Source organism: Barbatula barbatula, assembly GCF_947034865.1.
Source record: "Barbatula barbatula genome assembly, chromosome: 19".
Classification (NCBI taxonomy): domain Eukaryota; kingdom Metazoa; phylum Chordata; class Actinopteri; order Cypriniformes; family Nemacheilidae; genus Barbatula; species Barbatula barbatula.
In genome coordinates this window covers 16,690,742-16,979,099 of record NC_136782.1, presented here as the reverse complement: position 1 = coordinate 16,979,099, position 288,358 = coordinate 16,690,742, and the positions used below count along the sequence as shown (strand labels likewise).

General features: G+C 38.6%; 9 protein-coding genes across 12 annotated transcripts; 2 read left to right on the top strand and 7 right to left on the bottom strand.

Annotated features, from left to right (window-relative positions):
- Nucleotides 1-2,034: 2,034 nt before the first annotated feature.
- On the bottom strand, nt 2,035-80,540 carry dchs1a (dachsous cadherin-related 1a; the record flags this gene model as incomplete). The annotated part of the gene is made up of 20 exons (XM_079482310.1): nt 2,035-6,461; nt 6,614-6,752; nt 7,221-7,507; nt 7,747-7,877; nt 8,047-8,198; nt 8,444-8,655; nt 9,028-9,141; nt 9,240-10,106; nt 10,607-10,816; nt 10,970-11,095; nt 12,534-12,773; nt 15,525-16,374; nt 20,144-20,301; nt 20,474-20,570; nt 20,904-21,091; nt 22,521-23,561; nt 23,923-24,159; nt 24,498-24,729; nt 25,117-25,305; nt 78,744-80,540. The coding sequence occupies 20 exons, from the start codon at nt 80,538-80,540 to the stop codon at nt 3,853-3,855; spliced, it is 9,876 nt and encodes a 3,291-aa protein (XP_079338436.1). The 3' UTR covers nt 2,035-3,852.
- Nucleotides 80,541-117,482: 36,942 nt separating this feature from the next.
- brca2 (BRCA2 DNA repair associated) lies at nt 117,483-131,250 on the bottom strand. Its single transcript, XM_079481203.1, has 27 exons — nt 130,997-131,250; nt 130,753-130,840; nt 130,459-130,671; nt 129,461-129,512; nt 129,307-129,344; nt 129,177-129,205; nt 128,981-129,092; nt 128,844-128,899; nt 128,652-128,724; nt 127,835-128,539; nt 122,989-126,876; nt 122,800-122,904; nt 122,641-122,710; nt 122,164-122,561; nt 121,830-122,029; nt 121,542-121,729; nt 120,895-121,065; nt 120,448-120,808; nt 120,215-120,370; nt 119,995-120,142; nt 119,783-119,892; nt 119,473-119,674; nt 119,221-119,387; nt 118,940-119,078; nt 118,590-118,843; nt 118,398-118,505; nt 117,483-118,155 (listed from the first exon to the last, which is right to left on the bottom strand). The coding sequence occupies exons 2-27, from the start codon at nt 130,784-130,786 to the stop codon at nt 117,811-117,813; spliced, it is 8,322 nt and encodes a 2,773-aa protein (XP_079337329.1). The 5' UTR covers nt 130,787-130,840; nt 130,997-131,250; the 3' UTR covers nt 117,483-117,810.
- A 1,066-nt stretch (nt 131,251-132,316) lies between these two features.
- frya (furry homolog a) lies at nt 132,317-180,420 on the bottom strand. 4 transcript variants are annotated; one of them, XM_079481199.1, is made up of 62 exons: nt 180,017-180,420; nt 171,073-171,263; nt 169,778-169,831; nt 167,838-167,977; nt 167,509-167,599; nt 167,183-167,262; nt 167,008-167,088; nt 165,911-166,079; nt 165,685-165,777; nt 165,413-165,511; nt 165,228-165,329; nt 165,023-165,126; nt 162,749-162,857; nt 162,422-162,508; nt 162,171-162,342; nt 161,867-161,999; nt 161,523-161,630; nt 160,813-161,068; nt 160,066-160,248; nt 159,899-159,985; nt 159,334-159,593; nt 158,977-159,166; nt 158,720-158,844; nt 158,032-158,089; nt 157,274-157,365; nt 157,007-157,179; nt 156,086-156,246; nt 155,172-155,282; nt 154,250-154,404; nt 153,427-153,526; nt 153,173-153,344; nt 152,822-153,078; nt 152,593-152,739; nt 152,294-152,462; nt 152,076-152,166; nt 151,678-151,760; nt 151,223-151,373; nt 150,449-150,552; nt 149,354-149,539; nt 147,415-147,616; nt 145,534-145,655; nt 145,230-145,417; nt 145,057-145,148; nt 144,348-144,961; nt 144,035-144,132; nt 143,760-143,930; nt 143,512-143,652; nt 142,467-142,646; nt 141,384-141,554; nt 141,209-141,283; nt 140,957-141,127; nt 138,986-139,171; nt 138,688-138,831; nt 137,142-137,308; nt 136,811-137,051; nt 136,558-136,707; nt 136,312-136,410; nt 136,006-136,089; nt 134,617-134,634; nt 134,246-134,356; nt 133,677-133,876; nt 132,323-133,556 (listed from the first exon to the last, which is right to left on the bottom strand). In XM_079481199.1, the coding sequence occupies exons 1-62, from the start codon at nt 180,183-180,185 to the stop codon at nt 133,298-133,300; spliced, it is 9,177 nt and encodes a 3,058-aa protein (XP_079337325.1). In that variant the 5' UTR covers nt 180,186-180,420; the 3' UTR covers nt 132,323-133,297. The 4 variants fall into 4 exon arrangements, 3 of the variants coding, with proteins under 3 accessions (XP_079337326.1, XP_079337325.1, XP_079337327.1); XM_079481201.1 differs by lacking the exon at nt 134,617-134,634 and adding an exon at nt 176,755-176,885 and having other exon boundaries at nt 180,017-180,134; XM_079481200.1 differs by lacking the exon at nt 134,617-134,634 and having other exon boundaries at nt 132,317-133,556.
- Nucleotides 180,421-188,651: 8,231 nt separating this feature from the next.
- rxfp2b (relaxin family peptide receptor 2b) lies at nt 188,652-199,273 on the bottom strand (the record flags this gene model as incomplete). Its single annotated transcript, XM_079480668.1, has 17 exons — nt 188,652-188,914; nt 189,225-189,443; nt 190,429-190,839; nt 191,886-192,115; nt 192,423-192,494; nt 192,703-192,774; nt 193,532-193,603; nt 193,703-193,774; nt 194,100-194,171; nt 195,098-195,172; nt 195,328-195,399; nt 195,958-196,029; nt 196,639-196,710; nt 197,673-197,744; nt 198,562-198,667; nt 198,784-198,861; nt 199,111-199,273. The coding sequence occupies 17 exons, from the start codon at nt 199,271-199,273 to the stop codon at nt 188,652-188,654; spliced, it is 2,193 nt and encodes a 730-aa protein (XP_079336794.1).
- A 3,363-nt stretch (nt 199,274-202,636) lies between these two features.
- On the bottom strand, nt 202,637-254,515 carry b3glcta (beta 3-glucosyltransferase a). Its single transcript, XM_079481878.1, has 15 exons — nt 254,056-254,515; nt 245,714-245,760; nt 233,568-233,607; nt 220,349-220,458; nt 215,310-215,386; nt 213,857-213,968; nt 212,457-212,593; nt 211,920-211,983; nt 211,077-211,208; nt 209,790-209,859; nt 208,219-208,332; nt 205,731-205,830; nt 205,489-205,608; nt 205,010-205,154; nt 202,637-204,074 (listed from the first exon to the last, which is right to left on the bottom strand). The coding sequence occupies exons 1-15, from the start codon at nt 254,117-254,119 to the stop codon at nt 203,925-203,927; spliced, it is 1,482 nt and encodes a 493-aa protein (XP_079338004.1). The 5' UTR covers nt 254,120-254,515; the 3' UTR covers nt 202,637-203,924.
- Nucleotides 254,238-267,103, top strand: hsph1 (heat shock 105/110 protein 1). The gene is made up of 18 exons (XM_079481877.1): nt 254,238-255,219; nt 256,525-256,582; nt 256,683-256,823; nt 256,918-257,040; nt 257,309-257,408; nt 257,495-257,628; nt 257,719-257,963; nt 258,111-258,339; nt 259,412-259,518; nt 259,644-259,777; nt 259,908-260,107; nt 260,491-260,580; nt 260,741-260,878; nt 262,160-262,285; nt 262,498-262,605; nt 262,953-263,072; nt 265,287-265,448; nt 266,038-267,103. Exons 1-18 carry the CDS (start codon nt 255,011-255,013, stop codon nt 266,212-266,214), a joined length of 2,601 nt encoding a protein of 866 aa, XP_079338003.1. The 5' UTR covers nt 254,238-255,010; the 3' UTR covers nt 266,215-267,103.
- Nucleotides 267,104-267,373: 270 nt separating this feature from the next.
- wdr95 (WD40 repeat domain 95) lies at nt 267,374-275,840 on the bottom strand (the record flags this gene model as incomplete). Its single annotated transcript, XM_079480667.1, has 25 exons — nt 267,374-267,531; nt 267,700-267,788; nt 267,902-267,941; nt 268,013-268,151; nt 268,232-268,290; nt 268,368-268,469; nt 268,834-268,999; nt 269,090-269,149; nt 269,343-269,388; nt 269,471-269,525; nt 269,665-269,744; nt 269,831-269,937; nt 270,032-270,134; nt 270,232-270,383; nt 270,693-270,798; nt 270,986-271,199; nt 271,387-271,456; nt 271,598-271,715; nt 271,974-272,020; nt 272,119-272,164; nt 272,323-272,415; nt 272,506-272,591; nt 272,675-272,905; nt 273,114-273,179; nt 275,646-275,840. 25 exons carry the CDS (start codon nt 275,838-275,840, stop codon nt 267,374-267,376), a joined length of 2,628 nt encoding a protein of 875 aa, XP_079336793.1.
- A 2,517-nt stretch (nt 275,841-278,357) lies between these two features.
- tex26 (testis expressed 26) lies at nt 278,358-285,073 on the bottom strand (the record flags this gene model as incomplete). Its single annotated transcript, XM_079480666.1, has 5 exons — nt 278,358-278,437; nt 278,491-278,667; nt 278,775-278,916; nt 279,012-279,177; nt 284,931-285,073. The coding sequence occupies 5 exons, from the start codon at nt 285,071-285,073 to the stop codon at nt 278,358-278,360; spliced, it is 708 nt and encodes a 235-aa protein (XP_079336792.1).
- Nucleotides 283,956-287,496, top strand: hmgb1b (high mobility group box 1b). Its single transcript, XM_079481519.1, has 5 exons — nt 283,956-284,072; nt 285,494-285,649; nt 285,781-285,926; nt 286,008-286,182; nt 286,817-287,496. The coding sequence occupies exons 2-5, from the start codon at nt 285,503-285,505 to the stop codon at nt 286,928-286,930; spliced, it is 582 nt and encodes a 193-aa protein (XP_079337645.1). The 5' UTR covers nt 283,956-284,072; nt 285,494-285,502; the 3' UTR covers nt 286,931-287,496.
- The last annotated feature ends 862 nt before the right edge of the window (nt 287,497-288,358 follow it).

Here is a 288,358-nt window from a genome sequence, read left to right as displayed (position 1 = left end):
ATTTTTGCAGACAAAACCTCCTATTCGTAATATTTTAGTCAAACCCACAGTTTAAAAAATAGTTTTAGGGTGTCAACATATTTGCTGCCAAATTCAAGGTTCTTTGGGTCTCCATGGTGATACTTGCTTCACACAAGCCTGCATAAACACAGTGTATGACATATTCTGTAATCCAACCCGTCAATGGCACGGATCTAATGACACGTTCGAAAATATCCACAAATCATTACAGTTTACATCATCACTATGAAGGATGACTAACTCTTCCCCTTGTGTGGCAAAGTCTGTTACTGTCCAACTGTCTGGTAAGCACTCCAAATAAACCTAATCTGCCCGTTTCGAATAATTAATATAGAGCGATCGTGTGTTGTATATTTTTTCGCTCAATTAAGAGCATTTGGAAGCGACGGTTTATCTGGAACTTCCTCTTTGAGACTTTGAAGGTCAGGTGGGAAGACTTTTCCTCATCAATCCAGACCAAAGACCAGATGGAAATACATAAACATGATATAAACAAGGATTCAGTGGTGTTTGTATGCCTGCAGATTCACTTGAGAACTAAATATTAACTGTGCCAAATGTCGAGTATTTATTTTATTCAAGCGGGAATCACACACATTTTTATCTGAACCACAAACAGTAAATTAATATTTCACCCATTTCTGGCTGTACATCTGGAATCTATTTGGAGTTCAGCGAAACTACAGTAGATTCCCAGACTTAGCTACCGATCCATTCTTTATGAACATACTTGAAGGTCAAAACACCTCAGGCATTTTAACATGATCTCAATTGGATGTAAAGGGTCTCAGCCACAAGTCAGAGGAAACATTCTATCAATGTTAAGGGAAAACAGGATTGGCTAGAAAGAAATATCAAGCAACCATATCAACTAATTACACCTAACTACAAGTTTTTCTTCTGTCAACACATTCAGGCTAACAGTATATACTGTATACAAAACAGATCAAGATGTTTAAGACCTCTTAGGAAAGATGGAAACTGAAAAATTCATACTGAAAACTATTGGTTAACATCTGTGAAAATCACAGACCAATGGCGTCAAGGATCAAGTTGGCCTCACTGCGAGCGCCTTTCCCTCGCTGTGCTTCGCCGTTGCATTACCTTCTTCAGCCAATCTTGAAGCAGCGATTATCCAGATGGATTGTGAATGCTGTCACGGCGGCTTACGAATCCCTGAATTTGTCACGTCCATTACGGGTGAAAGCCCACTCTCAGAGGTAAGGCTTCCTCCTGGGCATGGTCTATGGGGATATCTATACTGGACATTTGCACCGAGGCCCGTTGGTGCTCGCTGTTCACCTTCATCAGCTTTTACAGTCTGGACGTGCCTGCCCTGTAAGTGTAGATCTATCTGCCTGATATGGGCTTGGACACTGAATGTTATGAGCCCCTGTATCTGCTCATATTATTCGGTTATACTGCCGTTTTTGTGCATATATGGTGAGCTCCAGTGAGCCCGAGCTCCCACAGCTGGGTTTTTGGGCCCTTACGAGTGCCCAATCTGCGGGTAGAACGCATTCTTCAAGACTGTTGTAGTACGGCGTGATGGGATATGATTCCAAAAGCGTTTTGCTAAATGCAATGCGAAGTGAACCATATCGATATGGAGCGATAAGGTTACTCACATAAACCGGTTCCCTGAGAGAATGGAAATGAGCATTGCATAGCATGCCGTGCTATAGTGCCACGCAGCTCAGAGTCTTTACATCGCACTTCAGTCGAATATGGTACTGAATGGCGTTCGTCCCGGACTCATATTGGTGAGCGATGCCACCAAAAATGGCGTGCCCAAATGCCCTTGGTCTGTGATTTTCATAGACGTTTACTGATAAGCTTCAGTATCTGATAAAACATGAGTTTTCCCATGGCGTTTCGCTTAAAGCAATGCTCGTTTTCATTATCTCAGGGAACCGGGGCTACGTGAGTAACCTTATAGTCTTTGGACCACATGTTATAAAAGTACAACAAATCTTATGGCCAATGTATGGACAACAGTTTCCTTTTCAAAATAATGTAAACAGATTTTATTCATGAACAGTGACAAACATGAGAAACTTTTTTAAACACTGTGAACGAGTGAACATTATGTTCCTTCGAGGCAGCATGAAATCATTTTTCACAGTTAATATGACTGAGGAGTTGTATTTGTACATAACAAAAATAATAACTGCCATATAAGAAACAAGAGGAGGGATAGACATACCCCTGGAAATCAGGCTCACCTCACAAAAACATGACACGCAATGATCTGTAATACTGAAATGTTCTAATTAAGAATAAGAGTTTTCTGTAATAGGCACTGTGGATTTTTTTATAACTTTTGTTATGAAAACCAGAATATACTACATGAAAAAGCAGAAAAACTAACAAAATTTACAATGGTCCAACATTTTCTGGTAATAATTTAGGAAAATTAGGTTTCACAATCATTTACAGTAAAATTCTACCTATTAATCTTGCCAGGAAGATTTCTCTTAAAATTCTAATGTTACCATTTTAAAATCTGAACGCAACTTTAATGGAAACTATGTATGTAAAATAACCAAAACCAACTGAAATCTAATTATGTACCAGTGCTTTTCAACAAACACAGGTTTGCTAACCTTTTTTAGCAATGTTGCTAATCCAACAATCCAACATTTTGTGGTACAGTCAGCAAAATCAATTATTCAACCACAGTTCATTTTTTAAGGAGATGCTACAATGAAAAATGTATGTATAGATATCAGTACCTTGAGCTGGGGAGTGTGAGTTTGTTTCTGCGCAAGTTATTGGATTTTATATTTAAACAATATGACAAGAAATCTGTTTAGCTTAAACGAAGAAATCCAAAATTATCAAATTATTATCTAGAGTTTATGAGAATGGCTTTGAGAATATTTCAGATTTAGTTTTTTTAAGAAGAAAAAATTGAGTAAAAGCTATTACTTCCAGTTACTTTACAATGTTTGTAAATATCAGCTCAAGGTGCAGTTAAGAGCTGCCATTCAAATTTTTTTAGAAATATTATATTATTTTCTTGAATTGTCTAATACTGTAAAGCTACAGTTGTTTAACATGAGTAACACAAAAAAAGCTTTCTAAATGTACAATTGAACATTCAAACAAATAACTTGGTACTGGCATTTAAAATTCTTGAAAAGGCAAAAACTGAATTTACAAATTAAAATTTTCCAACAGAATGTACATTTTGTATCATGAGCTTCATTTATTTCCCCATTAAGCTGAGGAAAGAGGGGAGCAGCATGTACTGTAGAAATAACTGACACCTTTAGCATCTATAGCATCTTCCAAAGTCTTTGTACTGTATTGACACGTTGCAGTTTTTTATATAAATACTGACACTTAAACATATTCCTAATTAAAGAGCTTAACACTGCACTTCTAACATATTAGAATGGCACCTGTTAATAAACTAAAACAAGCTCCCCAACATTTTACAATTACGACCACTTATATACAAATATAAATGTATGTCAATAAAAACACAGGTTATAGCAACCGTCTGACACATGTCACTTGAAACAAAAATCATCGGTACAAAAATATATAACACAAAAAGGTTTTCTTTTAAAAAACAATAACCGTCCTTTAAAATGTGCAAATGCTGGGCTGAAGAAACGTCAGTTCATCTTCATGATGGCTAGAACAGCATTATACAATAGCCATTGTTCAGAAGTCAGTAAGTTTTAACTAACGGTGAAAAGCACCACATTCTGAAACCTCTGGCCAGCCAGTGGGGCAACATTACTTACAACATGAGATTCAGGACTACGGCTGAGGCATTTTCAGTACCTGAGTCAGGTGGTGAGCTCACCTTTGACAGGGTTATATTCTCAATTCTGCCTCCTCATTATGATCTATCGAGTGCTCAGTTGTATTAATACCGGAGGTTGTGTGTCCCTGTGTGACCCCAAAAGTAGAGATGGCTGGGGAATGGGCTGAAAGTGGTGATAGAGAAGGAGAGAAACTTGGAGACATGGCTATTGAGGTAACCGAACCGTCATGGTCAATTGGAGACCGTCGCAATAAGGACAAATGGGGAAATGTTCGTCCGACAGCAGGTTTTGGCATAACAGTTTTGGCCCCTGGATGAGCTACAGAGGTGATAAGTGGAGGGGGGTCTATTCTAGACTTTGATTTAGGATGAAAAGGCCGCAGATGGTTGGTTGGTGCATTTTCATCTTTTAACCGTGCGATTTCTGTAAAAACATTAGCCAGAGGCTGAAACTGAGGGCACCAGTCAAGAAGATAGTCCCAGTTGTAACTTCCCCTCAGTTCTTCATCGCTAGCAACGATTGCTGTAAGAGAACCATCAACCGCAGGCTTGCCATCCTCAGGGAAAGCATAATCTTTTGGATGTGAGATGCTAAGACCTCGCCCAACCCCGAGATATCCGCCTCCCTCATCCCGGTAAGCTGGCAGCTGGCTTGCTAATAGCGTCCCACTTAAACTTCCCAACTTCTTCCCTTTAAACCACTGGTTGGTGTCCATGCTCGGCTCACCAGAAATATCCGAGAGCTGGTCAGCATCTTGCTGAATCCCCGAGTCCGGTCCACGGGCAGCTATGTGTTCCTGCATGGACGAGGAGATGCTGGAAACTCTTGGATACTCATTAATCATCCGGATCTCATCATCCTCTGCAGCTTCTGCTTCAGCGGAACCACGTCCACTGGAGTGGGATGGATCAAGCGACCCGCCTCGCGTGTAAGCACCCCCTCCGTTCCCAGATTGTTCAGTTGCATACCCGGGAAGGGTCTGATGGTAGAGTTTATCGCCGCCTGGAACTTTTGAGTCTTCAATACTCTCGAGAACAGTACCATGGGTGACTATTCTAGTGCACGACTCTTGTTCTTTGTACCTTTGGGATCTCAAAAGGAATATCACCACAACAATGATGATCAACACCACAATGGCCACAAGAGAAGCTGCAATGGCACTGGCAAGCACTACATTCATGTCTGTGGATAGGCCAAAGGACGTATGAGTGACATCGATTGTGATCTGGGCCAAAGCTTTCCGTGAGTTTTCTAGGGGACTGTGGGCAATAACATCCAATGTCATCTGACGTGTTTCTCTTTTGGTCCGGCTTACATGTCGTTGGTAGGCATCCATCTTTAGTGATATCACTCCAGTAGATATGTTGACGTCGAAGTAAGGTGAAGTGTTTGCGAGAGTGTAAAGAACAATGCCATCAACTCCGCCGTCCTCATCTTTAGCATGCACCTGTCCAACGCTTTGTCCTTTCTTGGCACCCTCGTGTACTCGGAAGGGGAAGTCCGAGTGGGTGAAAACAGGTTCAAACTCATCTTCACCAGTCACAAATACCTGAACTGTGACTGTGGCTGAGAAATTGCCGTTATCCATTGCCAGAGCAATAAAACTGGAAGTGTTGACCTTTTCAAAGTCCAAAGGGAAGCAGGTTCGCACCTCTCCGGAGGTTCGGTTGACTAGGAAAACATCTTTCCCACTGCACAAATTATCATTATTGAGGTCTTTATTTGTCAAAAAATACTTTAGCTCTCCATATACTCCTTTGTCATGATCGATGGCGTGCAGTGTGGTGACCAGAGCATTCTGGGGCTGGTTTTCACGAATGCTTGCTGTGAGTGTTTTAAGAGGGAAGTAAGGCCGATTGTTATTGATGTCCTTGACCTCCACAGTTACAGGAGCAAGTGCAAAGTGACCTACACCATTTGAGGCTTGAATGACGAGCAAATGAGAGGACTCTTGGTCACCATCCAGGGATCTTCTCAGACGAAGCGACCCGTTCCACCGATCTACAGAAAAGAGCTCAGACTCGTCTCCGGAGCTGATTGAATACTGAACTTCTCCATAAGGTGTTGAGTCTGGATCTAGAGCAGAAAGCTGTAGTATCTCTGTTCCTTTTTCCGCCCCTTCGTTGATGACCACGTTGTATTCCACCTTGTTGAAGGCAGGCGGGTTATCATTGGTGTCCGTTACAGTGATCAGCACAGGAACACTGGAGCTTCGCTGTGGGATGCCACGATCCGAGACCACTATAGTGAGATTGTAGCTATTAACAGTCTCAAAGTCAAGCTTATCAACCAAGATCAGCATTCCGACTGTCTGAAATCCATGGCCTTCGAGGAAGCGAACACTGCTCTCTATTTGAAAGGCATTGCCGATGTTTCCACTAGCGATGGCAAAATCAAAGCCACAGTTGTCCCTAAATAAATCCATATCCACCGCTTCCAATGTTAAAATGGTTGAACCAGGAACTTCATCTTCTGAAATAAAGGCTCTGTACTCGGTCTGGAGGAAGACAGGGTCATTGTCATTGATATCGGATATATGCACCTGAACTGTGGTTTGGGAGGTTAGTGGAGGTGTTCCACAATCTCTGGCTTCAACCACCACCAAAATGGAAGGGCGCTGTGGGTCAAGCTCAACCTTCTGCTTGATGAACAGAGTGCCTATGTAGAGAAATTACACTTTAGATGCAGCAAACACGACGTTCTTGATATGCTTTAAAACACATCTTCATCAGCAACAGTTTCTTACAAAGAATGATAAAACATTGATTTCGATGACGACGTATAAGAAAAGAAATACAAGGTCAACTTACCATTGTTTGGGTCGATGTGGAACATGTCCTTTGTTGACACAACCCTGTATGTTATCCTTCCGTTCTCTCCAGAGTCCTTATCCGTGGCAGTTACTGTGATAACTGAGCTTTCTTCTGGCGAGTGTTCTGCTAGTGTGACCTGCCAATGACAAAAAACGGAGTGTTTGAGCAATAGACTTATTTTTTTCATTTATGTTCAGTAATATTTCACATGTGATTAACATGTAATGTGATAGGTTAAAATGTGCACAGTTACATTTAAATAATAAAACACATTCATTTCAGTGTCACAACAGTATTAAAGGGATAGTCATCATTTACCCTCTTGTCATTTCAAACCTGTGTGACTTTCTTCCTCCAGCAGAACACAAAAGCAGATATTTTAAGGAATGTTGGTAACCAAACAACGACTGTACCCAATTACTTGCATTGGTTTTGTGTCCATACAATAGAATTGAATGGGTAACACTGTTATTTGGCTACCAACATTCTTTAAAATATCTTCTACTGTATAATACTGTATGCACAAGAGCTTATGAGGTTAATGTAATATTTAATTTGTTTCTTAAAAACCAAATGCATTACTTCAACTTCAAATGTTTGATACCTCATAAAGGTCCTGAGAGAAGACTGGAGCGTTATCATTAACATCCTCCACAAGCACGGTCAGATTTGCTTGACTCTGTTGCCTGGAGTCTGAGGAGGTGACGGTCAATGTGTACCATGTTCTCTCTTCAAAGTCCAGATGGGCGGTCAAGGACACTCCACCTCCATATCGGTGTATTCCAAACCTCCCCCGAGAGTCAGAATCCAGCAGAAGGGTATAGGAAAGAGCAGGCCCAGAATCCACATCATTCCCTGTGACCTGGGTGATCACAGTTCCAATCAAAGTATCTATAGGTAAAAACATGAGAATCCTGTGTTAAATATCGCTAATTCTTTCAAATTATTAGTTTATTATTATATGCCCTGTTCTAAATCGTCAGTGACAGGAAACAACCATTTAGGACTTTGGAGAGAAAAACGGCTAGTAATTGAATAAATCTTTTTGTGCCGTGTGCCTCATCAAAAAGTAGGACATTTAGCTTATTGATTACAGCAGTGATATTGGGTTCACACAGCAGACAACTTACTCTCAGGTACTCGGACTTCACGTGGAACAGGGATGGTGGGACTATTGTCATTCAAGTCCATAATCATCACAGTGAGAGTGGCTGATCCTGCTAACCGAGGAGTGCCTCTGTCCGTTGCCATAATAACTAAGCTAAAGAAAAAAAGTTGAGTCACTAAACAGCTTTGCATCTGGCACTTCAGTACAAAAGTACCAAAAAATTGTTTTCCTTTTCATGCAAATAAAGTTTATTATAAACTTCAATTCATTCACTAAACTCAGCTTGTGTGTTTAAGTTTTGCAAACAAATGTAAGCAAGTACTTTGTATGTGTCCAAATCTCTCTATCCATGATAGCAGCGGTGGATATGCTTCCTGTGACAGGGTCGATCTTGAAGAGGCTGCTCATGGATGATGACCTTATGGAGTAGGTCAATTGCCCGTTCTGACCTTGGTCCAGGTCATCAGCCAGCACCTGAGCAAATGACCAGCGAAATTGCCAATGAAAATATAGGTAGATTTGCAACAGCTGCTTAAACGTAACCTGAACCTCTGAGCAATGTTAGGCTTGGAGCGCAAAATTTTTAGGAACGAGTTGGTTGTGGCTATGTAGGAAAACCCTATATTCTCATCCTGAACGATAAATACATGAGCGGACTTGCAACAAAAATATGCAAAAGTCCTCTGATCTTGTGAAAACAAAAGAAGTGATTACTTCACCTGAATTATAGGGTGATCGTAGCCCTGGGCTTCATGAACATAAGCAAAGTAGTTGTGAAGTTGAAAGCGTGGCAGGTTGTCGTTGACATCCTGCAGGAGAAGGTTGACAGCCATGAAGGAGCTGGAAGACGCAGTTTCAGCCTTGACAACCAGGCGGAGTCGAGGGTTCTCCTCAAAATCCAGACCCTGGGAGCTCTCAACCCAAATCTCACCTGAGAAGACGAGTACAATTTATTATTGTTCTCTCCTAAGAAAGATTATCAAAACAAACTGTTTTCTATACCTAGCGAAAAAGGCATAGTTCAACCGCAAACAAAAAAGTATTTCATTGTTTAATCACAGTCATGTTATTCCAAACTTGTAGGACTTTCTTCTGGAGAACACAAAATAAGATATTTTGAAAAATTTCTTTGGCCCCCAATGACTTCCATTGTACAGCCACAAAACCACGGAGACATTTCTCAAAACATCTTCTTTTGTTTCACAGAAGAAAGCAAGCATTGCAAGTTTTAAAAATCATGAGGGTGAATAAATGAGCAGATTTCTTATTTTTAGGTAAACTATCTCTTTAAGCCTCATCATACCTGTATAAGGACTGATGCTGAAGGACTGTTGCTTGTTGCCGCTAAAAATGCTGTAGTTAATGCCACCGCTAGAACCATCAAGATAATGAGCCTTTATTTGAATGACAGTTGTACCTATAAAAGACACAAATTTGATCATCTATCCAATATCATCTGGAAATGAACTTTTTTTGAAAGCCATGTGATATTCATGGATTTGATTGACAGCTCACCTTTGGCTGTATTCTCCTGAAGGCTGACGTCCCTAGTGTGACGAGAGAAGCGAATGCCTTGATAACTCTGTTCTCTGATATACACAACTACAACTCCCAGAGACGATCGGGGTGGGTTTCCCTGATCCATAGCTTCCACAATGAGAGTCCTTTGACTTTGGGTTAGTCCGTGAAGCTTCTCTGTTGCTTGTATGTCTCCCGTCAAGGAGTTTATAGTGAAGCCTTTGACTGGGTTTGCAAACCGATAAAACACTGAACCATTTGCACCAAAGTCCTTATCCTCGGCTCTCATAGTGGCCAGAACTTTATGATTGGAGATACCACTGCTGGAGACATTGATGATCAATGGATCCGTGATGAAGAACGGGGCGTTGTCATTTACATCCAAGACATGGACGGTCACCTGAGCCGAGGTGTTATGGGGATTGGCGGCAGAGGAGTCCATGGCGTAGACTTTGAAGCTGTATGAGGAGACTTTTTCTCTGTCGAGAACTGCTGCTGTACTAATGCGACCTGTATGTTGGTCCACAGTGAACATACCTCTGGATTCCTGGCTCAGGAAGTACACCAGCTGGCTGTTTGAACCCTCATCTGGATCAGAGGCAGATACCTGCAGAACCAGAGAACCTTCTGGGGCATCTTCTGATATTTCAACAGAGTAGCTGTTGCTAGGGAACATTGGACTATTGTCATTTAAGTCCAACACATTGATATCCAATGTGACAGTGCTTGCGAGGGATGGTATTCCTTGATCTTGTCCCTCCACAGTGAGGATGTATCTGGATTTGGATTCTCGGTCCAAAGGCCTGGAAGTGGACAGCACACCTGATTTCTTGTCCAAGTGGAAATCACCAAGGTAGTCTCCATCTGTGACCAAGAAATAAATAAATTCATGAAAAACATTACGTTGTTTACACAATTTTACAATTTAAAATGTAAAATTTACACACTTTGGGAAGTTAAGAACGTAATACAGGTGAATACACATGAAATAAGAAAGAATATTTCAAAACTTGGGTCAACATTTACATTTATTCATTTGGCTGAACATCTCATCTCAACATCATTGTTGAGATCTTTGTTCTTGGCCACCATTGACTACCATAGTAGGATAAAATGCTTTATACATTACTTTGTTTTGTTGAACACAAAAGACGATGTTTTAAAGAAAGTAGAAAAGCAAATAGTTCTGGGTCACTTTTGGTAGTCAATGGTGGAACTGTTTGGTTATTAGCATTCTTCCATATAACTTTCTCTGTATTCATCAGAATAAATAAATTAATATAGATTTCTAACAACTCAAGGGTGAGTAAATAATTTTTGGATGAACTGTCCCTTTAATAATATAACAGGATTATGAATCTCACCAGTAATTTTATAGTGCAGTACCCCACTGTCTCCAGAGTCTTGATCTGTGGCTCTAATAGTGAAGAGAGTCACCGGTTCCTGGTTCTCCGGCACCTCCAGATTGTAGTAAACCCTCCCAAAGACAGGCCTGTTGTCATTCTCATCCAGCACTGTCACACGCACTGTGGTCTTGGCGAAATTGGGCGGAGAACCACCATCTCTGACATAAACTGTTTATGAGAAAGAGGTTATAAATCGACTGGCCAAACATGTGCCTGACCGAGACACAAGACTGGCGGCAACTGTTATTCTAGCCTTTAAAAACATATCCGACAGCTATCGGAAAACAAATTCTCAGCAGCTGTTTCTGTTTGTGGAAGTACCTGTCACGGCATAAACTCCTTGGGCCTCCCTATCCAAAGGTTTGGTAGTTGTTATGACTCCAGTCACGGGTTGCATGCTGAATTCATCCCCCACAATGCTATCGTACGTAACTACACCATTGGTCCCTGTGGAAGAACAAAACAAATAAGCCTGGATTGATCCGCACAGGAATGCTAGCGTGCCTTACAAATGACCACATCTGTAGAATTACAAAAAACGTAAGAGACTGTGTTCAGTTTGCGCAATTGACTTTTCTCACGGCATGGGTAAACAAGACGGCGCGCCCTGTTTTTATTTGTTTGTAGTTAATATTGCCATCTAAGCAATCAGCCCCTCCCCCTGGTGTTTAGACGGCGGATCGCGTGCAAAAGGCGAGCGATCTGGCAGAGTGTCACCTGTTTACCTCGATAATTGTTCATGGAGAGAAAGTTTAAGATCCTTCTGTTTTATTTGCCCCTGAGTAAGACCAGGAGAATGCGCACCCCCTCCACCACCCCCCGGGCTGGCACCAATTAAAACCACACGCTTTAATTTGTGATAGGTTTGGCTCTGCTGTGTTTTTTGGGTAACGTAAGCTGTAAACAAACGTTCGTGTCACTTTTAAAGGGCTGGAGGAGACCACCACAAACCTCATAAGGTGGAAATTAGCTTTTCTCTCAAGACTACATGTGCCTTTGAATACAGTATGTTATATCAAACAAGTACATCTGAACTTGTATGACATTTGGGGCTAAGATGAAGGGAAAGTAAAGGTTTGTCAAGTTATTCATTTTAGGTATATTTGGTGATGCAGGTGGTACAAAAATGGCAAAATTAGCTTTAAACAAAGTACAAAGCACAAACATGATAAAAGACTTTAACTATGACAATTTTATCATGACATAATTTAACTTCATAATAAACAAATTAGTTTCAACTGTCAGATCGATTCATCCTGAAATAAAGGTATATATACAAAATAATATACTGTGTGTGTGTTATTATATGTACATACAAATGCACACACACATGTGTATACATTTTATAACACATATTTACATAAATATATATACATTTATATTTAAATATAATTTACAACATTCATAAATATATATTACTGATATATAAGTGTGCATATCTATAAATATACACACCACACACATATATTATGAAAACACAAACATTTATTTGAAATCTAAACAGCAATAAAATAAAATTGTGGAACACGAAGGACAATATTTTGAGAAGTGTCTCATTGTCTCAAATGTCATGTTTTGTGCCAATACAATGCAAATCATTAGGGGCCGTATGCCGTTGGGGACCAACATTCTTCAAAATATATTTGTTTGTGTTCTTCAGAAAAGGGTAATAAATACAGGTATGGAATGTAAATAAGTAATGAGGATAAGTAAATTCAGTTTTGGGTGCTTTATAGGTGAAATTTTAAATAATCCCTTCTCTGTCAGTGCACACCCTAAATAAACAAATGGCGTGTAAAAATATATTTTATTTAAAGTGGCCCTTAGTAAATGTGTTAATGTATCAGGTGATGTTATACTGAATATGAAATGCTGTATATTTTACCTTGGTCCATATCAGAAGCTGAAACTACTAGCACTGTGGTTCCTGCAGGCAGATTCTCTGCAACAAAAGCTTCATATTCACTTTCCTCAAAGTATGGAGCTTCATCGTTCACATCGATCACCTGGATGGACAGTAGCTGCGTGGTGGAGAGCTGCTGTGAACCGTGATCCTCTGCCAAAATGGTCAGGTTATAAAGGTCTTGTTCTTCACGGTCAATCGGCCTAAGAACAGTCAAAGCCCCTATAGAGAAAATAAGCGATGAGTTACGATACATGAAAATTGTCAGCATGTCTTGTATTCCTTGTGAGCATTTGCTTGCTGTTTTGCATTTAAACAATTACACAATAAATGAAGCCATGATGTAAACTGTTGAGGACTGAAGCCAAAACAAAACCGCTTTCATTTAACCAAAGCCTCATTGACACGCTCGCATAACAAAGACTGACTTCCAACACGCTGTGATCGCGCATATGATTCACACAGCGAGTTGACGCCTTTCTGCCGTGTAAAAACAAACGGAAGTCATGCAGTGCGTGCAAGAAGAGTATTTTCCTCGCACAACACTCCGTACCTGAAGCCTGTCTGAGCCACTGTACAGAATTCAACTATCTGGACCGCAGTTTATGAGTTTTTCCACAGCAAACGTAACGAAAGGGAATAAACAAGCACTCTAGACACGCAACAGCCCTGCCTGCCGTGCCCCGCTCAAATTTGGGGATACCAGCGCCCTTGACGTTAGCCCACCACAAGCGATCGGCTCTCTCATTGATCCGATCTCTATTTCATGGTTTTTAAAAAACCAGACGCCGCGAATCAAAGCAAGGCTGTATGGGCATGATGGGAACCGAGACACTAGAGGGTGTTTTTGTTCTGTTTCAACTTATTCTCTCTCTTCTATCGCCATAACGCTGAGCTAACATGCCTCTGAGGGCCTAATCTGGTTAGAATTACCAGCTCAAATATTTTCAGACAACTTGACTCCGTCATGCTCTGATAACATACGGAGAAAGCAGGAGGAAGATGTTTCTTCTCTTTTCTAAACATAACAACAGAAGACGATTCCTACATTAGGGATTTATTTTACACTTTCAGAGTTAGTGAGCTTGTTTTGTACAGAGTAGTTTGCTTTTTGTGGAGCTTCATCGTAGTGATAAATGTTTCTCCACATTTATCACACAATTGGATGCAGGCTAGAGAGGTTGACTGATATTGGTTTATATGATAAATCGAAACAAACAGCTTTAACATTTTAGCTGTCATCAAGATGATGTTAAAAGGAAGGTTGGAATATATCCCAGCATCTTGGGTCACAGGGTACACCCTGTATAGATGACCAGTCCATTGTACAAACACACATTCACAGAGACACACTTAAGGCTGGTTTAGGTATACCTCGTGTGCGAGTTTTGAGACTGTGGGGGAAACAGGAGTAAATGAAGAACACCCACGTTAACACAGGGACAACGCACATAGGGCAAACTACACATAGACAGGCTCCCGGCTCGGCCGGGCACATCTCAGGAACCCTTTTACTGCGTGACAACAGTGGCAACTACTGAAATAATGTGTCGAACATAATTTAAGTCACCAAAGCAAAAGAAAAAATTTATTTTGTTTAATAAACATTAATTTATAACTTGATAAAGTTTTAGCTTACATTTAGCTTACATATAGACTGAGGGATACTAAGAAAAAATAAACAAGGGGGAGGGAAGTGAATGATGCCCCGTGTCACTAAAGCTCAGAACCAGGGACCGTTGCATAAACATAGCCATGATAATATGACAGCGTCTAAGAATTAGTCAGTGACTAACTAAACTCAGCGAAGAAAGACTGTTTCACAGAAGCTTATGGTTGACCGTCTAAATCACACAGCTTTGTGAAAAAAGTAAGACACGGAACAACCCTTTGTAGGCGCCCAACCCAGTTTATTTTACGTTGGATAAAAGCGTCTGCTAAATGACTAAATGTAAATGTAAAGCATTTCTGTGGTGGCCTGTTTTCACTTTTGTAACTCTCAAAGTACCCAAAAACTTTATTTTATGAATCACCAACGATCAGTTTCAGAAAAATCTGATAAAAACAATGTCACCTTCATCTAGGATGGCCTAAGGCTGAGAAATGTGAAAGGAAATATCACTTTAATGAATCATTCACTGAATCTTTCACAGTGGTTGCCGAATTTGAATCTGACTTTTTACTTCTATTCCCAACTTAAAATAAAGAAAGAACTGTTTTCATGTTGTGTTTATTTAACTCTATATGGACCGCATTATGAAATGTGGTTCATCAAAATTAAATCTTCATAAAAACGGTACGCCTAGTTAAACCTGCAAGTGTTTAAGATTAATTTTAAAAAATTATAAAAAAATTACAATCTATAGTTAATTGGAATTCATTTGCTTGCAATCCCACCTTTTCATACAGGCAAAATCCATTATTCACTAACCGCAGTAATTTACGGTAACGATGATCTATACGAAAAGATCAAAAAAGGTCAGAAGTGTTTGCTGAGGTTTTGAAACCCAAGCTAAACAACAGGTTTGATCGAGTTCCATGCTTTTATAAAGCCTATTGGCCCTTGGTGCCGAACGTAGGGCAGACACACACATCACAATCCACAACAAAAGCACACTGGAACAGAGAAACACAATCTGAGCTATCTGTCAGTGGCAGAACATGCAGTAAATAGCTACCAGCTGAGCGGTGTGTCCTGTCTCGCATTCCTGTTTTATGTCTTGAAAACGAATAGGCAAGTAAACACAGATGATGGAAAAGCGTTGGAAGTCTCAGGGCGGGCGAGACTAAATGTTGAGCTGGCAGCTTTCAGGATTAGGAGAACTAAAAGGCATTTGTGTGACTGAGAGACTTGGGAACACAGAAAAAGGGCAAACAGAAATTGAGAAACAAAACGTTGCTTTTTAAATGCAAAGCTGAATTTTGGTTAAATAAAATACAAATTGAGTAATACAGTATGTCATTCAGGTTTACCTGTATCGGGATTCAGGCTGAACTTTCCTCCCGTGTTACCACTCTGGATACAGTACGACACCCGTCCGTTCTCACCTTGGTCCACGTCTACAGCCATGACATAGACCACGACAAAGCCGACTGGTTGGTCCTCCATCACGCTCACCACAGACGCTGAGATAAAAACAGGCTTGTTGTCATTCACATCGGTGACAAAGATGCGAGCTGTGACCGTCCCTCGACGCCGCTGACTCGCATCGGGAGCTGAATCAGTCGCTTGAACCACTAAAAGAAATGATGTGGATCTCTCATGGTCCAACATCGTCCCCAAAGACAGCACCCCTGTTGCTGGATCCAAAAACAGAAGGTCTGGAATGTTCGGCAGCTGGTGCAGGATGGAGTAGCGGATTTCGCTGTTAGGTCCACTTCCGTCTTTATCTAAGGCGTGAAAGGTGTAGACAGAAGACCCAGGTTCCGTGTTTTCAGGGACGACTATGGTGATGGGGTCTTCGGTAAATTGTGGCGCGTGGTCGTTGCGGTCTTGAACGTCAATTATCAATGTAACAAAATGACTTTTAGGAAGAGGCATGGAGAAGTCATCCACCTCGACCTGAAATGTATACCGTGAAGCCTTTTCGAAGTCAAGCTCACATGCCAAGTAAACATCACCGGTCAGGCGGTCGACTACAAAGGTGCTGTCACGGTCCGTGCTCCCGACCACGGTATATGTGATCAGGCCTGCTTCAGGGAGGGTTTGAGAATCAGGCGATCTTACAGAACCCATGATAGATCCGGGTTTTGCACCCTCCACAGATTTCAAGGTCAGTGACTGAGAGTAAGTAGACGGCGATCCTTTACTGGAGCTAAGAACCTTTAAGAAAAGACACAAATGTGATTTAGATATTATATTAAGAAGCTAAAACAACAAATTTCTATAAAAGTTTCAACGAAACTTAACAGAGACTGCGAAGACTAATGGAATCTAACAAAACAGGAACATACTGCAGCCCACATTTCTGTTGTCTTTGCTCTCGGAATGAAATACAAATCGATTTCCGGCCTTTACAAGCTCAAACAACAAACCTACAAGTATTAATCAGTTTATATGATGGGACTGTGACTGCCAAAAAAATAACACCAAATTAAAGTAAACATAATTAGACATTGAAACTGTAAGAACATTTACATTTTGCAAAGATATTTTACATTTAAAAAAAAGAATTCGACTGAAAGCAACTTCAAAGCAGGAGAATCACACCTACTAATATGGAAACATGGATGGTCTTCACAGGTGAGACGTGTTTTGATAGATATGAAAGTCTGTGTGTAAGCGTGTGTGAGAGAGAGCTCAAGTGTAAGAGAGGGATTCAGATCAGTAGACAGAGATGCAGTTAAAAAAAGTTAAAATAGTTTACCCCAAAATAAAGCATTAAGCCCGAAGAAGCAGTGGGTTACAGTGCATCTTATAACAGCTAAGGGCTGTTATAAGGGATATAGCTGTTATAAAATGCAGTGTATTTGGTTTTATTAAACGGTTATTCCATATGCATAGCAAGGTGTCATAAAATAAAGTGATATTTAGGCAACTGATATTTATGTAATGAAATCAGCCGTTATAAATCAGGGTATTTTATTATGGCTTAGAACTCGGTGATGCTCCTAAAATCACATCCATCCATCATTATCCACTTATTTTTATAAAACAACTTAGTATGAATAAAGTCTTCTTAACTATTAAGCAAAAAGAAAAACATTTTAATCGAGAAAAAAATGAAACAAAGCACATCTGAGCAAGTGCACATTAGAGCACATTACTTAACAATCTACAATTTGATCTTGTGCGTTTTCTGGTGTCATCCAATCCGAGAATCATATGATGATTTTGTCATGGGACGATACGATCTAAATTGATAAGAATGTCACTTTGGATTAATTGCAGAAGTCCCTGCGAAATTACGCAAAAATACAAAAACAGTGATTAGGGTCATTATTTCGTTTTGGTTTATTTTATTGATTGGATTTCCCGTTTCAAGCCGAAATAAGAATAAAAACAGTTTTATTATTTTTGTGCATACAGAAAAATTAAATATCGACTTTTTTTCTTTTTCCATTTGTTATATTGTATGGAATAATCAAATGATCAGATGGTACACGGACCCTCTCGACTGTCCCATTGGAAATATATAAATAACTTAGAAATAACTTAGAAATATTCGAACTATACACTATTTATATAAATGTGGCCGTTTTGGGCTGTTTAAAGTAAACCGTTTATTTGCTGTGTAAGACAGCTAGCCGAGATGCTAACTAATTTAAGTTAATTATTAGAGTTAAATGACAAACATGTCTTTTTCCCAGGGACACCCAAGGCGAACAGACACAAATCCAACCCATCCTGATACTCATCCTTGTACTGCTTGGGACCCCTTTACTTAAGTAATACAAAATTGTGAAATACACTATAGAAATAATTTTGACTTTGCTTACATGGATCCTCACACCAGCTGGTAATAGCAGGAAACCCATATGGAGAGAACAGCATTGTTTTTTTCTTGCTTGCAAGGATTTTCTTTTTGGCAAATTTCAACTTTACAACGGGTAAAGGCTTTGCTATGAGAGACTTTTTTGATGAACTATTTTTATGAACATTTGTACAAAGGACCCAGAAATATTTCTGTATTTACATTTAAAGTTAAGGCAAATTATTTGGTAATGTGTTTTTTTTTGTTAAGATAAAAACTGGTAAATTATAACAATATCACCAACACAATATTAATTATAAATTTGATTTCATGAATTTAAAATTGTAATGTACAATATTGACTATTCTGTGAATATTTATTCGGTGTAAATTTTTGTTGTTTATCAATGAACTGTTTGCTTTGCATTTGGTTGTTAGTCTTTCTGTTGTGAATAGCAAATATAAACTGTGAAATGGTACCTTGAAGCACCCAAGATGGTCCCAGACCATTTTAATAAAAGGGATCCCCAAGAAGCCATGAGGGTTCCTCAGAGAACCAACCTTCGTGAAGCGGTGCCTTGAGTTTCCCTTGAGGGTTCTGCCGGCGTGGCAATGTTAAGAACCCCAAATGGTTCCTCAAAGAACCTTTAATTTTTACAGTGTACAGCACATTGTTCAATAGGTGATGGATATCCAAATATGTGTTAAGCTGAAGAAAGAAGTCATACACATCTGGGATGGCATGAGGGGGAGGAAAATATGAGAATTAAAATCTTTGGGTGAACTATTCCGTAAAACGCTATCATTGTATCACTGTACCTTATGCAATATCCTTTGCTTTAATCCTACAGAAAAGGGTTTGGAAATACAAATGTGCCGTATGCACAGGTGCTCATGAATAAACCATAAATATGCCATGGTTAAATCATCCTTACGCACGAGAATCATTAGTGTATTGGCAGTCACGGAATGATTTTTAGACAAAATCCTCTAATGAAACATAATAGGATAAAGTAGTAATTAATCCCACATTAAGTGGTAAATGACATGTCAAGGCGTGTGCCAAAAAACATCACTGCTGTTCGCACGGCACGTTTGAACACTGATTTCTGAAAGCAGAAGTCTGAGCTTTTCAAGGTAATAAGATGTCAATTAAGATCTGTATAATTTGTCTTGGCGCATACGTGCCGATCTTAAAAAGTTGGATGGCGTAAATGTGTTTTCCATCCATTTGTACGTTAAAATGTACTACTGTTGTGTCTGTTTCCACACCATTTGACTCATTTGAGAAATATTAATTTGATCACTGGGGTATTTCACAAGAACCTCCGGTTCTTCAAAGGGCTACTGAACTGTATTACAAGTCCTAGACTTTGACACGAAATAGCAGGGAGCACAGCTGGCACATAGAGCACCGCAGCAGGGAGACAGTCACTCCTACTAGAAATGTTTTACGCCTTAAAATCACACTTAAAATGTTGCAGACAACAACAGCTAGAGGAAGGAAACTCCAGTGAAAGGGAAAAAAAGGAAGGCTGAGACATTTAGAGCATCTGAAATTAGCCAGCTGAGAGTACTTTCCCGGCATAGCTTAGGGATGGTTACAAGAATTGGACTAGGAGAGAGGAGTTGGCCATGGAAATTTGCAATGCAAGAATGCGAGCCTGATTAGGCCAGCTAGCTGATTCCATATTTCCTTTGTATGATGCCTAACCTGAGACCAGATGTAAACCTGAACCGTTACCCCGGAGAATAATTAAAAAGTACAAATGTTCATATAATGGTATGAAATAAATCATGTTGCACGTTATGAAAAGGTGACGAGTGGATTCATGTGGTGTAAGGGGTTAGATTTTTACTTACGATGAAGCAAGCGCCGACGTGGCCACAACAATTTTCTATTGCAATTTTATAGGCGCAGATAATCAAAGCAGAACATGCATTGTTAGGAAACTTGTTGGGAAAGTTTTCAAAGTATTTTGCAGAAGAATAAAAGTCCAGAGGGAATTATGGTTTTATTGCTTAAATGTGCCTCAGTTGTGCAATTCATCTGTCATCCAATGCAGTAAATGTGTATCATTTAGATCTGTAGATGTGTTTTGTCACAGCTACCAATCCGAATGTCATCGCTCCACTTTGGCTTTTAAAGAACAACAGCAAAATCTGATTTGAGACTGACCTGTATTCTCAGTGCTGTGTTGGAGCTCTGTGGAGGTGAACCTCGGTCGGAAGCCAGTATAGTGAAGCTGTACTCGGGTCTATCAGAGTGGTTCAGTGGCGAGGCAGACCGCAGCTCGCCGGTGTGAGGGTTCAGAGAAAAACGTTCTGCTCTGGGACCTACAGCACAGTACAGAGTATTACTACAGTACAGAGTATTAAACATCATGCCCTTACCCGGTACTGTATATCTAATGATAAAAGATATCGCTTTTGAAAACAAAGAAAAACACTGATGTTGTTCGCTTTGATTTTATATCATTTTGTTCATTGATAAATTCACTGGTCTTACCAGACATAGAGTAGAAAATAGCCCCATTTTCCCCATCATCTGGGTCTTTGGCTTGAACGATACCCAGCAGAAATCCAGACGGCTGACCTTCCAACACCTGCATGGAGATTTTAGCTTAATACAGGCTTCAAATCGCTCACATTATTAACTTAGCTTTGAACTTTTTTTAGCAATTTGTTTAAACATCAATGCTGAAAATGCAATTTTCTCAGTTTCCTTCATTGCAGAGTTAAAATTATTAGAACAGAAATACTTCAATGCTAGCAAAAAAGCTCCACTTTTCCTGGTTCTCAAATTCACATTGACACAGATCTTAAAGCTTTGATCTTGACAGCTGCCTTTGGAAGTTGGATACTACAACCTGCAGGTCATCATATCCACTGTATGCGTTCTTTGGAAGAGATTTAGAGGTCGATATTAGCTCTGATACCTGTAGCAAGAGCTCTCTTCCTGTCTGAGCGTGGGTGAAAGAGGGGGCATTATCGTTCTCATCCAGGACTGTAAGGAAAGCGGTGCATGTAGAGCTGCGTGGGGGGGTTCCACCATCTTGAGCCACCACAATGAGCTGGTAGCTGGACTGAAGTTCACGATCAAGAGCGAGTCTTGTACTTATTTCCCCTGACAGATAAGAAAGACAGATGAAGGAATCGGAGAGAAACAGAGAAAACGTTTACTACGGAGAAAAAGAAGACCAGACTAAAACAAGTCCAGACTAAAACAAGAGGACCCTCCAAAAGTTAGAGTAAGGTTAGAAGTGTAATGGCAAGTACAGTATGCTGCTTAATACTAGAATGGTCAAAAGATAGATGTTGTGAAACCAAGTGCAAGCACTTTATCTAAACCTTGGATTTGTAGGATCAAATATTTTGGGCCTTGTTTGGTCCAGTTGCCCCAACACACGTTCTATATTCACTCAACTCAAGTTTATATACTTCATGCACGATCACCTCCATGTTTAGTCTCAGCCAGCTCAGTTATATCCGGCGCACAAAGCATCCATAGTGAACAATGACGTTTTTCGCACCTACGATTACGGTCAACGACATGAGTCAAATTATCCAAATCGACAAACAAAAAGAGGAAAGGCTTCGAGCTAAGTACTCGAGGCACATAACAATGCTCAGCAGAAGTGCCGATGATTAGCTGAAATGTGTCGAGTATAGTCAAGTGGTATAAACTTTACCAAAAAGAAATATATATATCATAATATATATATTTTTGGTAATTGAAATCAAATAAAACATGGACCAAAATGGTATTTGAAAAACTAAACTAATAAACAAAAAAGGCAGACACACTCTGTCAGTTTAAGACTCTCTAGACTAAAGACGCATCATTTTAATCATAATATATATATTCTGAAGGTTTAGGCTGCACTAGTTAGATCAACCGGAACCAGGAACACTTCCAATAACAACTGATGCATTTGTTGCATCAAAGAGTGCAGAACAGTACTCTTCTCTCAGGCAGTCTTGTCTCATTGAGACAGTTTGCCTGGCCGGGGGGGCTGCTAGAATTTTATAGTTTTATTTCATTAACACTGCATATAGGAATTTATTGTGTGTCTGATATTTGACCTGTGTTTTGACTTGCATAACCTTTTATGTTTTGCTTATAGTCAATGTTTTCTTGTACAGCTGCTTTGTAACAATGAAAAAGCACAAATTAAAATATAATTAAACTAAATTAAATTAACATGACAACTACAAATAAAAAATAAAGGCTAATTTATAATCCGAAAAAAAAACTACAAGAAAATTTTAAAGAAAACTATAATAACTGTACTAACTTTCTTAAATATATATAATCCTATTTGATGTTGTTCTTAAATGTAAACAAGGCTTTGTAGACTATACTTATTGTTTGCTCACAAGACAAAATGTTAAAAGCTATGTGATTTGTAACTAGCCTTGTAAATCTACCACATTGCAGCATGGAAAAGTATACCAGATACAAACTCTTTGTCTGTTACAAAGCCAAAAGTCACAATGCTTTATCTTCCATTTTATTCACAGCTGGACTGTCTCGCATAATATGTAAAGCTCACCTGTGTGGGAGTTGATCTGGAAGTGTCGATCCAGATGGAGCAGGCGGTAGCTCAATCGACCGTTGAGTCCTGCATCCCTATCGCTGGCAGGCACCCTACCAAAACCAGTCCCTGCCGGCAGATTCTCATGCACCGCCAGAAATGCCCTCTCCTGGGTAAAACGTGGTGAGTTGTCATTTTCATCCATTACTGACACACGCACGGTGGCGCTACCCGTCTTCTTCAGCTGCCCGAACCCTGATGATGCCAACACTGTGAGGAGGTACATTTCTTTGGCTTCTCTATCCAGAGAGCTTTTTACAAACAGCCAACCACTATCAGACACGATGCCAAACCCTGCAGCGTCGCCGTCTGGATGCAGGTGGTAAGCCAGTGGAGCAGAGGATGTAGACGACACACCAGCGGTGATGCTGTTGTCTCTGTTTACGGCTCGCACCTGAAGGAAACGGGTGTTGAGTGGCGTGCTCTCCTTCAGTTCTACTCTATATGTTAGGCTATCAAACACAGGTCCGTGGCTGTTCTCCGCCTGCACGTGGATGACCAGCGTGAAGGTCGAGCTAAGTTGAGGAGCTCCGCTGTCTTTGGAGATAACCTGCAGGTCATAGCGAGGCATGGTATCGTACGACAAACTCCCGATCAGACGGATTTGTCCGCTGTTGCGATCGATGTTGAAGGTTCTCTGGGCACCGTTGGTGAACAGGTCAAAACTCAGAAGACCATTCCGGCCCGAATCACGGTCTTCTGCTTGCACCTTGTAGACCACTGAACCCATCCCAGTGTCCTCGGGTAGGATCAATGACTCGGATGAAGAGGGTGAGAAGACGGGTGCGTTGTCGTTGATGTCCACCACTGTAATCCGTACCCGAGTTTGGCCAAAGGCTGGGGGGTTACCGCAATGCGCCTGAACCTCTAGATTTAAGCTAGAATGGGCTTCGTGATCCAGAGGCAAGCTTGTCCTTAAAGCTCCTGTCTCAGAATCTACTGTGAAATAACCGGTTGGGTCACCGGAGCTTATTGTGTAGGAGATATCCTTCAAGAGACCTGAGAACAAAGAGGTGAATGGCCAGAGACACTTCAGTTAATACAAAAAATACAAATCCAATTGCTTTTCCAAGACATGAGAAGACAGAACACTTAAATAACCCAAAGCAAATTCTTCAAATAAACTAGAATCTGACAAACAGAATCTGTGATTAATCTATAGTGTAAATGAGGTGTGTATAGAAGTTCTGTGCCTATTTGTACAAGTGGTGCGCCATGGAGAAAAAAGCAAGATGCCGCCTTTCAGCACACATCGGTGTGACTGACACACTGAAGACTAGTTTGTGTGTTTAAAAGGGTTGAATGGGGATGTGGTGGTTAAAGGAGGGGGACCAAGAAATGCTGAGATCGGTTCACCCACCGTTCTTAGTGCTGGCCCGGACAACGCCAACTTGTGTTCCACGCAGGGCGTCCTCAGAGACCACAAAGAAGTACTGAGCTTGCTCAAACACAGGAGGTGCGACCAGTCCCACCACGATGCTGATGTTGACCCTGGCATTGGCCGGAGCGGTAAGACCACCACCATCTTGAGCTGAGATCACCATGGTAATGACAGAGTTTGCCTTCCCATGCAGAGCACGCGACAGTGAGATCACGCCTTAGAAAACACACAGCCAAAATAAATATTTCTTAAGAGTGAATTAAAACAAACAACAGCTTTTGCTATTTAAATGAAAGACAAAAGTCAACCAAAAAAAAAACAGATGGACCAATTGATACACTTCATAAGACCATATCAATTCATCAGGAACAATAAGGGAATCTATTGACTTTAATTTTGTGAATCATTAGAGATCGCATCTTAATTTCAGCTAAAAACTTGAAATGTAAAAAAAAACGTCACCTACATCTTTTAATTAACAGCAAGTTTTCAAATATTTAAATAATGGGTAATTGATAATAATGGGACTTAAAAGGAGGGCAGAAAGATCTTACCAGTATCTTTATTGAGGGTGAAGAAAGGCGAGCTCCCACCAGCTGCCGTACGGTACATAACCCTGCCGTTCTCTCCAGCATCCGGGTCATGAGCCGTCACCCTCAGAACGGAGGTTCCTGGCACGCTCTGCGTGCTCAAGCTGACCGCATAACTCAAAGGGTAAAATGCTGGTCGATTGTCATTTATGTCTATCATGTCCACCCGCACATGGGCCTCTGAACGCAGTCCTCCCTGGAAAAAGAAACATGCCCAGTTAGTTAGCAAAAGCCTTCATAAAGGAGTTTCAGGAAAGAGGTAGCTCATACGCTAAATCTGCCGACCGGACAGAATGCAATACAGTTCTTGCCACCAAACATCTTGCTCACATGGCGTCCCATATGGAGCAAATGCCATGTCAGGAAACAGCTTATTAAATATTACAATCTGCTACTCTTTAAGGCCCAGCTGCCCCCGACTGCTTTAATTTGTCCGCTGTAATTTCCTTTCATTATCGCTTAACGCTTTTCCATGTTATTCTGGGTTTGTGGTGGTGCAGGATGATAAGTTGCTACTAAACCATTCGAATACAGACAGTTTATAACTTGCATTTTTATACAATTTAAATCACTGGGTATTTACCCCATCCGCAGCTGTGATGGTAAAGTCATAGCTGGCTGGACCTTGGTCACGATCCAAGCCGGTGGTAGTACAGATCTGTCCACTGTCCTTGCCAACGGTGAACTGAGATGGGGTTACGGTGCCTGGACCAGAGCCCAGTGAGTAGGAGATGGAACCAAAGGACCCACCATCCGCATCGGTGGCTGTGACCTGGAAGATGAAGGAACGTTTTACTTCAGACTGAAGTTCAGCCAAACATCCCACAAAGCTTTAGAAAAGAAGTATGCAACTTAGTCTTAGGGATAAAAATTCAAGTCGTATATAAAAAAACTACTGTGTGTTACGCTGTAACTGCAAACAAATGTTAAAGGATACAGCCAGCAGTTAGGTAGCAAAATTGTGTCCAATTTTGTGTTGAACTTACACTTTACAGTGAAAATTAAGTAGCGATGAAGCTACAGTACCAAAACTGCAAAGTAAAATAAAGATGATTTCCTTCAAACAAACATAAACTGAATAGGCACAACAATAACCATGACACATGGCTGAATGTGAACAAAATTACAATTTTATATATGCATAAACAACAGCAGAACTGTAATTTACTAGCCTCAAACATGGGCAGTCCCCTTGTTGTGCACTAAGCAGCCTATACTATGGATTGTTTTTGGATTGATGTTCCTGCATTCAAATATTTGTTTGCTGGAGCAACCGTGCAGGTTGATGCATTGCAATAAATGTCAAAGCAAATGCCTTTATATATGAAATGACTAAAATGAAGTATATTTTCTATATATTCCAACACAACTCAACTCAGCAACCAACGTGCAAATATACTGAACAAACTGCACCTCATTTATCTCAATTGGGTCAAGCTCTTTGCATACTCCAATCCTGCAGCACATATCACTGTATATGGTGTATTAAAAATATATCTAAACTACGTCATATGCTGTCACCATCGGATGCAGAGAAGCTTATACATGCCTTTATGACATCAAGACTAGATTACTGTAATGCACTATTAGGTGGTTGCCCTGCAGGCCTATTACAAAAACTCCAACTGTTCCAAAATGCGGCAGCTCGAGTTCTTACGCGTACAAAAAAGAATGAGCATATTAGCCCGGTTCTGTCAACCTTGCACTGGTTACCTGTAAAGCATCGCATGGTTTAGCTCCTCACTACTTGAGAGAACTTCTAACGTATTATAGTCCATCACGTGCACTACGCTCTCAGGTGTCAGGTCAGTTGGTAATACCTAGAATTTCAAAATCAAGTGCAGGCGGCAGATCCTTTTCCTATCTAGCGCCTAAACTTTGGAACAGTCTTCCCTGCACTGTCCGGGAGGCAGACACACTCTGTCAGTTTAAATCTAGACTAAAGACGCATCTTTTTAATCTTGCATACACTACACTATCATAATATATATATTTCAAAGATCTAGGCTGCACTAGTTAGATCAACCGGAACCAGGGACACTTCCAATAACAACTGATGCATTTGTTGCATCAAAGAGTGCAGAACAGTACTCTACTCTCAGCCAGTCTTGTCTCATTGTTCCAAGGTTACCAGAGCGGGCAGGACGCAGTCCAAGGTTACCGGAGCGGGCAGGGCGCAATCCATTCCCAGACCTGACAAATGCTGGACGAAGGATGTGGCGACTCTACAAAACTTCAGTCGCTATTAGATTATTAATGATAATTTTAAATCTAAATTTGTTTTTTATTTTGCCTTGTTGTGCAAGCACTGTCGAGCTTGTGCAGAGGCAGCAGTTTTTGCCAGAGGGGAACTGGAATCCCCTGGTTAGGCCTGGTCTGGAGGTTTTTTTTCTCCTCCAATGGAGTTTTGGGTTCCTCGCCACCGTTTGCATACTGCTTGCACTGTTTGCCTGGCCGGGGGGGCTGCTAGAATTTGATAGTCTTATTTAATTAACTCTGCATATAGGGATTTATTGTGTGTCTGATATTTGAACTGTGTTTTGACTTCCATAACCTTTTATGTTTTACTTATAGTCAATGTTTTCTTGTACAGCTGCTTTGTAACAATGAAAATTGTGAAAAGCGCTATATAAATAAAGCTGACTTGACTTGACTATGGATGGTAGTATGTAGGTAAATGGAGAGCACCCGGAGACCTCAGCTGCTCTTAGGCCAAGTGAAGGGAAGCTACTGGCAGCTAGTGAACATAAAGACTTTCACAGATGGATAACAGAGTCTTTACTCAAGAGACAAAGTTAGATAAATAAATAAATAGATGGAGAGAGAGAGAGAGAGAGAGAGAGAGAGAGAGGTGGAGAAAACCAAAGCAGGCTTCAACAGCAACCTCTGTCCCTGTTTGCCAAGAGCAAGAACTGCCAGCTACTGTATAAATACTTTTCACTGGCAAATAAACCAAAAGTTGTCCCTATGAAAAACACTAGATTTGCACTGTTTTTTGTCTTCTGCATCTACAGTATATAACATAAATTACATTAGCGATGACGAGCCAGTCACACCGTAAAACTCAAAACTTCAAAGAAAATCATGACTTTGTTTCTAACATTTTCATTTTGGTGACTTATTGCAAATAATATTTCACATGTGTTGACACTTCACGCCCTCATTTATGCGGAATTTTAAGGCTTAATATAATTTATATAAAAACTTCACCCTCCCCACAGTTGTCATGAAGGGCAAAATTAGCTATATAGCTATGTTTTTGTATAAGGCTGTAAACATGTTTGCTCTGCTATAAAGTTGGGCATTTTAACATGGTGCTCAATGAGATGCTTTTTGAGCTAGTCTCTAGCGACCAGTCAATTAATTGCAGATTAAGTCACTTCCGTGTTGGTTTCACGAGAGAGACCGGAAGATTGCCGCTCGCTCATGACAGATGTTTGCTTCATCAGACAGTCTCTATGTCTTTGAAGTGAATTCCATATGAACCAATGGTGCAGTTTCCTAATAAAGCCACTGGGTCTATTTACCCACTTCTCAAGAACTCCCGGTTCACAGCAAAAAGATGTTCCACCTTTTAGCCATCCAGTCCTCTAAGCAAAACCTGATATTTTACAACGAAGTTGTCATTTATAAACACAACACTACCTATCTTTATTCCCCTCAAACCAGCATGACAGAAGTTGGATGCCTGAGGCCTTAACGGTGAGATCCTGAGGTAACAAACTGTGAAGCCGTTTGACCAAGGATCTGCTTCATGGATAAAGCCTTTTTCCATGAAGGCCTGGCTTGAGCAGAAAGGCTGGGATATGTCTGAGCATTTGTGGGTCTCAATCTAGTCCAAATTTAGCATTCCAGAGCGACACTGTAAGATAAACATTTCCTCTTGGTCAAAGCTCTTTTCATAGCAGTTATTGAATGCAAGATGGTCACAAAAAGAAATCACGTATTTATTACTACACTCAACACGCCATCTTTGAAACATCTGTCAGGCTGAATATAAAATACATATTTATGATAAGACTGTGAAGAAATGACCCAAATGACATAAGGCACTTAAACGCTTCAAGGTCCAAGACTAAAACCAGAAGTGGGATTGAGTTTCTTTTTCCAGCTCTCCAACAAATAAGGATTTAAATGTATCGGCTCCTAAAAGTGGGGAGAAAACCAAGCTCATAACTTCTGAAGTGTGTCAGAAAACGTGGCGAGATGGCAGGAATCCTGTTGACTGATTGTCTTTTCAGCGTTTGGGGGTCCTGAAGGGGCACCTAAAGTGCATTCGTGTATGCACACAGAAGCAGAGGGATTTTGGGGATGTACTGTTTAAGTGCCTTGCTCTGCCAGTACAATAACAGTTCATATGAAGTTTAGAAGAACCTCAATCTTGACTGGACCATAAGTGGGTCACAGTGTGCTTGGACGGATTTTGCTCTGCTTTCTCAAAATCTCAAATAAATCTTCGGTGCTTTACCTCACCATAACTCACGGAAACATGCAGACTGAGACACGCCAACTGCACAAACCCGAGCCCACAGACCCAAAAAACAACCTGCTCTCAAAGTCCACCTCACTGTAATTCAACAGATCTCTATATCTTCCTTCCTTGCAGAACAGATTTTCAGTCTTTACTACGAGTGTGGGAATTCATTTCAAGGCGTGAAAATGAGACAAGAGCAAGAACGTTGGACATGTTGCGGGGAGAGAATCGTTCCCCTGTCTCCTGCTCTCAATGTGTGAAAGATGAGAGCCGCCCCGAGTAAACCAAGCGAGACATTGGCTAGGTGAACTGTTGCTGCAGAACAAGCCAAAAGAATCCAACGCAACCTTGAGGAGTCTTGTGGTTCACCCACCATTTCACTTGACTCCTTTTCTTTGAGGACAAAAAGAAACATTCAAGTAAGCGAATACAAGATTTATATGGAGAAAGAATAAGATTGTCCAGTTCTTGTTAGTTTTAACTAATGCATTGGATCAAGTTTCACTGTGTTGGGTTTTCTCAAGGCTGCACAGCTCATTTAGCGGTTAATGTACAACTGAGAGATTTGACTGATGCTTTCCCAAGCATCACCCCAACATACGACAATGAAGGTTTTGAGTCGCTAATTGACCACCTTGGAATGAGAACGGTAAACCTTTTGTCTGCAAAGCGTCTGTCAACAAACCACTGACTGGAGGTCACTTAAGGTTTCGAACTTGCGGACAAATTACAAGTCCTCAGTTTCAGTTTATGAAATATGACTATTATAATCATAATGGCAGTTGGTAAAAACATCAAACAGATCAGATAATGAGTCATGTGGTGTAGGAAAGGTCTCAGCAAATTTCTAAAAAGTAAAGCTCTAATTTACTTGTAGGAGATGAAGATCAGCTGAGTATACTTTTGCAGTTCACACAAAAATAAATATCTGTATAAATGTATTTGTTGTGATGAACAGAGAGAAAGATATTTAGAAGAATGCTTGTAACCAAACAGTTCTTGGCCACCCTTACCTACCATAATAGGAAAAATTACAATGGTTGTCAAAAGTGCCCCAGAACTGTGCTACATTCTCCAAAATATCTTCTTTTAATACATAATAAATAATAATTCTTCCTACTATGGTCAATGAGGTCCAAGAACTGGTTGATTACAAACATTCTTCCAAATATCTTTCTCTGTGTTCATCAGAACAAGAAATGTATACAGATTTGGAAATGATGACATCATTTTTGGGCGAACTGTTCCTTAATACATTTCTTTATGTAATGTGATGAAACATTAATTTAGCTAAACTATTTGAACAAACTATCATGCAGTGTACTCACTATAAGCAAGGTAAAACATTTCAACAGATACCATTAGGTAAATCAATCAACAACTTTTTGGTAAAAGTATAGTGGCAGATTGGACTACTGTTCTTCTCAGTAGAGAACCAAAGAATATCATCCATTATCCAAGAAATCTTATATTCAACAGTGAGTTGAACTTGGCAAAGGGTCACACGGTGACTCGGTTCTGAGTCATGAGAAGGTCTCTTATACAAACATGACATGTGAGGGGGCGACTAAACTTCAATTACAGAAATCCAACTGAAACAGCACAATCTCATGTAACATGACTTTAAAAGTATAATAACAGCGCTTCAATTGCAACAATAGTGATTTTCATTAATTGTTGCAACAGCCATTGAATTGGAATTGTGGTTTAGTGGGAAAACTATAAAAGGCTAAAGCATAACAACATAAGAGCTAACAATGGTTAAATGAATAGATTATCCAAAAATACAAACAACATCATAAAGGTACCATAAAAGCAGACCGTACTATGTGCAGACTGTTGTAGAACCAAAGTGTAGTGTTTACAGAAGACACTAAATAACCCCAATAAAACACTTCACAAAGTCTGAAAGTGACTTCACAACATTATTTAACTTGACTAAACATGAAAAGTCAATAAATAACATAGAATCACTAGTAAGGAAACATTTAATTTCGGCAAACACAGACGTATACAGTCACTCTGACTTACAAATACGAAACAAAACAAACACCTCACATTACGCTAACCATAATATGCTGTACTATCATTTACAAAACAGCAATGATGATTTAAACAATTACAATTTGAGCTGAGTTAGATTAATAATCTCAAACACAATTAAATGGCAAGAAGACTTCTTCCTCTGAAGTTCTCTCTTGAAACTCCCCAAAGCATTTAAATATTTGTTCAAAAAAATGAAAGAAACCGATTTATCGATTCGAGTTAAAGCTCAATGGTATCAAGTCCAAATGCAGCATTTGACTTATATATTTTGTAGCAAAATAAATATGTAGTTGTGCCCATAGATATAAATAACTAGATGCCATATTGGAATGGTGCGAGCCGGTCCATTAACACTCAAAATCAAGCTGACTCTGTTAAAAAACATATTTATTATTGTGTAAACTCAAACATTATATCTGCTACACTAACATGTGACGACAACGAGAGGTTATCCAATTTTTCGGGAATTTAAATCCCTGTGGATTGACGTCAGTGGACCATTCCAAGATGGTGAACATTGGATACGTCCCCTAGAGCTCTTAAATGAGGCATCTAGTTATATATATATCTATGGTTGTGCCTTGTTGACAAGCAGAAAATAGGTTATACCAAACAGAAAGAATAAACAGAGACAAAAAGGCCACAATTTCAAAATAAAAGACATGAGCAACACAGGACATGACAATAAATTATGTAGTTTACAATGATCTAAAGCAGTCAGAAAGTGATGCATGGGAATGAGATTTTACATTTATGGAAAATTTCTAGTGTTTTTCATTCCCAAATGAAAGTGATTTGCAACTGATTTTACTGATATATATAAAAATGCTATAGTACATAGTATAAGTCCTACACAAAACAAAACCCTCTCCGAAATCTAGATAAAAGTCATATTAACCACGACTAAAATGTATATCAACAGTCTTATAGGCCACAATATGGCTTTCATATTTTCAATCCGGTGCTATATCTCATTCCAATCCATAGAAGGACAGATAAGAGATCAATCAGAAAACAGCACATTCTTTTCTCATACAGACAGATTCAGACGTTGCCAAGCACACCCTAAACACGCTACACTCCCAATAATTTCAATACAGCATTTTATTGGAGCTATCATTCACATCATATGACATCAGACAGATGAAAACAGCACACTGATGGACGATTCACAAACCCACAGGAGGAAATATACAGGAAAGCAGACTGATTGAAAAATACAAACATGAAAGGAGGCTCGGGATGAAAATAAACTCAAAGAGGTGGAATGAAGTTGAAAGAGATCAATGTGACTGAGAGACAGTGTTGAAAGGACAATGAAACAGATGATTATATTTACAGACATATTTAAATGTACATATACAAAGACATGCTATGAGTTGTTACAGCTGTTTATCTCTCTCTCTCTTTCTTGGCATTACTTCACAGACATGTGGAGTTGAGGGAGATACCTCCTGCAATTTTCTGACCCTCTTGACCGACAGACGGAGTGAAACTACACATCTCTCAAGGTCATTACTGTTACACAGATAAAGGAATTTGACATGTAGGCAAACACACTGAGGATTGGAAATAAAAATCTAGCAATTGACATATTGAGTGCATGAAATACGAGTACATTTTTACAAATAGGGATGTTACTTATGACGTAAAAAGGCTTTATAATTTCATGAATATATTTTCACTTATTAACATACATAGAATTTTATGCAATACATAGTTCTGCTTTTTATCTATTACTTAGCTCAATATTGTTGTTTATCAACATGGTTTTCCCCTCTTGCATCCAGAAATGACACAATCACATTTTCCAATGCACAACCTCTCTGTCAAAGCAGCCAACAACTTAAACCCAGACAGAATCATTTCAGGTGCAACATAAATAAATGTATTGCCATGCATTGCTCACCACAGTATGTCCACTTGGACAAAACACCAAATAACACAACACAGACACGTGTTATGATACATACCAGATGCATTCCCTTCATACTACATTTTTTATGACACCCTTTCAAGTGGCTGGCAATAACTCCAGAGGTCATGGCAACCTGCATCTACTGCAACATCACGCAATAGATTAAGCTGTCAACAGGTTCAATATGACGGTATTAGCAAACATCACTTCTGCATATTTCCTTTGAGTAATGGATTAGTATGACATCATTAGAGGTCGTCCACATCTGTGAAGTATGTGGCATACTCCAGATGTCCATTAAAACGGATCTGCGGTATGGCTGTAAAACATCATATAGATGTCGAGATCACCGAGAGGCCTAATTAGATCTTTATGCAAGGGAGCTGTGGTTCATCCCAGAGCTTCACTGATACAACCGCCCGCCAGGCCGGGATCATGGTGAACTGTCTACAAATAATCTTGGGTGAATCCGCTAAACGGTTGCCTTGCCTTAGAGTGTGGCATGACAGCATTAAGTCTCATTCGATAGCCACAATCAAGATCAACCATGTGATAGATGTGCTTGTATAGAGAATGTGGAGCTGATGTCACGCAGTGTTGCATGCTGGGTGTCGCGGCCATATTTGTAGGTGGTAGCGGCTACATTCTGCTAGTGAGTTCAGTTCCGTTTGACTACGAAGAAATAAACATGATGGGTCTGTGTTATAAACTGCAACAGCAAGTCGCACAGTCATTTAGGACAGACACTAGACAACGGAATATGATTTATTTAGTTTTCCATGTTTTTATTTAATTTAATAATTTTTTCTTAATTTATTTCTTTTCTTATTCTATTCTATTTCTATTTATTTCACTTCCTGTGACTTTATTTTTCTATCAAGGCTCATGTTCAAGAAGGCCAGTTGGAGACTCCAAAAGGCCACTTGGTAACCAAGTAAAAAAGGGTTGAAACGAACTAGTTACATGTTTCGAGCTCTTATCATATGCAAACTCGATTGTGTTTCACAGGCTTTTGACTATAGTACAGTAATCCAGTGCAAATTATGTCAGTATTACATAGCGTACTGTAGGCATGAACATTGCATGCAAAAACCGGATAAGGTGTCGGTTTCTGAAATAACACAGACTGGAGCTTTTCATCGTTGGCCTTGTCGGTGACCGGGAGTGGAGGCAGCAGGTACTTTCAGCTGAGGTAAGGTGCAGATTTTTGGCAGGAGATCAGACGGGGGGCAATTCAGCACAAGAACGACTAATGACACCAGGAGGACCAGAGCAGAAGAACTATATGGTTTCCCTTTCTCTCTCATGTCTCCATAACTGTGAGCGTTTGTCTTTCATCTGGCTCCTGCAGCTGGAGGTGATTAAGGCCCCAAACCATGTACGGAGAGAAGTGATAGATTGGACATCTCAAAGAGGAGAAACAGAGACAGTGGGGTTAATGGCTGTAAAAGGAGTTACAGGCCCAAAACGAACATGGGGATATGCTTTTAAAGAAACCTATATATTTGAAAATAGATTGGTTGACCTTTTGTTTTACACTAGATTTTATTTTGAACTCCACAAATTGGTCATTGGCGTAATATGCATAACTGCACCTATACATTTTGAAAAGCGTTAGATCGAATTACTGGTACAAGCAGGTCATCCATAATAAAGATTGTCTAACAGCTGTCTCAGTCTACCCTAAGTGACCTCTGCAGGGTCTATTTAAGCTCAAAGTGAGCAGGAAGCCTACAGTATCTGTCAAAACTAGGAACCGTGCCACCTCTGACAGATCCCCCCATGAGAACGTGTAGACCAAGTACTTCTTGTGGACATTATAACTGGAACAATAAACATGCCAAAAGCACCTCTGGAAACGCATGCGGCTCGAACCCTCGCACTGACCCCATCACACCTCGCGTGTTTCTCTATAAAGAAGCTCTGCGCTGGACTCCCAAACACTGTCACTTACATGGACTCTCTGTTTGTTTTTAAAAAGCCAAGTGAAAGACACGTCTCTCTTTCGCTGTCACACGCATTTAGTGTCACGTTTTTTCAGAGGATTTTAAAAGTAAAGTATCTGTATTTAATAATATGAGTATTTTTACTTTGGAAAACTTTAATTCACTACATAAAGTGTTGTGTTTTTTACTTTTAATACTTGAGTCCATTAAAAATCTAGTAAGTAAAATGTTTGGACAAAATACTTCAGTAAAAGTAAGAGAAAAGTAGATTTTCTATGTACTTTATGTACTTATTAAAGGTAAAAATATTCATGAAATGTAACAGAGTGAAAAGTATATGATATATCTTTATAATGTAATAAAGTTAAATGACTAAATTACTACTTAAAATGCACTTGAGAGTCAAAATACTTCAATACTTGCCACTTCCGTTTTTTTTTCAGAAGACAAAATGATGTGGCTAAGATCTTTGAAAACGGCTAAATATAAATTAAATGCTGTATATACTTTTTATATACATTATATATTTATATAAGTCCACTATGAGGGGCAGTGGTGGAGTTAGTCTTGACATTTATGAGGGTATAATATTTCTGTGGGTTGTAAAATCGTTTAATACAATTTCTTACTAAACATGTGGTTTAAATGAATCTCCATGTTTATACCACAGCTTTTATGAGGCCACAGAAATCACAAACAGAGATATGAGACTACATCTCATGTGGCAAATAAACAATTTATTCTGATGTGTAAAACATTCATGCTTTTGTTTATCTTCATGTCTAAAACCTTTTTAGTTAAGACAACATTGACCCTTTAATGTGTTCCTTTAAGCTTGTTATAAGTCGGTAAGTACTTATAATAACTTATTATCACTGCACATAAGACATCAGTATCAAGACAAAAGCATACAATGAGTTAAAAAAACAAAATAAGGAAGAACAGAAGATAACAATGGCTTTTTTTTAAAGCAACACATAAACACAACACATAGTTTATATCTGAGGTAGCTCTTAAGAGACACGTGTTCTGTGGTAACCTCTTTTAAAAAGCCAGGCATGACATCACAGTGGTGACAGGCTTCTGGACGAATGAGATGTTGGCTTTGACTGGGAGTTTTAGCGAGCTACACTGTTGACCGCTCCCAGCGTGACTTGAAAGCTAAGAGAACAATACACCCGTTACGACTATCAAGTCTGTTTATCATCTCAGTCTCAATAATTAAATCTTTAGTTTTCTACTAATATTTTATATATTTCATGCATATTTAGACCATTCGGGTTATAAATCAAGTCCTTATGAACTGAGCTGGGTTGCTCGAGGGAAGCTAGAAATGTGAACCATGCATACTACGGAGTCAGTAACGGTACTGATGTGGCTAATGGCGGCAAGATCCCAGTTAATATATGCTGAAGCTATGTGCTTGTGTAGAATAACAGGCGCAAACACAACATGCTTGCGTAGCGTATTGCAACCGCAACCCTGCCGCCGCCTGGCATCCACATCGGATGGACTGTTTGCAGAGGCCAGCAGGGGTTTTCCGATGCATTGTGGCTGTCCTATGGCCTTTGGACAAAAAGACGGAAATCGTGGCATTTATATGGTTCAGATGAGGTCACTGCTCTTAGTTGGAAGGACCTGGATGCAAAGAATTACTGTGGTTGATTTTTTGTGGTTTCTGTGAAGTGATGGAGTATAAATGGACTTGACACAATATATACACACCAGTTGACTAATGGATATATGGCTTTCAGTAAAATGTCAATGCGCGTGTCAAATGAGTCAGTGGTAATTGTCCTCAAGGCAAAAGTTAAAAGAATAGTTCACCTTCCAAATGAAAAATAATTGACTCAACACTGTTGTCATTTAGATTCTGTGTGCTTTGCTTTCTTCTGCAACACACAAAAGAAGATATAATGAAAAATGCTGGTAACCAAATCTATCTAAATATCTAATTTTGTGTTCTGCAGAAGAAAGAAAGTCATCCAGGTTTAAAATGACAAGAGGGCGTGCAAATAACGAAAGGATTTTTATTTTGGGGTGAACTATTCCTTTAATAGCTTCATCGCAGTGCTCCTGTTATCTTCTGTTATCATTTACTCTCATATTTTTTCCAGGGACCACAAAAGGAACAATTTTCATGCTACTAAAACGAATGGTGACCAGACGCTGCCAAGAGGACAAAAAGCACCATAAAAGTTCTCTATAAAACCCTAAATTCTCAGTCTTCGTAAGCCGTGCAAGCTTTTCTCCGTGCGGCACATCTCAAATTTTATTTGGGCATATTTGCCGTAAAGTGAACAGTTACTAGACACACAAGATCCAATGCTAAAGCAAGCATGTGAATGAGAAGGTGTGGTTGTGATGTGAGAGCAATTGATGACGTAAATGTCAGTCTTTTCTTTCTTTTCAAAGGCTGCAGAAGACTTGGATAGCAAATATATAAAGAATGTGTAGCCGACTATTTTTTATCATGTTTGGATCCTAACACCTCAAGTCTCCATTCACTTCTACTGTACTATATTAAAAAGCCTCAAGATTCTGCTGAACTTTAAGTTCCACAGAAGCAAAAATGGAATGACATGATGTTGAGTACACAATGCCAGATTTTCCATTCCAGGTGAACTGTGTACAGCACAGCAGAGGGAGCCAGATCTGTGGTGTCCTGGTTTTCCACTTTCAACCGCCATTCTGGAGACGGAATCTTTAACCCTCATTCTGCTTCAGTCTACTTTACATATTCACAGGCTTGAGATATTGGAATTGTAACAGAAAATAGTTTTTTTTCCACAATTCCCCCTTTCCCTATCTGAGCAATTGCTGAGCAATTTGACCCTTTATTTAATTAATGTATATTTCCATTGTAAATTTTCGGCAATGAGACCAAATGAAGATTATTCTACAGTTGACTGTTTCTCAGATATGATTGTGAGTCACCATGCATGTGGATCTTCTACAGAAGAGATCTCAAAGTTCTCAAAGTTCTCAAAGCCAGCAATTGGTTTATTTCCTTTGTGTCCATCACTTTCATACACTTGATACTGCATCTGTTTTCGAGTTTGTTTTTTATACATTATAGAAATCATGATTGAGTTTCCCTCCTAGAGAGGCATGAATGCTGTTTTGTTGTCACAGCCATATGTCTTCGATTTGTTCAAAGTTGCTTCCAATTTGTAATTCAACATTTAAAGCATGTTTTTTTTAAATAAACTAAATCAACAATGGCTGCAAGAATTAAGCCCATTTCTCTGTAGCATGGGCCATATTTGTTTTTGAAAAAGTACTATTGTGTGCAGAAACTATCTTTCTATATATCTATCCAACCATCCATCCATCCATTCATCCATCCATCCATCCATCCATCCATCCATCCATCCATCCATCCATCCATCCATCCATCCATCCATCCATCCATCCATCCATCCATCCATCCATCCATCCATCCATCCATCCATCCATCCATCCATCCATCCATCCATCCATCCATCTGCTTAATAGTTCAGTTAAATAGGGTCTAGCCTAATCTAACCCTAACCCATCACCTGGACCAAACCCATTCAGCCTTCCGTCACCTTCACCGCACCCTTTCTCTCCTCAAGGACACCAGTATGGATCCTTTAAGCCCATTTTTGAACATTTTATGTTTAAACATCCCTCTGCATGACCTAAAAGAGCACTGCATAATTTACACAATTTTTAAATACAATGGGCACATCCAAGCACACTGTATACAGGTAGAATATAGTAAATGCCTTATTTCTCCCCGTGGTGTCAGGCATCTCATGGTTCAGATGCACATGACAATGGAAAGGTGTGTTACTGCTGAGCAGGGACCTCGAGAGCACTTGAACATTTCAGCAGGCTTTAATCACAGTCTCAGCTGGAGAGAAAAATAAAGGCACCCGCCTCGAGCTCATCACAAGCTGGCACATTCAGTAAATCTCGGCTGCATTGAAACTTCTGTTTACACTGTGTTTCTGTTTAAAAGCCCATTTGGTACGACTGTAAAATGAAGATCAGTGGAGCACTGGATGCTCAGCATTAGATCGAAACAATCGTGTAGCTAAGAGGGTTACAGATGTTTTGTACATCATGGAAACTAAACTTTTTAACAAAAGAGTTAGAACAAACGTTGTGAATAAAGAATACATATCGCCTTCTGTTTTAATGACTTAATGTACATGTTCACTTGACCTCAAAGGCTCATGTAACGTCTTACATTTCTTCGCCTTCATTGAGCAAAGCTTTCATTATCCCTCCTGAGGTTCTTTTATCCTTTCTGTTCATATTTTCCATCGTTTCATTTGAAAAATAATATATGTGTGATTATAGAGTATGATAACCTCAAAACAAGTTGAGAGCAAAACCAGCCCAAGTCAGGAAAGAAGGAAAGTATTGTGTGTGGCATGGCTTGATGCTGTCAATTTAAAATAATCGTTTGGGGTGAGGAGTTAATATCAGCTTACTGAAGCCTTCCTCGTAAACACACGTGGGCTTGTGCCACTAGGTAAACACGACTTCCTGCAATGGCCGCTGGGAACGGCCGGGGTCGAATGCAGAAAAAAACCCTGTGAAAGACGCCGCGACCTAGAGTGTGTTTAGATCCATTTCTCTGGTTCTGCTGGCTCTTGCCCTGGGATGTAAACACACAATTCATTTAGTAGCCTACATCGATCGCCAGAACGTATAATGACCTCGCTGAGTTCACCTTCCTGAAAAGTGAGCGAATTCGAGTGAAACAGAAATAACAGAATCTGTTTAGACCAAAAGGATTAAAGCTCAATGGACATCCTGCTATTAAGATCATACAACAGAGAGCAGCAATTTCATACAGCTTGGCAACTATCACATTTTGGCGTATTATAAGGTGTGACAAAAGTCGGCGAGCTGTACGTTATGATAGATGAGGTGACTAATGCACTTTTGTATGCACAAAGCGAGCGCAGCTGTAAACGTCTCGCTGGACATAAAATAATAATTAAGCCGTCTACATCAACAGACCCGTTTATGACCTTTTATGAAAGGCTGCAGTGTTTGGTCTGTGTAAATTTGTCTTATGAAATATTTAAAAGAGACCTACGGTAAACATTTTAGTACTGATGGGTGATTTGAAGGTAAGGCATAGGACTGTCATATTTCTTTCATTAAACTTGAGTCTTTCAACAAAGACTTGACCATAACAGCACTGTTAAAATGAGCCACGCACACGCAAGACACAACATTCAGAGGGGACCGATAAATCAAACTCCCTTGAAAAATAAACACAACACAACGGGAAGTAGACCATCAACAAATGGACATTTTCATAGTTTTTCTCTTGTTTGTGTCAACCATGTAATGGGTGTTAAACCTCTCTTTGGAATGAAGCTTCCCATGTGGGAATTGCTTGCGGATGACTAATGAAAGTTCACTCAAAAATGAAAATTCTGTCATCCTTTACTCAACCGTATGACTTCTGCAGAACACTAAAGAAGATTTTGAACAATTTTGGTAACTGAACAGTGCCGGCACCCATTCACTTTTATTGTATAGACACAATACTTTTGTGTTCTGCAGAAGTAGGAAAATCATACAGGTTTGAAAGGACAAGAAGGTGAGTGAATGATGACAGAATTGTAATTTTTGGGTGAACTTTAATCAGTTCACTTTATAGATGCTACCGTCTCTTCACTCTCTTGGGGAGCTCTTAAAGAGGGTCTAAACTATAGAGTTTTAGAGAAATAGATGCTTACTAGATTTCTTTCCAACATTACGTCACTTGTGAACAAAACAGATTGCTTACTGCTACAACAAAATCCAGAAACTGCACGAAACATTGTGTTTTGCTTCACAGAACCAGCCTAACTTCAGAACAAACAGGCCGACCGGTGACGTTCCAACTGCTTCAGGCAAATCCCAGTTTAGTAAGAAAACAAGAAGAAATAGCGTGTGTTTTCTCACGAACAACAGCTGGTGAGCAGATATAACTATTCCTAGCCACCACTATTCAGATTAAAAATATTAAAATACTTATAATAGTTTCGTAAAAAGCGTCGAACTATAACATTTTTGTTGGACCTTATCTGTTACCCCAGATAAATGCAAAAACAACGCAGGATATTCAAAGCTGGAAATGGTTCTGAGAATGGTTTCTCATGGGGGATTTCACTGCATGCTGACCCGTATTCATGAAAATCTTAGCGCAAAGAGTTGCTCCAAGTGAGAAAATTCTATGAAAATTCTTAGAAATGTGGCCGTTTCAACTTGGACGTATGATGTAGTATTTCTGTGCTCTATACACTCACCCAGTGTTCGTACAGGTTTTGAAAAGTTTTCAGCAGAGAAAATGGACGTAACACGGAAAGTGAGAAGAAATGTGTTTCAATGCATGACAATTTTCATATTTCAGAACAAGCTTTATTGCCAGGTGTGCTTACACACACGAGGAATTTGTCTTGGTTACAGAAGCTTCCAGTACACAAGTAAGGTTACAAGACAAGTAACAATCAACAAAGGCAACGAAAGTACAGAATAAAAATAAAAGTTAAGCACACAAAGGTGAAAGTGCAGTGTGACATATTAAAATATACAAGTTATGAGTTTATACATGTGAAATGTCTGAGGGAAAGTATTGCACACATTTATTGCACTGTAGGGTGTATGATATGTATATACAGATTCTATGAGATTCTACAGGTGTTTAAAATATACACATTTTAAGGTGCTATATACGAAAAATCTGGCACAAAAATATTGCACACATTTATTGCAAAAGGTGAACATTTAACTGTTCATGAGGTAGATGGCCTGAGGAAAGAAGCTCTTCCTGTGTCTGGATGTTTTAGTGCTCGGTGCTCTGTAGCGTCAACCAGATTGTAAGAGTTCAAACAGAGAGTGTGCTGGGTGTGAGGGGTCCAGGGTAATTTTGTGAGCCCTTTTACCCACTCTGGATGAGTACAGTTCTTTAAGTGTAGGAAGAGTAGTGCAAATGATTCGCTCTGCAGTCCGGACTATCCGCTGTAGTCTTCCGAGGTCAGTTTTGGAGGCTGAGCCGAACCAGACGGTGATGGAGGTGCAGATGATGGATTCTTTAAAGGTTTATCTGTTTTCTTTATTTTTATTGTTCAACTTTAGTTTTTCTTTGTTTTGGCTTTCTTGTACAGCTGCTTTGATGCAATGCAAATTGTAAAAGCGCTATATTAAATTGAATGACAGTGAGATAATAACACACAATGATTTTTTTATGTCCACATGATATGATGACAGGCAGTTAATGAAATAATATAATATAAAAAATCAATCACTTTTTTTAAGGATTTGCAGCTTTGGTCTATTCTTTATATAGTCTACAGCTGTGAGTGTAATAGGATGTGATTCACCAGCTTCATTATTTAAATGAGCTGTTAAAACTCAATTAAATGTGTATGAAACCAAGCCAATTTTTTTACTTTTGCATCTCTGTCGCCATCTCTGTTTGAAAAATTAAAATGCAGGTTACTTTATGTATTTACCTTCATATGGGTTGAAGTCAACCGATGTAAGATTTCCCACAAAAACGTACAGATCAATATATCAATCATTATTATAAGCTTAAATCAGGGGAAGTTGGCAGACTGTTTTCAACACCTGTTTTTATGTACTTGCCTAATAACAAAAGTTTGGTTTATTTGATCCAGATAAGTTATGAATTGCAGCAGTATATAGAAATTAATAAAAGAAAATATATAAAAATGTAATGTCTGAATTAAGTAATCTCTGAAAAGTCTTCTACTCTTAAAAATGTCTTACTTAGAATTTTTTTACACTAAATTAAAAGTTTAAGAATTCTCTTAAGAGCATTTTTGAGAAGTTTTATAGATATGGGCCCTGATAGGGTTTTATTTAAATTTGACATGTTTTGCCAGATGCACCCAAAGCAACTTACAAGTGCATTCAAGGTATATGTTTTATTTGTGTTTCTGAGGATTGAACCCTTGACCTTTGTGCTGATAATGCAATGCTCTAGCAACCGAGCTAGTATCTTACACTTTCAGCCTGTCCTACCTGATAATTCAGATCATGCTACGATCACGATGACTCCTACGTTAAAAGGTCAAATATAAAAGCCTACAAGAACCGCAAACAGGTAAAAGAAGATCCGAAGCTTTGACCAATGAGATTTGATGTCCAACTTCATTTTTATATCTGAATCCTGATTCCAATTCATAACTTGTGAATTTGGAGTATGCAAACAGCGTGCTAGCCAAATGCACCTAACCTGAGGGTCAACTTTAAATGCAAGAGAACAATAAAAACTTCGGAATTTAACTGTAAAATAACTGTTTTTCTAGCTCTGGGTCTACATTAAACTTTAAAATGTCTTTAAAATTGTTTATTTAGCTGCAAAAACTATTAAAAGAATAAATACTATGCTCCCAATATCCTGTTTTCTTTGTTCCGTGAGTGACGGTTTACTTTAGAATACACTGATAAATAAATAAAATAGAATTGTGTTATTATTCTGTGTGGGCTTTAATAAAAAGACTGTTTGTTTCACTTATTACGTTAACAATAATAATGACATCATTTCGCCCCATTCTGTAAGGTTGCTTCAGATGACACTGACAAATCGCATTTTCAGAGAAACATTATAACAATCCTCAGCGTCATATATAAACATATTTAATGACTTTTTAGACCATCTGTAGGTCTGTGCATACTGCACACTTATCTTAGAAGTATGACATGTGGATTAACTGACAAATGTTTCGGAAATCTACAGCTAAACATTTTATGCCGGATGGTCATAGCCGCCTGTGGTGGGATGAATCCCCCCCGCAACAAACCTTGAGCAAAATATGTGTTTGTTTAACAAGAAGTCCAAGCGCACTTCATTATTTATTATCGTGGTGTATAGAATGGGGTGATAACACATTTCCCATGGTAAACACACTGACAAAACAGGGCGTCTCCAAACTCCAGTCTAATTTATCACAGATTAGATACTAAAGCTTGTTATCTGATCGCAAACAGCCGAAGTGTGTGTTGGTCTTAGAGGGGGATTGTGATATCACACATTCTCTAGATATGAGAGAGATCTGTCCTTCGGCTCTTTTATTAAATGTTTGAGGGTTCATTTGTTCGACCAACCCTTAGAGGCTCTCCAGTCAAACCTGTTCTCCTAAGAAACAGACGGTAGTAATGTCTCAAAAATGTCTCAAACTGTGCTCATGTTTGCTTCATAGTCTTCAAATCTGGGATTTCAATATGAATTTATTCAGTATGTCTTTCTCATCAAATCCTTTCAAGTTCCAGTTTTTCCCCTACCATTACCTTAGGGGGGCGGCCGCCCCTCCAACGACACCCCCCACCCCCCTTGAAGGTCAAGTTAGTTTTATTTTCTATATAGCCGCATATCCCAAGAGAAGTAATTCAAGGTTACCTTTCCTATAGAACATGTCTATATCTTGTCCTGATCATACTGCCGGGGCTTATTTCTGCGATAACAACCGTCTGCCTGTACATTATCCCTAACATATAGACCAACGGTAGACCAATCACAGCAGACTAGACCATCGGACCAATCAGATCAGAGTGGGCTGCCAGAAATGAGGGAATAGACAGATGCATTTGAGAGTCACTCAAGAAATGAAGGTACAATAACAATAACTGTATAATAATTATTCGAAAATTGAAGTGTTTTTACACCGCGTGTGTATGTAATCTTGTTGTTAGATACTCCATAAACTAAAGTAGGACCTTAAAAAAATTACAAAACATTTACTCTTTAAATAGATCAGCGATGTAACGCAACACTGTCAAACGAACTCGCCGTTCAGTGATATAAAACTGCTTAAAAGCTACTCTGCCAATGTTAAATGCTCACAGTTGTTATTTCGGCAAAAGACAAGCTCTTTATACAAAGGCACAACTAGGGCAAACTGAGTTTAATTTGATCCTTTAATGGGCGTGACTAACATGTGAGGTCTGGGGTCAAAGGTCACCTTGACAGCCACCTGCCCCCGTGACCTCTCACCCCTTCACTATCCATTCTATCTTTTATGTGTGACCCAAGCATGTACCACATGTGAGTTCTGGGTGTCAATGTCTTATTGATCGTACCTGCGTTCATTTGGGATAACTGAGACTTGCAGATCAGTTTCAAGTGTGTCATAAAGAGCGATGTCGGAGAGAAAAGCAAAGATGAAGCTTGGATGCATTTTATGCAGAAATTGAAGAACAGGAAGAATTAACAAGATTTCTTAACTACGTTTTCCTGTATTATAGCACTTTGGGATAAATTCATGTATAATGATTTTTCCTAAGAAAGGTTTGAATAAATCCTAGCCAACTCCACAAGTTGGATCCCAACAATTTGTGGCTTAAGAGGGGAAAAAATGTGAAGACCTTAGCAAATACAGTATAAGGTTTTGCCACGAAACATAAAATGAACAAATCAAACTGGATTTTGTTTTTAAATCAAGCTTTTCATTTTTCAAAATCCAAATGATATTTTCGCATCCAAGCTGCCTCTGTAATTAGGTGAATGTAATATCTAAAAAAGCACATTATCTTCAAACGAACCTTAAACTTAAGCCATTATTAAAGGAGAAACCCATGGATGGAAAGTTTTCAGTGTGCACAGATATCATTTTTCAGTCTTAATATGAGACAGCAGCGTTTAAAGCCTAATCTTACTGCCGAATTCTGCATGGATTCTGAATCCATGAGGATTGTCGGAACCACACAACTCCAGCCCAAGCTGGGACGAGTTTCAAGCCGAGGCATAACTGTCGCCGTGACATTACATTTATCCTGTAGTGGCTTTTCTAGTCTACAGTATTTTAAATGCATTTCTTCCTCACTGAGCCTTGTGTTTCTCATTAATCCTGAGTTCCTGTCATAGCCCCACTCTCTCATTGTTATGAGTGATTTGTCACTGAAATGACTTTAGACAGGTGACACTTCTAAGCTTAGGCAGCTGGGACTTTTACTGTCTAGGCATATATAGTTATCTCCAGCAAAACATTACATCAACCAGTTCAGGCTTATGCAAGGGATGACCATAAAAATGACGACACAGAATTCACGTCTTATGTGAAATAAGATTTAAGAGACTGATGCCATTTATAACTCTATATACTGTAATTATACAGAGTCATTTGTCTAAATGGACATCACAGAAACCCCACGCAGACATGAAGAGAAATTAATTTGTCACACGCTTACGGACACCTGCACGTATAAACATGTTCTAAAACACGCTGACAGCCGGCACGCAGCTCTCAAGGGACTTGACTCTTGACTCATGGTCTTGTCCACTTCTGTTTAATTGAGTCGAGATGCTAGAAATGAGAACGTGTTAGTGAAGGGCAGACTGGTGACCACCACGCCAAAGAAAAATCTGGCGACTGCTTTTAAGAGGATTTACTGTACATAAGAGTATACTGTTGAATAAAATAAGGCTCTTTACATTAAAGTCATCTTGTAGATATGAATTGTTTAAACAATAAATTGTATTCATTTTGAAGGTATTCAATTTATTTTAATAAAGCAAAGCCTTGAGTCATTGGTCTGTGTTGGATTTATTAAACAGACAGTTTGCCCAAAAAATTCTTCCTACAGTATATGTCATTCCAAATCCGTATGGCTTTCTTTTACAACACAAAATAAGCTATTTTGAAGAACTTTGGTTTTCAAACAATACTGACTCCCATTGACTTTCATTGAATGAACACAAAGCCAATGAGACTTTTCTCAAAATATCTTATTTTGTGTCTCACAGTAGAAAGAACGGCATGAGGATACATAAACAATGACATCATTTTAATTTTGACTATACCTTTAGGATGTGTCCGATGTAAATTCATGGTGACACAGGTCAGACTTTTGAGAAGCATCAGTTTTGGGTGCCACACTTGCAAAAGCATGCTAATGTTAAAGCACACTTTTACTTTAAGGGGTCATACAGTTCAGCTACGCCACATTCCTTCAAGATCATCCCTTACTCTTCCTCTTTCCCTGCCTCCTAATTTCCATCCTTATGATCTCAAGGTATGCAATACTGTGAATTGCATTTTAAGACTCCAGGCACAAAGCATGAACGCAAATGCCAGCGAATGCGGTCTCAAGAAGGGAAGATTTACGTTGTCTGTAATACACGTCCATAAGGACATCCATGTGAGCCTACATATGGTTTTTGTAGCAGAGGCAGCACACGGCCTAGATCACTATAGCACCTGTGACATGAAAGCCCTCCGCATCCATGCATGTTTTGCTCCGGATTGCTTTGTAGGAACGGCATTTGAAGCCTGTTTTTAAAGCGGGCCTCTCGGTATAAAACTGTCAGTGTGCTTCCTTTGCCTGGATGCATTGGTACAGCAATATGAGATTTGCTGACCCAAAGCGTCGACACGGGGACAGTATGGATTTAAGTTAGAAATTGATGAAAAAGGCAATGCAATGATAGCGTAGAAATGGAGTTCACAGGCCTTTAATGGAAAAAATAATCACTGTTGGGTTTGGTTGATGTCGGGTTTGGCTGTTGTATATTATATATACAACTAATTTAATTAAGTTAAATTACGCTATAGTTAGAAAATTCTTATATCTCTGTGATCCTTTTAAGTTAGCACTGCATGTCTATCATTGCATGTGGCAAAGGGAAATCACCAGTCCTATGGGAAGATCAGAGTGTTGGGTTGAGATCTACTGAACCTTTCGAGACACTTATGGTTTTGCTATTTTTCCGGCTTACAGGGGAAATCTGCTGAAGAGGCAGGGAGAAGCCACCGCTTGCAGACATGAACCCACATTAAGACACAACTACATGACCCAACGTTGCTATTAGGTCGATTCAAACTTTAATAATTCAGCAATAATTACAAATCTACAGCATTGCATTTTCCAAAAACGGAGTAAGAGCCGTTTAGCTAAAATTACAGAACAAAGCATAACGTAGCTTTGGTTAAATGGTTCTTGCTTTCTGTTTTGGAAAAATACATTTAATTGCAATGTTGGCAGTGATACTTCTCATAGGTGGCTAACCAACAGCTATCCAAATATGGTAGATTACTGAGCCAGGGAGCCGTGGTTTGTCTTTAATAACAAGTGAGGATCTATCATTTTTTTTATTTTGTGCCATACTAGAATAGAACATCACTGTCGCTTCTTTATGCAGTATAATGTAACCTAGTGGGTCTCCTTGCAGTCTACAACTGCAGCATTTTAACTGCGATGAGGTCTAATAAACATAATACAAAGCAGAAAGACATATTGGGTAAATTAGATACCCACTGAATTATTTTTATTGATACTTTTCAGCTGAGGCCATATTAACAATCAACATAAATCTCATCAAAGCTGTCGACATCTTAGATTCATTTTGGGTTAACACGCAATACTGCTTTAGATTTTGTCCAAAGTAAAGTAACTTTTGGACCGGTCCTGACATATGGTGTGCTCCAATGATACCTTATAATCACTTTCATTTTTGGGGCGAGTATCCCTTTAAAAGTTGTTATACACAGTAAGCCAACATGGAGAACTGAATAAAAGTAGATTTATTAAACTTTATGAAAATGTTTTACCGCGGCATCTGTTAAAAAGAAGAAAGCACAACAAGTAAAATTAAGGTTCTTACTGAACAAGCAGCAGTATTGAGGTCAATAGGGGATTTGAACATGCATAAGACTCAGTAAAGGGGAAGTGTTAAGTGAGAAAGCTGAACCTACACAAAGAACGCATTTATTGTATTTCACGTGTGTGTTGTGTGTGTGAGAGAGAGAGTTCGAGAAAGAAAGTGAGGGAGTGAAGGATTAATGATGAATCATGGGATTTAGCGGACTTTACCTCGCCAGTAAAACCTAAGCTCATTTGATGGGTTAAGGATTCGGGTCTCACATGATAGCCAACGTTCTCTGGGAGAAAACTCCATCGGTAAACGTGTAAAGTGGGTCCGATCGATGACTGCCCAAGAGGATTACGCTTCATTTCTGGTACATGACGGAGGGCTGAAGGCGGCCCACCACCTCCAGAAAGAAACGAAGAGAAGCTAAAGACTTGAAATTCGTGAGTTGAAGCCTCTTTCTTATAATGCGTGTAGACAGAAAGGGAGGCCCACAGCTGTCATCTAGGTAGTCTGGTTTCATTAAAAATAGGTAGAGCCAACATACTGTAAAACCAAACTTCCAAACCTTCACTACTAATCTCCAAGTTACTTTAAAACTGGCCTACTTAAAACACATACCGAGCCATTTCGAAAAGTTACATCAAGTTACATCAGAATATAAAATAAATTGAGCTTTTTTACAATCCGGAGCTCCCATATGTTTTGTGTCCCGTGAATTTGCTCTGCGGATGAAGCCAAAGCTTTGTTTGTGAAAAAACACATACAAGTGTGAAAGAGCATTGTCTAAAGACATCTGTTGGTACTTTAAATGGTGACTGTTGTTGTACAACAGAAATTAAAACCAGAAAACCAAATAATCTCGAATCCAATTGTTACTTGTAAATTGACAAATGTAATCTGTATTATGGGGGCAGTTTTCATAAGATGTGATATCCAAACCCAACACAGATCGATGCATAGCGCTTGCTTTGCGGGTGGTGTAGAAGGAATGTTTCTGCATTTTTCTTTATCATCAATCACGAATAGAGCTGACACAGCACTTTGTGCATTCAAGAATACACCCACAAAGACGTGTGTCCAAGGAATGTGGCAAATTTGAATGAAAACCACTATGGTAAGGTAATCGCTTTAGTTCTGTATCGTTGGCGTTCTCCAGAAAGTCACACAAAGGCACTTGTTATGATTTATTGCTGCTTACGGAGACGATTTTTGACAGCCTATATCTCACATTTAACTGCACATTAAAGCAGGCAGGACGCAGGCAACTTTGCCGGTCCTCAGGCAAATCTTTTGTCTCTGTTTGCGGCGGCCAAAAAAACGGAATTCCTTGGACTGCACAACATCCACAAACTGTGGTTCCCATAGGAAACACTACAATTTATCCACTTTCCCTGTTTTAAACTTTTATGTGATATATAAAAAAAATTCAACAGCATCAGACACACAACACCATTTTCTTGCCATTTGAACAAGGCATTCGGAAAGCTCGACGTTGTTAAATATTACATAGTTGGCCGTAACAACTGATACGTTTATGTAAAACCAAGGCTAAATCTCCTATACTAAATGCATTGTATACATTTATGTCTTTTTGCAACAGTAAGCTTAAATAAATCAAATCATTTGCTTTGTATCGCTTCATAATCCTAATACATTTAGTCATTTATCAGACGCTTTTATCAAAAGCAACTTACAGAGACTTATTGTATAACATGTTTTCAAATGCAGCAAAGTGTCCAAGATCAAACAGCCACTTATAAAAAAGAAAGATGAAATCACATCTTGGCTGTAAACGCTGTTACGATCAACAGCGAAAATCTGGCCGTACTACATTGGTGTAGGTTATGCAGATATGTTATGACAAATGAGATATCGTTTACCTGGAAACTGTGCGTGATATACAGTAAATGGTGCAAAACATGTCACGCCAACCCATTTAACATGAACAAACCAAAATGAATTTAAACCGTTGAAATTGAACTATGAACGACTAAAGTTGTACAAATTAGATATTAAATAAAGTAAACAATGAAGAAAGCCTTTTTATATCTGCTCCTACATTGTGTCACCATCGGTTTGGCATGTACTGTAGGTACTGAAAGTGCATGAGGTAATCTTTACAAACAAAACAACTGTGTAACCGCGTATACTCTCTATACAGCTTCTACTCCCAAGTCAACATGACCTGCAACCTTTCCAATAGGAATGTGACTAATGTTCACTTAACTGTATGCAGTGATGTGCAAAATGAAGACGTACGCCACATTTCGTATAACAGCCTATGCAAACATATGCATTTCATAAAGACTTGGGACAACCATGAATATAGCGATCCAAGTTCATTGCGGGTTCAGGGAATCTTGCACTGTATATAATTCACGTTTAAAATAAGGTTAGCGTGGATACAAATATGGTCCTTGGTGGGTTCGAGGTCCTGTTTGTAGTCCCAATGACTTGAGAGGTGAACTGAGGATTGCTGCACTTTAAAAGGCAATATCAAAAAGATAAATACGTGTTGAAGCAACTATACAGCCAAGTTTCACCTGCAGTATGCATACACGCACCATTTACATTTATACATTTGGATTTGATTGTTGCTTTCATGTGAGATGACCTATTTAGGTATACATTTCATTCAGAATGTGTAATGCTATACCAACGGAGCTACAAGAACACAATCTTAGAGGCATCATGCTTTACAACCTTAAGCGTTAAAATTTGGTTATTATTGCGATTATATTTCTTACCGAATATCCTGTCTACGTGTTAATCAGAAAAAATCAGCAAAGCGCTATTACAAACAGCCGTCCAATGCGTGCCTTCGTGCATTTCATTTCTGCCTTTATGAGCTTTGGTTGAAGGCCCATCTGTGCGTAGCAACATTTGTAGCTTCACTTACAGTAATTACAAGCAACCATTGCGTGAACGGCTCAAATAAACAGTAGAAAAGTAACATCGCAGAAGGATGGTCAAACAAAAAGTGCGATCATGCATGAAACCACACAGTCATAAAATCTCGGTGGTGTTGCTGATTGTTAAGAAAATTACACCGCAGTTCTTCTATACTGTACAGGCACTTGTAATTACAGCCGAGTGACCAGTCTTTGAACTTTTGTTGTCTTGTTTGCCAAGTACAGAAAGAAGGGCTCCAGCTGTCCTTGGCTTTATGGTTTCTCCAGATGCTACGTAAGCAAAGGATAAAAAACCTCTGTGTTGATTCACCGGCGTTGAAGTCTTCTGTATTCACAGTAAGAGCATCTAAGGGCACGTAAACATCGACCTCATTTCCCCTCTCAAAGTAACAGATTTTCGTGCAACACGTATATTTCTTTTTTAAGAAACCGATGGAATTTTGGCACTCTCATACTTTGTTGCGCATCAGTCCGATATACATTTCCGCTGAGATCGCCAAAATATATGCCTAAAGCAACACCTTTTGAAGGCAACTTTTCAAACAAAAGTATACAAGTGACTGTTTAAGGAGAACAGAAACTCCTCTGTTTGTGTCCAAACAGTGGGAAATGGCCTTGAGAGCAGTCTGATATCCAGGACCGGGTTCACACCGAATTCCTCTTCTGAACTCTACAAACATCTGCATTTTCTTTCATATCTCCCTGTCGTTCACACACACACATCCATCAACACTATCCACAGTCAGCTAATTGTTCCAACTTTCTAAGAAGATCACTGTGTCATGTGAACCGTGAGCGTGTGAAACAGCATTCAAGCGTTCCCAAAAAATGATGATCAAAGAGAATTTACTGCAAAACCAAACTAAAATTAAACTTAACAAATAACTATAACTTTATCACACTGGATAACAATTTAATCGGTAAAAAAATGCTCAACGTGGTATTTAACTAACGGTGGAAAATATTAGATGTAGCCTAGTATTCATTCGAGGTGACGGACAGTTGTGCTAAATTGCATTTTACCGGCGTCAAGAGTAGAAAAATTTAGAAAACTATTTGAGAGACTATAGGAAAAAATGTACGAATTTCTTTTTAAATAAAGATAAAAGTAAAAAAGTGTTGGGGCAGAGACATACAGAGTGAGCGATTAGAATTGGTGACATCAGGAGGAGGTTGCTGTGATAGTTGTCAACAGTTGCCAGGGCGATGGGTCGTCATGCAGAGAAGATTGTGTCAAGGAACATTGGCAGGTCTGCTCGAGTCAATGAACCATGACAATGAACACACACAAAAGCATGTTTTTTGTTTTGGCGTTTCTGCAATTACTTTCATAAAGAACGCAAATTCCCAGAATTCCTCAAAGACAACAGATATCATCTTGATGGACATGCAATTGTAGACTTGACCCAATAAATCACACCACTGCAGTTTGTGAAAAAGTAAAGTTCTTCTAAACTTATAGTCGTATGTAGACTGAGAAACTGTAAGATATAACCAAAAGAAAGATCCAGGATAAAACGCACCAAAGCAAACTATCAAATTCACACTTTTGGAAGATGGCTGTCCTCTCATCTAATACGCAATACTCTCATTACATTGCAAGCTACTCCTGTTGTTGTCTTAGCAACACTTTACCTCACAGTATTGTATTTTGTTGCTCTTACTGCAGGGATTGTGGTGAGATGAGTGGGTTTAATTGTCAGGTAATCTATGGTTACCGCATTCCACCGGGATGAATGCAACACTCTGGAAACCAAGCGAGCCATTATTCTCCAGTAAGAAGAACTCTTTAGATCTTTATTCTCTCACTCTCTAGAAAGTGTGCGTTGTGTGGCTGCGGTTCTGAGTGGGTGAGAGGCTATTTGAAAGTGAGAAAAATAAAGAACAGAGAGAGAGAGAGAGAGTGAGAGAGAGAGAGAAAGAGAGAGAGTGGGGATCTTATAAAAACATCATCTATATTGCAAATACATCAACGTGTCTACAAGGCGAGTCAGTTCGTACGATTAATAAAACAACATCAGAGCCTCTATTGTGTAAGTGTGAATAACTGTGATCAGAAACCTTGGGGGTAGTTAAATAATCGTGACATTACTAAATCAATGACTCAAAGAGACCATACAGAACGAACAGCACCAGTCCAAATCGCAAGTCCCATTTGTTTTCAATCACATAAGTCAACGTTCCTTTCATTGCATTTACACTTAGCTTTTCGGTTGGCAGCGGCTGATTAATCTACCGCATTAAAACCAGAACAAACACCCAGCTTCCAAGCCTGCTTCCAGCGGGCTTTGACAGTTTTCTGGGCCAACAAATTAGGGATGGATGGCGTGTGTGCAGAAATCCTGTTAGGCTCTCTTGTTGATGGGTTGAGACTTTGTGACAGCAAAGACAATGGCTCTGCTCTCCGCACCGGGGTCATTTTCATCAATTAGCCCACGTAGGGCTCAAAGACTAATCGAATAGCCCGCCAAAAGCGTTCTCACGGTCGCAGGGGCCGTCTGAATTAGCCTGGTGGGCCGACGGCCCAGGAGGTGCGGGGACACAACAATCAGTCCTCAAAATGACAGAAATGGGATTTGGACAGAAAGGACTGTGAATGAAATATACAGTTGTCCTAAGAGGTATTTGGAGACTTTAGTCATGCAAAAAAACTGTATGAATTTAAAGGGATAGTCACCAAAAAAAAAGAAAATCGTGACCTTCAAGTCAAGTCAAAAAAAGATATTTTTGAAGAATGTTGGTAAACCGAACAACGGCGGTACTCATTGACTTGTATTGGTTTTGCGTCCATACAATAAAAGTAAATGGGTACCGTCGTTGTTCGGTTACCAACATTCTTCAAAATATCTTGTTCTGTGTACTGCAGAAGAAAGAAAGACATACAGGTTTGAAATGACAACAGGGTGAAAAAAAGTAATGACATCATTTTCATGTTTGGGTGAACTATCCCTTTAACAAAAGACCAAAAGAACAAGAACATGTGCAAACAAATGACCCAAGAGCTTTTCGCAGAACTAACATCACATTCCTAGTCAGTTTTTACAATTCCAATGTCAGATGTAGTTCATCACATTAACTATAGACATGTCCCACTAACATCAAAACAATCCAAATTTTGTCAAATATCTAATCACAAATGTAAATGTGTCTTTTACTACTTTACTATTTTCAAGTATTCCTGAAGATCTACATTGGTTCCAGGATCGGACATCCCTAAAAGACAGTCGCATTTGTGCCATGCATCATTTATATTTGTACAGAATTTGTAGAGGTCAGCCTCGGTCAGTCACACCGGATAAAACAACTTTGATCAAACATGGTTGAAAACCAACGTCTGCCAATATAAATGCGGCTTTAATGATTACAACTTTTGAAACAAGGACCCCAGTCATCATGAATGTTCAAATTGTCCTCTTTTGGCTGGCTTAAGACACTGTATTTACGAAGCTGTGGAAACAGATGATAACTTCTTGGAAAATGGCCCGCTTTTGTTGCACAGACGTGAGGTAAAGCATTAAGTGCTCTACGCTGCATTGATTAGACAAGGCTAGGACTAATCTAGCAAGAGCAATAAATATGGGATTCAAACCTTCTGTATAAAGCATTTGGCTAAATATCACAGAAAGCTTGAATATCAACTTTCAATTTGTTTCTAATAGCTGACTCACATCACTCTTCCAGATTGGCCCAGCTGATGGCTCATGGGAAGCTGATGATGGACATTTAGCTAAAACTAGCAAATCGCTGCTTAAGCTGGCATGGCAGCCGTGGTGGTGCTCCCGGCTTCGTGCGAAGGGGTCAATGGATCCGCCCATCTGGACCACACCGCGTAGGCAGCTGGGTCTGATCGTGCGATTTGCCAAGCTAACAACAATGCTAGCTGGCAGGCTCACCCACGCCGTTCATTCCAGGAACTGTATAATTTGTGTTACTCAACAAGTGTTGTGGCATTCAGGCCAGGTGCTTTATTTCCAAAGGCCTCACAATGAGATTTCGACTTGGGCAACTCGATGAATCAGATTCAGTGATTTAATAACAAAGCAACAGTATATCAGAATTTGATAGTCGACGTGTGAAGCTCAAAGGATTTTGTTTAAGTGCAAACAAGGTCAGTCAGCTGAGAAATGGCCTCAGTGTGTTCTCTTAGAAATTTGACTGATTATAGTTGAATTGATAGTCTGATGTTTTTCTTTTCAGGCCATCTATTTTATTTATTTGATTAATAAATTAATAATTAGGATTTAGTGGTTTCATTAATGTCGATAGCACATATGGTGAATGTATGAGCAACACACTGAATTGAAATATTTAAGAGTTGTGAAGTCAATGGGCACAACTGTGGTTGGGTAACCAACATTCAATCTTCTATTGTTTTCTGCTAAAGAATGTGATACAGGTTTGAAATTATAAAACGGTGAGAAAACGATGAAAGAATATAACATTTTGGTTAAACTATCCCTTTAAAATGAAACTAAAATTGAAACTATTTTGTAAACTTAGTTCAGCCTATGTCATGAAAAACCTTTTGTGTGGTTTTCAACCAGAGTGTCTGAGATGGACGGACGCGAACGCCATGCAGTGAGAGCAAACAGATTAAGATCAGCAAAATCCGAGCCTTGCGGAAAGCCTCTGGCGTATCACCGAAGTCGGCCACGATTTGCAGGAATGTGAGGAAGCAAGCAGACCAACCGAACCTGTCGGACAATCTTAGAAAAATATTGTTCCCCGGTCTAGTCGGGCCACAACAGGCAACTGGACTAACTCACACTGACATCCCTGTTCCACCCTTTCCCCCAACTGCACCAGAATCTGAACCTGTGAGATGATGGCTTTAGGGGGAGGAGGAGGTTATAGTTGTGGTTTGCAGAAGTACCTCTTCTCGATTTCAATCCATTGGGAGTCTACTCTCCTTCCATTTCATAAACAAGCTACGGGAGCGTGATTCAGGATGTGGGGGTTGGAGGGGTAAATGACACAGACGCAGATGAATGAAGCCCGAGCACCAGAGAGCAGCTCAGTTCTCAAGACCCAAAGACCCGAGCGTCTGAAAGCGAGCAACAGTCTCTCTTTGTTTAGCGAAATGCACAGAAGCCTGTACATTTTTTTCCATTTGATCCATTTGAGCTCTTGACTGACACGCTAGCACGCTCTTACACCCTACACATTAATTTGTCCCTGGCTTAGCAAAGGTGTGAGTGAAGGTTGTGTGCACATGTGTCTCTGGATTTGTGAAGACAACCAAATGTGATGCCGTGTGTGGTCATATCGCACACATTTGGCTGGGACATGTGTGCCTTTTGTTTGGGTGTGGCAACTGATGTGCGGTAAATAATGATGCGCACGTCCCACCCGGAGGAGCTCAGACGACTAGACTGCACGCAGGCCAAGATCTGTGTGATGAGATGCATATTAAAATCTGAGCTGAGGGTAGACACATGCTCGCTCGGGGAGTAAGAGCCAGGCCAGCTGGTCTCAGAAGACCCCCTTAGGAAGCTCAGACTGTGTTTTCGTGCAATCATTGAGAGTTATGCTAAACCTTTTCTTTATACAAACAAGATAAAAGGGGTCAGCTGTCTTAAGGCTGCAGAGTTTAGTTTGTTTTTGAGGGGTCAAAATAAATTCAACAAGATAAAGTGGTCATGCGTGTTCGGAACATGGTAGATGGTTTGGTACTAGTCCAAGGTGGTCGACCAGGCCAAACCATCTATACCAAACTGTTAAACCTCTGCTTCACCATATGGTAGACCAGCTGAATAACTGCTGGACCCGCTTGGCTAACAGCAAATAAAAATCATGAAAAATAATTTCAACAAAAAGACCATGTTTTCATATAAAAATACCATAATTCTCTTATAAAAGACCATCATTTGAACAAAAGAGAAATTGTTTTTAAAATAATCCAAATGTTAAGAGATCTGGAAATACAAGACTTATATATAAAATACAGAGAAATCTGAAATAAAAGATTTAGCTAAATACAGTCAAGCATACTGTGTGTTCCACCATTTTTAACGCTTGTATGGTGTTTATGTTTTTATTACTCAATGTTTGCTGGTCTTTATATATCTATATTTTTCATAATTTAATATCTTCTGTTTTATTTGTCACCTAAAATTAATACAGCCATAAAAAAATATGTAAAATACTTTAGAGATGGTGGTTTTCTCAAGACAACATACACTACTTTTTAAATGTTTAGGATCACATATTCATTTCTTATTAATGTTTTTTTTCTAGATTTTAGAATAATAAATTAAACTAATAACAAATCAAAGCTATTTAGTGTCTTTAAGTAACACCGTTTGACTTAAATTTGCAGAATTGTCATTTTATGACTTTCTTCAGCTCTCACCCTTGGATGCTTTTAAAAACAGCATTGAAGTAGTTACCATCAATGGCAGGGTCTTATTGGCTGCATGCCTTTTCCTCATTATTAAGTCCTAATCATTCATTTCAATGAAATCATTTTAGTTTCCTAATGACAAAGTTATGACAGTTTGTTTCCACAAGTATATTTTTGTCTAGTAATTTCAAATACATAAGCAAATGCCTTTAGATAAAATGATTTGATGAAGATGATGAAATGAAGAGCACAAAATAGATTTCAGTCAAGTGAACCTAAACTTTCGAACGGTAGTGTATATGGTTAATAATTGTCATTTACCTCTGTTACATAACATAAAAAAAATGATTTTTGTGTAACCATGTACTAAACAGAAAAATCGATGATATGGGTGGATATTGAATGAATATAAACAGCTGAGGCTGAAATATTTCTTATCCTGTCTGTTTTGTCACATGTATGAAAAGAGATGCTATTTGTTTTTTGTAAAAAAAAGTTCTGCATGTTTATTTTAAACAAGAAAGAATGTTTTTGAGGCTTAAAGAAACAAATTATACAATTATAAATTATACAAAAAATACCAACAAACCTTTTCCTACAGTATATTGGTATAAAACTCAATTATTTATTGTAAATATGATTTATATATTCAGTATATTGCCAGGCCTTAAGACAAGAGAGGAATGTGTGCGGAGGCAAAATATTATGAACCGAAGATACGCTTTTGCGGTACACTTCGGTGTGATCTTACACAATGTCTGTCACTTTGAGGTCAAGGCCTTTAGCGCAGGATATTAACCTCTGGAGCTGCCTGGCTTTACCCAGGAGATATTTAATAAGGGAGGGGAAATCTGTGCACCATCTCTAGTTTCATAGTCAGGCAGCTGGATCCCTGACATGAGTTGAAGTCGTGGCTCTGCATTCTCTACTTACTAAATCACAGAGGACCATCCCTGGCCTACCGATTCATAGTGGAGAGCTCACTGCGCCCGACTCATTTTGGGCGGCTTTGTGAAGAGATTCTTAATTTCCTCCCAAGTGAGCAACTACGAGTAGACATCCAGTACCCCACAATCCCCGGAGGCAGGCCTGCGCTAAACTTTCTCCATTCTCCTTACGCGTCTGATTTGTTCGTGAGAGTCTCAGACAGATATTAAGTTCAGAGACTGGCGTTTTATCTTCACACAAGACCTGCTAATATTACTTGGGATCCTGGTGCTTTTGGTCTTTCAGGTTAAGCGGATATGATTGGCTTATGCTTCAGAGATAGCTACAGGCCATATCAAACTTCTACAATCCTCCGTGGATTTACTTTTGACCCAGATAAATTTTAACAAAAAAGAAAGTTTTCTCCAGTTCTGCGCCATTGGATTTAGATGCTAATGCATTTTCTTTGAAGTCAATTACCGTGTTCTGTTTTAAAGCCAGCGTACTATTGTTTTGTGAGACTGACACTATCAGTGAAAGCATTGATATATAAAACAATTTCATCAAAGACATACCGTATATAGTGGTGTTACAGTATAAACATCGGAAAATTGAAGGCACATGTTAAAATGGATGTCATGACATTAAGTAAATATCACATATAAATGAAAGAAAGAAAGAAAGAAAGAGGTAAAATAATACCATTCAATGGTAAGAAGAAAATGGCTATATAAAAAACATTGTCTCATTTGTTAGACACTTCCTTTCATGTTTTGTCATAATCATACATTATATTATAGAATTAAATAAAATGTATTCATTATTTAAGTGTGGTTTCATATTCAAACATGTCCAAATTCATTCTCGGACCACCGTATCAGTCCCAAAACACCCAACACACATTGGTATTACACAGCAATATTAATTTACAATAATAATCAATTTCAATGAGCACTGCTTGGAGACACTACCAGCTAAAAAAACAAGACATTTCTGAACATGTTAATAAAGTGCAGCTCTGACCAGACTGTGTCAATAAATACGAAGCCCATCTTTGATCCTCTCCGTGCCATTCATCATACCTATTCACACTGTTTTCTCAGGAGCTCCTACAATCTAGGGCCAATTTACTCCTACTCTAACCAAACAAGAGCACGCTAACATGTCTGTCCAACATGAAAGACCAACGCAATCAACTCTGCGAACCGTCAGGGACTAAATTAGACTCATTACCCTCAGAATTCATTCTTCTCACAGCCAATAATGGCCAGACAGTTACTAGTGACCAGAGGTTGCATGTCACATTAAAGAGGGACTGTTTGTCTTAAAATAAACACGCTGAGTTTACAAATCCAGACCTGCATCTGCTTCATCCTCAAAGCAATTGCATGCAAATTGGAAAAGCTGAGTTGTTTTTTTCCTTTTTAAAAGATCATCTTTTTCTCGCCACATTTGCACTCAACGTTCTGCACACATCTCACTAGTTCACGGGCAGATGACAGTTGCTGATGAATTAGGCTGTGGTTGGATGAAGTAGGTTTAGAGAAAAATTGCTAGCAGATGAGAGGGTCTTAACTGCCGCCTGGAGATACAGTAAAGTCATCCCCCCACCCCGTCCATTCCTTAAAACGAAGAAATGTCATTTTGGAAAATCAACATGAATGGGCCAAGGTCAGAACTGAGGACTGGTAAAAAAAACGTATTTTTGGCGCTACCATGTCTGGTCTGCAAACTCAGTCAGGCTTTCAGAGAAACGCATTATTTGATAGACTTGACAGTACGCTAAACAGGAATAACAGGCAAAATATTCAAAAAAGGAATAGAAGAATTTGTAATAATAAAACGTTGGATACGTCTGTGAGAAAAGTGGCAGATGAATGATGACATTCTGAAACAAGACCAAATATCTGCCATATCTGAATATCTTAAATATCAATCTGTAAAGCTAAATCTTTGGAACACTACTTAAGTAGATTTTATTGTTAATCTTAATAAATACAGAGCAATATCATAGTTTGATAACAAAGGCGTGTGATCATAAAGATACTGTATATGCATGTCTGAAATGTTAGTGCCTATTTATTATTCCCTTATAATTCTTAAGAAAATATATTGGGGAAAATGTAATAATATATTGTGTTTTCCAAACACATACCGTAAAAAACCCAACAGTCTCCTGTTAAGCACGCAGGTATACAAAAAACAGTGTCAACATGACATACAGAGAAAAAATAAATTACTGTCCATAAAAACCTAAGAGGATCCAGATGTCCCTTGGAAATATGGGAGTGAAAAAACTGTATACAGCCTCCTTAATCCACTTAAAATCTCAAATTTCCAGCTGTTATGAATTTTTTTTCCTTCAAATGCATTTCATATGAAGACATATATATACTGCTCCATTGCATTTGCGTTCCAGTAGATGCTCTGAATTTCAGGCTATTGCAAACCTCACGTGTCCTAATGAAATAAATAAGCGACTTAAACCACTCAAATCAAAGCGAATGGCTCCTATTTGTACAAAGACGAGCTGGAAGCATAGGAATATATGACGTTTTTCTGAATGCATATCAACAGTATTTCCACTGATGTCTTTGCTTTAAGAATAAACTAATAGCAATGCAAAGTAAATAATGTTGTAAGTAATGAAATCATTGGTTTAAGGGTCACTGGATCCCCGCTGGGCAATGTCAGATGGAATAAGGTTCTTAGTACAGAAACTGATGCTAGAACGGAAATCCTTTTGTCTGGTTGAATGAGAGACCCCTTGACTCATAATAATCAATCATTTATGCATTCATTGCCTGTAGGGTCACTGTAAACAACTGCAAAGTCAGTTTAATCAAATGTTGGATCTTTTCTTTGCGACATCTGTATAACTGAACTAGTATATATTTTTGTGAAATGATTTAGACCAATGCAGAGCGTTTAAATCACCCAGAAATGTGAGCACACCTAATTTGAAAGCTGTAAAAAAGCCTCTGTAAATAATGTCTCCATTATATATTCAATTAATCATGCAGTCCTTAGGGACACTATAGGGTTAGCTCATATAAACAATTCTTTCTATTTGGTGTTATACAAGCATAATGCACTTCAGGCCTGCCTCGGTAGCTATAGACCCCCAAAGTGGAGAGGTACAACAGCTTCAACAACCAGATGGTTTTGCGGTCTGGCCCCTCCCGCTCGTGACGCCCGCATGAGCTGGGGAGTGTGGCGCCTGAGAGGTTTGCAGGCGGCCCTCATCTAGACACCATCTTCATCCAGAGCCTATTGTTTTCAGTCTCTATCAGCCACCATAACCCACTATTTTCCATACCTCACCCGCCCCACCCCCCAAAAAGTTTGGTATCTGGTTTGGATCCCAAAGCATTAACATTTCTTTTCTGTGTGTATTCATTTTGCGGTACTCTTGACAAACCCTCTGTCGCTGTCCCGGCTGTAGCTGAGTAAATACAAGACGTTCTGTCGCATTGCATGCACTGATGACTTCTCTATCTGCTCCTCTCAATAACTGCACCAACAATAGCGTGCATTCACTAAAGTGCGTGTTCAAAATGAGCCGCACATCCGAGGCATGTCTCTATACTTCCGGACGGGGCATTTTAAGCGGACTCTTTCAGGGTTGCCAGGCACGCCGAGAGCGCCATAGACGCTGAAAGGCTACGGTGGCCCTTTCTGAGACCCGCATTCAAACACATTAAATGTCACAATAGTGCGTCAGAAGGAGAGGATCACTGTATTTAACCAGCTAATCCAACATGAGGAGTCAATTCACGTACAATGCGGTTATGTGTATGACCTCAGCTGGGGGTCCTACGCTTTCAGACGGGATGTTTACCATCACAATGTGGCTGTCCCGCATCCATTTGCCTGCGAGACAAGCACAGCCTGGTGTTAGTAATTACTTTGTAAAGGTCTATATAAGAGATTTAGTATGATCTTGGGGTCAGTTTCTGTATAATAAACATTCGCAGTATTTGTTGAGGTAAATTTGAGCAATTCACTCATGAAAGCATGCGACATTACTGGTAAACAGAGCATTCTTATTTTAAGGTTATTTTAAGCTAAGAATTTTCTACATAGCCATGCAAGAACACAGTGCAATCCACAAAACTTCCTAACACAGCGCTAGGACATCAAGACAAACGCAAACAATTGAGTTGTAGTTGTTTGGCCCTCATCAACATATTGTCTCCATGGCAACCGCATCCAAACAGACTCACTAATTCTTTCTGAGAGATTTTGAGAGTGGGGCAAAAGAGACGGAGGTTGTGGGTTCAATTGAATCCATTTGAATGAATTAATATTGTTGTAGGAAACACTTCTTGATTCTTGAAAGTGGAACAACACGAGGGTGAGAAAATCATAACAAAACTTTCTTTGTGGGAATCTAGTAACTTCATAAAACAGAGCCAAACCAAATTGTAACCCTTTTCTTATTTTAAGCTTTAAAATGTAAAACAATCTTAACTCCATCTTTACCACTGGCTTTATTTTAATGTCATGAAATCCATGACGTCTGTTTAAGTTGAGATCATAATTCTTCCTATGTCATTTAATATATGCCATTACAAGTGCTAATACCTGCAACGCCAACCACAAAGATGCAGTCCTTTGATGCCAGAGAGTGGGCACTAATAGAACTGCACTTACATCAGTGAACATAATTCCTTCCATTAGAAGTGCTTTGACGTACAGTGTAATTGCTAATACCTCTCAGCACACACCACCACGCTATTCTCAGAGACCACACCAAGCCCTGGTGTCTCCAGCATTAAAGGATCTAAGCTACCAGTCGGTTATAATGAGCTTCACTTTCAGAGCCAGCGCTAGTCTGCGATATGGAAAAACGATGGGCGATTAGCGGGGGAAAGTGGCTGTCGCCGCAAGTCCTATCAAAGCGCCGATAATGAAAGGCGAGTATGAAGCGTTCATTAAAACTCTGCTAGTGTTACAGCTAAAGCCTTTGAGACTGATGAACTCATCAGGCACCATATGCACACAGTGGAAACAATAAGTGTGACATGCTTTAAAATGTGACAATGGTTTTTAAAGGGGCAGTAAGTAAAATGAAAATTCTTTCAGCATTTTCTCACCCTCATATTTTTCCGAACCTGTGTGATGTTCTTTCTTCTGTACGGACTGCTATGGTTAAATAGTTTTGCAGACCATGTTAAAACGTAAGTTCAAACCTGAAACCTGATGTTAACCGGATATGTTAAACAGAAAATTAATAGTCTGTCATCTTTTATTCCTTTTCTTGCCATTTCAAACCTGTATGACTTTCTTTCTTCCGCAGAACACAAAAGAAGATATTTTGAAGAATGTAAACGAACAACGGTGGTACCCAATAAATTCTATTGTATTGACACAAAACCAATGCAAGTCAATGGGTATCGAAATTGATTGATTAACAACATTCTTCAAAATATATTTGTTTGTGTTCTGCAGAAGAAAAAAGGTCATACAGGATGTGATTAAATGACGACAGTACTTTCATTGTTGGGTGAATTTTCCCATTTAAGTAATAAATACCCTCTAACTAATATAGTGTTCACAACCACCTGCTTGAAGGAACATCCGAGGCACGTTTTTAGATGACTCCGAATGAACTGGCTAATATATAATCCTTAGTGGGTGGATTTATCTTTAACTCTTCATCCACGTCCTCCTCAGTTCTCAAGAGTTTTGAGTTGGCAGATCCTGTTGATGTCCACTAGGGTTGTTTGGATAATCCTGCTGGGAGATCTCAGAGAAAAAAACGTGTGCTGTTCTGTAGGTCTTCCGAGGAGGATTAGTCAATAATCTGCATTTCCCCATCATGCGCTAGGCCATGCCAAGAAACATGAGAACCATTCTTCTACAGACCAACAATCTGACCATGAGGCAGTTCGTCATTTATCAGTTACCAAATGCCATAAACAGTTAAAAACATCTCTGACCGCAATCATCAAAACGTCTTCTGAACAAATTGAAACAGATGGTCTGTCTAAAGTTTTGGGTGGAACTATTTTGATTTCATCTTCGAGAAATCCACCTAAAACACGAAGGGAAATAAACAGCTTGCTGAAAGTCCACAAGCTGATCTCCGGGACTTCTGTCTGTGTTGGAGCAGAAAGAAAAAGCCTACTATGGTTCTTGAACCTGAATTCAAGTTCTTGACACACAAAAGGTAAGGAATAATCAAATCACTCACGCCTAGCTGGTTTCACTCCAGGCACATAATCTGAAAATTAATTAAAGAATGGATGTCGAGAGGACTTTTGTGCTTGCCAGCTGTTACTGCTTTGACAGACATACTAGTCAAGTGTTTCTATTGCCAGAACGACTCACTGTTTGCATGTTTTGGCACATGTTATGACACGGTTCACTTTTAGATCTGATGCAGGCCAAATCCTGAAGATATCCCAGCAAGCTTCTTATGAAAAGAATGCGCATAACTCCATGCAAGCTTTGTTGCAAAACAACGATCTGATCCATGTACCACCTGGTCATTAAACATTTTTCTTATGTAATGTTTTTATTTATTGATTGGTTTGCTTTGAGTGCAAGAATAGGAAACCATAATGTAGTTTCTTGTAAATTAGAGCAGACACATTTTTTACGTAGGTAAATAATTCATAATATGATATAAAGATGTATTATAATAATGTGCACGGCAATAGAAAAGTCAAATAATACCTGTTCATTTATTTTTGAAATATGAAATATTTAATAATATTTCAATGATATTAATATAATGTTATTATGAATTATGCCTGAGTTCATGCCTGAGTTTCCTATCTATATGCCAGGACAATGAAGGACAAGGAAAGTGTTTGAAATGATTATTTTTGTTATATTTTTATAATTTGTAACGTTTAATTTTTAATTAAAATATATATTTTTGTATTATTTGTAGCCTACTTTCCCATGAGCCTTAACCTGCAGCCAACTACACATACTGCATGTTAAACTGTATATCACAATCTGTGAAACCATAGTCTACTCTGCTCTACTAGATACAACATTACACAGCAGGTGTGGGATTTGTCTCTTTCGAAAGTACAAGTGTTTATAGCCCAGACATCCCCTCTCTCCTTTCACATCTAGAGGAAAACGAACAGTAAATCCAATCTAATCACACTGGCACCTCATCAGACCACCCAGATCCCTTATCAGGACCCCAGGGGGACAGATCCGCCAAGTCAGGGAAGTCGCCTCATGCGTACACAAACCAGAAACAAAGAGGTGAAAAAAACAGACCAGGAAGAGCGGGGGAGGACCGATCATGCCTGTGTGTCTTTTGAGTTTGCCTGTCAGTGACCCATGGCTTGGTGCTGCCACTGTCGGCCAGACATACATCACACGTGCTAGATAAACACACGGGCTCTCTGAGCGAAGCAGGGTTTCCTTTAGCTAAACCCTGAAATGACAGCAAACGTAAGAGACTCAACAAATGCATGTACTCTTAAAACAGCTCATTGGTTTTCTGTAGAATAAACCCAGTCACTTGTAGACATAATCTAAAAGTAGATAGACAGATCACAGTGCCGAGATAAACTGTGCAAGACAATAGAAAATGATCTACTTTATATTCTAATAATTATAAATAAGTTAAGTGATATGGTGAATTGTGTGATTGAAGCCCATAGCACTAAACCAAACAGCAAACCGTTTGTATGAGAAACTAAACACTATAAACACCAACACAAGCGCAAACATTTACTTTTATGCCAGGACAATGAAGGACATTCATTTTCATACTATGAATACTACATACTGTATGTACAAATGTATTAATAATACTTGTTAATTAATTGAATTTCAAATGAAATGTTTCAATATTATTCATGTAATATTTGTTATAAATATATCTTTCTATCTATCATTTTTCAGCTATATTATTTTAATGATTTCTTTATTTTTATTTCAATGATTTTATTAATAGAAGGTTACTTTTCCACCTACCTTTATGTCAGGACAATGCAGGACAAGGAAAGTGTATGACATAAAAAGTATTTTCTCTACATGAATAGTAATTTATGAAAAATGCAGTATAATAATTACGTTATTTTACTGAATTAATACTTGAATGTTTAAATATTATTAATGCAATACTTATTACAAATAAATACCTTTAAATATGTATTTTACATATTTTAATATTATGTATTAAATTAAACTTTTCATTAATTACAGCCTACTTTTCCATCTACCTATATGCCAGGACAATGAAGGCCAAGGAAAGAGAAATAAAAAGAATCTATCTTTACAAGAGTTGCATAAATTACACAACTCCACTTTAAACATGCAAAAAACAACACTGTACACAAAACTAGACAAAACACAGACACACATTCAAACAGAAAAATATTGCAAGGCTAATAGAGAATAACATACAAAGGTCTGTCTGCCAGACAAAAAGTCTGTCCAGATTACCATGGTAACCTTCATTTCACCCCCGTACCCACACATCTCCACCTTCCTTTCTATTCTCTCTCTGTTCTCTAAGCCTTCATCAATCAGTCTTCGTCTTTTTGGATCCGTCCCCACTATGTGCCCATCATCTTCCTTCCTGCTCTTTGTTCAGCATTCTCATATTTTCCGGACTTCTCCTTATCCACTTCTCTCTTTGTTCTCTTTGCCTTCATCGACACTACTGCCTGTGCCATGGGGCACATGTTTGTGTGCCTGTGCGGATGATGGACGACGAGTCGTTTGATCACTCGTAATAGCAGATTAATGGTGATATTTAAAGCCTTTACTCGTGTAATGCCCGGACCCGGGCGTAAACCTCAAGAAAACACTCACAATCTTCCCTTTTCACCCTTGTCAATAGATCGACACCAAATGTGCCTGACCGTACATCTAAATTGATGTGTGCATGCAAGTGCGCTGTTCCAAGACTTTTGAATGATCTGAATATTTGACTTGTGATCCAAGGCTCATTTTAGCCTCCTCAGCAATGGAAGCAGGTAAGCGTGGCCTTTCTGGAGGACTCTTGGATAAGGAATAAATGAGAAATAGATTCCACTCTAATGGAACCTCCAGGACAGTGAAGCTGAGAGGAAAAGCTAGTGAAGGTCGAAAATAATCATATTTGATCAAACATATATGATAGTTGGTGTGTTTGACCAGACAGACAGCAACACTTTTGCAGATTTATGCCATGCTTATTGAATCAACAGCGCAAAACGTTGTGGGTTTGATTCCCAAGGAGCTTTGGATAAAAGCATCTTCCACATGAATGAAAATATAAATGTAAGCTTTCAAAAACGTCTGAGCTACATCACATTGCTAGAATTCACTCTAATCCATTTTAAACAGCGATATGATGTAAAAGCAGAGAAGAGGACAGTCAATGCATCATAAATAAAGCCAATGTGAAACTGCATTTGCAAATAACGTTATATATTTACATTTTTATGTAGGAATTTCGCAATCGCGTTTATCCAAAGCAACTGACGAAAATGAAGAAAACAAAGACGCAATAATGCAAGAAGTGCTATACAAAATAACATTGGAACAATTCACGAGAACACACCTGTTGGAAGAAGAACAGAGAAAATATTAGAGGAACTTAAAAAAATAAAGGCTGAAAATTCAAGTGTTCACGGAAGAAGTGCATTCTTGGCTGTTTTAAGCGATGCAGCTGATCTGACATATTTAAGATAATAAAAATATTTTCAACAATACAAATACATTGTACAGGCAAGAATGGGATGTTTTAACCAGTAGAAATGATAAGATAATACACAATGAGAGTTAAAAGGGATAGTTCACCATAACATGAAAATTCTGTCATCATTTACAAACTTGTATGACTTTTTTGAAGATATTTTACAGAATGTAACCGATTCACTTGACACAAAAACCAATAGAAGTGGATGGGTAGCACAACTGTTCGGTTACCAACATTCTTCAAAATATCTTCTTTAGTGTTCTACAAAAGAAAGAAAGTCATACAGTTTTGATATGACAACAGAGCGAGTAAATGTTGACAGGGTTTTCATTTGTTTAATACCAAAATGGAGCCATTAAAGTATACTCACTTCACCAAAGCTACAATTTTAAAAAGGATGCATTGCCTACAGCTAAACCCTAGTTTAAAGCTGTATTTAGGAATAACATACAATCAAAAAGCAAGCTCACAAAAACAGGATTGTGTTTTAAAAAAGTATTGCAAATAGAGTCTGCAAAGTTAGACTTCATGTTGACTTTAAAGACGCGCTTCAGATGTGTCATGCAGTTTCTTGCCTTGAGTTACAAACACAGCAGATGCTTGCTGAACATGTCAGAGGAACTTCTCAAACTGAAACAGAGGGCTTTGATAAAGCAGTCAGGTTGCACTTGAGTCAGACTTCAAACAGAAAGCAGCATCTCTCTATTCATAAGTTATTTCATCAGCGTCGGTAAGTCTGAACTTCCACCCCGGAGTCAAGTCAAACGGTATTCTTGACAGTATATTTTTGGCATTAAATTATACAGAAAGATGATGATAAGATGCTCTACAAACATATGTACCCTGAGCAAGACAGATAACACATGCATACATCATTTAGTGAAAAAAGCCTTCTGCCCTGTCTGATATATCTGATAGGTGAAAGAGGAATTTTGTAGTTGAAACTGTACTGGGAAACTCCACATTTCACAGCGGATCAAAGTGCAGATGCTTTAGAAGATGACAGGGCATTAAAGATTTGAATCTTGTGATTCCGCTTGGGTTCACCATGACTCGAGGCAGAGCTAGAAACAGATGTACAAACCTTGTTACCCATGAGCAATGTTGAATAAATGACAGCCCCTCAGTGCTCGTAGATACCACCTCCAGCTCTTTCTAATAGAATTGATAGCTTTGAGGAAGATGAAGGTGCTGTCATTGAATTTCTGGGCGATATACCATGACATGTACCTGATAAGACATTTGAGGATGGCTGCGCATACAATACAGTTACTCAAACACCTAGTAAAATCTTCAGAGTGGAAGGTCACTGGTTTTCCATATGATCGGTGAAACGTCTCGAAGATCTTTCCTGGATTCCTGAGTTTAATGCTCTACGTATTTATGGGCTGTGAGGGAAGGCTTACGGATCAGCGCATTCGAGAAACTACTCTGGCTTACATTGACACGAGTTCGCTCCCGAGCCCGTGAACTATTTGAGGAGGTTGTTGGGTAAGCATAAACACAGCTGCATTCCTACAAGAAGTGGACCTGGTCCCACAGGTACATTTGAGTCAATCTAGGACAGCGATTACGATACCAATTCCCACCTTAATACTTCACGTATATACAAATCACTTACGGAGAGGCCCTCGAGAGATACTCCAACGCTGACTTATACTACAAATATATGTGATTTTCATGGAAGCCGATCTGATTTACTGTACGGCTATAGGTAAACACATTTGATTTACTGCACAATTATACTTGTTCTTCATGAAAGCCCATCTGCTATGCTGGAAATCTCTCGGAGCATCAAACGACAGCCATTTGGCTTCTGCAGCAGACTTTTTCGAAGCATATTTTGCAACATAATCAGAATGCAATACAAGTTTATAACACACATATATTTTCCGGCTTTAAAGGGATAGTGGACCCCAAAATGGAAACCTACTTGTCATTTTAAACCTATATGGTTTTCTTTCTTTTGCAGAACACAAAAGAAGATATTTTGAAGAATGTTGGTAACCAAACAACAGTGGTACCCGTTGACTTGCATTGGTTTTGTGTCCATACAGTTGAAGTCAATGGGTAGCGCTGTTGTCTGGTTACCAATCTTCTATTATGTTCTGCAGAAGAAAGAAAACGATACAGGTTTGCAGTGACAAGAGAGTGAGTAATGAGAACTATCCCTTTAACTTTCCAGTCCGCAATGTTTCTTGTGTGTTCTCTGACGCAGGACTGCTTGTGTAGTCTCACGTTTGTATATCTGCCTTACCAAACATCTTTCACAACAGCTGAGATTTACAACCTGTGTTTTGTCCAACCAAGCAACATACCTCCTAAAGTTTACGTGCTTATTTTCAGCGTAACTTTAACATTTATAAACTCCGATGTCAAACAAAATTACGCTCCCTCACTTTTACACTAAACTCTAAGTTATTCTGTTCTGAATGAAAAGCAAGAAAATCCACCCACACTCTGTGACTTCTGTTCCCAAGCACCGCCCGCTTGGTAGCATTATTGTACTGCCGTTATTGTAACTGGCAGAGTTTAATCTCTCCTGAGGTTCTTGGCAGACATCAGGGATGCATTCTTTAAAGCAGCAGAGCTCTGAATATGGAGGCAATTTGCTCGGCGGTTATGATGTTTAGGACGGAATACGTATAAAAAGACAAGAAGAATTACAAGAGGGCACTTCCGTGAAATTACAGTTCGCCTGAAAAGCGAGGTCACGTACTACAAAGCATCTTCTAAAATAATGATTTTCCTCTCTGGCTTCAAGTTGTATTTTGAGTATCTACTATACTATAATAAAAATGTGCACAACCTTTATCCAAAAACAATGTGGAACACTGAATCGGAAAAACATGCCTTTTTTCACAATTTTACCCCATTCCCCAATTTCTGACAGTAACCATTTAAAACTGATGACTTGTACAGAAGGATGAGTGTGTCTGGGGTACCATAAACATCACAGAGCACCTCTGGATTAGCTATATACCCCCTGCAAACTCATTCCTTTATACTCGACAGCTCAGAAACTACAGCTTAAGGGAAAAAAATACCTGTTAGGATAGACAAACAGAAGCAAATGGGGAAAAGATGTGATAGAAGATGTTGTCAGGTTTTGCCTATATTGGAGGAGGCCAAATGTCCCCAGATGGACCGTAAAATGCAAAAATCACCCACAATGCCAAAGAGCGCACATGGAAAACAGCTTAATACACATACTAAATAATGTCTTAGTGAACATCTAAAAATTCATAAGTCTAAATATGGTTAGGGGACACAAAAATATCAGTATTATAACGAGAGAACATTGTAACAAAACAAACATGTATATGCATGTGCGTGGTTTACTTAATTAAAGTCTGAATATAACAATTTCCCCAGAAAACCCTGAGAAAACTTTTCTTTCACAACAATACACAACCTTTCTTTTAAAACTGTATAAGTTAAGATAGCAAGGTAAACATGTGTGTTTCAAGAAATGGAGACACCACAAATCCAAATTTCTCTCTGGAGGTGATGCTTGTATTTTCTGAATCTTTAACTTGTACACCTGGTGGTGTGAATTTGCGCCGGGTCTAGCTGTTTGACTGATAGAGGGCTAGGCTGAGGGGGCGATTACAAACCTGTAAGAAAACTACTTGGAAAAATAAATAAAATATGTTTTTTTTTATAATAATATTTAAAATAATAATAATAATACCATTTCAAAATAGTTTGAGATAAATACAAACCCTGGCTTTTATTTTTCTAATGTACCATCAAAAAACTGAATGATGACTGTCAAACTATCCATATTTTAAACAAAGAGTACACCACAAACACCATAACAAACCCTAAAACCAGAGTCATAAACCATAATCTAATAGCAAAACCAGCAAATAAGTCCATAAGTCTGTATGCTTCCACTTTAAATTCTGTTGTCTTACCACACACACACACACACATCCTAAATGTGTCACTACTAAGTAATGCACCGCTAGCGCTTCCCTTAACACCCCTGTAAGTCAAACAATTTTCCCCCCACTAGAGTTGGACAGATGCATCAGATTTGAATTGATGGGCTCGGTGTGCTATAAAAACATCGACAGCTGCCTTAAGTGAAGGAACTCCAACCTGGACACCCACAAAACGTCCAGATGTGCGTCCATGTTTATATTCGCTTCAATACGCCCGCCCGGCCTCAAACGAAGTGCTCAAGGAAGTATTATATTTGCAAACACATTAAGTAGTACATTTCGTTTCCTGCAATTTGGCTGTTCTGTGTAAATACTGTGCTAAACCACCACAGGGCCGGTGTAGTGGGGGTACGGCAGTTAACAGCAGGAAAGAGAATCGTGGAAAGGAGCTAAAAACAGCGGAGGTTTGGCCCTAACCGATATGACTCCTGCGGGGTGGTGGATGCAAGTGTACCACAGGGACTGTCTGGATGGCTTGTGCTCTTCTTGAATTTGCTTTGTTGCTGACATTGATGGGAAGGTTTGTCTATAAACAATTACTGAGAAGCCAAGAAACATTTTTTCCAGAGAAAACGGAAATATTAAAGTTGCAATCCATACGCTGCCTCTGCATCGGCATCTCGGCAAGAAACATTAAAATGCAGGTTACTTCATGTGTGTTGAATTCAAACTGAAATTTCAAGATCATAAATCATCAGTCATTATATTTTAATGATATTTATGTAATTCAAAATTATTAATCATAAATCGTATTCAGGTAAATAGACTGATGTGAGGATTTTTTTGCACTTACTGATAAACATTACATTTACATTTATTCATTTGGCAGACACTTTTATCCAAAGCGACTTACAAGTAGGAAAGCATATAACATTTTGTCAACACATTAACATTAACAGCAACGTTAGTTTACAAGGCCATGTTACTAGGAGCATTAAAGCTGGAGTAAGCAAGGGAGAGAACGAACAACAAAAGTTTTTTTTGCTGACATAGATACAAGACAGACAGTTACATGTATATATAAACACAGTCCAGATAAACTAGTCAACAAAAAGAAGCATTAGTAATCGACTTTGACTACCAAAAGTGAACACATTGAGCTCCCCAGCTCTTTTCCAGAGAGAGTTTGTCTGCTCAACTGCCTCTGGGGTCCCCCAGGGCTCAATTTTGGGCCTATTCTGTTCTCCCTGTATATGCTTCCCTTAGGACATATCTTTAGGACATTGTTAGGCTGATGACACGCAAATTTATCTGCCTTTGAAACTGCAAGATATTGGTTCTTTAGCGCCACTACTGAGGAAATCAAGGCCTGGATAGCACTAAATTTCCTTAATTTGAATGAAAACAAAACGAAAGTGATCCTGTTTATACCCAGAGGTACCTGTGAGTCATTAGATTTAGACGCTGGTGAATTTAAAACCACTTGTGAAGCCCTATGTTTAAAATGTAGGTGGGATCATGGATTGTGATTTTAAACTGGACAAACAGATTGACTCAGTAGTTAAATCTATTTTTTTTTCAACTGAGACAACTTACCCCATTAAGAGATTTAAAAACATAACTGAAATCTTAAAATGAATCCTAAAATGGACCCGTAACCAGTGAAGAGAGGTGAGAACAGGGGTAATGTGTTCCCGCCTTCGTGTACCAGTCAGCATGCGTGCAGCCTCATTCTGGACCATCTGCAGTCTGGAAACAGAGGCTTTACTAATGCCTTTATATAGGCTATTACAGTAGTCCAGACTAGTCGAAATAAAAATATGTTTAGCACATACTATTTGTCTGAATTGATCAAGCCGTATGCTCCGCTAAGATAAATTAGGTCTGCTGACCATTTGCTTTTGGCTGCCCCTCTGGTAAAGTTGAAGAGTAGGGGTGACCGGGCTTTTGCAGTGGCGGCCCCGAAGCTCTGGAATAGTTTCCCCTCTACATAAGACAGGCCCAGACACTTGAATCTAGTCTAAGAACTTATTTTTACAGTCTGGAATTTGATTCTATGTGAGAGCTGCTTCCCTTTTATTGTTTTATTGTCTTTATTGCATTGTGATTGGTTGTATCATTGATAATTATATTCTTTTATGCATGTACAGGACTTTGAAACTGCTTGCTATTTTTAAAGAAGTGCCTTAATAAATAAACTTTGACTCTACTTAACTCTCACACAGTTGTGCTTCAAATTCTCTAGAAATCCATCAAAAACTGGTCGCTACAACCCTGTTACTACAACCCGGCAGAACTATGCAACGTTGGCTGGCATCAGACCAGACTGCAGGAATGATCGTCTTTTGTGTGCGCTAAAGCAGTGTGACCAAGTCATTGGAAAAGTGGAGAATGGCTTTTTAGGCTCGATGGGAAAAAAACTGAATCCGAGGAAAGTCCTGGACAAAAAAATCTGGACATCTGATCAAGAGAAAAATGCCATATGGTAGTGTGTGTGCAGCTAAATGAGGCATGCAGACATCCACTCCTCCTAAGACCAGGAACCAAGTCCGTGCAAGGTCCTGCTGAGAGCCGCTTGTTGATGTTTTGAATCCAAATTTTATAGTACTAAGAAAAGCCAGGGAGTAAAAATATAACGGTGAACTACACGTGATGTCAGATGACATTAAACAGACCATGTATTAAAATAAACTTACATTAAAAGAAAATCTTTTAGATCCTGTTTCATAAAAAACTGAAATTGATAACTGGGGCATAAATGAGGACTGATTTATGGTGCCAGACAGACAATGTCTGCAAAATGAATCAACGGTTCAGAACAGAACGGAGTTAGCAAAGCTTAGATGCAACGGAAAGCACTTATTTCCTATTAGTCTCTCCAAAAACAGACACAGTTGATTGTAATTGGGTGGATTAGGAAAATCATGACATCACACATTATTTCTTCAACAAGACAGCTTTAAAAGGGACAATATATTCATAACATAACTAAAAAAAGTAATAAGCAAATGCCTTACTGATGCAAATCAAGCCAAACATGCCAAGCTACTTATAATTCAAAAGGTTACCACAGGGTTTAAAAAAGTCATAATTTTTTTTAATTATGAAAAGGTTTTTAATAAATGATTTAAGATCACATGTAGAGGCACGAACCAGATTACACTTGTCTGAAGAGAGTGATGCATCTCGGGCCGCTATAAAATGATTAATATGCTTTAAAATCGTCCAGAGCATAAAAACAAAAGCTGGCAATGGAGCAGAGAGATAAAGTACTGCCCCAAAAACAGGCCTGTAAATGTTTTTTAAGGCATGGGGCAATCAAAAACTGTGGAGAAGAAATAGAACAATATCAGTGATGTGTTTTCAAGGACAGCACGACTTGAAGTTCACCTCGACCAGAAAGTTGCCAAGACACGGCCGAGACAGGAAAACTGATAGACGGACAAGTTGTGCTCAGAGATCTGAAAAGGGCAAATGCCAAAATACTTTGGTTTGGCTCACGATTCTTCTCAGGTTCCTAAAGACACTCCAGCATTGAAAGATCGCTCCAAGACGTTTTTTGGGGTGGTGGAACTGTGCTGACACCCCGACATGAACTGTGAAGTCCGATCAGAAAAGGAACTGTTGAGGTACACAACTCCCTTTGAAGAAGGACATCCCACTAAAAATATCCCCTTAATGGGACACACAGCTTGTCTTCTTTACCATATCACATTGATTTTCCAACTTTTTTTACATCCCATTCCAACCCGTGTTTCTGCGTCATCATCACTAAATGTGTTCAATTTAAAGGGATAGTTCTTTTTTTCATTTACTCACGTTTGTCATTTTACACATATATGACTTTCCTAATGGTGCAGAACGTAAAATATGATATTTGAAGAATTTTGGTAACCAAACAACTGCAGTATCCCTGGCCTGCATTGGTTTTGTGTCTGTACAATAGAAATTGATGGTTACCGCCGGTGTTTCGCTTGCCAGCATTAATTCGTCTTATTAATACTATTATATTCTTTTTTTAAAAGCTGAGAAAAAAATGTTGAAGGAAAAGTGACACCATGATAAGGAACATAAATTGCATTTTAAATCTATAAATTTTTAGTACCCATAGTTGGAAATCACTGCTCAATTAAATGAATTCAATAACTAAGTTAAATTACCACAGGTACAAAGACTTGTGGCTTTACTTCCTTCTTTCATCAGGAAAGAATGGGATACTACCTATGAGAAAACTGCTTTGCTGGAGCCAAACACAAGAGAAAAGCACAAACAAACCCAAAGTTGAGTGTTTCTGGAATTTTTTTAATAAAAGGCTTTCTAGAATGCACTGCTAACAAGACTATGTTAACACATAATTGTTCAGGGCCTCTAATAAATCTGAATGGGACAAAGACCTTTCCTGTGTCATTGTGCCGTGGAGACCTGCAGAGCAACCACACTCCATCTCTTTCACAGCTCGCTCAATTCAAATCATTAAGAAAAGGGAGACTTGACTAAATGTACCAATTATGCAGCTACCTCGCACAGAGTGAAAAACGTTCATCACCCCAGCGGTGGACATGTCCGAGACCACAGTTGGAGTGTGTTGTGAATAGCGCCAAAGAGAGTGAAGTGTCCTAGCACTGGAGACAAAACAACAGCTCAGACCATTCTTGAGCATCCACCAATAAGAAGTCTTTTATAAGTGGCCGAGCTCACCACTACTTCTTTGAAAACTCTCCAACTACTAAGAGTGTTCTCGTTATTACAAATAATTTATAATGAGCTAAGTTTTATACCTTATGATAATGTAAACTAAGTAATAGCTTATTAATTCATAGCATAGTGATACATTTCGTAACATGTCTGATTCTATTTGGCACCCTTGATCCCACCGCCAAATCTCTTTTACAAGTTATCTTTGTGGTTAAAACAATATAATCACTAGAGTTTCAACATTTCAATGCATGGAAATTTCACTGTCAGAAACATAAAACTCACTTAATTATCTCTCAGCCGGACGGCGACCACTGACGCACAAGCAAAGTGACAAAAGCTAAAATCCAGTAAACCAGCAGTGCCAGTACACATTAAAATAATCACGCTCTGCTGTGAAGGAACACACTGGAAAAAGTGAAATCAAGCCCAGTTCAGATGTTAAATGAATGATCACAATAGCCCCATTGTAACGGCATTTGGACAGAAGCTTTGATTCATAAACAGGGAGGTGATGGGAACTCTCTGCATTGAGATCTCTGATGAAGGGGAAAAAAGCAACTCATCAAGTGCTGTGCTGTGATGCTTGGATGTGGATTTGGCAGAGATTTCAGCAGTCTGTGCATCATCAGACTCCCAACTGCTCTTGAGTGGCATGCCAACTCCCATCCACCGAGTCTTTCTCATGCCACAGCCTGAGAGACAGTTGGTTTGGACTTTGTTCTTGGCTAGGCGGCGTTGTATGGATAGACTTGGTTACAAACTTCTTATATTGTTCTGGATTAGAGCATTTGAAACTCTCAGTGGCCTGCAAATTATTAGCACTCGTTGAATTTGGAAACTGACAGCAAGACATGGACCACATGATCAAAGATTTGATGTTCGCTTGATTTGCAGACCTGAGTGACTCTGATCCAGTTTCTTACTTCTGAGCTACAGTAATACCACTTCTTATTTTCCTCCCAGACCTCCCACTTGACCCTCAGCAGCTCCTATTCCAGTCTACAGCAAACTGGAGTCGGCCAGACCGAAAACCAGCCATGATCCTCCCTTTCTCTGGAGAAGCCCCGGGGCCAAGTTCCCTTCTACTGGGCCCTCTGTCAGCTCAGCGGAGTGTGTCTCAACCCACGCCAGCACAAATCCACCACAGAAAAGCATTAATTGTCTTTTACTTGATTTGTCACTGTGAAATTACACATTTTGATTTACTGGGAGACGTATTACTTGGTTTGAATATGCCTGTGGAGAAACTTATTAGAAGACTACTTTGAAGTCCCTATACATTCATTGATAAACACTGAAAATACAGCAATCAGTTTTTCCATTCTCTAAAACAGCAGGAAACAGGGATTGAGAATTATGGGCCAAATGAGACAAAAGGTCAAACTGTAACGGCTTTCTTGGTGAATCCTCACACATTTTCAGACGGAGTGCTTGCTGTGTTTGCTCGTAAGTAACCATAAACTGCTTTGCTCTACAACAGAAACCATTACAGGGTGAAGGTGAGGACAGCCAGTAAAGAGCAAATCTCCCACAGCCTGAGGAGAGCAGGTACCTCCCAACTAAAGCAGTCCAATCCAAACAAAGCTTACCTAAGAACGCTCCCAATATCGTATGGTACAATTCATCCCGGCAGCTTCCAAGTCAATTTACTAAAACGACTGTTTCAATTTATACGGTTTACACACTTTAAAAGAGTTAGTTATCTATCTGTAATTTACGCAAAGTTAATCCACTTTATGCTCAACACAATGCTTATTTTTCAGAAAAATACACATTTGAAAACTGAGAGAAAAATTCCTACCTCCATGAAGCAGGTCCCCACTGCTGTGTTCTCCATGATGGAGGCGTTGTAGAGTTTGCTTCCGAAAACCGGTTCGTTATCATTAATATCCTGTAGAATCACTTTGACCACGGCTGCAGAGGACAGTGGTGGTTGACCCCTGTCTGTGGCTACCACAGTTAAACTTGGCATAGGGTCCATCTCGTAATCTAGCTGGGTCAGTGTGGTGATGGTGCCAGTGACTGTGTCAACACTAAACCAGTCTGAATGACTTCTTTCATTGTGTAGGATACTATACTGAACATCTCCATTGGGACCCTTGTCTTTGTCCCGTGCTGTTACCTGTAGTACAAAACTTCCTGGAATGGCCCCCTCTGAAACGATCTGGGTATACTCATGCTGGTCAAACAAAGGTGGGTTATCGTTGACGTCTGTGACCTGAATGGTGAATGAGGACTCTGCTCGTAAGGGAGGGGTCCCGGAATCTGTCGCCATGACTCTGAGTTCATACTGGTCCTGTACTTCCCGATCCAGGATCTCCTCTACACAGATGAGATAGATGATGTTGTCTTTAGTGGTTAGAGCAAACTTTCCATCTCCACCTTCCAAAGACACGTTGACATTGGCGTATTCACCGTAATCAGGATCTGTGACTGAAATTCTGGCAACATACTGGCCAGGCTGTGCTCCTTCAGAGATACGTGGAGAACCATCTTCGCTGAGAAAAATGATAGTCATGGTTGGCTGGTTGTCGTTGTAGTCTCGAACCTGGATGGTCACAAATGCATTGGTGACCTCAGGCTGCGTGGCATTGTCCCATGCCTGTACCACAAGCTCATGAACTCTTCTCATCTCATAATCCAAAGGTTTGTTGAGCGTAATGACTCCAGTGCGAGAGTCAATGACAAAGTAATGCTCAGGGTCGCTCTGTCTCCTGTTGATGTCATAAAGCACCAATCCATTGTCACCCTCATCGCCATCTGAAGCAAACACTTGCAGAATATTATTTCCTGGTTGAAGGTTCTCGGAGATCACTGCATGATATCGACTCTGGTTGAACACAGGTGCGTTGTCATTGATATCTTGTACAGTCACGTCCAGGATCATCTGTCCAGTCCTCTTAGGTGACCCACCATCGAATGCTTCCAAGAGCAGAGTATACGACGACCTCATCTCTCTATCCAAAATTGCATTGACCACCAAATCCAAATAAAGCACTTTGTTGGATCCCCGTTTGGTTTCCAACAGAAAAGCCTGTCCCACATTTCCATCTGTGATGATATAACCTTGCGTAGTCAGCTGGTCCTCATCTGCATCCACAGCAGGCTCAAGAGGAAACTTAGTGCCTATGGTTGTCTGTTCTGGGATTTTAAAAGTGGCTGTTTTTTTGGGAAACACAGGTGCGTGATCGTTGATGTCATTGACTAAAATGGTGACTTCAATCGTTACACCAGTCATGGTGACAGCGATGAAGCTGTAACGGTCTCGTACCTCCCGATCCAAGACTTTGGCGGTTTTTATGATGCCTGTGCTCTCGTCAATGTCCAGATCTGTTCCGACACCTGTACCCTGATGATCTGAGATGAAGTAATGGGATGCAGTCATTCCTGGTGGCAGGCCAGCGCTGATGTCACCCACGACAGTACCTGCCGGCTGCTCCTCATCTAATTGCAGCTGTAATGTTCCTGGCACCATGGATGAGCGGACGGTCATGAATTCAAGCATAATATAGAGAATCACCAATATACTCCAGTTTAAAGTCCTATTGTTCTTCAAAGGATCCATCGTCCTTGCGTCTCGCAATGTAACTCTCTTCATCTAGAATGTTTCGTACGAGACCTAACAGGACAAAAGGAAAAAAGACAGTTATATTACAGAGTAACAGAGCTATCAAACATTGTGCACAAAATGTCAAGTAGGCAGTATAGAAAAAACGAATTACACAAGTAGATTCTGCTATGGCAAGAATGCATAAGTGACTTTCCATAAGTCGAAAGGTTTTTTATTTCAATAATGCAGCACCACACACTTCTTGCAAGCATTCTTGCATTTTCTTCTCACCTAATAAGTCAATACGTTATTACTGTAGCTTAACCAAGAAGCTTCTCTGTACGAAGAGAAATTGAAACCACAAGGCAACTGGACATACTTAGAAAAAAAGACTGAGTTGAAGTTAATTGGAGTAGGCCATGCATTTGTCTGCTACGTCTACGTCCATTCTTCAAAAAACCCATGAGTCCAGAGTGAATTGGTGTTATGGAGACTCAGGGACCTGACAGAATGTTGACATGCAGAGTATGAGGTTTGTCAGAGATACCCAGCTTAAAAAAGCCCTTGAAATCGTCAACGTCTCATTTCATGGTGGGGTGTAAACTCAAGGAATGTCCTCCTACAATAAAATATGTGTGCAGTGATTGGCAGAGGCCTAAAATAGAGACTGTGGCTAACATAACCATCCACTTTTTCAGAGAACCATTCGACAGCAGACCACACTGATGCAAAACTACACATGAAGCCAAACATACATTTCAACTGCATGTGAACTCAGTGGCATATTAATGCACAACGTAAAGAGAAAAAATGTTGGCCAGCCGATTTCAATATATTAAAACCACAAAGGTCTCCTCGGAGTGTTCCCTTAAACAGTTTCACTTTAAACTAGGAATTAGACATTTCTCATCCATAAAATTGTGGCTCACAGACCAATTGTGAAATCAAAAATTGTACAGACGCTAGCATTATTAGCTCCACTGTAGTGGCAAATACATGATAAACATTCAGTTAGACAGGAGCCTTTATATTTATACATGCTTGTCACAGGAACTCGATTCACCCAACCCAGCTATTCAAGTATGAAACATTGGCAAAGTAGAAAGGAGATGAATGATGGGGAGTTATGGGAGAGCTTATTATAACAAGAATAATGAATTGCAGGAAAAAATGAATTAATTATGTTCAAATGCAAAGGGGTGACAAGATGAGAGTAAAGAAAGAGTAAATTCCTTGAAACATAACAGTAAATATTGATTCCCTTTCGGACAGCATTAAGATGTACTGTATAGTCATCTGTATACTGCGCAGTTATCATTTTTAATTGTATCTTACATTTCAAATCCATTAACATCCATCATAGTGAGTTAAAAGAAACATTTTTGCGAGGAAAAAAAACCCGTAGACGTAATAAGAGGGATAAACAAAATGATTTGACATAATGCTGCGACTGATAAGTCAGAATGAACTAAACCAGAGAGCCGTGGTGCAAACATTCTGACGCTTTTACAGTTTTTAAATCTGACAATCTAAGCTGTCAACATTGCCAGAATAGCTCATATGATAGAAAATGAAGACATGAACAGTTTTACAATAAGCTGTTTCCATCTGCATTACCAAACACACACACGGTAAAATCAATTTCAGGCCAAGGGAAATAGCCATATGTCATTCTCAATCAATGCAAATAGGCATGACATCATTTACATAAAGCTCTTTACTATCACGGCCATATAATTTTACGTGGTCTCATAAAGTCAATAAATAAAAACAGAAACATAAGGAAATCGTTTTGCTGTCATCTGTCTCACTGTACAGTAGGGCTGTATCAAAAAGGCTCCCTCCAGTGGTTTACAGGGGACTTGACATCAGATATATGTAAAACTTGAATCTTATATATTTTTCTTGTCACAAGTACAGTAGGTGTGTGTGACTATATGTTGCCTTGTTTTTATATCCCGGTGGGGACCTTAACCTGAATGCACACCAACTCATAGGGACTCGTGTCACCGCAGGGACCAATTTGAGGTCCCCGTTGGGGAAAAAAGGTTATGCATCGTACAGAACAAAATTGTATTTAAATCAAAAAATGCTAAAAGTTTTCGACGATCGGTAGGTTTAGGGCTTAGGTTAGGGGTGGGGATAAAATATACAGCTTCTACAGTATAAAAATCATTATGCCTATGGACTGTCTCCACAGAGATAATAAACCAGACATGTGTGTGCGTGTATGTGTGGTCTTGTTTTTAGATCCCTGTGGGAGACTCGTGTCACCATGGGGACCTCAAAAAGCTTATAAATCGTACAGAATAATATTTTTTTAAATCTAAAAATGCAAAAAGTATTCTATGATTTTTAGGTTTAGGGGATAAAATAAACAGTTTGAACAGTATAAATATCATTACGCTTATGGACTGTCCCCACGCAGATAATAAACCAGACATGTAATGTGTGTGTGTGCGTGCAAACCAAAGTTGATGTTTAATTGTTATACCACTGCCCATGTGGTTAAGTGTGTGTAAATGAGTCAGATGATACTGGTGTCTCAGTGTCTATGTGTGAGTCAGATGTGAACAAGTCTTCAAAGTAGTCAAGTCTGTAGAAACAATGTCTGTGTTCCTGCAGCTCAAACAGTAGTAAACAGTGCTAGTTATGCCGAGGTCATGGGTTCATTTTCCAGAATCCACGAACTGATAAATTGTAGAATATCCTTGTAAATGGCTATTTTCGTCTCTAATACAATTGTAAAACTTATTAACTAAAGGGATGGTTCACCCAAAAATGATAATTCTGTCATCATTTACTCACCCTTTTGTCATTTCGGTCACATTTTAGAATAGGGACCAATTCTCACTATTTACTAACTATTAACTAAGACTTTTGCGTCAATAAACTCCTAAGTACTGCTTATAAGGTAGTTTTTAGGTTTAGGTATTGGGTGGGTTTAAGCGATGTAGAATAGGGCAATGCAAAATAAGGCATTAATATGTGATTTATGCATACTCATATACAACCAATATGCATGTCAATGAGCAAGTAGTAAATGGTGAATTTGTGTACCTTAATATAAAGTGTAACGGTCATTTCAAACCTGTATAAGTGTGTTTTTTTCTACAGAACATAAAAGAAGATATTTTGAAGAATGTTGTTGACCAAACCATGGCGATACCCATTGACTTGCATTGGTTTTGTGTCCATACAAGAGAAGTAAAAGGGTACCTTCCTTGTTTCGGTCACCAAAATTCTTCAAAATATCTGCAGAGAAAGAACGCCATACAGGTTTGAAATGACAAAAAGGAAAGTACATGACATTTTCATTTAAAATAATCTAAAAATAAAAAACTGCATAAACAAAAAGTCTGAAAACCTTATTAGCATTTTAACAACAACATTTTGTCCTAAACTGGGAAACTCTTAATATACAGTAAAGATGTTTTACTTCACATTTTAAAAAGCCAAAACTTTCCAAACGAAAAAGAACGTTCTGGTTAAAGTTAGTCTTTAGTATTTACAATTATGTGTGTGTAAAACAATAGAATCTGATGAGACAGTATGTCCCCAATTTAGCTACGTAAACGTGTGTAAGACTGAGTGAGGGAGCAGACCAGTAGGGCTCCACATAGTCTGCCCTGCACCCTCTTCTGGCTTTGCTGCATTGTAATTGGGGTCTGCTGGAAGTCTGCCCTGTGCATATGGGAATCCAAAGCTAATTTCAGTCTGTCAGCATCACAGGGACTGAAAACACACACACACACACGAGCAGAAACACTTTCATATGTTTAAGAAACTAAAGCACACACACACTTTACCTCCAACATAGATTAATGTACACTATCAAACTTTCCTTTTGAAAGCCTTTAAGTACATGATGACAAAAATAGAAGCTATATATCAAGCAACAGCATTCATCTTAGGCTTGATTTACACAAATGCAAGATACTCACGTAATGCTTTTTATCTTTAGTGTACTTAACGTAAAGGAACAGTTTAACCATAAGTACATTTTCTGTCATCATTTACTCACTCTCGAGTTGTTCCAAAATCTGTATAAATGTGTTTGTTGTGATGAACACTGAGAAAGCTATTTGGAAGAATGCTTTAACCAAATAGTTCTTGGTCACTATTGACCACCATAGTAGGGAAATTGCTTTATAAATGTCTTTGTTTTGTTGAACACAAAGGAAGATATTTTGAAGAATGTAGGAAAGCAAACAGTCATAGGGCACTTTTACAACCATTGTAATTTTTCCTACTATGGTAGTCAATGGTGGCCAAGAACTGTTTGGTTACAAGCATTCTTCCAAAAATCTTTCTCTGTGTTCATCACAACAAAGACATTTACACTGATTTTGACTCGAGGGTGAGTAAATGATGACAACATTTTTATTTTTGGTAGAACTGTGCCTTTTAATATTAAACTGCAATAGCCGCTCCTATGACATAGAAGCTTTCTTAGAGTATGTACTACGAGAAAAACGTTATGATTCCCTTTCCAGGCACCAAGGCTCAAACCTGGTCTTTGTTCTTCAGATGCCTTAAGAACATTACGCACATGTGCCACTTTAACTAAAGGCTGCAACATGTTTCCAAAAGTCTGGATGTGCACCACAGCAAACAAACCCAGAGCGCTGCTATTTTCTGTCCAAGATAAGTTTCTTATTCTTCCATTTAATGCCTTGTTAAACCGAATGGCATGACGAGAAACCCTCCTGGATTGCAAAAGGAAAGCTACAACCACACCATGCGGCGGGTGGCTGTTGCCAAGGCTTAAAGGACTTTCCATGTGAGATCTATATGCCTTTATTCAGGGATCATATATTTATACAGTATAGTGTACTGCGGCTTTAACAGGTTAAAAACCGATTTAAAGGTTAGGACATTAGCATTGTATCTTAATACTCTGTTGGCAGTGTAACTGTCTAATGTTTCTGACTTTTTATCGTTGGGCATCTTTCCAGCACTGGGTCATGTGTTTGACCCAGACCACATAATACGACAAAGGGCACATGGCCCAATTACAGAAAATGGTCCATTTAGGGAAAAAAGAAAACACTTCATGCAAGGCACAGTCTATCCCTTGACAAAGTCTGACACAGCTAAAACGAAAACAGGCATGGCCTATTTATTTCAAAGCAAGCACACAATAACATCAATCCAAGACTGTTATTTTCTAATAACGGTCACTGAGCTGTTCGCACCTGTTGGTTCCAACCCCCTTAAGGTATTTTTGTACACTTTCTGGGGCTAAACAATCCCAAAGAAGCAGCACTGTGAAACACTGAAACCACTTTGGCCAATACACTGAAGTTAAAACAACCACAGCTGGCTAGACCAGCGGACATCTATCACTCCAGAAAGTCTTCCCAAGCACTGAAAGACATCCATGTCAGAATGTTGGTAACCGAACAGCGCCGGCACCCATTCACCATTGTATGAACACAATACCTAGCTATGGCCTAGTGGTTAGAGCGTTGGGCTTGTGATCAGAAGGTTGCCGGTTGTAATCTCAGTGCCAGCAGGTCATGACTGAAGGGCCCTTGAGCAAGACACCTTACCCCTGATTTCTCTGCAGTAATGTGCCACTGTATAAAACTAAGTCACTTTGGATAAAAGCGTCTGCCAAATGAATAAATGTAAATCTCTCTTAATTCTTTTGACATCAAGCAACTTGTGTACTTATTTTTGATAAATTTGTGCCTGCTACAGATTTAAAAAATGAGGTTACATTTATAATATCATTATTGGAAGATATTAAAATGCTTTTGATAGATAATAAGTCTCTTATGCTTACCAATGCTGCATTTTGTATTAAAAACACAGTAAAACAGTAATAATGCGAGATATTATAATAAACTTAATTTAACTATAGTTAAAACCTAAATTACCTCAGTTATGCTTTCCTCGGTTTTTTTCAGAGCATTTTAAAATCTTGTCGTGTGTGACTGCGCCCGTACGATTGTCAAATTCATTCGTGACTTGTGCAAGGGCTCACAACCTACTGATTGTCCGAATTCGTACCGTGTACGCCCGCCTTAAGATATTATACTGGTTCTTTTTTTAGAGGATAGAGCAAACACAGAAAGGCAAAAACTGAGACCTAACAGCATTGACATTAAACCCTCTATCTAAACAGCGGGCAAATCAAATATTTCCATTTTAAAGAATGTTTATCGTTGGGCCAAATTACTCTCATTTTGACTATCACTTGCTCTCACGCAAACATTCTATCATACATCAAATTCTTGTTTTTACAGTGTAACTGAAGCAAATCCGAGAAAGAAACAAAGCTAGCCAATCATATCGTGATCGATTCCAAGACATCTGGGTATATGATCAAATCAATCATTTCGAGGTGCTTTGAGACAGATTTGGCTAGAAAAACCTCATTTTGAAGCAATAACAGAATATCTCAATCGGACAGTAATCAATGAATCAATCATTTATTCACGCTCAAGTTGTTCTGAATCTCTAAACATTTATTTTGTTTTGATGATCACAGAGAAAGATATTTGAAAGAATGCTTGTATCGGTAGTCAAAAGTGCCCCAGAACTGTTTGCTTTCCAACATTCTTCCAAATATCTTATTTTGTGTGCAACTGAACAAAGAAATGCATAAAGCAATTTTGGTTACAAGCATTCTTCCAAATATATTTCTCTGTGTTCATCCGAACCAAGCAATTTAGATACAATTAGAGGGTGAGTAAATGAAGACAGACTTTTCATTTTTGGGTGAACTGTCCCTTTAAGCTTCTTCTAAAACAGCAGTCTAGCACAGGACAAGAGGTGCTCTACAGGAGCTGGTGGGAAAGAAGCAAACCATCTGTGGTCAGATATGTACGTGCGCTCAAACTACATTAAACACACGTGTGGCATGGGAAAAACAAGGCCCTATCAGCTGTGGTTTGGCTACATTGAAGATGTTCTGGCTTCGGGGGACCATCTTTTTCCCACACCCTCCAACCTGCTGAGTGTGTTTGTGGAAATGTTTGTGGATGAAGGTCTGAGGAAAACAAAGAACCACAGGTGCTGCTGGGCGCTTTGAACATGAAACCAGCTGATACAGCTTCGGTTACGGTGAGAAATGAAAAACATGTGGTGGCAGCCAGCAGAGTTCAGGGGAGAGTTTATGAAATTCACCGCGTGGAGTTTTCACTGAACGCTGCCTGTACCGTCCCATTTGCAGATTGTTTCAAAGAGAGGGACCGTGTCGGGTATGCTTGTTGCTATATGGACGACTGTATATTTGAGTTGAGATCTATACCGGGCTAAGATATATAAGCTTTGGGTTAAGTATTTTGTCTCTGCCTGTCCCACAGGAGACTCGTGTTACTTTCATTACAAACGCTTCTTTGACAGTTGTCTCTTACATGTTTTTGTATAATCTATGGCCTTGTCTTTGGCTCTTTAGGTGACATCTTCAAAATACAGATTCAACAGGTTTTCTGCACTGATTTTATGTGCGAACCCGTGAGAGTTCACAGAGTTCACCATGTGGGTTCCTAAAACTACAGCCAAAAAATATTTTTGTGTATAATACAATGCGCACACACAGTCAGTACTGTATATGGCTGTATGTTTACTCACATACCTTCCTTCACAACCCAATGACAAATGCAGACGCAGGGGGCAACGGCCCTTTGGCATGCAATCTGTGCTTTGCACTGCCGTCCACCCCGTACACAATTCTGGAGAGCAGATGTTGCAACTTTTGTAGGGCTTTAGTGCTCCACCAGAGACCTGTAAGGATGAGTTTAACAACACCACAGCAGAGGTACGAGAACCGTCTGATCATCAAACAATCTTTCGTTGAGCCAAAGTGATGAGATCAACAGTGATGTAAAGTTTTAAGTGTGTAGCTGTTGTGCTGTAATTCTAAAATCCAGATCTTGGCACACCCAAGAATGTCAAAGGTCAGGGTTCGGCTCTGTCTTACGTTGTTTTTGTGTGCTCTTTTTCTCAGCAAACTATACATTACACTCAACGACCTAAATATAAAAACTAAAAAAAGCTTTAAACCTTTGCTCAGCTACATGAACTACACTTCACTAGTAATTTTGTCATTGATTTATTGGAATCAGCATGTTTTACAGTGGCTGTCAAATCGAGGATCAAATTCTTATTAAAAGGGATAGTAAACCCAAAAATAAAAATTCTGTCATACCCACCCTTTTGCCACTTCAAAGCTGAATGACTTACGTTCTTCTGCAGAACACAAGGTAGAGCAGGTACAGCAGTACCCATTGAGTGCGTTTACATGAACAAAATAAACGGATATCTAGCAAAAACTAGCTTATGAAAGAAACCAGTTTTCACGCGTTTACATGCATAGTAATAAACAGGCTACGCAGAAAACCGTGTTTGCATGGACGTTTGAGACTTGCCAGGTTTCTCGAGTGCAGTGACATCACAATCGATAGTCTGTTTCGTAATTGAAAATGCTGCGGGAAATCGGTCAGAAGCTGTATTTTTATATCTCTTTTTATGTCCACAGAACCTGCATATGCTACAATCGTTTTTCATTTTGTTGGTATGGATGTATGGATGCTCCGATCCGATATTTGTATCGGGTATCGGCGTCGATACGTAATAAAATTCTAGATCGGGTATCGGTGCAATTTGTCACCGATACCCGATCTGACATAAAATTTGTGCTAGACGATGTAAAAGTTCATGGAGACACCGGCGCTTAAACTCTCTTGTGGCTGTGATTTGCGCAATGTGTGACATCATACGCTAGCAACGTGCTCTTTTCGTAGTGCACGTGAACATAGCAGCGAACAGCATGGAGCGAGCGCTTTCATTGTTATGGAAGGGCAACCGCTGTCCGTCGTTGCGAATAATGGCTTCAGACTCCTTATAAACCACCTGGAGCCGCAGTACGACACGCCGAAGCGTAAATATTTATCTGATATTTATCTCTACCTGAACTGTACCGAAAAGTCTGCAAACACAAATCCGAAAAAATTAAAGATGTCAATGCGGTGAGTTTTACAACCGATATCTGGAGCTGCGACGTGTCCCCCGTGTCGCTTTTAAGTTTAACCGCACACTGGTTGGATGAGAATTTTGTGCCACAAAATGCCACGTTAAATGCAACAAACATGTGCAGTTTTACTAAGCTAGGGAAGCTAGTGTTTTATTCATCTGTTTCTGAGTTGGATGTTAAATTTTATTTTCTCTAAACTTTAGTTTAGTTAAGTGGACTTTGCTTTAGTGACTAAAGCATTAAAAAGATCTGATTCATGTTATTTTGAATATCTAAAGCAGTAAAGCTATTACTTTTTTTGCTTTATTGCGAATTGATTTTTAAATTATTTTTGCACTTTCTAAAAAATTATTAAGAGATTTTGTTTCCATTTATTTATACCCGTTTATCAAGCTAGTGAAGCTCTTGTTTTATTCAGCTGCTGAATCTGCACTTTAATTTTGAATGTCTTTTGTCCAAAGATAGTGAACACTTTTGTTTTATTTTTCATTTGTTTTGCACCGGTGCTGGTTCAATAAACTATTTACTAAATTTGTGAATCATTAGTTTGTTATTTAGTTTTACGGGGTCAGGAAATTTATGTTAAGTCGAGCCTGATGTCTTGCACAGCAATGCACACAGTTTATTAAGTAATTGTGCACTTTAAATTTTTTACCTTAGTATCGGATCGGTACTCGGTATCGGCCAATACTGAATCTCAGGTCTCGGAATCGGTATCGGAAGCAAAAAAGGTGGATCGGAGCATCCCTAGTCAAGAGCGGACTTTTATGTGAAATTTGACTGTTACTTCCATGTGGGACTTTTACCATTGAGCTGTCAGACATGCACACATAAACAAAACTGAGAGAAATGTTTGCATGCATCGTGAAATAGCAAACTACGTCTGCCGAGCGGGTTTTGCTCACACCGTTTATTAACTTTCCCCATAAAAGAAAATCGTTTTACGCGTTTACATGACCTTCCTTGATATCAGCTTATTAAGCATAATCGTAGAAAGACTGTTCATGTACAGGCACTCATTGACCTGCATTGGTTTGGTGTCCATACAATAGAAGTCAATGGGTACCGCCGTTGTTTGGTTACCAACATTCTTCAAAATATCTTCTTTTGTGTTCTGCAGAAGAAAAAAGTCACACAGGTTTGAAATGACAAGAGGGGAGAGTAAACGATGACTTCGTTTTTATTTTCAGGGGTGAACTATACCTTTACACTCCACTATAATATAAATGACCTGATACAGCCTGTGGTAGTTCGTTTCCAAGCTCATGACTTCATCTCAACTCAATGAAAAAGAAAGGGAGTCACAATTCATATGGATCTATCCCAAGAACTCCCAAATTCAAGAGTGCAACCATGTGGCGCTTGACAAATGCACCGCGGGACAGTGAGGGGTGGCGCTTTATAGTCTAATCGACTTAAAGAGAGACGGAAACAGTGGCTACAGTATGGCAGCATGGCAACCATCAGCGTACCAACAAACCAGGAAAAATGGAAATCAAGTGAGTTGATTATACAGCGTGATAGCTAAATAAAAGCAAATCCACAGTGGCTGGAAACAACTCTGTTATCTTGATGAATATTAATAATTATAAGCCTCACAGGGACATTTGGAATGTGCTATGGATGAAGCTCGGCCAGTCACAGACACAAAAGCACAGCACTTCTGCACGGCTTACAAAAGCATTTCACTCATGAACTAATTTAAAAGGAATGTCTTGCAGGGAGCGAATATCTATACGGCATCCGAGTTAAATAAATGACCACTGGACATCTGCCCCTGTTATTCTGAAATTGATTTCCTCGAGGTGCAACACGCTGCCAAAAATATCACAGCAAATACTACTGCAGAGCCCAGAAAGGTTAAGCTGGTGGACACGAATATATACATCAAAACTGTAATTTAATTGGAATTTTTGCATGTAATATATCTCATAATAGAGCATGACATCACATAATGGACTTGTTGGATTTGGGATTAGAATAAAACGTATTGCTCTGAACATAATCATTATTTATTCGGATCATTTTAAGGACACCGATGCGATTTAAAAAGTCCACCTCCAAAAGTTTTTGCAGAATACAACACAAGTGACAGTTGAGGGCAGGCACATACTGCGTTTTTTCCATTTCCTCCTTAAAGCATAAAAATTGTAACATTGTGCAACATAGACAATGTTTCTTTCCCCTCCGTGAAAAGAATTTGGGAACGCTTGTGGGCTGAGCGTGGGTTACACCAATACCAAACTAGATGAAAAACAGCAGGGCAGAATATACAAATAACTGATGTTCGGTGGTAAAACTGCTACAGTTGCAACAGTGAACCGCAGTATCTCTCCTAACCAACTTTTAGAGCTGTCTAACCTCATATTTCATCAAATATAGATATTGTTATGTGTGCATTGTGCAGGTCCAGTGCAGCAAATGATTCAACCTGCAAGCAGCATAAGATGCACACAAATAGCACTACATTTTCATTTCAACCAGACTGCAGACGCAGGTCTATGTAGGTTACAAATAATGACATAAAAATACAAAACAAAACAAAACCTCTAAAGTAACACAACATAAACGAGTTGAATTAAACTTAAGGTTCCACAGTAGGCTGTATCAAGCATTAGTAAAATCACAGTAGCGTAAACATAAACTTACAACTGCACAGCAATGAATACGGAAAACTACTAAACTAAACTTTTACTATAATCAAGTCATCATTTATTTTCGTAAGGGAAAGAAAAACTAATCTGTATTCGATCAAAATGGAAGTCCTAATCTGTGTCGGCTAAGATGTTAAATGTTCAGTATATGCAGTTACTTTTAACAAAATGACAAAAAAAAACGATAATTTGTGTTTGTCCCATTATAATAAACGGATCTGTCTGTTTACACAGTGCAGCTGCAAGCAAGCGCGTTTATTATAAGCATTAAAATCGCAACGTCTATGCGCAACTTACACTCATCGGTTCTCGCTCCAATGATAGAGATCCAGCTAGTGGCAAAAGAAGGCAGAATAAAAAGCCCAAAACGAAATCCCTTTTAGAGTATATCCATCTTCCTAAAAGTTATCTTTTGCGCGTCTTAATAACTTCCAGTAGCGTATTTCCAGTTACTGTGAATCTCAAATGCGCAGTACCAGATCCAAGAGAGCGCCTCTCTCCAGCAAAGCGCACACGGCACACAAGGATGATCTCAGTCTATCAGCATGGACAACAGCATCCAACTCTGAAGTCCACACTTCCAAAAACACGGTCTCAACCTCCAGGAGTGAAACTCGACACTTCGACAGACGGCCGTCCCGTCCCACTCCGGTATGAATATTCATACACCACGTGCAGAGGAGATGCAGTGACGATATCTCGCCTGGCGGCGGCGACAGCCTGCCTCAATATTATGACATGACTTGGTCTTGACTTTGGTGCCACCAATCTTCTCAAAAAGGAATTGAATTTAGTGTGATGTCTATCTAAACCAGCCATCTGACAGCTTTGAAGTTTGCTTGTCAAGAGTACCTTGCTGTGTTGAAGGTGAAAATAATTCAGCATGTCCACTGATTTAACTAATTCAAGCCACTATTGTCCTACAGCCGTGCAGAATAGAATGGACAAAATGCAATGTTTTTCATTAGAAATACCACAAGGAACCATCAGCTGTTTAGCATTAAAGCCATTGCCAAATGTATGTTTTGAACCTTATTCCAGTAGAGTTGAATGATGCCCTTTTGGTTCCCATCAGCCACATAACATTCCATCAGTGGAACCCAACACATTACCAATTGCGAGCCACAGAGATCATTACAGTTTCCCTTAAAACCAATACAGTTCCCATTATAACCATTAAATCCATAATCATTTCTGAAATGTTTTACATTTTTTTAGAGAGCACGCTGACAAAAACAAAATTAACACATTTATGTACAAAATATAAGAAAAAGCAGACGAGGCCAATAAATCCTGAGAAATATGTCATTATTAAAAGCTTCCGATGTGGTTTGGGTTATGTGTGAGTGAACAGAGGCCGAGACAACAGCTTCCACGTCAACTCGTGTAACCGAACGATTCCTCCCATCTGGCAGTTCTCTAAGAGGAGCATGTTAAACGCCCCGGAGAACATTCACTTTCATCTGCTTCAGAACCAGAGCCATGACCTTGAATTACTTTCTTGCCCCATCAATCCTGAGAGACAGCAAAAGAACAAATCAATGTCTGCTTGCGTATAAATCCTGTTGACATTAAGGCAAACTACTCCTAAGGATCTTGTATTGCGCACGGAACTCCACACAATTTTCCAAATATTTTTTATCAACACATCCATCAGCAAAATGAGTATTATGCTTCCAGAAAAACCTCAACATCCTTTGCAACAATATTTCCTTGACGGTTTTCCATATGTTCATCATTTATAGTGGCATTCATCTTCATCAAGACATTGTCAGATACCTTTATCGTGTTCTTTCTTAGATGGATATGGCAGATATACATCTCTTGCTCACACAAACCTTCAAAATAATGAAGACAAGTCTTGTACATTTTGAAATTAAAGTGACTGCTTCAATACTAAATATAACCCAACACTAAACACATCCATATGTTGTATATTTAACTGTGTGTCAACCTCCCTAAAACAATAATAGATACTGCTCTGTTTTCTATGGTACGGGCAGTTGTTTTGTTTCATTAATGAACATATACACACATAGTTTCACACTAATAAATATTTTATATTTCTTCATCAGCAAAAGCGCATGTAAATAAACCTCACAATGACCCGAGACTTCAGCTGCTGAGCAGAAGCATCGTCTGCAGAAGTCAACATGGTATCATGTGATAATGTTTTCGAGCCCGTGGGATCAAGAGGACATGCCAAAGTCCAGATACAAAAATACATTAGACAGGAGATGAAGTTTTCCTGAAAAATATACTATGGAGTTTATTATATGAATGGAGTTCAGGGAGAAGGTAGTTTTGGCTGCAGGTTTGGATGAAAAATGAAGAGGAATCTGTCTTATAGACCCCTGAGTGCTAAAGACTGAAAAATGTTGTATGGGAAAGAAAAATAAAGCTACGTGTTCATCCAGTAACACAATGAATGAGAGATGTCTTTGTTGCAGGGTGAAACATTGTCATGTACTGTCATATGGAAAGTTTGGTATCACTTTATTTTACGTGCTCTCAGGCTATGTATGACTGTAATTTCTAGATACTAAAACATCATATCTTCTTAATGTTGACAAGAAACTGTAATTGATACAAGGTAATATATATACCAGGAACATGCCTAGCCAGATGAGTCACTAAAATTTGACAAAAAACTCAAATTTGTCCACATTGCAGTTTATTTTTTGCTTCGAATTTCCTAAAAATCACTAATATTGTAAACTCAAAGTGGGGATGGTTCACAAAGTCAGCCAATCAGATTAGACCTTTCCAAATGTAGATCGATTTATATGTAATATGCATCAGAAAGTAAATGGAATGTGGGGGTACTATTTCACGATTTGGCTAATATTGGCTAATTCCTAAGATCTCATCTATAGATTTCTGTATGATTTGCTTTCGCGCCAGTGACCAAATAGGTTTAGGGGCGGGGTTTCAGTACTGCTTTTTTCTAGTAATCGTTCGGTTTTGTGCGATTCGTGACGTATGAATTCACATGAATTAGCCACCTTGTAAAAAAAGTTGCAAAATCCCATGAGATCAGGTTGTGCCATCTGAGGCTTGGACTAGAACAGAGCTAGCAAAGGCCTTCCAAACGACTCTGAATGTTTTTTAAGAGACATCACATAAATAAGAAATTGGACTAGATGTGTCTCAAGTAATAATTTCATTCCCACACATTGGTAAACACTCAATTAAATGTCTACATGCCAGACAAGTTAATGTTTTTGGGAAAACAGATAAACCAGAACATTTGTACTTGGGTGGAGTAAAACCCATCAGCCAAGAAAACTTATATTTTTATATACTCATATATTTACATCTACATTTAGTCATTTAGCAGACGCTTTTATCCAAAGCGACTTACAGATGAGGAAACATTGGAAGCGATTATAACAACATAGGCAACAAAATACATAAGTGCATCAAACTAGTCCATTAAAGCCTAGCACAGCATAAAAAGCTAAGAATAGTGAGGTTAGTAAGAATTTTTTGTTATTATAAAGAAGGAAAGGGAAGAGAATTAGGAAAATCAATCAGCGACGTGTTGACGGAAGAGAAGCGTTTTTAGGCATTTTTTAAAGATGGCAACCGAGTCTGCTGATCTTGTAGCAACTGGTAGATCATTCCACCAATGTGGAACAGATCCAGAGAAGGTACGGGAGAGTGACTTTTTTCCTTTTTGGAATGGTACCACTAGTTGTTGTTCCTTTGCAGACCGCAGTGATCTGGCAGGAACATAGATCTGCATTAGCGAGTGGAGATACGATGGTGCAGATCCGGTGTTGGTCTTGTAGGCCAGGAGCAAAGCTTTGAACTTAATGCGGGCGGCAACAGGGAGCCAGTGTAACCTGATGAAGCGCGGAGTTACATGCGCTCTCTTCGTTTTATTGAAGACCACTCTTGCCGCCGCATTCATTTCCTAATGTTGTAGAGGATGAATCTACAGGACCGGGTGGTGCTGGCAGCATGACTTAAGCCGATCATTGATTACCACTCCCAGGTTTCTGGCTGTGCTGGACGGTGTAATCGTTGATGAGCCTAGTTGAATGGCAAGGTTGTGGTGAATCTTTGGGTTGGCTGGGATCACAAGCAGTTCCGTTTTTGCAAGGTTTAGCTGCATGTGATATTCCTTCAGCCAAAGCGAGATGTCACTCAGGCATGCCGCGATGCGAGCAGCGACCATCGGATCGTCTGGTTGAAATGACAAGTAGAGTTGTGTGTCGTCGGCATAGCAGTGATAGGAGAAGCCATGCTTCTGAATGACCGAGCCGAGGGATGTCATGTAAATGGAGAAGAGTAGCGGTCCAAGCACTGAGCCCTGTGGCACCCCCGTGTTGAGCTGTTGGGACGCGGCGACCTCATCTCTCCAGGATACTCTGAATGACCTACCCGAGAGGTAGGACTCAAACCATTGCAACACCATTCCAGAGACACCCATAGCACTGAGAGAAGCCAGGAGGATGTGATGATTGACAGTGTCAAAGGCAGAAGACAGATCCAGTAGGATGAGCACAGATGACATGGATGATGCTTTTGCCAGTCTCAGGGCTTCGATGACTGAGAGCAGTGCAGTCTCTGTGGAATGACCGGTCTTGAACCCAGACTGATTGCTGTCTAGGAGGTTGTTTTGCATGAGAAAGGAGGATAGCTGGTTGAACACAACTCGCTCCAGGGCTTTGGCGATGAAGGGAAGAAGGGAGACAGGCCTGTAGTTTTCTAGCAGTGTAGGGTCCAGGGTGGGTTTCTTTAGAAGCGGTGTGATGCGGGCCTCTTTGAATGCTGTGGGAAATGTCCCAGTGGTGAGCGAAGAGTTGATGATGTGGGTCAGAGCAGGCACAACCGTTGGAGAGATGGCCTGGAGGAGATGGGTGGGGATGGGATCCAGTGGGCAGGTGGTAGGGTGGTTGGAGCCAATGACCTTGGAGACATCAGCTTCAGACAGAGGAGAAAAGGTGGGGAGCACACACGTGTCAGGGATGTGGGCGGGTTCGACAGGTGGTGGCATGGAGAACTGGCTGCTGATGGCAGTAGGTTTCTTTAAGAAGAACGATGCAAAATCAGCAGCTGTTAACTCCGATGAAGGTGCGGGAGCAGGCGGACAGAGGAGAGCAGAGAAGGTTTTGAAGAGCGTTCGAGAGTCCGGAGAGTTGCAGATCCTCGAGTGGTAGTAATCTGTTTTTGCAGAGGTGACACCACGTATTTAGTTGACTCACAATGTCTGAGCAACCACAGTTTTATTACCTGCCAGATTCAAAACTGTGATCTTGTTATAGTCATTTGTTTGTTAGGGGTGGAGTCAGTCTTTTTCTATTTAGAGCGTTTCTGATTCAGATGATGTTTTTTCTAGCTCATAACTTCACTTTAAGCAACAAAGTTTGCGAAGTTATTGACCTGTCTGAGGGAGGAAAGCATTTTCTACACTATTAGTTTGAGACATATGAGGGTGCATGCTGGGTTGTTTAACCTGATCTGTCAGGAATTCGTAACTATTATATGAGGTCGCCAATTCGTATGAAATCGTACAATGTATATTGTTAAAAAACGCATGATTATTAGAAAAAAGCAATAACGAAGCCCCTCCCCTAACACCACCCCTAAACCAAATGTCACTGGCGAGAAAGCAAACCGTATTAAAACTTAAAAATGATCACAATGGTAACTCTGATAAGGATGTCAGAGACATAACGGAGAACTCTCTGAATTCACACAACCTCATCCTGAAGTCTTTGTATAAGCCACAGAATTTTTTTTAAAACATTAGATATCCTTATCATGCCAGAAAAAAACATTTTTGCGGTTCTCCTCAAAATGTCCACCAAACAAAAGATTGAATTCTATAGTAAATGTGAGGAGTTTTATGTACTGTATGTGATAAGAATTGTTTGGTATAGTTTTAAATGTGTTTATACCTCTTACCGGTTGTCATCAGCATTTTTCCACTGCTCTCACTGCCAAGTGAGGAATCCAAACAGAATTTGTGATTGTTTGTCTCAAATGTTAACATCTCACACATTTATCAACCAAACATCAAGAAGTTGACAGACAACACAGTCGCATGTTAACAGAAGGGTATGACCGGCTTTAGCTTACAAACCGCTGGAATGGAAAAAGCAGGTAATGGCTGAGGGATCCGTTACAGTACTTTGTGGTTGACCACATCACATGATTATGCACTTTCAAATTACTGCACCACGTCTATTTCGGCGTTCTGAATCACACTCGTCCTCAGGCCTTCTCATGCAAGGGTCAGCAGTGGTGGTCCGGCCTTTTGATTTGCGATGATACGCTGACAGATTTATTGGGATGTGACATGAAAAGTCTGAAAATGAATTTTGCTAATTTATTTACTCAAATGTTTGACACGCGTAACTCATTTATACGTCTCATCGCCTCTGTGTTTTTGGCTTGTGATGGAGATACTAAAGTTCAAATGTCTGTTTTCGACCTCCAAAGCACCTGCTAGTCAGATCCCTTCGCAGAGCATCAAACTGTCACTTACCTCATTCATTTTGGCTCTCTTCACAGACTGTTTTTCTCCTCTCTTGGCCTTTTCCCCTGCAGTCTGCAGCACCGTCTGATGTGTGCTTGAGTCTGATGTGTTGCAAACATTTATGAGAACGCACCTGAACGTGCTCTCTCACCCCTGCTGTAGACACAGAGGCAGATTAAACATCTTTATAGGATTTAGACGGTATTTGTGAACATTCGCAAAATAACAACAATGGAAATTGTAACGCGTTTCTGTGTTTACAAAGACAGATTGTTTTTAGAGTTATGAGTAATCAATACCATTTTTCTTTTATACTGCTAGAGGCTCTTGTTTGACGGACCGCCGATCTGTTTACAAAATCCCTGTCATATCAGAGAGACTCATCCCTGGCACTCTCAACCCGTCTGCCTGCAGTGATTAACAATTCTAGCAAAATATTCCAGCATAATCTATTTAATGGACAAAGACAGAGATCCAGACCTACTCGGTCTTGGTTTATGTTCAATTCCTTTCTAACTATACAAGACCAAAGCTCTAAAGATTTGGCAAGCATCCACCACTGCCGTTGCTTTTAAACTGCATATAGATACATAAACAAAATATGTGTTGCCTATGTGTTGCCAATAACGACTAATGACTAATAATGATGATTTATGGCAAAAAAAAATTAAATCACAAAATATGGGGTGGAATGCATTTGTTAATGCATTAGGAGAAAACATCATATATTAGTAAAAAATGTTATTGTAATTTTGCATTGCAAACTAAAATGAGCAAAATGATTGTAAAAAGACAATTCATAATGCCTAATGCACTCTCAAAAAAAACAAAGCTGCTACAAAATGTTATTCACAGCGGTGCCATAGAACAAGGGTTTTCAAACTGGGGTCCGGGGACCCCCAGGGGGCCTCCAGAAAGTTTACGGGTGCCCAGAAAATTTCAGAGAAGATCAAAGACAAAGCAAAAAAATGTAAAGTGAGTAGTATCGCTTTCATTTATTAGTGTTCATAAGTATTAATCTCCTGTTTCTTGCTACATACTTTCCAGAATTGTTTCAATTTCTTTATTACTTTCTCACTAAATTTCCCTTTATCTCGCTTATGGGGTTTGTGAGGCAGCATTCTTTATAAGGCTGTCATTAAAAATGCTACAGAACGAAAACGTTTGAATTTCAAATATTTCTCTTTAGGTTTATAAATCCAACATTGGCCTAAGGTTCCTATGCTGCACCGTGAAGTACCACTATTTTTAAGAGTGTAACCAAAGGTAACAAATGAGGCTTAATATAAAATTTACTTATAGACAAGACCTATAGCAATGCCTGGTCAAGCATACCATTTTATTAAGAAAGAAACACTATCCAGACGCTGCGGCAAACAACAAGGCCAGTTTTTGGCTTTAACCTTATTTATGATGGGGAAATCTGAGCCCGCTTCCATTATTACTGCACATAAACTCCAGGAAGCACATAATCCAACATTAGCGTGGTGGCCTGGATGAAGAAAGCACACAAACACCTGCTCTTTTATCTTTACATTTGCCTAAAAAAAGATCTAAACACCATATTACATTCTTCCACCGAATGAACACAAACACTACATCTACCTCTTTAATGTAAACCAAGGCATTAAAACGTATAAGTGATGGTGTGTGTGTGTTTGTCTACCAGGGGTGACAAAGTGTATTTAAGCGTGGGACAGAACTTTAGACAGACCCCAAACTGCACACGGGTTCACAGCTGGCTCAAATCAAGGGGAACCATATTCCTAACCCTAATGCCATCTTCTTTAGACAAGAGCACTTTAACAGACCCCCTGTTTAGTGTTGCTGTACTTTGAAAAGAAGGCTGTAAAAGTGAACTGCCGGAGATGACTGGGGCAAATACGCATAATGAATGAAAAATGACAAATAATTATTAAAAGACAAAAATTGCCTATGATGAAAAAGGTGGCGTGCCTTTGGCGCCGTATTAAATGCTTACAGCCCTGAACGCTGTGATTTTAAGACAGGGCTCATGATTAAAGCACATGTTCCCATTCTGACTATTTGAACTGAGTGCCATCCAAGTGCTGCATGAAATATTTAGGTATAGAGTTGGTTTACAATAAGATTAAAGCCGGGAAAGCGGAGGGTTTAACATCAACGTTGCTTGTTTTCCATGCACGTGGGTTACGCCAGTCCAAATGTTCTGTCCTGAGGGAGGTTTTAAACTATAAATGAAAAGCCAGATTAGTTTGTCCACTTTAATCAAGGGCTAAATGTTTTGCTAACCTTGTGCAGGGTGTGTCCTTTTTTCCATATCGTCTACCACGCCAAAGGGTTGTAAATGAAGGACGTGAGTCACGTAAGGGTCTTAAAGAAATATTCCTACTGTCCTTGGACCCAATTTTGGCCCCTTGGTTTGCCTCCAAGCCAGCAAAATAACTAACATCATAATTTTATTTTCAGTTATCTCGAGCCGTTGAAAGAGGAGAGAATTATTGTTTCCTCAGCAAGGGTCTTTGTAGGGTTCAGTTACGTTTGGATGGAGATGGAGAGATTGTCGTTTCAAAAAGCCACAAGGGCTTTCATTTCACTTCAAAGCCCACGGCTTATCATGTGGATGAATCGAATGGCCCTTCCTTATTTTGTTAAGATATACAGTAGATTAACACAGAACATATAAACAAACACTGTTGGCTGCTGTTATCGATGTGTTATAAAAATACTTCAGACTTGCAGTATGTTTTCTTTTACACAAAAGAAACAAACGTGTCGTTTTTCAACAGCAACAGTATTAGGTGATTTGGCATCTCAGTTCAAAGATTCAGATCTTAAGATATCAATACAATCATTATTGCAATGTGAACCGGAACGGGGACCAACAAAGGCACATGTAGCCAAAAATAAATCTATTTTCTTACATTACATACTGTATTATGCATTTCCACCCTTTAATAATGAAAACAAAACTAAACCGTCCACTTGTTAATTTTAACAATGGAAAATGTTGATTCTCCAAAGCAGTAAGTGTTACCTTGAAAATGATACCTGTTCTTAAAATAAAATCTTAGGTCGTCTTAATCCACGACGACAATGTCAGATGGAGACATGCTTTTCCTATTTCCGTCAAGTAAACAGGCAAATTATAGTGGTTGAATTGCAAAGCCTTTAACTGAAATACATGCTCTCTCCTATTTGTCAGATTCCTATTATAAGTGAATTTTAAATGCATACAAAGAAGAATATATATGCGTTTTTTTGTCTTTGATAATGTTTCTTTATAAGTAAAAATGTATAAAACACATCTGCAGCAATAAACCAAACTCTATGCCAGCTCTATGCATGGGCAGGGGTGGGCTGAGCCCACCTATACGCTCAGGCTATTGAACATGTCAAAGAAATTAAACCAAATACCTTATAAACGCTGTTCATTTTGCTTACATGATGTAATATCATATATCTCACAAGTTATTTAGCCAAAAACGACTTTAAACAAAATTCTAGGTTCTTTGGGCTAGAAGTGGGTTACACATAACCGTACTACATCTGGTCTATAGTTAACCGAGACGTTGAAATGACGGCTATTGCTTGCTGGGAAACGTCTCTCTTGCCAACCCAATGAGAATAAAAAAATAACACCAAAAATGTCTGTATTTTCTATTGGCTGAAAGCAACGCCACTCCTCACTCACAGAGCGACTTTAGTTTGTAACAGAGACTATAATGTTACGATTACGATTGTTCTTCGCAAGCTTTCTTTATATGCTTCTATTTATGTCCAGTTTACATGACCGCTTTAATGCGTAAAACCTGAAAATAAAATCAAACGCACACAATTATGCCTACTATATAAAAGGCAATAATTAACAATATTTATTTTTGTTTTAATCTTGAAGTCTTTTGTAATTTTGTAATAATTTTTTAATAACATAAATCATTTAAATCCTGCATATTGCAGTCGTATATTGTATTCAAAAACGCAGAAAATCTTTTGTCACAACCTGTATTGTCCAGCTCATTTTCTGCAAATATATGCAAATAAAAACAAAATTTGTATATGAAATTTGGGAGAACTGTTATCAGAAGTTAAAAGAAATAAACAAAAATGATCGTTCTACCAACACAGATTCTTATCAGAAAAAATACAAATACTTTTGAAATGGATTCTTAATTTTTTCTGTGGCTATATACTGTATGTGTTTGGTGTATACGCCCATCCGGCAGGAACCGGGCATTGTTACAAGTGCAAATTTAGACTTTCTGCATTTTGCCAGCATATAGGTGGCATTACGCCCCTGCTTCAAAAATCCTAATCAAGTCTAAGAATCCAAATAGACACAAGATCCTCAATTTTGCATTGTTTAGAGTCCTTAAACCTATTTTGTGTCCCTAGTTAATTTGCATTTCAAACACACGTGTCTTTTTTATTCTAGATTCCGTTGCTGAAATCCAATCTGTTTATCGCTTAATGGATTGCAGAACTGGCATCCCGATGGATGCCTATTATATGTGTTGGCTCACATAACCCTCTTCCATCTCAGTTATTGTCTTCCCAGGTCTTCTTGGCCAGACAATTTTGCAATATCTGACAAGACAAAGGGGAGCGTTTTATAATCAGCAAGACAGCGATACATCTTGATTCTCTGTAACTGAATCTTCTTGAATAGCACATGAACAATGGCATCATTAGGATGAACTAACATGGCCAAGTTATTAGCATAATGCAAAGAGTTTGGAGTTTTATTTTACTCCTGAAATGTAAACAATAGTTCGGTTCACCTTGTGCCAATGTTGCCAAGAGAGTTGAAGTCTGCATTGGTGAGCCAAGAGTCTGTCCAGACTGATATAACAAATCTGATTCATTTTTCAACGTCTCCACGATTCTCCTTAAGCAACATGAGAAGTTTTTCTTACACAGCAAATCTGAGCAGAGACCGAGACGTTGTTGAGATCTCTTCCGAAGCTCTTGGGAGAGAATGTGTGAGAGCTTCTTTATAAAAAAAACAAATATGGGAAGCAATAACCAATTGAATTTCCATTCGTGCAACTTTCCGTTTGATCTCTGAAAATGAATCGAGTTATTAAAGAGATCGCATTTGTGACTTTGTTTTCCCTACAGGCGCCGAGAAATTAGAGCTATCAAAACACCCGGATAAACTGAGAATTACACCAATAAGTTGTCCTAATCAAATATCCACATTTATTAAAAGAGTCAGTGTCAGTTGTTGATAATAGATCTTTTTGGAGTGACTTGCTAAACTTTGATGTTCGTTGTAACAAAAGATAAAAAAAAAAAACAAAGCATCACATATTGCCTCCTTTTTCCTACACCACATCCTGACAGCCAACATAATCCCAGTTCAGGACATAAATCACTTGCCAACCCCCACAACGAGAATCATCACCAAATTCATAACAAACCATAAACCGGGAAGAAAAACACTTCACTCCTGCGAGGGGGAGGCCATTAAACGCATGACAGTTTACTCTGCCGCTTTGTAGAACTTCATGCGGGACGCAGATGCCACAGCTCCTCGGGGTGAGACAAACAGCAGAGGGACTAGAGAGCGGAAGGGAATGATTAACAAACGCATGCCCTGCTCAGCATCTGCTGATTGATTCTGACTAACTGCTTCAGTTCTCCACACGGGGTCACGGCAACCGTTTGTACCATTACAAACTTTAAAGCCAGACCAAACAGATAAAAACACATTTTGAAGCCGGAATAGAGCAACGTGTTAAAATAAAGCAGAATTGGTTTATGCCCACTAAAGAAATCTAATCATCCAACACTACACACTACTAATTTACAACACTGCACTACAATCTTACAGTTCACACGCACTATGCAGAGGAGATATGTCTATGCTAAGAGTTGTCACCAGCATCTCAACAATGGTGATATCTTTTAGCCTCACCCATGATAGCAATTTGTGGTAATATTGCACATTTTTCAAACAAACCTCACAGCAATTCTTTTAACAATGCTTCAGTATTGATTTTATCTACTAACCATACTGTAACAAATTAGTCACCCTTTAAAACAGTTATGAATTCCCATGAGATCCGGTTTATTTTTTTATCATTTTCCTGTTTCTATATCATTTCTGTGTCCATCATGAAAGCTGCAGTGGGATGGAATTATATTATACAATGTATTTTAAAATATTCCTGTTTTAAATCTCTTTACTATTCTATTAGTTTTTTTGTCTCTATTCTTATAATGCTAAAATGTATTTTCTGTAAAAACTGCTCAGCAACAATGCAACATTGAGAAAAGCAGCAACAACATAAACAAATGTTATGTGGCCCAAAGTTAAAGGGATAGTTCATCCAAAAATGACGCTTTTATCCAAAGCGACTTACAAGTAGTTTTTTACAGTGGCACATTACTGCAGGGTAATATTGAGTAAAGGATAACATTTTGGGGTGAAGTATCCGGTAGATCTCCGTATAGAATCAACAACTGATGAGTAGTTAAATTTAATGTCATACAATAAATTATTCTAAATTAAATATTAAACAAATTGTTATATTACTAGCCACTAGCCAGACTGATAACCAAACAAAGACCGAGATGGTATCTTTGGGCCAAGCGTGTGCATTAGATGAAACGATAAAACATTTGAATTGAACTCAGTTGTAAAAAAAGTGTTTTATATAAGCACATAAATGTGTGAGTTCACAGAAAGAATTGAAGGAAGGAAGGAAGGAAGGAAGGAAGGAAGGAAGGAAGGAAGGAAGGAAGGAAGGAAGGAAGGAAGGAAGGAAGGAAGGAAGGAAGGAAGGAAGGAAGGAAGGAAGGAAGGAAGGAAGGAAGGAAGGAAGGAAGGAAGGAAGGAAGGAAGGAAGGAAGGAAGGAAGGAAGGAAGGAAGGAAGGAATGAATGAATTTACTGGCAAATTGAATTTATCCATGAATCTGTTCTACGTCATAATAATGCACAGACAATACTTCTTATCATTTTGATGTATCTAGCCCTCTTTGGTTTGGAAACTGCGAAACATTCATCACGCTGAATTTACCAACAAATGAGGGACAATCATATTCCAATCAAATTCACATTTATTTTTCCATTATGATTGCCAACAGTTTTCTGATTGACAGAGCAAACTGTAACAAAAACCCTCCCTCTCCTAAAACTAGAAACCACAACGTGGCATTAGACGTATCCCACAACAACTCGTCGTGTGCTGTCCTCCCGGTGTTTTTGCAATTTACTGTAATATGACACATTTGTTCTTGCAGAATAGCGTGATTTGATTTCCTTGAGCAAACGTTACAGGACATTAACATGCTCAACGGCATCATTTTCCACTTGAGTTATAGTGTAACAGTCTATGACGGAAAACTGATTTTTAAACTGGTGGATTCATTTACAACAGAACCCACGGATAAATAAAACCCCAATATGAGAACGATTATTCTTAAAGTCCCAGTGAAATTAAAAATGGCAACTCTTATTTTTTCATGAAATATTGCAGCGTTTATAGGAAATAGCTTATAAATGTCGGTCATTTTCTTTTTTAAATTCATGTACACTCATCTTGAGTTAAAATCTGAAAAATGCACTTCCTTCCTGAAATGACTATACATCTCAAATGATGAAAATTAGACGGCTTGGGCAGAGGATCAGTTAACTCCTCCCCTTTAACTGTCAGTCTGCTGCCAGTTTCATTTCTAAATGCAACTGCCGTTCTTATACGATCAATCAATTTGCCGTTAAAGATTCAAGCCACGCCCACTCATTTTTTCCTTAGAAATTCCTTTTCACTTGGAAAAAGATTTTAAAATATCTGCAAATTTAGCACAAATCATTTTTGACCAAAACTACATTCTTCTGCTGTCAACCTTCTCTGTCCCTTCCTCAAGTCAATTGAGGAATTAAAACATAAGAGAGTGAATACTTTTTGGCCCACTAGCATAAAGGGACAAAATGGCACGATTTACACATATCATGTTCCTTACCGGACAGATTTGAATATATCCTCGATGCACCCGACCTGGGACATTGAAACAATAGAAATGTTTTTTTTCAAAGTGTTTTATGTCGTGTTAAAGGTACAGTCAGTAATATCTAGCGACAAGGTTGCGAATTGCACCAACCAATCACTCCACCCCTCCCTTTTGAAACACTACAACGCCTGACAGAACATGGAGATTTACATGCAAGGGAACCTGTGGTGTATATAGATAGAAATAGCTCATTCTAAGGTAATAAAAACATAATACTTCATTCTGCACTTCATTGTGTAAGCTCTTTATACATATCTGAAAAGTGTGGCTATGTATATTCAATTGCATTTCTATCAATAGATTATCCCAAAAATTACACAATGAACCTTTAAAACAGAATTCTGAATTCTATTCTCTAAAATAACTTTTCTTGTCATATTTTTGTAATAGTTACACAAGCAAATACAAAAAACAGCACTGATATGTACTCAGGACAAGTGAAGTGTATACTAAAAGATTAAACTACGCATTTCAAGACTTTTCAAACTGTAAATCAGGTCGTGGCAAGCTGTCAGAATTTAATCAAAGAGGTTATAAAGACAGTTTTCCCAAAAATTATTTCATCCTTTAATCACCTTCATGGCATTGCAACCCTGTATGACGTTATTTTGTCCGCAGAACACAGTAGATATTTTGAAGAATGTTGGTAACCAAACAACACTGGATCCCATTGACCTGCTGTAATGAGATCCATAAAAGGGAAGGAAGGAGGCGCGAACCGGCGAACATTTACTAACGTTAATCAAAAATAAACAAACAATAAACACGGAAGTAAAAGACCGGCAGCCACCTACCGGTAGACTGCTGGCCATAAACTATAAACACAGACTTAACATATGTCCGGGCCCGGTCCTCTCGCGTCAACCGTTCTGCCGCTCATCTTTTTAAGCTCCGATCTGCTCCGTGAGATATGCGGGACCGGTGCGGACATTACAAAGAAACATCCAAGATCATAATTTGAACATTTGTATCTCCAGATCCAGTTCCCTACAACCCATTCTGTATCAGAATCATTACACCAGCGGTACAGCATCTCCCTCATCCGTCCACCATTGCAAAAGAAATCCCATCTTTAACAGTCTATGGATCATATTGCTGTTATCAGGTTTTATTCCCCAGCAGAGTCAAAGCCACATATCCCAATAAATCACAGCGAAAGCTTTTATGTTTTTTATTGAAACATTAACTTTAGGGGGTTGAAATGAGAAAACAATCCAGCCAAACAATGTAACTGATGGGAATTATATCTAGAACAGCATTAACAAGAACACGTAATGTCTTTTTCCCCAGTGTATCAAATGTTGGACATTTACGTTCCATAAAGTCTACGGAAATTAATGGGTCTTACGGGGATCACCTCAACTCTGTCTTTAAAGATGGCGAACTGGAACGGATGAACTGTTCCATTGTTTCAACAGTGAGTTCATCGCATGCTGCAGGGATGTATTGGAGCTCAACTGTGTCCTGTCACAAATATGTATTTTGTTTATGTTAGATGCTTGGGGAATGATTCATTCAGCTGTTTGTTAAAGGGACAGATCACCCAAAAATTAAAATTCAACAGAACTAAACATTTTCAAAGAAATGTTACTACTATAGTCAATGGCTTGTTGTTTGGTTACAACCATGCTTCCAAATAACGTTCTCTGTGTTTATCAGATCCAAGAAATTAATAGAGATTTGGAGCAACTTGAGGGTGAGTAAAAAATACACTTTTTTTGTTCCCTTTAAGTGGTGTTTTTTTAAGGTTAAAGGGATAGTTCTCCAAAAAAGGAAATTCTGTCATGAATTACTCAACCTAAAGTTGTTCCTAACCTGTATACATTTCTTTGCTCTGTAAAATACAAAGAAAGATATTTAGAAAACTCTTAGTAACTGAGATTTCTGGGCATCATTGACCACCATTTTTTACTGCTATGATGGTCAAAGATGCCTCAGAAATCTCAGTTGCTGACATCTTCCAAATATCTTTCTTTGTGTTCAACCAAACAAAGAAATGTTTACAGGTTAGGAACAACTTGAGGGTAATTAATTCATGACAGAATTTTCAACTATGCCTTAAAGTAGCACAACAATAGTCATGGGAAAAAAGAATATGGCTCTTGTGGCACTATTAAAAACTATTAACTTACATTATAAGTAGACTAGAAAAAATGATATCAATGAAATGTCAATAACACTCAAGTGAAATCACAGATGTGACTGCTAATGCAATCGATGTGTAATGTTCTCATAAGGAAAGAACTCTCATACACCTACACAACCAAACAAACCTGCAAAACGTTGTTGCACGTTTGATTCGAACCCAAGGTGGGGCTGAATAAATCTAATAGATATGAAGCTCATGGGAGGCATTTGGTCATTCATATCATGCAACACCATTAGTCACGCACAGATGTTTTCACGAGGAGGCAACATTACAGCTGAGGGCAAGTCGTTCTGTATAAACACTATAATCAGTAGCAGTCAATTAGGTCTGCTGACCAGGCCGACCCTAAAAATACATATCCTGTGTCATCCTCCAGAGGCCTACAGTACCTTCCCTACTGTAAATACAGGATGATTTGAAAGCTGATGCCGACTCAGACACTAAATCAGAAAACCTTTGGACCATTGATGGAGAACGTCCAGTCCTTCAGAGTTTTGGACACCACCGCTAAGCAAACGGAGATGGGAGCCATGACTCACCGCTTTGGAAAAGCAGCACCTCCGTTGGGCCAAGCCGTAAACAAATGAAGGGTTTCGGTTATGACGGAGATCAAAAGATAAACGTCACATATCGAGGGTCAGCAAAGCACGTTTGGATATGTGCCACAATGAAAAGTTTATCCACACTGTATTTCATTCATTTTCATCAGAAACGCTACATCAATCGAAAGCCACTTGAAAGAAGGAAACGTGGTTAGTTCCAGCCTCAGCTTTGAAATTATTAGACAGTTTGTGATGGGAATCTAAGATCAAATACAAATTAGATTTTAGTAAAGTAAAAGTTTAATGATTTAATGGTTGGGACAAATCACAGTCATCCTCAATGGTTTAAACCCTATTGAAACTAATTGATACAACATGCACTTAAGGATAATTCTATAATACCCCCAAAATATCCCCTAGAGTTAAAATATACATTTGAGATCTTTGGCAACATCTCCGCAAGTTAATTTATCCATGTCACCAAAACAACATAAATCACAACAGCTGACACAAACATCCTCTACAAGTTAACTTAATCTTCGATCCGTCATCGCAGGTTCTGCAGACCCAAAGCCATACAGACCTATCAAGACAATGGATTCCAGACTGAAGTCATACCTGAAGCTCACATGCAACCTTGTTCCTAATGATTACTCACAGAAGGCAATGAGGACAAAGGAAATGCGCATGGCAGCCATTGACGAAGATGATGAAGCTGGTGAAAACATTACTGCTATTCTCCAAAGGTTCTCTGAATGACGTTCATGTCAAAGAGGAACCCAAAGAGAAGTGATGCAAATAAAGAATAGTCCTGGACAAAAGTGATATTTAACTTCAAAAGAATGATGTCTTTGCTCTTGATTTAAAGCATATATATTATAAAATATGTATTAATAATCTTATATGTGTGTTGTGTTTAGTTGTGATTCGACTGTACATTTAAGTAACAGACTGTTACTAAAATTCACAAAAGTTGAACTGCTGTTTACAAAATCAAATTATTAATAACCAATAATAATTGTATATATCTGATTCCTCGTAAATTACTGTGGTTTACAAAAGCTAAAACCATTCAAATATTTCTAATAAAATAATAAAATTAAAATAATATAACAAAAATAAAATAAACTTATGGAGCAATATAAAAATAAAAAATTAGTAAACGCAAAAGTCACATAACAAAATTGCTAAAAATGTACCAAAATTTATATGAAACCTAAAATTATAAAATAAAACCTAATTAATTACATTATATATGAATAAAACTTAAAATAAATAAAACATTTCTGATTCCATGATATGCTGCAATTTGCTGTTTTTCCAAATATTTTTTTCCCAATAAATATCTTTACAAACTCAATTTGGTGTTCATTTGTTTGTTGTTGTTATGTGTATTGCTTAAAAATCTGTACCGTACAGTATTTACTTCCAATGTGTAACATGTTACGTTTTGGTTTGTTGGGTCACGGAGAGGGCTTTGGAATTGACTTCTGATGTTCTACCTCATGACCCAGACGCTGAGATATTATTCCAACAGCACCATGTCAGAACAGGGCTAGTGGGACTGTGGAGAGAAAGAAAAACAAGGTGTAATATCCAGCGAAGTGTTTTTCCAATCCCTACAGGGATCTTACAGAAACGGAAGAGCAGGATCAGCTTGGACCGGATCTGGTGCTAACATCACTCAAGCACAAACTCTTCAATGACTCATAACGTATCTCATCGTGTCTTCACTCATCAAGAACTTGCCAGGTATCCAAGCCACAAAAGTTGCTTTCTAATGAACTAATCCCATTTAATATTCCCCTTGATAATTATTTACACATGTAGGAAAGTCAAGCTTGGTTAATTCAGTTAGAAGGGAAGTTGATTGAATTTTAATGAATTACGACTTAATATATTCGTCCCCCACACACTATAGATGAGAATAATTATAAATTCAAATCAGTCTGGCACTGTCTACATCTGCTTCATGTACACTAGCATGTGAAAATAAAAAAGTTTAAAAAGCAGTTTTCTTACCTGTACAGCAGACAGGTTGCATAAAGTCAGATCCATGATCAGATGAACGTTTGAAGCAGTAAGTTAGTCCGGTCACAGCTGACAGCCTCTTTTTATGTCTTCGGAGATAGACAGCAACCTGTGCAATGATTAAAACATCCTTGGAGATTTTTGGAAGGATTTTCTTTGCACCTGCCCTTCATTATATTCTCACTCGGTCCTGTGAGGTTCCCCATCCGCATTAGTTTCATTAAAAAGAGGGTTAATCTTGCATGGGAAATATCGGATAAAGTAAAATTGAGAGTGTGAGGCAAAGCATTTCGTAAATCAAGTGACATTTGAAATAGAGGATTTCTGCTCGGGTATTAACAGAAAAGACGGCAACGAGTTGGATTACCAAGAGGAAAGACAAACAAGATAAACAAACAAGATTAGATGTCTGCAATCAAATATACAGTATTCATTTTATAGCAAAAAGAAGGTAAAATGCATCTGCTGAGTTTATTAGTTCTGTACATACAGCATATTTGTCTATGTTAAATAAACTGATCATAGAAATGTATATACCACTTCAGAAAAAAATGTAAACGCCGCCGATCTAGAACTTCCCGTTTCAGTTTTTCAACACTGCAAAAACGTTTGAACAGAACACAACCAACACAACATTTAAATCAAGTTCGAAGTGTTAAACTAATATCTTGAAGATTTAATTCGCCTATATTGTTGCTGTCCTTCACAAGGACGTCCTTGAATGGACAAATTTGCTGTTTTTCAGGAAAGGGAAAGATTTTTACTTTTGAAATGACTGCATTATGTGTTGTCAAAGTTGACAAGCACTTTTGAACACTTTTTATTGGTTAGATATTAGCGAAACCCAGTGACAAACATGATGAAGAGTACAATTTAATAATGATTTTTGGATAAAAATCAAAAAACATGGAGATGCATGGTTTCAGAAGGACAGCAGCCATATGTAAGATAATAAAAAATGGAACCGGAAGTGCCTTTACATCTTGTGAAGTGGTCTGTACAGTTGTCACCTATACAGTAAACGTTGCCAACACTCAAAAATCCTGGATTGTTTTCAATCTCTTGATGGGTCAAATATGAAAATTGGGATTCTTTTATTTTGATCTGACCATACGTTCAACCCATTTTTTGTGTATTTTGCAGACATTACATTGCATATAAGGGTCCAAATGCTTATTGAGGCATCGACTGTATATAGTAGGCTAATAGTAACATATAATGCATTTGCCTGAAATCTACAGCGTCCAAAAAAAAGTATTTTTTAAAACACAAGCATAGAGCCAAAAGGCTGATGCAGAATTGCAGATTCTCAAGCAGTAAACAATATCAACTTCATTCAGTCACAAACTCGGTGGCTGTTTGTAGACAGTCCCATGGCTTCACATGCAACCAGAGTGAAGCAAAACAATCTCAATTTAAAAGGGCTTCAGACTCGAGCGTCATCTGGCTCGCGGTGGTCCGCGCGAAAGCAACATCTGTAGCTTACGTGAGATGGATCTCTTCACATCTGGACCGCATCCTGATGGTTTTTGGGGCGTGGGCACGACCCGACATGTGTACCCGGCTCACGCCAGATGTTTGTAATTATAATGTGTCGGTTTGTTTGTTAGGAGGAAAGCGATCTTTGATCCCTTTGGTGGATTTGGCTGCTGTAGGCCTATTATCATCATGACTAGTCCTAAAACGCACGAAGTGTCAGTGATATTGTACAGAAGTTCCTTCATTGAAACACTCTCTTTGCTTTTGTCTTTCACAGCTATGATTAACATGATAAATCTACAATGATACAGCCAAGTGGTCTTCTGAACACCGTGACATTAACATTTCTTATCATAAATTGCTCAGTTAAATTGATTAATGGAATTAGTTCTGAATTGGTGATGTACCACCAATCCAGAATTCTTGTAAAGAATTATAAAAAGTACCAATTTGTTACCAGAGCGGGCAGGACACAGTCCAAGGTTACCGGAGCGGGCAGGGCACAATCCATTCCCAGACCTGACAAATGCTGGACGAAGGACGTGACGACTCTACAAAACTTCAGTCGCTATTAGATTATTAACGATAATTTTAAATCTAACTTTTTTTATTTTGCCTTGTTGTGCATGCACTGTGGAGCTTGTGCAGAGGCTGCAGTTTTTGACAGAGGGGAACTGGAATCCCCTGGTTAGGCCTTTGCCTGGCCGGGGGGGCTGCTAGAATTTGATAGTCTTATTTAATTAACTCTGCATATAGGAATTTATTGTGTGTCTGATATTTGACCTGTGTTTTGACTTCCATAACCTTTTATGTTTTACTTACAGTCAATGTTTTCTTGTACAGCTGCTTTGTAACAATGGAAATTGTAAAAAGCGCTATATAAATAAAGCTGACTTGACTTGACTTGACTATACAACCCAAAAGACTTGTCTCAACATACTTCATTTTTAACACAATTCCTTCAACTTACTATGGTACGATGGTCAAAACTGAGCAGTCTCTTGGAGCATGGCATCTTGTTTTAGAGAGGAGGTATTTTCAGAAGTTGGAGTACACTGAAAATAACTGCAGCATTTACAGGCCTGAAAGAGGCTGTTGGGACCACACAGCTTCCTCCAGTGTGGAGCTTAAGAAAACACCTCGGGTCCTCTGGGAGGCCTGAGCACTCTGGAGACCGGTTCTAATGAGGCACAACGTCTGGGAGACAGTCATAAATGATGTTGAGCAGAATTACTCTCAACACAAGAATTTACTGTGGAAGACATGAGATCAGCAATAAAGGTGAGCGGGCATCAGAAACAGTGACTGGGCGCCGGCACGCAGCACTGAACAAAACCCAACATCTGTCACACAGAAACTCCAAACTATGGAACTGATTTGAAAATGTTATGGGACAAAAATCTATTTGTTTTCATGTAGGAAATCACAACCCAAACACTGCAGATTAATTTTTCCGCTCTACAAAGCACATTTTTCCTCAGAAAAGACAAATAGAAAATTACAAACTGCTTAAGATCATCATGGGCGGAATAACTGGCTTGAGTCCTGACCTGTTGGTCTAGTCTTAGAGTTTCAATAGCAGGATGAAATTTCACCTCTCTTCTACCCTGCTGATGTGCCAAGATGTTGGACATCATAAGCTCTCATGCGGTTTCTAAGCAGCCGAGACATGCATCACCCCGAACCTTCCCACCAATTTATTTTGGATTCCGTTTAGAACAGATTAAATCCTGATCTGGATGACTTCATTAGCTCAACATAGACTAAATCCTCATATAATTAAAACAAAAAAATGTTTGGAAAAAATGATAAGATCCGAGCAACTGTCCCCGGGATGAAGCACGGATGAGACGAGAACTCTGAAGGTAAATGAGACGAGGCATTCTTAATATTTAATGTTGCGACTACATCCACGGGTGGCGTCCCAAACGATTTTAAGAGAACAATGGATGCCAGTGTGATATGCGAGTCATCACATAGGATGAAGTGATCTTAAGGAGGTGCCAAGCTATGTTTTATTAAAAATGCATTTAAAGGGACAGTTCAGAACAAAAAGTTTTTCATCATTATCATCCTCACAAACACAAATTAATATATATTCTTTCAGAAATGTCATGATTTTTTTAAAATACGGTCAAAAACTTTTAGAGGAAAACAAGGAATACATGTAAATCTAAAGGAAGTCGTTTTTTATTTTACGGTTTATTTCTGATTTTTTTATAGTTAGTTTATGAAAATATGATCAAAAACATAAAATTACACAAAATAAGCACCCTAGTTGTGAGAAAATGTCTTATTTTAAATGTGATTTTTTTACAGTGTATGGATACAAAAACAAATTTGTGCTCATAGAAGAAAGTCATACCTGTCTTAAATGATGCCAGAATTTGTATCTCTTTAAGGACGATCTGCTATAAAGGGCCCTGATGAAAAAAAAATGTCAGGCGCACAGAGAATAAAGCACAGCAGTTAACCGCTCCATTTCATTTCCATCAAAGTTTTGTTTAGCGTTTTATGACTTCCAGCACCTTCACTTCACGAGACTATATTTACATCACTGACTGCATGGCCCATCAATACCCAGCTTGTAAGTGAATCAAATAGAATTCTCATTCGGGATGCAAAATAAACCAGGATGAGTTAAACTAAACCAGCCACAAAATTCCAAACTCCAAATTGTATACCTTCCTCATCCTGGATACTGTGTGTTCATGAGATCCAAGTACAAAAATAAAAAGAGGAAGTGACAAAAGATTTACAACGGGGTGAAGACTCGGGTCACGCTGCAGGATCCGATGGTTCAGACCTCAGGTGGTGGGTTTACAAGGTCAACAGGCTGTGAAGCTCATTTCCACTGGATATCTGCTGAAAGAGGGTGGAAGAGGTGCAATGAGGGGTTACGGAGGAAGAGATGGAAATTAAATAAAAAGGGGAGAAGTGAAGGGATGATTTGGGAGCGAAAGTTCAAACGGCCATGAACGGTGAGGAACAGGAAGATCGCTGTGTGCTTGACCAAACCACAAGGCTTAATTAAAGCAACATGAAAACCTGGAATAGTTTGCCCCAAAAGGACTGATTTTACTCACCCTGATGGTACACTTTGAACATGTATAGATGAAAAACTACACGTGTAATGGCGGCACACAATCTTTACGTCAGATCTCATTGCGCCTCTGAACCAAGATGTGCATAAACGGCCTATACAAATTCCTTGAGTGCTGCTTGTCCTAGCTGTAATCCTGAAACCAGTTTCATAAAAAGAAAGACTAAAAAAGGAATCGACTGCTTTCTAACGCAACATACTCTTACCATAAGATTAACAGCAATTCACCTTCACTCCATTAAGTAATGCATTTTAGTGCAAATCTCTGTATTCTTGGGGTGAAATACTCAGGTAACTGTTTTATAACATTGTTTTACAGCTGCTGTTAAAAGTCCCTGAATGAGTAGTTGTTAGATAAGAGTCTAGTCTAAATCACACGATCTGGCCCTCCACTGCAACGGCTAAGTGGGACGCTTAATTCATTCAGTGTGCCGGGGTTACAGAGAGGATATGGGAATATCAAGTGTCCCGTCCCCATCGCAGTACTCCTTCAGGTTACTTCATTCAGATTCTTCTGAGGTCTCATTCATTCATGAGATGGTGCTGCCAGAAACTGGTTAGGAGGGTGGATTAGGGAAGCTCAGGGTGGATGAAGGGGGTCTTAGATTTTCTGTAGTAATGGAGATAATTAAACCCCCGTACTATCTTCACTTGTACAAAAGCATCGATAGTCAAAGATAATGGGGGGTGATAGTGTAACGGTTAAAGGTTTTAGCTGAAAGATTGTAGCTTAGATGTTGGGAGGTGATGTTGGGTGGCGGGCTCGAGTATTCTTCAGACTTCGTTCTGCCACAAGTATTCAGATCTGGGCTCGTGAAAACAATTTTGGCCATGATAATTCTATTCTCTGTTAACCGCTGACAGATATCATCTTCTATGTCTCTTTGCTACACACCAAGAACATCGCCTATCTTTAACATTGTGGGCCAAAGTGCTTAAAATAGAGCTGGATGTGAGCTGAGTTAGCACATTCCCAATAATGAGATGATGGATGTTAAACTAAAAACTGCGCAGGCAAGCCACTGATGGCAGCTTATGGGAGCTCTGGACCTCAAATCTCGCATGTCTGTGGTGTTTTGATGCATTCCTTAAAGACGGGATACATAATTGGTTTGTTTTTACATTTCGAAAATCCTTCAAATTAATTTGGGGATCGAGCCGGTGCCTGTATCAAATTCGACATTAAATGGCGGGATTTCTAATAGTTTGATCCAAAATGATTAAATATGACAATGTGCTGTTTGAAAGAAAATGTTTTGTGTCTTTGCGGTCTGATATTTAAACTTGAGTTTTTTCTTCGAAGATAAAGAACATTTTTGTTTTTCTTAATCGCTACGTTCTGCGCTGCCAATTTTCGGTGGTTATTCGGGAACGGATACATGTTTCTATTTTCAGTTTTTCAGACTGAATAAGAAAGCTCCAGATAAGAGTTCACATCATGCTACAGAGTTGAACAGTGTATAGACGCAAATCAAGGGCAGGTGTTGGGGCGCCACCTGCTGTTTACTTACAGAGCTTGTAAAGCTGTACACAACAACCATAAATAACATCTAAAGTCTACAATAAGACGAAAAAATTCCAGCTTTTAATAAAAATTACAATATTTATTATACATTTGACATATAATTATTTCCTGAACAGTCCTAACTTTACAGAAACTACACTTGTGCAAATACACCAAGAAATTGAACTTGAAATTTAAAACTGTTATGGCATTTGTAAAATGATGCACTTCCTTTGTATTTGGCACCAGGCCAAAGTCGGAAAGCAGTCGTGAGGTGCTTTCACAGCAACGACAGTATGAACACTATTTTTCAGAACCAATCTGCATTTATGGTTCTCAATGCCTCGAACACATAGTGTTTCGAGATGGTCACAACTTTCCCATCAACCTTCCTTTAACCCATCCAGTAATGCCTGGGTGTCGATCATCACCAGCTCCTCATCCGGAACCAACTCCTCATCTCCCGGCGGAGAACGCGTGGCCGAGGGTGAGTCACGCTCCTTCTCCAGAGGCTTCGGGGTCACAGATCTCCGTGGGGGATTGAAGGTCTTGTTAATGCAGGGAGAAGCATTCGTTTTTAGAGGAGTGAGGGGTGGAGGGGACGGGATGCGGGACAGGTACACCAAACCTCGCTTTCTCTTTACGCTCTTGGGGTCTTTGGCCTCACAGTCACTCGTAGATACAGGAGTGAATGGCGAGAAAACTCTGCCTTTCTGCTGAGGGGTCACCTGGGAATGTCAATACAGGGCATAATATATTAATATCACATTCAGTGAATATACATCAGTATATACAACGTAATGAATGTACATCTTAATGTTAATCAATAAACTTCTAGATTACATTACATTTTGCCCGAGCATTTTTGTATTTATGTGCTTTGCAAAGAAGTTGCTCACTTTTGCTTAACTTTTTTACCTCTCTAATAAATTCTATCTAACACCACATTAAAAACAAAACTCTTACTAACCCGATTAGACACACCAGGAATTCTAGGAGACTGAAAAGACCCAGAGACCCCTGAAGTAAATATATTAGACATCTTCTCCTCCGCAATGCTAAAAAACTCCTCACATGTCTATAAAAAACAAGTTACATTTTGATTTTATAAAGACAGAAAAAATTAAACAAGAGAAATATCAAAAGCCACTGCTTCTTTAACCTGGACGAAACTCTTCAGATGGACCATAGCTTCCTGAAGATGGGACTCTTTTGGGTTTATGGAGAAGAGAGCTAGTTCTCCAGCGTAAAGGCAGGGAACAGGTCCAGACAGCGTTCTCAGTTGAAGGTTACTTAAAGCAACCAACGCACGAGGCTTGACCAGCTCCTCTATGGCCAACTGCACCAAACCAACAGAGGTTCTCACAGAGACCAAGTCAAACTTGTCATCCATGAGGTGCAGGACTGGAGAATTACCTGAGAAGACATTTAAACAGTTGTAAAGGAGATGTTAAGCGACTCAAGTACACGTGACAGCAGATGCTTTATGAAAAAAGACACCAAGGAACAAACCTTGTTTGTCCACGATGGAGACTATATATCCCACAATGTCCACTTCACCACAGGGAGAGATCAACTGAGGGTTCTGAAGTTCCCTGAAGCTTACGCACAATCTCGCGTGGAAATGCATACGTAACCATTCTGGAGTCACCTGGATCAATGACATCATTAATGTTTAATGTATATATGGACACAATACGGCAAAATAACTGTATTCGATTTTGGTTTCATGTTAGATCTAAACTCTACAGGACAAGGAGACCCAAAAGGTAAGTGAATAAACTCCTGTTTACCTCAACATCCTGAAACAGTGTTTTCTTAGTGGCAGTGAGCTGAATATTAGCAACACCCGAGCGTTTCTTGCTCTCTGATGTGGCGAGGTGATACACCCTGTATCTGCGGCCCTCTTTTAGCAGGCTATACAAATCTGCTGAAGGGCGCCAGATATTCAGTGTGTAAACTAGAAAATGTAAATGCACACAAGCACGACAGATTAAATGGAGTCCTTCAGCATCTAAAACAAAGATGTTTTCCGGTTGACTCACCGCAGTTGCTCTGCATATCATTGGCATCTACAACGCTGAGCTTCCAAACAGAAGTGACATCTCGATCACGGCAGCCGCCTTCTGCCTCCTGCGCCTCTTTCATGGCCTTCTGTACACGCTCCTGAAGGTCTGCCTGCCTTATCTCCCCCAGACAGCATCTGAACTTACTCACTGCGTCCATCTGCTTCTCGCTTAGATGAGTCTACTCAAACAGTGCATTTGCGGTTATACAGAAGTTTATGTTCGATTTGTTTTGTTGCCTTCCGCTTTGTAATTTTTAGTTATGTTAATGGGGTGTAGGAAGCTTTACCTCAACAGCTGGGTCACAGTCCATTGCTTCATACAGCTCTTCCCCATCCTGCAGAGCTTCAATCTCATGTCGACTAAATGTCCTCTTTCTGCCTTGGCTTTTCGTCTTACCTTATAAAGTACAATAGAACAAAAAATGCTCATATCAAAGCTTTTGATCCAGTTTAATGTAAATATGGTAAATAAATGTCAAACAAATTGGTGAAGTCCTACCCTCCATCTCTTTTTCGATCTGGGCTTGTATTTTGGAAATCAGGAGCTCCATGGTTTTGTGCTTTAAGTTGCTGTGTATTCTGGCCTCTCGATCTTCAGCGCGGTCATTTCGAAATATGAAGACACCGTTGGGCTTCTTCTCCATCCACTGTTTGATGAGAATATCAAGTGTTTGGTTGATTTAAAAACATGCATATAGAGCTGATAAGATGAAGCAGACCTGAGTAGGGTAAGTTCTCAATAACATAATGTCCACACAGCTCACAACACCACCAGCAGCAAAAAGTGACGAGAGTGGCAGCCTAAAAGGTCGGGGGTCACGATAGTACCCCAATTTAGTGTCCCACCGAACCCGTCTTGTGCTGTTGGCTGAAATCTACATTCAAATTTCACAATCAAACCGAGGCTTGCAGCAATATTATGATCTTCTCAAAAATATCTACTCAATCTCACCTTTAGCATCAGAGATTCAGGAGCTTCCAGAGGAGGACAGGCTTCTTGGGAACCCACCAACTCTGCCCCATTGATCACAACCTTATCACCGATTCTGAGATGACCGTTATTTAGCATGGTAGAGAGTGGAATGTCCAAAAGGCCTTTGATGGCGTACCAGCCGTCCGTGAGCCAGATCAGGGTCGACACCTTTTTTGCGTCAACTGATCTGTCATCAGTTTTCACTGGCTTCTCTACATTTGGATTTGAAAGTTTAACAACACCACATAAACAGAGCACTAATGTCTTAGCAGGAGTGTCATCTCGCTCCATGATCCTCCTGAGAGAAGGTCTTAGACTGCGGTCCACCTCCACATCATATCTAAGCGCAAGTGAAATATACCAAATAGTTATGGTTGTTACAAAATCTTTATTATGAGCCTTACACAGTTGTTATAAGTTCAATACCTGAATTTTAACTGCAGAAGTACTTGCTCTGGAGTCAAACACAGCCTTCCCATCAAATCTGGAAAGGCTCTTTCCATGGACGCCCTCTTCCATACAATCCAACGGTAGTGGTTGAACACCCAAGCGTTGCTGATCAGTTTTGGATCAACGCCAGGGGTGTCATATAGTGCTCTGACAAAAAATAGTGCAGTGTTTGAAATTTTACAGGATCTGTCGGTAAGGTTGCGAATTGCAACCAATAGCTCACCCCACCCCTCCCTTTCAAAGCACTATGGTGGCTGACATATAATTAAGATGTCGCCAGATTTTTGTTTCTTTGTTTAAGGAGATAACACATTTAAGAAACGCGCTCTGTAAAGCAGTTTGTCCATTTAGGGCTACTGTAGAAACAACACTGTGAATAACATGTAAGGGCACCTGTGGTGTATGTAGATTGAAATACCTCATTGTAAAGGTAATGAAAACATTAACACTTTGTTATGGAAGGTCTTTAAACAACTCTAAAAACATAGTCATGTATATTATATTGCATTTCCATCAATAGATCCTCCAAACAAGTACACACTGCACCTTTAAACTTGTGCCATTATCAGAACATAAAATTTGTATTGACAGTATTAGATGTCCATAAGCATTGACTTGCTTACCTGCAAATCTCCTCTTTGCCTACAGTGCCCTTACTATCTGGAACCAACCATCCTCCATCAGCCAGCTGTACAGTTCCAGACTCCATAAGGAGCTCACGCTTGAAGAAATCTTTACAGTCAAATCGAAATGCTTCTGCATTTTCACTGGTTATCTGGGAGACTTTGTGATGCACTCCATGCTGGTTCAGCTAAGTAAGCGAAGGAAGAAATAAGTATTAAGTACATTTACAAAGCTCTGAATTAACTAAACCAAAAACTTGGAAATACAAATAAGTTTTATAAATCTACCTCCTCTGGACTGTATCGAACTGGATATTTGTGACCCACAGCATCTCTTAGACTAATTCTGGAGACACCTGAGGTTTTAGCAAGGTAAATGCGGCCAGGTAACGGACGAATAGTTTGCCTTTTTGTTTTCTGAAGCCTCATGTCTTGCATATCCCTGGCTAGCTGGAAGATCTCCTGACATGCATCTGTATCGAACACCCCTGGAAAAAAGGCGTATTTGTAGATTTTTTCATAAAAATTGCATCTCTTATCCGTATGAACAATTTGATATTAAACGCAAAAATATAATACAGTAATAACTACGCTTACTAAATGGGTAACAGGAAATGGGTACCTCTCTCTTCAGAGTCAAGATTCTTCAAAGGTAAGTTTGCCACTGAAACACTTTCTTCTGTCCCAGAAGCCTCACGTTGGTCATTCTCACCACAATACTGTTCAATGCTGTGGGTACTTGGTGTAGAGGTTGTCACTGTATTTTCCTGTATTGTACAGGAGTCTACCTGAGGTTTAGATTCGCATGGATTCTTGATCAAGCCATCACTATGACAAGTATCGTCTTTGATATCGTCTGGGATAAAAGCACCGGACACTTTAGAGGCATCCTGACCATCTGATGTCTCCTGCTTCTTATTTCTTTTAAAGGGGGGCACAAAAACTGCCGGTTTTCTTTTTTGGAAAGTTGCAGTAGAAGAGTGCTGTACACAGTCGTTTGACTTTTGGTTATCCAAATTCCTGCAAATATGGGTGAATAAGTAACAAATTAAGACTTCTTGTGAAAAGAGTTTAGTGTTAAACAAAGCACACAACTTACTGATTTGAACGTGTGACATTAGGCTGGAGGCGGACGCTGTATCTAAAGACACTTCTGGCTTTTATGGTTCCTACAAGAAGGATTTCAGAATTAGTTAGTTAGTTTTAATTTCAAAAAAGCAAATGAGCCAGTGTTATAAAATGTTTTAAGAGATCTTACCATTTGGAAAGCTTTTCACTGGGGTCGGGACAGAGAATTTGTCACAAGCAACAGTCTGGTCAAACTCAGAGAGTTGATGTCTTTTCAAAGGTGGTTGACATGAATCTGAAGGATGAACTATATTAGTTGATGTAATTGCTTCAAAACATAAAGATCAACACGATATTCTGACAAAACATTAAGCCGTACCATCTATACTGCTGGCATCTAGTTGACGTTTCTTTCTGTTTTGTTCCTGTGTATGTAGATCATGAACAGATGGACTTGCTGATGGCAACAACCCTGGCGGTTCATTAAGGTCATCATCTGCCAATAACGCTTTGGTGCAAGCCATAGCTTCCTGTTCAAAGTATTCCTGCTGGGTTTCTGTGCAACTGTTGAAGTCCAAAGAGTGCAAGTCCAGTTGTGCAGGTTCATTCAGAACTACTTTCTTTGGGGGTGAGATGGTTTTGGATTCTTCGTCTCTAGATCTATCCAGCATTATGGGAGGATCCTGGTGTGATTTAGTCTCTAGTGAATGGTTATCGGTGTAATTTACTTGTTGGACATCACAATCTCGGAGTAGTTTGGTGGCTTCCTCAAGTGCAACCTTTGATATAGGCACATCTTTACCACTGGCTGTGCTGAAACCGTAATTTTGGTCAAACTGGTTTTCATTCCCTATGTCCTCACTTGTCGCATGAGATCTCCCAGCTTTAGTTTGGACTTTCTCGTCACAATCATGAAAGAGACTCTTGGCCCTTTGAAGTGCAGAAGTGGATACAGTCACATTCTTCCCACCTGCTGTACAGAATCCTCTGTGTCCATCTGAAGAACTCGCAGTTTCAGACGGGACACTTATTTCACACAAGTTTTTATGACACCCACTCGCATTACTTTTAGACTTGTGGCTAAAAGATGAGTCCACTAAACCAGCTGCTTTAACCTCATGCAAGGCCTTTTCTGAGACAGTAGCAGTGCTGAAGCCTTTACAGTTTTGGTTCTGGAGATCCTCAGATATTAAACCTTCATCTTCACATTCTTTAAAGAGAGTCTTAGCCCTTTGTAGTGCAGTAGCAGAGATGGCCACCCTCTTCCCTCCGGCTGTGCAGAATCCTTTGTGGTCTCCTGAGGATTCAGATGAGACCTTCTCTAACATCAGACCATCTTGTCCATTTTGTAAATTGAAATTAATTTTAGTGTCAGACTCAAAAATGAGCTCCTTGTCTGATGCGGTAACTTCTTTGCCACTAGCAGTGCGTAGACAGCTTTGATTCTGAAGATCCTCAGATGCTAAACTTTTCTCTTTGCAATCTTTAAACAGATACTCATCCCTTTCCATAGCAGTGTTAGAAACGGTCATATTTTTTCCACATGTTGTAGAGAATCCATTGTGGTTTCCTGAAGAACTGGTCTCTGTTTGGTTATTCACAATTTGTTTCTCCCCTCTAGAGCCATTATTACATGAGATAACATCAACTGGATCATTCAGCACTTCCTTAGCTCTCTGAAGTGATTCAGCAAAGACAGATACCTCTTTACCGCTGTCAAGAGGTTCAGAATCATCCTTAAAGAAGTTAGTTTGAAGGTCTTTATTACATTCTTTGGCTGTCTGCAAGCATCTTTCTTCTTGAGGGGGTTGCTGGTCCAAAGAAGAATGTTTACTGTCTTGAACTCTATCACCATGACATGTTTTCACGAAGAAATCACTTCTTTCGTTTGCCTCATCACAGCGTTCATTAATAAGATCAGAGTCTTTGCAAACAGCTTTTGCCACCTCGAGCACCGCTTTGAAAAATGTACCACTTGTGGATGTAAATCCATTAGTTTGTTTGAGGATTTCAACATCTAGTTTATCATTATTTTCGTTTATTATTGCAGCTTCTAAGAAGTCAACATTTTCATCGCATTCTATGAATACGGTCTTGGACTTTTCAAGTGCCTCAGCTGAAACTGAAACTTCTTTCCCACTAGCTGTCTGAAAGCCAAAACCATGCACTGACAATGGCTGGCAAGTTTTGGGGGGACAAATGTTTGTGAAAATTCCTTTAGCATCATTGCCAGATTTCTGTTCTTGGATTAAGTTCTTACATTCGAAGGAAGGAATATCCGTAACGTTTGAAACTTGATTTATCTTTTCAGAGTCGGACTGATTTATATTTACAGAGGTTTCATGCCAAGAAACGGCTTTTGTTTTCTGAAGGGTGGTTGTTGACATTGAGTCAGCATGTCTTCCAGAAGTGTGGAAAATGAGTTCCTGAGGTTCTGACGCCTCAAAGCTGTCAACATCATTAAGAAGTTTTCTTGCCTTTACAAGGGCCGTTTGGGATACTTTCAACTGCTTTCCTCGAGCAGTACTAAATCCAAAATGGCTATTTGAGACAATATCTGCTTTTCCTTCTAAACAATTCTGCTCAGTTTCTGCATCTCCAACCACTTTCTCATTTACGTTGAGAGCTTGATTTGCATCTTGATTTAACTGAAACTGGGCAATATATTTCTTGTCCATACACTCTGAAGTACTGGTTGAAGACACCGTTGCATGTTCTTTAGATTGCTCTGGCTTTAGTACGTCTGTCTCTGCCTTGTTGTCTTTTCTATTATCATCATGCTCTTCAAAAAAGTGCTTGGCTTTGTTTAAACTCGTTCCTGAGATGCTTATTACTTTCCCTGTAGCAGTTTTAAAACCAAAACAGTTTGATTGACTTTCTTTACCGAAATAAATATTCATCCCATCAACTAAATTGTGTTCAGTCTTTGAAAAAGGCACCTCATTTCGGATTTCCTTTGATACGTTGCATAATTTGTCAACATATACGATTTGTACCGAAGCACATTCATGCTCCTTGTGTCTGTGAATAGAAGTGTTTATCGTAGAGGCATCAATCTTGATTTGATGATTTACATTCAAAACATCAGAATTAAAACTATCATCAAAGTCAATACCGTTAAGTATATTGGGGTCCCACTCTTTCTCGGCGGTGTGGCTGTCTGATGCAAACTTTTTGTGTTTGACCTGGTCGAATTCGTATTGACTATCTTCGTCCTCCAAAAGATTGCACAATTCTGTGACATCTGCTTTTTGTGATGCTGTCAAGGGGCAGTTCTCAGCATCGTGCCGGCTGGTGTCCAATCCTGGTTTGTGTGTGCTATTGTCTAACACGGTCTGTCTTTCAGCACCTCTTGTGAATTCCAGTTTTTTATGAATTTGTTTTAATGAATCTGAGTCTTTCTCCACATTCTTCTTCAAAAGAGTCCCAGTTTTCTGCGGGTCAACATCTGAATCTGTAATATTCCTCTTTGAACATGTGTTCAAAACGAATGACTGTGGTGAAGAGCAGCTTGAAATATTCTGTTTAAAGCTCTTAGAATTTATAAGTCCCGGACTGGACCGAGCATCACTAACACAAGTATTTAATGAAAGCACAGAGAAGTTGGACTGCACCACTGGTGATCTGGTTGCATTGGTGTTTTCTGAAACTGGTCCTGTTTTGTGGTTATGTTGAGTGACATCAAAGGTGTCAATCAAACTGTCACCTACAGCTTCATGTAATGACGCCTTGGCCATCATTATTGCCTCACGTGATATAGAGATGCTCCGGTTACTTGCAGTTTTAAAGCCCGAGAAAATAATCTTGGAGCCATCCAAATCTGAAGAAGTGGTAGGGCAGCCACTGTCACGACTAATCTCAAAAGTTGGAAGAACAACTGTTGACTCGTTGGCAGAGTCCACAGATACATCAGCTAAAGTGTAGTTATCGTCACGATTACCCGGAATGCCTTGCTGGTTGTTGAAATCTTCTTTCGTCTGCTCAAACTCTGCTTCAGGTTTTACTTGTCTCGCATTCTCTATATGGGTGGTGACAGCTGATGAAATCACATCACTTTGGTCACTCCGTACATGCCTGTCAACAAGTGCTCCTGAAGTCAGTTCCTGAGTGAAATCTTCAGCAAATGCCTTGGAAAGCTGGGTCATATCTAGTCCTTCATCCAGATAACTGGCAGTTGGTTGCTGTAGTGTTTGAGGATTAGCTGCATCTTCACTGACAAAACTGGATTCATTAAGGACACAAGACGCCTTTTTCTCAGAGGGATTTTCTGTTTCAATATATCATAAAAAAGGAAAAGATGTTAAAAATGTGTCATATATATATATATATATATATATATATATATATATATATATATAACTGATCAAACATTAAGAAAAAAAATTACATAAACAGAGAAGGTTGCGGCACCAAACATTAGTCCCAACAGTACATACATCTCAAACATCTTTCGCTGTGTATCCAAAACATAATTAATCAAAAAGGTAAAAGCGATCTGCACACATCCAGAGTAAAATATTGTTAATCATAGTTATTATAGATTTATTATTAAATATAAAATATTATTTTATATGAATTGTATCCACATTTAAGAAAATACTGTTAATATCATCATCAGTATGGAATAACACATTGGGGAAAATAAACTACAAAGTAACCAAAAACTTTGTGAATTAGTTAAATAACTATAAATAAAACACATACGCTGACAAATTATACACGGTTTCATCACACGCACGCCTGGCCTGAAGTTAACTTCTGGTTTTTGTTTGGTGATCTTTCTGGCTAGAGTCTAATAATATAAATATTTATATTTCATATGACTCTTGATTTATATTCATTTTATTGTTTAATCATTGTATTAAACAATTTGTTGAATGAGTCGTATAATGTTATTGCATTTAAGTTTGGCCAAGCAACGGTTCTATAATATTGGCCACCAGACATACTTTTAACTTGCTAGCTAATGTAATTTACTTGTTATTTCTTCTGCATGTGATCAGAAATAAACTCCAATGTTTGCATATGTGCAACCAAAGTTAAATTGGGGCTACAAAGCGTGCAAGGGCGGTTGTTTATGTTATTGCTTTGAAAACGTCTATTTTTGTCTGTTAAACAATTTCAAACATTAATGCCTTCGAGTCAAAAGTTTGTAAGATTAATTTCTAATATTTCAATCAAGATACCCTAAACTTACACAGATGCGTAAAAATAAAATAACTTACCGGTCACCGTTTTCTCCAGACAAACTGATGTTTTGTTGTTAATTCCGGTGTTTGATACATCAGAGCTTGCGACTTGATACACAAACCTCCTGGGTTTTCTGTTGAGCATGAAAACAGGTGATCTGTCCAGCAAAGACTTCTGCCATTGAGAAGATCCTTCTGCATCTGGACATGACTTGAGTCTTTCGACGCTGTTAAAGAAGGACTGGCTTCTACCTGCTACACAGCTGTAAGAAGTGCCAGCATTGGGTTCACCGGACACTACAGTATTGTGACTGTTTATCAAAGGCAAAGCCAATGAAGGACCTTCATTCAGACTGGAGTCTGATAAATCCAGTGGGGTCCATTGCATGACATCATTGTTTGTGAGAGGGCTATTAGATACCAGATTAGCGGTTTCATCTTCCTTTAAAGTCTCCTCTGGCTCTTTATCTGGCTCTAAAGTTGAATTCCCATCATTTGAGCAATTTGTTTTCTTTCTGTTCCTCTCTTGAGATTTGACCTTCCTCAGAGCAGAAGTGCTGTTACTGAAGAATATGGACAACGCATCCTCAGCACCATCCAGAACGCTGTGCACCGCAGTGCGCACGTTTCCATCCTCTATAGCGCGCGGCACCCTCTGCTTCCACAGATTGCTTGCACCAAGAGATGCTTCTGGGGAGCGAATAGCATTAACCAAAGCATCAGTCTGGATTGTCTCTATCACTATAGAGAGAAAGAATGTGAAATTACTACAATTATGCATCCTTTTAATATCATTTGTGAATTATTAACCATTAAAACAAATAAACGTTTAATACAATAGTGTCACACTCACCATCATGTTTAATGGCTCTATTACTAGAACTTTCAGTACCTTTCGAGAGAGATGGAAACAGTTTCCGCACAAACTAGTGTGTGAAAAAAGTTATGAAGTAATTTGATGGGTGGCAGCATATGATACATCGCACATCACATCTTAACAGAAATTAAACGTTTAATCAACACAAGAGTTTATATTTGCGCTTACAATTGCTTCCTTGTCTTTGAGGCTACTTGAAGATGAAGGACGGTCCTCTGTTTCAGCTATGAGATAAAAGAAAAGCATAATTATGCAAGTTCTCTGTTCCTCGAATCAAAACACATCACTATGTATTGCATACATACGTAATATTACAGTAGGAGTCAATGATGATGGTGTGTTAAAGGAACTGGTCCAGGATAGGTCAGGGTTGATTTGTGCCCCAAGACTCCGGGATATTTGATTTACTGAATGTACCTGAAAGACATCAAACTGGGCTCTATGATACCGCTTTACAGTGGCATATAATATTTGGTTTGTTACTCTTCAAAATCAACTTACCAAAGGCCTTTTGGGTGTGTCCAGAAGGCCTGTAATGAAATAACATACATGTTACAAGTTACACAAAATATTTACCTTAGATATTCATTCCAACAGCCGTTCACTTTTAAACAGGAAGAAAACTTCTTACCAAAGCACTCCCCGGGTTGTCCACAGGATCTGTCAAACCTTTAAATACAAGAAGCCCACATTAACCCTGTGTAACAATTTCATATTCCAGCTATATTAAATTGATAACTCTAAAGTTTCGATTTTTGATCTAGATAGTTATTAAACAAACTTACTTTTCTTTCCCTGAGCTAAACAGACAAGGACTTGAGTCAACACCATTAGTCACTGTAGGGATACAAAAACAGATGCGCGTGACATACTGCACTATTACGTACTATGACTATTACCGGCTTATAAGACAAAACGTTAAACGTTCCCTTAGATAATGTACACTGAAGTCACTTGCACTACTGTTTAGTCTAAATTATTAACAGCTCATATCCACCTCTACATTAATGTTCATAGTATATAGCCATCTGTATATATTGTTCATAGTATATACCTACTGTCAAATTTTCATAGAACATACCTACTGCAAAATATTTTTATAGTCCATGCCCACTGTATTATATTCTCTCATATTGTATTCTGTATTTATTCTAACTGTATATCCTGCACTTGCTAATTGCACTTCTGGTTAGACCTAAACTACATTTCGTTACACTGTACTTGTTTATGTGTAATGACAATAAAGTTGAATCTAATCTAATCTAACCTAATCTAATCTATCACTTTGAATAATTTTTCCTAATTCTCTTCCCTTTCCTTCTTTATAAAAACAAACAAAAACAAACACTTACTAACCTCACTATTCTTAGCTTTTTATACTGTGCTAGGTTTTAATGGACTAGTTTGATGCACTTATGTATTTTGTTATATGTTGTTATAATTGCTTCCAATGTTTCCTAATCTGTAAATCGCTTTGGATAAAAGCGTCTGCTAAATGACTAAATGTAAATAAAAAGCATCAGCTAACCGAATCAATGGGAATATAGTTACATTTACATTTATTCATTTGGCAGACCCTTTTATCCAAAGCGACTTACAAGTAGTTTTTTTTTTTTATACAGTGTCACATTACTGCAGAGCAATCAGGGGTAAGGTGTCTTGCTCAAGGGCCCTTCAGTCATGACCTGCTGGCACTGAGATTACAACCGGCAACCTTCTGATCCCAAACCCAACGCTCTAACCATTAGGGCATAGCTGATAGTTTTGAACACCGGTGTGATACCTTCATATGGAGAATCCTCATGCCGAATGGAATCAGGAGACTGAAAATGTTGCTTGAATATTTTGGGTGTAGAAAACAGCGTTGTGTCCAGAGCTGACATCTCTGGGGCTTTGATCTCCTCTTCCTCATCTTTTGAAATGTCAGGTCCATCCTCATCTCTACAAGCTTTGGCAGTCAACTCCTCAAACCAGAATGGATGCAGCGGTCCAAGTTCTTCAAACAGAAACAAGCAAATCGTTTACTGTCAGTGGAAATGATCATACAATCATAAAAATCATAAAAAAGAGTGCATACCTTTATCAATTCGATCAAAGGAATCTTCAAACATGCTGCCATGAGTGTGATCGTGTTAAATCTCAATCGAGCACATTCATTTATGATCCTACAGGTCAGTTAAACAAGAAAAGTAAGACATCTTTTAAATTCAGCGTTACAATGCTCAACATACAACGTAAACCACACTGACTGGATTTTGCGTGACGTGCTATCTGAACAAGCTACAAACAGGAAAACATAATAAAACAGACAGGAAGTTTACCGTAAATAATCGTACAGTCAAAGATGAAAGTCATTTTAAACTTCCGACAGGTCGATATTTATCGCAAAGTCTTCATTGTGTCTGTTTAAAGGTTTTAATTCGCATAAATGGTTCGCAACTGAGAGGAACTGTTTACTAGGCGCGTGCATAAGGGTTTTAACATCCCGCCAGTAAGCGTCGTGTCGTCAAAAGAAGAGCAGCGGTCTCGGCCAATCAGAACGCGTGCGTCTACACAGTGGGGCGGGCTTACGTGCGCCACAGAACCGAAACTGCGCCAAAATTAAAGGCAGCCCCAATGAAAAGAAGTAATCGTGTTTCCTCAAAAGTCTCTCACTAAGTCCTGCTGTTTCAAGTCTTATGAAACCCTAACCTAACCCTTGCCTAACCCTTACTATTTTAACTACCTATGATAACTTGCCAAAAACAGTCTGCGTGATGACGTCAGATTCGAAACACCAAGGATTTAGTGAGAGACGTTTCCAAAACGTACGCTTTAGGTTAATGTCTTTCTTTCGTTATGTTAATACTTTTAATATGTTTCATAATTTGTTATATGCATTTCTCGTATGACATTTGTTATATTTTATATTCAACTACAAATTTGTATTATTTTAAATATTCTACTGATAGTCATGCATGCGTTCAATTAATCATCATAATCTTTGTTCTGTTTATTCTTTCAGATTATTGATTTATTCGATCACTTAAGTGTTAACATATATTTAATTTTATTCTTATTATGTTGGATTTTTCACTGTATGATACTGTATTACTGTGCCCCAAAGTAAATAACTTTGTCTATTTGAAGAGTTTTGTTCCAAAGTGAGATAACTCATGTTTTTATTGTGTTTTATTGAGTTAGTTAGCTGTAGTTTTTTAGTTATTACAACAATACAACTGCAGTTTGAAGGATATTGGAATGCACAATAAAAACATGATTTGTATTTTGTTAAAATTGATATATCATTTTGGAAATAAACTCTTCCTTTTCCCCCTTAGGAAAATTAATCGACTGGTTTACTACAATATACTTTTTTTTTAAAGTAAAGCAATAGTAACCACAAATGAACCATTAGTCTCCAGGAACCTTGTACCTTGATATTTGTAAAAAAAGAACCTTATTTATCTTATGTAATATATATAAAAATCATTTTTGATATAGGTTTGAGATGTAATTTATTTTGTGCCAACACCACAGACAGGATACCCAGGGACCTCATAGAGCAAAAATCTGAATCCTAGAAATCTGTTATAATCATATGGTACTTTCATAATCTTGTGAACAAATAATAATGAAAACTTACTGTACAAAAGACAACACGCAGTCAAACAGATGTTTATTAATAGTATTTATTAATCTATTTATTGCATGCACACTTTCATACAGCAGACAGCAAAATAAAACCATAAAAATAATATCTTACAAGAATAAGCAATACTCCCACTATGTACAAATGTAACTTTCAGTTAAAAAAAGCTTCTTATTCCATAAATATTTCTATTTTCTCTTATGGTACATACCTTTGCATGCTTGGCCAATTCAAAATGACAGAAATAGACATATTATATCCTATAAAACTAGACCATTTAAAGCATGATAGGAATATAAATAAATCTTCTGCGAGCAACTAAACAGTAGAAAGACATCAGTCAAATTAAACAACCCCATAAATAAGTGCTGGAGTTCCTGTTTATGCATCCAGGTCTCTGACAGTAGCGTTGCATCATGTTGAAGACATTTATTTTGTACAGGTACGTGTAAAAACTGAGACAAGGATGTGGTCTGTATACTGTCTTATCATTTAAAAAGCCACATAAGCGAAGGCTTTCAAGCTTTATCTAAATCAAAACACATAAGAAAAGAACATAATATTTCTGTATCATTCATTGATCTGTTCAAGTAGCTGAGAGCACGAACATTTTTAAATATTCTCTCCAAGAATGATTATTTCACTTTGTGTGAGGCATTGCACATTTTCCCGTGACATTGATAATGGTAGACGGTTAGCAGGAGGAGTCATTCATAGAGCTTTGGTATGCCTGCAGCATTAGGGACCCCCAATTGGAAAAGAACCCCGTAGCTACACAGTAGTGCAAAAAAGCCATGGCGTCTTTGATTCAACTCTACCGTCCATCCCCTGTTGCAATTCTTTAAGCGGTATGAGTTATATCGTGTAGAAGATAGGCAGGACCTTTTATTGTGTGAGCTAGGGAAGAACAATAAATACAGCTGCGTCTTTAGACCGAAGAAGAGGGAGGTGGTAAAAAGGCCATTGCCTGGCTGATCTCCCAAGGTTCAACTCAAAGGCTGATGCCAGTCACGCTGGAGTCCGGAAGAAAGGCGGTGATGGCCAGATAGCCCTGCGCTCGTCTGATCATCTCTCGAATCTCGCAGTTGAGCTCGGTGAGTCGACCGCATATCTCAGACATGTCTTGCTTGGAACCAACCAGGGCGAAGGTGCCTGTTTGACCCAGAGTCTGGTGCCGGAAATAAATGTTGAGTAGAGTCTGGATCTCGTTTTCTGAGCTGCTGCCGAAGATGTCACTTGGCCACATTTTCCTGAAATATCAAGATACTCAGGTAAGTGCCAAGAAAAGACAATAAATGACAAAATACAGGGTGTAGTGTTTTCAAATTAATATTATTATAATGTATTTTACAACACTGTAAGAATTTTACCTGCATTCGCGTATGTGATGTATAGCTCTGGACAATTCATTGTTTCTCAGGCTCTCTAGAATAGCCTGTACAGCAGCTTCAGAGGAGTTGTAGGTGGACTCAGCATTGGAGTCTTTACACTCGGCTGCTGGCTCACCGGCCACAGATGCTGCTTGCAGGTTACTCTTCAGGTCATTCAGCTCACTGGACATGTTCTGGAGCTGTAAGGTTATTCAAATATGAATACACATGCAGTATGAGATAATCATGAATACCTACCTGAGAGTTTACTAAGAGAAACGGCAAATGGTCAGTATCATGATACAGTGACAGTGCAAGAGGGTAATATCATGGTACATGTGATATATATATATATATATATATATATTGTACATGGTATTAAATAATACCACAATATTCATATACTATGTTATCTGCATGGAATGTAAAAATATACCATGGTATTACCTGTGTACATATCAAGAAATGTAATACTTTTGTACATATTTTGTTAGGGAAAGGTATTATGGTACTTAATTTGTTTAATGTAAAATGTAAAATGAAATGAGGAGAGACTGGTATCCACGTACCTCAGGGACCGAGCTTATGGTGTGAACCTGACCAATCAGCTTACAGTACGACTGGAATAGCAGCAGTAGTTGAAAGTGGAGTTTGTAGAGTCTTTGACAAAGCTCCAGTTGCTGTGAATAAGACAAATAAATACATTTCTCACTGCGATATTTATCATTCTACAAAGCAGATACGGTATATCATACAGCAGTATGTATTTATACAAATCATCAGCAAATATACAGTACAAACATGATAATAAACTATTCTCATGAAAGAAATCCAAAGCCTGTGTTAAAAGAAACACTGAGACGCTTTGTAATATTACGCAATGCTCTGTTAATGTCTACACGAAACAAGAGATATGTTAAAAGTATTTGATCAAACTTACTGCAAGAGATTCCATTTGCTATAAAGCAGGTATTTCAAGACAGAGGTAAGAAAGTGAAAAGAAAAGTTTTGAGTTTAGTGTGACAACATGCAGCCCGGCGGCACATGCAATAAGCATGTCCGAAAGATGGCACCATCTTCAGAGGCATGCATGAGCAAGAAGTAAACAGAGAAGCAGATAAATATGCCAAACTCAAGAGGTCAGAAGTACCTCCTCCTATTTTTACATTTGCAAAGGGTCCTTGCTGGCCGACTGACTATATGTGGAGTCCATTTATTATCCTATTTCTCATTCTTTCTTTTATCTAATTGTTTTGCTTGTTAAGGAAATTGTTATTTGTAAGAGTGATCTTAGGGTAGTGTAGCGGTCTTAAAGAAGTTTCTTTGTTTCTTTAAAGTGATAGTTTACCCACATTCTGTCATCATTGACTCACCCTCTTGTCATTTTAAACCTGTATGACTTTCTTCCTTCTGCAGAACACAAAAGAAGACATTTTGAAGAATGTGGTTAACTGGCCCCCATTGACTTGCATTGGTTTTGTGTCCGCAAAATACAAGTGAATGGGGGCCAGTGCTGTTCGGTTACCAACTTTCTTCAAAATATCTTATTTTGTGTTCTGCAGAAGAAAAGAAGTCATACAGAATTTTCCTTTTACACAAGTTTTTTTATTATTAAGCAGGTAAGCCCACCACATCAAATATAAGAACAGGAGGTTGTGCAGTAATAGCTTCTGAAAAGCTCAAGATTAAGAGCAGATAGAAAAGAGAAGGATGTCACTCACAGAGCTATCGCATAACAATCGAAATGCAGGAAATATAAAAGACAGATTGAAATGGAATCTAAAAGTATTTTTGGTTAAATAAACTACTATTAAAACAATCAACAACAAAAAAATCTCAGGAAACAAAGACAATTAAAAGGGACATACTACATCAGCAGGCGATGCAGACACATCGATACATTAATACATTAATATGAGATACCATGCCAATTCCGTGATATACTGACACAATGAACTATTGATGATTTAAAGGGATAGTTCACTCAAAAATCATTTCTGTCATCATTTAGCCTCAGGTTGTTCCAAACCTGTATTACTTTATTTGTTCTAATGAACAAAGAATATGATGTTTTGAAGAGTCTGGAAAATTAAACAGTTGGGGCACCATTGACCACCATAGTAGTTTGATTACCTGACTATGTAAGTCAATAGTGCCCCAGAACTGTTTGCCAAATATCTTTCTTTGTGTTCAGCAGAACAATAAACTTTGTAAACAACTTGAGGGTGAGTAAATGATGACAGATGTTTCATTTGTGAGTGAACTCTAAGTGTTATTTGAAGCTCCATATATTAAGATTATAATGGATGTTGAAAGGCAGGTGTCGTACCTTGTCCTCTGTATTAGCAGGCTGGTATGTGATCACTCCGTCTCCAGCACATTTGGGGAAGGTTGCCCTGCAGTTGCGTAGCCACTAGAGGTCAAGAACATAACAATAAGATCTTGATGTCGCATCAAATTAACCTTCTATAAATGAATCAAAGAATGTCGGGTGGGGAAAGTTCAGTGCTGTTACACCCCCTTTACAATTTTTTGTTCACCATAACAAGGATCTAATGATTGTAATGATTTTAAATGAGGTATTAGATCAGTAAATAAGTGTTACATCATTGACCTAAAAATAAATTAGACATACCAATATGACTGCCTCCTTTTTATTATTGTAGGTCTCCAGGTATTCCTGCAGCTCTAATACACTAAACTTCATCTTCTCCAAGAGCCCATAGGACACAATCTGAAACATTCAATAAGACAGACATTTTGTAACTACTGCATCTAAATGAGCAATCCATCACATATAAACGGAGACATTCGACAGAATACTGAGGATGAAAAATGTATTGATGTAAGGCTGCGTGAATATCACAAAAACTAAACTCACAGTGTCTGCATCCATAAACAGTGTTGGACATTCAGAGCATGATGTCAGCATCTGGGAAGACCTCACAAACTTGGCACCTATTCCTCGAAGGCCATCGCCAAGGTAACCAGCAGCATCACAGGTCAAGGTGCAGAACCTGGTCTGTATACTCTAGCGGTCAGACACAAAACTGATATTAAAACTGTCAAAGACCTTTGTTTGTTATTTTTAAATTCTTGATTGTGATTAGTTGAGAAGTTATTTTGTAAGTTACCTGAAAGAGGGAGGAGAAGACTTGGAAGGTGTAGACAGCACAGGAACCATCCGAGTCCGCCACCAACTGGTTGAGGTGACTGCGCCAAGCCTCTTCGGCATCATCACACACCGTCGGCTGGAAAGCGGCCAAGATGGCAGAGAAAAAGGGAGATGGCGGAGGGGAGGAACGAGAATCCAGTGACAGCTCTTCACTCTCCTCGTCCGGCTGTGTCACAGGGCCGTGCTCCTCTCCAAACCCACTGCAGAAAGTTAGAGAAAGGTTTGACTTACCACATTTATGTGGGTTTAAACTTAGTTTGTTTTAAATCTATAAATGGATAAGTAAGTACCTGGGTACGCAGTTGATCCCACTGTCCCCCAAGCTGTTTTCTTCCATTTCGGGTGTGTCCACTGTTATGATGTCAGAAGAAGTCAAGTCGGAGGGAAGCTCGTAAATGCAAAGCGAGATGTCATTCTCATTGAGGCTTGACTCATCTTCTTCAGCAGATTCCTCTGGCTAGTTTCGAATGAGAAGTACAGAAAGTTTGGTTAGTATATGGTACTGTATTTACCACCACTTAAATATATTACATATTAGCTGTACTATGGAAACGGTGGCAATGCACCATTTAACAAGACGTAAGCAACAACTGGACCGGAAGCACTTTCATTTTTTAGTTTAACATTTTCGTTCAAGATTTTGATTTTTTGTTTTTTTTAGTTCTATTTTGTTAAAACGCCTGTGTGATGTTTAGATTAGATTAGATTCAACTTTATTGTCATTACACATATACAAGTACAGTGTAACGAAATGTAGTAAATGTAGTTTAAAAACTAAAACAGGAAGTGCTCCTGGACCGGTGTTGTTTACATCTAGCAAAGTGTTCTTTAGAATCTGTTAATGTTATTCTTAAACAATTAGATTATGTGGCTGATTGTCTCGGTATAAGACGAAGACATTAATTTCTTAAGCTAGTGTTTGGCTATTTTGTGTATCGGCTCGTAACTTTACCCTTAGTTTAACATACATTCTTCATTTTCGTGAACATAAGTATATCGTGTACAAATAAGCGATTTTGCGTACACATACTGCGTATACTCTATCGACTACAGATAGTTATATCGACATCCGTAATTTCAGTCAACCACTAAATGAAAATGTACGTACATGGATGTAATCGGTTGTAAATAGGTGTAAATGGGTTGCAAGACAATGCCTAATTTATACTCGATACTAAAATGTGACCAAATTACAATTATTACTGTTAAAATAGACTACAGTACAAAAATTCACAACAAACCCACTGACCTTTCCAGACTAAAACTCTCCATGCTGAGAATCTTGTCTTTTATGTGCTTTTTGCTTGTTTGGTTTACATTTTCACATTTTATTTCAGATTCAAAAATTTTGAGATGCTAAAATTGGGCGACCAAAATCTGGTCTCATACAGCCACAGGCAATGGGCACAATCTCTTTATTTGAATCTATAGCATTTAGCATGTGAGTGATGTTACAGCCCTACAACTCAAAGAGGAGCCCGTACACATTGCCGAGGTGGCTCATCCAAAGCCTCTCTTTGAGATTGTGGAAGGCCTCAAAGACGAAAGTGGAGACGGTTTGCATTTAGAAGCGGGTAGTTTTTAAAGAGCATGCCATTCCATGCAACTTGGCGAATGAATCGAATGTCTTTTTAAAAGCCTAAAATAGCGAAACACTATCAGCCGACTACTACCTATTTCATCAAAGCTAAAAGCAGAGGCAGCCAGATAAAGCAAGCGCAAAGGGGGATTCTTCTTTTTTCAGCCGTGATAATGGAAGAACTCCAGAACAGATGCATGGTATGAGTAGGAATTAGTCTGCCCCAAAAGGTCAGCCATTTTGAAACTCTTATTCACCCGATGGGTCGAACCCTCGGGTAGTGAGATCTCAAAGCTTGGCGTTGGGGTGGAAAGAGGCACTGGGTCAGCTTGAGCGTTGTCTAAGAAGACAGGCGGATAGTCCGTGGGGTTTAATTCCTCAGTGGGAGACAGGCAGACATTCTGAAATGAAACGGTGAGTGTTCAAAACATTATTCAACTTTATGATATCTGGAAAATGTATTTGTTGTGTGAGAATGTATAATTGGGTTGATTTAACCTACAGAAACCAATTTTAAACATCTATTTGATGTAAAATAAGCAAAATGAACCTTACTAGCTGTGATGCTGATAGGGGCTCCTCCTCAGAAGATTCATCAGAATCATCATGGATGACTGGAAACAGGCTGGGTGAACTTCCTGACAGCTGGCTGTCCTCCTCCAATGGTTGAGGCTCAGTCTGATCCAGACTGTCAATAGAACGTCTCCGTGCACCCCAGTTGAAGCTGTCCACCGTTTCACCCTATCAGAGAAGGTGCAGGAGTTTTCAGTATGCAAGTTTATTTTAAAACTGACTCAAAAGAAAGAGCATGCTCCTGAATCACTCAGTATGTGAGCTAGTTAAAACAAGAAATTTCAGTATACAGTATATAAAGGATTAGCACAATAATACTGTATATTAAAGGGGTCATATGACACGGCTTAAACTAATATTATCGTATTAGATGTAATGCAATGTGTACACACGGTTTAAGGTTCAAAAAAGATTTTTTTCCATATACCGTGCATGTTTGTATCTTCTCTTTGCAAGCCTCTCTGAAACACATGAAAAGCTCTGAAAAGCGAGGTGTGCTATGATTGGCCAGTTAACCATTGCGTAGTGATGGGTTGAATACTGCAAGTGTGTGAGGGAAATGTACCTCTCACCACATTTGGAACATCAGGATCCAAACCAATAGTACACCTTACTTGCGTATACATTTGGGACCGTCTTAGTCGAATCAAACCACAAACTGTTGTAGATTTGTGGGGGTGTGGTTACACGAGGCGTTTCAGGCTGGTCTGGGTGAGCATTCGCTTTAAGATGAATGCATCTTTTGTTCCGACACTTCAACTGTCTGATACATGCGTGGGCAACTTAAAACACACCAAAGACACAGAAAAACAGGTATTCGCGCCATATGACCCCTTTAACTAAAAAGTAACACAACTTCTAAAGAATAATTCTTTGGGTACAGTAAATGATCACTGTGCAGCCATGACGGGTCTTGAAATCCCAGTCAAAAATCCTCATTCACATTCCTGCACAGATCCAGTTCCATAGTTTAAATAATGCCTTCCTATCAGCCAGCTTATAAGGGACAGTTCACCCAAAAATAATTCACCACAATTACCCTCATGTCATTTCAACCTTACTACTTTTCTTTATTCCGCATAAAACTAAAGATCATATTTGAAATAATATTGGTAACCAATCAACATTAGCCCTCATTGACTTCCGTTACATAGACACTAATGAGATCTTCTTTTGTGTTCCCCAGAAGGAAAGTCATACAGGCTTGGAATGACTTGTGGGTGACAGAATTTTGCGTGAAAATCCCTTTAAAAACAAAACTTGGACCTTTTTCATCAACCCTACAATACCCTCATCTACAACATTCACAAGTATTTATTTGAACGGCTGAATCTGCCCTCTACAGAGCATTTATGGCATTGCATACTTAGTCAGCAAACCAATGTTAGCCTTCGGGATTATCACTAGAGAGGAACAGCCATGCTAATGTATAAAGTATAGTTCTTTATACATCTATACTGTATTTTTGATACTGCCGTTAAATGTACATTTACTATATTTAACTGCTCACGGTCTCAATCTGCAAGGTCTAAAAAGTGTAACTGTGTTCATTTTCAGTATAATTCTTAAGCAGAAATGTGAACATGCACAGAATACAGTTGCAACACATGCGGTGAACCGTGACAAAACACCACATCTTCATACTCTCCTGCACACAGCACAACACCTGGGCTTACCTGCATCTCCTTGACGGCACAGACATAGACAAGGAGAGGAGAATGTATTACAAAGATTTCAGTTACAGTCGCATAGTGCAAACAGTGCAAACAGGGCAACAGTTTTAGTGCTTTTCTAATGCAATAAGTTGGAGAAAAGCACAGCGCATTTGACATTAGTCATCAGCTTTCCCAAAGTTATACATAACTGCAGTCAAAACAAAGTTCAGTTAATTTGGTAGTCAAAGGTTTGCAACCAAAACTTTTTATTTTGCATACTTAGTAAAATTGTTCCTACCTCTCCATCTTCCAGTTCTACATCCAGGAAGTCAAAGTCTCTGAATACACGGAACTGCTGCTCCGATGTTGTGTCGTCCATGTTTTCCGTGTCTCGTGTGCCGTCCTCAGAGGACACCAGACTGGGCTGGTGATCAATCAGGTCCAGTTCTCCACAGGATGAGAAAATCACCTGCAGGAGTGGTGAAGAGCATTTTAGTGTGATGACTTCACTCCAGACATCATCCCACAGCTAACTTACAATGTAACTTACAGAAGGGTTTTTGGAGAGTCCAACGTCTTGACCACACAACGTTAATACATTCACCAGCTTTTCACGCGTCCTTTTCTAAATGAGGAGAAAAATTCTATATTGTCAATTGAGTTCCTAATGGTTGGCTTATAAAGAAGTCAAAATGTCAGAGTTTGTCTGTCAATATGTGGCTTACCTGTGAGGACTGTGGCCGTTTCCAGCTGACCGGCACCAGCACGTAGTTGTTTTGGTAAGAGCCAGAGGATGTAGAGGAGATACTGCACGTCACGGCGACCCCTCCTCCGTTTTTTACATCTTGCTTCGGGGAACCACGGAGCTCGTCGTAGCGCCGGCCAATCACTGGCGTCTGAAACACACAATGTAATGCACCGTTTAACCCCAGGGATTTTAAGCTCTAACCTTGTAACCCTTTAGGGTCTGTTTATTCTTGCGGCTCTCTTCGGTGTCAAGTCGAATTGCATCTGCTTCAATGTATCACAAACAATTCAGCCCCTGCTGGAAAAGTTGGAAGTTGTTCCTAAATGTGCCCGAGTTGCTTTGTTCTGGTAGTGGCGCTCTGGAAGAGGAAACTCTAATAAACGGAGCCAAGCAAAGCTTGTGGGAATCCGAGGACTTCCCTTGTTGAACTCACCTGCCCTCATGTTCTGTCAGATCTTGTCTGCTGGAATGAAAGCAAGCATGTTTTGAACATTGTTTTATGCTCTCTAAGAAAGTCAAAGATACGTCCCAGATCAAATACGTCCAACAAGGCAAAGAAGTCTGCTTTAAAGTTCTGGAAGGGCTGTCCCAGATGCAAAGCGCCACAGCCACACAGTGACATCATTTCCTGGCATTCATGCGTTACACAAATAGATCCCTGTTTGGTTCCCACACTTTGATGAGACTGGGTGTCTCTCACATGTTTTAAACAGAAAACCTGATTATCAAAATTTCAACAATCATTAGAGATTGCTTTGAAACACAGTATTTTTAAAACAAATTGTAAAGTAAAACTGCAAGAAAAAAATGAGAAACAGAGGAGGATAAAAAAACACATGACTCCACCTTGGAAAGTGCACACAAACCCACAAAGAATGCCAGAATTTGGTGGTTTGATTTTGGGACACTGTGTACCAACCCTCCCCACTCTTGCTCAGTCAGAAAGTTCAGACAATTTTTTATTTGAAATATTTAAAAGCCTGTGACTGAAATTATGTTGTAATTAAAAAAAAAATCTAGATAACCCAGTCTCAGTACAGTGTGAGGGGGCATTTATTACCTCGGAGATGTCGAAGTGGAAATCAAGGGTCTTCCCGGGCAGGGCTTTGGAGGGGGTGTCCCACACACGCCTGACATCCACGTTGGACACGTTGCTCTGCGGCGACGACGGCGAAACCAGACTAGCCGACCGGGAAACCACCAACTTTAATATGTTCAAGGCTTCCTTCCAATGTGCTGTCTAAAGTTGCGAACACAAAACAGACACAAGTTATTTCTCAAAGGATTCATTAAAAAAGTTCATTAGCAAAGCGCTACACACAGTCAATCAATTCTAGCAGGCAGCAGCCGTCTCTTCTTCTTCTAAGACAAACATACGAGTCCACTGAGAGAAGCGGTAGTTCAGAAGAGCGTCTCACTGCTATGAAGGCCTCAGTAATGTGGACAGCGGCCAATAGGACTGACTGTTTATAGACTGCTTCTGGGTGTGCCCCTTGATTTATATCCCTGGCGCAAGGTTGCATGCATTTTTCTCCAGAGGAAGGGTTGAGAGATGGAAAAGTCACGGTGTTACCAATAATGTGGGGAGAGATTTTTAAAGGGAGAAACGTAGTGAAATACTGTTATGTCATGAGGAAATTCATATTGGATGAGATCTGGATTGAATCAATGTGAACGAGGATACTAATTTAAGTGCCCAGAATACAAATTTGGTGAGATGCTATAGAGTGTTCAAATTGAATAAGCATTTCATAGTTTGCTCCAGAAAAAAGCAATTCCAGCGTTATATCCAGACATCAGAAAACGATCAGTCTAAGGGTTTTATATTTTAAAAGAGGTACTTTGTAGGATTTCAAATGAAGATGGCTCTCATAGACCACAAAATGGTTATTATATTTTAATTTTCATGTACCAATTTATGAGGAATAGGGACCGTTATGGATGTGACAATTCATATACCTGCCTATTGAAAACTATGCTTTAAAAATGTTAAAAGGTCCAATGGATCTATTGACAGAATGCAATATAATACAACTATGGAATCTGTTTGATAATGCACAGACATTACTGCAAATTAGTTTTTTTGCACATTACAGGAGTCACACCTGAACAAACTTTTCAATGGTTGTCAGAACCTCCACGTTGAAAGGTTTGGCTGGGATACCACACAAGTCCATGTGACTCAGCAGACTGTAGATAATCTGCAGAAGAGTCTGTTGCATGCTGGGCAGTCCTTTCTCAAGCAACTGTTGACAACACAAAAACACAAGTGTATATTTCTTCCCCGTGCAATTAACACATAATTCCCATTTAATTTGGATTTCTATAATAAGCAATCCATAATTCTGCCCACCTCGGCAATGCAGGTTACCATGTTGAGTGTGCTGTCACTAAAAGCCTCGTGCAGGTATCGGCAGACCACGTTCACCCAGGAGAAGCAATCTCGGGTGTACGAGTGTGTTTTGTACAGTGTCATCACATGGGCGAGGTTGGACAGCTTGGAGTTCTTTTCGTCGAGGCAAACCTGCCATACAAAATAAAAGATATGAGAATGATGTTTTCTGATTGTTATATGGTGCTATATATGTTATATAGTTATGATGGAAGTGAAGAATAACATAGACAGACCTGGGATATTCTCTCGGCTACATCCTTACAAAATTGGGTGGGCGAGTCGAAATGGAGCACCAGGTGAGGGATGAGGCAGAGCACATTCAATGGAAAACCTGAAGCACAACAGAAAATATTTACTTTTGACATCATTTAACAACTTGATATTCAGATACAGTAACGCTTTTTTGATATTGTCCTTCACACAACACGATACTTGTTTCACACAATAAATACACAGGGAGATTGTGCACATAGTGCAATAATTGAATAACACTTGGTGACGGAAAAACGATACGCTTATATGGTAAAAGAATACAAAATTCCCAACCTTTGACTTGTGAGGTGTCCACAACCGGTAGACGTGACACGGGTGTAAGCCGGCTAAAAATCTCCAAAGTGAGTTCTGTGGTGTTGGCAGAAGTAAAGCCTTTCAAAAGTAGCTGTTGTAGCCCAGAGAACTCTTTCCATTGAAGCTGGACCTGAATCTTCTCCAGCTTCTCTCTGTATTCCTGCTTATCCAAAGAAATGTGACCTAGCAGCTTCCCTAACAACCGAAGGGACATCTGGTACTCAAACTCAAAGTCTGACTCCATAAGCGACACCGTCGCCCAAAATATGGTAGCCAGAAGGTTGCGAGGGTGGTTGGCGTTGGTTGGGTCAGTAGAGACCACGTTGTCCCAGGAGGAGGTGGAGGACTGAGATCGGAGCTTGCAGGAGTTGCCCTGATGGTGGCGAGTGCAGGCGTGGATGCGGTCCAGGGTGGCACTCCGAGGAACCTCAGAGGACCGCTCAACCTCGCCAAAGCGTTTGGGGACAGAGTAACTACGCTGGTGACGGATTCGCTCAGAGGCAGTGCTGGATCCGGGGATCAGGTCCAGTTGACTGGTGCTCTTACGGTTTGGAGTGTGCTTGCCTGTGGATGGAGGATCTGGAGAAGCAGACCTGTAGGAACATAGAGTGAACCCAAACTGGGAATACTTAAGATGTTCTTTAGAGGTTCTTAAAAAATAATAAAAAAATGTATGGGAAGTACCTACCTTAGTATGAGAAAGAAGTCATTGTTCTTCAAGCATTCGGCCAGGTTATCCACCACAGACTCAAGAGTGAGGAGAAGCTCCATAACGTAACCCTGCGAAAATCGATTTCACTAGATTTAATACATTGTTCAGAAACTGACAAATAATTTCACCACATCAGCACCAAATCTTACCTGCACCTCCTCCCCGTGCTCCCCGACCACCTCCACCAATCGTGAAAGCAGGTCAGAGACGGCTAGCGCTGAGAGGGGTTGCCGGAGAGCTCTGAACCCCTGGAAGGAACGTCCAGCGTAATGTCTGGAGGAGCTGCATAAAGCCAACTGCAACGCCACTTCACTCCACTGCTGCTCGAGGTGAATGTCTATACATACACAAAACGCTTTATAAAGACATAATTTACAAATAACTCATTGATGTATTTATACTGAATTGGAGATGTGAGCAAGAGACTGTAAGTAAACGTTGGGCTAGTTATACCTGATTTAGCCTCTTTGAAGACAGACACTACATGTCTGAGGAAGTTAGTGAGATGCTCAGTACTCTTTGAGTGTGGATTCTTAGGAGTGATGTCTTCGTGGTTCCACAAAGGTCCAAAAGGCCTGGACAAACCACCCAAATGCATGTGATCATTGTATAATACATGCGGATTAAACCCACAACGTCACTAACAATTGAAGCAACTTCCACCAGCAATACCACACATTCATTCTTAAGGGATAGTTCACCCAAAAATAAAAATCCAATCATTGTTTATTCACCCTCATGTCATTCCAAACCTATATGAGTGTATTTTGCAAAACATAAAAGATCATTTGTGACCATAGAAAACAAAACCAGTCAAAAGGGTAATTTTTCAAATTGAGGTTTAATATAAGCTTTCCGTTGGTTTACGGTTTGTTAGGATTGGACAATACTTGGTTGAGATACAACTATTTGAAAATTGAGAATCTGAGGCTGCAAAAAAAATCAAAATAATGAGAAAAAAGCCTTTAAAGTTGTCCATCAGAGCCGCTGTAGCAGGCCGTTGCTAAGAAGAAACAGGTTTGTTTCAACACTCATGATTGGTTTACCGCTGACAATGTCTCGTTGGCTCTTGCAACAAATATACCCCTGACTTGATGACTGGTTTTGTGGTCCAGGATCAAATTTGGGGAATGTTTGTAACCAAACATTGTCCCCCATTGACTTCCACGAAATGTATTTTTTGTTCCATAGATTTTCATTTTTTGGATTCACTTTCCCTTTATCTGCATGTGACCAATTTTTAAACCTTGTTGCAGTGACTTAAATCCACCACTAGATGGCCACAAAGAGTCATGTCCCTGTAAGCCAGTCACAATATCGAACAAAAGTGCTCCTATATGTATATTCTGTGGTGAAATTGTAGAGCGCCACCATGGTATCGATCAGATCGGCTTAATTTTGGCCAGGCTTTCTAAATCAAAATAAATTGTTTGTGAAACATTCAAATCCATCAATATGAGGGAAACTTGATAGGTCTAAATTAAGAGACAGTCAAAATGAATACCATATTATATTGTTATAACCCATTATATTAATATCAAAGTTAAAATAAAGGAAAAAAAATTTGTTCTGCATACTAAAAGCTTGTTCACGCTGACTCCACTTTCCATGCACATTCAAATTCTATTCAAATCAAGTAAACAACACGTATCGCCTTCATTTGAACACTGATGCTAACGTTAAATAAACGAAAGCTTGTGCAAGTCACTGTTACTATAGCAATCAAAGTACATGTTTGCTGTAGAATTATCATATATGAAAATAACTTGACCCGAAACAATACAAAGATGCACTTTGATCAAGTGTAAATAACACTGCTTAGCATCACTTGTGCATAAATAGTTATTCGGTTTGGCGACGCTTTTATCCAAAATGACATACTGTACAAATGAGGGAGCAGATGTTCTTAAAGATTGCATTGAAAGGTTTGTCTGAAGTGTGAACATTAGGAACCAGCACCAGCACCAGACTACCCTCTTAAACACCACGGTGAGAAACCCTCTAGTTTAGACTGATGAAAACACAACATACGAGTCGGTAACATCTTGAGTGATGGCAGATGTAAGACGTGTCATTTCCTGAATCAGTTCCTGAACAGCTCTGAAAACGTTCACATGAAATAACCTTGTGTTTCAGTTACAGTATAGCTTACTCGAAGTCAAAACTCACAAATCAACCCTGGGAAAAAAGCACAGCCCCACATACGGACTATTTGGCACGGATTATAACGATTCAGTTGTTAAATACTATTTGTCTTTTAATGCTTTTAAATGTAATAAACAGTAACAATAAGTCATGTCATATAATAAATAATGCGTGTGACAGTTTTGGTACCTGGTATTGAGGAACTCGATGAGTTTACTGCTTTTATCTTCATCTTCAGTGCTGCTCTCCAGAGGTTCCACTTCATCCTGGGCCAGGTGAGGCAGGTTGGAGTTGCTGCCCCCCAGACTCAAGCTAGAGGAGGTGGAGGAGGAGCTCAGGCCAGAATCCGGAACCGGAGACGTCTGGTCGTTCCGCAGGAAATCCACACCACCTGAACACAACATATGCAAGGTGAGTAAAGGTCGCTGTGTGGTTACTGGGGTGTTTCAGGTGGTTGCTAGGTTTATTCGTTTGAGGTCAAAAGAGTAAAATCCCAATATTGTAGTCTTATTATGTCACTGGTACTTCAGTAGGGGCCGTTTTTTAAGTTCCAACATCATTCTGATCACCCAGAAAAGCAAAAGTATGCTTTCCCTCACCAAACTGTGCGATTTTAATCACACCATAATTTTTGTTTCTGTGATGAGCAGGGCGGGACGAGAGCCGTGAAGGAACGGCGCAAGCACCAATGCGCCGGTCTCGCATTTCTCATGGAGGAGCTCTTTTTTTTACTTAACCAAACTTTTAATATAACAAACAAAACGAAAGTAAAACATAATAAAAACTAAAATAATAAAACATAAAGTCCAGGCCTGGCCGTCTCTCGTGCTTCATCATTGTCGCTCCTCCTTTTATGCTTGATGCTCAACAGGCACTGGAATGGCCACAATACATCTAGAAATGCTGATTAAATGAAAATTTGGAACGGTCCCTTAATTTCCGCGGCTGTATATTCACAAAGATTAATAAAGCATCAGTTTTTGTATATGCGCCTACAGTTTAAACATAAAGTATTTGCTGTTATTGTCAATCTAAAATATTCTGACAAACAATTGGATTTGCTGACATTGGATTTTTCCAACAATGAGAAAATCAAGAACATTAAAGAACAACATTCCTCTCATAACATCTATAATGTTATGACGGACTGATGAATGACATCTTATCAGCATCATTTTAACTTTGCCTTGACACGCTCAGACGGCACGGCCACAGAGAGAGACCACCCTCTAGTGCAAACCAGACTTCGCTGGGCCCAATAGATGGCCATTTTCATGAGCACCAAGATAAAAATAGCAGAAATGGAATGTCCCCCAATCAGACCTTTAGATGCTCCGTGTTCATATCGTTGTTTTTGGCTGCACCAGAAGTCTCTCCTGTGAAGATAAGGCGGCTCACCCCTCCCCAGGATTTCGAAATGATTGCACTTACCAAAGCAATGTGTCAAATACCAAAGCCAACGAGTAAGTGTTCATACAGCGAGGGTGTGTTATAAAAAACTTTTCATAACATGTAGAGTGACAGAAATGGAGGGTGATAACAATAATGCTTGATATAGATAATAATCCTCTCTTCAAAGGGATTAAAGTTTTATGCCAATGTCACACCAAACGCGAACAATCGCGTTCCTGGCTCTTTATCACTTTAATCACGTGAGTGATGCGAGCTGACAAATACTGGCCTGCGCCTTTGTGTCTATTTGCATCTTTGCATTGACTTTGTGTGTAATTTACTCGCACAAATCACTTAATTCGTGTTTGGTGTGAAACCCCCATTAAGGGGACAGTTCACCCAGAAATGTAAGGATTTATTCAGCCTCATGACCTGTATGACTATCTTTATCATGTGGAACACAAAAGAAAATATTTAAAAAAATGTCTCCGTGGATTTGTGTTCATACGATGGAAGTCAATGTTGTTTGGTTGTCAACATTCTTAAAAATATCTTCTTTCGTGTTTTACAGTCGAATGAAAGTCATACAGGTTTGGAATGACATGAAGATGAGCAAATAAGAAACATCATTTAAAACAACCTGTGCATATAAGTTACATCAAGCTTTTCATATTGAGCACTTTCATATTGTCTTTATGACAAATCATTTGATCAAACCCTGTGAAAGGAGCAGTACCCGTGTAGAGGAACTCAGGTCGGTAGCTGGGTTTGAACGTCAGGCGTTTGTTGCTGTTGGCATCTCTGGTGTTCAACAGAACAGTGGCTATGAGGCTGAAGTTGTTGTTGCAGGACAGCGTGATGAGAAGATGCAGGAGGAGCTTCTTACAGTGCTCAAACACCTCCGGACGGCAATGATCCATACCTAAAAACAGTCACATTCATGTGTTTTTATACATTTATGCATTTGGGAGACGCTTTTTATACATACTGTGTGTGTTTAGGCAGAAATGTGGGTGTGTTGGGGTAAGCAGAAATAAATATTGGATTAAACAGGATCCTCTAAATGTGTCTTTGTGAATCTGCCATCACCTACGCTTGTTATGGTTTGGAATGAGTAATGCCATATCCGCAGGGATGCAAATAGTCAACATATTTCTGATGAAAGATGAGGTCACTTTTTCTGAACGTTTGGGTAGAAAACATTCTGTAGGTGGCGACGTTTTTCCTCACAGCACAGTCACATGACGCTTTCAATCATGCAATGGTTCAGATTAGGGGAGATTAGATCGAAGATGTAGCTAAAGAAAATCCATGAAGATTACATCCATATACATATATAGTGGAGTTTTGGTTCCTTACCACTGGTTTACTCACTAGGAGACTGCTGATTTAGTTTAATCCATAAATATAAACAACTTGCATTTAACAACAAAAATGCACGTTAACATAATTTTCTTTCCGCACGTTTTGGTATTATTGCAAATGGTTCTGGTATATTGTAATTTTAAGGTCCCAGTCCTGGTAAAATATTTAAAATAATGATATACCTAAATTAAATATACTTCCATTTAATAATTTACAGTATCTGACAATCCATTGACATCAGTGGACATTGCATAGAGAAAAACTTGCCATGTATATTCATTATATTCTCTAAAAAATGTTCCCTAGTATTATTTTAATAATAAAAATTTTATGATGTATGAAAAGCTGCTTTGATACAATGAAAATTGTGAAAAGCGCTATATAAATAAAATCCAATTGAATTACACATCAAAAACCTGAAGAACCATCTCAAATGATCAGAACACAACAAAGAGGTTGTACTGACCCAGAAAACAGGCATGGAGGAGGAGAGGGAGATGCAGAACCCAGTCCTCCTTCACGCCGTGGTCCACCACCAGCTCCGTCATGAAGATCACCGCTATGTTACACCTGCAGGAGAGACGTCACATGACTTAAGTACACAGGTAAAACACATACCAGCACTGACCTTTCCGAAAGAACAAAACATATTTTCAACAGTCTTCATTTCTTAAAGGAGAATTCAGCTTCTGTCAAAAACAATACAATATATCAGATATGGATTGTTCAAAGGGTTATCATATTTGTCGGTTCAAAGTGATTGTGATGACAGCATTGCAGCTTTCGAACATCTATGTTCCATCTGTCTGATAACTGTCGAATGACGTGCCTCGAGATTGCATAAGATCCTGGATTCGGAAGAATGGTGTCTTGTGATGAGACATATTTAACAGTCGAGCTAAAGTGTTTTACAGGCCAGGAGTATATCAGGAATTTCACAGGACGTCTTCATTTGAATACAATGTTGTTACATAACACAGGAGTGCGGAAAAACATAAGAGAGTTGATTACAACATCGTGTTTTCTTCTTGTAAATAAAAACATATATAATATGCAAATTAGCAGGACAGATCACCAAAAAAAATTATGCCATTTATTCACCCTCATGTTGTTCAAAATCTATACATGCCTCTTTCTTTTGTGAAACACAAAATAAGATATTTTGAGAAATGTCTCAGTGGTTAAGTCTATAAATAATGTAAGTGAGGTTTCATGAGAAAACACAGAAAGCTGTCCTGACCTATGCAAGGGTCCTCGTGGGGTGACAGTTTCAGGAAGATAGTCGACCAGCGGAGCCCAGCAGCCTCCATTGACCGGCATTGGAAGAGGAAGCGGCTGATTGGTTTCCAGCATGCTCATAAGCCACATGGCATACGGAGGGAGGGGCTCACCTGCACGTGAGGGTCAGAACACAGACTTTTAATAAAGCTGGAATCTTGCCTCGAAGCATGAATGGTATGCAGCCAAAATCTCTGTCATACCTTATGGAGCCACGCTTATCAATGTAGCCTTATAACCTTTGCTTTTTAGAAACAGGCTTTAATGCATTACCTGAGCCGTGTTTCAAACATTCAAATTGAAAGAAGATACAATATAAAAGACCCAGCATTTGTAGTCTATGTGAAATACTGAGCTTGACTAATGTAAATGTGAATCATTCCTGAAATGCATTAAAACTCCATTCACATCACTCACTCTTCTCTTCATCGTAGGAACCTCCAGAACTGCTGCTGTAGCGCGACTCCAGCCGGTTATGAGCTCGTAGAATGTTGCTCAGCCTTTGAGGAGCAGACAGAAAAAAAATCCAGACATGAGGTTTGTTTGTTTTGTCTGAGGCATGTGTAAACACAAAAAACAAGCTACTGTGTTTGTTATCTGTTGAAGTTAAAGGAAGTTTGTGGTTTCAACCCCGGCAAAAAGGTTTCTATAAACAGTTACTGTTGTGACACTAAATGCTAACGCTAAATGATGCACGTCTATAATGCATTTTGTAGATGTCATCGAACAGGATCAAGGAAGTAACAGGGCATTGCTAGATGGTGTTTATCAACAGCAGGGCACATATGTAAATAGTGTGGTTTTGTGGGATATACCTGTCATCACATTCCTTTGTGACGGGCGAGTCATCTGTGTCAGGAACGTTTTCCTGGCCAGCTACTGCTGCTTTGCTGCTGGAAGTTGGACCTTTAAAGACATTCATCATGACATGTCCTGTTTAACAATACGCAATATGCGCATGTAATATATACATTACATATCTGTAATATCTAACTTCTTAAAAGGATATGTGTAATATATGAAGCGTGTGTACCGGAGGTGGTGACGTTAATTTTGCTCGTAGCTGAAAAGCGGTAGAATGGAGGATTGTCACAGTGCACCACGACAGGGTTGACAGGGTCCGTCTGCTGGAGCTCATAGAGAAGCTCCTCCATGGTTTGAATGGTGTTGTTTCGGCACAGGTAGATCACCACCTTCTTAATCTGAGCAGATCACCACAAACATAATTTGCCACGTTGATCATGAAGCCAAAATGAGTCTTTAAACAAGGTCACTGTCATATAACATACACATGAACATTTACAAATTCATCAGATCTGATGTACCACTCACATGGGGAAGGAGAGAGGTGTCGCTGCTGACCCCACATAAACTTATGAGAAACTGCAGGGTGGTCCTCAGATTATTACTCCATCGATCGCTGCTGACCAGAGCGTTCCAAGCGTTCTCCATTTCGGCACCGGGAACATCATCTCCATACTGGCTCAAACACAACAAACTTGATTTATGTCTCTCGCTTTATAGTTTAAAGCCACACAATTGTCATGAAACACCCGAGTACCTTTGCGGTCATGAACATGAGGTTGTTGAGGACCATTGAGGAAGCCTGAAGCGATCCCCAGCCTGTGCCTCTGAGCAGGTGAGGTGCTGAGGTGTTAAATGTGTAGCTCTTCCTGTTGTCCACAGACCTGCTGGGACTCGAAAGGGTGGTCAGCAGGCCTGCATCCACCAGCTCGATGTTACTGAGCCACGGGAGCAGGTAGGTCAACATGACCTGACGACCGTTCGGATGAGTGGTGGGGAACCTCTGACTGACCTCTGGAGAAAGCGCAAGATTCTGATTCGTTTACATATCTCTTTAATACCCAAATCTGTGGCCACAAGACACTATACATATGCCTCCATTTAATACCTGAGAAGAGAGGCAGGGTGAGTTCGGGGTACATCCTGGCAAGCTGCTGGGAAAGCTGGGTTACAGAGAGACTGTAGAGGGCAGGGAGAGGCCCGTGTCTGCCACCCAAGATATGGCCACTTTTCTGATCCACGATCTTCTTAGAATACACAGACAGCTTGGCTTCCAGAATCTATTCAACCAATACAAACACACCCTCAAATCTAGCATATTTTTATGATATCAACACTTTGGCACAGAACGTTCCCTCTAACCTGCATCAACTGCATAGCGATCTCGTATATCTCCCTGTTGGTGTCGGATGCTTTGAAGAGGACGAGGTTCAGCAGTGTCACGATATCACTGGAGTAGTTTCTGAGAAGAAAAAAACCGCCTACGTTGAAGTAACGCATCACATTTAAGGAACAGTTATAAGTATAAATGTCTTCGTTCTGATGAACACAGAAAAAGATATTTAGAAGAATGCAAACAGTTATGGCCACCATTGACTACCAATATATTTTGAAGAATGCCGGAAAGCAAACCGTTCGGGTGCACTTTTTTCTACAATGGTAGTCAATGGTTGCCAAGAAATATTTGGCTCTTCGAACTATATTTCTTTGTGTAAATCAGAACAAATAAATGTATACAGATTTGGAACAATGATGACAGAATTTTTATTTTTGGGTGAACGGTCCCTTTTAATATTAGCTGATGCAGTTTTTCCTAAATGATGGGAGCTATGGAGTATACTTTTCACTTTACTGTAAGTACAGTAAACATATCATTAAACCCTGGCGAATGCTGCCAAAGCTCTATTGAATGGTGTTTTTACTCTGGGAAATCTGTCAAGAAGAAAGCCATTGATCAAGCTGACGTACATACTGTATAAAGACTATAGTGTTTAAGTAACAACTACAATGTTGCACTAAAGGAAATATATTACTGAACGTCTTAACATTGAACATTAGAGCTGACATCAAAGAAAGCAATCATTGTCCACTTCTGAAATACAGTATGTACAATCTGCCAATGTTTTACACATGCAATAAACTGGAAAATTCAACATTTGCTGAGGCTTTTCAGGCCCTAAAGTACCTGTTTCCACAGACGGTGGCAATGGCTTTGAAGCAACCAGAAGCCAGCTGGCAGGTACCCGTATAACAGCGGTCCACAGCCCAGTTAAACAGATTCAACTGGTCTGGGTTCAGTTCCAGCAATAGAACCACCACCTCACAGCCCAGCTGATGCACCTAAGGGAGCATACGAGATCAGTTCAGACGTAAGATTTGTACTAAAGTAGAAAGAAACATCAAATGAAAATCGTTGGGTTCGTTCTTTACTGTAGTTCGGGTCAAGGGTTTAAAATGATTTACTAGGGACTCCTTTCACTTTATTAAAGGAACCGTTCACCCAAAAAGTTATGATTTACTCACAAGCAATTTGTTTGAAATCTGCATGAATTCACTTCCGGCCACCATTGACTAACATAGTAGGAACATTTGCTTTACAAATGTATTCGCTCCGCACAAAGAAGATATTTTGAAGAATGTAAAGCAAACACTTCTGAGGGCACTTTTGACTACCATTGTAATTCTTTCTTCTATGGTAGTAGAACTTACACGCATTCTTCCAAATATCTTTCTCTGTGTTCATCCGAAATGTACACAGATTTGGAACAGCTCGAGCGTGAATAAATGATGACAGAATCTTTATTTTTGGGTGAACTGTCCCTTTAAATAACTAATTCAATGCGAGTTGTTGCACTCTTTTGTTCATAAATATTATTGTCAGACTTTTATTTTAAGATTCAATGATAGCTAAACAATACAGACAAAACACAGTACTATAACAAGCTAGAAAAAAAGTAAATGTTCCTAGTTTCAAGAGCAAGTTTGCACAAGGACTAATGACACACAAAAAAGTGTATTGGTTTAACACAATAAAAGCCCAAAAGTGAAAGAGCATGTATGTGGATCAAGTTATTTCAGAATAGCGTGTCGAGTGCTTGGCCGCATACCCGCAGATCCTTGCAGGCGAGGATGTTATCCAACCACTTATAGAGGTAACCATCAGGAGACAGGCCCACGTTGTCGAACACGGGGCCACAACAAAGCACCGTCGACATGGCCTGCGAAAATAAATAAATGACAACATTCTTTGATGCGAAGCTTTCTTTCAACTTGGAATTTCCTGTTTTGAGGAAATCAGGTCCTATCGCGTCTACCCGGAAAAACTTCAAAGAAACAGGGAAGCGGTTCATAGACCTCATATCATGTTCTGGATGTCTGTGTGTTTTAATGACGCCAGGGTGCTAAAATTGTACGCCTTATACAATTGCCAAGCCATCACATTGTATATCATCTTACAATGTCCGTCTTTATATAAAAGGGAAGGGGCAACACAAGACGCTCCATGTACACACACAGACACAATAAGGATTGGAGGTGGGTGTCATTTTTCCACAATCTCCAACAACCCGACATGAACTGTATGTTTACACATCGTCAATCTTCACGTTGGCATTATGGTTCGGGGTTTCCAACAGACAAAACAGAACACACATGCTCTGTCATCAGAGAAGGATTCATTCGTCACGCACTGAGCTCACTTTTGTCTCTTTGGCATGTCTGTCCACACTGAGGTCTTGCACTTTAAATGACTAAAGGGTTCCCTAAGCCCCTCGGCTATAAGAAGACCTCCGGAGATTAAATTAGCGGTGTATTAGTCTCTGTCTGAATAAAAAAACAGCAGCAATGTATAAAATTAGACTGGGGGTTGAACAAAATTCATCTCCATCCCAAAACAATTTTTTTCAACACAAAAATGTGAGAGACTGGATTATAAAGTTAGTTAATAAAAAGGAAAAGGTCTGATATGCAGCAAGACTAATGCAATATCAAAAATGTAGAAATGTAGAATGCACTACAGTACCTTCAGGGCGCAGTACTGGTATCGGGTAATCTGATGGTTCCGGTCGCTATAGCGATCCAGGGGCGTGAACATGATACTGAAGGGGCCGGCCCATTGGCTGAAGAGGATGAAAAGATGGTGTCGAAGACTTTGTTGAGGGAAGAGGAAACGCCGATGATGCACTATAAGTAGATACAAATTGAATGTCAAAAAATAAAGATCTAGTAAAAGAGACGAAATCTTTGACATCCGCTCATAATGTAAACGGTTAGTTCACCAATAGAAACTCTGTCATTTATTCACCCTCGCGTTTTTTTAAACGACCCATTTTTGTGAAACAGTATTGAAGGTAAGTTTTGTGTCCATACAACGGAAGTCAATAGGGCCCCAATGTTGTTATCGGAGTTCTTCCAAATATCCTCTTTTGCGATTGGCAGAAGAAAGAATGTCATGAGCTCTGCTGGTTTGGAATGACATGAGGATGAGTGAATTTGTTTTTGGGTGATCTATCCGTATTTGCCTAATCCAAAGTTAATGCTGAACCATACTACGGTGTTCTGGTGAACTGTGGTTACAACTTCAAGTTTTGGAAAGGCACTTTTTTAGTCCAACATGACAAAAGCAAGATCCATAAGTAAATGGTTTCTGGAGCCGATTATTCCTAGACTGCCGTGCCATAAAGTAGATCTTCATTTAACGTGCTGCTATGCCCTAACGCCATTGTGGAGAGTCTAAAATAAGATCAATGTCCGGTGCCTAGCAATGAATTCCATTTCATAATAAAGAAAATGTTGTCACTTCATGTTTTAATTGTGTATTATTGTGTAAGTAAGCTGTATTTGTTGAGTTTGTTGCACAATAAAAACAACATGATTTTTGAACATCTGTACAAGATTGTCATTTTCGGATCAACTCTTCAAGTTTGTCAAACTTTCTCTTTACCTGGGACACACTGTATAAGGTTTGCCGTCATAGAACTGAAGTGAGCTCGGATGTCTTTGAGGATCTCCATATCTTTGTCATTCTCAGCTTCAAGAAGCATCCGGGTCAGGTCTACATACTCAAGAAAGAGCACGCCCAGGGCCAGGCTATCACGTTCCAGCCCTCCATTAGTGCTGAGAGAGAGAGAAGGAGAATGAGTCTAAGAGTTTATAATGAACGGGAATGGACGTGTCTAGCGAACATAATGCATGATAAGATTCTTCTCACCTGTCACTAATAATACCAGCATCTGCCAGCAGCTCAAAGATCCTGAGGAGCTGAACCCTCAGCAGATCTCTTCTTTCTCTGCGCTTTTTATTCTGAAGAAAAACAATCACATACTGATCATTACATGCATAAAGAACGCCGTGAATCATACCAAAAACAAAGATACGTCATACGATTTTGCTGGAAATGTCAGTTTGACCTCATGTGATTTCAACTTAAGAAGATACTTAAAGTAACCTGCTATTTTATGTTCCATAAACAGATATAGAGGCAATATATACGGTTGCAGCTTTTTAAAGTCGGCACGTACCGGAGTGAAACGACTTTTGAAATTAGAAAAAAAATGAGGGCGGGACTTCATTTCATCCATTGAGCACCGATTGGATTGTTGAAAGATTTGAATACACGTTTGCCATCAGTCAGTACTTGGAGCCCCGCCCTCGCGCCATTCCTCACGGAGAGGTCGTTTCAAGGTTAAAGTTCTTGATTAAAGATTACAAGTGCAAATTAATTTAAAAAAATTATGAAATGCACGGATAATTTATTTATTATAAATACTCCAACACGGTGTAAAACAATCATTTTTATTTCATCCCGACTTTAAAGTAACATTTTAATTCTGTGAAAGATTTATTTTACACAATTTATACAGCGTTTGTCCACCAAACTAATTTCAAGCATTCATGCAGAATTATAAACGAGACGTTATGCTACACACCAGCTGATTTGAATAAACAATAAAAAAAGTCAAAGCTTACCTCTGGTCTCCTTTCCAAAGCTTCTTTCATCAAAGGATGAAGTTCCTCAATAAGCTCTCTGCAAAAGACACATCATATAAAAAGTCAATAAGACTGAAAAAGAATCAATACTGTGCTGCCATTGTTTATAGGGCAATAATTGCTATTCCCATAAATACGTTTACGATTCCAGGAACTGAGTAAGTAGACACAATAAATGTAATATGACTTTTGGTCAATGCTTTGAAGCGGATTTATATTTGAGAATAAAGGGTGATCCAAAACGTGTCAAATGGGCGGCATTTACATTGACTTTGACTAGCAGTGTTATATCAGTTACGTACAGTGTTTGTTTTGCCTTTAACAGCTCAAGGAATTCAAAAGCATGACAGGCACACAACTTTGGCACGACTAGAATGTGAACATTACACATGTACCGCTCCTGGTCTCTTATCTCTGAGATCTGGAGTGAACTGACATTTGACAAAACATGAAGTGGCGATGTTGCTTGTACAAGTAAAGACTGTATTTAGTGTAGCAGGTGTTATGTTCTCTGTGTCATGATAAGAATTATTATAGTCTTTAAGGAAGAGTGAACGGCAATTATTTAATTATCTGTTGGTTTAAATGTATCATCCTAGGGGAAAGTGTACAACGTCTGTATAGATAAAACATGCACTGTGTACTGAAATATTGCCCAACACGTTACCTAAAAACGAGTGAGTTTGTGCGGCCGAATCCAAGAACCAAAGACTCTGTGATCTCGATGCTCTCCGATCGCATCAAAGGGACCAGCTGCTTCAAGAGCCAAGCAAAAGATGGGCTCCCTATAATCTAATGAAAAAAAATCAATAACATTTGCGAATCTGTCAATCACTTACTATATAAATACATCAATTATTAATTTGACACAAATTAAAACAGGATAATATAGACAAGATGCTAAGATATGAAAGATTGACACACCTTGTTTTCATAGCCGCTGTTGTTGTCAGCACTGGGCGTGATGATCTCGGGCGTGGACGCACGCAGGTGACCCGGACTCATGATGCTGGGTTTAGCAACCCCAAAACAAAGAATCAAATAGTTTCTCCAGAGAGATACATAGCTGTCCGCTGAACCAGCTGAGCTTGTCTTCTTAGCGTTTGCTGGGTTGCTAAAAGTAAAAAACATTCAAATAAATGAAATGTCTAGTAAAAAATACGTAAATGAGTAACAGTTATTTAATGAATTAACGAATAAACTGCATTTAGCGTTGATCTAATGGGATGCTGTTCTGATGGAAAACTGTTCGAGCATGTTAAAGCCTCGCCCACTCCTCACCTGGGCTCCAGCAGGGGCATGAGGAGCTGCAGGCGGGTGAAAGCGTATTGCCAGGAATAACTGAGCGCTGTTGGGCAGTGTTTGGGCAGGTACTCCTGTCTCAGAAAGCTGAAGAGGCACAGAGTCCAGGGTTCCTTCAAAGACTGAGCCAAGATCCACACGTGGGACGGGCTACGCACGTCATAGTGGCTGCCTACCAGAGATCCGTTCCACTCCACCATCCACTGCAGGTCTGCATGCTGCCCGGTGGGAAGAGACGCCTGCGGGGGAAAGAGGAAGAGAGGGTCACGGGGTCTCTATAGTGGTTTTGTGTCCATACAATGGAAGTCAAGGGGGGTCAATGTTATTTGGTTAACAACGTTCTCCAAAATATCTTCTTTTGTGTTCCACAGAAGAAAGCAACTCAAAAAGCTTTGAAATTAAACGACGGTGAATAAATGATGAAACAATATTCATTTCTGTACGAATTACACCTTAAAACCATCAAATGCCTTAAACAGAAGACACTTTGTAGAAATACATAGGGTCTTCAGGCATATATAAGACTGAACAAAGAAGCTCTTACCGAGTCGGCCACCACCACGTGAGCAAAACTTTCAAGCACCACTGGACTCAACTGGTCCAATACATCTATCATGGGCCTCTCATCGTCCTGTGCAATAAAGGAAACCAAAATAAAGCTAAATACAGGAAAAGGCCGATATATAAAGTCAGGCTCTAGGCGAGTCTTACCTCAGCCTGTCCAACGGTGAGGAAGATTTGCCGGACTTCTCGAAGAACAGACACGGCTAGTTTGCGTGTGGAGGCCTGGCAGGAGCACAGCATCACTATAGATAGACCCTCAACAGCATGCAGTACTGCAGAATGAGGGGTCCGGTCGGAGGGAAGCCTGGAGCCAGAGCTACTCTGTAACAGCTTTAGTGCACAAACACAGCTCAGTTAGTCAGGAGTCCCTTAGATTAGTGGGTAATCTAAATACGTCAATTAGAAAAGGACAGTGGGATGGGTAAATGTGACAAAAAGTAATCCTTTTCAACAATTGAAAAGAAACCAACTTACAGCCAGATTTATTAAACGGGGCAAAATACAGAGAGAGCGCAATTTTAAAAAAGCGCAGATGGGAGTGAAGATTTACTAACAAGGCGCACACGGCTAAAAAAAAACATGGGCGCAATATCTCATTCTCGTAATGACCAACGCGATCACAGAGAGAGTTTAAGACTTTTTTGAGTGTTTAATGAAGCTGAAAATACTAGTACAATGCAAGTAAATTTATGTTGCGAGGTTCATTTAAATACTCTCCTCCCATAAAGTTTGTGTCTGAAGACGAAACTCCTACAAATGCATATGCAGAAAGCAAAAACGTCTTTTCAGCGCTCATTTTTACTCCATGTCTTTGGAGTTGGTCTTAAAGAACTTTTCTCCCTATCAGTAAAACACCCATAGCTAGAGTAAAATAAGCTTTATCTTGTCTCTCACTTCAGCGGAGCAGATCTTGGATGTGTCCAGACTCTTGCAGGTGGACAGAAGGGCCAGTTTCCACTGGGTTAGTAACTGAAGCAGCAGTTTGAGCGAAGCGTCCAGTAGGGTTTGGTGTGTGTCCTGCACCTCTCGGAGCAGAAAACTACAGTAACCCAAGAGAACTTCTTCCCTCCAATCTGAAAAGTCTACCAGCAGACTCTGCAAAGAATTCTGGGCTATTAGACGCAGTTCATCGTCCATATGGATGGTTAACCTGCCAGGAAAAGACAAGAAGATATATTAATATACGCGAAAGCTCAGGACATAAAATGATACTTAATGGTGAACTAGTGTCTGCAAGTGTAAAATCCCAGAAACTAAATTTCATAAATTCATTTCTAAATCTCGCTTTAAAATCTGACCAAACATATTATAGGTCTTGTTAATAATCTGTAAACTTTCTGAAATCTTCCATGATAGTGCAGAGGAAGTTCAAAGAGATAGATCAACTTTAGGCTGAACTAATGGCTTAAACATGAGGAATCAAGTCTGATAAAACTAAACCTGACTCGGATTACACCAGGACATCCTATTCAAAGCGGAGAGGCCGGAGAGATCGCGTTACTTGCGCTTTCAGGAAACCTGACCATCGGACCATTCGTCAAAGCAAATGCTTACTTCAGTACATGCATCCATTCCCGCACCAAACGTACAGTACACACACTCACCGAGCTAAAAGGTCTATGAGCTCCGACTTTGACATGCCATCGGGAAGGATGCGTGGAATAGCAGCTATACATGTTCTGAGGAGGTCGATCTTAGGCTTCCTCTCGCCTCTGCCAGTATAGAGAGAGGTCATACGAGTTCAAACAGAACTTTAAAGATATTTCAACATTTTGCTATAAACGTACGCAGTATTTTAGGTAAATCGAATTGGTTACATCATTTAAAAAATGTATTTTACAAACATTATCGTTAAATATAAGATTTTAAAGTAGAACTTAAAATAGGTGCTTCACAAAGCCTATTAAAAACCAAGTCTGTAATTCATTGACTCTTAATTTTTACATACGTGATCATATCCTCGGGTTCTTTATTCAGCATCTGTGCATTACTGAGCATCATACACCGGCCGACTTCCTTATCCAAATGTCTGAGGATGTTGTCCAAAGCTTTCCGCACATGAGGATAATAGAGGCACATTCCTGAAAGAAACAGAGAGACAGTGAAATACTGGAACAAAAGAAATTGTGTTTTTACACTGTGAATTAAATATGAATATAATAACGCAATGGCGTTTCATATTTAAACATATATTTATATAGTTTTTAACTATAGTCTTTAAAGTTTCAGGGGAACATACAGTATAAACTCACCTATGACTTTTGCCTCCTCCTCAGTAAGAGGCTTGTTTAAGTATGTCTTTTTAATACGAAGTGTGTTCCCAGAAGGCAACGTGGCTCCCGTGTTGGGCATAGGCGGCTCGCCGTCCTTCTGTTGCAGCTTATCTGCAATAACCAGGAATGCTCGGAGACCTATATTCATTCTCTACAAAAGACAACCAACAAACCAATTGAGTGTCAATCTTAACACCGACACTGTAACTAAATCCAAAACGACTCTTTACCTCTGGATTAAGACTAAAGGCTTTTGCGGGTTTCCCAACACACAATAGATCAAAAATGACTTCTTTCATTGCAAAGTCAAGTCTTTCCTGTATGAAAAAAAAAATGGGGAAATGTGTCTTAAGTTAAGCACTTTGCGATACGATATGTAAATGTTTTAACATTAACATGCAGTGTGGCAAAATACAGTCGAATTTAGCAACAACAGCATATTTATTTTGGTAACATCACCAAATTCTTCTGTAGTTTTCACAACAAACATGAGTTAAGTCCAATAGCTAAAAAACGGATTAACTCATTTGTTGTCAGTCATTTTATTTCAAACATACCTGTGCAATAAACTGTATAATCTTAACAAATATATTAAGAGGCATGTCTTTAGGAACCACACTGCGAGATCCTCTGGGGAACAGAGTCGTTACGATGGTGTGGAGCCGTCTGTAGGGGCGAGAACGTTGTGTTAACCCAAAACAAGTTAAGAATCAATGACAGACACACAGGTTGCACAAAAAGAAGGACAAAGCATACTAACACAGATAAGGAGGTAAAATTAGCATTCCATTACAGTGACAGATCTGAACTTGCCCTATTTGTGAAAGTCTCTCTATTTAAAGAAACGTTTATTATAATAGATGTTGGCTGATATAAGACTTGACCTCTTTGGGTTTACCGGTGCCTGTTGATATACCAACAACTTGCATGGGTTTGGTATGCCGTTTGAAATCCAAGATTTCTGATATTTTATGACCTACTACAATGCAATACATCTGACTGACCCAACAGTTTCCCTGCTTAATTGGAGCACTTTATTATAGGTGTGGTTCCAGAACTCACCTCTCCCTCTCATTTCTTAGATATTTAATATCATAACATACTCCCCTTTGATAGATTACACACTGTTCCGAAAACAGTTCAGAAGAGCACAATTCATCATTACTCTTTATCAAGTTTAAGGTTCTTCATTTCGTCACATACCATACATGTTACATGTGATGCGGGACAGTGAAATGTTTTTGTATATACAGTATCTGTATTGTGCAAAGTTTGGCCATTTTCTGTTTGCACAGAATAGTCTTATGCAGCTACACTCTCAAAAATAAAGCTGCTTCAAAAAGATCTTCGATACCATAGAAGAACCTTTTTTGTCTAAATGGTTCCATAAAGAACCTCTAACATCTGTTCTTCAGATTATAAAAAAGTAAGAAAGAGACGGTTCTCTAAAGAACCTTTGACTGAAAAGGGTTCTTCTGCGGCATCGCTATGAAGAACCCTTCAAGCTACTTTTTATTTTTAAGAGTGTAGATCTGACAAAAAAAAAAATGGTCCACCGAGCTTATTATAGTTTGCCAAAACTATTAAAACATTTGTAATTTACAAACGTATATATTTCTTAAATAACTTTTGAGATGTTGCCTCAGCAGTAAAGTTACCATTAAAGGCACTAAAATTATAAAGTGAAAAGAAATTAAAAGCTCAACTTAAACATAACATAAAAAAATACAAAATAAAAAAAACTAAACGCACATCATAAAATTGCTAATTTGAAACAAAAAAGGGGGAAAAAAAGCACATTAAACTACAAAAAACTGCTATTAAACTGCACAAACAGCACATTATAGAATTGGTAATATCGAACTAAAAATAAAAAGCATCATAAAAGTGCTTAATGTTATACTAAAAAACAAGCCAAAAATTAAATGCACATCATAAAAATGCTATAATATTAGACTACAAGTTGCAGAATTTTTTTTCTTTTTTTTAAATAAAAGCCAATTCAAAATATTAACAAAACTACAATTAAACTGAAAACAAACATATAACTGTGGTTGATTTGATGTGTACCATGTTAACAGCTGCATAATATAAACTGTTTCATATACTTTTCTTTAAGCATACTGTAGTATGCACAATTTTGAATTCACTACACAGGGTGCAAGTATTCCATTCTGAACATAACCCACAAAATAATCAGCACAATTTCCCCTTTTGATGGTAAAATGTCTTATAAACTCATTCCCATTATTAACAGTATTGCAGTAATCCTGATCATCAATTGTGAATTGTCTGCACAAGTCAAAAGCTCTCACTGTTCATTTCTGGCACTAAAAAGCAAACATGGGAGTGTACAGAATGTGGCTCTGAATGCCATGCCTTCGATTCCCAGCGGACCATCTCGATATACCAACACCCACCACCAACCTCCCTTTTAGTTTCTACTTCCTCCACCCATTTCTGGTCAACACCAGAAGACTTTAACCCCTTCGCCTCGGGGAACGACAGCTGCAATGGACTAATTGTTAACTCGGCTCCGTGCAACCACTTTGAAAAACGAGGGGTGTGGTCATGCCCCGATTCACTGGAGTGGGCAGGGAGGGATAGACGTCTGTTTTTGTTTGTTTTATAGCGTCCCTTAACCCACCAAGAAAATCCTGCTCTATGAATGCAGGCTATGTAAAAAAGTACAGATAGCCCCTCCCAGTTAGTGCTGGATTAAAACTGTTGACCAACTATGCTGTTTTTCTACCACGATGGGTTTTGTCTCTTGGACTATCGGTGGTTGCTTTAAACTCGACAACGACGCAACAAAGTAGGGATGTGCTTACCCCAGGGTCGCTGTGTTGCTTTCACATTTGATGCGGATCATGTAGACCCACAGGAGTCGATAGAGGGACTCTAGTGCTACCCGTGCCATTTTGGGGTCCTTGCTCTGTAATGAGAAAGCACAGTAGGAATAAAAAATACTTCTCAGTATTCCGTCGGGTTTAATAAAATATTTATTCAATTAAGATTCTATAATGTGTACTGTACCTTTAAATTGGAGAGGCAGTTGTTAAGAAAGAAATGCCATCTGTTGAGGAAAAACTGCTTCTGACTCACACACAGCAAACATGTCACAAGTGGGTAAAGAGCCTGAAGACCAGAAACAGGGAAGTTAAGTTTAAAGTGTTTGTCCACAAATATTAAGACACTGTTTCTCGTGTCACAAGACTGACCAGAGAATGTTTCTTTCTTGTTGACAGCTCAAAGGTGGTCTCATACAAGCTCTCCACAAAGTTCCTCAGACATGGAACGTTCACCTCGTTTTTGACAGCCTACCGTTGAAGTACACAGAACGGACAAGACATTGAGAAAGGGAATCAAATGACTTTTCGAAAATGAAAGGAATGCATTCTCACATGTGAAGTGTGTAACAGGCAAAATGCGTTCTGTTGATCACAAACAACTTCTAAACAAGTATTATTGTGAAATGAAAACATTCTCTAACCGCTGCAACAGGAACAAGAATCTCCACAAAGAGACCAGCCAAAGCGTGTTTGATGTCTTTGTCTTTCACTTCCAGGAAATACTGTGCACACTCCTGACAGAAAAGACCATTGTAGAACAAAAATGGCGTTCACAAACAAACTACTGTACATGCTGTCCTAGTGATCCTAATAGAAGACGCTGTAATCTTATCTGAAGGAGTCTCTAAATAGAGTATAAAGGAATACCTGCATGAACTGAAAGGAGGCTTCAAACTCCTCGACAGGATACATCTTGACTCTGAAGAACTTCACACCCATGATGAGGCTGATGGTGCTCTGGGCCACATACGGGCTCTGTTCTTTCAGGCGCAGCTCTTTTAGCTCACTCATGAACCTCTTTTTTACTGCAGAAAATCTATAAAGACAAAACATGACTAACACCGTGTCTACACCGGGCGCGAAGCGACACTACAAAAGACACTGGAAACGCATTTGAACACACTATAATTGTTTTTACTGAAATAAAATAAAATGAAAACAAATACTAAATATTAATATACAAAATAAATGACAAAAAATAATGGCTGGAATATACAATGTCTAAATTATTTCTACGATTTCTCAATGGCTATTTAAGATTCCGTTAACTTTTATGATTTTATAAAGCCTGAAAACAACACATATTTATATATTTGTACATATTTAAGAAATAGAGCCTGATTCCCTGATAGTTCCAGGTCTGAACCATTGCCTGCTAAGAAATCCAAATAGGACTAAAGGGGAGTAAGAATCATATTTATCAAAAAGTGTATAGTGCATTATAATGTATATAATCGTCGTTATGTATTCAAGTGTCTTTTCTCATCTGAATAAAAGTTTAAAAACTGGCTGCGTTTGATATAAAAAGCATTGCTCACTTTATGTGGCACAACAACAGTGGTATCTCGCCCTCATAAATCATACACTGAACGCCCATGCAAGATAACCAAAGACCCAGTAATGTCTCTCAAACACGAAACACAACTGTTTCCCAGGATGCCTTACATGTGCAGGAAATACACGGGTCTGTGTGAGTTGAGAAAGATTAGGGGAATGATGATTATGTATGGAGGATGTTAAGCATCCAGGCCACTTATGGATGTGGTGCTCAAGATCTGGAAGCTCAAATAAACAGAAGATTATTTCCAAGTCTTGGTATAGCAAAGTGGGGACTTGTCAGCAACTACCTGACATGCTCATGTTTCAGACCTAGCTGAAGGTCCGCAGTGATGAAGATGAAGAAATAATCTTCACCATTGATAAATGACAGTATCTTTGTTGTTGTCGTACTGATAGCCACTTACTTTGCTTGTGCTAATATTCCAATTACTTCAGCATAGAGATCAGCTACAATGTGCATATTGGCAGTGTTGGGACCGTGGTACCTGCGCATAATGAAAACAAAGAGAAACGTCCATACGTGTACACGTGTAGCATTTATAAGTTGTCACAAAATGTAGAAAGAAAATAATCTCGTACCCCTCTTTGTATTTAAAGTGCTTAAATGCCAAATGTATCACTTCATGGACCAAACCATCCATAACTGGGTGCAGGGGCATCTGATCAAAAAACACAAAAATGAGCACTACTATATTTCACAGCTACTCCTGTTGAGATAACATATTAATACAGCTACAAAAAGTATTATTATCTACCGGGCAAATTTACACATTGATATGTTTTGCTTTTTACATGCGTTATATATAGAAGATTTACAGTACAGTTCAATTTGAGTAGACCATAATGGGATGTCTAGTTACATTTGACCTTTGAGATAGTTAGACTTGCACATATTGTGATGTTACCTGTTTAAGAACCTCTATGAGCACAAGAGAGAAGATGAAATCTATGGCTAGGTCTCTCCTCTCCAGCAGATAATCTTTCTGTTGCTCATCACTGTGTGATGGAGAGAAACAGAGAATGTAAACAGACTAAATGATCTATTCTCATTGATAAAACAGTTTTGCGGATGACTCAACACCCATGACATGATATTGCTTTCTCATAAAGAAAAACTTTTAACACATTCATTGAAGACCTCTGACTATAAATTTAGCCTTTGGCCTTATCTGCTAATACATACAAAGAACGAAATGAATAACAAATAAATAAAAACAGAAAATGATGGACTCACACTTTGGACTTTGTGTTGGAACGCGGTCTGCACTCATAGGATTCATCTTCAACACCATTTTGTCTTTTGTACCAGTCAAATAAGGTGCGTAAGATAGATGGCAGGCAATACTCGGCCAGAGAACTCATGGTGCCGATTAACTGAAAGAAATCAAATATATTTATCTCAGGAAAAAATACATCCATTGCATAGTGTGTACTGTGTCTTTAACTGCGTGTTCTGTGAAGATAAAATGAGGCAGGTTTAAATTAAATGGGCAATTCCAACATTATAGACATTTTGCTTTATGGACGTGGCATAAAAATGCTCAGAGAATGCATTTGTTTACGAATATATTGAATCTGTTTATTTTTTACTTAACCCTTGTTGTTAGAGTCCCTAAACCTAAAAAAAGTCAGTCTATGAAAAACATTCCTATTTAAAAAAGGGAAATAAACATGCGTTTATTGCGTTATTATTATGCGTGTATGTGACAAAAAAAGGAAGCGTTTTGAGGAGGCGACAAACTTTGTAGGATTTCTGTGAACTAAAATGCACAATCCTGAAGCAATTATACCCAATGAATGGAGAAGGGATGTCTCCTTATAGAACTCAAAATAGTTACTTTATTTATGAGAATTACGTAGCGTTATGGATGTGACAATCCCGAAAATGACACTTACCAGACTATGAAAATCATGCACTTAAAATAAAACAAATGCTTTAAAAATTTGAAGAGATATCTCACATGGATATTTGAACCACCGAATGATAATATCTGTGCTGTTAATATCTGAAACTTTCATGGTAAGGTTGACATTTTCACAGAATTGCCCCAATGTGCTATATTAATAGAAATGCTTACATATTTTTCAAAATACCTTTTGTAGTTGTACAGATTTAGGAAAACAATAGATTCATTAAATGATGACTACTCCAATAATCCAACCGGAGTAAATTAAATGCAGAAGTATTCTTAACTGAAATATGTGTGAGTGTGTAATACGTGTTTACTCCTAATTTCCAGGAGGCAGTGAAAGCAACGAGGAGGGGAGGGAGTTTGGGTAATGAGTGCAGGAAGGAAAGGCGGACCCTAGTGAGGACTCGGCACACAGGAAAGGGAGGGGAAGAGGCGGCGTTCAGGAGCCTAGGGGTGAACACAGCCAGCCCTTCATTCCCTAAAGAACCCTGGGAGAAGAATCCTCTCTCAGTGAGGCTGCAGAAAGCCCAGAAGATCATGGGTACAAACACAGCCCTGTGAGAGCTGAATGAGCCTGCTATTCACCTGCCTCCAACACACACAAACACACACACATACATGCATACATGAAGAAACACAAACTTACAGACTCAAGGCAAGGAACACACACTCCACCCAAGCGAGTAATAAAAAGGACCTTTCATTTGGTGTTTGCAATGTATTTAGTCGGTGTTGAAATGTTTCAGCCGATCTAATCTCCGTATTAGCATTTGCAATTGACTATTTATTTAGCAAAATATGCCAAGGAACTTGAAAATAAGCTTTTTTGACAGTATAAAAATACATCAAATATATACAAAAAGAATATTCATGTATATCAATGTATTAGAAATGAAAAGCATCTTACAAAAACATCTGAAGTCCTTATGTAACACAAAGTCTCCACTGTGGATGTCAGATATACTCTAAAACTCTCTTATCTAATTTATCAGAGATAAAAATGGCTGCATTAACTCATGCCGAATACCACATCAAGCTTCTACGGAGTTCACTTTCGATGCTTTAAAGGCCAGACAGATCTATGAATCTGTGAATAATTCAAAAAGTCAGATACATTTTTGGCACAGCAGGGCTCTCTCTTGTCTTTTCGCTTGGACATCTGTCCACAGACTGGACCTGAGCATGTGTCTCTGTGGTGTGTGTGTGTGTGTGTGTGTATGTGTGTGTGTGTGTGTGTGTGTGTAAAGCAAATGGCACTTACTTGATCGAACTGTGGATCTTCACTCCTCTGAAGAGATTTTATAAGTGTTTTTTCCTGTAAAAGCAACAGGAATATTTATTGTATATTAACGGTTTTAAATTAAAACCACCTAACGGTTTCTGAGTCTTTGCAGTGGTCTGCCGGAAGTTAACTTTGTGCCACAGAAAGTTTGTTTATGTTGTTGCTGCTGAAACCGTCTACTGTAAGTATAATTCTATCCTGAAAATATCCATATTTGACTGAAAGAAGCAGAATTTAAACATTTCCCAAAATCATGTGTGTTTGGTTTCATACATACTTCATATGACAATTACATTTCCAGTGGTTTTCAAAACACCAACTTTTCCGACAGAACTGAAAACTATTTCAGCTATGCAAATCGCATTAATGTTTTGCCACATGGGAAACAGATAAAAAAAACCATCCTGGTCTCAGACTTTGGCCAAAGGGTTAAAGGGCTTTCAGACACTACTGGGCTTGTCAAATATAATACTTTCAGACAATGCTAAATGAAGTTTGAGCTCATTCACCCAACTGAAGCCCCTCTCTTTCTGTCTTAGGTTAATAAATATTTCAGATGCCGGAGTCATTTAGGGAGAAACAGATGAGAGGTCGGGCCAGAACAGAGCAATATATCTTGTAAGATAGGGGCTTTTATTAAAGGTTAATGAGCCAACACGCCCTCGTGCGCTTATAAAAAATAGTTTTGCCACTTATGAAATAAATTATCCTTGAATGTACTGTTCATAAACAAATTTAATAGTTCATGACTAGGTTTGTTCAACACATCTTAAACAGACTATTTCCAAAGAAACACTTTGGAATCGTCACAAATGGCACATCATATCCTAAAAAAATCAGATACTAGTAACACAGTATTTCAAACAATAAACACCTCTGAGAAAGTCCTGGTAACTTTTCTTGGCGTAAGATGAGTTCATCCCAGTGGTAGAATTTACGGAGACACAAAGTCCCTGTCCTTAGATAAATACTGTCTCTGTGGTTAACTTTCAACTGCCTAGTGGGCACAAAACTCGCTGCTAATACACATAGAAGTCAATTTGTATGGCATAATACTAAGGCCTGAGATGTTTCCAAACAATCGTTTTTGACAAGGAAAGAGCTATGTCGGTCAACTGCACTTGAAATCTGAGGAGTATGCAAGCATTGCATACCAACAATCTGTATATTTTCTGTTCCTGGCAGATCAAAATGTAATTTCTATCGACAATAGTCACTTTTAGGCTACAGACACAATTGAGCACGGGAACAGACTCTAATAAAGCCTCGCTCACCAGAGGCTCGGCCATGATGATGCCGATTTTCCGCTCGGTGATGGTGGTGAAGTTGGCGAAGAGGCTCTTCAGCACGTACTCGCCCGGCCGGCTCTCTGGGTCAACGCTGATGGGCATCATGGCAGGCGGTCCCTTCTCACCCTGCGAGCAGCACACCGGAGGGACGGGAGGCTTGCTGTACCCTGGTGAAGCTTCGGACAAAAAACAAAACAAGAGAAACTCATCTAAAAGGGCAAGAAAAGGAGTCTTAACATCATACTGTTATTAGCACAATCTTACTTTTAAGTTATTATTTTGAAATATCTTGACGCTTTAGAACAAAGTCTCCCAGCCAAAAAGCTCATGGAATGTTCACATTAGCCAAGCTGATGTTGCTGAGGTGTCCAAACGTTTGTCAGATTTACATGAGTTTCTTCCCCAGCGACAGCATATATATTTGCACAATATTACAATCTTGTGTGATCTTCTTGAATTCAAAAAAATTAATAATAACAACTACTTGATGAAAGAGTAATAACTCAAACATAAAGGGCGGCTTCATTCATGTCAGAATAAATACACAAGAATTCTCTGGTGTTCCCAAAATAAGAAAAATACTGTATCACAGACAATGGTTATTTCCTAATACAGACAGTTGTATGCACTTCAAAACGTTCGCATTTGGTGGCTTTCTTCCAACCGCACAAACAAGACTTTAAATCATGGCGGTGTAAAACTATGCACTTATAGTGTGCTATAGTTCACTCAATAATGAAATTTCTTCATCATTTACTCCCATATCATATGAACATAAAAAGATATTCTGAAGAACGTTTGGACTTCTATTGTACGGATACAAAACCAATGAGACATTACTCAAAAAACCTTCTTTGTGCTCTATAGAACAGGTTTTGAAAAACATGAGAGTGAAATAAATGATTTTTATTTTTGTGTATGCTATCCCTGTAATCGCCTAGATCCACTTGACACAAAGATCCCATTTGAAGCAGAAGGCACAACGTAATATCACAAGGTTGAAATGTTCGTCCACAATGCTCACAAGCACACACCAAAGCTCATGTACTGTAACGCGAGTAATGGTGGTCGAGTTGCAGTGGGGTCATGTGATTACTGTGTTCATTTGGACAACACATTTTTCTTATCATTGGTGAAAACACAGCATGCACACAAGAGTCGTTTTCTTTATGATCTCATCTAGTTTAATCTGCAGAAGTTTGCACTGCACTTACAAATTCTTTAACACGGTTTTAAGCTACTATCTTTATTTAAACAAAACCTCACTCTCACTTGTAGCACCTACCCCGGCCCTTGATAAAGTTGACCATGCTGGTCTTATTCCAGCACATGACTGTGCTATCCATAGTAGGAGAACGGCGTAAAGGATCCAGATTTCCAAACGCTCCACTCACATGGCCTTTTCAATCATCCCAGCAATGTCCAGACCCTCTTCGCCACTTGCCCCGTGCACTGGCGGTCCCAGACCGGGTCGGCAGAAATTCCGCAAATTAAGTGATAACAAATCCACATGTGTTAGATCGGCCTCCGCTTCCCGAGAGCGAAGGTCAGGCTTGAATATTTTGCTGAAGCCTGAGCAAGTGTGCAAGAGTGACATGCTACAGTGGCATAGCTGGAGCTATATTTATCCCAGAGTACACACCATACGTGCCGATTCACCCTCTGCCACAGACCAACAGTGTAAACATCATCCGATTGGATACAAATTCACTCGCTTATTCACTCACACACTTTGCTTACGCAATCAACAAGACTTGCTTCTGAAAATACAGAAATGATTACACAATCCAACTCTAAGGAGAACAACCGTGAGTAGTGCATGGGTTGCAAATGCAAACTATGCTTGCAAAACTTCAAACACATTTCACACACTCAAAACAAGGAGACGTGTTTATATTTTTTACAAAACTCCCCTGGTATTGCAACCCCTGAGAAAACCATTAAATCTCATATGAAAACCCCTGTCAACACCACACAGGCCCCAAGCTTAACATCTGGGAGATCTGCATGGGCAAACAACACAAAAAAGGACAGTTCCCGTCCTCCGTGTTCTTCAACGTAAACGCCAACAGTCACAGATGTTATTGCCAGAGAAGACGGCTGATCGAGTTTATCATGACTTTACGAAAGGTTACCAAAGAGAGTTTCCCACACACCCATTCTCCAAATCACCTCATATATCCGCTCTACAATGTAAATGTATGGAGATTTTGTCAGACAATGTCGCGTTTTAGCAGAAGTTAAAGGTGGGGTGTCCGATTTCTGAATTACTCTTGTTTAGACAAAGTCGGGCCAAGTACCAAAACAACCTTGTAGCCAATCAGCAGTAGGGTGTACAGTGCACTGGCGGACATCAGTCGAGCCAAGCGCTGACGAAAGTAAGAGATGGGTGTAGGGGTGTGTCTGTTTTGGTGATTTGAACATAAACAACGACTAAGAGAAATTGGACACCCCGCCTTTAAAGGTCCGGTCAGTAAAATCTAGCGGCAAGGTTGCAAATTGCGACCAAATGCTCACTCCACCCCTCCCATTCAAAACACTACAAAGGCTGACAGAACCTGGCGAATTACATGCAAGGGGACCCGCGGTGTATGTAGATAGACATAGCTCATTCTAAGGTAATAAAAACATAACGCTTCATTGTGTAAGCTCTTTATCCACCGCTGAAGAAATAGTTATAAGTATTATATTGCATTTCTGTCAATAGATCCTCCGAAAAATGACACACTGGACCTTTAAAGTAACAGCTGGTTGGATTAAACACGAAATGTTATTGGGTCGTGTTTAGTCACTATTTTATACTCGTTTACCGTCTGAACCGATAATATCTAAAAATAGCATTCAGTTGTGTTTAAATAAAATATAATGTGGTCAAAGAGTAGAAGGGAAACAGATTTTAAGTCCCAAAACTAGACCAAACTCAAACATGATGCGATGACTTCATAAATATGCTAATTAACATGTGACGTCATCAGTGCCACAGTCTCTGAAAAAACCTGTGGGAAACACTGCTACATGTGACTCTGGAAACAAGAGATGAAGTCAAGAGACCATGACATCAGCCTCTGAGCACTGAGCTGCTCCCATCAGGGACAATACAAGACACAGTACAACGCCTCTCTATTTCACACATACATTCACATGAGACACACACCAACACAAATGCAGACATGCACCACCGCAGTTTGATTCTCTATATACCAATTATGATTTTAAATTGCTATTGGACATTTGTATTGTGGCCTGGTGGTTAGAGCGTTGGGCTTGTGATCAGAAGGTTCCCGTTTCTAATCTCAGTGCCAGCAGGTCATGACTGAAGTGCCCTCTGAGCAAGGCACCTTACCCCTGATTTCTCTGCAGTAATGTGCCACTGTATAAAAACTACTTGTAAGTCGCTTTGGATAAAAGCGTCTGCCAAATGAATAAATGTAAATGTAAATAATCGGTAAATATTAATAAATACATTTAAATATTTCCTAAATATGTATACATGCATGTGTGTTTATTAATACAAAATGTATCTGCACGGACATATTTCTTTTATTCTGGAGTTTTTTAGAAGTTTTCTGGATGCAATTAATCGTTTGACACCCCTTGTATATGTTTCTCTAAACAAATAAACATAAATAAAAAAATCAAGAAAAACATTTAACATAACGTATGTCATATTAGTCAAGTGAACCGCAAAAGTTAAATTAAGAGCATTAAATAACATTTTGCCGCTGTGTCATTCATTTCAAAACGTTGATGTTAACACAAATCCAAAATATTTTTATACTACTGTTTTACATTCTAACGTACAGTTACATGTTTTGTTTAGCTTTACCTTTAAGAATGCACAACAGGTCCTTATGGGTACAATATCCAAAATATTTACAAATATTTTTGTTTAAGATGTTGAAACCTGTCAAGGTACAAAAAGGAACCTTTAACGTTACAACCTCAGTGACGTAAAAGGTAAAGTTTTGTACTTTTAGCTGACAGTGTATTTTTAGACTACACAAAGACTGGTACACTTATTTAATGAACTTAAGGTCTGGTATGACAAGGGATATTATGTTTTCCTTTCCCAAACTAATCCTGTTGCGACTTTCGCGAATTCCTCATATTTAGGGAGTGGAAAGCAAACAGGGAAAAAACATACTTCTAACTAAATCTGCCTCTGACGTGAATAATGTTTTTTTTAACATCCAGCCTCCAACTGTGTACAAGAAGCCCATGGGACAACCGCCATAACTTTAAATTAATGGGACCTATCCAAACCCATGCATTTTAAGATGCTTATCAGGCTTTTAGAACTCAAAGCCCACTGGTAGCCATTGGTTTCCAAAATAATTTCTCAAGATTTCAAAGATGAAACTCAAGATGTCTGCCTGATGCACAGAGAGTCACAGGCTCTGCTAATATCCCCACAAAGTCCTTCATGGAATACAACTCTACATCAATATGACATCCAGAGGTCACAGTCACCTTCTCAACACCCATGGGCATCCACACCTGAGTAACAAGATCAGGCTGTGTGTCAATGCCCGGACACACCGTGCAGTTTGAAGAGTGACATACAGAAAGTCCGGAAAGATGAGATATGATAACAGATATTTGAGATGTGCAGCTAAACAAAAAAAGGATTTAGCCATTAGGACTAAGGGTGAATGCTGCTCTAAACCTCTGAGCCAGTGCTAAAAATATATTTGGTACGCTGTGCAAAGCACATTTGATTTAGTGATAAGAACCTTTTACCCATTTACTCAGACAGCAAGAGATTATCATTTGGTCTAAAAAAACTGGGGATTATTGTGCCAAGCTGTGAATGGTTTAAAATATTCTTCAATGTCTGCTATAATTCAGGCTTCTTTAAAATATTAGGAAGTTCAGAGAAAGACTGAATTTGCTAACAAGGTACATAAAGACAGGTCAGCTCACAAAAACAATGCAAGCTTTTATGTGTTTGCAATTGAAAACAAATGCACTGCACAACAGCCGACTTTACATCAGAGTCAGCGGCAGAAATACTAACTATATTTAAAAAATATTTTGAGATATTTACAGTAAATATATTTATAGATTTGTAGGTTATATGCACTGCCACTCCTTCTGCAAGTTGATTTGCTGTCTGCTGACCATCCCTCAAATCTGATTGGTTGGTTTGGCTGGTGAGAACAGGCACCTGATGCACATTGCTCTGGGGAGCATACTGTGTACCGAAACACTTGGAGAGGGATTACTAAGCAATTTATAGACAGTCCATCAAGATAAGACATTCAACAAACGTTTAGTCCTGTACAACAAGATCTTATGGAAGTAAACATATGAATTTCCAACTGACCGTGTAATACAGTCGATCCAGTTTGTATGTAATACAGTAGTCCCGGATTTAAATGCATCAAAGTTATGACATGAATTTACATAAATGGGCATCTTTGTAGATAACTATTCAAATGCTCTATTCGCCTATGTCCAATCATCCCCAAAAAAGATCCATACTTCCTTAACCTAATCAAAGTATCTGATGAGTATGACTATAGGATAGATGTAACAATAAACAAAACGGCGACAACAACAACCACCTCACACAGACTTTCATAAAAACATGCACCACAATAACACACTCGCCGTCCCACATGTTAACTAAATCTGGATGTATCCCGCCAGCACCATAATACTCACAGCCGCTCCAGGACTTCAGCAGAGACTTGATGCTGATCTCAAAGAATCCAGAGTCCTGTTGGCTGGCCATGGCTGCGGCCGCTCGATTCAGTCGGAGGCAGTGATGCTGTGGTCCTGCGTGTTTCCACCCCCTGCCCGAGGCAGCATACAGAGCAGGCAAGTGAAGTCAGCTGCGTGCAAGTGATGTAAAACAATGATGCTGCCACAGACTGAACCAGAATAGATCACCACAGATCCGCTACGCTCTTCCCCCTCCTCTTAGGCACACACCCATATCTCTCTCTCTCTCTCTCTCTCTCTCTCTCTGTAAGGCAGGTTCACTTTAAATAACCCAATGTCAGTGGCTGGAGAAATCCTCTTAGCATCACATGGTTAATTATAAACCCTGTTTGAATGCGACCCAAGCCAGTAAGAGATGCTCACAATCTGACCTGAGCCGAGTGAGGTATTTAACTCTTCTTTTCTGTGAAACAAAGATATTTTGAGAAATGTCTCAGTGATTGATTCATACAGTGTCCATACAATGGAAGTCAATGGAAGTCCAAAATTATTTGGGCACATTCTTCAAAACTATTGTCTTTTGTGTTCTGCAGAACAAAGAAAGTCAAATAGGTTTGTATGTGATGAAAGAATTTTCGTTTTTGAGTGGCCTACCAATAAAAGCTCCGACAGGCAATAAAACAATTTGAAGTATGGAAGAAGTTGATTTTGTATATATGTTAGCCATACACTATGATTGACATTCCTCTTACACTTCACTTGCAGGTTAATTTTGGCTAGAAACAAACTACAGTCACCATTCAATACAGCATCCATGTTGACATTTTAAGTTAGCAAAAGACAGTCTCGTACACTGCAAAAGACAATGTGCAGTGCGAAAAAACATCTTCACAGTGGCAGAGGTTTTCAGAAGGATAGGTAATGATACAAAGAGAATACAATATACACATGATGAATAACAGTAGTGACTATAAAGAGCATTAAGCTGTACAAGCATTTGAGAAAATCAACTCGAGTCATTAAAAAAGGAAAGATCTCTATAGACATCAACTATCTGTGTCCAAATGCAAACAATGACTCTTCAAAAGCATACCCTGAGTCACTCATGGCATAATCCCATAATGCTCCTCTCCATCCCCTGATGTCAAGAACCTGCCCTCAATTACATAATGCACTCCCTTGTAGCCTATTTATTAGGTCAGCCTAGAATTACCATTAGTCCTAGCGGAGATAAAATAAAGAGTGTCTCTATTCTCACTTAGTAGAATTTACAGCAGTGGTCTTCAACGTGGTGCCCGTGGGCACCTGGTGGCCCGCATGAACTCTGTAAGGTGCCCGCCAAATACAGGGCCCAACAACAATGCTCAGGATAGTTGACAAATCTGTGACTATACTGATCAACCAAGTGCTACATTATCACACAATAAAATCGCCACATTTCTAATTAACTCTCACAGTGTGGATGAAATATACACTATGAGTGTTAATTTAAATAAAATTAACACCGAGAGTACTGCTGTGCATGAAATGTTATCAATATGTTATTATTAGCACATGTTTTAGGCTTAAACATATTCAAGTGCAAAAATATGTGAAAGAAAACTAAATTTGATAATGTGAGCCGAAAAATAATGCGTCACATGTTTAAAGTAGTCTGAACGTATTTTATCAACAAGTAGCCTCTAGATGATTTTATCTCTTCAGGTAGCCCTGGCTTACAAAAAGGTTGGAGAGCCCTGATCTAAAGTATTACTCAATTAAAACTATAGAGATCTGAAGTACGCTTTTTCTTCATGTTCATAAACACTGTGGACGGTGTGTTAAATGACAGTGAGTAACCCGTTTCAGACAAGTTATTACAAAAGGCCACGGCTGAACTATCAATCTTTCAACCAGTCCATTAACACCACACAGAGTAAGTGAAGAGTGTGACGTGTGTACTAAAACATCCTGACGTAAAAGCTTAATGCAACAAACATAAAGCAACGTAGGTGAAATGACACAAAGCAATCACAGAGCAGACAGACAGATGGACCAGAGAGAGAAAGAAAGGGGATAAACAAAGCAAGTGATTAAAAAACTGAATATATGGTGCATATAGGACTCCAAAAACAAGTAAATCACATTTACTTTAAAAGTGTTAATTTTTCTGATAACCATTACATTTAAAGCCATGATGAGTAGCCTGCAGTAGGAGTTAAAGCAGGCTGTTCGGCAGATTGATTCCCATTAAGAGCCTATTAAAAGCATTTTCAGGCTCTGATGAAGAGATGGAATGCGAAGCATGTTTCACCGATGCAGGCGTCATTGTGGATATCAGTACTTTCTCTCCACCCTGGCCTCTCATTCTCCCCTTTCACTTTTAACCTGGTCCTCTCTTCCAGATTTCTTCACACACAAGTCACCTTTTCAACACTTCCAAGTCTATGTCTCCGGAAATTCACATTTAACTGTAAACTATTGAACATGTAACACAAGCAGGATTCATAGTGGGTTCCACGATAAAAGTATTGTGTGTAAAATGTAATTTAGAGAATAATCTTGTACAAAAGCCAAGAAAAAGAACACTCAAATCCTTCGGACACGGACCATTACATTTAGCACAAACTTGAGTCCATGCCATGCCATAGCCATGCTTTCATTATAGCAAAAGAAGGACAAAACAAATATAAAGAAGAAATCTCATTATTAAATTTTCATATAATTTTTTACTTAAACTGTTATGGTTTTATAATTTAAACATGCTTTTAAATCTATTTAATATGTTTACAAACGTAAAATAAATTATAACTTTCATTAGTGGATTCTTGCTTTTTTATCTCACTGTATGAAATTGTAAAGCCACAATTAAATCAAGTTTTCTGTCATAAAGTAACATCTATATAAAGCAATGCAGTCACTTAATTCCGAACTTTGCAAAACAACTTCCTAGCAGCTTTTTGCCTTTTTCAATTGGATTATCTTATCATTTCTCATGTTCCTTCATCATCACTCCAATTTGAATAAAGAAGTTTCACATTCGCACCTTTATAAATTAATATTCAACACTGACAAACCAAAAGCAAACACTCTTTTTGAATAAACATGACACCACATTCTTGAAGTACCCAATAAATGTCTACAGACAGTGAGGAATTTCACACACGGCTGACAGAAAGTTGAACATCATGATGTCTTCTGACCTCTCAAGCAAAGTGCGCTATCAATCTCCAATTTCTTTAACCAGCAGTGACAACAAATAAACACGCATCTCGTCACCTACATGCCAATATAGTGGGCCTTTTCCTGGACTTCAGCTTCTTGAACTTCCTGCGAAAGTCTCCGCTTAGCATAAGGTCTTCAGGTGAGCCATCCATGTTCTCCAGCGTGCTCCCGTCGACCTGCTTTGCTCCATTATCCCGATACATCTCCAACTCCCCACAGCCCGACATCTCCAGCTGGTGAGCTGTCAGTCTTTCCTCAGCAGTGGCATTGAACTTGTGGTTTTACTTTATTTCTACTTTCAATTCTCTCTCGCTCTTCTTTTCCTTCCGACACAGAGCCGTGTGTTCATTCTGGGCTGTCTCTTACAGTGTGTTCGCATGGGCTGGCGTTGACAGATGCAGTCAGAAAGGAGCCCAGCTCTGAGCGGCTGGCGTGTTTTAACCCCCTCGCACTTGCCAAAGCAGTTCAGCCAGTTACTGTACAACTTATAAAAACAGCAAGGTGTTGGATTACTGCCCCGCCCCTGACAAAAAAAAACGGCTTAAAAAGAAAAGAGAAAGAAAGAAAGGTTTGGGGAGACAGACAGACACTGTGTTGCTATTACAGAGACACAAGAAGCACTCTAGCGCTCAAAACTTCCCCAAATTGAACTGTTATCACAAACAAGTCATTTCCTCCAGTTAAGTGTGTCCGAGTCATTTAGTTCTCATCCTGGAAGTCCAGAGGGTGGGGTGGGATTCCCCAAAGATAAACCCGGTGGGTGCCAGGTTTGTCAAATCTTTATACTGCACGTCTAACGTTATGGAGCAGTTTATAGATAAGAGAGTCTACTGGGATGGAGGAACTAGTTTTGAAACCAGACGGCTGGGATGGGAACTACTATTAAATCACTTAAGGAAAATGCTTAGAAACAGTCAAATGCTCTCTCACACACACACACACACACGTAATAGGAATAGTTGCATCATGGGTGTAAACCCATCGGGACTGAATGAGACACCCCTGTAAAAAAGTCTGCTTTTACCTTCTGATGCTTATTTGTACTTAGAAATAGCACCAGAAATGGCCCACACCTAAATGAATGGACTTTTCCACAGTTACCCTACATGAGAAATACAAACACACTTGTAGGCGTTTTCTGTTCTAAAGGTATGCCCGTTCGGGCAGCTAACAGACTGAAGAATAGAAATACTGTGTGCCACAGAAGAAAAAAAATAACAACTATTACGTGTTTGTCTTAATATGGGTTAGTCACAGCCTGTCACACCCAACCTGCCTAGTAACCCTGTTATATAGTACAATTTCTCAACATTTTTGTTTTATGTACTCTACAAGCAACATTTAACAGAACACCAAAGATTACAAATGTGCAAAGCCACAATTTATTTAAGAATTGATGTTATAATGTATCACTGACCATACCAGGCATGACAATAAGGTCAAATTAAAGAAAACTAAACTTAGAACTAAAACTAAAGAAATTAAACAAATTGCACAGTATATAAATCAATGTTTTTCACAACCGGTTGTGCTATTCAAAAAAGTGTTGCAATGGCGCCCTCTAGAGTTTCCAGTGTACTGTACATAAGCAATATGCTTGACACAAACTTGTTTAAAGGGATAATTCACCCAAATATGAAAATTCTGTCACCATTTACTCCTCCTCTGGTTGTTCCAAACCTGAATACATTTCTTTGTTCTACTGAAAGATATAAGGAAAAACGTATTAAAATCTATGAGAGTCAATGGGGGATGACATCTGTGTGCCACAGAAGAAAAAGCAATAAGAAATTTAGTCTGGAACAAACTGAGGGTGAGTAAATGATGATAGAATTTAGATTTTTGGGTGAACTATCTAACCCAAAAAGGAGGGTAACTCAAGCCCGTTTCTAAAAGAGAGGTAACTTTTGTCTTTTGTCAGTAGCCAAAGTAACTAACCTGGTCAGGAGAAGGTTTTCCTTCGTAAACCCAGAGTTTATTTTGATCTCCTCCCCCCTTTTCAAAGCGCAAGTGGTGTTCCTCATGCATTCATTCATTAATACATTGATGGCACACATTTTGATCACATAGACACCTAGAGATGTACTTTGATTTCAGCATTGCAATTTTGGACCCGATTGGAAGTTTTTCATTACCCTGTGCATTTTAATTAAAACTTTTCTTTACAGTGAATTACAAATAGAAAAACTCATCATCCATCCTAACAGGGCCGTGTATTACATCAGAGCATATTCTTTCCCTTACATGCACTCACAAATGGTAGTTTTCTACGAAGGATAAGAAATTAATAAATTAATGAATAAAGAAATTAATAAATACAGACAAATGCAGAAATGCAGCGATAAAGGTAATAAACAATTAATTTAGACATGAAGGTGTTCCTCCCCAAAATGCTCCGAACAGGGTTCGAACCGCTGATCCCCCAAACACCCTAAAAAGTGTCCTATATACCATGATATCTCACACTCATAACAGTGAGAGCTTGATAATGTTTTATTATATCTGTTGTTTTATTAATTTATTTACTGATTAATGTGTTTGTTTATTGGTTGGTACATGAATCTATTAACTTAAGTCATTTGCAGCACATAAGTAAATCCACTGTAGTCAGAGCGGAAAATGTGCTTCGCTCTCAAGCGCTTTCTGTCGCCATTTATCTTTTTTTGGTGCCGTTGCCATGGTGAATCGTAATATCGGCGCTCCACTGATCATGGCTTATCGTAGTTGTGGCGCAAGCGCTTAACTCAAGGTAAGACTACCCAGAGTTCATAGAACTAACTCAAATCAGCTGTTCTGAAACCAAAAACTCAAAGTTTCCAACTCTGAGCTCAAGGTTTAACCTAGAGTTGGTTGAACCTCCTTATTGAAACGGGCCCAAGGTCACTCTGTGTTAAAAGGTTAACGATTGGATTTCCAGGGAGCAAACAAATGTGATGAAAAATGTACATCTTGCATGAAAGTAGAAGTTGCTTTGAATAAAAGCATCGGCCAAATACATATCAATGCAGGTTGCTCAAGATAAATTCACTGATCATATAAAAGCTTTTTAAAGAAATTCTTTGAAAGCCCCAAAATGTTTCACAAGATCCTGAAATGCAGGCAACACTTTGGTCAAGGCAACCAACACCTCCAGCAACTGGGAGAATTCAACAAGCTTTTGCCATAGAGAGGGCCATTCGAATTGCATACGGCTGGTGAAAAATTAATGAGCACCTATTATTAGAATAAACCAGTTAAAGTAAAGTCTCGTATGAGCTTTATAAGTAAACTCTAGAGAAAGGAAATATCTGCAGATTCTGCACATGCAAGCAATACTCATACTGTAGCAAGTGATATCTGCCGCAATGCAAATAATGGGCCTGTCTCACTGGGCTAGACGTGTGTACTTTGTCTCTTATTGACCCCGTTCACATGCCTCAATCATTTGCACTCATTGAATGACCACTGCAAACACTTTTAAAAGAACATTGTTTAAACTGATGTGACCTCTCAAAACTCAATGGCTATATTATATTATGGAAAAGTGCATAAAATATGCAAAAAGGAACCATCTTTTTTTTAACCGTCTTGAACCGTGATCTAACCAAACAAATATATCCAGATTAGATGCAGTGTCATACACCAGTTTAAAATGTTCAATTTTTATTTGAGGGCAATACAGAGGCCCCACAAACTATGTGGATGCCTGAAAGTGTTGTTTACCCAAAAAATGAAAATGCTGTCATCATTTACTCATACTCGTTTCAGTACAGGAACACGTATTTCTTTTTTCCGGACACAAAACCACTTAACACATTTCTCAAAATATCTTGCTTTGTGTTCCACAGATGAGTCATAGAGAGATTTTAAATGACATGAGGCTAAATAAATTATGACAGCATTTATATTTTTGGATGAGGTACTTCTTTAAGATTTAAATGTTAACCAAGGACTAATCTTAAAGGAAAAGTTCACCTGTTAAAATATAAATTATGTCATTATGTACACGACCTGTTGTTATTTGAAACCTGTATGACTTTCTTTCTTCTGCCGAAAACTAAAGAAGATATTTAGAAAATGTTGGTAACCATCAATGGGAACAACATTTTTTCAAAAACCCTTCTGATGTGATTTCTCAGACCTCAGACATATATGAGCCCTTTCACTGAAATAAAAACCTCCGATCTTGTCAATAAGCGTATCTTTCTCTTTCCCAGGGTTAAGAGGCTCATGTTTTCAGCATTCAAGTACTCTTTTTTCTGCTCTTGTGATAATGGGGTCTTTCAGGGCATCTGGGTCTTCTTCACCCTGCACCTGTAACTGCTTGCCTGTTAGCGGGCAGAGGCGGGGGAAATATCTGGCATCCAATCAAACTGCTGGGAAACATTTGGGGGTGGAGCTAGCAACTCTTCAAAGAGAGATAGTGGCACTGACACCAGCAGCACCGCTTATATCCAGTTACAGCCAGGTGATTCCGTCCTTTTCTGCAGCCGGCATCGATACGTCTAACAAACGCTCATTGTTCAGTCTTCAAGATGGAAAGAGGAAATCAGCCGTTGACTCGGGTTCAACAATCAAGCGCCTGGCACTCACAAAAGACATCAGGTGTCTCGGGTGACAGGTAAAGACGCTGGGTATCGGGCCTTTGTCTGATGTGCAACGTGCATGCCAAGTCATAACTGAACTCCAGGTTAATTGGAGAGATTCATATGCACTCAAGATGAAACACAACATGAAGAACACAAAAGCTGGAGGAAGAACACGACTATAGCAGATTATAAAACTCCTGCCCACCTACTCGCATATTTATAGTAGTGAACGGCAGCACGGTTGCCTGAGAAACAAGCTGGGATGTTCTGATCAAAGCTCCGAGTTGAGACTTTGCTGTGTTCTCTGGGATGACGTTCAAACAAACACTTGCATTGCGCAAGGTCATCAATTCACATTTCTCTGATAGATTCACTATTTTCTTTTCCACAAGCGAGAATCATCATTATTATATAATAGAAAACAGACACGGACATTGCAGTTGCTCGCAACCACAAATGCACCTTCACACAAACTGTTCACATCCATCCTCCTACATTATACATAACGCTTCTTGACATCTAAATTATTAGTTATCTTTCTGAATATTTTACATCCGTGTCTAAATTTAACTAAATTGTCTTTTTATAACATCACAAGAAACATGGAGAACCCCTAACATTTCACTTTTGTTAAACTGAACTTTGAACTTATGTAAATATATATGAATGTTTTACTCTTTCCAATTTGATCCCATTTACACAAATTTACATTTATAAATAAGATCTTGGCATATTAAGCATTTACTGTTCCTCTTTTTTGTTGAATTCCCAAACAACACGCATTTCAATAACGTACAAGTGTGGCCCCTGTAGTATCACCTATGGCAGCCACAGAAACCTGCCCAAGGCTTTAAATTGAGTCCGTCCGATAATATAAACGAGCATGACAGCAAACCGACTTACATTTACAATAAATAACATTAAAAACAATAGTTGCGCACTTGCGTCTCAAGTTAAATGGAGAGACGTCAGTTTGTGTTTGATGCTAGTTCATCCCAAAATACCCACATGCGCAACATGTTGCAGCCTCATCACGCATCACGCATTACGCATCACGCATCACTTTTCCACCACTATAACAGACATTATAACGCTTACAGCAGGTACAGCACAATTTCAGGGCTCGGAGTTTAAAAGAGAGGGTTGAAGTTATTAATATTTTACGGAGAGTGTGGATTAACACAGATGACGACCTCATTCGCGTGGTCGCTGAAATAAACGTACCTCAGAGAAGACGACTGTCCGCGATCACAGCTCCATTTTTAAAAGTTGATGGGATCGCGGTGAATTCAAGCACTTGCCCTCGAGGTGCGAGCAGCCTTTGCCTGGTTGTAACTGTCAATCAACCGAGAAGCGAGTACGGTTAAGCTCCTCCCACCGATGTAATCCCCTCCCTCTGAAAGCGATAGCGTCATGCGCTCTTGAATGCCATGGTAACCATTCCGCAAGTTGAACCCCAAACTGTTATTTTTGGATTTTTTGAAGGTGACCAAAATGCTTGTTTTATAATCAACCTATTTCTTTCTCTGTGTAAATTTTATATACATAAATGTACATTTTCGAATAGCAAACCTATTTTTATAGTTTTTCTACAAGAGATAAAACTGTATTTAAAAACAATTATGTTTTCTTCCAATATGAAAGCACAAAGGACTTGTAAAATTTGCACTGATTATAAGCTTTTCAACCTATTTAATTTGTAATTTTATATTTATTTATATTATGTGTGTAACTCCCTCTCATGTATTTGTTTTTTACCTGTTTTATTGTTATTCTTTATTTTTGTCTTGTCTGTTTCGAGGCATGGAAATGTTTTTTTCTCTCTCTTTTCAAAGTGTTTCTTTGTTAAGTTTCTGTTGTAACATTGTTTTGTTATAGCAAAAGGTTCAATAAAGCATTATACAAAAATAAAAATAAAAAATAAACCATTCCGCAATTTTTTGGTTTAAAGTTAATAGTAGAAACACGTTTTTTGATATTCATTTATCTATTCTAATTAACTATTTTACAACAATTGTGATGAAAACGAACTTTATTTACAGACAAATTAAAAAAAGTACACTAACCCTCTTCTCTCAACAGGTAGTGGTCTAGCTTTTGTTGAAACTAGGAACTTTGTATTAGCACCTAATGTACTATTGATCTTTTAAGACATATCGCTTATTGCTCCCTGAACTCTTTGTTAGTCGCTTTGGATAAAAGCGTCTGCTAAATGACTAAATGTAAATGTATTACGGCTTGTAAACTGAAGGAATGTAAACTGTATGAATTGAAAACATGAGCCAGTTTTACATGCTTGCTACTGCTTGAGTCAACAAGAGTAAAAATGATAAAGAACCACAATATCTCTGACTGCCTCAAAACTAAAATTAATTAAGGGGACGGTAACGTCAATGTTTTATTAGAAAAATGCAATTGTTTCTTAGATAAACTAAATGACACATACAAAAATCATACATCATGTGTTCAAAATAATAGCAGTCCAACATCACTAGCCAGATCAGTCACTGTTTTGGGATTGAAATTATATTTTCATATGGCAAATATTTTAGAGTAATAGAAAAGCAACAGACCCAACAGTCATGACATGAATGCTGCTAATTCTGTGTAATTGAATCATTAATTGAAAAGGAGGTGTTCAATAGAGTTTAAATAGAGATGTAAATCATTCTCTGAAAAAGAATGTGTCTATCAAGAAGGCAGCAAATGTTGTACTGTGCATTTCTCTCTGAAAGTCTGAGTAAAATGGGTCATTCCAGACATTGTTCAGAAGAATCAATTAAAAAATTGACTAGAGAGGGAAACATATAAAGAAGTGCAGTAAATGATAGGCTCACCAGCTAAAATGATATCAAATGCTTTCAAATGGCTACCAAACCAGAAAGATGTCTAAGGAAACAGAAAACTACCATTCGAATGGATGGAAAAAGTGGCCCAAAGGGCAGAGACTCAGCCAATGATCAGCTCCAGGGTGATCACAGTAAGTCTGATGTAACCTGTGAGTACTGTAACAATTAGAAGACGCCTATATAAAGCCAAGCTATGGGCTAGAAGCCCCCACAAAATGTGCTGAGGTTACAATTTAAGCCACACACTGTGAAGACAGTGAAGCATGGTGGCGCAAGCATCATGATATGGGGATGTTTCTTATACTACAATTTATCGAATTCCGAGGATCATGGATCAGTTTGAGGACATTAATATACTTAAAGAGGTCATGTTGCCTAATGCCGAAGAGGAAATGGCTTTGAAATGGGTGTTTCAACAGGACGACGACCCCAAACACACAGGTAAGCGAGCAGCATCTTGGTTTCAGAAAAACAAGATAAACGTTATGAAGCGGCCAGCCCAATCTCCGGACCTTAATCCAATAAGAATTGTGGTCTGTAGTGCCATCGTCCTGGGCTGGTATACCTGTTCCCAGGTGCCAGAAGTTAGTCGACTCCATGCAACACAGATGTGAACCAGTTCTCAGAAACCGTGGCTATACAACTTAATATTACTTGTTTAGGGATTCACAAGAACACTAAATCTTCAAGCATTTTTCAATTCATACAGTAAATGTTTGACTTTGTAAAGAAAAACACTGCCATTTTTTTGGACAACCTAACATTCACTTTTCTTCACTTTCTGTAGAGTAATAACACATTTGATCTTCATGTTTTGATTTCGACTAGAATGTGCAGTGCTCTTAATGCATTTGTGTATTGAAATAAAAGTTATTATAAGTATTTTGAGCTTTACTCATTTTTTAAACACGCTGCTATTAATTTGAACACAACTGTATACACATATCTGTCCACTTCATTTAGTTCACAGTTAAAAAGACAACCAGCACTCGTTGTAACTGTCAATCCACCGAGAAGCGAGGACAGTGAGGCTCCTTCCGCCAATGTAAGCTCTGGAAAAGTTTCTGCTTACTCTTTATTTGCCACGTACAACCATGACATCTTCAGATACACGATCAAGCACAAACCTACAATGTGAAGGACCATTACTGCTTCACGAGAACAGTTCCAATCTCAGTCCATGACGCCAAGACGTACCAGTGGAACACCAAAGAGCTTTAAAAACACCTTTAAAGTCACTTTTTTAACTCTGTGTATCTGCTTATGCTGGGCACCTTCATCTATAGCTGGCATTTATGCCTAAGATAGACGTCTGTGGAATGTAGCTGCGATGGTAGTAGGAAGATCTCGATGGGTCCATGTACATAACAGAACAGGTGAGGCTTTTGCGGTCCGGTTTGAGCTTTGGTGGCCTCTGCCAATGGCACCATAAAAGTTCCACCTGCTCTCTGAAGAAGCTGGTGGTAAGCGTGTACAGGATGGGATTTAAGGCACTGTTGATGGGGAGGATGAAGACCACAACCCATGACGTGATGGTCCCTGAGAGAGATAAAAGATAAGAGAAGACATTTTTTAATAAACAGTACATCTATATGCCTAGAAACAGCACGAAAAGACCTAAAGATAGATCATATTAAACGTAGAAGGCATCATTTCATACCAATCTACTGTAAACTCAAATCATGAACGCAGCTGGTTAAATATAGTCACTAAACCTTCAAGAAAGTCTGTCTATGATAATGTCTGATGATTTATAGCCTACATCACTTGTGACAGCCTCGTGATTTCTCCTATCTCTCTCTAAAAAAAGGCTATTTCTCTACACTGCCCACACAGTATATACACTAACCTGGTATCTCAACTTGTAGCAGCGACAGGATTTTGACCAGGAATATGGGAATCCAGCAGAGGGCATCAGAGAACACAATAAAGAAGAAACGCTGGGTCATGGCCACATCCCTGTGCAGCCGACCGTGCAGTTCCGCAGCATTGATGCCTGTCTTGTAGATGGAGTAAAACATACTGGAGTAGGAGATGACAATGATGAGGAAGGCCACCAGGTTAAGTCCTACACAGGTAAGGTATAAAAACAAAACTAATTGTAGAACAGCAGACAGAAATGTACATGTCTAAGGCTAAGCCAACTTGTTCTGCATGGGAGTCAACATACAGCTCCTAAATGCGCACAGATCCATCATTTAAAGTAATCCAAATTACTCCATTTGGTTTATAAAGGAAGAGTTCGGAAAAATTAGGTAACTACGTTTTTAAAATTGGTCAAAAATCATGTTTATTTTGTAATGTTTTTATTGTATTTTATGAGTTATTAGGGCTTATATCAAAACAAACCAACTGCAGTTAGATTGAAATGAATTGGAATGCACAGTAAAAAAAATATATTTGTAGTTATCTCATTTTGGAACCAAACTCTTCTAATGTTTTCTAACGCGAAACGATTTGTGAAAGGAAGTGAGAAATATTTATCAATAACTTTCACGTCCATGTTAACATAAAAAATCAGAGCGGTTACGTTACGTTCAAACATGGCGGCACGTCGATAACGCTAAACGCTGAAACGTTCTCGCGTGTCTCGCGACTCGTCGTCGTGTCGGATTTAAGATATTTATCACCTCAACCCGGAAATCTGTTAGTCATTGTTATATTAATGGTTTAATGTTACAGAATATTTTTATGTTAATCCTATCCTAAAATCCGAAGCATCAAATATGTGTTTTTGAAGCGTCGCATTGTTAGCTCGACATACTATTGGAATCTAAAAATGTTTTTGTTCAACTGAAGAAATTTATGACATGAGAGTGAATAAATGATTAGAGTAAATAAATGATTTTCACATTTGGGTCAACTATGTCTTCTTCAAAATGTCTGTTCCTTGCCAGTTCTTGTGAGGCTGACACAACATTGTTTTAAAATGCCTGTATACTGTTTATAATAAAAAAAATTCCATTGATATGTAAGCAAATGTTTACCATGCATCAAATTTTAGTTTTACAGGATTAGTCCCTGACTTCAATGTTTTGTTACGTTATCCTTACCAAGAAAAATGCCAGTGGAATATCCTTTAGCAATGGGCTTTTCCAGACGCTCTGAATGAAGGGGAAAACACACTCCATTGTGTCCGTAGTAATTTCCAAACATCTCTTCATTGAGCAGAGGCACTGCCGCTATGGAGATACCCAGGAGCCATATAGAGATCAGGACAGCGAACGTTTGACGCCTGCTCGGTCTCAAGTGGCTAAAAGGAAAAACAATGACCAGAAATTTCTCCACGGTCAAGTAAGTGAGCAACATGACGGAAACTTCAGAGGACAGCATAGCCAGGAAGCCAATGACGCGACACTCCAGGCTGTCCATCCAAAGCTGAGCGTTCTTGTTGTACTCGCCGCGAAACTTCACATCAAAGACCCCCACAAAGAACAGATAGACCCCCATCAGGCAATCCGCACCTGGGGACAAATGAAGCATTGTTTAAAGAGCATATCATTCGCTATTACCTTTCACTCTTTCAGCTTAATAAGTAAAGTGTTTTATTCCAAGGGAACAGCTAAAAGCACCAAATGTGTATACGTTAATGTCAAATGTACTTATTTGATCACACAAGCAAAATCTGTTAATAATTGAATAGCTTGCTTGGGGTATTTATGCACATGAATCTATAAAATGTAATTCCGACAAAACAAAACCACAAGTGGTAATAACATTGCAGGTCAAATTGGAAGCCGTTCCTACAGTACGTCAGTCAGGGTGTATTGATTCATGGCACCAGCCCAGTAACTCCAGCAAACGGGGGTCAACAACACCAAAGACATACTAGGAAGAGCTTGAATCGATTGCTGGAGGTGATTGTAATAGAGAGCGAATCCTGCGTATAGGGAATTGTGACAGGGCGATAGATTTTCTGTCCGATCATGACAGCCTTTCAAGCTTGATATCAGCCTTGAAACTGTCAGAAATGAAACACTTAATTTGCTTATAAGACACAGTCAGTTAGTGAGACTACGGAACACAGGTTTCAGACGATCCAAGTACGTCCAATGTTAACCGCTGTCTCACACACGTCAGATATAAATGACAGTAGAGTCCTGTAGTGAGACGACTGATCCAACCGTATTTGGAAATAAATGAAAATTTTGGGAGACATTTATAGCTTCCAAATGTAATATGCTTCTCCATGATAAAGAGGATATTAAGGTGCATTTGAGAGCTTGGTGCCCTAGAAAACGGTTTCCACAAGTACCAGCTGTCTCTGCCTTCGTCACATGGGTTTCATAATAGCTGTTATCCAAGTATAGCAGATACAGCCTTAGAAACACATGTTTGTCCCTTCTGCCATCATTAGTGTGGTTTGAGAAAGCTTTTATGTACAGCATGTTTCATAGGCTATACACAGGTGATGTCGCACAATTTTGAACAGTGACACTGTGTCTACACCGGACGCATCGGTGTTAATTTGTTCTAATTTAATGAAATGTGTATACATTTTATTACTTACAGCACAAAACTTGAATGCACAGAGCATGCAGGTTGTTTTCAGCCCGCAGGACCGTTCGCATCCCGATGACGAAGAGGTTCCCGAAACAGGTAATGAAAGCCATGACCCAGACAGAGACACGCAGGACAACGTTAGCTAGCAGATCTTCAAAAGACGAGAGCCCATCTGAGTTGGGTTTACACTTGCGCACGTGTGGGGCGTAAGAGCAGTACTGGAACTTCTTGAAATATCTGCAAACATTAATGATGAGATGAAATGAATATGTCATATTTTTTAAAAATGTCATTTAAATAGTGTTTTATATTAAATCAAGCTACGGCAGATTCATCACATGTATAATTTCTGACACTACGGTGCCAACAAATAGGGCAGAACAGGTAGTATTTTTATTTTGAGTGTACAACATATTCGGATGAGACTTATGTTATACTTTTTGTCTTTTAAGCAAATAGAAAAATAACATGTCATTTAAAAAATATATAAATAAGAAATATAAATAAAAGACAATGTAAGATAAATATGGAAATATCTGTTTACATGTAGGAAAGGTTAGCCATGGGCCGAAACATCCGCGTCTTGATGTTTGGTATCTCTACTCCCTCCAGGCCACTGTAAAAAAGCAGAGTTTTAGTATTGATTGACAATCTGCTCTCCAGTCTGAGACGTCCACCTTGCTGTTTAAATGAATCTTTATGGCTTATCACGCAAGGCTTTCCCTGTTTCAAGAACACATCTTTGAAAGCTATGTTTGTCATGTGATTATAGAATATAACACATCGCATTTTAGGATAAACAAATCTCCAGAGATTTAACTTACAGAGATTGAAGCTGAAGTAGATGGTCAAATTGACCTGGGTGAATGTGGTCCATTGGGTTTTGGGATAGATTCCTACGAACGAAAACACACTTTCAAAACAAGAGCTGCACTCATCGGAAAGTTTACAAAACTAAAGTAAAGAGACAGCTGCAGATATTAAGAGACCACTCCAAATTTTCATTTAATCAGCATTTATGGATTTTCCAAACTTTAGGGGTGACAAAGTCATCCAATAGAAATGTGAAAGACTGACAGCATAGCGAGACACATGAAAACTGTGATACAAATTGAGTTTATCAGAAAACAATTTTTGGGATCTTTTCCTAAATACGTGAAATATTGCTGCTGTAATGCTTGTTTACAGTTTTCTGTTATTTCGACCTGTTTTCATTTTCTGTAAATCAATTCAAATCTTTTTTTATTTGGGAGAAATATTGTATGTAGTTCACAGAATTAAACAAAAATGATCATTTTATCTAAACACGTATCTATAAATAGAAAATTCAGAAACTGTTTTTGAATTTTGAAATGGTCTTTTAATATATATTGTATACCTTCAAAAGATGTGTGCAAACTCTACATACAGCACTGAATCCTTAAGAAATAGTTCACCAAAAAAAGAAAAACCTGTAATTTATTTAATCTGTCTCTAGTCACTATCCGGTTTCATTGTATGGAACAGTTTAGCAGCTTTGAATTCTGCTTTTATTTTGATTTAGTTTTAAAACGACATGAATTTTGGGTGCGCTATCCCTTTAAAATACACACTCACGATCCATTTTTCACTTCTTAATCCCCAATTATTTTTCACTTGGCAACCCATACTCACAGAATTTGCAATGAAGACAAATCCCTGAATATACTGACTGGCAGTGCCTGTAGTTGGTTTATGGACAAATCCCTGTAAAACAATAAAGACATGTCACATGCTAAAATCCCACTTTATGTCTACTCAATAATCCTCTTCAAGCATTGACTGCAATGTGCCACAGTCACTCACAGGTCTCCCAGCATACGCAGGGTATGAAAAGTGTTCTCTGGCAAAGTCTTGATAAGATTATCTCTCAGTGACCTAAAGAACAGAGACAGAAGATCCTACATATCATCTACGGGAGCTATGATGGGGATTTGTAATATACAACACTGTGATTCCACTTAATGATAATAATAATAAACTCTCTTGTGTCACTATCTGCTCAAAATATCATGACACTCAATATGTTTTGTCTAACAAAGTTAGAGAAGCATACGGCATACATGACATCAGGTATAATGTTAAAGAATAACAGAATGTTATTTTGTGGGTGCTGCACATACATAAACACAGTAGCTTCTTTTATAGTGTTCTCTCCAGCTCTAAAAGAACGCTGTGTTTTGTTTTGTACAGTAATACTCACAGCACGGTTAGATGTTCACAAGTGAGAAAGGTTGACATGCCCACAGTCTTTATGCGGTTGCCCTCAATGTCCCTGTGATTAGAATTATATAGATAAATGTAAGAAGGAAATTCATAATGCACCAAACACGTTGATCAAATAAAAGATATAAAAAAGTAATATGCCAGCTAAAGGCTTATGGGATTTACTTGAAAGCAGATAAACGCATGGACTGATAAGGAAAATCCTCATCTTCCTTTTGTGCTTGGCTGTCAGTGACAAACCTCATGGCCGAGGAGAGAACAATTTTTTATGAGTACACACTGTTCCTGTGCTACAAGGAGATGATAGCAAGAAGGATGAGCCCCAAGTATCATTTCGACAGCGTTTAAACCAGGCTGGGGTGTTACCGTGGAAAAACTCTAAAAATGTACACTGTGTGCTACAGGTTTTTGACTTTTTTTTGGAAGTGAATATGCTCTCCTGACTCTCCTTACTTTTACATGCGATTCGTGAAATGGTTGTTTTTTATTTTGTTTACAAAAAGGTTTTCTTCTAAATCTAGTTAGCATTTAAATGATATAGAAACGGGAGTATCTGGGCTTTCTCGGACACGGTGCTTCGACTTTAATTTTATGTTACAATGTCAAGCTTTTACAATAGCCTTCAAATATTACTACAAAAGAAAAACGGTGTTGAAACTTCATGGTAAACAAGGAAACAGCTAAACAGAGCTATGGAGGAAAACATTTAATCATTTTGATATTTTAGAGCCCATAGTTCCCAACAGCACTACGGTTTCTAAACAGTAGTCTTACACTAGCAGTCTATTCCGTTTGGATTGTCATGCATCCTTTTGCGTCAACATGCAACTCATGCAACATGTGTCTTGACAACTGCCGTAAGTCATTGCCAGTCTCAAGTAAATGAATATCTTTCTTCCAATGAAGGGTCAACTGCTGGGGTAGATTTTGTTGTAATTTATATTATAAAAATGTAAAAGAGAAGCGGATACTTACAGCCAGCTGAGGAATGGCATGTGGGTGCAGAGTCTGGCAGAAGGCAGCTGTTCCATAGAAGTGTTCACCATTGATCTGGACAGAGCATTAGATGAAGAGAACCGGAAAGAGCATTTTAAGTGCTAGTTAGGAAGAATGACACGCTCTGCATACAAATAACAAAATGAATTTAAATCAAAGCAAGAAAGATAAATGTAACTCTTTAAAGATAAATAAACAATGACACTTACAGAAAAAACAGAGAATTCAGGCCGGGAAATGTGTTTACTGTAATTGTTGTGATAGGGTTGTCATCCAAAATTCTGTATGAGATGAAACGAAAAACTTCAAAACCTGTATGCCACCAGCTAAAATAATGTTTTGTTTACCTTGACAATGAATAGCTTTAATACGGATAAGATGCTGCCCTGCTAGCTGTTTTTAATTCAGTTTTCAAAACATTTTAAAAAATCATTAAAAGTTTTCATTTTGTTATGTCTAAGTCATAAGAATTGTTTTATGTATGCAGGGATGTGTTTCCAGTACAATTACGTAATCTATACTAAAAAAAGACATAAAGATTTAATACAGCCTAAATCGGTTTGGATAAAAGTCTGCCAAATGCATTAAAGTTCCAACCACTTTGCGAAGTTTGCTATGGGTTTATCTGTGGTTTTGGATGATTCATGTCGCTGATTTATCGGTGCTGGTTGTCCTAACCTACAGTAGTTAACACTTGGCCACTACTGCTATCTCAGCCAAATTATTATTCTAATATGGATTTTATGACTCATATAAACACTTAAATCCTTTTGTCCTTGAATCCGGGCAGTTTTAAGAGCTTTTTTTATGTGTAGACATTAGTTTATGGTTTTACTCACAGCCACTTGAGTTTATGAAGATCACGGAACACGCCAGGAGGAAGCAAAGAGATGCAGTTCTGGCTCAGTGACCTGCAACACAAGACAGGAGTCTACAATTTAAAAGCAGTTATGTTAAAACAACACTTTTTGTGTTCAGTTAAGGACAGATTCATATATATGTGTTATTTATTGGGACAACACGTTTTGTATTGCAACTTGTCTAAAAATGTAAGCTTCACTTTTTTACACAAATAAAAAATATTTGGACATTTTAAAGCTGTAAAATCAATGAAATATAAAGTTTAAATTGATTAAGTGCAAATAAAACATTTATAATCTGAATAACTCGAATATTTCTATTAGAATTCACCCAAAATTTGATCTTTTCCGAGTACTTTTTGTATAAAAAACAGAATGCATTTCATTTGCAAAAACTGAAACCTCAGCTTTTAAAGAATCGTGTTTGTGCATTCAAAGTAATATGAATAAATCTGCATTTGGGTAGATTTGATTAAGTAAAAATTGTGAAACACAATAAAAACATGATAACATAAAAACAAGATTTTTGAAAGAATCTTTTTGCATATAACTGTGTATAGTATGTTTAGTTGCCCAGATCTATTACGAAAATACGTTTGGTGGACATATTTAACACAATATGTGTTCGTCAACAGCTTATTGGTTGTTTCAGGCACTTACAGTTTCTGCAGTCTGAATAACCCAGTAAACGCCTCAGGATAAACAGTGCCAATGCAATTCTCCTGGAGAAATCTAGAGAAGAAAATACAACAGGTGGTTGGGTTAAACATGTATACAGTGGGGTTGAGTGACAGCTAACCTGTTAAAAAGGGGGATTTTACTGCTGTATTTATTAATAACAAACCTGAAACAAAGTGTAGTTATAAAGCGACTCAGCTTTATTTAAACCATGCATGTTTAATCTATTAAAGGTTTTAAAGACAGTGATGTTACACTTTATTCATACAATATATGCATCTTGTTGAGCAGAGGTTACAACCGAATCACATTTTATCTTAGATAACCACTTACCACTTAGTTTGATATTATGCATTTATGGACTATTGTGAGTCAAAATGACATATATGTTAATGTGATATCAGTGAGCAATTCCATGCACCAGCATCTTTTTAAGAATAAACAACTAAACGCTTTTAACGCTTGTCACCAGCATTTTCATGCCTGTCCACATCAGTTTTAAGCCTAACGCCCATCTGCTGGTTCTTTTAATATAGGGTCATTATTCACAAGATAGCAACAAAGAGAATCCAAGGTTTAATAGCATGCTGTAAAGGAACCTGCCAACATTGAGATTAACAAGCGGCAGAAAGCAGGATTTACTGTAACCGAATGCGCCCATGGCCTCATAATAAAAAAAACCCAGATGCAGCAGAAATGTGATCATGAGCGTCTATCAACAGACTTCATTCTCAGTTTTTTAGTATCGGCTTATAGAACTACTCGGTTTTTGTGTGTGTGTCACATCACTTGTGGAACAAACTTAGTTTCATTAAACAAGATTCTGTTTGTTGATTTGCACGGCTCATTAAAGTCAATGTAAGACAAAGATTAACAGTCTACCTTAGCAAGGTCTTACAAAATCAATGACTGTAGACCTTGTTTGCAGCGCTAACATCGCTTTGATACCTTTCAGCACAAGTTTATATTATACTGAACACAACAGGGCTCAAACAGAAATATGTATTAATACTCACAGTCTCTGTAGATGGATGTATTTGATGAAAGCCTCATCAGGTATTACGCGAATCTCATTGCTCTTCAGGGACCTGTCCAAAAGCAACACAAACAAATGTCTTAAAACCTTGTTTACTTTGTTAAATATTATATTTCATAAAGACCTTTGCTCTTAGTTAAATGTAATTTTTTTTATGAGAAGCAAACATTTTTAGACCAAAACCCACATAGACATGTTTCTCAAGATCAACCAAAATGATGAAAACAACAACAAAACAACAAATACACATTAAGTCTCTTTTAATTGGGTATAGGCATACCACTTTCCAAAATGTAAACACTGGTTCAGAAGCACTTTCGGTTTCAGTTTTCATGTATTTATGATTATTTTATCTTACATATACGGTATAATACAATCCTAAAGATATTAGTTTAACATTTAGATTTGGCCATAAATGTTCTGTTGGTTGTCTTTTATAAAAGATTTTGTGAAAAACTGAAACAGGAAGTTCTTCTGGACCAGCTTTCGACCAGCGTAGTTTACGTCTTCCGAAAAGGTCTGTAGTTTTTACATTCCTTGTCATTGCATGAATGAAATATACAATTCAGAAATACTTTACGGTAAGATATCAAAACCAACGTCATTGCTACTTAGTTATCAATTGGACTACGCTCCGTTTTGCGTTTTTCGTTACAACAGCCACGTGAACCATCAATTCCACTGTGAGACCCAAAAGTGTTACCCGACCCACAGTCTATTTACTTCCTTTTACATCCTTTTACTTGCTATTAAACTTGTAAGTTTTCTGTAAGCAGGCCAGGTCTATTATACCAACATCAGCCGTAGCAAAGTATGGCTCTAATTCATTATGCATGCTGACAATAAAGGTTTGAATGAAGGTTGCGTACAGGGAGGTAACGTTTGATGACACCTGCGGAATGGACTTCAAGCTGACATGCACGCAGTGAACCTCTGTATTAATGCACTGGCAGCGATGAGGGAACTTCTCCACATCTAAAAGACAAGACAGAAAAGACACACACAACATTACAGTAGACATCATGCAAGATCTTTGCAAAGTCATTCCAGCCTTAAAAACACTATGTTCATGAGATAAAGTGTATTTTTACGGCAGTCTGTTGCAAGTTCTTGCGGATAAACCCGTTCAAATGTCCGGTCAAAGAGGTCTGCCCAACCACTGTTGTCCCCTTCAGAGAGATGGCCGAAGATTCAACGGTCGATCAAGAAGAGGTCAAGTTGAACACACACACAAAAACAGACACAAACACTGTTAATAAAAGGTTTGTGGTGATTATACGTATACTTTTTTACCAATATTTAGATTATTTATTTATCTACCCCAACAGGGCATTTTAAGTTAATATACAACTATATAAGTAAATATGTGTTTGTTTAAAGTATGTGTAAGTGTTTGTTGAGTATGAAACAGCTCTAACCACAGTTGTCCTCATCAGCTCCATTAGGACAGTCATTTTGGCCGTTGCAGTGAAGAACCTGTGGCAGACAAATGCTCACATTCCCACATGGAAAGTGTCCCAGCGGACATTCTTCAACAGGCCTGCTGTCCAGCCCAGCTGCTAATACGACACACAAGAACATGCCTTCCTTTTTAAGGCTTTTAAATTATGGTCATGTTATATATGATAAAAATAGTAATCTTTGTTTTTTGTGTTTATAATAGACACATTAATAAAGTGCCATTCCACGTTTCAGAACTGAACAAGAACAAGGATATTCACATTTTAAATGCTTGGCTTATTAGATAATATTCATTCTAGATAATCTACCGAATAGTTCTAAATGCCTAGAGGAAAAGAACAAATGTGCAGACTATGACTAAATGAATCCAGTTCCTTTGAGTGTTACATTATAACACTATTACTTCTTTATACAATATGTGCAGATGCCACATGCTTCAAAGACTAGAACAGCTTGAATTTTATCAGCAATGAATTCCAATCAGTGCAAATGTGCAATGCAAATCTACTGTTTGACAGTTATTAGGTGCATCTAAAAAAGAGAGAAGAACATAAGAAAATAAGCAGAACACAGATATGTATTACACCTTTAAAGTCCCAGTGAAATTAAAAATTACAATGCCCATTTTTTCATTAAATATTGCAGCGCTTATTGTAAATAGTTTATCAATGTGCGTCATTCTCTTTTTAAAATCCATGTGCCCTCGTGATCTTTAGTTAAAATCTGAATATGCACTTCCTCCCTGTAATGAAATTACGCATGTTTGATGTCTATGATCCATTTACTCCTCCCCTTCAACTGTCAGTCTGCTGCCTGTTCCATTTCAAAATGCAACGGCTGTTTTTATACATCCAATCAAATCACAGAGAAAGACGAAAGCCATGCCCACGATTCATCATAATAGAAATTCCAATTCTCTCGGAAATGGGTTTTGCTAGAAGGGATACAGCTTCCTCCAATGGACATGCGCACTTCAGTACCGCGTAATTTGGGTCACGTTGAAAACAGTTGATTCATATTATTTTATTATTTTAAGGTTAGGTTTAGGGTAGGTGTTGGCGTTAGCGTTAGCTAATGTAATTTATAGAAATGATATGGCCAGGTTTTGCACCACTTCCAGCAGTGGCTGTATCCCTTCTGGCAACAACCTCGGAAATGGGTTAAAATTATCACAACTTCCGGTTCATGGGGAATTAAAAAGGTTAAAAAAATGTCTAATAGTTTAGGTGCAGGAACAAAGAGCTCACTTACTGTATATCTAGACTTTAATGTCTCTGGATATGGGAATCCTAAAATCATTACACCGTTCATACTTTTAACTTACTAATGACATTTTGGGAGCACATAATCCCTTACTAAAATTAACAATAGTTTAACTCTACCCATTTTTTTTAGATTGTAGCAAAACCATTTTAACCACAAATTTACTACAAATGGTTATCAATCTGACACAAAACACAGTTACTTTCACCAATAGAACTAGTTAACCCGATTTAAGAAATATATAAAAAGCCCTTGACTCGTGCATCATCACCCAAATCATTTTGACATCATGTTTGTTTCTTAAGAGCGTATCGAGCTAAACCCAGTTCACAGCATTGAGTAAAACTTATTACTAAAAATGATGTTAAAAAGTATTTTTAACATACATAGTGAAGTCTCAATTACAGCCCTTTTCACTGCCTGCGTTTGTTCCAATGAGTTACATACAAATAAGGTTCAGATTGAAAGACATTTGAACATTTTGTCTTTATCACGTACAAAACTTGGTGTCTATGCTGCAGACAAAACAAATACAAAAAATACCAAAGACAAAGTTTAACTAGTAACATTTATAACGGTCTCACCATAATTTCACCAAAGTTTATATTTGTGGTAAAACCATGGTACTTCAAATCAATCATGCCAAAAACATGGTCAATTTATTTTGTTCAACTTTTAAATCAATAACTAACAGTAAAACATACCAGGGTAACACTGTACAGCATTTGTTAACATTAGTAAACGTATTAACTATCATGAACTGTCAATAAGCAATATAGTTTTTCAGCAAATGTTCATCACTGTTAGTGTTAGTTCATGCCAATGCAGTCATTCATGTTAGTTAACTAGTATTAACACAACTTTTGTAAATGTCAAATTTAACATAATTTGTAAGATTCTGTACATTATTCAACCTTAAATCAAAATTGCTCATTGATTCACAATGTTTTATTTCAATCTAAAACAACCCAGCACTGGGCTTAAAGTCTTACCTTTGATCGTTGATATCGATAAAGCTGAAAATATCCATATCGGAATGAAATCCAATGAAAAAACAGATGTATCAGATCTCATTGTAGCTCCGAGGAAGTGTGTATATACATTTAGGTGTCCGACTACATTTCATTCAAACACTTTGGTAAACAAATGCTTTGTCTCGACAGTGTCCATCAAACGCGAACGCGCGAGCACAAGCGCAGTAAGGCTTACGGACGGGATTACAGGTGGCGATCTGTCATCTCTTAAAGGAAGAGCGCGCGCGAGAGAGATGTGATACGTTCAGCGCTACATCTCGTTGCCATGGAATCGGCTCATCCTCATTTGTAAATTTGTTTTATACCTTTACTGTGTGTTCCCCAAAGAACTTAAATGAACATTCTCTTTTAGACAGACATTCTCATACTATTATTATAAGGTTATTAATAATAATACCAGTTATTTCTTATAATAAACAATTATTCATTACAGCACATGAGAGACTGACTGTAAAGGAGTTCGATTTGTAGGTTTGAAGTCCACATGCACTGATAAAATGCACTGTATGTTAATTTGGCTAAAAGGATACGTGAAAGTAAGGAGAGTTATGGATAAACAGTTAGTAAAAAAGCTAAATCATAAAAAAGTTTTTGCTTCATTTTGGGTCAGACCAAAACTCTTCTACATTACAGGCTTTAAGACGGAAAATGCTTTTTTCACAGCTTCCAGTGGTGGCAACACACAAAGGCATTGTCAATGACAGCAGCACAGATCACATCCTCTTCATCCGCCTCCTTTTTTATTGCTTGGTTCCAAAGGAACTGAACTTCTTGTTATAAACATGATGTTCCAACTGGTTTGTGAACAACTAGTGTGTAAACATAGATATGCATTACCGTTTTAACAGAGTCTAACCATCCATCATTAATGAGAATGGTAGCTGTGGCGGAGCGAAAAGGACAGGTGGATTTGTGACACATGCATAAACACAAAAGCTACACACTTGAAACATCTTAATGCGTGTGCAGACACCTATAGAGGAAAGGCTGCTACCTTATCCTTGAAATGTCTAGACAGTATTCAGTCAGAGAACATTCCATTTACATTTATGCAAACTTGCGTTTAAGGTATAATATTATTAGTAGGTGTATTCCGTCATTAACTTCATGTTTTATCTTTAAAGAGACTAAGACTACCCACCACCACCTGTTTATACAGAGATCTGAAAGAATATGAATGAGACATAAAAGAAAATGATTTATTAAAGATTAATTTTAAGATATAAGACCTATTGACCTCACTCTATGCGTGTACTATTCCAGATTTAGATGGGTTTGTAAAAGTAACGCAAACAGTAATAAATACATTCAGATTACATTGCCAGATATTTTCCTCTGGAGCGTGTAGATTAGACAAACCGCTGAGCAGAAAAGCTGATCGAGACAGTATACTTAATCTTAAAATGTTTTATTAATCAGAAACAAAACTTAAAAATGAATGATTCATTTGAATTAGGTCAATCGTGAGGTAAAGTTCTTAAATCAAGTCTCCATTAAGATTTAGTTTAGCAACAATGATGAGAACATTTATCGTTGCAAATATTGTGGACAATTACAATCACCATCTCTTAATGGCCCAAAAACTCCCAAGTAAACAGAAAAGTATGTGTATAGAAAAACAGTAACTCATTTTGTGAAAATATACTTTTGTCATATGATCAGTGCTAATAAACAATGCATGCAGCCATTTACTGTCGCATCTTCTCTCAAAGGTTTTAAAGTTCACAAAGAGATGAAATCTTCAATAGAGGTACGTGTATAACCACTTTATAAATCATATGAAGAGTTTGCTTGGAAGTGATATAACTCTGGTTTTATTTTATTATGTTATCGTGTTTTTATTGTGTTAGTGAGCTGTATTTTTTTGTTATTATGGCTTAAACCAAAACATACCAACTGCAGTTTGATTGATATTAATTGGAATGCATCTCATTTTGGAAGCAAACTCTTCATATTTTCTTTAATATTTGTCAAATGCAAACTAGTCTGGTGTTTTTAAGTGAAACAGTGTGAGTGTAGGTGTGTGTGTGTGTGTGTGTGTGTGTGGGCAGTTATCTATAACTCTGGGAAAATTTCTTTTTGAGCTCTCAAATCACATGCATCACAGTGGACCTAAAACAAGAGAGAGTGGAAATGCTCTTTAGTGGAAATGCATTTGATTCTGTGTTGAAATCAGGACTCTGCAAGTGATGATTTAAGGCAACAGGAAATAGTGTTTCGTATTTAACACACAAATCACATCCTTTAAAAAACAAAAGTGTTCAAAAATAAGCCTACATATAACCTTAGACAGGTTGTGATAATTGGAATATAAATATTTCAGACATAAATGTCCAACATCTAAGACATGCGACCAAAACACAGTAAAGAAAACATTGATTCAGCCCATTCCGTTCATCTTTGTGCAAGATTTACTATTTAGAAAATTAAATGACATGTTACTATTCACACATACACACACACATCCACAGACACTATAATTCCTCCTTTTGTAGTACATCTGAGTGTTTTTCGTCCTTCAACCACTTGTTGAAGACTGCAATGGGGTCAATGTTCCAGTGTTTGTGGAAGGAAACAGGGGTCTGGTGGGCCAAAAAATCCCTCGCATAATCTTCTGGACGGGCCTGAGATTGAATATGAAAATAAACACAGAGATCTGATGAACACTGCTAGACAAAACAAGTTTCGTAACCCTCTTATTTTTGTACATAAAAAACAGAACACTCCACAAACACTTGTGAAGTCACGTGACCTTACAGAAATTTCAAATACTTAGAAAGCACTATTGAAAGTAGTTGTACTTTTAAAATAAATGACAAAAGGTTAAAGCACTGCTGTTATTTATCAACATACAGAAAACCTGCATGACAACTGAGAACACAAGCACTCCAGGAAAAATTACTTGGAATTAAAATGTTTTATATATCAGCAGTGCACCACATTTTACAGGACAGTGAGGAAAATTAGTTTGGACGTGAAAAAATTCTAAGCAGTTATTTATTTTTCTAGAAATAAATTAAAATGAACATGTCTGGACAGCTTTCCATTAGCAAAGATGTTCATTTTCTATTATTAGTGGTCGCTTGAAGAAAGCATACACAGAAATCTAAACCGCACTAAAATGACCAACTTGCAAAATTGTATTCACTGTAAAATAAAAAAATGCTGCCCAAACCCCAGGTCAATCGTTAAAGAGATCACACGAAGCTGTGGTTTGAAATCGGAGATGAAACCCCGAATGAATTCAAACAGGGCTGTCGGACCTTATCGGAGTCATCTAGCACAATGAAAAATTCAGAGTGACAAGACTACAAATGGTTCAGGTGGCTGGATGCCTGCCGTGCCGCCTACACTTTTTGTCTCATTTGATTACCGGTCAAAGCGATGCGGGATGTCTCTGTGCACCGGCAGTAAGATAAAGAGGAGAGGTTCATGACATACTGAAGGGTGTTTATGTATGTGTGGTTGTGTGCGTTCTTTCTACTTTTAGGAACAAAAATACAAGAAAATGGTCTCCAGAAGTACCCAGTTTTCCAAATTCTACTGTGTGCATGTTTACCTGATGAAAGAGGGGACTGTGTGTAACAGGGACTCGGAGAGCGTTGAGGCACATGCCCAAAACCATGTCGTCAGGGGCGTCGTTGCTGTAACACTTACAACCGCTGGCTAACAACCGGATCACAGCTTCACGACTGAACACGATCCTGTATGACAACCAACATGTTTCAACTTCAGTGCATATAAAATATTGAACGACTAATATGTATATGCAATAATTGATATGAAACATTGATTTGTCTTTGTTTTTAAATGTGAATACCACATGGGCAACAAGCACCACGTTTACTTGCGGGAAGTACATTGGCAAATTGCAAAGCACTTGGGTAATTACCTTTTGGGGGCCAATTGAAGTGTTCAATTTCCAATTGTGAATTTTAAGATTGCTCTTCAATGTCAGACCTTGCATTTAAACAGATTTGTCAAACTGCCTACAGCTTACCTAAATTGCACCTTTAAATACTGAATGAGCACACTCACCCCCCGCCACCAGTGATGTAACTGTATCCTCCCTGGCCCAATCCATAACCATAGCGCTCTCCCAGACATACCGGCTCACTGGAGTCATAACAGCTCAGCAAGGCCTGCAGTCTGGGCAAGCTGTGAGAACCAAACACATCATGCCACCCACTAATGTGAAAGCGCTTAAAACAACAATGACTGGTTGTAAGCACGTGCGGTTCTCCACCAATTACATTTATGTTGCCTGCATGTAGTCTTACCTTATAAGAGTATCGTCATCCACAATTAACAGCCAATCAGTCTTTGGCGCGGCACTGCTTAGATATCTCCTCAAGATGGCGAATGTCTTTCCACAGTGACCTGCATGCAGATGTAGGTAAAGTACTTAAAGGTCCAATGTGTCATTTTTTGGAAGATCTTTTGACAGAAATGCAATATAATATACATAACTATGTGTTCAGAGGTGTATTAAGACCTTACATAATGAAGAGTTATGTTTCGTCAATATGACAACATCTTTGCACTTCACGGGAAGGGGTTGAGTGAGCCGTTGGTTGCACTTCTCAACCTCAACACTAGAAACCGCAAAATTTGATACACTGAAACTTTGTATTGGATACAACAGATTATGCTTTATTCATACAATAAAAGTGAATAGTGACCAAAAAACCTTTTTTCATGTATTGAAGTCTACAAAAAGACAACAAATATATCAAACCAAGAGACAAGGATCATTTTTCAGTATACCGTCCCTTTAATTAGCTTTGAAAATCTAAAGGTTTGAGCAAATAGTTAGAGCACACTTTCAGAATTCCAAAACATCTCTAGTAAGATCTCCATCGAGTTGTAGACATTCAGATATTCGGTTTCTACTATCTCGTGGTTTTTAATACCCTGAGGCGGGTTGACTTTGTCTGACTTTGCCGTGAGCTTTACGATTCGGCTCTCATTGTCTCCCATCATTCAGCTGTCGGTAGAAATCGGAAATGAATGCACTCCGTTTGTCCGCAGTCCGAAAGGAAAACTAAATGGAAGTCTAGAGAACGGAACGCTACATCACCATTTTGTACCGCAGACACGATGTGATAACTCTGAGTATCTAAGGGATCTTTTTCCCCAGCAAACAATCAGATAATGATAATGAAGACACTGTCACTAGTGTCACTATCATCAGGAAAATAAAAACAAGGTTGGACCTCGAAGACACAGTGTGCTTTGTGGAACAGCCGCGCGGGTGAGAATTGTGTGAAGGAGCATAAACGCGACAATGAGGTCTGAGGGAAAAGACCAGAACAGAATGTGCTGCTGTTAGACTTCACAGGGAGGACAGGACCCTCTCCACCACAAATATCAGAGGACCCTGTAGCGTGCCAGCCTGTCAGGCAGCATTCAGCCATCTCACCTGTGGGTTAAAAAGTCCCTTATGACACAGATGTGTCAAGAACAGGAGGAACCACCCAGAGGTGTGACCTGGTGTATATGTGTATCGGTTTGAAAAATGGGACATGCTTTTGGATAGCCTACCAAAACATTTTATTTCATTTACACAGCCCTCAAATCACTCCAATCCTGTATGACCTTTTTTCCCCAGAACACTAAAGAAGATATTTTGAAGAATGTTGGTAATGTGTCAACTGCACTTCTTTTTTGTTTTTTTTTACTACCCTGCAAAAAAATTGGGAACCTATTATTAATCCTTTTTAATGTTATATGATATCAATACAGTTATTAAGAAAAGTTCCTGGTGCATTAGTCTCACGTATTTATCATTAGGAATTTAGACGATATGACTGACAGGTACAGCAACCAACCACGTTAGACTTGAGCCACGTTACTGTTTAGAGGCGTGGAAGTGTCCCCGCAGTGACAGACGGGTGTAAATTCACGAACGTGTCAAAAGTTAACAGCAACAAAATGATTATAAGTGCATGCCGTGAACCTCGCATACTTCTAAGAATGAAGCGTTTACTCGATCGTGATGAATTCTAATAGCAAACGTTGTAAACACGACAGCTTCCTTCTTACATCAGACGGCTTCGTGTTGTTTCCAGGTGGTCCATTGTTAGCAAATAGCACCTTACTGTTAAGTGTTACCAAAAATGTTATGTTTCCCGTTACAAAAACAATTAAAAAGCAACAGGGGATTACAATTAAAACCATTACAAATGTACTTTATGTAGTGTGTTTTGGGTCTTATTTCAGTATGACTTAATAACATTGTCTTACCAGTAGAAACCCACAGACACCATTTTAGTTTCCATTAAAACAAATACGACTCCCATTATAAACATTAAATCTCATAATAACCATTAAATCCATTAGAACTGTTTTCTTCAAAGGAGCAATATGGACATTTTAGCGGCATCTAGTGATAAGGTTGCGAATTGCAACGAAAGGCTCAATCAATCCCCCCTCCCTCCCTCGGCTCTCAGAGGACAAAGATGTCATGGCGCTTTCTTGCTCTGTAGAGCAGTTTGTCCGATGAGAAAAACTGTAAAAACAACATGGCAAATTCCATGCAAGGGGACCTGCGAGGTGTGTAGATAGAAATAGCTCATTCAAAGATAATAAAACATTACAGTTCATTATATGAGGTCTTTATAATCCTCCGAACACATAGTTATGTATATTATGTTGCATTTCTGTCAATAGATCATCCTAAATATTACACACAGTACTTTTAAGGGTTAAATGACTTATTTATGTGACTATTAACAAAGAAATATAAAAGCAGATTTAAGCACGTACCTCTCTCTGTGTTGGGCACACCCAGATCAATGGTAGGTATAGAAGAATCGGCGTAATCGCTGTAGTACTCCAGAAGTTTGGTCTGTTTCTCCCATGTTTTCTTCACCACCGGGACTGTCATTTAGAAACATCAATACAAAACACATGAGTACAGCGCCATGGAGACACAGTATTTAGGACAAAGAATTACACACGCTATCTTTGAAACGAAATTTTACCCCATGGAAACAAAAAGATTTAGGTGAATATAACCCGATTTACTGCAAATCATATCAATCATTTGATGTTTGGCTTCCAATGCCAAATGACTGTGGCAAAGCGACCTGATATACCTTTAACGCTATGGACCTGCCGGCGTACGTGATGTATGCGTCTGCTTCCTAAAAGTAGCTTTTGGGTGGTAATGTGCCTTGTAATAGCTTGCACTATCTTGCACTTTTAAAAGGCCTTAGAAACTTGGATAGCAAAAAAGGCACCTTGCCTTCCTTGATGTGCATTAATATAACAATGAAATAAACCATGATAGAGAAAAATGTATTCCCAGTAGTTATTGAGACCTGTTAGAATCAACTTTAAGTGTCTGCAGGTTTCTGTCATTCACAGGCCGAGTTATACACTTTGAAAAACAGACTTTAGAACAAAAAAATCTAAGAGCGCCTTGTTTTTGTGCTTACTATAATATTGCTGACACATGCAGTAACGGTAATCACTTTCAGCTGTGTTACATGCTATTTTGAGAGGTTTAGCGGGAATGTTAATCGAAAAAGTTAAATTTATACCACTGTATGTGGTTATGGGGTCTGTTTAAAATTGGGTATGCCAAATTCAGGCGGAAATTACGAAAAAAGGACACTTGAGTTGCTTTATAATAATAATTGAATCAATTCTGCCTTTGTTACACTTTAAAACAATTCTCAGCCAATCAGAATTAAGCATTTAACAGCCCTATAGTATAAACAGAAATATCCTTATTCCGCCACAATTTTTCCTCCAGGTGTAATGCTAACACTCTACATGACTTCGTAGGGGAAGCAGTTTAATCTAAAAATAAATGAAGGGGAAATCATGTTCTTCTTAACGCCATCTCTTAAACACCTTAGAGTTGACTTGTAAAAGATAATTACGATAATCGGTGCAATTACATGTAACCGATGTGTCAGTTGGTTCAGCTTTGTCTTTTTTCCTCGGCAGACGGTACTTGGAAAACAAAGTGTGACACTTTATCTGTCTCATTAGGTTGGAATTGATGCCCTGTGCTTAGCGACTGCCCGGAGTTGCAGTGAAGGTCCCAACCCTGGAGGACTGCCCACCACGGCTCGAAGCCAAAGGACTCTCAAAACAGAACCACTTCGAAGGTTAAACAGCATGAGACGCCCGTTGAACCCTTAAAACGAAGGGCACGTTGGACTTCATCGGCAACAACTCGAGTGGTCTGATGTGAAAACGGGCACAGCTTCAAGACAGCTCTTCGCTGATGCTATCACTACGGTAAGTGCTCCTGTCAGGAACGATTTGGAGCTTTGAGACGGATGCGTGTCAGAATCACAGATTTTCAAGGACGAGCCGCTCACCTCGGTCGGAATGGAACTTCTTGCAGGTTTTCACTGCTACGAAGATGTTTTCGCTTTTAACAGGCTGACCCTGTGAGGGAGATAAAGAGAAAGGTGATGTGACATGATTCTCAGATGTGTTTAAAGTGATGAAACATTATGTGTGTAGTTCTGTACCTATATAAAAACTGCAAAGAGCAAAACATTCTTAGCAGAAATAAACACGTTAAAAAGACTTCACTGCTAAAAAAGACCGGAAAGATTTGCCCTTCCAAATCAATCTTCTTTTTACAAACGCACAATCCAAGCTCCTTTATCATAGCAGTGTGTGCCTCTCAGGATTTTGGTTCTGGATCCGAGGAGAGCATGCAAAGGCCTGATAACCTAAGGTCTGAAGTAAGATAGCTGAGCGCTGCTTAAGAGAGACCAAACCTCTGTGAATATTAAACACTGTGGATGATTCTGGAGGTCTGTAGCCAGGGGAGGATGAAACATCAGAGCAGAAAATGAGATCTGCTTCCAAATGAAATGACCTGACAAATCTGGTACTGTTTTGAAATATTATGTAAGATTTGTGTATAAATGTGGCTTAACCTTGTTTAGGCAGGTGAGACTGCTAAATATTCACCTCTTTCTGGTTTAAATGCGGTTGATCCCAACAGTTATTTTCTAAATATGCTTATATTTAATCTTAATAGGTTTGTTTTAATCCCACAATCCTGAGGAAATCCAAGGTTCTGAGACCAGTTGCACAAGTGTGCGTTTAATTCGGCAGTGATTGTGACAATTTGCCTCAGCCAGCAAAGAGTTAACAAAGATGATGTTTTCTACACAGTTCTATGATTACTATCTACAGTTCTAAACAATGTTTAAAACCACAAAATCGAAATCTGTTCTGTAGATTTTTTAAACGCTTACCAAAAAGTGTTGTATACAAATAAATATTTTACATTCGGATCAACAAAAGAGATCGCTTTTAAATATATATTTACCTTTAACCTGCAAGAAAAGGCTCAAGGCAACTGCGACTAATTTAGCATGAAAACACGATACTTGGCAACACTGATTTGATGTTTCTGCACTATTTGATTTCATATTCTCAAATATTTATCCTTTGTTTACTTTTTGTTCTGTCTATTGTATTCAATTTTCTGTTATCTCATGCCTGCTAAATGTTTTTAATGTTCTGAAAAATGCCTCCAGTGTATATTGTGGCACAGAGAACCTTCAATTTATTACAACATCACGTTTATCACATTAAATGTGTTTGTGAAAGGTGTGTTTCGCTATTTTGTTAAGGTTACCTACACACAGCGGTGAGCAGCTGCTGACAGTAGTGGCACAGTGTTGGGTGACTGGAGACTTCTCCGACAATGTGCAAAGCTCTGGAACCGCCGTCAGACGAGGTCCCTTTCCGTCCTCCCAGATATACAGCGCCACCTGTGGGACAAGGATGTTTTAGACAAATGCACTCAAATTTCCTGGTATTGGGAAGTGTTGCATTTATCCATGCATGAGGACCAATGCCACTAAGCCTCAGCTCCATCAGACAAATACTTTTATATCTTGAATGGGACATTATAATATTTCAAATAGGCAAATATATTCTCATTTCTCTGTATAAAAATAGGCTATCAAAAAAGGAAAATGTGATTGTCGTGGTGTATCCTGAATTAGGAAACTGTGTGTCCTCAGCTTTGCAGGAGCCTTGGAGAAAGGGACAACATAATTGAGTGCAGAAAAACACATTAATCCTGCAAAGGATGTGATGTTACTGAGGCTATGAGGATTGGAAGCGAAGACTCATTTACCGAGGGACATTTCATGGAAAGAGAGTGAGCGAGCGAGCCTGTTGGAGAGGGAAAGATCGAACAAGAAGGTAGAGATACAAAATATCCTTGAGAAATGTGACGGCAGATTCTGGAAGGTTCTGATAGAGTTGTTCCAGTCAAAGTGCGAAATGACAGATTACAAAGAATGATGACCCAAAGAACAGTATCTATATGTCATGAGCTTCTCATACTACAGCAAACATGCCAGTCAAAAAACAGAAAGTGTTAAGACTGTCCTCAATATCATTACATTTAAGATCATTACAAGACATCCTTGTACATCCTAACTAATGAAGTGATAAAAAAATCCCATTCTCACCTCATGCTTTAAATCTATGGTGAAGTCTGACTTTAAGGGATCTTCTTGAATTTTGTTTGCCAACCTAAAATGGAACAATTAAAATTAGCTAAATGGCAAATACAAAAATAATTGTATTAAAGAATTAGAAAATAGGAAAGTGTTATGTAATATTATTAATATTAAAATGTGTATATAACATTATTGACAAAATATTAATAATAACAATAACATTTCTTCATCATCATCATCATCATCATCAACACCATCATCATCATAATATATAATAATAATAATTAGTATTATATTGGTTATTATTATTGAAGACAATGATGATGATAATAATAATATATATATGTTTTTATTATTATTGACAATGATGATGATGATAGTCATAATAAGAACAATAACAATGTATTATAATTATTACTATTATCATATCTATATATAAAAATACATGCTTGCATATTTCTAAAAATATTAGTATAGTTTAGTTGATTAATTTAATTACGGGTCATTCATTGACTGTCAGTCAAGGGCATCGGAAGGCAATCAAACCTGTTGACAAGAGTAATGCTAAGCGCCCATCCTGCAGTGAAGTCTGGGTACTCGAAGGCTGCAGGGTTCTCAGAGAAGGCGTAATGATGGATGATGGTGGACTCTTCATCATGTAATGGCTTGCCAAGAAACCACTCCTGGGGACACAAAAAAGATATCAATCACAACGATGGTCATCTCAGACTACATTAAACCATAACAGTTGCCGTCCATTTTAATGACACTGTCTGCTGGTCTCACGTTGCGCAGCCAGACGTACTGTATGTAAATGAGTCATCAGGATCCTGAAATCTGTGACCTTCTAAATCTGAAATGTCATATCAGTTAAAAGACAATTCTGTCATTATCGACTTCCTTTCATTTCTAAATCGTATGACTCACTTTCTTCTATTAAACACAAAATACATTTTGGAGAGGGGAACTGGCTGTATTTTTAGATGCACTTTAGAGTTTTCTTGATTTTAAAGAATACACAATAATCATAACACATCATGAAAGTAGATCATGTGGCTTGTGCTTCATATTCCGTGGCTTTCAAAGACATAACATACGTGCATTGTGTGAGAAATTTAGTTTGAACCTATATACATATATATATATATATATTTTTTTTTTAAGATATCAGTCTGTAACATCGCAGTAACAACTGTGAATTTATAGACACATTTCCCATTTGAACCGAAATGGCTGTGTCAGGTGCAAATACAAGGACTTGTTTCTTTCCCGTCATTGCTCTCATACAAAAAAAGAACAAGATGAGGTTAGTTTGAAGAGCTAAATTGATGTAAGTACTTCTGTAATCGCAGATATTAATAATCACGTCTATCCTTATAGCAACTTAAAATCAAGCAGAAATCTCTGCTAGTCTGTCTGTGTATGAAATATTATCTGACGTCTGCAAGGAGGGATTTATCAAGAAGGTCTTGTTGTGAGCCATTTAGTGCACGTGGCCCAAGGACTGAAAAAGTTTATCGATCACGATAAATAGCCGTTCAATAAGATTAATGTCAGACTGTGAACCAATTACTCATACCAACTTTTACACATAAAATGCTTGCACCCTGGGGTTTGACATTTACAATAATTCATGATATTTGAGCAGAAAGGCTTGAGGGGCTTTTAGATGCCATATATAATGCAAGCAATCTGTGATTCTCTTTATTTGTTTTTCAAATCAGCTGTATACAGTATATGCTATTATAGTTATTAATGCATGAAAAATAGCCCTAACTCCAGTGCTGTTTAACACGAGAACACCACAAGCACATCTTGTTTAAATTGATAAGCGACAAAGCTGCATGTTACAGCCACACAGACATATTTTATTTGGCATCAAGCATCCAAATGAAAGTTGGGATGCATTTTACAAAGAGTCACTGCACATCACTGAAAGTTCTTACTTTTCTGCGGTCAAATTTTAGGAGGACTCTATGAAGTTTTTCAAGTGACACCCTGGTGTCCTCTTCCAGAAACATGATCCAAGAACAGTTCTTACCAAAATGAGACGAAAAGCTGAAGAAAAGAAAAGTCTGTATTATCAACACTGAAAATCTAAAACATAAACCAGCAATAACTTTAAATAAAACACAGTAGTTACTGAATAACATTTTCATTCACTTAATTTTTACATCACAATTAATATGAATGTAAAATGCAAAGCTTATATCTTAGATCAGGGGTGCACAATCCTGCTCCAGGAAATCGCGCTTGGCCTGAAGTTAACTTTTGGTCTGAGTTTGGTTATAATTTAACAAATTATTTATATTCATATATTATTGTATTGCATTAAATTAAAAACTACTTAACAGTGACTTCTTTACCAGAAGTGAAAGGGATACTTTACTACCAATCCAAAATTTCCCCATGTTTTTACTCACCCGCAAGGCATCCTAACTGAATATGGTTTTCTTCATGAAGAATAATGTTATAAAACCACGTATAATTTTTCATCTTAGCAGTAGAAAGGGAGTGAATGGGTTTAGATTTTTTGAAGCTCAAAAAAGTGCATCCATCAATCAAAGAACTGCTCGACACGGCTCCGTGGTCTTAACAAAGGACTTCTGAAGTGAATCTGTGATATAATTATGACTGCATTATTCTTCAAGTAGAAAGCCATATTAAGTAAGGATGCCTTGAGGTTGGTGAGTAAACATGGGGAAATTTTGATTATGTAATAAAGTTAAGTATCTATCACTTTAAGTTTGAGCCACATAACGTTTATGTCGTATCCGGTGAAATTCTATATACTATGTCTATATACAGCCGTAGAAAAAATTTAAAGACCATTCTGAATTTTTAATTTAATCATCATTTCTAAATGTATTGTGGTCATTCTAGTCCAGTGTCTGTTGAATTTCAACAAAATCAAACCTCAGAAGTGACAGTCATCCAACAGAAATGTGAAAGACTGACACCATGATAATGCATGAAAACTATGATCAAATCAAATTTATCACATAAAGATTGTTTTTAACTTTCGCTAAATAAAAAAATATTAGTGTTCTTTATTGCTTAAAAGGGAATATAGACTTGTTTTCTTGGCAGCATTTGAGGTCTGAAAAAAATCAGAGCATCTTTTCTGTTACTTTGACCTGTTTCTCCGGGTCTCATTTTCTGCAAGTAAAGCCAAATAGAAATAATATTCTAGTAGTTAGTAGTAGTTCACAGATTGAAACAAGAATGGTCATTATACCTAAACATCTACCTATAAATGGTAAATTCATGCTTTGAAACAGTCTCTAAATTACTTCCGTGGCTGTATATACAGTATAATTTATAATAATGTGATTGTCCCTTTGTAAATTTAACCTAGCAGTGTGTCAGTGATGCCTGTAAAGTTTTTCCGTCACTTACTAAGGCAGCAGTGGGAGAATACTCCATGTTCCCTCTGCATCTGACAGCGTGTGCAGGAGCAGGATGACAGGGGCATTCTGAAACAGACAAACCCTCTGTCACTGTCAGTAATGGAAAGATACCGTGAGAACTCTCACTGCTATCAGGGATCGCAGAATCACAAATTGTAGCTGCACATGCAATGACAGATCAGAATAGAGATCTTCACAGACCTAGACTTATTTTGGCTGTCTAAGGGACTAAACCTGCCTGTTACATTCTCATACAATATATTCCCCTGTAGAGGATGACGGCATTTGGTTCTGACTAAATACTATTTACTTAAGCTCTCATATGGATGTTATGTCTTAAGCCAAAATTCATTTGATACTTGTTTCTTTAAATTGACATCATAGCATCATTTTATGACTCAAACTCTCAAACATAGTTAGTCAACTTGACTCAATATTTTTTATAATGTAACAAAATCGCCAAGCCATTGAAATACATTTCATTAAAATTCATGTGTCCAAGCAGCTTGATCCAAATATCCTAAAAAAGAACATGACGATGACTAAATATAGAGCTGAGAACTGAGGACTTTATGGTGTGTCTTCATGCCGCTCATCAGGAAGTGCAAAAGCGTGAAAGAGACTTTGATTATAGTGTGACTCAGTGTGAAGATGTAGGTCAGCGAAACCCTGTTATCGTTGTGTAACCTCTCAGAAACAGAAGGGTGCTCAGATTTAAATCACGTGGCCGCCAGAGACCAGAGAGGTGAGAAATGAGAAGCTAATTGGCATTTTAGAGACGTTTGCTACACATAGCTAAGGTTGAAGCATACCTCAAACCTTATCCCTAATGTTTTAAATTGCTAAACAAATTAAAGATTTATCACTAGCGGAAAAGTTCACCTTTCCGATTATGCATGCAGTAATTTACCTTTGTAATTGACATTTTCTTTGTGTGATCAGTTCCTTAATCTAAAAGGGATTCGAACGTGGTTGAATGTCAGGCCTTGGGTAGAATAATACCGCAAGTGATAAATGAACTGAAGAACTAATCCATGGCAAGCTGCAGTGACGGCTTTGAAAAACAGCTAATACGATAAATAACATTGGTGGCATGTTTTGACCGGCCGCAAATCACTTACAGGAGAGAATGGACAACGTCCTCATTAAACTTATCTTATAAGATTGCATAAGGGCATAAAATATACATGAAGAGTCAGCCGCCAGCATCAAAAATATATTTTATAAACCTGCATGTCAGGTCAAACTAATACAAATCATTATGTGGATGCATTTCGGTTGTGAGGTCGGATTGACTTCGCTAATGTACTCTGTCCATTCGGCCTAATTAGAATAGAGATTGGAACAAATGTGATACATCACACTGCCGTGCCAAAAGCTGTGCGGTCCAACCGTGACTGTGTATCGGTGTAATTCATTAGAGAAAATTTGAGCTGATGGAAGAAACTAATCAGCCTCCTTATTGTCTATAAAAATTACCCTGTTGCCTTTTCCAAGTCATTTGCATTTTAAAAAAACTCCTTCCGTTACTTTTTATATGAACCTGACTTCAAATCACTTGAAACACTTCAAATTACTTAAAAAAAACTATTCTTGTATGTCTTGTCGACTGTGGGCAACAAACTTTAACTATCATATGAACAAGGATGGCTTTGTGGTATAAATGGAAGTAGACCTATAAAGTATAAGGACCAATCACAATTCGGTATCAAAATAAATAGAAGAGAAAAGGCAGGTCACAATACAATGTGCAAATATTTAAACTATCATCCCATTTTGATGGATTATGAGAGGCCAACAGTCTAAAAGACCGTTCGCACAACCAAGGATGATACAAATTACTATACAGACAGAGGTTTCAGGGTATACACGGAAATCATGGAGCTAAATTTTATATTTTTATTATTTACTTTCGATACCTTTTAAGACCTCATTGCCACTTCAGGTTTTAATCAGATACATAGGTGGCATCATTTTCTCACCCCCAGGTTGTTTCGAACCTGTATACGTTTATATGCTCTGTCAAACACCAAGAAATACATTTGCAAGAATGTAAGCAATTTTCATTTCTGGGAGATCATCCACTAGTAGTTGGAAACAAATATATTGTAGGCATATTGTAATATATTTTGTTCTTTTAAACACATGATGAGATAGTTTGAAGAATTAAGGAAAACAAACTGTTCTGGGCACCTTTGACAATCATTTAATTTGTCCTACTATGGTAGTCAATGATGTTCCAGATCAGCAAATAGCTAACATTCTTCAGAATATCTTTATCTGTGTTCATCAGGTATTTATACAGGTATGAAATTACACGAGGGTGAGTAAATGATCACAGAATTTCTTTTTTGGGTGAACTATCACTTTAACTTACATTTACTATATACTGATTGTAAGATGGCACAACTAAACAGTCCTAGTTTGTGATTAACATTTACTCATTTTGCAGAGGCTTTTATCCAAAGCGACTTACAAAGAGTTCGGGGAGCAATAAGCGATATGTCATAAAAGAGCAATCGTACGATAGGCGCTAATACAAAGTTACTAGTTTCAACAAAAGATAGACGACTACCTGTTGAGAGAAGTTTTTAAATTTTTAAATTTGTCTGTCGAGTATTCAGGGAAGAGATGGGTTTTTAAGTAGTTTTTTGAAGGTTGTGAGAGATGTGGTTGACCGGACCGCGTTAGGAAGAATGTTCCACCAGGGAGGAGTTGTGAAGGAGAATGAGAAGGAAAGGGATTTGGTGCCCTTATGAGAAGGCATGACAAGGCGCTGTTTGCTGAACGCAGGGTTCTTGATGGGGTGTAGGAGGGTGTGAAAGTATGCCGGTGCTGATCCAGTGTTAGTCCTGTAGGCAAACATCAGTGACTTGAATCTGATACGGGCTTCAACAGGTAGCCAGTGGAGAGAGATGAAAAGGGGTGTCTCATGAGCCCTTTTGGGCTGTAGGAAGACGAGGCGTGCTGCTGCGTTTTGAAACAGCTGAAGTGGTTTGATAGCCCTTGCAGGAAGACCAGCAAGGAGAGTAGTCTAAACTGGTTATAAATTGACCTCCCACTATTCGCCTCCGCGATGATTAAATTCAGGAAAACTTTAGCTTTGGAAAATATCTGTTAAAACAAAAATGTCTTCTTTTGTGTTCTGCAGAAAAAAAAGAAAGTCATACAGGTTTTAAATGACAAGAAGGGACAGTAAATTATGACGGAATTTCCATTTTGAAGGTGAACTACTTCTTTAAGAAAAACAGCAAGATAATGTAAATAATATAATATAAATGCTCAAAGAACATATTATAATTTACATGTAAAGCCCCATTTTACGAAACAGATTTAACACAACTCTGTGCACTCTCATGGCCTTAAAGTTGATGAATAGCTCAGTAAAGCAGACTACAGACTCTGTTGGTCTTTGGATTATTGAATTCGACGGTGGGCGCTCCCACTGTTTTGATGCTTTGGCCTCCCAGTGGTGGAACGAATACCCCACAGTCTACACAAGAGCAGTCACTGCTGGCTGCGTACTAGCTTCTGAATGTCAATGACTGATGCTCTACAGCACTACAGTATATGGTAACAACTCACAAGGAGAAAAAAGTTACAATCTGAAAACTAAGTTAGATCGACATTGCTGGAGCTTTCAGAGTTCAGGAGCAGACAGAGAAAGGACAGGAACTGCCATGCATGTCTGTTTAAGGGTGTGATACAGTATATTAGAATTTCTCTGTAGCAAATAAACATTACAACTGATGAGATTCGAATTGCTATGTGGAGAATGCAATGCATGGGGACTTCACTGGAATTGTCTGTTTTTTTAGATCAGTGCTGACATCTTGTGGCAAGACATAAACAAGCACCAAGTCAATGAGGGGGCTTGTCAACAAGTTATGGGAAACATCTTGGCCTACTTACTTATTATAACATTAAATACATATATTTTTGTGATCTTCAAAGTTGGTTAACATCTTGCGCTGTCTTGTCACTGGCAAACAGAATTTTACGGATACTTTAAAGAGAGTTCATCCAAAATTCTGCCATTATTTATTGACTCCCAAAATATTCACAACCTGTATCACTTTCTTTCTTCTGCAGAAAACAAAAGAAGATACATTGAGAAATGTCTTAGTGGTTTTGTGTCCATATGCTGCAAGTCAAGGGGGGCCAACAACGTTTTTTGGTTTCAACATTGGGTAGTTTACCCAAAATTGGCATATCAAACCTGTATAGCCTTCTTTCTGCAGAACACAAAAGAAGATATTTTGAAAAACTGAAGTCTACAACCTTTGAAAAATTACAGCATTCTGGGGGGGAAACAGGAGACTGAAAATGAAAGGAAGCAGAAGGGATATGGCGGAGGATAAGACATGATTCTAAATCTGGTTTTGATTGGATCGAAGGTTGAAGGCTCGGTGAACTGGTGCTGAACTCAGAGGTTATTGCAGTTTGGCACTTCAGCTTTAAAAAAAAACAGTCAGTCAGAAAGAGTTTGTCTACAGGAGCGTTAAATGATCTGGTGAAGTTGGGAGGGGTGGAAAAAACACAATGCATTATATTTTCACTCTCAAAAAATCCTGAGAAATAATGGAACACACTCCGAGGGGGAAATGCTAAGGCTGAAACCAAAGCTTTCTCTCACAGCGATAAAGCTTTTAAAATTTGAAATGTCAATCTCACCACTTAACTTTCTGAAAATGTCACTTTTATTCATTCTTGCGCCTTCTGAAATGAGAATGTCTGATAAGATGTGCTACGAACATGCAGAAAACTTTTGCATTGATAAACTTGCTTTCATGACAATGAAAGCTGAACCTATTTAGGGAACTGTAGAGTTGCACAGAAAAATTGTAAAAGCTTTTTTCACAATATGTACGATAGTAAATTAAAACTTTAATTGTGCACACCTGGCTTGGCAACAGGTTTATTACAGATTGCTATCATTTCTGTGAACCCTAATAATTACATTAACTTCACGTGAAACCATGCCAACCACAGGAAAAAAACGTAATGAAATTGAATAGGGTCGAGTACCTGTTGAAGGGCTCGTGTCTGCTGGAGAAGGTCTGTTCTGAGTTTCTCTGCCTGCTGGACATGGTATGAATTCCTTTGGCTCTGGATGACAAACATGATGTCTCTCAATTCTACAACGAATGTAGAGAAAATCAACATGTCAGAAGATTCATTCGCTTTTTGTGATAGAACGATTTTATAGCAGTTGCAAGTGCATTTCTAGGAAACATTAATTTCAGACTCAAAGTATAGGAAAGAGATTGTGATTTTTTTCTTTAAATGCAATACATTTTTTATCGAAATTGATAAATAAGCAAACATTCAACATTTTGCCTTAAAGTGGCAAAGTAATTTCCGAAAGTAATTTTTAAGTAAAAATTTGCTAAAACCAATTATTGAGCAAGTACATAAAAGAATGGTGTTTAAAACTGTCACTACTACCCTTGCGGGATTCACAACGTAAAGCTTGTAATAATGGTTTGTAATTTGCCCTGTCGTTCCCGAAGATCCTTATTTGGTTTCTTTTGTCTATGCGTCATTTCATCACATTCGTACACAGAATGAAGAGGATCCGGCTGCTAGCCAGCACGTGGATGCTGCGAGTGACGTGCGATTCGTAGTGTGTACTCACAACTGTTGGGTAGGAAGTTATACAACTTTAAGTATTATTTATGGTGGCGTTTAGTACTTTTATTTTTAAACGGCAAGCAGCGTTGACATCTGGGGATTCATCAGTTGTGAAAAACAAGAAATGATGAACCGATAACAGTTCACAAAGAAAAAGTGAATGTGATGGGACTAGTGCAAAAACAAGAATTAATATTGGCGAGGCACTTCAAAGGTGGCGTGAACTTTGTGATCTGAAAGAATTTTAAATGGATCTTTATTTCTACCGAACAGTTAAGGCATGTCATTATTTCAATAGATAGGAGAAAAACTGGAGCTCCTTCTTGTTGTGTTAATACAGACGGGTACGGTTTCATCGGTTGTTCTTTTTCTCTTTGTTATGTTTATTATTATAAATGTCATTTAAGCCCTATTCGCACAGGATTAGTATTATCTGGGGACCTGGTGTGATTTAGAAATTACCTCCCCACATCTGTATTTCATGTAGCGCGAATTAGCACGGATAAGTGAAGTCAAATTTACGGACTATATCCCAGATATGAAGGCAAGGCTTTGCATATAGTATTTACATTTACATTTATTCATTTGGCAGACGCTTTTATCCAAAGCGACTTACAAGTAGTTTTCTACAGTGGCACATTACTGCAGAGCAATCAGGGGTAAGGTGTCTTGCTCAAGGGCACTTCAGTCATGACCTGCTGGCACTGAGATTACAACCGGCAACCTTCTGATCACAAGCCCAACGCTCTAACTATTAGGCCACAGCTGACCCACTACTTTTGAATGGCAAACCACGATATGCCTTATTCAAAATTCAAAAGGTCAGACCCTATCTCACTGAGAATGCAGCACAACTCCTTGTCCAGGCCCTGGTAATCTCAAGTTTGGAGTACTGCAATGCTCTCATTGCTGGTCTTCCTGCAAGGGCTATCAAACCACTTCAGCTGGTTCAAAACAATGCAGCACGCCTCGTCTTCCAACAGCCCAAAAGGGCTCATGAGACACCCCTTTTCATCTCTCTCCACTGGCTACCGGTTGAAGCCTGTATCAGATTCAAGTCACTGATGTTTGCCTATGTTACACCCTACTACACTCCTACACCCCATCAAGAACCCTGCATACAGCAAATGAGCAGCGCCTTCTCATAAGGGCATTAAATCCCTTTCCTTCTCATTCACCTTCACAACTCCTCCCTGGTGAAACATTCTTCCTAATGCGGTCCGGTCAACCACATCTCTCACAACCTTCAAAAAACTACTTAAAACCCATCTCTTCTGTGAATACTTGACAGACAAATGAGAAAAAAAAAACTACTCTTAACAGGTAGTGGTCTATCTTTTGTTGAAACTAGTAACTTTGTATTAGCGCCTATCGTACGATTGCTCTTTTATGACATATCGCTTATTGCTCCATGAACTTTGGATAAAAGCGTCTGCTAAATGACTAAATGTACAATGATGTATGACCGTACTTGTCAGCATTTAAGACCAGTGTTCGGGGATCTTCTGTCCGGTTCGCATTACAGGAGTTTCCAGGAGAGATAAAAAAACTGGAGACTCCCGGCCAAAATGGCAGGTATGGAAATGACATATAAAAGCACTTCAAAACAGCCTCCATTTGCGCTATTTGGATCTATTTATGTTCTTATTTGTTTCGTGTTATATCATCTGCCATGTTATCTGTCTTTATTATGCGCTACTGATGTACAGTGAAGATTCTCACCATTGCACAGGCCACAACTCAAAATATCAGACTCATCCGGCAGTTGAGCAGTGCGCAATCACAAATCACGTTAAGAAAATACCTCCGCACATCACCTGCAGTAGCAATTACAAACTGAGATGGCGACAAAGAGTCCAATCCTACGTAGTGCAGCTTTAAAGAGTTACAAAACACAAAACAACATTTATTAAGATGTTAATAGAGTTGGTTGTGTTGCACATCATAGAATACAAGGTCAGCAACTGTATAAGAGTAGAGAAAACAAGTTATTTTTGCCTTCCAGTTTTTAAATCCTCAACTGGCCAACGTTAAAGGACGTGAAAATACTCCCAATACCTAATCGATTTAATTTCAGTTCACAGATATAAAACTAAAATCTAAAATGTTGTAGACTCTGATATACAGTGCAATACAAACCGGATAACAACACTCAAATCAACACAGCCTCTATTTTGAATAACACATAAAGGAATAAACTATAAATAGATCTGAAAACAAACAATGCTCACAAATCACTTTGAAATAAGCATGTCAAATGAAGCATGGCTTAAAAGTGGACGTGCTGAGAAATGACTCCGTTGAGGTCTGCGAGTGGTGACTCCGATACGGGTGGAATTAGACGTGATTTAACACGCAAAGACATCGATCACACAGAGAACAATCTGTGACATTTCACTAATGTCACAACAGTCCATGAAACCTTTACATGAACTTTAGATTTATCATCAAACCAGCAGGTCTTTGCGACATCAACACTGAAGCAGCGCCAAACATAAACAACAACTGAACGTCAGCCAACTGGTGTCATATCATACTGCAAAAGGGTTCAAAAGATCTATGTTTGTTTCATTTGGCTATTAGTGCACCCATAAAGGTCTACTAGAAATATAAATAGATAATAAATAAAGTAAATCAAAGAGCATTAAAAGCAATGTAGTCTAGTACAATCAGATATCGGTCTGATTGCGTCGGTGCAGGTGCATTTTATATCACATAACCAGCAAAATACAGATGTCTGCTGTATTCTACTACATTACATTACAACACCCACATAGAAAACATACTCCAAAATCCAAAGCATGCATTAGAGAATTATATTTGCTTTCATACGTTTCCCTTACTGAGAAAAACACAAAAGCACGCAGTGTAATAAAACCCACACAGCACAGTCACTTGTTTAATAAGTCTTGAAGACACTTCATCATATGAGCACTGCTCCTGTTAGCTCCACACAAAAGGCATCCTGCCAGACGCGACTCTCTCGATTTCTTTATTATGTCTTCCTTTTTTTGAGCATTTGCACAAAAATGTGGCGGTGAAGAGAATTCCACAGACCATAAATTATGATTATACATTTACATATATACATTGTTTTTTCCTGCGTGAGGTTTTTAAGCAGCTCTGAGAAATGAGGCTCATTTGTCACAACAGAAACAAGATGAGCCGCATGTGGAAAGCGACAGGATTTTGCTGAGGGATGGTGAGAATGCGCAAAAACTCCAGGTGCGCCTCAGTCCGTGCCCTAGTTCAGAAGCAAGTGCACCGACCCGAACAGGTGGGCAATTGTGTTAAACAGCTTATGGGCAGATTGTATCTAACACACAGAAAACGTCTGAGATCTGCATTCGTGTACGTTGGTTCTTTAGTGGTTATCAAAAGACAATCTGGTGTGGGCAGATCAAAACCTGGTTCATCTGGTTTCTATCTGTGCATTTATTGGCTGACCTACACAGTTCTGGCATCAAACCGCCAGAAAACACAATTATTAAAACACTACGATATCCCTTTGTACAATTATTTGTGCATTGCCAGATTAATATTCATAAGTTAGCCTTCACCATTTCACAACATAATCAACATCTGTGCCTGCATGCGGAAATATTCCCTTCTCGGAATTCCCAGAATGCACCACAAAGCCAGTAAACATTAGCCGCTCGCAACCATTTTCTTCAACACCAACAAAAACACAAATGCTAAAATATAGGTAATATTGATAAAATGTTTCATTTGATGTTGTACGCAGCTAGTTTAATGCATGAGCTTGTGACGGTGCCAATGTTTAGTTCATGAAGGCCGTTGCTAGCACTTGAGCTCACTCAGTATATAATAATATACATCAAGGAGCAAAATGAGACACGGCCGTCTGTGTATGCGGTCGGACACCCGCATCCACTCAAGGCCAAGGGCAAGAGTGCCGGGGCTGCAGGCAGAAGCTGTAATGTGATGTCAAGCAGCTTTAATTTAGTGTTGCTGCCTGCTGTCTCCGTTCTGTCCTTCTCTACCTCAAAGCTGCTATTGATCTGCCGGCTCTGATGGGAAGGGGATTTACCTTCTAAACCTCGCTGTGCCCATCTCCGACAGATCTGCCTGCCTCAGGGAAAGAAGCTTATAAAAAAAACGCACGCCGTTCGCTACAGTCTCCAGTTCGTATCGTGGAGCTTTCAACAGCACGGCCCGCTTTTAAAAGTCTTTGCGCTGCGCTTGCTTTCAAGTTTATGTGCCCGTATGCCGAGGCGTGATAAAGTCTGTGCCAGAATTGTATACATAATGTGTATGTGTATGAGATGTGTGTAGTCACGGACATATGGTGCTAAAATTTAATTGGCTCCATTTCAATACCATAGGCATAGTTGAGGCATCATTAAAATGTTGCGTGAAATCTTGCATGATCAAATTTGACTTAAAGGTCCAGTTTATAAAATTTAGCAGCACCTAGTGGTGATGTCGCAAATTGCAACCAATAGGTCACTACACCCTCCATTTCAAAGCGCTTGACTGACACAGGACTGAGATGTCGTCACATTAGAGCTACTGTAGAAACAACATGACGAACTCATGTATGTATGTAGATAGAATTAGCTCATTCTAAGGTAATAAAAACATAACACTTCATCTTACAAGGTCTTTAAACACCTCTAAAGACATGGTAATTTAAATTATATTGCATTTCTGTCAACAGAGGTTTGTTCGTATACAACCTTTAAGCAGATGTGTTAAAAGCCCAAGGAACATTTTCACCCGTCTCTCTTGGCAAAGCTAGGTGCCACAGTAATTACAGCAATTCAGACCCGGAGAACATTACAGATAAGGTGACTGCCAATCTCTCAATGTCTCCCTAATGCGTCAGTGATATCAGATTAAGAGCACAGAGCAGTATATAAAAAACAATGTAATTAAGAATGAATTGAACTGGTGTGGGCTCTACACTAATGGCATTCGATTTATCATCAAACAGCAGAACTAGAGAGAGACGCAAAGAGAACTCTCAACATTTTATCATTCTTCTTGACCTTACATCAGTCTCGTTCTCTACAAGCTTGGCTGATATCACCTTTGTATGTTTTAACGTGCTAATGAAGGACCTTAGACGGTGGAATGCAATTAAAAATCGTCTCGAATTATAGAGCTTTGCTTTAACATAGAAATGTATTTCTGACCCCAGTCGAATGCAAAAAATGTTGCCTGCAACTCTCAGTGAAGCCTTGTTTTCGATATATTGAGCCTCTGCATACTTTGCTTTTTTACTGCATGGCTTCTGTAAAATATCTTATTTAAAGTGATTCATTAATGAAATTTCATAATTCTTTCATATAAATTCTATTTAAGGGAAATATGTGATGTGTAAGGGAACAAAAAGCAGCAGAACTTTAGCCACAGCCAAAAGCCATATGACCAAGGCCTTAGCAAGGGAGACCGTGTCAAGAGAAGCTAAATTAAACTTTAATGCTTTATTTGGTATTGGTACTCTGATTACAGCGCTCAGAGGCATATCATTCTAGTTTGATCTTTCTTTCTCTCTCATTCAGCCTCTTCTTTCCTCAATCTGTATTTCAGAAAGGGTGTGACTCTTAAGATAAAGGGGCAGAAGCTTTTAGATAAAATATGTATTGAGTGAGACACCAGGGAATTGAGATTCAGTCACCTGTATTGTTTTCTCCATATAAAGTATCACCTTCATAGAAATGCCCTGGGATTTTGTTTTTTACTCGCTATCTTTTTCCCCATGCCGCTCATTCTCAGGGGCCTCAATTTCCAGAAACACAGGTATCTAATAATACACCAATAAACAGTGAACCAAGCCTGTGGACTACAAACAAAAGCATTTGATGAATGTAAGTGTATCACTACATTCACACCGAGGTCAACCAACTAACATGAAACATCGTAGACGGGACAGATTGCAATGTATCTACCCAAGAACCGAAATTGAAATCAGATCCTGACCTGCTATGACTCAAAGAAACGGTTCACCCAAAACAAAAAATTCTGTCTGCATTTCCAAACCATCGCGTTGTTTCAAATCTGTATACATTTCTTTGTTCTGATGAACACAGAGAAGGACATTTGGAAGAATGCTTGTAACTAAACAATTCTTGGCCACCATTGACTTACCATGATTGTAAAATTACAATGATAGTCAAAAGTGGCCCAGAAGTGTTTTCTTTCCAACATTCTTCAAAAATATCATTTTGTGTTCAACAGAACAAAGACATCTGGTAATATACCAAAGTTGGAAAAAGCCCAAATATATTATACACCCTATTTGGAACAACTTGGCGGTGAGTAAATGAAGACAGAATTGCAACGACGGGACCTAAAATGAGTTCTAGAGCAACGTAGGAAAGAAAAGTAAGACGTGATATTGTTTGCTTATTTATTAAAATGAAAAAAAGAGAAGATGATGGAGAATAGAAGATAGAGGGACAGCATGAGAAAGAGAGCTCTAAAAACTGTGAAGGGAAAATAGCACATTTATCTCTAGAGGGTTGTAAATAACCGAGACCAGGTAGAGCTAGACAGCAGGGAAATAAAGAGAGTAAATGAGAGAGTAAATATTGTCTTGAGAAAACAGACCCTCTGGTTAAACCCCCTTACTGTGGTAAAACACAAATGTTCAATAAGCATTCAAATTGATCATCTTCTTTAGAATAAACAATTCTTCCATTTAATACCAAAGTTCATTATCTTAACCGCAGGCTTTTGCTGTTGCCAAACACAGCTAAAGCAATAAAAAGGGTAAATTTGTATCTATTCATTTGATGAATAGTATTAAATTGTCTCTGCGTGCCAATTTGAAGGGACACAAGAAATTGCAATACAGCCAAAAATTTACTTTTGCAGAGGATGGCTCAGACGTTAACAGTTGGTGGCATAATCTTTTTTTTGAGAAAAGGCTGTTAAAAGTCATAAAAATATTGTGCAAACCAAACCTAGAAGCAATCAAGATTTCCACAGCTCCACTTCGCTTGGATCAGCTTAAAAAGTTGAAAGTCTTTCGTCTGCATTTATACAGTCTTAAACCAAACAGCAAAACTGTGAGGCCAGGCAGTGAAGACATATGTTACTCGCTGAGGTGTGAAAATGGCTACAAAAATAGCTAGTTTAACAACAATTACAGAGAGTCTACGGCAGGTCACAGCCTCTATAGTAATTAGAGACCATGTTTGAAGGAATCACGGCGGCGAGAGAACAATATGGCATTTAACCATCTTCCCCACCCTGCCATTCTCATCTCTGGCCTTTCCCACCATTAACAGAAGCCACACAGACCTGAAGGGTCTCAAATCAATGATGCAGGGATAAAGAGTCCGATCTCATCAATAAAGAGATTAAAACCTCTCAGCACACACACAAATCAAAAGCCTGATCGAATGCGAAGAAATTGAGGTGACTGCCCGCGTGTGAGCGCAGTGGTACGATCCCTCCACCTGGCACAAACCCAGGCTGACAGGTCGCCTTGCTTGAGATGGCAGGAGGAAGCGTAAAGGACAGTCACCCCGTGCCCTCGCCGGTGATTTGTCACCACTCGGAACGTCAGTTGAACAGGTGCATGGGACGCTCTCCAACACCCCGTAGGACCCGCTGATTTAAATGTAGAAAACAAGCCAACAGTGAGAACTAGAGGGGAAAAACACAACACAAAAACTAACAAATTGTTTCATTCGTAAACTATCGGCCTTGACGATGCTAAGCAGATGGAAACCTAAAAATGGTACAAGGAATAATATATATATATAATATAATATTTTTCACCATATAGTGACGTGACTGTTGTTTGAACAGTCACAGGAAACTTCTTTCTAAGACAGACCCACACAAGTGGCACCATTAAGCTTTAAGGAGGAACAACGAGAATGTCAAGAGTGGATTTTTCTCGCTCATTGTAAGGTGACGAAAAGTCAGAAAGGTTGTTGACGGCTCATTTCCAGGAGTGGTGGCACTGCACATGCTCAATGTTTGAGCCGAGACTGGCTGCACTCCAGCGACTCTCATCATCGTGGTGCTATAGATGTAACGATTTGGAGCGAATCATATCCGTATGCAAAGCTGCTCGATCCCCTCCGACACACCTGAGTAATGTACTGTTCAGTGAGAGGCAGGAAGTTGGAGGAAAAAGCAAATGAAAGGAATCGAAAGAGTACAGAGAAGACAATGAGTTGGAGATGAAATCAAATAAAGAGAGAAAGACAACATGAGTAATAAGGCCAGCTGTATCGACAAAACTAAATGATTAAGCCACCTTAGATGGCACGAAGGCAGAAGGTTATTCATTCAAAAGCCACTATATTCAATCTTAGGTTTGAGATTGAGATGAAAAGCATTCTGGTGAAGAAAATGAAAAAAGTATGAATATGAATATTCATAAAGGACGACTAGGGCACCGCATATCTATGGGTCACTGAATTTGTAATGATTCCTTGATTTTAATACCTGCGAGTTTGTGTAACAGTGCTCTCAAAACCAAAACATGAGAAAAGGTTTGAATATGCATGACATTTGAGAAGTGCAGCAGGGGGGAAGATTCAAGGTGAATAGTGACTTAAATTTCAGTCTCTCATACAGAAAGGTCATAAACAGGAGTTTTAAAGGTAGAATAGGGAATACTGTCCAGAAAAAAATTTGTCGTCATGCTGGTTGGAAATCTCTTTACATCCTTTTCGAAAACAATAAGTAAAGTGGTCCAGTGATATTTTTATAATTATCGCATGTGAAAGGTGTAGGACCAAAATAATGTTCGCCAAATCATTACATTCGGGACAAATGCAATGATAGGTCATGTGTACATTTTCAGTCAACGTATTTTGCATCCAACTGCGCACCCTGACGTCCATACGTCATCAACGTTGTCACATACGCTGTGCAGACACAGCAGGAAAATGGCAGCTGGAACCTAACTTTCTTCTTGTTAAATGTGTGCAAGTTTGCATTCGTGAATGCATTCGTCCCTGACGGTTGATTTGCGGCCACTTTCCGGGGTTTTCCCGCTCTATCTGTTCGTGATTGTGTTTCGGAGGTTTCAACTGGAGATGGGTGTGAAAAATGGGAAAATCATGGCCAAAACGGGAGTGTTGACAGCTATGAATATAATCTGTGTCGCGTTTCCACGCTGGGGGCAACTGGGGGAGCCAAGGGTTTCAAAGATGATGCTATGGTTCCTTCTGGACTGGTAGGTACATGTTTTGATTTTGATGGGTTTTGATTATGTTGCTGATGTAGTTTGTGCACGTTTATGTATTACATCGTTACCCAGCGTCTAACGGGAACTATGATGCCTCTAATACCATTTTAAAGTCTGCACCACAAATGTAACAATACAGATGAAATCATGATTAACAATAAAACACGAACAAACAATCAAAATCTATTGTAATAAGGGCTTTTGCATATTTTGAAACAGCAAAAATAGTTACAGTGGTTCTTAGTATGAATGAGCCTTTAGGAAGAAACCAAGATAAAAAAGGTGTGTGGCAGGAAAAAAAGTCGAGCACACTTCCTTTCTTGACGGTACAGCAAAAAGAATAACACTCATTATGATTCTCAGCAAGACTTGGACATCGGAAAACGTCTTGGTCTCCAACACCAGAAGTTAGATGAGTGAGCACCAGCTGGTTTAATTGCGCTCATTACAATGCTGCGGTCCCCATTCCTGAACACATTTCACCCAAAGACTAATGAGCGTTGAAGGCAGTTTTAAACCTCCTACTTTGCATCAATAATTCAGGGCCTGGAGGCAGCTCCACTTAAAACCTTACGAATCTATGTGGCTCATTATTGGGTCTTAAACTGTGCGCCGCTCCAAGGAAGTGGAGTAAGTAAACATGATCTCTGGCACTTAAAAATGGCAGAGCATTGCTTTAAACAACGACTTCTTCGTATATCTGGAAGAGGAGCAGAAGGAGATATTATGAAGTGATTTCAAGAAATTTCCCGAGCAGTTCCCAGAAAACACTTATGATCATAGAACCTGAGATTTGTGGCTCCCGACAGGTGGCTTAACCCAAGCTGTGGATCCATATAAGAGACTGATATATTTTTTATAAACCATCTCTTTGCTGACCTCTTCAGAGCCTTAGAACAACCATTGGTCATATCCAAGGCAGAAATGACAAATATTCCTGGTACACGGCCAAGTAATCAATGCGATGTTGCTGCGGCGTGAACAATGGATTGGATCGTATTTTATATATAGTCTTAATCGGCAAAAACGCTGCACATCTAAGGTGTTGTGTTAGGAAATCTGTGTCATCAGTGAAGCAGGGCTGATCCAACTTTATACACTGACTTCAATCTGCATAAGGTTATCTTCATATGACTCATTCATTTGGAAGTGTTCCAGATCCAGAGAGGAACTATGATCAAAACAAGCATCTAAAAATTTATATAATAAATCATACCGAGACCAACGGAGAAGGAAGCAGAAATAACAGGCTTCAGATAATGCCCCAAGTATTTTGTTATCATTTCACACTGTGAATAGATACAGAAGAAGCTTAAAGTAATCGTTTACCTTTTTATCATCACCATGTTTCTCCATCATTGAAGGGAGACTGTATGTTCAATCTGCATTGTCAGGTTTGACGTCAGTGTTGATCAATATTAAGACACACGTTTGAACTAAGAAAATTTGATGTTGTTGAAGCCAAATGTGGCGCAACATGACTCAAGGCGTTTGAATGTGCACACACGCCATTGAGATTTGAGAGTCGGCAAAGGGAAAGATACAGAATTCCATTTCGGTCTATTCTGCACATAAATGCATGAATCATACAGACTTTAAAGCCTTATTTAAACAAAATCTTTATCTTTTAGAAAACAGCAAACTGACAGTTCAGATAGCTTGCGAGCAACTGTTATCTTCCCATTCCAACGCTCTATTCTGAGAAGTTCTTGGCGCATCATATTAGAGTGTACTATAAGCATTATTAATAAGATGAACTTCAATGACACGTTCAATCGAGCGGTTCAATCACATAAACCCCTCTCAAGGACACCCAGGACAACATTTTTCAATTTTACACTTTATAAAATAACCTAAACCTTGTTCTTTTATCACTTTCTGAACAGCCATTTTTCAACCACTCTATTCAGTTTTGCCTTTATGCGTCATTGGGTCGAAAAAAAGGCTCTTGACTTCGCAAAAGATAAGAAGGCCGATATGAAATCACCGCCATGGCAACAGTCACTGTGAAGTGACTGTGATGCACAGGGTTGGAGAGCCTCTGGGTAGCACATCTTTGGAGTGGTGAGCAGCGTGCTTGGGGTTCTTTTTTTAATGGTGACCCAATTCAGGGTGCACAAAACCCTTTAAACCCATCTCCAAAGCGATATGCACAGAACTTTGAGACTAAACCAAAAGAATCTGCATTTATTACAGAAGCTTATTCGGTGGGGAATTACATTTCAAACCAGCTTCTATAACTCAACGTTTCAATTTGAGGTCTGCTCGGGTCTGAAGTATCTTTAGCTGCTTTCCTGTAGCCGTGCAGACACAATCCAGAAATAATTTAGAGTTATGCTAATGTCTTGACTTTTGGTGCCCGTTGAGAATGTTACAAAAGAAAACAAAGTTCAAAAGGATGTCTTACTGACATATATGCCTAATGCGCTTCAGGCAACCAACCGCTTCTGAAGGATAAAGGAAACACGGAAAGCATTGTTACTGCTCCGCGCAATGAGAAAGGCTCAGAGAACATTCTTAATCATTCCGGAGGTTTAAACATAAGAAATACCTTTCAAAGTGGATGTTGAGTGAAATTATATTACCTTCGTCGCTTCTTTCAACTGTTTGATGTATGAATGTCATTACAGTTCAACAAATTCAATATTAACTTGATTAAGTTGATTCATTGCTGTTCTTGCCTACTTTCAGCCTGCTATTCATTTTCAATATTATAAAATCATTTGAACCTGTGTTGTTCTACTTTTCATAGTCTAATTTCATACATAATTGAAAAGGCAGACTATAGTGTTTTGATATCTTTCATCGTGTCTAGATCATTACCTCCGCCTTGTTTTTCCCACACAGACTTTCTCTCCCCTACAGCCAAACATTAACATATACAATTTTAGAAATGTTAGTATGCCGAATGTTCTAGTATATGCCAATATGTGCACTGTTAAGGGTTTAAGGTGAAAAAACGGACAAATAATTGTCATCTTTTCATCTGAAATGCTTCGCACTTTCTGTTCTCATGTGCCAATTGCGAGAGCCAAAATGAAGGGTATTGTCATAAACCCCCACGATCTGATAATTCCACAGACTGTCAATCTAGGTTACCCTCATTTCCCTTGAACACTAAAATATCAACACACAAACAGCACGCTGAAAATAGTAACCTAAATTAATTAACTGTGCCTTAAAAAATCCTGCTGCAGTCAATACGAGACCTGTACCATATAAAGCAAACGAAAAACATGAGACATTAGTCATATTTTGTTGAAGTGAAAATGAGCACACAAGGTTATCTGCATCAAACAGTACCAAATATGAGTTATTTTTCATGGTGTGACAGAAACTATTTCGGTGGGATTCTGATTTCCTTTAAGAACCCACACAATCTTGTTGATTTTTACAGAGGATAAAAGAAAACAGAAGCTTTCGGATACTCACCGAGTTGGCTCTCAGAGGAAGGTCTGTCGGCATCATGGATCTGAGAAGACAAATCATGAGACAACATTAGAGGCACTGAATGAGTGTTTACAAAAGTACCAGGAAGTAAATAAAAGTCTGACCTGGAGGCACTTAATACATCATTCTATTCTAAGACAATCCATCACTATTGGGCCTGTCAAGACCTCCAGCTAAAAACTAAAGAGGTAGAGGGGAAAAGAGAAAAAGAGGGGAGAAGAAGGACAAAGAAAAAAGAAATAAAAAAAAGAAAGGAGCAATTCCATTTAAATGTGAACCTTAAGATGAAAACATCTCATAGGGCGAGATGTCTATATTTGGTTTTTAAAGCACTTTTTGGTTTTTAAAGCATAGTTTTTTTTCTGTCAAAAAATGCATAACGGACCATATTCCTTATTAATGGGCACACGTAATTTAATATTTTTTGGTCTATGTAGAGTCATCCCTTTTCCATTTGTTTGGTGTTATTCCTTCTGGTCTTTACATTTTTAAGGGATATAGTTCGCCCAAAAATGAAAATTCTGTCATCATTTACCTCTTGTCATTTAAAACATGTGTCACTTTCTTACACAAAAGGAGATATTTTAAAGAATGTTGGTAACCAAACAACTGCGGTATCCATTCATTATGGAAACAAATCCAAAGCCTTTGTTCGGTAATGACAAGAGGACAAGAGTAACAAGAGGACAAGAGCCGATGCATTGGATAAAAGCGTCTGCCAAATGAATACATTTATAAGATCAACGAAGTATGATATAGTATAGAACTACCCCTTTAACTCACAAAAATCCTAGAAAAGAAATGTTGTCTCAAAAATGTGCATCTTTTTTTGTCACATTAATAACACAGGAATACTGCTCTCTTTTAAAATAGAAAACTTGCTTCGACTGATTTTTCATTGCTAGATTAGTAAAATATAAACAGATGATTTCATATATTTTCAATATTCTCTGAGAATTTATATTTCAAGTTTTGACATACATTATTATTATGGAATTGGCAAAAGCGGGATAGAGAAAGGGAGTTAGTCATTTCATGTTTTAGAAAACTATTCATACAATTAAGTAAATAAAATATAATTATCAGCTGTATAAAGATTCTCATATCTTTGAAAATTATTAACAAATTCAGCATGAAGTAAAAAATGTCTTCAAGTCCTCTTGGAAGGATTTTACTTAAAAGCTCATAGATCATTATTAAATCTTAACGAACAATCGGGAAATTCACCATTTAAGTTTGAGATATTATAAATCTAATGCAGCAGTTGAAAAGAGAGGCCGTTGGGATTAATTCGATCATGTAAAAAATAGAATGTGAAAACAGTGTGCACTAACCCGACATATGACTTCCCTTAATTATGAGCAGTCAGTAATAATGAGAACTTGCCCAAACAAGCATCAATAATAACACATTCATTTTGAGCAATGCAATTAACCAAAGCTCAATGCATGACGTTTAATCGATAACCCAACATCAAAAAGGCACAAAAAGGGAAAACCGTTTCCCACTGATAATTACGGCAATCATTTATGCTATTCTCGTAAATCCAGGGCCAGGAAGCCAGGATTGGATTTCCCACATGCATACATTTTTCATTTAATTAAACTCATAAAATATAAACCGCAGAAAGAATCCTTTGGCTTTTAAACTAATAAATCATGATTCATGTCATTTGTTCCCTCAAACTGTGTCTTTTCAACTCTGGTGGCTGATGCTGTTGTAACCCAGAGCACCCGGCACAATTAGACCATTAGGAGCTTCGTTCCGCCACAAGAGCTGTCAGTGCCGGCAGCCAACTGTAGAGGAACGAGTGAATCCAACACACATCCGGTTTCAAAGTCTGAAGGAGCGATCCCCCAGGCTTCAGCTCCTCGGGGAAAGCAATGCCCTGCAGTCCCCCTCATCATACTGTGGTATATTAGAGGATCAGGAAAGAAAGGTGATGGGTTTTGATTTATGGCTACCACTCTGCTAACAATTACTTTATTTCTGAGCTCCGAGCAGCCCTTGGAAAGCACAATTTAAACAAGTCATATATCTTTACATGAGACGGAGTGTGGCACATCATTACAGAGCTGGAGAGGGAGAGGCTGAATCATCAAGGTGACGTTGTGAATCATTAAACGCTTAGAGGTCCAAACCACAGAAGCCTGAAGTGGGAAAGCCGTCCAGATGATTCCCTACAGGACGAGCAAACCTAGATGACAGGGAAAGCCAGATGTTTCATTATGTCGTTCCTAGAAGAACCAGAATTTTAGATTTCGGATCACCACCACTGAGAGCCAATTACACAAAAGTGGCCAGAAGGTGTAGCGAGGAGCACAAGGAACTAACAACACCTCACATTTGCTGGACAGTCAGGGGGTCATCTCTACAAAAGTGTTACCAGAGTTGGTACCTATTGAACAAGTTTTTCTCTACCACAAATGCATAAAACTTATGCCCATGATCAGTCAACCAGAAACCCGGTAAAGAAGATATTTTGAAGAAAGTTGGTAACCAATTGTATGGACACGAAACAAATGTGATGACCAACATTCTTCAAACTATCTTCTTTTGTGTTCTGCAGAAAAAACAAAGCCATGTAGAAATGAAAAGGGGTTGAGTAAGTGATGACAGAATTTTCATATTTGGATGAACTATCGCTTTAAATAATAAATAATACCCAGAAAATGGAGAAGGGATAGCCTATGGATAATTGAAAATATGTATGCACTATAGATTATGCATATAATGGGATAATTCAATAGCAATTGCTTTGAAATGTATGGTTGTGTCATGATCCTGCCTCTCCTTGTCTTGGTTTTCGAGTCTTGTGGCAGGATCATGTCAGTCCCATGTGTTTTGTGTGGAGAAAGAGCATTGTTTTGGTTTGAGAAGCCATGCTCTCTCTCCGGTGTCACGTCCTTTAGCCCCGCCCCCTTGTTTCCCTGTTAGCAGTCCATTAGTGTTAGTCTTGTCTCCAGCCCTGGTCCATCTTTCCCTTAGTGTTTCAGTCCCCTCACCTGCCTCGTGCAATCCTCCTGTTAGCTTTCCCTTAGTGTTTCATCCTTGTCACCTGTGGCCACTCTCCCTGTGTCATCAGTCCTCGTCAGTGTTTCCCTTTATCAAGTCCCAGTTTCCCTCTGTCTCTTGTCGATTCATTGCCAATATTTGTTATCGTCATCCCTGTTGGAGTCACTTTATTGGATTACATGTTTATTGGATTACCCTGTTTCCTGGACTCTAGTTTGTGGACTTCTAGTTTATTTCTTATTACCCTGTTGTTTTGTTCCCCTTGTGGGAGGTTTTGGTTTACATTCTTGTCTTGTTTTAGTTAACGTTTTCCCCATCGAGGGTCTTTGTTTTAATAAGGTTTTCTTGTTTCTCAAACCGCTGCCTGCGCTTGGGTTCTGTCCACACACCGTAACAGAATGAATCGACCACAGAGAACCCAGCAGGCAGCCAGGGACCGTGAGCAGTCCTCTGCCAGCCAGGACCACCAGCATTGGTGGCAGTCGACTGCTGACTTAATTCAGCGGGGCGATGGTCCTTTCCAGCCTCAGGGAGATAGATCCCTTAGTGAGTATGCTCAAGCGTCTGTGGCAAGACGGGGTTTTCTGCCAGAGACGCTCATGAATGCCTACTTCCTGGCGGGCCTCGTTAAGCCTCCACCGTTGGAGGAACGGGAGAGGCTGATCCGGGGGTCCTTTCAGCAACTGGTCAGCAGTCTTGCCTCCAGCTGCCCCTCGGCTGCACGCTCTCTCCTGCCTTCGATCCCAGAGAGTCGTTCCCTGAGGATTGGGGTTTTGGGCGTCACCACAAGCTCTGCTCCACCACCAGCTAGCCTCCGTGGTAGGCGTGGACGGCGGGAGTCGTGGGACTCCCCGTCAGACTCATCCAGCATGGAGATAGTGGGGTCCCCCACCGCTACTCTGCAGCCGGCCACACGTCCTGTGAGCCGGTCAAAGAGGAAGAAGCAGAGGAGAGCTGCACCATCCTGCCCTGCCCAGCACCCGGTATCCAGCCCTGCCCAGGCGTCAAGTCCGGTGGTCCCGTCAAGTCCGGTGGTCCCGTCAAGTCCGGTGGTCCCGTCAAGTCCGGTGGTCCCGTCAAGTCCGGTGGTCCCGTCAAGTCCGGTGGTCCCGTCAAGTCCGGTGGTCCCGTCAAGTCCGGTGGTCCCGTCAAGTCCGGTGGTCCCGTCAAGTCCGGTGGTCCCGTCAAGTCCGGTGGTCCCGTCAAGTCCGGTGGTCCCGTCAAGTCCGGTGGTCCCGTCAAGTCCGGTGGTCCCGTCAAGTCCGGTGGTCCCGTCGAGTCCGGTGGTCCCGTCGAGTCCGGTGGTCCCGTCGAGTCCGGTGGTCCCGAGTCCGGTGGTCCCGAGTCCGGTGGTCCCGAGTCCGGTGGTCCCAAGTCCGGTGGTCCCGTCAAGTCCGGTGGTCCCGTCGGTCCCACCTGCACCCAGTCCAGTGTCAAGTCCTGCCCTGCCGGCCTTCCAGCCGGCGTCAAGTCCTGCCCAGCCGGCCTTCCAGCCGGCGTCAAGTCCTGCCCAGCCGGCCTTCCAGCCGGCGTCAAGTCCTGCCCAGCCGGCCTTCCAGCCGGCGTCAAGTCCTGCCCAGCCGGCCTTCCAGCCGGCGTCAAGTCCTGCCCAGCCGGCCTTCCAGCCGGCGTCAAGTCCTGCCCAGCCGGCCTTCCAGCCGGCGTCAAGTCCTGCCCAGCCGGCCCTCCAACCTACAAACCAGTCAGCCTTGCCCCAGCCGTTCCCTACTACGGCCGTCCTGTCATGCCCTACCCCTTCTAGTTCCTCCCACTCCAAGAGAGGTATCCCTTCCATGCCCAGACCTTCCTACCCCACCCCTCCGCCCAGCTCTAGGAAGCAGGGTCCTGTCCCTCCTAAGTCCCCACCCAGTTATAGTGTTCCCAAGTTTGTCCCACCTATTCCGCCTCCCCCCTTCCCATTGATGTTTATTTTATTGTCCAACCCCAATCCCTTTCTAGTCATGTCAGCCCTGCCCCTAGTGTGTTCTGTTCTGTGTTTATGGTGTCTGTCCTCCTGTCTGTCAGTCTTGTCATGTTTAGTGTGATCTTGAAGAACTCCTGGAGGAGTTCTTTAAGGCGGGCGCTCTGTCATGATCCTGCCTCTCCTTGTCTTGGTTTTCGAGTCTTGTGGCAGGATCATGTCAGTCCCATGTGTTTTGTGTGGAGAAAGAGCATTGTTTTGGTTTGAGAAGCCATGCTCTCTCTCCGGTGTCACGTCCTTTAGCCCCGCCCCCTTGTTTCCCTGTTAGCAGTCCATTAGTGTTAGTCTTGTCTCCAGCCCTGGTCCATCTTTCCCTTAGTGTTTCAGTCCCCTCACCTGCCTCGTGCAATCCTCCTGTTAGCTTTCCCTTAGTGTTTCATCCTTGTCACCTGTGGCCACTCTCCCTGTGTCATCAGTCCTCGTCAGTGTTTCCCTTTATCAAGTCCCAGTTTCCCTCTGTCTCTTGTCGATTCATTGCCAATATTTGTTATCGTCATCCCTGTTGGAGTCACTTTATTGGATTACATGTTTATTGGATTACCCTGTTTCCTGGACTCTAGTTTGTGGACTTCTAGTTTATTTCTTATTACCCTGTTGTTTTGTTCCCCTTGTGGGAGGTTTTGGTTTACATTCTTGTCTTGTTTTAGTTAACGTTTTCCCCATCGAGGGTCTTTGTTTTAATAAGGTTTTCTTGTTTCTCAAACCGCTGCCTGCGCTTGGGTTCTGTCCACACACCGTAACAGGTTGAGGGTTGTGAACTCATTATAAGAGCAATTCTTTGATGGCTGCTTTAAAGAGGATGAATTAAGACATGCAACTCTTCCGACAGGGTTAATTGTCTGTTATCAAAATGTCAGAAAAACACTCGACAGGGAGTTGAGTCAACAACATGAATCTCTTAACCCCCTTTAAAGCAAAAAGCTAAAAAGACTTCACAGGAGGGCCATGCACCTTTCATGTTTCTACTCCACTTTTATTCGTGTATTTCTTTCAAATGAAAGGTGTGTCATCATGGTGTCCCCCGGGTCTGTGTTTTCTTCCCCAATGCATCCCCAGACCTTCATATTATGTTACAGGGTGCCACCCGTGATCACAGCTCTCGTCTTCCATGAAGAAAATCTCACTTTCCAACACTCACTTAATTCCACACACGCCACATAATCACACAACAGGGGATGGATTTAAATCTGTCTGAAGACAGTGAGCAACAGGGGTTCCAGGCAGAAGAGCTGTCAGATTCTTGATCTAATTGCAACGAGAGGAAAATGTATGCACGGACAGAAAGGACCACATCAGAAGGTATTTCATTCAGTGCAAGGGGTGGATAGGAGGCACTGATATAATTGGCCTATGTTTCTTAAGTCACACTCAAGGGTTTTTTTTCTCCTCATCTATGTTTTCTTAAACCAAATGTCCATGACAAAATAGGCCATTATGACAGCGAATTAAATAGAATATAATACGGCTAGATTGGTTATATCATACACAACTGCAATAACCAAATCATGGTCTTGTATGAAATATAGCAAGCACATTAAAATAACAGGACGTGAGGGAACTTTCTAAATTATTAAATTCATCTGGACACTGGGCAGATCCTTTGATCCAAAGCGACCTACAGTGCATTTAGGAAATACATTATCAGTATAAGTGTTCCCTGGGAAATAAACCCACGATCTACTGCAGCCCTTCTCAAAGTCCGGACTCCGGGAGGTAATTAGTTCTGGACCCGCCAAGTGCCAAACAAACACACACAGGCACGCAAACCAGTGCAGGGGTCATTCTCGTTCCACGTGGTTTCATTTTCTACCGCAGAGCTGATAAAAGACATTTTTAGAATGTAATCAGAAACACGTCACGTGCTGCCTTGGTAACACAAGAGACGGAGCTATAACGCCTCTCGTCGCATTCATTAGCACGATTCAGCACCGTTAGACAACCGTGAAACATAACTGTCCGGGCGTCTCGTGTTTTTGCCGCCTTTAGCAGTGTTTACCAACTTCAGCTAAAACGCGTAGATAAAATGTCCCAGGTATCAACCCCGCCGGCGGATGGTTTTTCTTCTCAAATATGTAAATGAGAACGACTTTTGGCATTTTGTTAAATATACAGCGCTGTATTTGACAGTTAAGACAGTAAACGCAAGTACGACTAGATAACACCATGAATATGATGATAAGCATATGAAGAGTTGATTTGCAAAAAAAAGATTGGGCTCTTTTGAATACGTAATAATATAAAATTTCAGCTAACTATCACAATAAAAACATGATTAAAACTATTTAAATGGAGTTATCCGTTTTTCAAATGAACTCTTCATAAAGAGTTGATTTGTTATTTAAAGTTGTTTATTAAAAGCAAGTTTTGGAATAACTATTGTACCGGACCTTTGACATTGACGAGAATTCAGATTCTGACCTTTGAGAACCTCTGATCTACTTTATAGGAGTTGCAAGTGGGACACACTGAAACAAAAACACATATCTTACATTTATTGGCTAATAGAATGGGATTTTAGCAAGACTTTTAGCAACAGACAAATGTGACCCTGGATCACAAAACCAGTCTTAAGTAGCAAGGGAACATTTTTAGTAAAAGCCAAAAATACATTGTGTGGGCCAAAAATCATTAGGATATTAAGTAAAGATCATGTTCCATAAAGATATTTTGTAAATTTTCAACCCAAAATATATACAAATTTAATTTTTGTGAGTGGATGGCCTGCTACAGTGCCTCGGATTAACAACTTCAAAGGCGATTTTCTCAATATTTAGATCTTTGCACCCTTTACTTCCAGAGTTTTACACTCTTGTATCTCAATCAGATATTGTCCCATCTTAACAACCCATATATCAATAAAAAGCTTAACTATTCAGCTTTCAGTTGATGTAAAAATCTCAATTTCGAAAAATGTACCCATAAGACTGGTTTTGTTGTCCAGGGTCACAAATTGTTAAAAATGAAAAATGCTGAATTTAATGTTTTGCTGTCTTTTTAAAGGTGTTTTTTTAGAGAATCTATCAGAAATATAACATACACAACCATGTCTACAGTGGAGCCATTTCTATCTACACACACTGCAGGTCCCCTTTCTACAGTAGCCCTAAACAGACAAACTGGTTAGGCCTGGTTTCCCTCCGAGGTTTTTCTTCTCCTCCAATGGAGTTTTGGGTTCCTCGCCACCGTTTGCATACTGTTTTGCACTGTTTGCCTGGCCGGGGGGGCTGCTAGAATTTGGTAGTCTTATTTAATTAACACTGCATATAGGGATTTATTGTGTGTCTAATTTTTTGACCTGTGTTTTGAATTCCATAACCTTTTATGTTTTACTTATAGTCATTTTTTCTTGTACAGCTGCTTTGTAACAATGAAAATTGTAAAAAGCACTATATAAATAAAGCTGACTTGACTTGACTTGACAAACTGCTCTACAGAGCGCGTTTCGTAAATATGTTATCTCCTTCGGTAAAGAAACAAAAGCATGACGACATTTTAGTCCTGTGTCTGCCATTGAAGTGCTCCCGAGTGAGCCGTTGGTCTAAATTTCAATTAAACCTTTAAAGACAGCACAAAAAACTTTTTCTCCTGTCTCCTTGCCCACATAAGTGTCCGAAACAGCAAAACCTTTTAAATTCGAATGGCGAAAATATGATTTTGTCTCTTACTGCTGCAGTTACATACAGTACAATCCATCTATTTCTCACATAAACATGTTAATCTCAATGCAGACAAACCAACTGTGAATTGTGAATTCTAGTAAATAGTTTTTCAAATACTACTTTTATTAAAATTATAAATGAGTATATCTACTACTTGAAAACATGTCAGATTTACAAAAATATATTACCAACAGAAAGATATCAAATAAGGAATAAAAACAAACTCTATCCACTCTCATGCAGCACACAGGAAATTCAGAGACAAAAACAAATGCCTGCATGTCCTCAGTGCTTGGAATCTCAAACAAACTGCAAAATCCACTTGTTGAATTCTAACACAAATCTTTTTTTCTAGTTTTAGTTACAAGGCCATATGATAATTTAACAAATCAAGCCTCTTTCACAGCTGATACAATTACTATTCAATAGCCAATCGCAGGGTGAGAATTAACTTCACATCCTGTCTCATTTATACGCTTTAGTTTAAGAAACTGGTGTCACAAAGCTCTACAGAGGAGCCAGTTTTTCTCTGGTGCAGTTTTATCTGGTCTCTTGATAATCCACCGGGATGGCTGCGTTTCATCTTTTAGCGGTAGATCCTCATAAGCTCCAAAAGCATTGTTCCATCCCCAGTCCCATCTCCTCCAAATAAATGAACGCTCTTCAATGGGGCTCTGTGAGATCATTATAAAGGACAGTTCAACAGATGGTAAAACCCAGTGAAAGAACGCTGAGATTGAAAGCAATCCCACATAGTTTGAGTGACATTTGCCAGCTGTCTCTCGATATCCTTTGGCCAAACTAGCACTGACAGGGTTAGACAGGATTGTGGAGGTAAAAATTTGTCTTCTCACATGGGCATGACTGCTTGAAATTACGTGCCCAAGTTTAATTGGACTTCGGTTTAATGAGAACGCCCATCTTGCTTGCTCCTTAAGCAATTCAATCAAGGACAATCTTCTGAGACATCCTTAATTGACTTGACTTAATTGTACCGCCTTTGATTTCACCATACAGAGGCCAAGGATGGTTCCCTTTCTCTCTGTGTTCTCTTGATATATGGAAAAGTATTCAGGCACGACTCCGGCATCGACGCTCCGGCGACCTGTCGGGTTTCATTTACCCTGTGTTCCCTGAGCCATTTAGATTCCGAGTCTAGCGTCATTCAATGTGCTGTATGGCCAGTGTGGCTGGTTATTGAGAAAAAGGTTGACAGCAAAGGTCATGCAAGATTGAAAAGCGATGAAAAAACTGCACCGGTATATCTTTTATGAGGTGTGGGTTGTGTTGAAAATCACATGACTCAGAGGTTGTGGATTTGAGCCACATATTTCAAGTTGTAATCTCTGACCTGCGTCAACAAAGAAAGACAATTGTCCCCAAACATTATTTGCATGAAGCCACCTTCAACCATGTCCGGACGTGATGCCATGCATGCACACTGTGAACGTCAACGTGACTGGGATATGGAAAGGAAAGAGGGTTTCATTTAAATTGCCAGTAAAAAATAAAGACCTCATGAAGATTTTATGGGACGCTCAGGGGTCTTAACAGGAGGTATATATATACAGTGCTTAACAAATTCATTAGACCACCTGTTATAATAAAGGAAAAAATATATATTTTAGGAATCTGTAAAAAAAACTGGTTTAAAACAAAAAAATTAAATTATTGCCATTTATTAGGCAAATAAAAAACTGAAAGAACAAAATAATCACTTTTCATGTTTAAAGAGTCACCCAATTATTATACCCAAGTTTGAGACCGCACATTCAGCTTTTCACAGAAGTCATAAATCAAGCGTAACAATCAACCATTAAAACATATTATTCTATCAAGGACTGCAAGTAAATAACTGTAATTGGGCATCTGCATGAAAAAATATTAAAGTGCTTTTGCTTTGCTATTTTCTGCCTTTCTTGTAAAACAGTAAATTCTTGGATAACAACAACAATTATATTATTTAATTATATTTTAGCATTAGAAATATGTGATTCTGTGATTAAACAGCTCACACATACCGGAGGATTAACCATTACAACAAGCTACTGTATATAATATACATATGATGATATTATATATTATAAGTCATTCAATGTCTCGTCCAAAATCTAGAAATATGAACACCAACATTTCAAATATAGAGATAACCCTGACCAATATTACAATTAAGTTTGCATCTAAATATACACTGAAAACCAATGGGAAATTAAAAAACATGTTCTAGTTGTGACTTAAACTGCAATGGCTGTACCGACCCCAACACCATTCTTTTGTATTCATGATGTTACCAGTCAATCTTCTAGCCTTCATCCTCAAGAACGTGACATCAGTGTCCTTTCTTTGAAGAGGATTGATTTAACAGCAGGGGGTCCAGAAGAATCGTCCATACCGTCATCTCTCAAGTGAATCAAGTCAAGCTCCTCATCTGTTTCATGACTTCTGCTGTTCTCAATCTGTCTGAAAGGACCTTGTGGGAATTATCAATTAAAATGTCCTTCTCACTATTAGTACCCAGTATTGAATTCATTATCCATGAATAAGTGAACCTTCACCAAAGCGAGGGCCACAAACTGAACAATTTCGCTTTTAATTTCACCTCCATGAACAAGTGTGAAACATAAGATAAAAAAGGTTGAATTTTCTTAAAACCAAAGGACATAGTGGCACCTGGGTCAAAGTCTAAACACAAATTTCAATACAGCTATATTTTCTTACAATGCTCCTAATGTAGCGACTTTATCTCCTGCCATCAATCTCTGTTTCTCATTTCATCTGACCCAGAAATTCAAAAGCGTTTCTGCTAAAACCTCTTCCTTGAAAAGCTACATCACAAGTGTGAAACATAAGATAAAAAAGGTTGAATTTTCTTAAAACCAAAGGACATAGTGGCACCTGGGTCAAAGTCTAAACACAAATTTCAATACAGCTATATTTTCTTACAATGCTCCTAATGTAGCGACTTTATCTCCTGCCATCAATCTCTGTTTCTCATTTCATCTGACCCAGAAATTCAAAAGCGTTTCTGCTAAAACCTCTTCCTTGAAAAGCTACATCACACAACAACAACCTATCAGTAAAAAGCTGACATGAAAAAAGATGAGAGCACATTTCAGCCAAATTCAAGAAAATGCTTATTGCACGACAACAAAAACAACCTGACATGTAAAAATTGTATGTGCTACCAAAAACAAAATGATTACTGGGACATGTGACCAGCTCAATATGGTAAGCAGAGGCTACATGTGTCTGAGGTGCTGGTAAAAAGGTATGGCCCAGACTTCTGGGAAATGGATTAAATGTGGATTTATGGTAAAGATTGTACTCCAAGTTGAAAAGCATGATCGAATTGGACAAAATGTTTCATAAATTGACTTGCAAGGGATATAATATTTGTAGATCTTAAGCAGGAGAACATAAGAAATTACAGGTCATCCTACATTGAAAAAAATTAAACATGCAGTGACCCTTACCTTCGCTTGACTCTGAACGCCATCTTCCCTTGCAGCAATAAAGTGCACTGGGGAGGAAAACAAACAGAAAAACATCATGCCAGTTGCAAAACAAGACCAGAAACTAAGGTCTTTCTCGCGCCCATTATTAGATCCTGACAGAACTGAGAGCCAACCATATGCTGAACTAAAACACTACGCCTATGTAAACATTAACTGCTGCTTTTATAAAACTAAAAGAGGAAGTTCAAAAGCTCCATGTTTAGAGCAAAACCTCATCCTCTTTAATCTGACGCATTTATTGGAGATTTATGTCTGCACCAAATGTATTTTGCAAAGTTTTTCATTAGCACATGAAGAGCTTCTCACAAATTACATTGTCATTGATCGCAGGAAGAGAGTCGCTGCGCGAGAAGCCTCGAAATCGATACCGAGCGTCAAGCGGCGGGTGCAGGGATGACTTTTTCTGCCACTGAAATCGTTGAGAGTGAGCTTTGGCTTCTCAGGGAAAGACAGGTTTAGGCCATTATGGTGTCCCTGGATCAGCTTTTAATTGTTCTTCTTACATGTCCATTCATCTGGTGACAAAATCAGGGTCAGTGCGCAATAAAACTACAGATTAACTCGGCATCTGGTTAATTTCACAAGTCCTGCACAACCTGATAAATGCTTTTGATTTTACTATTGCAGTTGTGTTTTATATATGTAGTCTAATAGTTAGTTTGAATTTTTTTGTTTCTTTATCCCCGGCCCTTGTAAATTATTTATGAAGTCCACTTCACCGCGGAAAATATGAAAGAGGCTTCCAGACAAAGTGGAGTATTATGCATAAGGTTCAGAATATATCATATAAACATACAAATGCTGCCAAGATCAAAATGTAATAGGCAAAAAATTTGTTTAGTTCCTAAAGTTATGCTCATGAATTAAATATGTATGAGTCAATGACAGTGCAAGGAGAACTTATCGCCACACCAATAAAAAAAACATCTTCACATTTATTCATATGAAAAGCGATGACAACTAAAATCTTTGGTTAGCTTGGTAAAACAACATGACTTGTAAACACAGCCTTAAAGGAAACTGGAAGGAAATTTTAACTTGGCACTGTTAGATTAAAAAGTAAACTTCAATGTGAAGAAACGGGAAATCAAAAGGTCATGTGTAAATGTGACATGATTATGGGAGCTCATTAGAGCCAAATGCTGAATGCCTCCAAGATTTTAATTAATGTCGATTGGGAAATTACCCTGCTGAAAAAACAGACAATTAAATCTGCAGTTGTGTATTTTCAAACTTTGTTTGTGGTTTGTTTATCTGTCTGTAAAGTGGTCTGTAAATACGTACCGACGGTTTCAAAGCAGGGCTGCATAACGATTAATCGCGACTAATTGTTTGCAAAATAAAAGTTTTTGTTTACATAATACATGTTGGTGTAGTACATCGCTACTAATTGTTTGCAAAATAAAAGTTTTTGTTTACATAATACATGTTGGTGTAGTACATCGCAACTAATTGTTTGCAAAATAAAAGTTTTTGTTTACATACACCAACATGTATTATGTAAACAAAAACTTTTAGTATGCAAAACGATTAGTCGGGATTAATCGTTATGCAGCCCTATTTCAAAGCAACGTTTTTTGTCCAGATTTTACTTCCAGTACAAATGCGCATAGAGTCCCTTCAGATTTTTTCTAATAACAGGCTAAAAAAATAAAAAGTAAATTACATTAGTAAGCAAGTTAAAAGTATGTATTGTCAGTATTATTTTGGGTTCATTATTGTAATAATAATAATAACATTGTGTGTTATTTACAAAAGAGAATATCTGTTTATAGGTGGGAACAAACATCATTAAGTATCAGGAGGAGCAATGGAAGACCTTCATGGTCTGCAGCTTGTGCATCGGACCAAAAGTCTTCGTTATTGTGGGAAGCATGATATTGGAGAAAGACCGTTTATTACAAGCAGATGATACGTATTGTTTATTTGCATTTTGGAGTATGCCAAGCCACGTGGTGCTGCTGTTGGGTTTTGCTTAGGTAGTTTATAATTGTTAAAGCTAGATTAGCCTATGTTTTGGTTATTTATTTGATTCTTTTAAATATATACTTAATTGTTAGTAACTTTATGATAAAAGGAAGTACATTAATAAAACCACTGCAACCAAACCTTATTGTATTGGTAAAAGGTATTTCTGTGTTGTGCATTATTTGTTTACAATGCAATAAAATAATAATTAATAGAATGGCCAAAAAATGATAAACAGCAAATATAACAGTTATTATAAAATAATAAATAACATGTTGGCAAAAATAACCCAACAGTTGGGTTGAATTTTTAATGGGTCGGTGCTATAGTAACCCAGCATTACTGTTTTTAGTGAGCAGAAGAGATGATGTACCCTAATGTGTGCTGTTTCTTACCATGTTAAGAGCTAGGTGACAATAATACTCTCAAGAATACTCTCTATAAGTCTGCATGCACTGAGAGAACTGCGTGAGAAAAGCAGTGCCAAAGATTCATAATCCTACATCTTCCTGAGTGCACTCATCATTACAATGATTGTAAAATGTTGGAATATATACAAGGTGCAGAGTGGATCCGCCACAGTGAAAACAGCACTTGGTTGCTTTCAGCTTCATAACTGGTTGCTTCATAACATCTTCTTAAACCGACGAAGAACCATTCACAAGATGACACATCAATTCTAAAAAACACAAGTGACTGTAGACTGAGAAAATGGGTTTCAACAAAGACATTTTTTTTATTTGTTAGCTTCAAGACAGGCTGCATTCTCGCTTGGCCTTAGAATCTGTCAGGGTAAATTAAATATGCAAGATTTGGCTTGAAAACCTTGGTTTTCTACAGTAATGCATCCAAGCTCACTCCTTTTTCTCTGACATCTGTCGCAAACTTTCAATCTTTTCATGGTGGTCCCTTGAGGATGCGCAAGAGAAAGAGAGGGAGAGAGAGGGCCATTTGCCATCTCTGTAAGCACTACTTGCAATTGCTTGTTGCAGGACTGCTGGGACTACATCACTTAATGCGCATTCTTTTATTGGCAATGTTGCTTCTGACAACTGCTAGCTATTTTCTTGGTAAATGACTGGAAGAAAATGACAACGTTTGTCAGAACTGACATCTGCGCAACCTTTCTTTATACTCTGCGTGTGCGTTGGTTTGGGTGATTAGCGCTGTGCTCCAGCCGAGATCAAGCCTCTCCTTCAGGTCCAGCAAGCCAAATTTGTGAATTTAGTTAAGCTAATGTGTAGTGAAGGAAAAGATGGATTCGCTTGTTGTGAGCACATTTCCTTTGAAGCAAACAGAGAAATGTTTTTACATCATATAAATCTCTGCGACCATGTCAGGACATTAATTTGCCTTGTTACTCGACTAGACCACAGACATTTCCAATTTCCCATCTAACCACTGTTTGCCCGAAATATTACTGGCACTTATTCATAATTTAACTATTGTCCTCCTTTTTTCTAAAAAGGCAATGGGATTCCAAAGTCTCAGATTGACAATGAGAGCAGTCACTTTGGGTTGGTTTCCAGAAGCTGAACTTATTGTTCATGCTTGCGTGCTATTTTGTGTCTGAATGTCTTTTGAATGGCAGGTCTTTTGAACATTTCTTGCACATCGGGGTCTATGGCTCGGTGGAGTAACGTACTGCATAAATCATAGGTTAATAAAATGAATGATCTTCTTTTATGTAATTACATTTGATAAATTAAATTTTTTCAAAGTGGGGTAGTATTTTGTTCTACAATATAAACGTTCAATTTGTAATGAATCTACAACTTAATCAAATGAGGCAATGCATAAAAAGTGCAGCCAATTTAAAAGTGTGAAGCAAACAGAAGCACATTATTAGTCATTACTCTTTCCATGAATTACTATTAATCAATATTTAATCATATAAAATCATAATCGCAATCATTATGGCCGATATTGAGATCCTTTAACACAATTACTCATTAACCCTTTAAACAATATAGAAAATACTAAAAACTTGCCAATTGAACTGAATGTACATAAGGATGAGCTGAGATCTACAGGCCTGATAATAACACCATGAGATTGTTGTTGAATATGATGTGTGATTGCTCAGCAGATTTTGATGAAAGTGCCGTAATGAGCACAGTAGTGAGAAAACTGATAACATAGAATTTTTTTTTAAACTAGGATACCATACTCTGTATGACAATGTCAAATGAAATGCAAACATAAAATAATAAATCTTTGTTTAATACTTTTTGAGTAGGGGTGGGAATAACAGGGTACCTCGCGATATGATACGGATTGCGATACAGGGCTCACGGTGTCGATAATATCATGATGTGATGACACTAGGGTAATCAATGTATTGCTTGGCAAACTATAACGATAAATAACTATATCTGCCTATGAAAACAAAATGCTCATGAAAAGGTTAAGTGCAAAAGTGTCTCTTTATTAAACATTTTAAACATTTTAAAAACTGTATACTTGCACGTTAACCAGATTAAATCAAATAAACCTATAAAAATTTAGTAGCAAGTTCAGCAACTTGTATTAAATCTAAGCACATTCACGTTCATTTACAAATATACATGGAGCATATTTTATTTAACCCAGTGGAGCCATGATGTAATAACGCTTGGAAATATATTTAGAGCGTCTTTTGGCGCAGCGTATCGATTCTCGTATCGCACGGAGAAGGACGACGATATCGATATATCGATATATTGTACCAACCCTACTAATGAGTGTATATCCAGGTCATATTTCAATAACACTTTCCTTACAAACAATAAAGCCAATGATTATTTTCATAACAGTCAAGCACATTTGCCATGAATGCAATTTAATTATAACTCTAAAGTATACCTATAACCTGAAAATTCAATAAAAATTAAAATAATCATTCACTTTACATTAATATACACCGGTCTGAACACACACGCATTAGCATTCCTTTGCGCATCCTAAATCCCTAGGTTGTTTCCATCTCCCATGGCTTTTAAACCCAAGCCAAATCCTAAAGACTGCCTCTCACAGATAAGCAGAACAGAGCGCAAGGCTTCGCACAGCCAAAGTGATTTCATGCCTCTTCTCTATCCCAGTATTTCCTGCAGAACTTTTGGATGCATATTTGACAGTCACTTTTTAGACATTGTGATATGTTTATCTTTCAAACTGTCGGATGTAAACAGCACTTTTATCTCTCAAAACTGTTAACTTAAACAGACTCCCACCTCAAGCATCGGAATATAACTTTCACTGGAACAGAGACACATCTGTGTGAAAGGCTTTAAGGGACGGCTTAACAAAACACCTGCTGGTTATTTTTCTTCTATCTGTGCTACCTCATCAACTAACGAAACATTTTAGATGCACATCCTAAATGACCCTCTTTATTATCGCTGCCTCGCTCCAAAACCGCGGCAGCCTGTGACTGATGGCTCCTGCCTGCAGATACACAGAAAAGATATGTTGTCTCTTAAAGTGCTGCTCATCATAAATAATACAAGATGGTGCTGATATCTGCACATATACACATCTTCAAAGGCCCCTGTGCCAGAGTTGCTCTACAGGGTCTGGAGAAGTGACGAAAATAAGCGATTTTTTGCAGGCAGGTGTCGATGTTACTGAAAGTAGGTTAGTACCTCCAGTAATTAGTTACAGAGAGTCTCATTCATGAACAGCAAGATACGTTTGCATCCTTGTAAAGCCATAACTTGTTCATTTAGATTGTGGCCATAAATCGTTTTGAAATTTTGATTATTTCGTCCGGTGTAGACACGTTACAGATGTTCCAGAAAGATTCTTGCACTACAAGAACCCCCAATAAGGCTTTTATTTCTCAATATAATAAAATAAAATTAGATGCACATAACAAATTCTGACAAAGACTAGTACAAAATCTGTTTATATATATTATTTTGCGGTTCATTATCCTTTAAAATACAGCACACCATCCACCACTTTTTAATAGTGGTTCAAGGTGTAAGATAAACACATTAGGTTAGTAGAATCCTGCTCTTTACAAAAGAGATGAGTGATACCAAATGACCATACCAATATGGCCGATAAAACTTTTGCCGCCTCGAGCAACGTTATGTGGTTTCTTTAAAATCAACACATTTAACGTGAGACTATTGTTATCCCCGGAATAAGTGCGTGTTCTTTTAACAGTAGCTATGTTTATTAAAATGAATGATAAAAGAAATTTGGTTTTGAGTTGTCGTTGTTTCGGTAGGCTACGTTAAGCTGCTTATAATGGACGATCGGACTAGTTATTTTAACAGCAGCTAGTGTTTATGAAAAGTGGGCTTCCCTGGTCGTTGTTTAGGTACGTAACAGGTTCCTCCCGATAGGAAATTCAAGCCATTTTTTCCTCCGTTTCTCAGTCAATACTTGCATTTTCCCCCTTCATAAACAACTAATTTTGCTACACAATGAAAACCCTGTGTGGTTTCATGGTTTAATCAATTTAAACAATCAAACACAATGCAAAACATAGCTATTTTGAGGTTGTGATAGTGAATTCCCTATGAAGAAAATCACTTGCTGCCCCCATCAGCCCTTCGCTGACTTCATGCAGAAAAGCCATTATTTCATGGATTTTGTATCACCATAGTGCCTAAACGTATGTAAATGCAGGAAATGGGATTCAAATCAAAAACATTTCCACCCATTTTGTGTCCCTCTCCTCTTCTCAAACCAAAGTTACACCTTTGTCTGTGCTTATAACATTGTTTGAGTAGCCGTTTATCACTTCTAAAGTTCGGTATTAGATGTTGTTAAACATTCTAATTATTGTTTGCTGGCACACGCTATGGTGGGTCTTGGTAGTTTTGCCATGAGACATTACTTTGCCTTTATAAACTGTAATAAATGTCATGCCGTTTGTCCAATAAAATATACAAAACATGTCCTTTAAGACACTGTTTTAATGGGTAAATAGCTAAACACGTGTGCAGAGTGTGCATGTCAGCAGATTATATCGGATCTGAAGCTTGTCATGTAAACGCATCAATCAGATCACTTTATTTACCTTTCATGTAAAGTAAACACTACATTCAGATTGCACAATCTGAATAAATTCAATCCGATGCGTCCATGTAAACGCCCTAAAACATTTTAGCGTTTACTTTTTAACTTTAAGAGAGGGAGTTTAAAAAAGTAAGGAAGCTTCTCTTAAAGGCATAGCTCACCCAAAAAAGAAAATGCTTTCATCATTTACTCACCCTCATCCTCATGTCATTTCATTTATTTTCATATTAATTTGTTCTCGTAAACACAGAGAAAGATATTTTTAAGTCATTTTCAGTTCCGGGACATCGTTGTCTACAAAAGGGCTCAGAACTGTTTGTTTTCCTAAGTTCTTCAAAATATCAAAGTTTGTGTTCAACAGAGGCAAAAAAATACAATATTTTTCTCCTACTACGCTAGTGAATGATGTTCCAGAACTGAAACTTTCTTCCAAATATGTCTTTTTCGGAACAAAGAAATGTATACAGGTTGAAAACATCCTGAGGGTGAGTAAATGATGATGAACGGATTTTCTTTTGTTCCTTTAAGTCTTCTGCCAACAATACAAAATCTTCTCCAAACAATTGCGTTTTAGACTATTACGCGTTGGGTCTGTTCCATGAATTATTAATATGAAGACTAAGATACTCCTGCTGCAAATAACACACAGTGTCCACAACAGCTACTGAGAGAGTCAAACATGATGCCCAAAAATGTTGTTTTCTGTAGATAGTTCGCTCACTAGATTTTTAGGACATTGCCTGGCACACCTATGATGCACATAAATGCTACCTTGTTATAGGCTGCTCAATACTTTTGAGACATAGCCAGATGATGATGCCAATAAATGTTGGCGAACCACTAGGTTTTGAGACACAAAATGCTGTCTACAATTCATTTTTCATCACGTTTTACACAACATTTACTACCACTCACATTTGCAAAACACCTTCTGTAAAACTAAAGCGTTTGTTTTAATGACCCCCGTCTAAGTACGTGGCGTTTCTCCTCTTCTACCAGCAAACCTTGCTAGTCAACTTTGAAAAAGCATGCATGCTCCAGGTGCGTTAACATCAGATTCGCGCGACTGTCACATTCAACTGTGAACATATTCAATGTACCGTTATGTATCTTAAACATATACCACAACCACAATACGGTGTCATTTGTATCTTTTAAAATATGCTAATATACTCTGATGCCACTAAAGAACTGTCACCCTCCACACTGTACGCTTTCCATCTGTAAAAGTAGTCAATAAAAAGTCTACCGCATCACAAACAACGAACCGAATAGGAAAACTTGCTTCCGATTTTGGAGCAGAGAAGTAGGCTACTCACCAAGCGACAACAGCAGGAAACACTTAGCGACGCTGTGTCCGACACGGGGGCTTTTGGAAAGCATAGTAAGAAACGCGCGGATCCCGCAAAGTGTCAGTGCGCTGTGGTTGTGCTGGAGAAGAGTGTTGGCAACACTCACTTCTGTTCGTGGAGTATCATCGCGGCGCTTTGTTTTGCGAGGACATTTCCTGTTGGGCACGCGTGCCGGCTGCACCCTCTTCCGGTCACTTCCTGAACTACAACGGGCAGCTCGCCTATTGCCAACATCAAGCGCCGTTACAATGTTTATGCTACATGTTTAGTTGTAGTTAGTGTAGCTGTTTAGATTTTTCCCATCTGGAGATTATTGAATTAATCTGAAAACGTGCTCGTTTAGCATCCCACATATGAGCGATATGTTACGTTTTACCGTTTGAAGGCAAACTGTCACGACCGCCGCGTCACGCGCTCACATTTGAGTGTTTTCCCACGGTAAAACATTTGACAGCTAATTTCGGATTTAGACAGAAATCGCTGTGTATTGAGAAATATAAAATTGATTTATCATTCTCCTTCTTTTGTCTCGGTGTTTTCCTCACTTTTCACGCGTCTGCTGACTAGTTGAATGCCAAATTCAACCACTAGATTAAAATGAAAAGCATCCTGGACCGCGGTTACTATAGAAAGCTCTGGAAATCTCAGCGCGATCGATGCGTCGTGTTTACGCGGCGTTGCGTAGACCAAACGGCGCATGACATCAAACTACCGCGAGATCATTTCAAAACAGGCAATGGTGAACGCACAGCCTTGCTATCGCGATAGCCTATGTCATGCGCCGTCTGCTCTGCACAGCGATGCATCAAGTCTGACTCTGAACCGGGGCGGGCAGGACCGCGCGTTAAAGCGGTTTGACAACGTACTGCGGTGCTCAGGATTGGCAGGAAGTTTCCGGAAAGTTCGCTGAAACGAGATATAAATGCTCGCTGGTAAAATAAACGACGGCACTGATACGCGCTGGCGGATTATTGATATCTTAACGCGGGACACGGCTTTGTTTACTTCGTTTAAACGCACCGGCATGGCTGTCGTGGGATTTGATGTTGGATTTCAGAATTGCTATATTGCTGTGGTGAAGAGCGGAGGCATCGAGACGTTATCAAATGAATTCACGGACAGATGCACGCCGTAAGTGGACGTTTGCGTTTGTTTATATTCATGTAGAAATATAGCATGTGGTGTCAATGCATCGGACGCATGTCGACAGGTTCACATCCTTGATATACTCCACATGTGGCATTCACTCATGCTGAAGGGTTACAATGTGAGCATTAGTCAAACTTGTCGTGTCTGCTTGCTGAATAAATGCAGTGCTATTTATAAATCACAAAGGGATAACCTCATTAATTATGATTTATTAACTTTCTCAGTTATCACTGTTCCTTAAAAACGTCACCAGGTCTACAATAACTGGAATAGATTAAAATAGCAACATAAAAATGTAATAGATTCCTGAAATTGTATGAACAATTACTTTGTTATGGTTTTGATACTCAGGATTAGTATAATTATATAATTATATTATTTTATTATATTATTAATATAAATTCCTCATGTAAAGCTGTACGATATTTATTTTGTAATTACCCTGTAACCTTTATCTTTTATATTACCCTTTTTGATACTCTTCTGAGTGTTCTGTATATTTGCATATGTTTCTTCAATAAAAAAAATAAAATAAAAAAAAAGATTAAAATAGCAACATCAATTGTATTTTTATTAAATTACAGTAGTGGCCAAATGTCTAACTTTGGAAAATCCCCATCTTTCCCCTTTATTCTGATATATTAGTAAAGGCATATTTAAGATTTTTTATATAACTTTGTGCTTTGAATGTAAACTGAAGCTCAGCTTTGAAATACATTTAAGAAGTTTGGGCAAAAAAATACACACAACACATGCAAAGAGTTTATAGAGTAAACCCGGGAGACAGGCCATTTAATAAAAAACAAGAGGGGGTTTACAAAATGTTAAATGAATGTATATGCTTGTGTCCTGTAAGCTTTTTTATACATTTTTATTTCGAACAAGTATATATGTTGTATTTAATATTGATATTTTGAGTGTTAATTCTAGATTGTTGGGTCATTAAAGCGATGTTTACCCAAAATTAAATTAAGTATTTACCGTCTAGTTCCAAACCCAAGAAAGCTTTTTGAAAAATGTTAGCAACCGAGATTTCTAGATCACCATTGACTACCATAGTAGAAATAACATTTTGTTCATTCTGTTGAACACGAAATAAAATATTTCAAAGAATTTAGTAAAACACACCCAAATAATGGTAGTCAATGGTGCCCCAGAAATCTCAGTTACTAACATTCTTCCAAATTTCTTTCTTTGTGTTCAACAGAACAAAGAATTAATTCATGACAGATTTTTCATTATTGAGTGAAAAGATTATGTTTAATATACTTCTTAATATTCTTGCAGAGCTGTTATATCATTTTGTTCAAAGAACAGAATTATAGGGAATGCTGCAAGAAACCAGGTAGGCCTAAAATAAAATCTAAACGCTTCTCATTTTTGTCACTTACATTTAAGTGAGATCTGGCATGATGTATCATCATTCTTCTTTTTAAAACTTCTAGATGATAACCAATCCCGGAAGCACCGTCTTTCATTTTAAGAGATTGCATGGCAGGTTGTTTGAGGATCACGTTGTTCAAAGTGAAAGAGCGAGTTTACCATATGAATTGGTACCAATAAGGGACGGAAGGGTTTGTCTTAAGGTAAACACTGTTGTCTTAGGTGTAACAGGAACATATTGTTTGCATTGGTGATGGAGGTATTGGACGAGAGATTAACCTGTGCTGTCTCAATTAGGTCATGTACCTCAATGAGGAGCATCACTTCAGCGCTGAGCAGATCACAGCTATGTTGTTAACCAAAATGAAAGATATCACAGAGGCAAATCTACAGAAGAAAGTGGCAGAGTGTGTCATCTCTGTGAGTTGATATTTAATGGAGACCAGAGGCATGCACCAGAATTAGAAGCTTTTAGCCCATTATTTTTCTTTCAAAATAATTTATAATGCTAATAGTGTTTTATAGTGATATATAGGCCTGTCATGAGGTTTAAAAGAAAGTCTTCACTGAGACCACAGTCCATTTGAACAAGGCGTTGATAATCTCCTTGTATGTGCAAGCCACCAATCCGACGGTTTGTATGTGTGTGTTTTTTCTTTGGCCGTACAAATGATTTTACTATGCATAGATCCCCTCATTCTTCACTGATTCAGAAAGAAGGTCCATGCTGGATGCGGCCAAGATCGCCGGTTTGAACTGCCTGAAGCTTATGAATGATAACACAGCAGGTATCTTTTGAACTTGCTTTTCAATTCAACAGGACTTTGACACATCTAAAGCAATATTGATACTTCTGCATTGTTTGTCATCCCAGTGGCTTTAAACTATGGCATATACAAGGAAGATCTCCCAGGTGCTGACAAAAAGCCAAAGATTGTGGTGTTTGTGGACATGGGCCACTCGGCTCTCCAGGTTTCGGTTTGTGCGTTCAATAAAGGAAAGCTGAAGGTGAACATCTGAATTCATCGGATGAACCGTATAGATTTCTCTGCAGGTTTGCATTTTGAGGCATATTGATGCACACTCTGTACTTTGCAGGTACTGTCGACTGCCTTTGATCCTTATTTGGGAGGGAGAAACTTTGATCAGAGGCTGGTGGAATACTTCTGTGCTGAGTTTAAGGCAAAGTACAAGCTGGATATAAAGTCCAGGGTTCGAGCTCTACTGCGACTGACGCAGGAGTGTGAGAAGCTCAAGAAACATATGAGCAGCAACTCCACAGACATTCCTATGAACATCGAATGCTTTGTGGATGACAGGGATGTCTCTGGAAAAATGAACAGGTACGCTTCTGAATATATAAATAAGTTTAACCGTATTTGGAAATTGCCATCGCAGATCATTTGCAGCCAAATGTTTATGAAGGAACAGCTGGAGTAAAAACCTAGTTGCTCAAGCAAGAGATTAAGTAAATGTGTTTCTCCATACAGGGCTAAATTTGAAGAGCTGTGTGCCGATTTGATCGAGAGGGTGACGGTTCCTCTGGTGTCAGCTTTAGAACAGGCTTGCAAACAGCTTCAGGATATCAGCGCGGTGGAGATTGTTGGGGGAGCGACACGGATACCTGCGGTGAAGACCCAGATCTGTAAGTTCTTCAAGAGGGATGTGAGCACTACTTTAAATGCAGATGAGGCAGTGGCCAGAGGCTGTGCATTACAGGTACGTTTAATTCTACATTACAATATACTATTATAGGGATAATATTAAATTCTGCAATTTACTTACCCTCTATTTTCAAACCTGTATGACTGTAGAACACAAAATAATATATTCTGAAGAATATTGGTAATGAAACAATGCCAATACCCATTGACTTTGGTTTTTTTCCATACAATAGAAGTGAATGGGTACCGGCGTTATTTGGTTACCAACATTCTTCAAAATATCTTCTTTTCTGTTGTTCAGAACAACATGATAGTGTTGTATGATAAGAGAGTGAGTAGATGATAACATAATTTTAGTTTTTGGGTAATCTATCCCTATAATTTCAAACTAAAGTGCCTAATTTTGTTTATTTTAAATACAGTAATGGCCAAAAGCGATGTCCATCTTTTTACAATATTTGATCAAAATGCCCTTTTAGATCAGACCAAACCATTAAAATATGTATGTGTGTGGTAAAAAATTGATAAAATCCTTAACTAAATTCTAAAAAAGAATCTAAGTTTTTAATAGATCTTTAATAAAGTAGTTTATTTAAAAGACAATGAAGATGATAAAGGTTCGAACCTTGTTGGCCAGTACTGTTTCCTTTTTAACTATTAGCCAAGATTATAATCCAAAAACCATTTAAGTATTCTGGCCGAGTTTGAATGGGGAGACTAAGAAGATGGGAAGCATGTTGAGGACCTCAGCCATTTATTTTGTAATAGATTTAAAGGTCCAGTGTATAATTTTGGAGGATCTACTGACAGAAATGCAATATAATATACACTACTATGTGTTCAAAGATGTATAAAGTCCTTACATAATGAAGCGTCATGCTTTTATTTCCTTAGAATGAACTATTTCTATCTACATACAGCACTGGGCCCCTTGTTTGTTGTGTGTCAGCCACCGTAGTGCTTTAAAAGGGAGGGTTGGAGTGAGCCGTTGGTTGCAGTTCGCAACCTCACTACTAGATGCCGCTAAATTTCATACACTGGACCTTTAAAGTAAAACGCTGTAGTTTGTGATATTCTGCACATTTGATTAAAAAAAATTATGGTGTGACATTATGTTGGTTCAATAGTGTGCCATGATGTCCGCTGCATTCAAAGTACGAGACTTCACAATCACAGATGTTGTCCCGTTCCCCATATCTCTTTCCTGGACCAGTGAAGCAGATGTAGGCAAATCGTAAGCTTCTCACTTTGCATAATCTCATATCTGAGGCAGGCATGGGAATAATTGTAAATTTTTGTTATTCTTCACATCTGATCACACGGCCCAGATACCAATGCACCTCTGTCCTTTCCCTCCAGCTGCCATGAGATATTTGGCAGGAACCATCCCTGTCCCTCAGCCAAAATCATCACATTTTACAGAAGCAAGCCTTTCATTTTGGAAGCTTTTCATTCGGATCCAGCCTCGCTGCCCTTTCCCGAGGCAAAAATTGGTGAGAATCAAGGGCATTTCCCTTCTGGTCATTACAGAGTGAGATTTGTGCGTCCAACGCATACTAACACATTTCAAATCAGACTTTGAAGCAGTGCATGCATATGGTGTTGCATTTGTTAACTCCACAGGAGAATTTAAAGTGCAGAATATTCAACCACAGGAGGATGGAGAAAAGGCAAAGGTGAAGGTCAGAGTTGTAGTCAATTGCAATGGTGTAGTCAGTGTGACCTCAGCCACTGCGGTCATAACGGTCAGCGCTGATGAGACTGAAACTACGGAAATAAATGGACATATGTACAATGACGATGGCTTTGATTTGGACGCACAGGTTGGTACCATGTGGCATTCCATCTATGGCAACCATACGTGTACTAACAATAACTAGTGTGCTATTATAATCTCATTTTTGATCACCGACGAAATGTTTCTATTGCATAAATGCTTTTTTAATTGATTAGCAAATTATGTTGTATAATGTATTCTCTAGAAATTTTTGTCATGTCTGTACGTACAAAAAATCACTTAGAATGTTCTTGAAATTACTTGAAATATTCAGTTTATAACAGCTTGGCTAACATAACTCTCACTGTTATGCTTTATAAAATAAATAATAATGGGTTTCAATGAGGGTGACAGTGGGCGATTGGCACCTTGTTGTGATTCAGCAGTATTGCATAGAATTTATTCAGCTTCCTGGGACTGTGATTCTAGGACAAGACACATGAGACGAGCACTGTAAGCCGGCCAACATCACAGTGTCCCCCCATGAAAACTGAGCAAAATTATACAGATGGATTGAGCGTAAGTGAACCTGATCTCTCACTTACCATGTGCTCAACCCATTAAGTTTGTACACAATAAGTTGGTCTGTGGATGTTCTTTACTTAAACTGCTATTGTCATCTGTCAGTTTGACAGACTGTCTAATCGCTATGCTAATGGTTGGTATTCTTTCTCCACAGATGAATGGAGAGGTAAACAATCAACCCCCTGATGCTAAAAAAGCAAGAATGAAGGTAAAACACGTAGGACTTCCCATCGAGGAGACGATTAGCCAGCAGTTACCAAAGCATTGCCTCAGCACTTACATCGATCAGGAGGTACCCTTATCTAAAATAAGTTTATTCAAGTGTGCTATAAGTTTACTTATTTTAAACTTTAAAAAAGGGAAGGATACTTTTAGACTTTTTCTTATGTACTTCTTAGAAATATACTTAAATGTATTCTTAAGCATACTTGATTTTTACGAGTGAAAAGTTTAAGTATATTTGGCCTATACTTGTACTTAATCTTTTGACTTCTAAGTATACTTGGCTTGTGTCTATTCTTTTGCTTGAGTAGCCTATTAAATACCTTTCTCAAAGTTAGTAGTGCTCTTCTTATTATTCAGTTTTTTTTCTGGACTAAACTTTGGTGCATTACCCTCACTGATTGTCTTAGACCCATAAATGAGAAGTAAAATTGAGCAGCTTATACAGGAGAGTTGTGCTATGACTTTACCAGTGGTGTAGCCATCGATCCATGCCCTATCAATCATTTAGACCACCTTACAACACCTTTGCAATGACCCAGAATACTTAAGCAACACCATAGCAACCACCTAAAATACTTAAGAAACCGAGTGCCAAGTTTTGCCACAGTAAGTAGTTTCTTTTCTTCAAAGTTTTACATATATATATATATATATATATATATATATATATATATATATATATATATATATATATATATGCCCATTTGTGCATAATTATTTTATAAGATATCTAATGGTCTAAATCCAATATTTTGGTCTAGATGACAATGCTATCGCTCAGTGGTTGCTCTTTTATAGTTGTGATGTAGATGTTTGTGATCACTCAGTAGTCAGTTGGATTTACTTAACTGAATAATAAATAAATATACAAATAAAAATAATGCTATACAATTATTGTGAGAAATACTTGAAAGAACTTGTGAGTTCAGATTGTTGACTTTGGTGTCCACGTGACACAACTGAGATGCTAAAGTCCGCTATTTCTCCTTTAATGAAGATGTCTCACTTATCAATATACATTTAAATAGTATACAGCTTTATGAAGTTTGACATAGGCCCGGTTTCACAGACAAGTCTTAGCCTCAGCCAAAGGCCTATGCCTTAGTTAAGGCTATTTAAGTCGCTTTTATTAAAATGCCATTGAAAAAAACATTACTGATGTGCATCTTAAGACAAAACATTGGCACTGGCATATTTAAAATATGTCAGGGCAAGTTATTTTCAGTTAAAAATTCATTTTAGTCTGGGACTAGTCTTAGGCCTTGTCTGTGAAAAGTTATAAAAAAAGATTAAAGACATTCTGATGTCAAACCTGGCCATGTAAAATCCTATTTCCTTCCTCACGCAGAAAACAATGATAGAGCAAGATTGCCTAGAGAAAGAGCGAAACGATGCCAAAAATGCAGTTGAAGAAAATGTTTATTATTACAGACACAAGCTGGAGGGCCCGTATCAGACATTTCTAAGTGCTGAGGTAATGTATCTCTGCAGATTGTCTATTTATCATTTAGAAAGGCTTTCAGTACTAGATGTTTTTATGCTTCCTATTTCATGAGGGCTGTTTCTGATCCATAATTCTTTCAGTAGCATAAATTCGGAATAAATAATTAGTTTACAAGTATTTGTTGGAAACGGTCTGGTTAACAAAACATAAAATAACACAAAACAATTTGTTTTTTTCATCAGGACTATCAGAAGTTCTTTGAACTTTTAAATGGAACTGAGAACTGGCTGTATGAGGAAGGAGAAGACCAAGATAAACAGACCTACCTTAACAAACAGGAGGACATCCACGTGAGTTGTTTACCCCTTCTTATAAACACAAACACATTTGATCATTGCTAAACTTGTGTGGATGATTTTTTTCTCTCACAGTATTAAACAAAAAAAGGTTTAATGCTTTGCATTTTGTCTGATTTATGTCCAACCAAGGTTAGCTGTTTTAATTGACTTGCACTGTTTTGACAGCTCAAGGCATTCTGAATGACATGCGTTTAGTTTAAAAGCTGGAGACTCATTTGTGTAGCTTTCAGAATTCCTACGTAGTACTTTAGGAAGAATGCTAATCGGCTGCGTATCTAGCATAGGCATTCATGCTTACAAACAGTGATGCATTAGAGCCGCATTGTTTTATTCCACAGAAACTGGGTTTGCCTGTGCAAGACAGATACCAGGAGTCCATAAAGAGACCCAAAATGTTTGAAAAGCTGTCAGCCAAAATACAGAGCTACGTGACTATAATGGAGGAGTTTAAGAATGGAGTAAGTACATGCTGTCACTTTGACTTTATTTGTCATATTATTTCAACAAATCATCTGATGGATTCATTGAATATTGCATCATCCGAAGGGAGATACAAGATGCTTTTAAATGTTTTCTTAAACAATGTAACGTTATTGCGTATATAACGCAAGTTATTGGTTTCGGTAATATTTCAGATATACAGTATATCAAGTTTGTAAAAATGCCAAAATACCTAATTTGTTACTATCTATAAAAAAAGTTGCGTCTGATACAAGATCACAAAAAAGAATTCCATTTGATGCTGTTGTTTCAGCAATTACACGCTTTATTGTCTCACCTTTAATGTAAAGTTTTAATGTAAGTGTTTAGAATAATGTTGGATCTAACAGTAAAGTGCAACCTCAATGTCACAACTGGGGAAGGACAGAACACAAACGCAGGCAGCAGGTGTGGGAGAAACAATGATTTATTTAACAAACACAAAACAAGACACACGAGGGGGTAAAATAGAGACTAGACTAAACTAGACTAGGACATCACTCGAGGACCAGGACCAATATACAATGGTTTCACAAGGCATAAACAAGGGCGAGTAATACAAAACAAATGAGTTATACAAAACAAACGAGCACAGAACAGAAAATACAAGAGCATTAAATAAGGACCTAAATCAAGCAGGGAACAGGTGAGGGGCATGAAACCATAACAAGATAATTAACGAGGTAACGAGAGGGCGGGGACATAGACAAGACAGGAGAGAAAGCACATTATGTTGTGACGAACAATAATGTGTTTCTCTTCAAACAAAACAAGTGGTAATGTCACGATCCTGCCCCAAGAAAAACCTGACAAGATGTGGCAGAACCATGACACTCAAGCCAAATCTAACTAATCATAAAATATCATTATTATTCTGTCAGAAGGTGTAATACATATGCCACATGACGCTCATCTTTGAGCGTTACACAGTAACCTGGAGATGAAGTCATAGATGTTTGTTTATTGTTGAAGCAGCAGTTCTGTCATGAATTACTCGCCCACGAGTTGTTTCAAACTGTATAATTTCCAGGGGCGGACGTAGTGATTTGGGTCCCTAAGCGATTTCAAGCATGGGGCCCCAACAGTCGTGATGTGCTTCCGGGCCTTTATAACCCTTAAGTGTGTTTACACTTTGATATATTATAATTTTTTGTGGTCTCAAGACCTATTATGCATTTTCTATCTTAAAACCATTTTTCTTGCTGAAATGTAACTTTGTTTCTGAATGTGAATCGACGGTCATCACTGTTAACTGAGAAAGTCAAATCTTTGAACTGGCCCGCTCCTAATAAGCTCACAGCGCTCTTTATATGAGAAATGTTCATTCATGAAAACTGTCTGTTTTCAGTTTGTGTACTGATTTTGGGCCGCACATTGTCATTTTACGGGGCCAGGACAAAACACACCTCTGTGTCTGGCGGGAGAGAGGCTGCTGCAGCTGCTATGGGAGCAGCACTGAGTGTTGGCTATCGGTTGAGTTTGTAAAAAGAAGAGACTTTTGGAAGGTTGGCCACATCCGCCAGGGTATATAGGCGTTTCATTATATACTTAATCTGCCGCTAATATATTTTCTCTCGCTCTTCCAAGCTCTAACCGCCTCTGCCTCCTCTCTTGCCTGCCCTAATTTTACCATAGCTCTGCCCACTGAGCTGCGGACGTAGGTGCATAACTAATGGATTGTTCCACTGATCCATTATGCGGGGAGGCAAATTCACGCGGTTGTAATAATAACGTTGCATTTTACTAGTTGTATCATGTCTTTACAAAATATGATAGAAAACTAATGTGTTATACATGCTTTATATAAACGTCTTCCGCCTCTTATCATTTTTTTGTTCTGTTGAAAACAAAGAAAAATATTGTTAGCAATCGACAATTCTGTTGTACCATTCACTACCATAAATTGCCCAAAATATGTTTTGTGTTTAACAGAACAAAAACAATACACAATTTTTCCTACAATGCTAGTCAATGGTGCCTCAGAATTGTCTGTTCCTAACATGCTTCCAAATATATGTCTTTGTGTTCCACCAAACAAAGACATTTATACTGGTTTGGAACAACTAAAGGGTGAGTAATTCGTGACAGAATTTTCATTTTTGGGTGATCATAAACCTCAGCTATCGACCAATCAGCATAAAAAAGGACCAGAAATGGCTGTTTTAATAGATTTTATATAACCAATTCAACAGAATGAAAATTACAGTCATATCGATGCTGTGGATATGGACAAAGTCAGAGTGTGTGTTGAAGATACACATGTATGGATGACAAACATGCAGAGTTCTCAGAATAGACTCACACCGGACCAGGAACCCGCCATACACAGCACTCAGATCCGGAAGAAATTACAGGTGAGGAGAATCTTCCAATAAGATGTTTTTTTTTGTGGGAAATGTAGTCAGTATAGAGTTCTATGTCTGAGCAGCCATTGGGTTAAAGAGGGAGTTCATCCAAAAATCTGTCATCATTTACTCAGCCACATAATGAGATATTTTGAAGAATTAAGGAAAGCAAAGAGCTCTCAGGCACCTTTGACTACCATATTATTCTTCCTACTATGGTAATCGATGATATCACAGAACTGAAAATTACTAACGTTCTTACAAATATTTCATTGTATAAATTCATCATTTATACAGGTATGAAATTGAGTAAATGATGACGGGATTTAATTTTTGGATGAACTATCTCTTTAATATAACGGTGATGTCACAGAGCTTTTTAAAAATCACTCAAGCTTTTTTTCATTTTAGTGCTGCATGTTCATATTTTATTAGCAAGACTTATTTGTTAAATTTGATATGCAAGTATTGACAAATCAGGGTTAAAGTCATTTAGACTGTGGGCATGTTATCAAACATTATTGATGATATAGTTGTGTTTGTTTATCGAAACAGTTTTATTGCATTGGATTAAACATTTTTTCATGTCATTCTTAAGGCACTAAACAACATTTGTGAGGAGATTGTATCCCAACCCAAGCCCAGAGTCGACTCTCCTATGGATAATAACATTCAACCAGAGCACCCACACAACAAGAATAGCCCAGTAGATGTTACAATGGAATACACAGATTTTGTGGAAAATGACGTGAAATGTAATAGTGTCAATATTTAGTAGCCTAGTAGGAAACATTGTTTGTCATGGCCTGTTTTCAGTTGTCATGCAAACATATTTAAATAAGGCTTTTTGTTTTATATATTTTATGTTAAGAGACACAGAGTTTTAATCTTATTTCTTATGTTGAGAAAATTTGTTATCCTAATGTTAAGAGTTAAAATCTTGACAGTTTTGATATCTCACTTGGAAATCTTCTCTTCCTCCTTAGTTTCAGTCTAGTCTTCAAGTCTTTTTGGATGGGTTTTTGGTAAATCGCCCAAAACGTTTTATTTTATGACATAAAACACACCAATTATTACCCGCTTATGATTTTTTAAAGCCTTATTGTGTCTTTAAAATGGCGTTTGCTAACAAGTTGCTAAAAGTGGCTTTGGCGGGGGCGTTAGATAGCATTGCACATATAAAGCTCACAAACAATGCAACAAGGCACAAATCTCTTAAAACATAGATGCAGATTCATTCACAGAGTAACAATTTACCAGGGAAAACATAAATTAAAAATATTTGAAAGAATTGTCGGAGGCTTGGGGTGGTGATGTTTATATCGAGCGAACCTAATTGAAGTCTGTTTATAGCATCTTGTTATCTATTTACTTCTGGCCTAAATTGTATATAGGCTTCAAAGGTAACAAATGGTGTTGATTTTTTAGATGGTAAAGATTGTATTGATAGACAAAATGTGTCAACATCATAAACCTTTGTTAATAACAAGCTTATTTTTTGAAAAAGTCTATGTGAAAAACGCATACTCTTTCGGTACAGAGGGCCAGCGCTGCGCTTATTTCCGGGTTGGCCTACAAAAAAAAACTGTGTGTCATCTCCGAGGTACTGGATTGAAACACGTCTTTCTAAATTGCATATATTAATATTGGAGTTGCAATAAAGTAAAACAATTCTAAAACTCTGGTTGTCAAGTTTTGTCTTGACAACCAGAACATAAATAAATAATTTGTTGTAAGATTCCAATATGGATGAAGAAAAAACAGGAACGCTGATTGAAACAAACAGTGAAGTGCATCTGCAATCCAATAGATCAGTAAATGTAGTACTGCGAAATCAAAACACTTATGCTGCTGTTTCTTTCGTTTTCCTCCTTATGGTTCAATATCCTGACTTACTAAGCACAGATGAGGAGTCAATGCATGTTCAGTCTTTGTCATTGAGGATTGAGAAATTCTGCCATATTGATCTCCTTCTCCAGTATGGGATGAGAGGGCATGCTTAATGGATCTGCAAGAACCTCATAGGGAACATCGGGCTGCTTCCAGGAAGATGGATTGTGGATGCTCCAACTTTCTGCTTGACCAAATGTACCTGTGAAATTCAGACCGTCATTTAACAAACCGTTTTTGTTCTGTTAGTGTTCTTGGTTGATACGCTAAAATGTGAGTCCTCATTTACTTGGCTTACAAAACATTTGTTTTGTCCAAGTTTTGTTGTTCCTTAAAGCTACAAAAGATGTCAAAGAAACATCAGGTGTACCTATAAAATGCCCGTGGACATTCCACAGCCGTACCGAGCAGTCCACTGATGAGGTGAGCAGAAGATGGTCATCTTCAATTATCTTTAATCTTGAAAAGATGTCATAATTCAACATTCATTGAATTTTTCAAAAATAACTAAAAGTAATATAAAACAAAATGTTTAGAACATGGTTTATATAAAAGAAGTTTAAAGAACATACCCAGTGATTCTGCTGATGTGTGCTCGCCAAACGTTCACCTCTGAAATGAATAATACCGCATCAAAGTTCAATAAAATTAATTAAAGAACAAACTTATATAAGTCTTCATACTTTCAGGAGGCTTTTGCTCAGGGTGCAGGGCATATTCCTTGACATCATAGACAGAGATGAAACCGACATGATCGGCTGTGAAAAGCAAGCTGTCGTCTTTCGTTAAAGCCAGTTTCACAATCTTCTGCTTTGAATGAGACTTAAGCACCAGACAATGGGTTATTAGGACTCTTTTGGCAGTTTTAATCAACACTGAACTGAATTATGAGTTATACTCACATCTTGAAAAGATGTAATGAACTTTCCCCCGTTCAGAACGCTCCAGAAGTTCAGATAACCTTTGAGAGGAAATATGTTTAGGTTGGATGTTCTGCGTAGTGAATGTCTTTTTGTTCATCATAAATGTGCCTCATACCTTGACATCCTGAAGATATGAGCCAAGCAGAAGAGGACAGTTCAGTGACGAATGCCCGAGTCTTTAGGAAGATAAGACTCACAACACTTGTGTTCTTAAGGACTATATGCAATAGACAGAACAACAGACACTGTAACCCTGGATTTTTTATTCATCCTTATATGTTCAAAATATGTCATACATGTGAATGACACTTTCTTCTATGGAGCACAAAATAAGATATTTTGAGAAATGTTTAAGTGGTTTTGTTCATACAATGGAAGTCATTGGGGGGGCAGTGATGTTTGGTTATTATTAACATTCCTTCTAAAATATAATTTCTTCTGCAGATGAAATACAGTCATACAGGTCTGTAATGAGATGATGGTGGGTAATAAAGATTTTCATTTTGGGTGAACTCACACTTTAAGTATTCATGCACTGTGTTATGACACAAATCAGAACATTAATGGAAATTTTGCCATACCGCAAGTGCTGGTACTAGTGTCGAGAGTCTGAGGGGTCTGAAAGCGACACTGTATACGGCCAGACACCACATTCCACACGATGATCTCACCATCGTAGCTGCCAGTGGTCAAGAGATGAGGCGCACAGTGTGCGATGCATAAGATGTCTTCTTTGTGTCCAATCCTCTGTGTGAGTCAACATAACTGTTTTCAGCAAGGACGATGATACAAAGTGCACGTGTTTAGATAAACGTGTGTTTAAAAACATGCTCATACCACATCATCCTGCCAGGAAGGTTTTGGTTTCTGATTGTACTGAGATTCTTCAATGGAGTCCTGTCAAAAGTTCAAACATTTATACATTTAAAAAACACACTTTCACCAGTGCACAAGGGAGGAAGGCACAAGTAAATGAAACATGAAAATGAACTGAAATAAAGGCAAGAGCACCGAGGGCAAGACAGTTAACCGTTTTATGAGAGACATCTGGGGGAGTTGTGGCTGGATACCTTTTCCCACTCTTACTCACCGAGTAAATGTCAATCCTGCGGCCCCAACCGACAGATATCACAAACCTGTCAAAGCAATTAAAAAGAGACAAATATAACGAGGAAATATCTTTAGAAATGATGCCATTCGCTGTGAACGGAGACTCACGCGCTCCTGTGCAGCTTAAGATAAGAGCAGTCACAAATCTCTGCACATCTTCTACCTGAGAAACACACACAATTATTTGCCAATAGATGTACGGTGTATGTGGAATAATATGACTAATACTCTGAATGTGTCATATTCAGAAAGCAAACAAATAGATGAAATAAACATTGAAATCTACAACGGGAATTATTGACCTGCCCTGAGAATCTTTAGGCATTCGCCATTGTTAAAGTTCCACATTTTGAGGGAGCCGTCTCTTCCACCAGTCACCAACCTAGAGAAAATAATGATATAATTTACGTATTAAAATATATTTAAATGACAATTTATTTATTTTGCAAGATTATTTAACTCTCTCACCTCCTTCCGTTACTGTCAAAGGCCATACAGGTAATAGCAGCCTGTCCATGCGCACACCCATATTCAAACACTTGAGCTCCAGTGTGCACGTCCCAGACTTTGACAACCTGAGTTTTAATAAATCCACATGTTAATTTACATAAAAAAACCTCACCACTAGATTCTGCTTAATTCCATACATTGGACCTTTAAAGTACTCACCGATCCCTCTGAGCAGCTCACCACCTGCCTGAATTCTTCACTGTATCCACAGCACAACACTGGCTCACAATGAGACACAACTTGACGGCCCTTATGCTGCGGTCTATAACAGATGGGATATATAATATGATATATAATATACATGCTGGACATGATATATATTATATATATATATATATATATATATTGTAAATACGTACTTTGTCTGCAGGGAGAGCAAAGCAAGGGAATCTGCAGAAATGTAAAGCCCCTTCACAGCTGAAGAGTAGAAGCACGCTGACAGTTCTCCTTCTATATGACTTCCTTGTGGATGTGCGGTGAACAGGCATGTCTGATCCTGAATATTCCATATCTAGACAAAATAAATACAGTCATGTTTCATACAGCGACTGCTTAAAATCCAGGTAATGGAGCAAGTTAATGAAGAATTTAGTTAAATAAAACATGTGACCGGAACGTTTATCATTTATCTTTTACATATGGACAAGAATTAATCAGTATAATCTATTTTATTATTCAGTCAAAATAAATATATTTGATAAACAATGCTGTAAACATCCCATAGGTAAGAAATATTTTTATATCTCAAATATGTCTCCAAGATAATCGTTAAACAATTGACTAAAATGTTCAGTTTTTGTAGTAGGCTGGCTATCCTCACCTTAGCAGTGTTGTCTCTGGAGACTGAGAAAATGTGTCCGTCTTCTGAGGCAATACAGACATAGTAAATGGGCGCTAAATGACCTTTCAAAATCCCAGTTGGTCTTCTGCCATTTTCAGAGCATAAAAGTGACAAGCTTAGCACAGAAATTCAGTTTTATCATCTGTGTGCATTTTATATTTGTCTGACACAGACACCTATCAAAGTACATCAAGTGATTTTCCAGACTAAGAGCAATGTAAAAGAAAGAGAAACGACTTTATAAGGAAGATAAGAGGTATTTCAAAACATACTCCGGCATGTACGGATTCCACATTCGCAACAGCTTGTCCATCCCACCAGTAACCAAAAGGTTTTCAGTTTTACTGAAGTCAAAGCTCAAGACTCCTTTACCAACAGCAAATACTTTTTGGTCACCAGCCGTCCTCAGCTGTGGACTGCTGGGTACTTGGATCTTTTTAGGTTTTCCTTCTCCAAACACGTCGTTCATCTGTTGGCGGATGTCGGCTGATGGAAGAAGGCACCCTCAAGAAAAACACCATGTTAAAATGTCATAAACACACAGATATTTTTTCATTCATTTTCATTTTAATCAACCTCATTATTGTGATATAGAGTAATCTGGACATAATATTTTTTATTAAAAGCAGAATAAAGTCATCTCACAGTTTATTTAAAAAACTTGTAAAGTTACCGATAACAAGGGCAGAGTCTTTATGGTTGGATGCAGATATGATAGCAGGTATGCTGTGAAAGTATTTCACCTGAAGCATAAAAACAATGCGTTTTAGTTCAGCCCCATATAACTTGCATCAATCTCTGTTTAGAATGTTCAAACATGTCATTTGCGCATAAACTGCATTACAAATAATAACAATGAAGATAAAATAACACTGATGTTCAACCTTTGACACCCAGTCTTGGTGGACTTTCCATCTCAAATATGTTATGTTTGGAAATTGGACTGCATGATCAAGGCTGATGTTTGGCATGTTCTCTACCTGCGGAGACTTTTTCCACAACCTAGAAAATAAACGCATTATAAAGAATGGACATCAGAGATTGCCTTAATTTGTACCAAAACGTCCATCGGGTCTATTTGGGTTTAGCATTTTACGTGTCAGTTATCTTTTGCATTATCTTCATGCCTCTCCAGCGAACCGTGTCAATTCATTTATTAATGAATCTATGAAAATGAGGGGGGAGCACGCATGACTTGCTCTTGTAATTTAGCTTTTACAAAACTCATGGAAAAGGATGATTATTAAAAGCCCTGTTTACCTGAGTGTCTCTGAGAACAACTTCATTATGATGATGTTCACACAGCCCTAGAATGTCAAAAACTTTTAGATTATTCAAATAAATAGTATTAAATAAAATTCATACGTGTTGGACTGAATCCCTTTAACATTGGGAATAAACTAACCTGAGTGTCCCCATATAAAATGAGACATTTATCTGGGCCTGTACAGCTGTCAGAAATCAAATTGATTTTTTAATCAAAGGGGAAGCAAACATAGAATTGTCATCAATGGCAGCTGTGGGTTCTTGGTTTTAAATAAGAAATGGATGAACGTAACATACCCACATTGTTTGAGATACTTTTCACTGTATAAATGTCTAAACTCACCAGTAATCCAGGTTTAAAGGCACCGTTTCTAGTGCACTTATTTGGCAGCAAGGCTCCAAAGAGGAGAGCTCATAAATCTGGATCTCTCTGGCTCTGTAAAGCGGAAGAAATTGATGCATAAGAACACTTTACAGTCCACAGCTGTCTGTTAAAAATACAGGTTTGGATTTAAAGTCTATTTACCCAGTCCCAATAATTAGTTTGTCATACTCTGTCACAAGTACAAAATCAGTTGCCCGTTTCTGCGTTTGACTGATGTGTCTCTCCGGCTGGATGAAAATATAATGATGCATATCAAATGCAGGATCTCAATTATATAATAATGAAAATGTCTGAAAACTAGGTTACCCACAAACACATTTTTGTTGTTCTTCAGCTGAAGCTTAGGGCTCCAGTAGTTGACAACTCCATCTTCTCTGACCGTAACAATGGTGCCGTCATGAGCGGCTTGAATTTTAAGAACAGGTTCCCCACGGCTCAGAGGTATTATTTTAGCCGGCAAAGTGAAAGTCGCCATCGTACTGCGCCGCACTGTCTCCTCTTTCACTTTGTACTCCAGGTGCATGTAAGTGCAAAACTCATGCTGAATGAAAAGAAGAAATACATGTAGGCCTTATTAATTTAAATGAAGTAGTTTAACGACTATTAGGACAATAGTTTGTTCTTTAAACGTTTTTTAAGAGCAAAAATCGACTTTAAACTTTGATTCAACTTTGCATATAACAAATTGTCTGTTCGTGCATTACAAGATAAGTTTGTCATGTAAAGGGGAATTTTTGAATTATTCATACCCATTCAATCTTGCCATCGCTGGTGTAATCGATCTTCATGAAAAGTTGCTGAATTTGAGCATCTTTCTGTGACATTTCAAGCAGTGTTAGAGGAGAGTAATCGTGAGAGGATTGGGGAAGAGAACATTTATACAGTCAATAAACATTTGGAGTCTCTCATGCATTTTATAATCCATTGACAAGGAACAGAATACAGAATGTGCAATTTTTTCAATACATTATATTTGCACAATACAAAATCATCTCAATCTTGTAACTGCTTATTATACGCTCTTGAAAAGCCAATGATACTCACAACAGCATGCAAACCTGAGCATTTTTTAACAACAGATCGGAATTGTGGGTAATCAAGTTTCTTGATACCAGCCTTTGCAAACTCCTGCAAAACAAAAGGGAATAAAGAAGCCCACTGTCTATTTAATAATAGTATGTTTAAGTGTTGAATAAAATTCATATACTTACATCAAAGGCCAGTTTAAAATGTGTTAGATTGTCATAAGACACCACATGCTCCATCTGTTTGAAATATTAAAGATAAAGAATTTAATGATAAAAGTTTAAAGATAAAATAATTGAAATTATGCAAAAACTTCAAAACTGAATTGCATTTTTAAGGAGGATATTAAAAGGCAAAGAAAACAACATTTTACATTGGCACACTTAACACGGTCCTAACTTAAGGGCTTTAAATAAAGAGAGATATCAGCACGTAAAGATACAAGACAGGCAAATCTCTCAATTGTATTACCGTTAAAAAAATTTATATAGATATTTCTATCAAATTTAATGAAATTATTCAGCTTCATATCATCAGATTTATTTTGCATTTAATGCTGATTGGAGCTGTGTGAGAACTAAAATAATAAAGAAAAAAGGTCATCTTGCAATCTCAGTTAATAAATGAGCCAGTGCTATACCTGGCATTGATTGCTTGCTTGAGAGCGAGAGATGCTTAAATATCCATAATAGATACAGATTGTAACTTTCATGCCCATTTTGGTGAGTAGTCAGATGGCAAATTGTTTTCAGCACGACACAAATTTGAGCTTGATAAAGAAAAAGTCATTGATTTGCCTACTTTGGTACACGCTCGAGCACACTGCTAAAATAAATAATGCAAGTCTATTGTGTCAGTCGGTCCAATTAGTGGACATGACGGATTACCCTGCACTGGTTTCACATCCAAAGGTCACAGAGCTGATGAATTAACAGATCCTACTTGATTCAAAATGTCACTTATTGGCAAGCAGCCAGTCTGGTTTCCTAACAGGTTTGACATTAACACAGTTTGGTATACTCATAAAATATATAAAATGTTATAAAAATAATCAGAAGTATCTTAATTGTTTAGGTTTTTAGTGCTTGTTTTGTCTTCATTTAAATCATCAATTGGGACTCGGATGTTTGTTGATGCCCCCGGTTGAGTTAACACTGGAGCTTAATCATTGGATGTGCTTTGTTGTAAACTACATTAAAAATCATATTAAAGTGATTCTTCACCCCAAAATGATAATTCTGTCATCATTTACGTTAAGTTGTTCCAAATCTGTATAAATGTATTTGTTCTAACAAACACAGAGAAAAATATTTGGAAGAATGCTCATTACCAGACAGATTTTGCCCCCCATTAACAACCATAATAGGGGAAAATACAATGGTCAATCGTGCCCCAGAACTGTTTGTTGTACTACATTCTTCAAAATGTCTTTTGTGTACAACTGAACAAAACAAATGTTTTTTTTTCTTATGGGAGGCAAATCTGTCTGGTTATAAGCATTCTTCCTATTTCTTTGTGTTCATCACAACAAATAAATGTATACAGATTTTGAACAACCCGAAGGTGAGTAAATGAAGACAGCATCTTCGTTTTTTGGGTGAAGGATCTCTAATGCCATGTTAAGAGCAGATACAATTTTTTTTATAACAGCAGACTTTCACAGCTCGCCTGTGGTTGATATATTGTGAAACAACTCTAAATTCACTGGTGTTTAAAATAGTCTGTCTGTTATGTTACTGTTAGGCAGGGACTATCTTACTTCTGCTTGGTTCACACAATAGTCAGGCTGTTATCTGATTGATCCTTATCTGTAAACCCAGACCCCATAACTAATCCTAAAGGTAGCGGAAAGAAACGGTGAGTCAGAATGCTTGTCAGATTCATTGCAGATGTCGCAAAAATGTATTTCCAAAAAATACTACGCCATTGTAATTTGTGCTTTGCTCGTTTGCATTTGTGATTGTTGTTTTGTGCCGTCTCCTGACCAACTTACGTCACTAAAACATGTTGATAACTTCTGTAATGCACCAGTTGCAAACTAGTTAAGTCCTTAGGCTTGTCATTAATTTATTTTCAAAAGAAAAGCCTTTGGGTTTGGGAAGTGCCTCAGTCCAGCTGGCCAACTCCCTGATCTGCCATTATAGCATTTAATTTGCATAAATTGGTGCTAGGGCAAGCTGCCATTCAATAGATGGCACACAACTGCTTGGAAATACAGCCAAGTGGCAGATGCTGTGACACCCTGTAACCTTTACCTTCAGATCATAGAGTTTGTTGCCGAAATCTCCTCTGTGGTGTTGCCGCATGCTGAGTTTAGCTGTGTCTCCCAGGGCAAGAGACTGTCGTCTGGGTTCTTGCCTCAACAGCTCTTTTTCCAGCCAGTCAGGAATTTTTCGGCTCTTCTCAGTAGGACCCATATTACTGAGGATCATTCCACCAGTAGGGGGCATCCTGGCAGACAGCTGTCTATACCCCATGCCAGTCTTTTGGTTCAGTATGGATGCACCATGCACAGGTTCTGTCAAAATACTTCACAAGTATGTACCGACTGTATTTTGTCTATTAACATATTATAAATCGTCATATTTTCATTCAATTGTTTTAAATATAAACAACAAATAAAGATGTCTAGGTACTTCACTTAATAATTCGATTTGATCAAAGAAAAAATTCTGAGCCCTTCAAATATATTTTGAAAACTTAAGTTAATTGTGAGCACATGCAACCTAAAATATTAAATAACTTTCAATTTTTCAATCAATTTAATAAGCAATACATTAATTAATACATATCTAATTTCACATAACAACACTACATGTTGGCCTAAAAAGTATTTTAAAGAAGTATGTTTGCTTTAAACAATTTTATGAGCCAAACCTATGTGTATATTTCATAAAGTATAAGGATAAAAGAAACATTTAATCATTACATTTTAAAATGTCAACATTGTCAGAAGACATTTATGCTCTTCAAATGACATTTGTGAAAGCCGAGCGTGGGTCAAATAAAATTATATTACAGTCAAGCAATATTTGTCTGCTAAAAGATTATTTAATTCAACCTCAAGGACACAAACAGGTACAGTACTTCTGCACGGCAGCAGCATTCTCCTTATTCCTATAGCAACAGTAAACACTGAAGAACAGAAGAGATAGTCAAGGTCGGGTCTTGGAATAAATGCCTGAATACAAATGAGCTGCAAAATCTATTGCTCATGCTGAGATAAAAGTCACACACCACAACAAATTTGTCTCTGTATCAAGAGCACTTTCACGGTAGGGCTGAGCAAATGAGCGTTGCCTTCCCTAAATATGTGGGAAATTAATCCTTGTCAAGATAGAGCTCGACAAAAAGCGTTAAGCTGAATACCTGTGCTTGTTCTGGGTCTCAAGTTTGGCTCCAGCAGACGAGGGCCGATTTTTTCTACCTAGTGGCATGTCCAGATAGATTCTCCCCTCTTCTAGACTTGACGGCGGCTGGTTCGTTTTTGTTCCACAAGCTATGGCTGCATGCAAATCTAATGAGTGCTTAGAGACACAGCACACCTGAGTCTTAGGTTACCTGATACACAAAGCACAAGCGGGATGGTTCATCTGCGTGCTGAGGGCTCAATTTAAATCGTTGTTTAATTGTTACAATTGCTTACAAGTGTATTTTTAAGAAATATTTGCATTTTTTTTATTTGCAAGTCTTGCTTTAAAAGTAGAATTATACACCTGTTACCATGAAGAACTATTTCTTTCAAAATGTCTTATGTTGGTGTAACCACTTATGCTGCCTTCACGTGTTCTCGGAAATTCGATAGTTCCCACTTCAACCTGGAAATAATGTATGAAACTTGTAATGTTGTAATGCTACTAAATCAATATGGCAGAAAATGTTTTAATGTTACTGAATACTTATCATTTGACTAAATCCAGACGTTACTTTCACGTTTGTTGTGGGAAATATCCCTTCCGATGTGTCGGTAACACGGCATCAATTGCAGTTTAAGAGAGTTAAAGGGAAAGTTCACCAAAAAATTAAACAAAAGATAATATTTTGAGCAATGTCTCAGAGGCTTTGTGTCCATACTATGGAAGTCGATGGGGTCCAATGGTTGGTTACCAACATTCTTCAAAAGCTCCCTTCATACATGTCTCGAATGAGAGGGGGTAAAAATAAGACTTTTCATTTTTGGGTGAAGGATTCCTCAAGTATAACTCAAACACGTATCATTTACTGAGTGCTTTATTAATTATTGAGTATTGAAGATGTCTCAAACATCAAATCTGTTATTATTATTAATTGTTATTATTTTTAAAACATTTCTAGACTAAAATCAAAACATGATTTGACCGACTTATATGAGATATTTTAGAGTGAGCGCCCACTAAATTGACCCTCAAACAGCCACACCAAAATACATATACAATCCATATAGCTTTTCAAAATGTTAGCTTTATAAAGGTCCGGGCCAGGCGGACATCCTCTCTAGAGTGGGAGGGGATTGCAAGAATACACCAGATTTCTTCATCCTCCATTCATGAGCAGAGGGGATAGCTGTGCGCAACAATGTCTTCACATTTTTATTTTCTGCAGAGGTAAAAAATCCATATAATACTTGTTCTATTGCATACTGTTTAGTGCATTAGAGTTCTAGATTTAGAAGAAATAAATCATGGGTATAAGTTTTAGGAGCAGTATTTCTCACCTCTCTCAGATGCAAGATTCTTACAAAACTGTTTAAACATCTGTGGCTGAATGGAACGGATAACTGATGTTACATCTGTATGTTGGCTTCCAAAATGCTTATTATAGGTGGTCTGCTGTTTACAGTATCTCTGGTTATTCATGTCACTGTGAACAACTGTGGGGACTTAATGTACAAGGAATATGTTATTCTTTCAAATTGTGTATATGAATGGTAACAAATAATAACAGAAATATATCTTGTACTAAATAAATTAATATCCTCTTAAAATATCTTATACAGTGTGTATTTCATTCATACTGCTCTGTATGGAGTACCTATAGGCAACCCCCTTGTGTCTATGTTGCATTGTGCCTAAAGGCACCAACAGATATGGTTAAATATATAAAATATCAATTGAAACTTACCAATACCACTCGCTGCTACACCATGCAGTTTGTTACATCCATAGCGAGAATAGTTCCCCAAAAACTCAGTTTTCAATATGGGTTTGCAGTAGTTGTGTCTCATTTCAGTCTGGGTACAGTAATTATCGGCATGACTCCGGTTTGAAGGTGCACGAATTATACTATTCTTCATCATCCCTGTAAATCAGACAAAATGCAGTATACACTACATACACAAACCTAAATAAGATAAGTGTCTCTGTATGTATCAATCAATCAAATGTATATGCAATAACTCTTTCCACCTTGACGTAATCCAAGAAAGTCTACTCTGTATGTGGACCTGTATTGTGCACTCAGAGCCTTTTGGATGTCCTGCTCAGTCAAAGGTTTGCCATCGGAAAGGCTTTCTTTTTGATTGGGAGAAAAGCCCCATACCATGAATGCCTGGGTTAAAAAAGATGTTACATTTTGACTGATAACAAGTCCAAGGATTAGATTTTCTCATGTGAATTGAACTTTAAGCATACATACATACATACCTGACTTGGGTGTGGGTTGTTTCTTCTTTGTCCAGATGCGGTGGCAGACCTTATGTAGGCAGTCTTTGCAACAGGCCTCCAACAAAAGTCTTCACTATACAGAGTTATACCCACAGGATCATCCAATGCATATGAATTCTTATAGATCCGGACAGATGTTTTTGGTCTTTTATTTTAAATGCAAAAAAATAAAGCATCCTTACATTTGTGGCATACTTTTTGTGGCAAACATTTTATGAAATAATACAATAAACACTTACCTTAATTCTGGAGTAGATGAGATGGGCCTATAAACAAAGTTTCTTTTATGTAAAGTCTCATATGTTTCCAATTTTCTATGAACATCTTTAAAATAATTGAAAATGAAAGCTACCGTAAATAACCAAATATCATTATAATCATAATAAAGTTAAAACATTGAACATGAACATGAATTTATAAACTTTGAAAACATTGAATAATCCAGGCTAACCATAATTTGCCATCGTTGTTTTTCCCTTATATGAAATTAAATGAATCTGGTACTCTTCTCCAATTTGAAGCAAAGGGTCCAGCTGTCGCACATCTCACTTCACATTACGCTTCAACCAGAAGCTCTGTTGTTTCACGGTCAGTAATCGGCAACAGCCAGTCTTGTCCGGAATTATGACGAAATACGTTTGATATGCCAATACATTTACTATAATAAATATTGTTTGTCTCTGTGGTAGATTTGTTCATCCCAAGCGGTGTTTTCTGTAGTTTGGCGTTGTTAGGAAACGCACAACAGCGTGTGCGCGAGCTGATTGACGCTCAGCGGGGGTCTTTTCGCAGGAACAGTGGCACACGTCGACGACGTTTCATCATATTTAAAATGTTATCATAATTATTCAGATTATGTCACACGGAGAGTAGGCTATATTATTGAAACACGAAAGGAAACGATTGAAAATTGAGTTTAACAAAAAAAAGTTTTAAGAGTAATGTTCGAGAGTCGGGTGTGTGTTAGGTGGTAGCGCCTCTCAGTGGAAAACATTACATAATGCGTTTTCTATGATAACATTTGGTAATTTGTTACAAGGACTTGGAGACCAGGAGATTGTGTTTTTGTACAAGTGGAGTGTTTGTTCAAGTTTAAAGCATCCTGAATGTGTTTTTGTGTTTTTATTGATCACTGCTCTTCGGTTATGAGATAACGGTGACAGAACAAATGACAAAAACCTTAGTTAAAACAGTTAAACGAATTCATCCCAGTCGAATGAACGTTTATTATACCAATACCCAGTGCTCGAATGGAATCAAGTCTTATGGGGGGTCCCCACCACAAGACTTTTTTGTAGGGTTGGGGGTGTCGAAAATATACAATTTATACAAAATACACAATATATTTGATCATAACTATATTAATCAAAACAGGCTTACATAAATGAACAGGCTTTTACTGTATTTTAGATCAAATGAATACAGAAATGACATTTGAGCGGTTGTTTGGCGTTTCAAATTTAAAGTGACATGACAGCCCATAAACAAACTTAGTATCAATTATTGTAAATAATGAATTCACAAAATGTACCAAATCCATTCCATGAATTTAAGCACATTTGTCAATATCATTATAATTTGTACTCAAATAAAAATATTTGAGGGACCCCCTAAGTCTATTTTTTACTCGTACTGATGCCTAATGCAGGGTCCCGTCTCCCCTATCCCCCCTTCAATTCGAGCACTGCCAATACCACCGGTATTTTGTTTTATTAATAAGATTAATATTAGCCTATTTTGTTATAATTATTGAGTGTTTTCTTTTTTCTTTACGCACGTATACATCTACAGTTACAGATGTACATATTTGTAATCGATAATGACAATTTGACTTTTATCCACAATTCTGCGCGTATATGTCCTACATTGCAATGTAAACCGTACCTAATATCGTACACTAGTATCAATAGACCAGCGGCTTTTTTTTTCTTGCTTTTTTTATTATATAAGATTAAATTTACACACATTCAGTCATCTCAATCCAAAAATACAGAATTATATAACATAATATATACAAACACTATATTATAAACATCAAGTATGAAAATACAGATTAATAAACCAATTAAAATAAATAAAATAAAAATAAAAGATAAAATATAAACAGACTTACAAACATCAGTAATAATAATGATAATAGGGTTTATTAATTAAAGAGATTTGAATATATTCTAGCTATTAGTAAAGCTTTCTTATTTTTAACTAATTTAAGAGAGTCAATATATAAATCAATTTTAATTTGGAAAATTAAAAATTTGGTTTGGAATTGGAAAATTTTCCTAAAATAGAGATGTCTCTTTGAAGCCATAAATTCAATATTATTTGAGTTTTCTTCAATTTAGTCGAAAAGTTAAGTTGTTGATGTTCTTTATGATCCTTGCAGATATGAATACCTAAATATTTTACACATGTCTTAACAGGCATATTAAACATTTTATCCTCTTCAGTCTGATACAAACATAAGATTTCACATTTAGATTTATTAAGCGTTAAACCTGAGGCAGCTGAAAATTGGTCAATTAGGGTTATAGCATTATCAATCTGATGTTTGTCACTCAAAAAGAGAGCTGTATCATCCGCTAATTGAGTTACTCGAATTTCCAATTTGTATCAAATGATTTATAAAAATCAAGAAATACTATCACTGCATCAGTATTGATGTTATCAGAATAGTCCAGCAGGTCGAGAACAAGTCTTATATTAGAGCTAATGTGACGGTTAGACATAAAACCTGTTTGTGTTTCACTTATTATCTCATGAAGACCCTTTTTAACCGTTTGGCAAAAATCAATGATAACATTTTGTAGTCAATATTTAAGAGTGTAATAGGCCTCCAATTTTCTATCATTAAATGATCTTTATCAGGCTTAGGGAGAAGACATATTAAACCTTGCTTCATACTCGTGGACATTTCCTTTTTAATGTACATTCTTTAAATAAATCAAATATAGGATTTTCAATAATTTCCCAAAAACGCAGATAAAATTCAACTGAGAGCCCATCATTACCTGTAGATTTCCTTTTTTTCAATGAGCTAACAGCCTCTGAGATCTCCACTTTAGTAATGGGACATCACAATCCAATTTAAATTGTTCAGATATAGTTGGGGTAAATGCTTTAACTGATTCGATAAATCTATCACATTCATCGAATTGAATATTAGACTTATATATATTACTATAAAATGTATTGCAGGGGCGCAACTACACAGTGTTAGGGGGGTATGCAGAAACAGTTTTGGCGCCCCCCCTAAATAAAAAAGTGTGCCGGACATCATCATGTATTGAAATAATAAAGGTTTATTTTAAAAGTATATCAGACAGCTACTGTAAGCCTACCATAATTATATGGTGGACACAAATATATAAAAATGTATTCATGGAAATTTCTCTGCCATTTCTTTCTTTTTGCCGTATCTAAAACGTACCGATCCGTACCGAAACGTGACACAAGTGTATCGTATCGAACCGAACCCTGAATTTTGTGAACCATTACACCCCTACCTTTTCCATATTAATAATATTAAGAAATTAATCTGTTGGTATCAAGTATGAAGTTGGTATCAAGCTCCCTCTACACTTCCACCTAATGTCAGACCTACCTAACTTTGCTGTTAAATATAGCAGCCTAAATTCAATTTTTAAATCAGCCTAGGGATGGCATCAGATAAGACAACTATTATGCAGTAAGGTTGTGCTGCTGTTGAAATTACATTAACATTTGGGATTTTAAAAAGTACAAATATGACACACACACATACATATAGAAAAGTAATTACAGGGTCACATCTCTCTCTGTTTAAAGGTCTGTGCTGATATATATACATACACACATACAGTGTACATACATATAGCACAGATCTTTAAAGAAGGAGAAATGTGGCCCTTGCAGCTTCCATGTCACCCAGCAGATGTAAAGTAGCCTGTATGTCTGACAGCACAGCTGAGCTAACATGAAGCTAGTGGTAAAATAAAATCCATGATAAACCAGCCTTATAGCATAAGGAATGTTTTCCAGCTTCTAGTCATTTATTGTGCATGCTACCTTATATTTAGCAGTTCTTATTTCACTTTAATAAAATTGAGATATGTCATGCATGGCATTGGTAGAATAGGGTTTAACCAAAATATAAATGTAGATATCAGCAGCAACATTATTTTGCATTAAGTTAGCAAACACTTGCCAATCAATATTTATATTTGCAAGCCTCCAAGTTTGGTAGCAAATCTATTCGTGATTCCGACGGTCGGTTGCTCAGCAAGCTCGCTAGCTAACGTTAGTCTGTTAACATGAATATTGTATTTGCAAGAATAGACGTCACATTTTGAATCCTACCTGTTGCCTTTCACCATCCACGTATTTAGCTGCTGTCGCATCCCTTGACAGGCCGTCTCCTTTTTCCATCTTTCTTTTTCTATTTTTAGCCCCCGACAGCTTTTTTGGTTTATCCATCTTTTTCAAATTCAACTTTCAACGACAACTCACCAACGTTACTGCGTCCTTAACGTAACTCACGGCGCCCCGCCCACTCGCGATATTACCCTTCTATGTCTAAATAAATTATATGATGGAATCTTATGAGGGCACCGGTGCCGCCTAGCCTGTTAGTCATCTTAAATGTATATAACTTTTTATATATACAATAACTTATATACATTTTAGTAAAATGTATATAACTTTTATTATTTCACATTTATTAAACCATCGCGTTGGCGCCCCCCATATAGCGGCGCATACCCACTTTTTGCGCCACTGCCAACATGTCTTTTCATATTAACGCGCCGTTGAAAAAATATGACGTTTCCCCACCCAAATCATCCAACCACAGCTCGGCTCTCATTCGGGCTATAGATCACCGGCAGCCAATCACATGCGCTCAAGACTTGGCGGTAGCCAATAGGATTCGCGACTGTATGCCGTGTCTCTCGTAAGCGTAGGGGTTCTGCACGCACTTGGAAGAGCGCGCATCGCTGTTATTGTACTTGAAAGCCCCATTATCTAGACATCCACAGAAGCCGCAGATAGAGGAGAATCTCAGTGGTGAGTTTTGTCAAAACATTGTCACGCCCTGTTAACATCTTATTTTGCGACACAAATTCCATATTGATAGTTGCGTATTTGATAAAGACAGAACCGACCCATCTTTGTCAGATTCTATTATCCAGTCAGTCAGCGTGTCCGTGCGCGCGCGCGCCCGCTTAGTTACACAGTAAAATGTCCCGACGGGAGAAAAATGCTCCGAGAAGGGGACAGATATTTTGTAAAAGGCAACATTCAGCTCGTCTTCATTGCGATGGGCTGTTATATTTGCCCGAGAGCCATCCCAGCTAAAGCGGCTAGCTTTTTGAGGTCTCCGCAAAGGCTGTTATTGTGTGCGTTACGTGCGTGGCATTCTCTCATTCACACAAAAATAACACCTCGGATATATTTAAACATCCTCGTCATTTTGTGCACGCATATATCTGTACTTTCATAACGGGACGTGTTGGTCCCTATTCTGTAGCGAGATGTGGTTGGCTTGCATTCGGAGGATATTCAGTGCGTTTTGCCCGTGACTGGCGGGGGATGGAGACGGACGGGCAGTGAGCGTCATTCAACTTATCTAATAAAATAAAATTCAAGCGCGGCGTGGTTGCGTTTCTTCTTTAACTTAGGCTATATGAAAGCCCAAGGCTCCATTACATGCAATGCTATTGTTTTCCAGGCGAAAATGGTAAGAAATATGTATTTATATTGTTTCTAGCGTATGCGGCTGTGGCTCATAGACATAAAGGGAGAGAGAGAGGAAGCCATGTTGGCTCTGCTGGCTGCGCTCATGTGGCTCCAGTTGAACGGAGGACTAACGGGAGCGGAACTCCCACAGCAAAGCGCTTATAGTTTCAAGCATTGTGTCCATACCGACCAACTTCTTCCATAGGGGAGGCGATCATATCAGAAAGCGGGGGGTCAGGGGCGAAAAAACGGACGGAGAGCGTTGATTTTAGGTCCTCGAAATTACACAGGAATGTGGGAGGAGACAATTCAGTGAGACTTTCTCTCATGAAGACGGCTTATTCAAAATGGAAGAAAAAATATTATTGTTGCACCGCTTGGGCATTTTGGGGCCCTTTATATTAATTACACATACCCGTTTTCGGGCAGCGGCGCTACGAGGTCCGGATAAAATTGATTATTATATAAAGGGAGTGAAATGACGGGAATGTTTTTTAAATCATTAAATATGGGGATTTTGTTTTTTGAAATTAAAGATGCCCTTGTCTTTCACCGTGAACCCGAGGAGGGCGCAGCGCTTCGTGTTTCATCTTGGAATATTTATTGCAATATTCCTGCTCACAGTACATATTATCGACCTACTCAATATTACAGAGAAGCACTTATTAAAATAGAGTTTTATCACAACATTTTCCAGGTGGTTTTGAATATAATATTTATGACTTTAAAATGTTGTGTGTTTGTTTTAGAGGGTAAAGATGGGTAAAGATCCAAAGAAGCCCCGGGGGAAGATGTCCTCTTATGCCTACTTTGTGCAAACATGTCGCGAAGAGCACAAAAAGAAGCACCCTGAAGCCAGTGTTAACTTCTCTGAATTCTCGAAGAAGTGTTCAGAGCGATGGAGGGTAGGTACTGTTCTGTTTCTGTGCAAAAAAAAATGAAATTGAATTGAAATATTTATGATTAAGCATTTTTCCACAGTGCATTATTTATTTTGTTAGTTAAACTTTTTTCATAATTATCTCCTTCTATACAGACAATGTCCGCCAAAGAAAAGGGTAAGTTTGAGGATATGGCAAAGCAAGATAAAGTTCGCTATGAGAGAGAGATGACGAACTACATCCCACCCAAGGGTGAGAAGAAGAGGCGATTTAAGGATCCTAACGCACCCAAAAGACCACCGTATGTTCACCCAAACACCTCCCCCACCCATTTTTTGTGTCCCAGTTTAATTTGAATATGTGGTCTTTATTTCCTCAAAAGGTCAGCATTCTTCATATTCTGTGGTGATTACCGCACTAAAATTAAGGCGGAGAACCCAGGTTTGACCATTGGAGACATTGCTAAGAAGCTTGGAGAAATGTGGAACAGCTCATCGGCTGAAGTAAAGCAGCCTTATGAGAAAAAGGCTGCCAAGCTTAAGGAGAAGTATGACAAGGTAACTTAATTCTTGATTCCATTTGTTTTGTGCTCTTAGTAGCCTTTATCTTAAATGTTCCTTTAAGAAATTGTTCACTTTCTACAAACATTTTCATGATAATTTACTCACCCCTGTTGTCATCAAAGATGTTTAAAGAAATGAATGCTTTTGATGAAAACATTCCAGGATTATTCTCCATATAGTGGACTTTAATGGACTCCAAACGGTTGAAGGTGAAAATTACAGTTTCAGTGCAGCTTCAAAGAGCTTTAAACGATACCAGACAATGAATAAGGGTTGGTAATTTTCCGAAAAAAATGTATTTGCTTTATAAACACAAACACACGCCTTGCTCTGTTCTGCAAAGCGCGTTCACGACTGAATCTGTAATTTTCACCTTCAATCGTTCCATTGTCCATTGAAGTCCACTATATGGAGAATAATACTAGAATGTTTTCATCAAAAACCTTAATTTCTTTTCGACTAAAGAAAGAATACATAAACATGTTGGATGACAACAAGGGTGAGTAAATTATCATGAAAATTGATGTCGAAAGTAAACAATTCCTTTAACATGCTAATGAATTTAAAGTCATATGGACTGTAGAGATGCTAAATCATTTCCCTAACGTCAGGGATGTTTATTTTGTAGGATATTGCCCTATACCGCACAAAGGGAATTGCAGGCTTGTCCAAAAAAGACGATGATGAGGAGGATGAAGACGAAGATGCGGAGGAGGAAGAAGAAGATGAGGATGATGAGTAGATTAGCTACCGACGGGGAGCCTAGATTCTTGTTCATGCCATAATTGTACGGTTATGTACGGTTCACATCTACAAACAGAAACGAGAATTGTTAGGCTGTGTTCATGCAACGTTTTTAAGATGTATAGTCTTATTCTCCTTTTGTAAAGTTAACACTATGTGTCTTCAGTCTTATAATTGTTTCCTTTTTTAGTGGTAGTTCTTGTCAGGAACAGTTTAAGAGTTATATGTTATGAATTGAACTGTTTCTCTGAAGGTGCATAGCACAATTATCTTGTTTATGTAGATCATATTAATATTTAAAAATATTTTTCGTATTTGCCATCAAGAGGTTCTTGAACTGTACTTTGAATACCACTCTAATCACAAGAATGCAGCTTTGTTTGACATTCAAGAATGTGTCTGAAGTAAACATTTCTTTTTTTAGAAACCGGTCTTGTTCTTTTCTACCATATATAGTTAATATCTGAAGTGACTGTATTAAGAATTAGTAATTTGGCTCATCTGAGTGGTGATTAAACATTGTGGAACTTTTGAGAAATTATTGAAGGATGTAGTTTTTTATGTGAAATGATTGCAGAATGCTACTTTAAACAAAAAAGTTCACTAGTTAGCAGATTGGTGGATCAGAAGCAGTGGCGGTTCTAGACAAAATTTACTAGGGGGGCCAAGGAGGGGCCAGTGTTTAACCAGAGGGGCACATTAAATAAATTGCAAAAAAATATATTTAAAGATTACAAACTTTATTTTACTTTACAATCATATAAACATTCGTTTTGTACAGTAGTGCAAGAGTGAGTGAAGGTGCAAAAGAGGTAGGGCCATAAAAAATGCATTCAGAGTACAACAATGTGCCATTTCCTATTGTGGACAGTTGAGTCCACACTTAACTTGGCATAACAATGCTGGATCAATTATACCAGTTTGGCCTGAGCACCGTTTTCTGTCCCCCATCAAAGTGGTTGGGAATATATTCAAGATGGACTGTACTGGTACATCATTCTTGGACTTGCTGATATCTGTAGAAAGATGTACAGTAAACACACATTTATTTACTTATGCATGTATATCGACATGTATTTCAATTTATAAGCCAAGTATTTACTTAAAAAATAAACATTAGAGTCATATTTTTACAAAAAGGAATTTACAGAAGAAAGCACTATTTTAAGGACACACAGTAGACCAACATGATAACTATATGATAACAACATGATAACGTTTCATGATAACTATATGATAACAACATGATAACGTTTCATGATAACTATATGAAGAAAAAGAACTTAGGGGCATGCATTACATTTCTTTGCCTATTATGGGAACATGTGTGCAACATATGTACACAATAAAGGATACAACTTTGTGAATATAACATGTAATGCTATTTTTGTCTTCATTTATAAATATTGTATATGTATTAGCCATT

Bases quoted from the DNA above. Each gene is read 5' to 3' on its own strand.
- b3glcta (XM_079481878.1), bottom strand. From the start codon at position 254,119: ATGCTTTCCAAAAGCCCCCGTGTCGGACACAGCGTCGCTAAGTGTTTC. The intron at 211,984-212,456 runs GTTTGATTGCCT...GTTCCATTTTAG, and splicing joins AGCATTACTCTTGTCAACAG to GTTGGCAAACAAAATTCAAG. The intron at 205,155-205,488 runs GTGAGTGTGCTC...GTTGTCATACAG, and splicing joins TACATCACTGGTGGCGGGGG to GATCGTGTTCAGTCGTGAAG.
- hsph1 (XM_079481877.1), top strand. From the start codon at position 255,011: ATGCTCGCTGGTAAAATAAACGACGGCACTGATACGCGCTGGCGGATT. The intron at 256,824-256,917 runs GTAAACACTGTT...TGTCTCAATTAG, and splicing joins ACGGAAGGGTTTGTCTTAAG to GTCATGTACCTCAATGAGGA. The intron at 257,629-257,718 runs GTGAACATCTGA...TGTACTTTGCAG, and splicing joins TCAATAAAGGAAAGCTGAAG to GTACTGTCGACTGCCTTTGA.
- brca2 (XM_079481203.1), bottom strand. From the start codon at position 130,786: ATGTTTGAAGATTCCTTTGATCGAATTGATAAAG. The intron at 128,540-128,651 runs GTGAGTGTGACA...TTCTCTCTATAG, and splicing joins TAGAGCCATTAAACATGATG to TGATAGAGACAATCCAGACT. The intron at 122,905-122,988 runs GTACGGCTTAAT...TTCATCCTTCAG, and splicing joins AGATGCCAGCAGTATAGATG to ATTCATGTCAACCACCTTTG.
- hmgb1b (XM_079481519.1), top strand. From the start codon at position 285,503: ATGGGTAAAGATCCAAAGAAGCCCCGGGGGAAGATGTCCTCTTATGCC. The intron at 285,650-285,780 runs GTAGGTACTGTT...CCTTCTATACAG, and splicing joins AGTGTTCAGAGCGATGGAGG to ACAATGTCCGCCAAAGAAAA. The intron at 285,927-286,007 runs GTATGTTCACCC...TTTCCTCAAAAG, and splicing joins AACGCACCCAAAAGACCACC to GTCAGCATTCTTCATATTCT.
- frya (XM_079481199.1), bottom strand. From the start codon at position 180,185: ATGTCGGGCTGTGGGGAGTTGGAGATGTATCGGGATAATGGAGCAAAG. The intron at 165,778-165,910 runs GTATTCCTTTAT...CTTTTCTGTCAG, and splicing joins CCTCCTTTCAGTTCATGCAG to GAGTGTGCACAGTATTTCCT. The intron at 158,845-158,976 runs GTGTGTCAATCT...TTTTTTCATTAG, and splicing joins ACAGCGGCTATGAAAACAAG to ATTATAGGGAGCCCATCTTT.